Source organism: Echeneis naucrates, chromosome 8 (genome assembly GCF_900963305.1).
Source record: "Echeneis naucrates chromosome 8, fEcheNa1.1, whole genome shotgun sequence".
Classification (NCBI taxonomy): Eukaryota; Metazoa; Chordata; class Actinopteri; order Carangiformes; family Echeneidae; genus Echeneis; species Echeneis naucrates.
Window position 1 is genome coordinate 3,437,359 of NC_042518.1, and position 247,232 is coordinate 3,684,590.

At 43.8% G+C, this 247,232-nt stretch overlaps 15 protein-coding genes and 3 non-coding genes across 41 annotated transcripts; 5 read left to right on the top strand and 13 right to left on the bottom strand.

Annotated features, from left to right (window-relative positions):
• The first annotated feature begins 2,743 nt into the window (after positions 1-2,743).
• Positions 2,744-9,086, top strand: tmem98 (transmembrane protein 98). The gene is made up of 7 exons (XM_029508971.1): positions 2,744-2,809; positions 4,642-4,877; positions 5,983-6,114; positions 6,216-6,249; positions 6,479-6,594; positions 6,679-6,738; positions 7,023-9,086. Exons 2-7 carry the CDS (start codon positions 4,747-4,749, stop codon positions 7,222-7,224), a joined length of 675 nt encoding a protein of 224 aa, XP_029364831.1. The 5' UTR covers positions 2,744-2,809; positions 4,642-4,746; the 3' UTR covers positions 7,225-9,086.
• On the bottom strand, positions 8,834-27,068 carry svilc (supervillin c). Of its 8 annotated transcripts, none has more exons than XM_029508965.1 (34): positions 27,005-27,068; positions 24,519-24,953; positions 23,834-23,989; positions 23,544-23,720; positions 23,049-23,080; positions 21,701-21,762; positions 20,727-20,872; positions 20,174-20,402; positions 19,491-20,044; positions 19,308-19,395; positions 18,356-18,397; positions 18,166-18,228; positions 17,241-17,318; positions 17,069-17,156; positions 16,924-16,974; positions 16,808-16,840; positions 16,516-16,699; positions 15,373-15,539; positions 15,174-15,290; positions 14,954-15,090; positions 14,584-14,731; positions 14,348-14,493; positions 14,089-14,264; positions 13,367-13,511; positions 12,622-12,940; positions 12,393-12,544; positions 11,567-11,669; positions 11,277-11,484; positions 11,073-11,206; positions 10,844-10,999; positions 10,312-10,455; positions 10,128-10,240; positions 9,463-9,618; positions 8,834-9,263 (listed from the first exon to the last, which is right to left on the bottom strand). In XM_029508965.1, exons 2-34 carry the CDS (start codon positions 24,788-24,790, stop codon positions 9,174-9,176), a joined length of 4,866 nt encoding a protein of 1,621 aa, XP_029364825.1. In that variant the 5' UTR covers positions 24,791-24,953; positions 27,005-27,068; the 3' UTR covers positions 8,834-9,173. The 8 variants fall into 8 exon arrangements, with proteins under 8 accessions (XP_029364825.1, XP_029364823.1, XP_029364824.1 ...); XM_029508963.1 differs by having other exon boundaries at positions 23,544-23,723; XM_029508964.1 differs by lacking the exon at positions 27,005-27,068 and adding an exon at positions 26,359-26,380 and having other exon boundaries at positions 23,544-23,723.
• A 1,032-nt stretch (positions 27,069-28,100) lies between these two features.
• On the bottom strand, positions 28,101-31,292 carry cdk21 (cyclin-dependent kinase 21). Its single transcript, XM_029507996.1, has 7 exons — positions 31,066-31,292; positions 30,292-30,424; positions 29,742-29,909; positions 29,435-29,544; positions 29,246-29,296; positions 28,993-29,125; positions 28,101-28,400 (listed from the first exon to the last, which is right to left on the bottom strand). Exons 1-7 carry the CDS (start codon positions 31,290-31,292, stop codon positions 28,323-28,325), a joined length of 900 nt encoding a protein of 299 aa, XP_029363856.1. The 3' UTR covers positions 28,101-28,322.
• Positions 31,293-31,973: 681 nt separating this feature from the next.
• Positions 31,974-36,959, bottom strand: retsat.2 (retinol saturase, tandem duplicate 2). Its single transcript, XM_029508737.1, has 11 exons — positions 36,736-36,959; positions 36,068-36,250; positions 35,599-35,840; positions 34,694-34,895; positions 34,405-34,602; positions 34,189-34,308; positions 33,852-33,990; positions 33,366-33,475; positions 33,105-33,274; positions 32,695-32,854; positions 31,974-32,606 (listed from the first exon to the last, which is right to left on the bottom strand). Exons 1-11 carry the CDS (start codon positions 36,893-36,895, stop codon positions 32,458-32,460), a joined length of 1,833 nt encoding a protein of 610 aa, XP_029364597.1. The 5' UTR covers positions 36,896-36,959; the 3' UTR covers positions 31,974-32,457.
• Positions 36,960-38,969: 2,010 nt separating this feature from the next.
• nmt1a (N-myristoyltransferase 1a) lies at positions 38,970-45,283 on the bottom strand. Its single transcript, XM_029508738.1, has 12 exons — positions 45,175-45,283; positions 42,891-42,996; positions 42,386-42,530; positions 42,169-42,287; positions 41,711-41,802; positions 41,445-41,561; positions 41,047-41,217; positions 40,855-40,963; positions 40,593-40,763; positions 40,301-40,465; positions 40,073-40,210; positions 38,970-39,546 (listed from the first exon to the last, which is right to left on the bottom strand). Exons 1-12 carry the CDS (start codon positions 45,276-45,278, stop codon positions 39,526-39,528), a joined length of 1,458 nt encoding a protein of 485 aa, XP_029364598.1. The 5' UTR covers positions 45,279-45,283; the 3' UTR covers positions 38,970-39,525.
• Positions 45,284-46,095: 812 nt separating this feature from the next.
• On the bottom strand, positions 46,096-67,061 carry plcd3a (phospholipase C, delta 3a). The gene is made up of 15 exons (XM_029508152.1): positions 66,777-67,061; positions 58,791-58,958; positions 54,370-54,598; positions 53,194-53,323; positions 52,418-52,643; positions 50,696-50,897; positions 50,459-50,603; positions 50,025-50,177; positions 49,766-49,918; positions 49,526-49,676; positions 49,234-49,350; positions 48,809-48,987; positions 48,190-48,325; positions 47,716-47,865; positions 46,096-47,625 (listed from the first exon to the last, which is right to left on the bottom strand). The coding sequence occupies exons 1-15, from the start codon at positions 66,865-66,867 to the stop codon at positions 47,483-47,485; spliced, it is 2,373 nt and encodes a 790-aa protein (XP_029364012.1). The 5' UTR covers positions 66,868-67,061; the 3' UTR covers positions 46,096-47,482.
• Positions 67,062-71,152: 4,091 nt separating this feature from the next.
• hexim1 (HEXIM P-TEFb complex subunit 1) lies at positions 71,153-72,607 on the top strand. 2 transcript variants are annotated; one of them, XM_029507906.1, is made up of 2 exons: positions 71,153-71,171; positions 71,336-72,607. In XM_029507906.1, exon 2 carries the CDS (start codon positions 71,408-71,410, stop codon positions 72,512-72,514), a length of 1,107 nt encoding a protein of 368 aa, XP_029363766.1. In that variant the 5' UTR covers positions 71,153-71,171; positions 71,336-71,407; the 3' UTR covers positions 72,515-72,607. The 2 variants fall into 2 exon arrangements, with proteins under 2 accessions (XP_029363766.1, XP_029363765.1); XM_029507905.1 differs by having other exon boundaries at positions 71,155-71,171; positions 71,320-72,607.
• Positions 72,608-74,508: 1,901 nt separating this feature from the next.
• Positions 74,509-135,307, bottom strand: arhgap23a (Rho GTPase activating protein 23a). Of its 8 annotated transcripts, none has more exons than XM_029507903.1 (24): positions 135,193-135,307; positions 99,086-99,289; positions 96,733-96,757; positions 96,283-96,375; positions 95,464-95,542; positions 94,618-94,672; positions 91,482-93,096; positions 86,953-87,108; positions 85,900-86,011; positions 85,590-85,629; positions 84,808-84,945; positions 84,409-84,717; positions 84,240-84,301; positions 84,047-84,165; positions 82,928-83,046; positions 82,694-82,846; positions 82,524-82,602; positions 82,361-82,434; positions 82,181-82,270; positions 81,957-82,082; positions 81,823-81,864; positions 80,580-80,673; positions 77,982-78,013; positions 74,509-77,858 (listed from the first exon to the last, which is right to left on the bottom strand). In XM_029507903.1, exons 1-24 carry the CDS (start codon positions 135,199-135,201, stop codon positions 76,431-76,433), a joined length of 5,253 nt encoding a protein of 1,750 aa, XP_029363763.1. In that variant the 5' UTR covers positions 135,202-135,307; the 3' UTR covers positions 74,509-76,430. The 8 variants fall into 8 exon arrangements, with proteins under 8 accessions (XP_029363763.1, XP_029363761.1, XP_029363762.1 ...); XM_029507901.1 differs by lacking the exon at positions 135,193-135,307 and adding an exon at positions 123,267-123,436; XM_029507902.1 differs by lacking the exon at positions 135,193-135,307 and adding an exon at positions 107,528-107,644.
• A 5,510-nt stretch (positions 135,308-140,817) lies between these two features.
• Positions 140,818-168,365, bottom strand: lasp1 (LIM and SH3 protein 1). Of its 2 annotated transcripts, none has more exons than XM_029507908.1 (7): positions 168,141-168,365; positions 159,040-159,134; positions 153,483-153,567; positions 148,417-148,524; positions 145,864-145,939; positions 144,925-145,019; positions 140,818-144,404 (listed from the first exon to the last, which is right to left on the bottom strand). In XM_029507908.1, the coding sequence occupies exons 1-7, from the start codon at positions 168,207-168,209 to the stop codon at positions 144,231-144,233; spliced, it is 702 nt and encodes a 233-aa protein (XP_029363768.1). In that variant the 5' UTR covers positions 168,210-168,365; the 3' UTR covers positions 140,818-144,230. The 2 variants fall into 2 exon arrangements, with proteins under 2 accessions (XP_029363768.1, XP_029363767.1); XM_029507907.1 differs by having other exon boundaries at positions 144,925-145,022; positions 168,141-168,364.
• Positions 168,366-169,148: 783 nt separating this feature from the next.
• On the bottom strand, positions 169,149-180,577 carry LOC115047742 (plexin domain-containing protein 1-like). Its single transcript, XM_029508873.1, has 14 exons — positions 180,214-180,577; positions 173,535-173,701; positions 173,127-173,270; positions 171,673-171,742; positions 171,434-171,556; positions 171,056-171,174; positions 170,867-170,951; positions 170,685-170,780; positions 170,504-170,585; positions 170,362-170,422; positions 170,162-170,282; positions 169,985-170,020; positions 169,747-169,904; positions 169,149-169,653 (listed from the first exon to the last, which is right to left on the bottom strand). Exons 1-14 carry the CDS (start codon positions 180,290-180,292, stop codon positions 169,540-169,542), a joined length of 1,455 nt encoding a protein of 484 aa, XP_029364733.1. The 5' UTR covers positions 180,293-180,577; the 3' UTR covers positions 169,149-169,539.
• On the bottom strand, positions 171,268-171,339 carry trnac-gca (transfer RNA cysteine (anticodon GCA)). The gene has a single exon. It is a non-coding gene; the product is annotated as a tRNA-Cys (tRNA).
• On the bottom strand, positions 172,785-172,856 carry trnac-gca (transfer RNA cysteine (anticodon GCA)). Its single transcript has one exon. It is a non-coding gene; the product is annotated as a tRNA-Cys (tRNA).
• A 1,212-nt stretch (positions 180,578-181,789) lies between the features above and the next one.
• On the top strand, positions 181,790-181,861 carry trnac-gca (transfer RNA cysteine (anticodon GCA)). The gene has a single exon. It is a non-coding gene; the product is annotated as a tRNA-Cys (tRNA).
• Positions 181,862-182,042: 181 nt separating this feature from the next.
• On the bottom strand, positions 182,043-184,937 carry arl5c (ADP-ribosylation factor-like 5C). The gene is made up of 6 exons (XM_029508747.1): positions 184,783-184,937; positions 184,465-184,525; positions 184,233-184,380; positions 183,910-183,993; positions 183,131-183,282; positions 182,043-182,988 (listed from the first exon to the last, which is right to left on the bottom strand). Exons 1-6 carry the CDS (start codon positions 184,826-184,828, stop codon positions 182,940-182,942), a joined length of 540 nt encoding a protein of 179 aa, XP_029364607.1. The 5' UTR covers positions 184,829-184,937; the 3' UTR covers positions 182,043-182,939.
• A 1,883-nt stretch (positions 184,938-186,820) lies between these two features.
• Positions 186,821-214,204, bottom strand: cacnb1 (calcium channel, voltage-dependent, beta 1 subunit). Of its 7 annotated transcripts, none has more exons than XM_029507736.1 (15): positions 213,997-214,204; positions 208,802-208,888; positions 198,919-199,038; positions 198,593-198,715; positions 198,212-198,348; positions 197,523-197,590; positions 195,513-195,541; positions 193,295-193,375; positions 193,136-193,194; positions 192,938-193,047; positions 192,292-192,300; positions 190,830-190,981; positions 190,517-190,612; positions 190,237-190,422; positions 186,821-188,875 (listed from the first exon to the last, which is right to left on the bottom strand). In XM_029507736.1, exons 1-15 carry the CDS (start codon positions 214,084-214,086, stop codon positions 188,336-188,338), a joined length of 1,887 nt encoding a protein of 628 aa, XP_029363596.1. In that variant the 5' UTR covers positions 214,087-214,204; the 3' UTR covers positions 186,821-188,335. The 7 variants fall into 7 exon arrangements, with proteins under 7 accessions (XP_029363596.1, XP_029363593.1, XP_029363599.1 ...); XM_029507733.1 differs by lacking the exon at positions 195,513-195,541 and adding an exon at positions 196,039-196,199; XM_029507739.1 differs by lacking the exon at positions 192,292-192,300 and having other exon boundaries at positions 195,513-195,532.
• Positions 214,205-218,920: 4,716 nt separating this feature from the next.
• On the top strand, positions 218,921-221,700 carry rpl19 (ribosomal protein L19). Its single transcript, XM_029507866.1, has 6 exons — positions 218,921-218,953; positions 219,347-219,453; positions 220,307-220,429; positions 220,665-220,785; positions 221,019-221,129; positions 221,518-221,700. The coding sequence occupies exons 1-6, from the start codon at positions 218,949-218,951 to the stop codon at positions 221,639-221,641; spliced, it is 591 nt and encodes a 196-aa protein (XP_029363726.1). The 5' UTR covers positions 218,921-218,948; the 3' UTR covers positions 221,642-221,700.
• A 3,640-nt stretch (positions 221,701-225,340) lies between these two features.
• st8sia6 (ST8 alpha-N-acetyl-neuraminide alpha-2,8-sialyltransferase 6) lies at positions 225,341-231,920 on the top strand. The gene is made up of 7 exons (XM_029507864.1): positions 225,341-226,030; positions 227,334-227,396; positions 227,523-227,597; positions 228,220-228,364; positions 230,250-230,362; positions 230,443-230,535; positions 230,622-231,920. The coding sequence occupies exons 1-7, from the start codon at positions 225,939-225,941 to the stop codon at positions 231,097-231,099; spliced, it is 1,059 nt and encodes a 352-aa protein (XP_029363724.1). The 5' UTR covers positions 225,341-225,938; the 3' UTR covers positions 231,100-231,920.
• Positions 231,921-236,790: 4,870 nt separating this feature from the next.
• Positions 236,791-238,248, bottom strand: gjc1 (gap junction protein gamma 1). Of its 2 annotated transcripts, XM_029508272.1 has the most exons (3): positions 237,372-238,248; positions 236,992-237,287; positions 236,791-236,910 (listed from the first exon to the last, which is right to left on the bottom strand). In XM_029508272.1, the coding sequence occupies exons 1-3, from the start codon at positions 238,246-238,248 to the stop codon at positions 236,791-236,793; spliced, it is 1,293 nt and encodes a 430-aa protein (XP_029364132.1). The 2 variants fall into 2 exon arrangements, with proteins under 2 accessions (XP_029364132.1, XP_029364131.1); XM_029508271.1 differs by having other exon boundaries at positions 236,791-238,248.
• Positions 238,249-247,232: the final 8,984 nt, after the last annotated feature.

Below are 247,232 nucleotides of genomic sequence, written 5' to 3' on the forward strand. Positions count from 1 at the left end.
GTGTTTAAGGACAAAACCAGAAAGAACTTAAGTCTCAATCTTTCATCTTCCTTCTTCTGCGTGAGCATGTCCTCACTGTGAGGAGCGTGCTGCAGCTGAGATAATGAGAAATTAGACAGAGAAAAAGTGCGAGGAAACCATGCATCATTTTCTGCCTCCTGTCAACTGCAGGTCTGAGCAGCTGGCACACCATCACGCAGTCAGGAGGAAACAACGGGTGGGGATTAATGTTCGATTTAAGATGGAAGACAAACCTGCCAGCGCTCTAATAGCTGGGTTGTTTCTGTTTGTGTAAACTTGCAGTATACTCATGATGGAATAATGTCAAAAAGGCTAAGGGCAAAGCCTCCTCTTCCTCATTTCCTCATAAACTTCTCTAAGAGTGGCGTAACTTACACATTACTGCCATTCAGTGGTAAGACTCAGTGGTGCACCTGAAACAACTTCATCATCAATCGACCTGTAAAATAAATTTTCCTCACTAATTGTTGCGTCAATAAGATAATGAAAAATCCATTTTTGACAACTTCCTCGAACCTTTTAATCTTCAAGCTGTTTGTTTCATCCAGATATTTGTCCATTATCTTACCAAAGGGTAAATGAGCTAATTGATTTATTTAAGAACAGTTTCAGTTTGATATTTGCTACATTTACTGTGCCGATTGATATTTCTGACGAGATACACAAAAAAAAAAGAAAAAAAAAAAGTATTGCATACAACAGATATTTTTATTTTATTTTACGTCTCTGTGTTGGTGGTGTACCAAAAATACTTGAAGCTGAACTCCCTGCTGCTTTAGCTGCCCATTCAAGCAAATTATCAAGTTCTTACAGTTGCTGCTCTGAATCATTTCTGTTGCCAAAGATGTAACACGTCCAAGGTTTTTTCCATGGAAGAACGAAAAAGCTTTCACGGCCTGAATATTGGCAATAAGCAAGAAAATGAAACTGCAACAAGCTTATGTTATGAAGGAAAATCATGGAGCAAGTCATTTTCCTGCAGCATCAAGGACGGTGAATGTTTGAGTTACAGGTCGGCAGGTTCTTTCTGTGAGGGATTCGACTGTCACCGGCTGATTAGCTCTGCTGCTGTTCGATACATCTATGAGATAACACTTGTGTGCTTGTTAACTGGGATCGCTGCGAAGCTGGTGGAGCGAGCTTCCTTTAAGATACAAATGTTGGAGCACTCCAGTTACATGAGAGGAGAGATAAGAGCCCACCGCGAGGCGAGGTGGATGAAAAGGTGAGCATTCGTGTGAGCTGCAAAGCACCAAAGCCAGGAATTATTTATCACGGTGGTCCAGATTCTTTGTTGGTATCGCAGAGAAATCTGTTCTCCCTCCACCTGATGTCATAGTGCACACACGGAGCAGCATGGCGGTTGGCGCCGTTGCCCAACAACAAGAAGGCCTGGGGCCGTTCTGTGGGCAGTTTGAATGTTCTCCCCCGTCCAAAGACATCATGCTGCGGTTCAAAGGTGACTCTAAATAGTCTGTAGGGCTGAGTGTGAGTGGTTGTTGGTCTCTGTCTGTCTCTGTGTGTTGGCAGTGTGAGCTGGGATTGGCTCCAGCACCCCCCCCCCCCCCCCCTCGACCCAGACAACAGATAAGTGGTGGAAGATGAATGGATGAATGTGTGCACGCCTTTTAACTAAACTGGGGATCCATGAGCCGCGTGCCGGCACCAGAATGCACCACAGACACGCCTAATGATGAGGCGGTGACTGACAGGAGCGCTCAAACATTAACCAGGTTCTGCAGACCGCTGCTTTCATGCTGGATTAAGAATTCAGCTGAAGAGGCGATAATTATCTCTGCTGGTGGTGTGGATCTGCTCCAGCAACGTGAACCGCACGGAGAAAAAGTGGATGCTGGGCAAAAAAAAAAAAAGAAGACAGTTAATTGACCAAATGAGGACGGTGGAGTGTGTTTTCGTATTTATGCCTCTCTAATGTCTGAAAAGAGATTTTTCTCAGCAATGACATTTTAACACGTCAACCGGGGAACAAACCAACAAAAGCAAAACATTTCTTTAAAGGAATACGTCACCTTTTAGAGACTCATCTCTAAAATATCAAACTACCTCATTAACTTCATTACTGGCTGAGCTCCAGTTTACGGAAAGACAGAACAATTGAACAATTAATGAATTCATTTTTGTCAATTATTCTGTTGGAGTGGTTTTGGAGTCTTAACCTCTTCTGCTCATTTTGTGTCGTTGTGTTTAAAAAAAAACGACATCAACGAGACGGAAATTGAGCAATATGAGGTTCAGTTGTTCTGGTTGTTTTCGAATATTTTGTTGATCTTTGTTGTTGTTGTTGTTGTTGCTGTTGTCACTCTCTGGTCGTTTGTGTCCTTTTGTTATCGTATTGTGTCTCTGAAAGTTCATTTGTGTGTGTTTTAGCTGAGTTTTTACTGACAATAAAGTCCACAGACCAAAATAAAACGTGTGTTTCGGGTGTTGTGTTGAACTGGGCTGACACACAACAGGTGTGTTAGTCGATTAGCATTAGCAGCCAAAGCTAACAGGTTTGCTCGTCTTACCTGTGTGTTGTGCAAACGGAGGACCGCATTTCACGCACGTCCTGCCAAAAAAAAAAAAAAAAAAACCCTCCGTGTCCGTCATGCGCGCAGGTGAAGCGGCGGGGGCGCGCGCCGTCACCGTCACAACAGGAGCTGCCTCTGAGCGCGTTCACGTCGCGTCCGCTTCGGGGATGTCGGTGCCGTCTCCGCGCTCCCGACAGATGAGAGGAGAGGTGTTCAGTTTCTGCGCAGGAATTCAGCCAAAAGGACAAAATGTGGAGGTGAGTGGCTGGAAAACAAGGAAGAAATGTTTTTTGGCTGGAAGGCAACTTTGTTTAGTTTTGGTGGGAATTCATATTTTTACCTTTAAAACAACTTTTAAACAGATTTCTCCCTCCAGGTTTTTTTTTTTTTTTTTGTGATGTGCGCTTCAATAGGACTTTCAGACAAGTCCAATATTCTCTCCTTTTTTTTATGTTTATTTACTTTTATTATTCTGATGGTATTGCCTCTGTATTGTATTTCCTCGCATTGAGCTTTTGGATGTTTATAGTTTGATTTACAATATTTTCTGTCTACTTCCTGTCGGCTGCAGCAGTGTGTGTAGTGTTTGATCTGGTTTCAACACACACACACACATACACACAGTTTTGCTTACAGGGACAAATACAGTTGTATTGACTGGATGTAAATGCCAAGTTCAGACTCCATCAAACAAACAGAAGGGGCTTATTGTAGTCAGACTTTTTTTTTCCTCTGAAGTGTGTTGTGCTTTATCCTTTTTGAGAAATAACTGTGCACATTGTGTTATTTACAGTGTTGGTCCATGAAGTGATACCAAAGTGGAGATACTCCGTTATAAGTAAAAGTCCTGCACTCAGTCATGCTTTAGTAAAAGTACGGACTCATTACCAGCACAACTTTACGGGAAATGGGGACCCCTGTTATAGGAGCAACTTGTTTATCTTTCGAAGAAAAATTTCCCCCAAAAATTGAACTGACTTTGAGGAACATTTGGCTTTTACTTGTAATCATCATAGCAGACACACTGAAAGCTGTGGGGAATCTTTTGAGTGATGAAAAGTGAGCAGTCCCTCGAACACTTCACATCACACCTTTCCATGTGTTGGCTTTTTACTGTGGGTTTTGACACTTTAAGAAACCACCAGCCTGGCAAAAGAAAAGGAGTCAGAAATGCTCTCAGGCAGCAGAAAGACAGGAGAAATCCCTGAGTGATACGGCGAGTGTAACACAAATTAATCTGATTAAAGAATTACAGCATTCCGTAGCTGAACCTCCCATAATCATCCAGGCAAAAATGCAGGTTTACGATGTTGTAATGGGGAAAGTTTACCTTCCTTTTGGTCATTTATGCTTGGAATAGTGTATAAAACAGTGCTCCTGCTTTAAAACATGTCAGGTCTAATAAAAAATCTATTAAACTCCAGACAGAGCTGCCTTGGCATCCAACATCGTCCTTAAGGAGAGTTAACACACATCCATGCAAGTCATCAGGTGGGGCAGGACCTGTTAATGAGTGACTAGACTGGGCAGAGCGCAGGTCCACTTTAAACTCAGAGAGAAAGAAAAATGAGGGAATTATCACCAGAGTTAAAATGCGTATGAGCCAAAAATACTGAAGCCGGGACTGGAAACACTGAACTGTAACAGGTCGAAGTTCATGAGAGCTTTACTGCAGAATTTTGTTCTTCGTCGAGTTGAGACAGTTTTCCAACCTGTTGGCTTTGTGACTGCTTGTTAAAGTTTAATGGAACTAATAAGAAAGAATTCTGATGCAGGAATTTAACAAAAAGGTCCTTCATTTTGTTTTCATTATAAAGTGCAAACAAGAGCAAGTACAGTGTTATGTGTACTCAGATAAAGATCAGTTGTGTGTGTGTGTGTGTGTGTGCGCAATGTAGGTGTGCCGACACAACACTGCTGATTGTGTTCTCCTCTCTCCGGGGCTAGAGGTGTATTATGCTTCAACAAAAAAATGAACCTCTGAGACTTTTCTTGCACAATTACGCTCAAGTGCTGTGAAAATGCTGCACTTTTGTGGGTCGATGTCACCCAATCAGACTGAAGCCACCAATTATTCCCTCTTGAACAGATGAGCACCCCTCCATAATCGAGCCGGACAATCAGCCGACCCTGATTGGACTCTCCTCCAGGCGACGAGTTGCTGCCTGCAGCCGGTGCGGGAGCTGGAGTTGCCATGGAGACGGTGGTGATCGTGGCCATCGGGGTGTTGGCCACCATTTTCCTGGCCTCCTTCGTTGCCCTGGTGGTGGTGTGCAGACACCGGTACTGCCACCCTCACCATCTACTGCACCACTTCGACTCCAAGTCAGTAAAATCAATAACAAAGTCCGTACCTGTATTAAGAGACGAGCTGTTTCTGCCTGGAACGTTTGTCTTTGTCTCAAAACTTTTAGGAAGTTTAATGAAGCCTTTTCTTTGCCGTAGCCCTTTCGGCACAGCACTAGCTTCCGATTGAAACAAAGACGTGTCATTAGGGAAAAAAAAGCTGTTAAGAAAAGGCCTTCTATAGAGTGAAGGAGAAAGAGCAGCTGCCTTCACTGCAGCATTGGCAATTGCATCACTCCATGACGGTGGATCGACAGCCCGTAAAATGGTTTTTGCATACTGCGAGAAAGGCAGGGAGAAGTAAAGCAGTAAAGAGGTTAATGATAAGAGACCTCTGGGTGGTGGAAATGAAGTCATGACACACATTAAACCCAAACAGAAAATCGGTGTGATAGCCTGTTGCACTGCAAGCTAATGCAAATAATTTGTCAGGAGGCCTGACAGTTTCAGTTTCATCCGGGAAACCATCAGACACGTTTCTAATGGTGGAAACGGCTACAAAAGAACAAAACAAACCAAAAAAAAATCCAGGTTAGGAGGGGTTTTTTGTTTTGACTCAGTCTGGACCGCTTACAGATGGAAAGCAGAGTCAGACTTTGACAGCAGCAGCAGCTACGTGTATGCTGCTGCTCCTTATGGGAGCATTAGTGATCTTCATCTGTACCTGCTGGAGTCTGTCATTGTTACGCTGCATCCTCCACCTGTGGCTGACGTGTCCTTGGTGGCTTCAGGCATCGAGACATCATATGGGGGGAGGTACAACAGTGCTTCTGTTTCTTGTGATGTTACTAAGACTGTCTTAAGGGAAAAACCTCCTGAGTTACAGTGGAACATCCTCAGCCACACTTTTCCCACATTTGTCCAGCATTATCTTAGGCGGGCATGAAAGAGGATGATTGGCTTCTGATGGGCTGTGCGTTTTTGTCGTTATGTTTCTTGGCTACTAGTCAAAGTAAGAGCGTCACAGACTTCTGATTCAACGTAATATTTGTGTTCGAGAATTCTGAAATGTTACATACATAATTAAACTGCCGACCATCTTAGATATAATCTGTAGTAGCTGACTCCCAGTTATGATGTGAAGACCCACAGTTGATCTGATCGGAGCCATGGAGACTCAGAGTGAACCATCAGAGCTGGAGCTGGACGATGTGGTCATCACCAACCCTCACATCGAGGCTATCCTGGAGAACGAGGACTGGATCGAAGACGCCTCGTATGTCCACGCAGGAGCATTTTGACACGTGGCATAAGACATTTAAGTTGTTTCTTCTGCCACAAATCCCAGCTAATTCTCTGCTAAATTTTCTCCAACAGTGGTCTGGTCTCTCACTGCATCTCCATCCTGAAGGTGACAGCATCAACAAGACTGCCACTAGTCTGCAGATCATTTTCTAAATGAATCAATTCATTGGAAAAGCAGTAAACGCTGAAAAATATCCACCATGATATCGTAGAGTACAATTGACATCAGTGTCTATTCTAAATGCTAAAATATAAGACCAGAAAAAAAAAATTAACCTCTGAACTTTCCTTTCTTTTGATTATTTCGCTGTGAAACACTGAAATCTCACACACAGATCTGTCACACTTTGACTGAGAAGCTGGTTGCCATGACAATGGGCTCAGGGGCAAAGGTCAAAGCGCCGGCCAGCCTGAGCGACATTATCACGGTGGCGAAACGCATCAGCCCGAGGTAACAAGCAATTTGCGACAGCTTTGTATTTACACCACAGTACTGACTCAGCCCTGCTCACGTCCTCGCTGTCTCGCCCAACAGGGTGGATGACGTGGTCAGATCCATGTACCCCCCTCTGGATCCAATCCTGCTGGACGCCAGGTAATCTCAGCCATTATCTACCTCTCTCTCTTTTTGGCCTGACTGTGACAGCGTAATGCAAACAGCTACTGATTGATTAGGCATCCGGGGGAGCAGGAGAGGAGACCAGCAGACTTGATTTATCTGTAATGTGATAATATTTGAGATAAACAGACTGGAATACAAATGCTCAAGTGTCACAGCGAATTGATGCTACCAGGAAAATGTCATAACCCAAAAGTTGGAACGCTCCAGCTGGTTAACTCAAACCTATTTGTCCAATCCTTCCTCTCCTTCCTCCTCAGGGCCACTGCTCTGCTCCTTTCAGTGAGTCACCTGGTGCTGGTCACCCGCAACGCCTGTCACATGTCCGGCAGTATGGACTGGATTGACCAGTCGCTGCATGCGGCCGAAGATCACATGGTGGTTTTGCGTGAGGCGGCTCTGGCCTCTGAACCGGAACGAAGCATCCCTGGAGCTGACGCACAGAGAGAGCAGGCCATTTAAGAGCAACCTTGGATACTGAGACGGGCAAACGGCGGCAGAAGGCCATGAAAATGAGTCATTTGTATCCTTGAGCTGCATCCCTTTTCTAAATGACGTCCACATTTGATAGTTAACAGGCACATACTGTATTCTGCCACAATAAAAGCCCCCCCTTCATCCAGACTGCAGGAATAGGGACTTAAACGGACAACAAACAACGGAGCAACCCATCTCTGCTCCTAATTTTAAAAGAAATTGACTATGGAGAATAATTCTTTTCATCATATTTGCAAAAAGCAGCAACGGAGATTTCCTCATCTTCATTCTGGCTACAAAATAATTGCTGCAAAGTAGATGTTGCACATTCACATAAAGATGTTTTTAACCCGAAAGCAGAAGATTTTGGAGCTTGTCTGTTAAAGATGTAAGCCGCCTGTCAGTGAAAGGCCTTTGGAAAATTCTTCTCAAGTGCGCCAACACCCAGGGGTGGGCCTAAATCCAATCTCTCCAGCACTGCACAGTCACATGGAGGCTTAGTCAGCTAATCCATTCTGAGGGAAATAACACCCAGTTAGGCCGAGAGCTCCAACTCAGAGGACCAGTGGAGGACTAGCCGGACTTATTTACGATCTGTGGGGTCAGCGTGACTTGTGGATGTTCCAAAACCTCCCTCAGATACTCCTAAGTGTTCTTGTACGGCTGAGCAGACAGACAGCAGCAGTTTTTAGACATCAGCACAGTTACAGGTTTTTCCTGTTTCGTCCCCGTTTCTGTATTGTATTAGCATTAATGGAAGCCGTAGACAGCTGAGAAGCTGGTATATCTTCCTCTTGGAGGCTATTAGCCATGCTAGCAGCTTTAAGAGTCCGTCCAGCACTGATCCTGAATAGCTCAACATCTGCAGGATTGATCAGCACAGGTGTTCATGGTTCCCTGCGGATCTACTAGTGCCACCTGCAACTCGGATTGTCGTGAAAAAGCTCTTAAATGCAGATAAAATTAGAGAGATACTAGTGTAAATCTGGCACATGCAATAGTCTGTCCCTAATTCAGGCTCCAAAACTGATAATTTGCAATCAAATGTATCTGCTGTTTTCTTTATCTGGGGAAGATGAGCAGACTCAGAGAAGCTATTTAAATTCTTTTGCTGGCAGAAATGTGGATTTTTCACGCTGTAGTGACAAACAATCAACCCTTGCGTTATGAGGCTGTTTTGAACAGTGAGCTGATTGAGGTGCAGCTGAATTAGCGTGTTTCGTGCCAGGGGGATGTTACAGGAGCACTGGGGATAGTGAATCCCCGAGGAGCCCTAATAAGGCATTACCCAGAGCCATGTTGAGCACACAGACTCCGGCTGCAATGCACAGACAAATGAGCCATCAGCACACGGTATGACACATGACTGTTAAATACACATCGTAGATTAGTCAAAAGCGCCTGCTTTTAAGACTCTGCTGACAATCGTTGCGTATGGAAGAAAAGCAGCAGCGCCGTTAATCGAACACGCAGAGATGTTTCGATCATGGAGGAAACACTTAAAAAGCTGTTAGTCTTTTTCTTTGTTTGTTTTTCTTGTTTACATTGTTTATTAGCATTGATCTTTTTTAAGCACTCCTTTGTTTCCTTGTCCTTTTCCCACAGTTTGTTACTAATGTCCTTTTACTCCCACACACCTTTTTTCTTTTTATCTTTCATTGATTGGTACAGATAAAATAAAGTTTCATAGGAAAATGTTTTGTTTTTGCTCTGGGACCATAGCTACAGAAAAATCCATCTCCGATTAAAAAGTCCACACACCATACTATTCTGACATAAATAAAAGTGAATTTCTTTTTTCTTATTACGTTGTGAGTAGTCCTTTGTGCAACAACGTGGGAGGATTGTCCCGGGTCATCTTCCCTTCTCTGTGGAGGAAGTCCCTGAAGTCCCTGTTACAGGAGCGTCAGTCAGCCTCCATGTGGTCTCGCTGTCTAGCAAAACAAGCCCTTGCTCTTCTTCAGATCAATTTGCTTCCAACTTGGGAGGGAGGCGTATTCATCTCTCTTCATTTCCAAAACAGTCTGGAACATAATTGCAGTTATTTATTAATATTAATGGAGCTAATCCATTGAGAAATGGAATATAAATGCAAAGTTTCGACTAAGCTTCCTCTCAGGATTTATCATTGTGGTGTTATAATCTGTTTTCATTTTCCAAATCTGGTGAACGCTGCAGCCTGCTGGTTGAACGACATCACTGCATGTGGGTGCGTCAGGTTACCTGGAAGTCCTGGTCACTGAGGTAGACCTCCAGCTGCTGGGGGTCCACCCCTTCAGGTAAGGGGCTCCGCAGCAGCTCCTCCAGAGGGTACTGGCTCTTCAAGAGCTGGGCCAGGGCGTCCTGCACCAAGGTCAGCTTTGCCCTCCCTGTGTCGCCCTGACACAGACCAGCAGCCATCAAACACACCCACACCATCAAAGACAGCGCTAATAAGTAGGCAACATAAGTCAGAAGAGACTGTAGTTTTACACAGTGCTTAAACCGTCAGTCAGGGGTCAGATACTTATTTCATTCTGTTGCTTCTCAAAACTTTGAAATTCAACTTTAAAGTCCCAAAATCCCTTCAAACTGATTTCAGTCAGTCAGTCAGTCAGTCAGAATCTGTGCTTTTCAGTAAAAAAAGAAAAAAGGTTTAGATCTCTCACTGCTTCCCCTGAAAACTGTCCATCAATTTATCAGAGAAAAGTTGAAAAGTCCTCCCACACAGACAAGCTGATTCATGTTTAATGAGGCAGACTGAATCTAAACTAATGGAATCCTTTCAGGGCTAATACAGCGTAAAGTCCAAGGAGCTGATTTACCAATGCAGCAACAGGATCTTTACGCCAGAGAAATGCACAATATCTGGCGACAAGGCCAATCATACGCTTGCACGTTTCCTGTACCTGTGTGTGGGGTCCCAGGCTCCAATCCCAGTGGGGGAAGACGTTAGTGAAGGTGAGAGGCTCAGCCCCCTCTAAAACCAGGTAAGCCTGAGGCGGCCGTCTAGGGTTCATCTCTGCAGAGCCAAAAAGAGCATTTTTAGCTCCTGAACGAACACTTCCACCTGTCCGCCGGACCCCCACCTACCTTTGCAGTAATGCAGCGCCGTCTGCATGGCGCACCTCCTCTCGTTGTGCCAGCGGCTCCAGGCCGAAGCTGAACTCTCCGTCTGCTCAGGCTGACCCCTCTGCCACAGGTAGACCTCCAGACGGTTGTCAAGCAGGAACAAGGCTGAGGACGGATGAAATATTCAGCAATGAGTGGAACTACATTAGTTAACCATTTGATTACGTTGAACTTGTGGGATGTTGGCAACAAGGAAAAGGGAAAACTTCGAACATCGATGAGCTTAAAAGGAGTTCATTTTTCACTTCAGTGTGTCGTCGGGGTTGAATCCAGGGTGGACGATGAGACTTTGAGCTCATAACTTTCTAAAAATAATTCTCACATTGTCATCATTAAAAAATTTTGTATTTCTCAAGAAAATGGAGGATTTACAGGTTGAAAGTTGTGGCTAAGTTTTCTGTCTGCAGGGGCGTCTCCTAAATTAATTGGCCCCAATTTTCTTTTCTTTTTTTTTTTTACTGCATCCACACAAAGACATTGCGTGCGCTCTCACCTGGTTGTGGTACAGAATACAGGCTCTCCTGAACGAAAGGCATTGCCATCACCAGCCCTGGCAGCCGGCACGGACTCTGCAGCTCTTCGCCCTCGAAGCTCCCGGAGGCGGCGCTCAGATGGAAGAGACGAGGTGTGAAGTTATACTTTCCTGGATCTGACAGGAAACAGGCGTCAGTGTCATTTAATTTTCTGAGTGCTGGATGAAGAGAAACTGTTGTTTTTTTTACCATGTAGCATGCAGTCATAGGTCTTCCTGTCCATCTGGCCCAGCGCTGTCCAGAAGTCTGCAGGCTCTGAACCTTCTTCCACCACCTGCACCTTCACAGAACTGCTTTTGCTGAGCCCCAGCTCGGGCGGGCACCTAAAGCACAGAAGTTAAGTGTGACCAGATTCCACAAACTTTTAAAATCTGCCCGTTATATGTAACCTACATTTGAGAGAGACTCTCCACTGCCCTCTTGCCGACCTCTCTGGTGCTGTTTTGGGCTTTACAACCAGTCCAGAGATACAGCAGCTCCCTCTGGCTGTTCAGCAGGACAACAGAGCCCCTGGAGCGCAGACCTGCACAGCAGCAGTCCACCTCGAACAGAGATCCCTCCTCTGGGAGTTCCCCCCGCACACAGAACAGACGCCACTCTGCTGCAGAAGGTGGTCACAAGCATGAGAGAGTAAAACAAGAAGTGGGGAAACCTGACTTCTGAACAATATGCATTTACTGTACCTGCATTAGCAGAGCCCTCCTCCCGCCTGCCCTTATGAATGACCAGGCCTCCCTGGAAAAGCTGCAGGAAACAAGGAGGCTCCTTCCCCTGAGGCACAACCACCTTAAGAGACAAAGCAACAAACACAGGCTGTGATGACGACTGCAGCAGCTTCCAAAAGCCAACATCAGAGCATTTATTCAAATAAATCTATTAACCCTAAGCAACATTTTACAGATTTTTACAGGAATTAATAACCAGCTCTATTAAAGCTTGTTACGCTGTTTTACTAACTATAATAATCTGCGATGGATGTGAGGCGGAAGGCGTCGACAGCAACAAACTACATGGAATTAATCAAAGACTATACACGACAAACACCCCCTCACTTACTGCAACACCATCTTTGTTGTGAATCACCTTTGTTGATTGCACCGTCATTGTTTAGCTGCCTCATCGAAGAACTTTCATTTGTTATAAGAAGACGCTACCTTGATATTTTTATGATGTTATTTATCAAGATAATTATAGCAGTGTTATTGTGTTTGCAGTGGCTGCAGGTCTGTGAGAGAGACCAAGCGTTATTTCAGTTTATTCCCAAAATGAAAGTGTCTTGTCTTCACAGCCTTGTCTTCACTGATAATACACTGGATGTGGATGGCTAAAGTGTCCTGTTCTCTTGTATGAACTAATATATATATATTATTGTGTGTGTGTGTGTGCAGAAGTCTACTTTCTACCAACTTCAGTCATCACTTCAATGAAGTGGGAGTAAAAAAAAATCCCAAAAATTGGATTTGCTGTTACAGGTGTTTGTTGATTATTTGTTTTAAAAGATACATTTACCTGTGATTCTTCAAGGTTTTTCATCCCGATGGACAGGAAAGCAGCGGTGTCACGTCCACTGACGTTGGAGTGACGGCCACGCCACAGGAAGAAGGCGGCGTTTTCTTTTTGTCCTGGCTCCCTGCCGCAGCCATCCCAACTGTTAGCCTTATCTGTGGCAGAGAGTAAAGAAAAGTCTCAGAACAAGAAGAGAAATTACAGAATAAACTACAGCATGAGCGTCGCTCACCAACAGCAGTGATGCTGTACGTCCAGCGGATGACGTAGGAGTCTCCCTCGTGAAGCTGTCCGTTGCTCGCCACGGGGATTTCACTGTCATCAAACTCCTGGACGTGCCAGGTGTCGACTGCTATCGTTTTCAGCTCCGCCCGACGTCCCTCCTCCAGCGTGATGACGCCGTGGCCTCTCTGGATATCCACCCCACCCAGCACGCTGTGGACCAAACCGTCTCCTTCCTGTGACTGACCCGACGCCAGAGCTTTGGCATCGCAGGGGTTCAGGAGGTCTGAGGTTGGGGAGACGGGCTGAGGGGTCTGGACTTGGACGGACTGTGGAGAAAACAGAGAAAGAGTCACATTAAGAGTAAATGGAAGACTTCTTTCTCTCATGTCTTGTTGATGCCAATTCAAACGATTTACTACCTTTCCCAGAACGGGATGGATCTCCAATTCAATGACTGGAAAAGGTGTAATTTAGTGCAGACTGTTTAAAAGAAATTGAAGGTTTCGGGGAAACTGCCTTTTTGGCAGCTGATATTAGATTGTAGAAGTGACTTCCTTGTCTGTCGCTGTGTGGAAAAGCAGTCCTGTGCTTTTAAATACTGAATGTGAATAAATTTTCTCCTGCAGATGCTCCTGTCTCTGCAGGCTGGATTTTATCCCTGAATCTGTGATACAGTCCTTCAGACATTATATAATCTTCCATGTTTGAGTAAAGCTAATAGCTTGAAAGCAGATTTAAAGTGTGAGACAAACCTGAGTGTCCTTGTTAAGTAAAGCAGCCTCCTCTTTGTCTCCACTTACGCCTGTCCAGTCCTTAAACTTCTCCCAGAACAGAGCCGTCTCGCTGTTCTCCGAGAGGACGGCGAACAAAGCCCAGCTGGGACGACCCTCTCCCTTCCTGCGAGGGAGACAGACAGAAAGGTGAATGAGCAAAGTTTTCTTCTTTTCCGAGGAAATGGCCCCTGGCCTCGAGCTGCTTTTCATGGTTTGTTTCCTGCAGCCGGCTCCCAAGATCTAATGGAAAGAGTCTTCTGCAGCAAATGAGCTGTCACAGACGGCCGTGAAGTTAGGCTGTGAAGTGAACAGTAGGAACGCAGCAAACTTCAAAACACAAACAGCTGTCTTTCACCAGCTGCAATTCATTGTGTGTAATGGGCTGACAAAGGCATGCTGGGATTTTACAGCATGTCATGTGGACACGCTGCAGCGCGCTGGCGTTTCTCCACAGTCAGCGCAGAATCACAAGCCATTTGTTTTGGAGTTACTGCATGCACGACGGACCCGTAGCGGACTTTTGGGGTTTTCACAGTATGCACGGTGAACACGATGTCATATCCTCCACAATTAATGTGGTGAGTACTTACAGTCATTCTCTACCATTTCTGGTAGCTACTGTTTTTTTTTTTCCCCCCCTCTCGTTGTGAAGTACAGACTAAAAGCTTTTACTCATTTTGTTGCCTGCAGTGTGAACTTACAGCTGAATGCCGGGGTTACACTGCGTGGGATCCAGTGGGTTGACTCGACAGTTGCTGTAGTCATAAGCGCCGACCCACACCTGGTGAGTCAGCTGCAGAGCGATGTTCTTCCTGCTGCAGGAAACATCCCGTCCCTGCCACAGGTACACCTCACTGCCGAAATCAAACACCAGGGCCTGGACACACAGACGCAAATACACGATTTATGAGTTCTGCAGCACAATCCGACGATAGGAAAACAACACAACCCGCCTCACACCTCAGCGGAGCCCAGCAGGGAGACGGTGGGGATGGAGGCCCAGGCTTGTTCGTGAGGCACCAGCCTGTTCTCCACCAGCCTGTACACACAGTTGGACTCCACCACGCCGCGCTCGTAGAACTCATCCTCCTCTGGTGCACCAGCTCCTGCAGGCAGAGATCGCAGAACCGGACTGTACCTGTCTTCTGTTGTCGTCCACTGTTGTTCTGTGTTAACAACACATTTGGACCGCTCACCTCTGTACTGCGCTCGTCCTCCTAGAAGGCTCCAGAAGTCTGAGGCCACTGCGTGGTCGGAGTTCTGCCCCTCCTCCAGGTGGACGACCTGGGAGGCCTGACAGCCGAGGTCTCTCTGGCTCTGGATCAACGAAGCCAGCTCTGAAGCCTGAAAAAAAAATAAATAAATAAATAAATAAAAATCAACAACTCAACTTTTTAACAACACTGCCTAAAGCACCGTACAACCAGCTAGTGGCAGAATAATGAGACTGTGGCATTAAACGTGACTTTTCACAGCAGAGATTAATGCAGAATACATTTTCCCAAACTGTATTAAACGGCACCAATTACACCTTGTCACTCTGTCATGTTATCCAAAGAAACACACCTTGGATTTTTCTTGTTCGTTGGCAAACGCTCCGCTCCAAACGATGCAGTGCTCCGGAGAGACCAGAAGGAAGCAGTCGCCGCTGTTGAGCGACCGCACCGAGGGCTCGACCAGACGCACCTGGACATGCCGCCTACCTGTCACCACAGGCGGTGGTTAATATAAACACCTTAAGACGAGGAGAGCATCACACTGACGCGCCATCCAAGTCGTCTCTGACCTTTGATGTGAATGAGCATCAGGCTGCTGAAGGGGGGGTGGGACTTGGCGCCGGCCGCATCTGAGGAAAGACTGAGGCCGTCTGGTCTGACAGGGTGGGAATCAGAGTTTTTCGACTCTGCAGACAGAAGCAAACTGTAAGTGGAAGAGTTGTGGGGTGAAAAGGAGAAGGGTATGAAAAGAAGCGGACGGAGACTCACTCTTCTCTGCTTGGATCTGATCCTCAGCAGCGGCGTTGACTCCCTCTCCCATGAAGTCCTGCCTGATGTCCTCTCGAGCAGCCAGAGCCCTCAGAGGGTTTCTGGAGCCCTGAGTCCGACGAGATGGCCGCACTGAGCGCCTGTGCTGTGCCACTGCTGAAGTCAGTCTACGCAAACACACAAATACAATAGATAAGAGCTCACATTGACAACATATTGTTACCACCATTTATTTTTGTGAAATAACAAGTAATACTGATTAGGTGCATCCAAAATCCTCCCCGTGTGTTGAACTATGCTCAAATTTGGTCTTTCTCATCCTTTCACAAGTTACTCTGTTTTTTGTCACCAGGAGTCACCAGCAGAGGGCAACACAACGGCAACAGATAAAGACACACAATGTTTCCAAGGAATGAAAGATTCACCATGACAAGTTGGTGAAAAGACTAAAGCAGCCAAACATGAGAATGCTGACCTGTTTCATTTTTGTGTTCGCATAGATCACATCTTGGCTAATGAATGTTTGAACACTAACAATACAGAAAATAAGCTCATTCAATATGTAAACAGGTTTTCAGAAAACTGAAAAATATTAATATTACACCAATCAAAACTAATAATTGATCCGTCTTTAGGATATATGGAGTTTATCTACATATGAATATCACATAAACCCCCATAAGATCTAAAAAGGGGATTCTTTGTGTATTTTTGGACGATATAAAATAAGACAATGCTGTCTATTTCCAGACTAACGTGTCAGCTCCCACAATAACCCTAAAAGGACTGAAGGGACAAGCTCCAGAAGGGACACAACTGCAGTCCTCATTTTATAACCAAATGAGAATCTGACGTACTTTTAAAATATAGAGATACCAAAAAATCTACTAAAAATCTAAAATTTGGAGAGTTTTTTTTAATCATACCTGTTTGTCAGTTCTGTCTTCCCAAAAAAAGACATGAAAACAAAAAGTAACAGTTGTTCACCATCATTTAACCAGTTTTGATCCTGTACACCATAAAATATAAACTATATGACACGTTAAAAAGCAGATTGTCTTGCACACATCAGTGTATTTCAGAAGTTTACAGCAGAGATGCTAAAAGCACTAATCTTACAGTTTGTAGTAAAACCAGGCTCACATGGGTGTGTTGGTCTGGCAGAGGACGTCCAGGTCCTGCTCGCTCTCTGCGGCAGTGACGTCTCCACAGGGTGGGGCGTCGCAGGCGGAGGGAGGCGGCCGGTCACTGCGGAAACCTCCATCAAACGTGCTGGACTCATCTCCAGGCGTTTCCTGCTTCACCTCAGGTGGAGAGCTCTGCGGAGCTGGTGGGGGGGGGGGGGGGGGGGGGACGGAAATGACGACGCTTAAGTTTAAATGAATTACATTAACAAACCTTTACCATGATGGGCTGCAGGCCAGTTATACTTCACCTTCAAACTCCATTGCAGGCTGCCGGGAGGTCTCTGTTAAAGCAAGAGAGTAAGCTGGTTATAGAGACAAACAGGAAACTAGTGCTGAGCCTGAGGTGAGATACTGCTGCTCTAACCTTTGGATGCACATATTGGAGCTGCAGTGATGGTCTCATTGGTGTCGGCCTCTGGAGATCCAGGCGGTAAACAAAAAAAAAGGGCTGGAGTTAGAAAAAAAGTATCTGACAAGGCAGAAATAAGGAGCAGAGGGATCATCCTCACCTCTCCTGGCCACATGTTCACTTTCCGGCTCTTCATCCAATTCCTCGGCTCTGTCCGTCTGAAACGCTCCATCTTCAGCTCCCTTTCCCTACACCGCCGGGGAAACGCATCCGGTAAGATACACGCCAGCTCTGATGTTGATATGAACATCCAAATATTGTAAAATTAAAACCTTCTGTCTCCATTGAGGCTGCGGAGGACTGTTGGTGGTCGGAGAGGAGACTTCTTGTGCCTCAAAGGACAGATTTGTCTGAGGATGAAGTGGAAACAGGTGAGCTCTTTAGGAGAAATGCTAAAGACAAATAAATCGGATCCATCTGGGAACAAAAGACGGACGAACACTTAATCTGCCCTCAAAAAACTCAAGATTTATTCAGGCATCCCCTGAACCCTGCTCTGCCCAGTTAATATACTATCTAATATATACTAACTATATAAATATAGTTGGTGATGTCATTGTATAAATGCATCATTGTGACTTCCTGTTGTTCTGTATGATTCATGTCGAATCAATCAGCTCGAAAACTCAGATTTTGTTGCCATTGTTGTCTTTTCATCGATTTAGCAGCCTTTAGATTTAGAGCCTTCTGGCTGGCGCTGGAACATTTATAGAAATGTTGATAAATGTGTTCGGTCCTAAATGTCAACTGAAAAAAATCTTGCTTTCATGTTCATGCAAATAGAGCAGCAGAGACTTAAGTTTGAGGTGCATTTTTCAATTTGAGCAACAGAAAATAACGAGAAACCAGTGAACACAGATGTATACTTTACATATACATTAAAAAATCAAATCCAGGAGATGGGGTTTCAGCGTGTGTTATAGTTTTTGCTATTTTCAAAAAAAAAAAAAAAAAAGGCATGGCAGAAGATATAAGGTTTTGTAGGAGAACGAAGACAACCAGAGCAAAGAGTTAACAGAGGCAGCTGTGAAACAAGAGCTGCGATGTCTCACTTCAGAGTCGACTCGTTAGCGCGACAGAAACTCTCACAGCTAAGGTGTAAAAAAAAACAAAAAAAAAACATCCTGAATCACTGCATCCAAAACACAGCACACCAAAAGGCAGAGGTGAATGTGCCATGCACCGGCTCACAGTTACCTGATTGAAACACATGATATATTGGGGCGTACTGCTAGAATAGACAGAGGCAAAGACGGGCTCCTGGGAGAGAGGAGGAATTAGGAGAGAGAGCAGCTAAAGCCTTTAAGAAATTAGTCTTAAAATGGATGTCTTCATGATGGAGATATGGACGGATCAGTGCAATGCAGTGCTTTATTTACAGACTCACCCAGCACTGAGGGGCGACACTGAGAGCGACCTCTGGCTCTTCCTGCAGAGGAAAGTATGAAGGACATGGAAGGACATCATGATAAACAGAAGGAAGGTAATTATAAGTTGTTAGAAATGAACAGGATACACATACACACACACACACACTGCCACCATGATGCAGCTGAGATGAAAAGGTCATAAAAGGGTCAACTTTTAACCACCCCAGTCATCAGTGTGTTTACATTCCACATCATATGTAAACAATAGCGATCCTGGATACGGCGATTCCCCGGTAACTCAAGTCTGATCTGCAGATATTAACACATAGCAGCAGATGCAGAGCGTCGCTGCTGGGAGCTGCCGCGGCGTATCTGGTTTCACTGGCATGACAAATACCCAAATCTGACCACAGGACAGAGTGAACCCGCTCACCTCCAACCACAGGAGGAGGGTTGAATCGTGGACTCAAAACATTTTAATGTCAGCTGTGTGTCCAGTGGGATCTAATCAAGTCCAAGTCTGAACGAATCATTTACAAGGATGGGATGGACAACCTGAAAAGATAAAGGAGCTTTTGTATAATTTAATGCCAAGTCACATGTCTTTTCAGAGAAAACCTCCCCCGTACACCCCTTGACCTTTCCTCTGTCACCAGAATGGCCTAAAAAGCCTAAAAATAATGAGCCCAAAGTAAAAAAAGCCTCACCCATTTCATGGATTTTGGACTTTGGATTACACTCATGACCCTGGACTCTAGTGAAAGTCAACTTTAAAACCAAATAAACGGAATGAAGAGCCAAAGTCACAGAATCAGAATCTGTAACGTCCCTTCGCTGTCAAACCTCTCTCTCTTACTGCTGACAGTCTAAAAGCCACCGGCTCCAGACCGGACTCTGAGAGGATTAGAGACTTCCTTTCACTGACTCTGCTGCCGTCATCAGCATCCATACTGAAGACGTGTGTTTTACCTGACTGGTTGTCTCCTGCGCTTCACAGGAGCCGTCCAACGGCGTGACCTGAACGTGTCCAGAGTCTTTGGCCACCTCATCTTGTTGCCTTTAGACAGATCGCACACATAATTGTTCTGTGTTTTCTCCACGTTATCAACGTCAGGGCATTTTCATACATACTTCAAAATGCCTGTTACTTACAGGACTCGTCCGGTGGAGTTTGGGCTTTGCTCCACAGAGGACGCCGTATGCTGCTGTGGCCTGTCCTCCTGAGGAGCTTCTGGCTCTGAAGAGTCTCTGACTGGAGTACAGGCGATGGTTTCCCTCCTGTTTCGAGCTCTCTGCCTCCAGGGAGCGCCGGCCACCGAAGCTCCCTCCACGCCTGTAGCCCCCCGTCTGTGTCTCCGTGGTGGTGCTATAATTTCTTGCCTATCTGTTCCCTCCGCCCTCCCCCGTATCACAGCCTCTCCACAACCTCCCCCGTTCTGTTCATGGCTGTGCGGCGCCTCCGTTTGGCCGCCCTCCGCCCTGCTCTGCTCTGCGACACCGGAGCGGCTTTTCTTCAGGATTCCTCTCAGGCCGGGCTCAGAGTCGCGGCTCTGCGGGCCCTGCTGGCCTGGACTGGGCTCGGTGTCCGATCTCGGCAGAGAAAGACGAACCTCACTGGGCTTCAGGTTGACAGACGAGGCCTGCTGTCTGTCGGACAGATGAGGGGACAAACAGAAGGCGGGAAGCTGGACGGGGCCGCTCTGGAGCTGAGCAGAGAAAAGAAGATATTTAGAGAGTTAAGTTATCTGATTTTCTTGAATTTCTTATCACACCTTCTGCCTCATGTCTCATGTATGAAAACCAGTAAAATAAATGGATTTTAACTTGATACTGACCAAGGTGACCTCCTCCACAGTGATGGGCTGTGTGCGGTACCGAGCCCCCTTCTGCCTGCGCCTCTCGGGGGGCCCGTCAGGTTGTCCGTCCTCCTGTTTTCCTGGCAGGGACAGTTTGTTGAAGAGGGCCAGTTTCTCGCTCATGCTCAGTCTGCAGCTCTCGTCGCCATCTTCCTCCAACTCCGCCTGTCCACTCTGGGACTCCTCTGGGGGGGTCGGTGTGGTTGTGCTGCAAAAAAAACAAAAATGGTGACAAGGTATAAATAAAATCAACATTTCAACAGCAAAATGATGAACGTCTATATTTCAACATAATTTATAAAATGCAGTTCTTTGGAAGGAGAAAATGACTTCATGTATATTCATCTGAAAACTTGCACATATGTGTCCGCTGTGTGTTTGTAGATTAATTTGTTTTCCTTTGAAACTCTAACTTATTGGTGTGTGTCAAAGCACTTTGACTTGGTTTTTCAATATTATCAAAGTTAGAGTCAGAGTATATACAGTATGTGTTCACATATTCCCACCACTGATGCTGGACTATCTGGCCCACCTGATAGCCACCATTTCCTCACAGGTGATTGGCTGAGTGAGGAAGCGATGGTCGTTGCCACGGCGTGCCCTGCGTTCGTGGCAGACGCTGCCTGCCCGAGGCTTCAGGAAGGCCGAGGCCTCGGGGGCTGCAGACTTTTCCAGCTCCTGCAGAGGAATCACAGACGGACATCAGTATCAACATGTGACCACACGTTTTGTGTTCACGTTCAGGACCAACGGCAGCCTCAGCTGATGCACTCCGCCTGCTAAATTAGTAATAAGAGAGACCACAAAAATGGCAGTGAAACCCCCCCCAGTTCTATTTGTATGGACAGAGGGACGGGGTGGGGGAGAGGGCAGGTCAGATAGCTGGTAAATAAAGCAGCCCGCCGTGATGTGGAGTGCCATGGCTACATGGATTGAATGCCAGCCCAGCAGGCCGCAGTGTAACCAGAGCTGCGGCGGCTTCGGTTACCTCCACAGAGCAGCGGCCTAATTATAACACAGCTGCTGTGGTTGTTAATGGCAATACAGCGTCTTGCACATTTTCACCTGGTGCCTCAACACTAAAACTGTGCAGGAGCTGAAACAGAAGAACGGAGATTTTAACTGCGGACAAATGTTCCGCTCAGTGCACAATAACTTCAGTTCTTTTCATAAGACTGTCCGTACTCCCTCAGTGGGAGCAGGTTGTGTTGGCTTCGTATCCAGCACGGGACACCACACGGGGGACACTTATTTGTGGATAAAATTGAGGTTTCAGTGACAGTTTTGGTTCCTGATAACAGCTCGGTTTCCTTCACTGAATCTGCTGGGGCTGTAAATGTCAGCCTCTCCGTCACATCAGATGGAGACGCAGCCAGCAGCCATGACAGAGAATCATTTTTAGCAGCAGGTGTTAAGACAGAAGGCGCTCAACAGAGAATTAAAAAAAAAAAAAAAAGCGGGTCATGAATAGGGATCGTGTTTCAGTGCAGACCAACACAGACTCACTTTAAACAAAGACATCTTGGCTGCCACGCTCATTTTGGCTCTGTCGTCTGTTTTCACATCAGCTGCGAGACAAAAGGACACAAATCATCACGTCAGAGATTTAAAATGAAATTAACATAAATGAACATTTTTTTTTTTTGGGTCTTCATTTACGCGTGGAGAGTTGAAGGATTTGTCAGGACCACAACATTTCTGTTGCTGACGATGCATAACAATGTCGTTTTTGTCTTTTAGAAAAAACAGCAACTCCTGCGTGTAGTCATGCTGCAATTTATCAGTTATCTTTCTGCTCATCGTGCAGCCTCACCTGTAGAGTACTTTGAGATTGTGCACCATTATACAAAGCAACAGTTCGAGAACTTTTCTTTTGAGAAAAGTTAGATATGTATATGTTTTGATTTGGTGTGTTTCTTTAACTTCCTTAATTTTCGATATTACTTTATTGAGATGTTTACTCGGTGGGTGTTTTGGATGGTTCACCCCACCTGTTGTTGTTGCTGTTGACACAAGTGTGATGTCCAGATCAGAGAGCCAACTGGGAAACATTTGTCTGTGTGAATAAATGTTGTGTCTCAGAGTCACGACGTTTTCATGACCCCGGATTGAGAGCTGCTGGATTAAACTGTATGTAAAGCAGCACACAGCATCAGCAGTCTAATACAGATATATACAAACACAGTCAGTCAAAGGAGCAGTTTAACCTTTGACTGGCAGCATTTTTATTTATGTGTTTTATAGTTTTTATTATAAGGGAAATAGCTTTTTCCACCACAGTAATTCTGAAGATTTACTGCTTCTGTCCATTTCTTTTCTCTTTCCTCTCTCTCCCCCTAATTTTGCAGTTAAAACACCATAAAGGCAACTTGTAACGGCCTAATTGTCCTTGAAATTCTCCGTAAGTCAATCTTTGTCAAGACTTTCGATCTTTTTATGGCGGGGGAAAAGTGGCACTGATTCAGCCGTGCCCACGTGCTTGTGGAAGGCGTAAATCTGTCACCAGCATATATTAAACACTGAGAAACTAAAAATACAACCTGATTTATCTCGTGTTATCATATGAGTTTAATGGGGGGTTACTGTTGTTGGATACACACGTAAGTAGTTTTATACCCAACATGTGAAATGATGTTTATTGAATGAGCTTCTCTTTCTGACATCGTCTTCACTGCGTTTACATCATTGTCTTTTCTGTCGTGATGAGATGAGGCAGTTTTGTGTTGTCGCGACCTTGTCCCTCTCAAAGGTCACCAAACCAATGAACCAGCACAGCAGACGGCGCTTCAATTGGTTGGTCTCTAAACACAATAGCAATGTGTATGATCCAAGCCAGGTGGGAAATCTGCTTTACCTTTGCAGTTCTCGTCTTCCTCCACGTCCAGCCTAGAGGAGGGAAAAAAAAAAGAAAATGAGGTGAGAGCATGATGTCACCAGGTGAAATACGAACATGGAGGCGATGTGGATTTTAATCCTCAGCTCCTGCTCTCCCTCGCTCTCTTTCAGATCTGCCGTTGAGCTCACAATAAATGTCTTTGTGCTTCAGCGTTGCAGCTCAAACAATCGAGACACTGTGCCATGTTTGCATGCGCTGTAAAGACACACTGTGGAGGTCATGATGGAAGACAAACACATGCAAAACACACCGCCCGAGGGGTTTTTATGCAAAAGTGCTGCAGACACGTGAATCAAGATAAGAGTTAGACTGGACACTAGTAAGGCAGAAGGGATGGTGCTGTGATGATGCAAGTGGATTAGAGGTTTCAATGCAGTCAAAAAAAGTTCACTGCAAACAGCATTTTCTTCAAACCAGGTGCCTCATCGGGAGCCCACAGCAAACAGCCCCTACCCGCCGCTCTCTTCCATCTCATTGGCTGTGATCGGCTGGGTCCTGAAGCGTTCACTGGTCTTACGACCTCCACCTGACCCGCCAGTGAGGTAGCGGCGAGTGCGTCGCCGGCCCCCCTCGGAGCCCGGCTTCACAGCCAGGTCCAGAGAGGACGTGGCCCGCCCAGGATCTGGGCAGCTGCTATCCACACACAGACAGACCAGGACACGGAAGAGGACGTTGAGTTGAAGACAAATGTCGCCACAGGCTGATGGTGACAGTCTGGCTCACACACATGCAGATGACCCTACACTTTCTCGGGCTGCGCTCCACTCCCCGTCTGCTGCAGGAGGGCACTCCTCAACTGGCCTACCGACACCCGAGTGTGGAGCTGCGGGGAATCAGGTCCACCAGGGACGGGGTGCCCCTCCCCACCCAGCATGCTGGCAGAGTCCTGGTAACCCTGCCTGGAGGGGGCGGGAGCGATGGGAAGGGAAGGGAAGGGAAGGGAAGGCGGTGAGGATGCAGGAGAGGGTACGCTCTCAGCAAAAAAAAAACAAAACAAAATCCTTTCTATCAAATATTAGCACCAAAAAATATATCTACCTCAAAAGATGAAAGGTGCAACACTTTTCTTCTGAGAGTAAACACATGGCTGTCTAAAAGCCAGCTCCCAAAAAGCACCCACACTACAAGTCTTGATGGGAAAAGTGTCCAGCTGGGGGAGAACCAACTCTCAGAACCAAAGGTAAGAATCAGGCTGGGTTTGAAACTCCCTGTGGTGAAGTTTTGTTGTCAAGCTTAAAGCAGTTTGCTCCTTTCGACATCCACGCTCAGGATCAACACACCTTCGCTCTCCTACAGCTGCTCCCAAATGTTACTTGATCGTCAGCAAAATAAACTGATAATCCTTATCATCTACGGTAGAAAGTTAAAAACAGTATTTTCCTGTTCACCCATTCGGGGGCAGCATCACTCATCACCCGCCGGACTCACCTTCCCAGGTAGCTGGACTCTCCGGGAGTGTCCGCTTCTAATCCATTTGTGACCCCTCGCGTCCTGCCGTTCACTCTTTCGCTCAGGCCTTCAGAGTTCATCGCCCCTCTGTGGGCTTGGCTCGCCGGGTCGTGCACCTCTCTCCCGTCCCTCCTCACCCACTTGGAAGGCAGCTCCTCCGTGTTGCCGTAACGTTCGGCCAGTTCCCTCCTCCTCTCGGCCTTGTAACGAGCGATCCGCTCCGATCTGGGCTCCAGGACCGGGTTCTCCATGGCATCAATGTCCCTTAGAAGGATGTAGGAATGGAAAGCAGATGGGCCTTTCTTTCTTTCCAGTAAAATTCAGATTCCATGAGAACTACAGACTGCTTTCTTTGCTGTCCACCGATCAGAGGTTGTGAGCCACTCTGCACATCAGCGGGTGAGACGGGTTTTTCTGAAAGATGAAAAAGAAAAAGGTGACCATTTGTCACTGAACAAACTGATCACCTCTGCCCTTCAGTTGTCGACATGCCTTCCTGGAAACACCCACGACATCACCAATGAGCTTCAATGCCTTTAGAATAGATAAACTAATTTTTCTAAAAGTGCATCTTTCATTTAAGTCTCTCTCTTCTCTCTTGCTGGAGTCCATGTAAGATGACCTGTACCAGCCTGCAGCGCCATGCAGGAATCTCCCCTTGCACTGAAACTCAACACCGGGTCCAGCTCCTTCAATCCACTGAGTCTGCAGGCTCACTGGACTTTTCCACAGCCCCGAAGGAAACTTTAGCTGGACGAGTCACTGTCACTCTCTTTCAGATATTATCGCACGTCAATACAGAGCTTGTTAGCTGACAGAAACAGAGGAGAAATGGTTTGAAATTTGTTTATACCCAAGTTTTATGAACTGTTGGAGTTATGACATGCTCCCAGGCAACACTAACACACACATGGATGAGCCAGAAGAAAGAAAGTCCCTGTCGGCTACATGGTTGCCTGGAAATGAATAAACACCACATATAAATAGCACTGATGTGACAAACTTTGCATTTGAAGGCAGCAGCTAACCATCAGTTGTCAAAAGGCTTGAGGTGAGCTCAGGAAATGTGTACAAACATAAATGTTGCATTCACACATGTGTCTGGGTGCTTTCCAAAACTGCAGATGTCAGCATTCCTGCAGCAGGAAGCACAATGGAGCCAGAACAAAGAGACCTGAGCCGTGGACTTAGTGCGCCAGATAGATCTGCTGCAGGCCTGAATGGTTGTGTAAAAGACGCAACTTCTGTGTTTATTCAGAAAGTGAGAAAATACAATATAGAGCATGACTGTGATATTCATCACTGACTCCACGTCAGATCTGGCTCGTCTGTCACAAACAAAATTATCTGCATGTACAGTCATACTGAACAAACCAAGGGGCACGTTTGCAGACACTGTCAGCAGAAACGTGTGAACCCTTCAGGGCCGGGCCACAGAGAGCTTTAATGAGCTCAACAGTAAGATGTTCTGATCCCTCTATGGGAAAACAAGCTCTCTACCCTGTTTTGCATGTCAGTATTGGCACTTCATGAAAACGTGGACGTGTGTTTGGACACACAAAGCAGGGCAGGACGACTCACCTCCCTGTCTGAGCGCTGCTAAAGCATCACCCAGTTGATGTGTTTGCATTACGGCCACGCTTGTGTGAAGAGCAAAAGTCATGTGATGAGCCGGAGGTGGGGACGCCACCGAGGCCACCGAGGCTCCTAATCCAACAACACTAGCTGACTGTGACTGAGTTAAAACCTGAGGATGAACACACACGCCAGCTGAGCTCATATGAAACTTCAACAATAGCGTAATATTCAAGTTACTGACCTGAGAGTGTGAGTTAGACTCTTCATCACAGGTGCCACCATGTTGATGTTACATAAGAAGAAGACCTCAGAGTCCAGTAGCAACGCAGTAAACCAGATTAAAAGGCTGGCTAAGAATAAGCTTCTGACCAATTACACCTGTCCTGACTGACTGACTGACTGAGAGCCACAATCCAAGGACAACTTCCCAGAGTCCCTTTCTGCAAACTCACAAACATCAGGTGGCACTGATGCATCCTGGTTGGAGATGAGTTTACATGCAGATGTGTTGAGATGATCAACACTGATATGAGAAATTCCAGTCAAAACTAAAGCTGTGGCTGGAGGACAGAAGAGTTTGGTCTGATGGCAGCTTTTACACTCCAATATACTGAGAATCCAAACCAGCAAAAAAAAAAAAAAAAAAAAAAAACAAGAACATTTGATTCGTTTCTCACACATCAACAACAAGCTGCATCTTTCAGGTGAAGTCACTGAATTTAAAGTTTAAAAGACAAAGATATCAACACAACACCGACATGAACTCTTCACTGACAAACGGACAAAAATGTTCACACTTTCTTCAAATTTTTAACTTCATCACAGTTTAAAATTTAAAAACACCAATAAATAAAATAAAAGCGGAGCCAAGTCCCGCGTGTACTTACGTGCAGCGCGCGCCGCCCTCCCTGCGCGCGGCGGTCGCTCCGAATGTGGCACGCTGGCAGCTGCGGACTCTTCTCCGTATTAAGGGTGGGGGGGTATAAATAGACAGACAGAGAGACACCACCCCCCCAGGAACACGCTGCTGGTCTCCCCAACGTTTCAAAAAGGATCATTTTATTATTATTATTATTATTATTTTAGGTTTGATACATCATGTTAGAATGATGGCAGGTAGGTTTTATAATTCTTATCTGAGGGATTAAGAAGAAGTTTTCAGTTGATTTGTAGCCAATCAGGAAAAGTAACTTCAAACTACAAACTAATACTTCTCTCATCAGTGTGTCTAAATAATAAACTTACTTTGCTATTCCACGCTATCGTGTTTATTTTTGGGTTGGAGTGATCATTTAAGTATATATGGGCTACCTGTAATGAAGAAGTCTTAATTAGATCTTCATTAAGAAGTCCATCTCCTGAATCCCCTCCTTATCCGGTGAGTGAAATAGTGAAATGTTTCAACATCACCTCCATCTGTTCATATTGTGAAATTACATGGGAAGGTCCAAACTGGCAGGAAAACCAGAAACGATGCAGTGAAATGCAGAGACAGACCTGTGAGACAATTATTTATAGAAAAGCTTCTTGAATGAACAGTGCAACACTGTGGGGGGAAAAACATCTGTCACTGCAAACATAAATACAGGTGTAAACTATTCCAGCCATTACACCATAAATATCATCACAAACATAAAAAAAATAAAAGCACGTCATTTCCTTCAATGTATGCAGGAGTGGCACAAACAGGATGAGGAAACTCATCAACATAAAGGTGCTCATAATAGTGTTATCAGTGGTTTGTATAAAAAAAACTAAACAAAACAACCCCCAACGAGTAACAATCAACAAGAGCAAAGTCTTTCTGTGTGGAAATAAACAGCATCCACAAACTCACCATTACTTCGAAAGGAAACTTTTGAGCAGCAAATCGAAACATGTCAAATACATATTTGATTAAATCAACATAAATGTGCACATGTATCGAACGGCTGTGAAATAAACTGTTTACTGGAGATATTACTGCCTTTAGAATAATTCCAACCGTGCCAGCCAACTTTTTTTTTTTTTTTTTTTTTATTAATTACCTGTACGGAAGTTTAAAATGTTGTCATGATGCTAGCGAACAGTCAAACCGGTTCAACGTGCGTGGTGGCTACGCTTTGGGACACAGGACTAGTTAGTTTGGCTGACTGTAGAGCGTGGAGGCTTGGAGCAGCAGGAGCTGAGGTCTTCTTCATCCCACTCATCATCCGACTGCAATCTTCAGGGCTTGATGAAGAAAGGATGAGCCAGAGCTTTGGCAGCGGAGATACGGCTGCTTGGTCTGAATGTCAAACATTTCTGCAGATAAGGAAATGTCACACCGTGTCATCAGCTTAGAGAAGAAGTAGCATCTATGGACTCATCATGAGCAGCTCTTATAATTGAATTAACAGTAAATGATCAGTGATGTGAATAATAATAATAATAAAAAAAAGGCCAATACAAGCAACCAAACTGTCGGCCTTTAGCTATAAACACAAGAAAAGCTTCTATTGACAGCGCTACAAAATGCAGAGCAGCAACTGACTCCATAGATCCACAAAGCTGGAGCCAAATGTTTGTTATTTTTAGCCACATTAGCAGCATCGCAGCGGTCACTCTTCACTTCAGTGCAGACTGAAAAGTCTCAGCAACTGTCGGATGGATCGCTATGAATTTTGTTGCAGACATTCATGATCCCCAAAGGACCAAACTGTCCGACTGACACTGCTCTGATTTTACCGCTAGTGCAAATGATATATTTAATACTTACATGTATTAAATGTTAATCGTTTCTAAAATTATACTTCATAATTTAGCTGATAAGCTGACTCTGGCAGTTTAGCAAAGTGCTGATGCACCGAACGACAACAATTAAACAAAGTCAGCCTCTCTGACTGGTTCTGCTCACAGCTAGCAGGTCGTTCTCCTCTGGGCCCAGGTTGTGCAGCAGCTGGGTGCAGGAAACTTTTGGTCCCCAGTTGACTGAGTATGAGACCGGGCTGTCCTTGGGCCAGTCCTCCTCACTGGGCAAACCAAGGACCCTGACAGACAGGAAGACCAAAGAGGAGACAGACTGAGAAACCCAAAATAAAAGACTTTTTCGGGATGATTTATTTGTCGGTAGAGTTGAAGTAATCTGTGCTACGAATACATGCACTCACTCAAAAATTTTCTGCAGCTGTTGCACCTCGGTGTACGCCTGAAACAATGGTCTGAGGGATAAAACAAGGAGCAACAAATGTTTTAAAACAGCTCGATCTTTATTCTGACGCTTGTACTGACTGTTTTACATCCAGCTTTAGAATTACACCCATATCTCCTCCAACCAGACAGACTCAGTTTGGCTTTACCTCAGAAGAAAGAGCTCAGCGAAGATGCAGCCGGCGCTCCACATGTCCACTGAGGACATGTAAACAGAGTTGAGCAGCACCTCGGGAGCTCTGTACCACAGCGTCACCACCTGAACGGAAGGAGATATGAAGAGAAACTAAAGAAATTAAAAACACACAGTCAGGGCTTACAGAGGTGAAAAAAAAAAAAAACAAAACACTTTTCACCTCAGGCCAGGAAAAGAAAGAACAGGCTCCGGAGTGAATCGCTGCAGTAACACAACAGTTTACAAACACACTTTAATGACTGAACCGCTGCTTCACTTACACCCGGAGTGAGAGCAATATTGAAGGTGTAGATGCGTGCCAATCCAAAGTCTGTGATCTTGACCTCTCCGCGGCTGCTGACCAGGATGTTCTCTGGCTTCAGGTCCCGATGCAGCACCATGTTTGTGTGCAAGAAGTCCAATCCCTGCAGCAGCTGCTGCATCACCTCCTGTGCAGACAGAAAGCAGCGTGGCAGGACTTCAATGTCCCATCTAAAGAGCCGTGTCCAAACCAGAGGAGAGCAGGCAGAGAAATGCCAGGAATTGTTTGGTAAAACTAACTCCCGTTTACCCATAAGCTGCCAGTTAAGAGTAAATTCACCACATGATCTTGACTGATGTGACAGTTTAAACCATTTGAGTGTGGTGGGAGCCAAAGTCTGCAAGTAAATACAAATATATCAACATTTATTTGTCTCAGAAATGGCCTACAAGCTCCAAATAACAGGGGGCAGCTTGTTTTTCTCAGGTAATCCAAATTTGCAGGCAAAAGTACAGATTTTCTCAGACATGCGTGCAGCTGTGTTGGGAAAAGTTCAGATGAGTTCACACCTTAATACAATCACGGCTCAGTCCAGAAGCAGGAACCTTGGAGAGGTAGGTGGAAAGATCCTGGTCAATGTACTCCAACACCAGAGTGAGGTCCATGTTCCTGCCCACCGGTACAACAGATGCATCCAACAACCTGGATTTTAGAAAAAGTCAGGCAAGCAGTCTGATTTTTGATGCTCTGACAAACAAACCACCATCCAACAAGCAAAAAGTGGAAATAACACCTACTCTTATTAAGTGGGCGCTGCATTTAATGTACTTCATTCATGCTCAAAAGAAAAAGGGATGGAAGGATGGTGGCACAGAGAAAAACCAGTTAATGATTTGGGAACCATTTATTTCTTCTTCTTTTACTTCTCTCTAAGTGCTGCTCCCCATTTTTACTGTTTAGTTGTTGTTCCAGAAACAAAAATCTGGATTCCCCCCAACATAAAAGGAATCTGTTGTGGTGTTTTGGTGCAAGAAAACATCAAACATAGCAGGCAGGAGAGAAACAAAACAAAACAAAACAAAACAAATCAAGAGAAACATAAAATAAGGAAGTAAAAAGTGAAACAATACATGACAAAACAAATGAAAACATAAGATAATCCTTTATTAGTCCATGACAGAAAGCGATGGCACACAAGGATAAGCAGAATAAATAGAAAACAAGAAATTTAACCAACAGATATGTACAAGATAATTAGCAGATGGATCGCAAGTACCTGATAATAATAATAATAATAATAATAATAATAATAGTTGTTATCATCATCAACAAATAAAACTCACTTGACAATGTTGGGGTGGTTGAAGTACTTCATCTTGTGCAGCAGCGCCACCTCGCGGATCATGGAGGCGGGGATTCCGGAGTCTGACGCGTCATCGCGGATGTTGAATTTCTTCACCGCCAGCAGCCGCCGGTCCCCGCCCACCTGTCGGGCTTTGAACACCTTCCCGTAGGAGCCCTCTCCCACCTCGGCCAGCAGCTCGTAGCTCAGCTCGGTGCAGACCTCCATTGTTTTTGTTTTGTTTTTGTCTGACAACTTCGGGGGAAAAAATTTAACAAAAAGTTTGAAGTTGTCTTTTTTTTATTTTTAATTTTTTTTTTGGTGATTGTGTATGTTTTGCATTAAAGTCAGCCTGAGCTAGCTAACAGGAGATTTTAAAAGTTTTAGCTAGCAGGTAATTTACACCTGTCAGATAAAAAAAAAACAAAAAACTTGTGTTGCATTTGTGTTGAATTTCTGTCTTACCTGTTGTGCTTTGTTCATTTATTTATATTTTTCTTCGCCTCAGGCTGCAGACTGAGGCCTCCCCTCCATCCCGGAGCCTGCAGAAGAGAAATGAGGCCGTCAGATCCAGAAAGTGATGAGAAAAAGAGAGAGAGAGAGAGAAAAATCACACCCACTTTAATGAACAACTAATCAGGAAGCTCAAAATTCAGTTTTTTTATGAACATCACTCCTCTTACACGTGTTCCCTGTGACCGAGGCGTGCTGCGTTCAGGTGCACCCAAATAAAATAAATAAAACAAACAGCGACATAAATTAGTTTACATCTTAGTTATGACCATCAAAGTAATGCTGCCTCACGTATATCAAGATATGTTTTCAAATTAAATATATTTGGTTATCACTCATATTGGTGGTAGAAAAATGTATTATTTAAACGTGATAAATAAACATCTTACAGACGAATGGCATCAGTTTGTCTCCTTTATTGGAAAAGGAAGAGCCGTTTTAGACCTGTTTACACTGCTAACCAAATAAATTGCAATAATTAGGCACAGAGTTCAGCGCAAAGGTGGCATTGGCAGAAAACAACACAAAAAAACATTACATCAGAAAAAAAAACAAATTTCAACATAGTGAATGATTGGCAAGAAGTTCTTTGCATGAAGTTTGGTAAGTGCAGGTTGAGTGAAAGGTGAACACCTTCAGTACTCAGATGTTTCACATCCCAACTGACATTGATTATTTAACAAGAGGACAGGAGACAAAAAATTAATTTGTGCACGTTCCAGTATGGTTCTGGGTTGAGTGTGTTAAAAGCTTAACTTTCTGCTTATTTTAAAATTAGAGGTTTCTTTGTTAGTCAAAGTCTTTTGGCTGAGGCTCTTCAAGCTTCCTTGGTTACTGGTTAATTACAGTATACGCCGCTCAGGTAAAAATGGCCAGGGAGTTACTCTGCTTTCAGCTTTTCTTTCATGAATTTCATTCTCTTTGCCAGTGCGATGGCGTCCAGGTGGAGGTTGCGGTTGAGAATGACTGAGCCGCAGGTGAGAGCTCCAGCGAGAGCACCGGCAAAGCCACACAAAAACACATCCTGACCTGTAATACAAAAATCATGAAATGCAACAGATTTAGATCGCAGTCCTCATAGACGACCTCTGGATGACCTTGTCATGTGTCGACTGACCTGTAAGGTACAGGTTCTTCAGCGGAGTCTGAGGCCTCACTGTGGCGTTGAGTTCAGGGCTGAACCGGGCGATGCCGTGATCCGCTCCGTAGATCTCCCCCTTGGGGGCTCCGATGTAATGTGTGTTTGTGATGGGGGTTCCAGCATCAATGAACTCAATCTAAGTACAGAAAGATTTAAAAAAAAAAACAAAAAAAAAAAAGACAATTGTGCCTTGTGTCTCCAAGAAGATTATGATCATAAATATATATTTTTGGATAAGTTGATTCTTTAAACTTTCACAATATGTTAACATAGAAGATGCATGCTCAGGATATACTTGTACATGTGCATAAAATAGTACAAACAATCAAAATCCTGGTTTTAACTGCAGTTTGTCGTGTTAAACAGCTGACTGCCAGAATCGTTACCTTGTCACTGGTGATCTTAGGGAAGACGTCCAGAACCACCTCTAGAACAGAGTCAATGAAAGCCTGTTTCAGCTCTTTGTAGGCCGCGCCTCGGTTTGACACCTTCTCGTCCTTCCACTCCTCGAACCACTTGTAGTTGGCAAAGCTGACCAGACTCAGTGTGGACTTCCCTTTTGGGGTTTAATCAACAGAGAGGGACAGTACAGGAGACCGTCTTTTCAGCTTCACACACTGATATTGCTGCATTTTTTGTTTCTGCACCTGGTGATCTTTGTTCCCAGGTTGGATCTTTAGCCGATGGAGAGGCAACAAACAGCAGAGGTACCTTTCTAGCTGACTCTTCCCTCTTTGTATTCATATAATTCACCACCCTGAAAAAAAAAACAAAACAAAACAGCAGAACTTTGTTATTAAAAACAAACAAACAACAAAGCAGATCTAATATTTCTAACAAAATACAAAAACTACTTCTATTCACTGTGGCTAAAAATCACTGCAGTCCATTTTGTATCCCTGCTCCTTTTGGAAACCAATTACAACTCTATTAGATCGTAATTTGAATAAAATCCCCATATTCAAGCACATTATGAGTAGAACTGTTACATGGATTGCTTCTATCTTTAGTATAACCTGATAAACCAGATATAAACTTGACCCAAAAAGTTAAACAGCAGCTCATTTTTTGGCCATGACTCATCTGGACTTTGGACTCATCTGGCCACAGACACGAGATTCAATTTAACATACAGTTCGTCAAAGTTGTTCTCAGAAAAGATCCAGTAGTTGTCTGCCTTCAGGCCCAGCTCCTCCTTGGTCCCGTTTAGACCCAGAAAGACACTCAGGCCGCCTTCCCCGTTCTTCATCATGCTCAGCTGCTTCTGGATGGCTGCGAGGCAGAGGTGTCACAACAACTTTACCAACAGTTCACACACAAAAGCAATTTAAACAATTTCACTGAGGGAAATATTATGATGTGACATTTTCCTCTGTTTAAACTGAACATCTCAAAATTTCAGCTCCTTATTCATCATTCAGACATTTTACAGAAGAAGGCCACTAATTGAAATGATATTTCTGTCCCAACCTGGCATGGCCTGGAGCTCTTTGGGCAGCAGCTTCTGGTAGGTGTTGAAGATGCCGGCGTTGGAGATGACCATCGGAGCGAGGACTTTGACTTCCTCCTGACCTTTCATGACGCTCACGCCTGAAACATAAAGGCAAATAAACTGAGTGAACATTCCTCTCTCTGGAAGCTGTCTGGTCGTTGTGTATGAGAGGAGGAACCAGAAATCCCACCCACCAATAGCTTCCTTGGCGTCATTGAACAGGATCCGGTTTACCGGGGCCCGAACCAGAACGGCGCCTCCGGCCTTCTCGATAATGGGGATCATGTGGTAGGCAATCTCAGTAGCGCCGCCTTTGGGGTACCAGGCACCGTTCAGGTAGTGAGTGACCAGCAAACTGTGCATTGAAAAACTGGCGTCCTTGGGCATGTTTCCTAGAAAGGAAAGGAAGGAAAGGAAAATTATGAGCCGCAAAGCCGACAGATAACCGGGTCCCAGCTGCAGAACCGCGGCCTGGCCTCCTACCGTAGGTGCCAAAGATGTAGGTGAAAACAGCCCGGAGGTCTTTGTTCTCTGTCAGTTCGTTGACCACTTCAGTCAGGCTGCGGGGAGCCATTTTGAAGAAGAAGGACAAGCGTTCAGCCAGGCCACTCCAAACCAGGAACTTAGCCAGGGGGACGGGGCAGAGCTTCAGCATAGCGAGGAGCCAAATGCCACGTCCAACTTTCTGGAGACAAAACACACAAAACACGCAGCTGAAAGACCAACACAGAGTGCATTCAGAGGAATTTTAATTCCCATTTCTGCTATGATGCCTGAAGCAGTTTGATGAGGTTTATGGAGTTTAACATTTATAAATTAACACATATTAATGCAATATTTCTACAAATTAAAACATTCTCTGTTTCCAGCACAAACTAAATAGAGCAGAGATGCATCTTTCATAGAGACAAATGACAAAAACATCTGGAACGTCTGTGAAACAAAGTAAAACTGAAAAGTTAACTTTTACCAACCTTCCATCTGCTTTCAGAAATGCACAATTCATTTACAACTAATATGAACTGAACTAAAATGGCATCTATATATATGAGTGAAAGGACAACACGCTATCTGGTTGATATTATGCAACACATCTTGCCAGTCAGTCTGACCTTTGACCTCATGACCCTTGAGCTCTTGAGGAATATCAGTGACAACATCAACAGAAACTTGGATTATGAAGCTCCTCTGTGTTAAAGTACAGTCTGAGAGTGGGAGAGAAGTCATTGGACATTGGAATCAGTAAACCAAAGGCCACACCATCACTGAAAAATGTCTCAGTTGACACATCTTGGGGTTATTAAGTTGATGACTGACTGTTTTTCTCCAAATTAGTACTGAAGCTGCTCAAGTCCGTCATCGCAGTCTGTAAGGTAAAGAGCTCTCACCTTGACCAGCTTCAGGTACTCGTCGATGGCCTTCTCCTCTCCAGGGAAACACTTCTTCAGTTCCTCGGGGAAGCGGGTCCTGCCACTGTAGATGGGGTACCGGCGGCGGTTTTCTGGAGGTCCCAGAACCACGTGGTCAAACGGATTGTCCAGAGGCTCCCACTGCAGCTGTCCGTTGGTCATCTGGTCCAGCATGCAGCGGAAAGGCTTGTGATCGAGCAGGTCACCGATGTAGTGGATTCCTGAGGAAGGAATCACGTTACTGTGTGCTTTTTAGAGACCAAGACCTTGAACTTCACCTGAAATATATTTTCATTACTTTTACTTGGTGGGAATAAAGTTGATTATTCCCAGGATGTAAAAAAAAAATAAATAAAATAAAATCTGTATTTTGGAGGGTTGTCTTCATTTTAGATGTGACAGTTATGAAATGTAAAAGAGAAGAGAAACAGCCCTCTCTCTGTCTCACCAACATCAAACTCAAAGCCCTTCTCCTTGAACGTGTGACAGCATCCTCCAGCCCGGTCATGCTGCTCCAGAACCAGGACTTTCTTTCCAACTTTGGCCAGAAGCACGCCGAGTCCGAGCCCACCAATCCCGCTGCCAATGATAATAGCATCCAGGTTCTCTGGGACTTTACTGGCCAAAAAACCTAAAAGAGAAGGTCGCAGGGAATTCAAACAAAGCCATGGCTGCAACATAAAAAGGCATAAAAACAGTCAAATACAGTTTACAAACACATATTTAAATTAATACATTTAGAACAAAGTCTAAATGTTTTTTTTTATTCTGTAGACAGATTTCAAGCCTTCAGGTGTGAATTCAACAAGTTTTTTAATAAATAAATAATTAGTTTTGCTCATTGTCTTAGAATTCACGAGAGATAATAATTCATGAATTTTTTTGATTATAATACGATTCATTTTGCAGTCCAAGTATTTATTTATGTATTTATTTTTAGAAAAGAAAAATGCAAGTCAGTTTCTTTCAATGCATCATCAGCAGCAGGGACAGGAATATTCCAGTTTATGATTACAGACAGCTTTGTCTGCAGTCCAAACTAGACCTGCTATGAGATCCATGATTTGCAGAGAAACCTCCACAGTCCAGATTCCCACCTGGGGTCATTTAACTCACCTTGTTTCAGCACTTTGTTCTTCTCCTTCCGGTTGTGCACCATCTCTTTCAGCGGCTCCCGGGTGTCCGTGTCGAAGGGGTTCGGCCCGGAGCTGCTGAAGACATATCTGAAGATTAAAAAGAGCAAAGCGGCACAAATCAGGGCGACGCTGAGCCACATAGTGCCGAAGAGCCGAGCAGGTGTGAGTCCGACGGCTCCGTCCGGCTGAACACTTCTCTTCCGCAAATAGCCCTGTTACGTCACCGACAGGTGACAGCGCTGAGCCAATCAGAGGCGTTCATCATTACACAAGGAGACAATTCTGACCAATCAACGCCTCGTCTGTAAAAAAAAAAAAAAAACAAAACGAAAACACACGAGTATTTCATAATTCAAAATTAGAAAATGTGAAGAAAATTACCACAAATGTATTATTATTATTATTATTACGATCGTAAGTACAATCTGAGGCCTTAAGAATGGCCAATATATTCCTAACATTTAATTTCATAAATGTTACAAGGTGATTTTTTTAAATATTTAATTCTAGTCAGTGTTTCTATTTTATAATTTTGCTAAACTTAAATTCTGTTTTATTTTTCTTCCTGGTGGAGGGCTTGTAACAAGGTTTGGAAACGTGCTGCAAAGATAAAGTTGAATATCGGATTATATTTAGGAGGTACACAGATTATATATTGTGCAATACAGCAAAAAATAAATAAATAAATAAAAAATAAGGCTGGGGACAGTTTCTATTCATCAGTTTACCTCAATGAGCAGAAAGTAACCTAAATGAAGTGCAGTTGTTCAGTGTAAGTTGTTTTTCAGGAGAGTTGGGCTTCCTCAGTGTCTCAGTGACAGGATTTTGAGTTTGGGAGCGAGGGGACCAGATAAGATCATGTGTTGTCAGCCTAGTTCTTCTTCTTGCCTCTTCAAATAGGTCCTTATCCCTCTGATTGCATGTTTGGGGACTTGGTTATGCTGCAGGATGAATTTGTGTACAATTACATGCATTACCTTTTTAGCACACTACACACAGAAAACCATTAAATGTTCTGTTTTTCCTAAACATAAAGCACATGACGATGTTCGCCTAATTTAATTTTTCACATCAACCAGAAGCAGGAAGCTTTACTTGCCACATCCTATTAGAAATATAACTGAGAACTGAAGTCTGGAATAGGACAGAGAAAATTAAATAGAACACACAGGACAATCACAGCAACTTCTAGATTTTATTTTTTTTCTTGCTCAAAAAAAAAAAAAAAAAAAAAAAAAAAATTGCCTGCATCTTCACATTCGTTTCCTGCAACACCATGAGACCCATTCATGTACCCATTTGTACATCTATTTGTGATTAGAACCAACAACTTAGATAAGAAAAACTTGAAGCTGGGACTTTCCACTAATCATCATCATCACTGCTCTGTATGGGCCCAGCTCGAACATGCATCCTGAAACCTGACATGAAGTCAGGGACCAGCATGAGGCTCCCTTTGTTATGTGAGGTGATATGGGATGCTCATATTCCATGTCTTTTATTAAAATCATGTATGTTGGCACTTACATATTTTCTAATATAACCATCAAATGTTACAGCTGTTATTTCATTAAAGAGACAACTTTACAGCCTAAGAGCCTGACATAGGACATTCTATGTGCCTTTCAGTTATTTCTGGGTGTATTCCCTGGATTTTTCTAAATTATTTACTGAAGACCTATCTGTCACAGAAAATCTTCATAATGAACTCAACAAAAACAAAAAAAAAAAAAAGTGCCTTGGAGCACTTTCAATTTCCATCCTTGCTCTTGCAGTTGATATGTATCACTTTAGTAACACTGAAACAGGGCCATCCAAAATCTGAAAAATGCATTGAGTAAGCCCAGTCTGAAAAACATTAACCTCTTCGTAGATGTCTTCCAGAAACACTAATTCTTTCCTCCTCTAGCCAAGCTGATCTATTATGAACACACTCTCTTTTCTTCCTTCTTCTGTTAGTGCAGTAAGCCAGCGAGAGGGTTGGTAGAGGTTAATACAGATGAGGAGACCTCCAGACAACTCTACACTGTTGTCTAGCAGTACTGAAACATCTCCAGGATGACTCAAGAACAGAGGGTTTAATGAGTGGGGAGGAGGCAGGGTTTTTAAAAAAAAAAAAAAAAAAAAAAAAAAAAAGACAGGGTCAAGCATGACACGAGAAATCTTAACAGAAGCCCTTATCTGGTGTCCACTTATGGCATTTATTACCTCATCTTTTTGAGCCTTCTCCTCTTTAAAATATTTTTTAGCTTTTTTTTTTTTATCTCTAAAACTTAAGGATGACAGATGTATTTTCATTGCAAAAAGCACTTCCAACATTTAGGAATAAAATAAAACCGTAGGTTCTAGTCTGTATGTGTTAGGGCATAATCTGCTGTTCAGTTTGATATTATTTACAAGTGTTGAACGGTTTTGTAGGTCAGCCAACAGTGAGTGTTTGGTATAAAGTATTTTGTGCAAACTGTTCTTGTGTGTATGTGTGTTTGGTACAATCAAGACAGCTCTCAGATGTAATACAGTTGTTCGCGATGGAAACTACGATGGCTTAAGGTCCATGTGATCGAGGGAAGAGGAAGAGCCGAGGACTCCCCCTGCTTCCCTGCCTGGCAGCGGTAGTGCAGGTCAAAGTTCAAAAGGTCAAAAAGTAAAAATGGGCGGTGGGTTTTTCCTTTCCTGAAGCAGGAAGTCATCAGTCCAGCCGTCAGATGGTCAGTGTGACGGTGTGCTCCCCGGGCCTGTGGGTGACGCTCGTTTATGGTGTGTAGGGATGTCACTGCAGCACCAACCCAACCTGAGAGGCAAGAAGATGGAGCTGTTAACTCTAAGCCCACAAACCCAGCAGAAAGTCTCTACCCTGAAGTTAAGACTTCAATAGCACAAAGCATGCAATTTCATATTTCTTTCATGATCAAATCAGCCAAATGATGGAAAGCCTGGAAAGTGGCCAAGGCCTGTCCATCATCATCATTTTTTTTTTTTTTTAAATATACAGGTAATTAAATAAATGGAGATTGAGCCACAGAAAAAAAATGGCCATTTTAAAATCAATGAAAAATGGGGGAGCAAGTTAAAACTTGTTTTTGTCCATTATGATACAATGGACCTCCATGCTATTGTAGTTAACAGGGCAAACTTTAAACCTACAGAAAAGAAACTGAGCAGCCATCTGCATCAACAAGGCCCATCAGAACAATCAGAGATGAAACCAAAGACTTTAAAACCTTTTTCAGAAAATTAAATTCAATACTTTAAAACCCACTCACGAGCTGTGAATATAAGATTGACTTTATTCTAAGAAGCTGGTCCAGAAATGGTACCTTTTCTGACCCCATGCTGGGACACTTCCAATTGTACAGATAATACTGTAGATTCCCATCACCGATGCCAAACTTAAGTTTCTCCAAGAAAGTCTTGTTTTCCATTAGATCCAGTGCATTGAAGACATCAAACCCTTTCTGGATAAAACAAATCAGAAGAAAACCTCATTAGCTCTTGTTGAGGACAAAGACTGGACATTTAACACATGGAGTGAAGAGGAACTCAACCGATTTGGCCAGAATGAGGGCATCAGACATCAGGTCGAGCAGGGGGGTGGTGGTGTGCACGTTGTAGAAGGAGTACGCTGCTTTTAGACTACGGTGCACGGGGTGGTTCATGATGGTTGAGGGCAATGTGTAGAAACTCAGGAAATCTGTCACTTTGCCGTCATTCTTTCATGAAAACAACATACACACTGTTAGAAAGGCTTCTCGTGTTCAGCATAAGAGGATTCTGTTAGAGACAGACTCATTCAGAAATTCTATGGTATATTTTTATAAAATGTTTTTATTGTGTTACCTCCACCAAGTAAGTGTCAATAATGTTCTCCTGCGGCAGCAGCCAGTGCGCCACCTCTTCCTGGTTCATGACAGGCACCAGGTTGAACTGGCTCAGGTATTCACGAAGGAGGCGATGAACCACAGGCACATCCTTCTTAGTCATCGGCCGCAGACCTGGAGTCTTCGGGGCCTGAAAAAGAAGAATCAGAAGAGGAGAGAATGAAGGAAGGCTGCAGGAAAAGGATATTTCAGAGATTTATTCTAAATGTCTCTTCACCAACCTCGGGCAAACGGTACAACTTCATGGTGCGCTGCATAGTCATGTTTCTGCTCAGGTGAGAGAACTTCACCTCGATTAGTTTGCGTGGGTTCAAAGAACGATGCCAGTACCTGTGCATAGAAATATAATTAGGAAAGAGCTAAACGAAACTTAAAAACAACCAAGCCAAACAGTGCTTCTCTTCCTGACGCACCTGCATGTGCCCACAGGTTTGGGCAGTACCACTCCAGCAGTGTACACTGCTTGGAAGATGCCCTGCAGGTTGACCCGTCTGGTGATTTCTCTGATCAGGACCGGAGCAACTCGTTTGGAGCGAAGCTTCTTGTGGACGCAGAGGAAGTTGATTTCAACCATTTTCTTTTCTCTAAAAAAGACAACATTAAAATTATTTGAGCAAATTTGCTACAAACTCATCAGAGTAAAATTGTAAGATAGTTATAATATCAGTATATTTTATGTAACCACTTGTGCAGATGGTCTAGTCTATTCTTCTCTTAAAACCATTTTTGTGTGGATTCAGGAGAGTGAAATAAGAGGAATTTTATCTACTACTGAGGTTGATATTATTTTCACTCTGCTGCACTCACTTACATATCATAGATGCGGATGGTGGCAGGAATGGCACTGATAAAACCCACCAGCTTCTGGTTGGAGTTCACCCTCACTCCACAATGCCACTGAGGCAACCAGCCGGGGGGGCGCAGGGCCCTGAACAAGATAAAAGTCAGAATTTTAATCTGTCACAGTCCACTTGACTGAGTCCTCATTAAAAATGTCAAATCAAATGAACTACCAAATATTTTTCTGATAAGTGAACATTTTTAAAACAAGATCTTTGTCAGGTGAAAAAAAATTACCAGAGCAGGAATTCGGGGGAGTAGTCAAATCTGAACATGTTGTCGTCATCTTCCACATAGTTCTCATTGAGAAGGGTGTAAAGTTCTTTCAGCTGATTTCACAGGGAGAGACAGAATTTGATAAAGTAGCGAGCTTCAGTCTGTTATCTCACTCAGAAACCGGCCCAGTAAAAATATGAGTTTCTTTAAACTAAATGAAAATAAAACAAAAGGCCTCCCAGAAAGTAAATAACTTAAATCATCTTGATATTGTGTGAATATGAGCAGGTGCAAATTACAAATTTATGAAACATGAAACTCTTGTCAGTTGAACAGTTTCTGCATTACATCTGCGGAACATATAAAATTTTTTTACAGCCAGTCTGCTTCCCTTATAGATAAAGCAAGAAGAGCTCAGGAGATATTTACATACAGATAAATTCCTCATGTGACTCAAGTGTGTTTATGCAGTTTCTTACCACGGCAGGGTTCCCCAGGTCGAGGGTGTCCCAGCTGAAGCCCTGTGGGAGGCTGTAGGGCTCCTCTCGGATGTTGCCTTTGTCAGGTTCGATGGAGCCGTGTGATGTCACTGTCTCCCCTGAAGGGAAAGGAGGAGAAAAAAAAATAAAAAAGTTCAACTTTATAACGATAATGTGGAAACATGCCATCCACTTGGTTGTGGGAGAACTGTCATACCTAGTTTAGGCACAGGCTGCGTGTCCCAGAACTGGTAACTCCTCCGGCTGGCCTCCTCCATGGTTTTGGCAGGACCTTGGCCTACAGAAAACAGCTCAATGGCCTTTTGGATCTCCTGAAGCTTATCAGCTGGCAATGAATTCACCTGTTTGGAAAGTAAATGGGAGTCACATAAACAAAAACGGACACAAAGACAAAAAACGCAAAACACTGTCCCAAGGATGAGTTTTTTCTATAAAAACAGTTTTGTGAGGGTGAAAATGTCAAATGACGTGGATTTGAATGTGTTCTGTCAAAGGCTGAGGGCTGCACTTTGAGTTTGAGAATAAAGTTCACAGCAGTATGTTTACACTAAATGGTTTCTTTACTGTTCCTGAATAATTTCCTCTTGCTACGGAGTCACAAAAGTACTCGCTGAACAAAGCCAATTGGGATATTTTTGTGTTTGGACGAATTGCCCCTTTATCTAAAATGACATTGCTTCTAAAAATCTGTGAATTCATGCCTTGGCAAGGGTGTCCTGAGCAGCTTCTGGGGCGCCAGATTTCTTCTTCTTTTTCTGCTTCTTTTTCTTCTTCTTAGCACCACTGTCATCAGCAAGACCCCTGTCACTGAAACAGGACAAAGATGTTTTATATATATATAAAAAAAAATCTTTACATGGCATAAACACGAAAGCAAATTCACCTTCACATTAGAAAAGTCTACTGATTTTTTTTCTACTAGGGCGGCGCTTGAATAACAGTCAATTATCAACAGAATAGTTGATTAATGTTCTGTATGTTGACATCTACATATCAAAAATATCAGATATCAAAAATCATAAAATCATTAGTAGTAGTGAATAAGGTTGGAAAAGTAAAGAGTATTTAATTTTCATTCTTGACAGAGTAAAAAAACAAAACTACACTTGCTTAAAAAAGTGAGATATAAGGGAGAGCAAAAAAAAAAAAACAAACAAAAAAAAACATATGGGCCGTGTCGCTGTCCATCACCTGTATCAGCTGCTTGAGCTGAAGGTGGAGATACACGATGGCCATAAGAAGTTACCACAGACCATCCTCCAACCCCTCCGCCTCATAAGTGCCACAACCTCGATCAGTTCAAACCTGAGCAGCCACAGCCCCCAACCAACCCATCTCAACTTCCAACCTGAGATAGACTACATACTTACAGAGGATAATCTCATTAGTGTCCAAGAGAGGAGAGAAGCCAAGCACTGGCCTGTAATTTTAACACCAGCACACCAGATGGTGAATCACATGACCTCTGGAAGAAGAGCATGTGGTATCTACATGCGTATACAAACGTATGTAGAAGAGGTCGGGATAGACCATGACAAAGGACAACAAAACAATCAATAGTTTGTTCCACAGGCTTCCATTTCAAGAGAGTGGTCCAGTTAACAACCAGGACTGTTCTTTGTTTCTGTTTGTGCACGAGGCAGGTTCAGGGTAATAACATGTTGCTGGAAAAGAGCAGCAGTGAAGCTCACATTCACTTCACTTCACTTGAATTAAATAAAAACAGTCATCAATTTCCCCTCAGACTGACAGCACTTTGGGCAGAGAAACAGAAATGTTCACTTTCTTTATTAAATACTGAATATCTCAGGCATGTAACGCTTAGTGTTGGGTTGAACATACGAGCACAAAAGGAGCACATCATGGAGCATTTTTGGGGCTGCAGTATTTGCATTTCTTCTGCTGATAAACTCAGATTTCACAGTGTCCACATCCTATCATCTGTTCAAACATGCTAAAATTTAACAGGACAGTAAACGGAAATTAGTCTAATTGGCAAAATATGTTCAGAAGCAGCCTGATATGTGTAACCACCCTTACATGATAGCTATTATCTAGATATCTATTGATTTTAGTGAGCCTGAAGGGATCCTTAAATGATGGACCGTTTTCAGGATTCACCATCCTTACAAGGTTCAGTGTTTCTGCTTTTAGTCCCCCCTAGAAGCGGCGGACGCACTCACAGCAGGCGGGACACGCCTTAATATTTGCAGCCTTGGACTCCCTTCGTGTGTCGCCGCTTGGTAAACATTGGCAGAAGCCAGGGCCAAGAAAAAGGAGGATTTTCCCCAAAGCCTGTTCTCTGCAGCAGCTCTTCGGAGCTCGCCTGCAGGCAGGTCCTTCGCATTTCTATGATTAAATGGGGAATTAACTCGGAACTTCGTAAGACCGGTCAGATTGAAAGTTCCACCAAAAGGCACGTGTTGGTTTTTGACTTTCACTTTGCATTTGGCTCCAGTCTGCAGCGAAATCCACGTTCAGACAAAAGAGGTTTGACAGCTACGTTAGCAGGCGAGCTAACTCCCTTAGCCAAATGTCAGCCATTAACTGCAGCAGTTACATGCAGCCAGCAACGGCGTGTGTGTAATATAACACATTGTCAACTTGATAGGCACACGGACCTTTATTTAGAAGCTGCAAAATAAGAAGAAATGTTTAGTTTCAAGGCGACAGACGCCTTCCGGAGCTGTTTGGTTTTTTACTAGCACTGATTCTACGCCTTGCTAGCAGAGCTAAGGTAAAGCGCCGCTAAAGCCCGCCCACATGCGAGACAGACCGCACTCTCGGCCAATCAAATCGCAGAGCTGCGGAGCGGACGTCGCTCTCGGCCAATGGGGTGAAGCCAAGTGGGCGGGCCGTCGTCCCTCCGCCGATGGCTGTGTATCCCCTGTCGCCTGCCGAGGCTTCACTTTCCTCCCGGTGTGCCGACATGTGCGGCGGCCCGACACGTTTTTAACCGGCAGGTTGTCGAGCTCGTCTTCTTACCCGTCGTCAAAGTGGTGCTCCTCATTTTCACAGTCGCTGCAGTGTCCGTGGTCGTCTACATCTTCTTTCTCCGGCATCGGTGCTGTCTCATTCTCATCCGCCATCTTCATCCCGGAAGTGAGCGGCCACCGCGTGCTGTCGACGCCTTTAAAGCCGCCTCGGTGTTATTGGCTCCTTAGAATAAACACATGCTCACAAAGCAGAGGGACCTCCAATCCCACAATAAAATACCTTCAAATCAAATAAATCTCCCTTCCTGTGAAACATCCACCCAAACATGATGAGAGACGTTTGATCTGTATTCGGCCCAAAAGGTACATTTCTAACAGTTAAGTACTTAAAAGGAGGTGCATTAAAGATGGAGTAGAACTTAAATTGTTTAATTTTTACTTCTGGGGCGGAAATGAACAGACGACAAAGGCAGAGCTGATAAAGGGTCAAGTTCAAAGCAATGGCTTGTTAATGATCGATTTTAGTGTCACGGGTCAACCATTAAGCATAGAAAAGACAATGTCATGAGATTAACTAATAAATTATTTTACACAAGGGGGGAACTTCCTTCCTGAATACAGTAGCACATTACTCAGAGTTCAGAAAATTATAAGGATTTGATGGGATCCTGTTCGATGTCCATAACATGACATGTTATTTTGGACTTAGTTCTCCAGATACTGTCCTCCACAGCAGTAAAAGCTCACCAGTTTTAATTCATCACTTGGACTTGGGGTTGGGAGCAACAGCAGGGCTGTGGAAGTCATAAAATATTCAGAAATTAACTTGAGCTTTGTTGAGTATTGCTAGATTTATCCTTTAACACTTTCTGCCAGAGGCTTTATGATTAAAACCCTTAAGAAATTACTTTCAGACCTTTACACATACAGACATACTGTTTTTAATAAAGAACATTTATTAATCAATTTACCAACCTGGAAACTAAAAGTATTTTTTATGGATAAAATAAAATAATTTGTTGAAACCAACATTTAAATCCTTTTCTTATCATAAATATCCGGTTTCATCATTTTGGCCTTGCTCTACACACATTCACACAAACACTCACACACTTAAAATAACAACAAAAGGTCACAAATTGCATTGTAATTAGTGCTTTTATGAAAACAGTATTTTCTGTTGTATATATGATACCAACCACAAATTCATACTTCACTCACCATTAGTTACAAACACACACATACACAAGTTATTATTGAAATCCATCCTGATCCTGTAAACTGCTGTTACAGTAATCCATGTGCAGCACCTTTAATTACTGAACCATTTTATTATCAGAAAACATGATTGTATTAGTTTATTGAATTGTCTCTAATCGCTGCAATTTATAGTTCAGAGAATAAAAACAAGAATTAGCAGCAAAAACATAATTATGCAGGGTAGTCAGTAAAAAAGTCAAAGAGCAACATGCAAATATCTTCATAAGTCAAACACAATTTGACTAAAAAAACGTTATTTTAACGTGTGGGAAATATTGCTGAGGCAAATGCAAGACTTAAGAGTTTTTAAGAACAAGTACACATAAGAAAATCCGAAAGTTAATATTACTATTTTGTCTTCAAGTTCATCCCAAAAGTCTGGAAATACTGTATGTTGTAATTTGTCTCAGAAAATAAACTGTCTCCTGAGAGAAATTAAAAGTGCCAAAGTCGGAGTCTGTGGAGAACAAAGTAAGACCAAGTATTTGAACGTTTGTTCAGTATACAACCCGTGGCATTAACTGACACAGTGTTACATCTATTACATCACAGTTAGTGCTGAAACATAAATTTGTAAAATAAAATCTATAATTTTTTAATTACAACCAGTCAGGCTTAGATTCCTGCTGTGAACACTTCTGTTAAACTATCTTTCTTTATAAGTTAAAAATGGTGAAATGTTTCTACAACTACATAATGATGATTAAATGCATCTTTTACTCTGTCCAACATATACAGGACAGCGTCCTATATGTGAACGTTGCCAATATTTAAAATCATATCAGCATGTTTCATGAAGCTCAGTCCTCAGCGCCCTGTTTCCAGAGCACTCAGCACTGATAAGACCAGATACTCCCACGATGTATCATGGATTCATTATCCAGCTCGCGGCGATTCATTTGCTGAGAGCCAGCATGCCTCTTCATCTCTGATAAACGACATCTTTCTTCCTGCATTAGGAAATGGCTCAGTGTAATTTGGACCACTTGAGGTCTGGACCAGGAGACCGGTTGGCCGCAGAATCAATCCCTCTCCTCACAGTCTGAGCTCCTCTTCCAAAGCCCTTTGTTATCAGAATATGCAGCTTTGTATCTGGTTCACGCCATTCGTTTGGCGACAGCTAGTCGCTCGGACACAGTTTTGATGGGAACCCCTTTGCGGCACACTTTGATGTGGATAAAGAGCGTAGCGGGGGAGAGACTGGAGCCATCTGCCTTTAACAAATGAACATGTCGATAACCTGAGAAAAGAGAATAAAGCACCAACATTTAACAAAGTGTAAAGCATCGGCTGGGGGTTTTACAGTACGTACAGCGATTCTTATGAGCACCTGTGCGAAGGCTTGTGAACGGTAAAGTGAACTGCCCTACAAAGTCATTTTTGGCAGTATGGTCGTGGTCCTCCACTACAAACCGCACCAGGGCCAGTTCTGGGACTTGCAGCTGGAAACTCAGAGTGCAGTCCCACATTGGGTTAAAACCTGTAGAGGGCGCACAAGAGCTGTAAGTGGATGATCCAGTGCTGAACCATTCACACAAACTGATCATGGCGCTGGACAGGAAAAGCTCCTACAAAAATATGTCAAAGATATGCGATGCAAAGAATCAGGCTCAAAGAAGCTTCTTGATATTATGTGTTGCCTCTTGCCTTCATATGCTAAGAGAAGAAGACTGTTAAGGGTAAAAGTCATAATGGCAATGGCATTATTCTACAGGAATAATTAAATATATACAAGTATGTATGAAGAATTAAGCTGTTGTATCGCTGCAAAAAAACTGATATTTACATGAAATGTAAAAATTACCATTGTTGTCAATGCGGTGCGTTTTGCCTCTTGTCTTATCGATGGCCACCCCGTGAATCTCCACCCACACTTGTGGATCCACAATGGAGCTCGCCTTCTCTGTGTTGATTTTTGGCAGCTGCTGTGCAGATATTATCTGTTGAGCAAAATCAGTAATCAGTCTGTTTGTGCATCAAATTCCGGAGGAAAATGGATCAAAATGAAATCAAGTACGGTTTATATTATTTTTGTAACCCAAATTTGCAAAGGGGCTTCTGTACAATCAGCAGCGTACACAAAGTCCTGATGAGCCTGATGACAACATACGGTAAACATACTGTGTTTATTTATATCATGTTAATATTGCTATTAAGACTTTTCATTTGCGTTTACGCTGGAACAAACGGTGCTGCCCCCGCGTGATTCTTAAGATAGCAGGCTGGCATTACAGAATCAGAGGTGCGATGTGTAACACAACAGCGGCAGCGTGTCCCGCCATGCAGGTTCCTGCTTTGGCAAAGCTGTTGATCTGTCTGCTGCTGCTGATGGCGGACCCCCCCATCCCTGTACTGAATGCGCAACATTCCCACCGTGGACTGTGTGGAGGGGGGAAACTGTAACACAGTAGGTTACCACTCACTCTTATAGTCAGCTGGGTGGGGACGTGACCTGGACCTCCTCCTGTGTTCTCCGGGTTAAAGTTGCTTGCCGTGCTGCACATGAAAGTCGGTTTGAGTACGTATCCGCAGCGGCCGTTGGGGAGAAAGCGGCCCTGGTTCAGGTCCATCTGCTCCCCCGCTGTCTGGAAGTTCAGAGCCACTGTGGAGCACACGGCGGACAACAACATGTTAACAACACACTTTTCAGCATCAGTGAACACTTGATTAAAGTCAGTGACTCAGTGGCCAGTGACACCAATGTGCTTTGACGTGGCAGCAATTTGTAGAAATGAGAGTCAGTGTAACAGTTCTTTGGCTCTTACTGACTGTGTAATGTTTTTCAAATGAATTCACTTTATTTGCTGCCTTTGGAGAAACATCCCAGCTTCTAGACTGAAGTACTAACCCATCTGGCAGCCACCGTTCCACATTTCCTGAGGATCATAGTTGGATGATTGGAGGCGCTGGCCGGAGGGGTAGATCCGGCTCAGCTGCTTGCTGTTGTGTCTTACAAAAAGCTTCCCTGGAAATGAAAAGAGCACAAGAAAAAAAAAAACAAACAAACAAACAAAAAAACCACATACCATGATACACAGGAGGGTGATTATATTTTGTGTAAAATCATCTGCAGCTAAACACTGTCATAAAAAAATCTCTCTCCCTGTAATGTCAAGATGCAGTTACTGCTGCCATTGTACCAGAGTCTTTGATGAGCCTGAGGGCTTCACTTTCAGAGAAGGAAGACATTTCATTTGGTGGTTTCGCAGAAATATTTTCAAGGCCCCGGAAGGGGACGCTCCTGCAGTACACCACCAGTGCCGATAGCTCAGGGCTCAGTTTACAAGAGACCTGTGGGGAAGAAAATATTACTTAACATTAAAAGCAAAGGGCTCATTTATCTACAAAACAATCTGCTTGTTTGGCCTTGTGGAACTGACCTTCGTTGGATCCTTCTTTGGCGTGTTCTTATTACTGCCCGCTAATTCGTCCTCTGAACTTGAGGAGAAACTGGCACAGCTGCTCGTTTTACCCAGCTGGCCAAGGTGAGGGATGTGTTTCTTCCCTTTAACCAGAATACGCCCCTTCAGTTCCTGCAGAGAAGGCCATCGGAACAAATGACTAATTAGAAAACCAGACAGCATGTCTAGAAGAAAGGGTGCTGCTATGCCAGCGAGCGTGTGTGCGTGTATGTTTTACCTCGGGAGAGGGCAGATCTTCCAACAATTTGTCACTGAGGGGCTTTGTAAGCAATTTGTTGCCGAGGATGGTGCGGAGGTGTCTGGCCATCACTGCCTGCTGCTCCACAGAACAGTGGTTCTCCAAAGACAGAATTAGAGGGTATGGGGAGGCCTGTGGAGACAAAACACAGGAAGACTCTTATGCCAAGCCATTAAAATGCAATTAGATTACATAATAGCAAAGCAGGGCCATAACACTGTAATACTATATGGATGCTAAAACTAAAATACCACGGGGTTGCCGAGTTTGCAGCCACAAGAATTGTAAGCGAGATCTGGATTTGGTTTACTGGCTGCCTTCTCACTTACTTCATTATCAGTAAATAGGAACATGCAAACTGCCATAGCTGAGGATTTACACCCAAGAAAGATCACAAATCAGGTTTGTCTTACCTTGAAGCCATACTGGGCGATGGTTTCAATCACCTCCTTAAAGGGCACTTTGGAGGTGAGAGTGTGGCCGTGGTAGATGACAGGTTCACCTTTATCTCCATCCCAGCAGTCCAGCTCGACGCAGCGACAGCCTTGATTCAGAGCCCTGATGGCGACAGACACGGACGTAAGATCACACCGCAGGAGAAAACACAAAGCCCTGTTTGATGTGTGTTCGGTGGGTCGGCGTTAGAGCACCTGATGTATGGCTCTGTGCTGCTGGCGCTGGTGACTTGGTCTTTGGTAAGGTAGGTGTTGTGCGATGAGGAGATGAAGTAGTGGGCCAGGGGGCGGCTCATGTCTTGATACACTCTGTTATGGTCGGGGTTAAACACATTGTTCTCCAGCGACAGCATGTACATGGTGAAACCGTTCTGGGTCATGAAGAGATTCTTCTGAGCTGCAATAAATGGCAATGTGTCTCCATCAGGCCGTTTATCCTTTACCAGCAGAACTGGAAAAAGTTTTACTTGAATTGGGAAATTGGAGTTTCTTTTTCTTTTTACAAAAAGACAATTACCAAAAACAAAAGGTCATATGACATGCGTTAAGGAGACCAGCCAGTTGGGAATTAAACCTAGGACTCCTCCACCTAAGTGACAATTTCCAAACTCCCAGACTGAAATTTCTACCGCAACAACCCCATGAAATTGGATTTTGGAGTCAGAAAGTCGGAAAAAGAAGTTCACCAACCACAACCTCAAAATGCAAGATGCCTGCTAAACAGAAATTAGAGCTGTAGCGACTCTCTGTTCATTAGCACTTGTGTTTTATTTGTGTGTCATTAAATGAGTCGTACTCACAGGAATGCCCAACTTCTATCTGTGGGCATATCGCCATGGTGTGGCTCACTATACTGAAAATAACAAAGTGGGAACAACAACAACAATAACAAGCTTATGGCATGTTGTATTTGCACGCGGTCAGTTCAGGTGTGACATCGGTTGCAGCTCTGACTTCTGCGGTCAGCGAAGAGCAGCATTTAATCAAAGGGTTGAAACAGAAACGGCATGAAACAACAATAGAGTAGACAAGCTAAGACATGACAAGGTTTATACTAAATCACGGCTTGCTTTTCTCACAGGAGTTGAGCTTTGCAGTGTCGGCAAAACCAAAATCAAGTTTATTATTAATTCTGATATAATTCATTCTAAGCTTGTGGTATTTCTGTACTGCACTTCACTTACCAGCCCAGCCGTGATAAAATCACTGCCGCCGCCAGCTCTTTTATTTCATTATCATCCGAACCTACTCAACCAAGCTCCTTCTAAATCTATATCTTCCACTCATTTAGTTTTAACAACCTCATATTTGAAGTAAGTGAGAGCACAAAAAATATATTCTTCCACCTCAGTTACGGCAGAATTCATAATGAGCAAAATGCACCATTGCTCAAAACAATGCGCACACGTTCATTACTACTTGGTCTTGTATGACTAGCTAAGGGCTGTTAATGTTTACTCACCCCAATTAAACTAAATGACTGTTGGATTTGCACCACTGTAACATGAGTATTCCAGCTAAATGCTAAAAACCTGTTTGGCATGAATTATTATCCCATGACTGTCATTTCGCCGTTTCAACTTCTTGCCTTATTTCATTGTGTCAAATCTTTTACAAACAGACCTTAAACATATAACATATGAACATACGGGAGCTTTTGAATTAATTTCTCCCAGTGGCTGTCATTGCGCATGTCTCATCAAATGTTTATCTCCCCTTGTTAAACTGAACGCTCTCATTGCTGGAGATGAGAAGTGCATCACATATTTGTGCAAACAGAGGATTTTCCCCTCAGTCTTCAAAATAGCAAACAGACTAAATAACTATTTTGTCAGCCTGGGGATATCCATATTGTTTATATGAAAATGTTGTGGGTTCTTTCCTCTCAGTGCTTTAATGGCTGTTTTCAGGACCTACCCCAGTCATTGAGCTCATAGGTGTGTATCAGGCTCTGGGCATGATCCAAGGAGGCGTCCTCGCCTTGGTCCCCCAGGAAGTCACGTAGCTCGGCGGTGGAGAGCACACAGCCATTACTCGAATAGTGTCTGAACACGGCATCCAGCTCGGGCCGTCGCAGCAGCTCCCTGCAGAACTCCTCAATCTCTACGTGATCCAGACGCCCATCACCTGACCGGTCACACCTCTGGAACACATGGGAGAGGGAGGGGTTAAATAAAAACAACTGAAGGGGGGAGAGAGAAAGAGAAAAATAGACACACATCAAACACAGAATGCTTTTATTTTTGGGAGTGTCACAAAATCCCTGAAGGGAAAGTATCTCGATTATAATTCAGTCCATCTGTGCACACTTACATTAAAAATATAGTTGTTTGAGGAGGGTCAGTATTTGGAAATTGCATCGGGAGGGAGTATAAAACCAACAATTCAGCTTTAATAGAGAGCTGAGGGACATAGCAGGCAGTAATCCCCCACAATGATGAAATAACTGGGTTATTTCATTATTGTGGATTTGTCGAGCAGAAGATAAGAAGGAGGGGATAAAGATGGAGAGAGGGGAGCTGGTGTTTGGCTTGCCGCTGGGCTAGTAACTGAACACAGATTGTCAGAGAAGCAACAGTGAACCAACTAAGCAGAAGCAGAAATATGACCAGGTCTACATCTCTTCCCACTCTCTGTGGAAGACATATTGCTCTGACGGTTGCACGGGTAGTAAAACCTCACACGACCCTGACCTTGAACAGGCATCGGGCGTACTGCTCACTCAGGTCGATGTTGATCATCTGCAGCAGCCGCTTGACTTCGTCGTAGCTCATCTTCCCGTCTTGGTTCTGATCCGCTCGCCTCAGGTAGCCTCGGATCCAAGTGGAGAGAGTTAAGGAATAAAAACCAAACGAAGAATGAACTCTTACGTTTTTGGCCTGATAAAATGCAGCATTAGACTAAAATCTTGCACACAGCTGGATGATGGATCCTTATGAGAGTGTTGTCTCTGTACTTGTCATTAAGTGCTGCCTTAATTCATATTTAATCACCCTAATGTAGGCAAGCAGGCACCAAGAAAAGGGATCTTTTAAATTAAACTCTGATGATGGAAGGGGGGGGTAATGAAAGGACCAGTTTTTGAGGATGAAGTATTTTTTATTTAGAATTGTTTTGGATTTGGGGCAGCGCTGTTCCAAAAATTTCACCCATTGACATCTTCAGCTCTTTGTACTAAACTCTATAATCAAACCGAAATGCAGATGTTTGGCCTGATATAGTCAAAGGCCTAATCCAGCTGCTGTCAACAGCAACATCGTTCATCCCTGATCTGGTTACACCAAAAGCGACGAGTTAAAACTGTTGCCTCAAAATCTCCTCACGCGAATTGAATCCTAATCTCAGTTTGTCCTGAGAGACGCTTTTATTCTTTTCATGGCCTCTCTCTCTCTCGTTTCTATGCAGTGAAATTATCCTTCTATTTCACATGTAACTGCATGAAAGAGTCGATAACAACAGGAGACAAAATTTACTTCACTGTCACCTGCACATGCAGCTGTGCAACACAGACACACACAGTTTAAACTGTGCGAGGTAAACATCACCTTGACTACCGGCAGTATAAAACATTAAACGAGATGAGAAGACTGCATTAAAAAAGATTATGTTCCTGATGATTTATATCTTCTCACAAATTAAATGCATGAGAACTGAAAAGGAGGAGGGATCATCTTCATATTGTACCCTGCTTTAATTAACTATGATAGTCCTGCTATATTTAGAAAGAGCTTTTTTATCTGGTCATTACTGCTCACCTAAGCTATGCTGTGGACGTGACAGCAGAGTCAGTCAGCATTGCAATGCTGCCTCAGCAAGGCTAATTTTACCCACCATATTTATTCTAACTTATTGGAAATTGGGCAGGATATTGGTCCAGTTTTTCCTTCTGAGTCATGTTGGACACCCGCTCCTTTAAAGTGCGGAGCCCCCGCACCCACCGCTGGGCCTCCTCCTCGCAGTTACAGAGCAGGTCCAGGCTCTTCCTGGCTCCTCTGAAGACCACCGTGAAGCACCGGTTGTCCGGCACCGACCCGGACAGCCGCTTCAGCGCCTCAGACTGGCAGCCTTCGCGCACACACTCCACCTCCGTCACTGCGACTGGGGGAGGAAGAGGAGAAGAAAGGGACGCACAGTTGAGGCTAAACATGCTCTGGGCTGAACAACAGGACATGAGGCGCTGAAGTTCAAATGTGGGGTGTTTTTAGGGAATCAGAAATCCCTCCAAAGAGTGCGACAAGGCAACATGATTTTGAAATACAACACTATACAGTCGAACTAGGGCATAGTGATCAGCGCTGTTGCCCCACAACAGGAAAGTCACAGGTTCGGTTCCCGGCCTGCACGGGGTTCCCATGTTCTTCCCGTGCCTGGGTGGGTTTCCTCCACTGTCCAAAGACATCATGTTTTGGTTCATTGGTGACTCTAAATTGTTCGTAGGTGTGAGTGTGAGTGGTTGTTGGTCTCTGTCTGTCTCTGTGTGCTGGCCCTGCGATGGACTGGTGACGGAAACGGATAAACGGTAGAAGATGAAAGAATGAATGAATGACTGTTGGTTTTCAACGGGGGGAAGTGAAAGCTGCACTTTGGCTTTGCCCTCTTTTATCCATGATCAGGGCTCCCTAATTAAGTTTCATTTTGGCTATTATTTCCAAGTAGTTCCTTCCTCTTCCTCTGTGCTTTTTCACTTCCTCTGTTTCCTGGCGTTCCTGGTATTTCTGTTCCGGTTTTTGGTTCCTTAGTGTTTTTCCTTCGTGCTTGCTACCTGTGTTTGTTCCTGCCTGCCCGCCCTGATTTTCATTCTATCGGCCAATTAATGCCCCTTTTTTTTTTGAATGAAAAGCAACTTCCTTACTTCATCCTGCCTTTGTGTCAGTGCTTGGGTTGTTTCCCGTTTCCAGCTTCATTCACAGTAGCACAACTTTAGGTTTGTCATAGTCTGCTGCAGACTCAGACTTATCTTCACGAAACAGATTGTATATTGTTTGAAAGCTCCAGGTTTCTTGATTTTATGAGTGAAAAGTATTTTCAGATGTTAATTCTCTTGGGACCATGAACATCTGTGCTTTATTGCATGTTAATCCTCACAGCACGGTTTGGCTTTCATTTTCAGCCTTTGTGCATCTGCTGAGGGGAAATCATTCTGGGGAAGAAGACCACTTTGATAACGTTGCTTTGCTTTGATTGCGCTGAAGAGTTGCAGGCTACAAAGGGTGCGATTTACAACTTTGTGATCTGTTTATCTCATATTTGTGTAGCTGTGAATCTGGGCAGCACTTACTGCTCAGAAGCGGCAGCCAAACACACGCACATGCTGGCTCCTAAGTGATCCAAACACAACAACTATGTTGTGCACAGGAGCTCGTCTGTTTCTGCTCTGGGATGCCTGCAGTGTGGCCGTCACTCAGTAGGGCAATCAGCAATGTCTGCTCTGACAATAGCCCCATTATCTTACTGGAGGTCATAAAAGCCTCTGCTGTCCACCTCTTCAAAATCACTTTGCATTCCTCTCTTTGTATTTTTCCCAGAGACACGACAAAACTAACATGTATGTGTGCGGATGAGTTGAGAGGAACAGCTGAAATGTTAAGAGTTGCGTTCGTTGCCAGGAGCTTCTGAGCAGAAGACTCAGAACTGCAAGTGTCGGATCGCACTGGAGCTTGGAAAAGAGGAATCAAGCCAAGACTCACACAGATATACTCGAGTGGTATTATCGGTGTCAGACAGTCTGTCGAAATAACTGCCCTGTGCTCAAAGAGCTTGTTGCCATCATTGTCAGAAGTGTTACACTCAGCAATATGACCACTCTGCTTATTTCTGGCACAACTGCAGCACAATCAAGATGGCCTTCACCACCCGCTGACCCACAAACCTGCCCACTGAGCAGGGGTTAGCGTTAAACAGCATTCCTACGCCAGGACAAATAGAGCAGAGGTCAAGAGCAACAGGGAAGAAAACACGAGGAAGGTTAAAGAGCTCCGTCCCTGCATGTCAGCTGACACCTTTCCACCGTCATCCTCATTTCAAGAGCAGATTTAGCTCCAGAAACTTGAAATGCAATTTAAATTTTGGATTCACAGTTTAATCTGTCTGTTTCTATACTTGCTGTGTCAACAAAAAAACAAACAAACAAACAAAAAACGAGACAACATTTGACAAGCTTATTTGTTCCTCTCAAGCCTCCATCTTCTCTGCTGGTATATTATTGTCATGATAACGCTGGAAGGCTGATATGTGTTCCGACATCTGGGCAAAACATCCAATTACAGCTGGCACATAATTCAGTATAAAACAATGAGTGTAGCTGAAAATGAATAGTGCACAAGTCATGAAATTATAATAAAACGTATATCAAATTTTTACTACACCACAACTTCTTCACCGAGAATAAATGAGCATTTAAAGTTTAAGTATTTGCTCCATGCCTGATATCTTTAATAACCCAGAGGGGGAAATATAAAATTACCAGATACAGGATTTAAAAAGTCTGCCTTTTAATCTAAACTGTTACCTGCTGCTCTGGAGAGAGAGGAATTTGAATGGGCCCAAATATAAAATTATATTTCTTTCCAAAAAGAAAAGAAAAAGAAAGATTGACGTATTTTTAAGGTAATTTTAGACACTCATATGTGTTCAGATCTGGATGTGATGTGCTAAGAATAGTTTTTAGCCTTATTGTTGCTAGGTCAGTGAGTGTTGTTAAGTCTGTTTATAGGTAGTGGGCCCTTAAAGTGTTTCTTAAGTGCTGTTAAACCTGCTGGTGTTGAATACAACGACTGAACACAATTTCATAGTGTCTGTCCTGCAGAAATGAGCTGGGGCAAAAAAACCTACATCTGTCACAGCTGATGAGCTCAAAGGTTGAAAATGGTCAGGAAGTGGGTGGCCTCCAGACATCTGATGAGATAGACTTTGAAAACAGTCACATCCTCACATGAGTTGATAAGAAAATCAAATTCAAGTCTATGTTAATTGGCGTGCGGGGCAATCTATTACCAAACAGTGAAGGATTGCATCATCAGTTAGCATGTTTGGTTCACATTTCATCTTGTCAAGGATAACGCAGCCGCAGCTGATCTAAATATGACAAACTGCATTACAAACCTGTGTTGGTTTTCTGATTTAAAAAAAAAAAAAAAAAAAACTAATTAAAACTGGAGCAAAGAATGATTATCACTGCTAACTCCCAGTCTTTGGGCGAGGTGAAGTATTGACAGCCATGTGACGACTCTAATTCTAATGGGATCATAAGACAGATGAAGTTGAGCTTCACTGGCAGATCTCATACATTTCCCTCAAGAACAATTTCAGCCTAATTATAAATAAATCTACATTTCCCACTTACCCAAACTGCCCAGAGTGGGATCTGTGCATTATTACACAGAGTTTTTCAAATTTCATGTTGTTCTTTAAGACCCAGAAACAAAATCCCATTCAGTTCCACTGAAACCAGGCTGGTGGAGAAACCATCATTTTTAAAAACCAGGGAAATAAACCTGCACTATCTGTATGGCTTCATCCCACCAGTGGTTACACTGCTTCTGAGAATTTTGAGTGAACCGACAATACGAATATATCAGTAAATCACAGTTTAACAAATGTGGGCAAAAAAACAAAACAATTTAAGGATTAAAACTGATGAATAATGTAACTGTAACTACCAGAGATCACTTTCACTGTGGGAGCTGAAGTCATTACTGAGCTAATGCCAACTGCACCTCCTGATTCATACTGAATTTGTTGCCTCGGCACAGCAGAAGTGCTGATGCAGTTTGTCTCTGTCTCTTCACAAGCCTTGGTATTTGTTTGTTTTGAACTATTACAGAAATTAAGACACAATCAGGAGTCAGCCAGGCTGCAGAATCCATGATTAGACTTCTCTCTCACCAAGGAAACAAGAATCATTTAATAAGGTAAAGCAGATGAAAGTGCAGAACGGTTCAACAACTCTGAACACCAAACATTTATAATTGCAATGACTCACATCTGAGTCTGGAGTAGACTGGACTGCGGGGGCTGCCGGCCTGTAGATAAGTTTCCCTCCAGGCAAAGATCTTTCCTCTGTTTCTGATATTGTTCAGGTTTCCTCTCTTTTCATCATGACTCTCACTTTCAGCACTCTATAAACTGCCTCACTTCTTATCACCAGCTCTTTTTTGATTTTGGTCTTTCGATCTGTTTTCTTAAATCCTCCCTCCTGAGTCTACTCGATCCTGGCCCACACACACATACACTGAACTCTGCTTGCACTCACTCCGCCACCTTAAAAAAGTGAAGTATCTGTCCCACTTACACGTCTGCTGAGCTTTGGCTTTGCGGGAGCTCTTGGTGGACTCGCACCACACGGTGAGTCCGTCCTCCAGCAGCCGCAGGTTTCGGCTCTTCTGCCACCTCGGCGAGCGGACCTTCACCATGTTGCAGCCTTGCATCATCACACGTATGTCCTCGTTGTCCAGGAGCCCTGTCGAACATACACACACGCAGACATTGACACAAATTGGGAAGTTTTAGTGTAAAAATAGCGCAGTGTCATCAAACTGACCCATGACAAACATGGGTGTATTGAAGTTCATCAGAAGTTCATCATCTTTCCTCACCATCTAGTGACAATGCTGGAAAGTGACAGCACTGAATGAACATGCACAATGACAAGACTTACTTGCTGCTGTCTGTCAAGTTAACATCAGGTTCATGATTGCTTCTCATTCAACAGCGACATTCATCTGAAAACAAAACCTTGGTGATGCTTCTTTGCGTTTGTCATCTGACCTCGCATATATAACCAACATCTTCCTGCTTACAGCTTCTGCCAAAGTTTTTGTTTTATACACAAACCTTGGAGGAAATCTTTAAGACAGACTGTTTGACGTGAAGCTGAGTGTCTTAATTGTTTCTCTATGCCTCTTTTTTCCAGACTAAGCCTCAGAAAAATGCCCCAAAAACACCATACTCTCAGTTCATGCTCAGATGTAATTCAGTCATGATAATTTGTAGATTTATGCCTCTCTTGGGGCCGGAGCAGGCCAGCAGACAGCAGAAAAGGAGGCTGTTAAACCAGTTGCAGCATGGAAATTGTTTTTTTTTTCTGACTGCCTGGCTCATACTAGGTCTCCATAGCTGTTCCAATCAATGGAAATATCATCAAGAATGACAGTTTCTAAGAAAAGCAAGCACTTGGTGGAGAAGCATGCATAATTATTTGGTTTGAGTGTTGAAAGAAATGAGGCATGTTGGAGAAAATATAATGGGAAAGAAGGAGCCTTAGGGATGTGTAGCTGAATACACAACAAAGGTTGAATTTGAGAATAAGTTAAAGCTCAGTTGTGTGCATTCACTGCGACACACAGATGAAAAATGTGCGTTTGTTTGGTGCGCAAGTTGTATTTGGCAAAAAAAAAAAAAAAAAAACACAAAAAAACAAGAGAGGTTTCACAATCTGTCACAAGGCCACGTTTGCTCAAGAAACACCTTTGAATGTACAAGTACAAAGCAATGAACTGTATGAATTCTCTGGGTTTGAATGAATTCATCTTTTTTATGTCTCTCCACTCCATGAAGGAAAAAAAACACCCAAAAGTCTAACTCATCTCTGGGAACTCAAGAAGGAGATTTTCTTGGGAAATCTTTGATATTTCAGTGGCCTAATGTGGAACCGACAGATTAATGGACAATGAGCAAAATTGTACATCTAAAGCCGCGTCTGACTTTGCACTGTACAGAGTTTACATGGCAGTCTTTTCTGAGTGCAACTACAAAGGTTCAAATGCGACATACAGCTCAAAGTGCAATCCGATACTGGACGGGCATTTCTTCTAGTATAGACGACTGACATCATCAGCGCAGTCATATTTTTGCAGTGGTATGGGCTTTGGAGGGTTGAAACTATGATTTGCATTAATAATAATTATTATTATTATTATTATTATTATTATTATTATTATTATTATTATTATTAATAATAATAATAATAATAATTATTATCTGTAATAATTTATTGATTGTTTGGTATTAAAATGTGCGAGACAGAAAATTCATTTTAGGTTCAGTGTGTTACATTCGCTGACACGTCTGAAACTTTTCTGTCTTTTTTGCATTTAAATGTGACAGCCAGCAGAGAGTTTTCAGCTAGTTAGTGTAGAAAAATAAAGTGGGTGACAATATAACAACAATCCCTGGCCAAAGCTGATCAAACTGATATGCATATATTAAAAATAAGAAGCATGAAGAGGGTTCAAACATTAAGGCTCAAAAGATGAATAAATAAATGCAGCCTGTTCGTTTGAAGGTTTTGAATAATGCAAATTCACATTTTGCACATTTTGGATGATGGTGTAAAATGTGTCACTGAATTTACTGCTAAAATAACGTGGGGATTAAATATTAAACACAAAGAATCTGTATAACCACGAACTGCTTTGAAGTTTATGACAGAATGATGCCACTGAAGCTTTACAGTACAAGTATTAACATTGGAAACGCATCTCGCTCCTGTGACAGGAAGGGCGTCCATGTTAAAGCTGCACTGAACAAACAAACAAGTCCCAGAAAAACTACAGTATTGCAGAAAGAAGTCCTGGCTTTGCTGAGTGCATTTCACAGTTTATGTTAGCTCTGCTCTGCAGCCCTTTTCTGTTTATGGTGTTTCTGCATTGCATGTATGACATCAACAAGTGGTTAATGTGTTGGCCCAACAAAGCACCAATGCTGGCTTTTGGGTTGAGTCCTTTCTGTTCCCTTCAGCTCTATCTCTTGCTGCCCTGCTCCAGCAGCAACTTTGGTACATGCCTCTCATTCATTTATCCATCTACCATAATTACTATTCATGCCATACACTTCTACCCTGGTGCTGTGTCCATTATTATGTCTGGCATTTGAGCCCCCTTGATTTGTTTTTCTTTTCACGTGCCCACACTGACGATAATAAGAGAACACCTGGATGGGGGTTCACTGCATGAATATTTATTGAAATAAATATATAAGCTCAGCCCCCCAACCACAGCAAAGGTGTTGGTTAATCAGCTGATCAAACCGGAGCTACACAGAGGAAACACAAAAACAACTCAGGGATAAATGGGACCTCTCACAGAGGTGTTTTCTCTTTCTCTTTATCTTTCAAAGGAGAAGTACAAAACAAACTCTTCCTTTTGTTAAATTATTTTCCACTCATTCCTCTTCGATTCTGCTCCCATGATTTGTCCAGACAGAGGTAGAATTCTTTTTTTATTATCTTTCCCCTTAAATCACAGTTCGGTCCACATACTGACTGTGCCAAATGGCTCTATTCCTTTGAGTCCTTTCAGTTTCTTCGAGGGCCCTGAAGACTACAGTACTATAGACACTGCTCTCAGCTCGTATCCCTCCCGCCCCCACCCCCACCCTTCAACAAGAAACTGGGTGCAGCCGAGTGCATCTCCCCAAAAGGTTTGCAAACAAAGAAATCCCCCTTCCAGCCCTCCATCTATAACAACCGTGTTTTCCCAAGCTGTTACCACATGCGAGGCATTCCCACACGGAGAGCACAAGGACCTGATTAACTGCAGGTCATTGGCCACACTAAGCTGCCAAAGAGGCCTTAACTGCCTGTGACTCAACGCACAGCTCTGGCCCACTTTATTATTGACTCTCCAGCCTCACACTCATTCTTGCTCTCCGACCTGCGTGGCTTTAAAAAAATCTAACCGGGAATGACAAGAACAACAAGTCTGGAAGTGTGGCCAAATCTAGAGTTTACCACAGTCCATTTGAACAGCAGCACATTCACATTTTGATCCACTGCATGCCTGTGAAAGCCTCTCCTTAAGTGTGTAAACGGAGGGCTGGGCATGATTCTTCAAGCTCCAGAGCTGCACCCTGTTTTCTCTTCATCAGCTCCTGCAGAAAATCTGGTTGACATCCAGTTCATCTCATGGTCAAGGCCCTGCATGCCAACACGCTAGCAACCACGCCGGTGCATTCTAATGCAAAGATTGCAACAGGCACAGCCGTGCTAATGGAGCTGTGAGGCCATACTTAGCACAGATACTTTGGGTTTAAAGTTAGTGCATGCTGATATCCTCTCAGTGACAATATTAACATACTTTTCCTAATATATGTTTAGCTACAAGCTGAGCTAAGTGAGCTGGCATGCTTGTTTAGTAACAGTGAGGGAAAAAAATACAGCTGGATAAATTGAAAATTTGATCTAATTAGAGTGATAAGTGAAAAGTAAACCACTTCACATTGCACAGCAGTGCTTTTGGCTAAATGCTAACAGCTGCATGCTAAAATCCTCACAACGGCAATGCTGATGCTGATGTTAAGCACATGTGATGTTTTTCAGGGTCACCATCTCAGTGTAAGGTCTGCTGATTAACCACAGACCCAAAGTAGCCAACAGCTGAGGCTGATGGGAATGTCTTGAAGCCTTGATTTGGCCATAACCAAAGTGACGAACAGTTTTTTTTTTTAATTAATGATGAAGCTACATGGAAGGAAATTTATCCCCATTGGGACTTGTGTTACTGTCCAGGGTGACCCCGCCGCTGGGACTGGCTGCAGCACACCTCGTGACCCAGAAATGGATAAGCGCTAGAAAAGGAATGAATGAATGAATGAATAGGGCTTGTGTTTGTGTGACACATTTCATCTCATACCTCATGATGGCAGAAAAGTCAAGATATGTAAATCCACCTATCCGGTCAATGTTGAGAAGGTAAATGAAAAGTGAGAATGATTTAACTTCTATGTATGTAGAAACACCTTCTATTGATGGACCAAACCCAAACGACCACCAGACTGAGACTGCCATTGCCAAAAGCATAAGACTAGTGAGGCTGTAAAACTGTAAACTATTGAATAACAAACTGCTCTGTGTGTGAACGACGATAAAACAAAAAGGAAAAGGGCCCCTATGGAGTTAACAGTGAGGAAACAATAAACACTGAAATGAAGCCCATAAGGCTTATTTCTCCGAGTGTATTATCAACACATGTGAGCCGCGTCAAAGGCTCCGAGATGAGAGGAGGATCAAAAAGAAAATAACTGTATCAGCTGGTCAGCAATAGAGTGTGCATGCATGAGTCCTCTTCACTCAGGCCCACATACCAGCTCCCCTCAGGTCATGGGTCACGTTTCTCTCAGCAAAACAACTGTCACAAGAGCCAGCTAGCAAGATTATGCACTTGCCTAAAGAGTGAACTTAGAGTGTCGCTGATGTGAAACAGGAGATGGACCAATTAAAGTTTCTTAATTCTGCCCCACAGCTGTCCCCAGGAGATGGCAAGTAGGGCAGTCCAGTCCAGTGTGCATGCAGGGCCCAGCGTGTTAGAAGATGATTTGGGGAGAAAGTTTAAGAAAAGAAAAGATGCTTTGGAGTTGTGACTCCTGGAGGCATCGACTGATCTAAGAACAGATTCTTCATAAACAGGATTAGAAGCAAACTGAGCATTATTTTGATTCTCAGAATAACAGCCAATTAGTGTTTTCCTTTTCTTTTTCTTTTTTTGACCACACAGAACCAAACATGAAAGCCGTGTAGCCTCTTTGTGTTCACTTAGAAATCAGCAGCTCTCAGCCACTCATTCTCTTTTTCTCTTTGTCTTTTATAATAAATGATGCGTCATTCGTTGGCTCATTAACTAGCAGGAGAGGCCCACACGGAGAGGAGTCCATAAATGCAATGAGGCCATTGATATCACACCTTTAATACGAGGATCGCGGGTTCATTTGCATTTTTAATTTAAATATTAATTACTTTATATTTCAGCTAAAGAAAACTCATAAATACAGAATTAAAAGGTGCATCTGACTAATCTTCTATGGAAGCCATGCATATTTAACTGAGCTGAGATTCATATTACTCCTCTGGCTCCTGAGGTTGGCAGATTTAAAAAATATTCAGCAGGAAACCAGATTGCATGAGCTGTTTAGTTTGGTAGAAGTGGAAACTGAGTCCTGTTTTCTATAGAGCTGTTCCAAGCAGGTTTGTTAAATATTCTGGTGTACAGATGTTCAAAAACTGGAATAGTTTGTTTTTGATGCACTTTGGTTCGCTAAGTAAAAGTCAGGAAAATAGGGTGAGAGGGAATTGAATATTCTCTATGGTGGGTTTGTTCTGTATGAAGTTCAGTTGTAGAAAATGATTAAAGCGGTAAAGTGAATTGGTCTACTTTGTGCATTTGATCAAGGTGACAAATACAAAAATAACCAAGCCCAAAGGATTAAAAAAAAAAAAAAAATCTCCAAAACAGCAGTTAGAGAAAGAAATCCAGTCTGCAGTGATACTTAATTAGACCAAAGGGGCTTTTTGTAAAAATGAACTGGAACAAAACTTCAATGAGATATAATGAACATTTAATTTGTGAGGTGTAGGGCTGCATAGAAAAGACCATTATCAATCACAGACACAGAGCATGACCAATCCAATGATTTAAACAGTGTATAGATTTTACGTGTTTATCAGCTCCTCTTGATGTTTTGGCTTTTTGTATATTGTTTAAATGCATATATAAGATTCTGAATCTGGTTTTATGTGACTGTGTTTTCTCTTCTAAGTATTAACGGGATGTGCACATTTGTATGATATAAATCCAGCAGGCATTCAATCAAAACAAAGCAGCTGATGTTGGCTGTTTCCCAAAGCAAATACACCCAACCCATGGGTTAAATCAGTACAGCAGCAAGCAAAAATGAAGCACACACAGTACACTAAACAGCACTCCCGACAGCCTTGGACTCTCTTTGAAATCAAACCCACCTGCCCCTTCAGGACATCTGTAGCAAGGAATATAATTATCAGTGTGCACTTAGTAATGATTATAATAATAATCATACATTTTATTTATGAATAAAGACAACAACAAACAAAGTCAACATACTTTAATGAAACAATGTTGAGTGTAATAGAAGTTAAAGTGAGTGGGCATTCTTAAACAGGTGGGTTTTGAGTTTGGACTTAAAGATGGGGAGAGAGCCAGAGTTCCAGAGTTCAACTTCTCTGATTACAGCATAGATTTTCTAAAACTGAATTGATTGGCTTCATTTATCCCTCAGAAGAAGGTTTATAGTAAGTGAGTAATCTTTGAACAAACACGTGGGGCTAATCCTGTGACTCCACATGACACAAAATCTCTAAACACCTATTATTCCACTCGGTGTGGCAGAACTACATGACGTTTTCCATCTGCTGTGTGATTTAAAAAAGCTGCTAGGACCTGGTGGGTTGAAGGCCACTGGACTGATTTATTACGACACATGGCAGTTAGATTGGGGGCGGGGGTTGGGGGGTGGGGGTCAGGGGTGGGGCGTTGACCTCACCAGCTTAATTATTCAGTATTAACGTGATGCTCAAATATAGCGTTGACAGTTACGACATTATATTTTCAGGCAGAGAGATACAGTTTCATAACTCAAGCAACAGTAATGTTTAGACAAGTCTCTGCATGGATGGTAGAGTTTCAGCATAGTTTGCTGTGCCAAGATCGGATCCCTTTACAGACACACACAGACTAAACCCTAATAATCTGTTACTTAAAACAAAACTTATTTGTTGGATTTTTGAGAACCTTCATTGCAGCCAAACAGCTACACTCGTCATGTTTGATTCAATTAAAAAGTGCATGCATCATGCTGCGTTTTCTTTTTAATTCTTTTTTTCTGCAAAAATTGTTGGATGGGGGCATGCTTTACTTTTGTTTGGCATAATTGGGTCAATCGGCATGTACAGCATCAACGCTGGTCCAGATTTTCAGACCTCAGGTGTCTTTACAGGGATTCAGACAGGTGCTGCTGCTCAGCAGGCGTCTATTTTGGGTAAAGACTGACTGGTGCTTAAGAGGGTGTGTGTGTGTGTGTGTGTGTGTGTGTGTGAAGGGGTGGGTGGCACTTTCAGACTGAGGGAAAGGGAGTGGGGTGCATGGGAGGGAATGATGGTGAGCCTGAATCACACCAATGAGGGCCAGTGAGCATCAACACATGATCACTTAATCTGCAACACCCATACACACACACACAAACACACACTTCCCATATTTTGCTCAGTGTGTCAGCATGTGGGTTGTCATTTTCTACCGATCGCCAGTAAACTATGTGTCACTTTAAATGACAACTACTGGAAAAGTGAGGTGAAATCAGGCAATTGGGTCACAAGCTGTACAGAGAGGAAAGAGCAAAGAAATAATAATAATAATAATAATAATAATAATAATAAATACGTTCTGATAAGTGAGTGACTAAAGTAAGTAAAGAAAAATTCAAATAGTGGCAGAAAATACCACAATAAAAGTGTGCAGGTTTTCCTTACCGAGCTTCCTGATGGGGTCCACGGTCTTCTCGGCCCCTGCCCTCCTCTGTTCCCGGGGGCCCGTGGCCGGTGACTTCCCGCTGCCCAACATTTCTGCGTCTTGCGGGGGAAACTCCAGCAAAAGTCCTCCCAGTCTGACCTAAAGCTCGCCGTGTTAAATCTGGGCTCGGCGGTTCGGCGTCCGGAGGCTGCAGGTGTGTCCGAGCAAATGCGGATTTTCTGCTGGCCCCGAAAGAGTTCTTCCTTTTCCACATGTAAAGAAAAAGTCCCTCCCCGGCGCTGCGCTCCATGTTCGTGCGTAATCCGACTCCAAACAAGGCGCACACTTTACGCGCCCCCACCTCCTCCTCCAACACGCACTGAATCAACCACATGAACTCAGGACAGTCAAACTTCTTCTCATTCGTTCATCTAAACTCTTACAAAAAAAAAAAAAAAAAAAAAAAAAAGCTGACTGACCAGATTTTAAGTATGACTTTGTTCCCTCCACCATTTTTTTTTCTGTTTTAGACATTATCTTTAAAGATCTTGATGGATTCTTTTTCAGCAGCATGAAAATGAGCAAAGATTTAATTGTGTGATGGAGCAGTCATTAAAACATTTAATGTGGTGTCTCAGCTTTATTCACAGAAAAAGTGCATCATCACGAATCATATTCTCTTCAGTATTATAACGATATTAAACAGTGTTTTGGGGAGTAATATAACCATTTTTAATTGCATTTTCCGAATAAAAGTCTCAGCTTTTTCCCACCATGTGACCCATTGGAGGTGAAACTGACTAACGTGTACTTACAAGTGTGTGGATGGTTGTTTGTGTATTCGTGTCCACTCCTGGAAGGTCATAGGTTGCTATTTTTCTGTCCACCACAGCATCAGGTGGAGGGTTGGACATCTGACAGCTGAAAACATCCAGATGGAAAGCTGGACCTTCGTCTGTCTCAGAAGGAAACCCGGAGGAAAAAAATGGTGAGATTAAATACATCTACACCTTCTCAATAAGGATTGGTCCTGTAATTCAAGAAGACAAATCCACTACGTTTATTGTCAATTATGTCAATGCATTGGGGCGCAGCGCCTCCTGCCGGTTATTTGGAGAAACTGCAAATGAGCCTCAACAACAATCAATTCTGTTATGTCAAATTCATCTTCCACAGCCAGATGTATGAGTGTGCTGTCCTCGTGTATCTCCTGCTGCTGTGTTTAAGAGGAGAAGAGACACTTCAATCTTTTTTTTTTTTTTTTTTTGAGAGTTGGATAAATAGATGCCCACAGTACCAGAGCACCGGCTATAAACTCAATTAAGTCTTTATAATGGAGTTATAACAGAGAGCAGGGGGGGACAGAGTTCAGCTGGGCGGTCCTGTGAGGGAAAGAATAAAATGTGATCATCCCTGATCCACAGCCATCCACACATGGGATTGTAAGGAAACACACACACACACACACACGAATGAACAGGTTTGGTGGGGTGGGTGGAGTGTGCTTAAAGTGATATGAATGTTTCTTTCATTCAGCCAGTGGATCCAGTGTTAGCCTCTCTGGTCACACTCTTGAAAGGAAATAAATAAATAAATAAATAAATAAATAACCAACCCTACCACCAATGTGGACCTGCTGTCTGTGAGAATGTGAAAAGCACAACCCTCCCATGTTTGCATGGAAATCAGCCAACGCTTTAATTTAAACTTAGAGGCCCTTTTTGTGTAGGCCTGTTTACAATTTCTATCTTTCATTTGTTCTCAGTTGCAGCAACAACCATGTTAGACAGGGTGAGAGATTAAATCGTGCCTGCTAATCCTCACAAGCTGTGATCTATGCAGGAGCAGCTTTGGTTCTGTAGCTGCACCGTGCCTTGATTTGAGAAAATGGGAACCTTTACTATGATTTCTCAATCTCCACGGCCATTAGGTTTCATATTAACTGGAACGTATCACCTCTTCCTCAAAGGACTCCCAGCTACGCTTTCTTATTTGCCAAAGCAGAAACTCTGTCTGCTTCTATTAGTAGAAACAGTGGGCCTGTGTTGTTTGTAGCCTCTGGATTCAGTCTTTGCAAGCAACATTGGAAGGAACCAGTAAGAGGTCACAGAGTGAGCAAGGCAAATCTTCGATTAACCGCTGCACAGGGCTGTGGGGCAAAACCGAGAGCAAAGTGTATCTGTGTTTACATGATATGGCCAGGAATACAAAGTTAAAGATGAAGTCGGTGCATTGACTAACTCCTTTATACTTAACAGACGGTGCGTGCAAACATGCTTTTCATAAGTGTATGTAAGTAATGTAGAATACAAAGAGAACAATTAAAAGACAAGACTGGGCTCTTTGTATTTCATTAAAAGATTGGCATAATTCAAACAAATGTTTTTACTTCAGTGTTTTGGATGTTTGTTTTTTATTTAATTTTATTTTTATCACATAAATGGCCAGTAAATGTGAAGAATAATGTATAATAAAGGCGTCGGGAGATTGTTAATTTATCGTGTTAAGGACAAACAGTAAGAAGCAGTAAACTACAGTGAAGCTTCAGTGCAGGATCCGGAACAGTCTACTTCCTGAAGGTGAACTAGTTCATCGAGGATTACACTTCATGACCAACCCCCCCATTTTTTCCCTTAAAAAACCCCCCAACATATTTACCTGCATTTAAGAAGATTGGGACATACAATTTGAAAACACAAAGTGGAGACACAAATGTTTAAATTAATCGCATTTCTGTAATGATAATAATAACAACAACAAAAAAAAGCCCTCTCATGGGGAAACGTCACTCTCCAGCAATTACACCGAACCCGCACATACGCACCGGCCTAGTTAGCAGCTAACGTTAGCAACGTGAGCAGCATGTGGTTCTCTTTCCAGTCATCTTTATTTTAATGTTTACCGTGTTTCTGTCGTCAGATGGCTGAGAGGTGGTTTGTTGGAAACCGACCGACTGCTGGATGTTTTCTTTACGCTATACACTCTGAAGTGAGCTAGTTAGCATCATGTAGCATAGCTTCGCCTTCTCAATGACGCTATCCGTTTCACTGAAACGAGCTGTTCTGGATTAATTCCCTACTAAAACGTTTTATTATTTTTTCTGTTACAGTGCGTATGAATTCACACTTTATTGATGCTTTATGATGAAGTGTTTAGTTTTTTGTTTTTTTTTTTGGAACGACAACACATAGCGTTCATTTTGCTAACCAACGTTACCGTTTGGCTAACGTTAGCTAGCTAACTTATCCTTAGCAGTTAATAACACGATACGACAGTGTATAAAAACAAAACAAAACTATCAGCGCATGTGCTGCGAAGAAAGATGGAAAACTGCTCTAAACACCACTCCGTCCACTGGAAGCTGGATTATTCGGTGTGATATCGCCTGACCCACCCTTTAACAACGAGGGGCTCGGGGGACTGCTCGCAGCGAAGGCTCGACAATAACTACCGTTTGTTTACGCTGAATCTAGAGTTAGCCCCTGCACCCCCCACCCCCTCCTTCTCCATCCCCTCCCCCCACTACAACATATCACTCCGCGTAACGTACCAAATATTCACTCTAAAACATTCAATGGTCCAAACTGGCATCAGAATCGCGCGCTTTATGCAGCCATTGCGGGAAAATTGTTGTGTTTTGAAATTGTGGAGTATTTGTTTCTTTTATTGCGCGAAAATTCAACGCGGACTAGTTTCCGTTGGTGGGTTCGTCCATTCTCCTGAAAGCGCAGGAACAGGTTTCGCGGCATTTTCGATTCGGCCTCACGTCCCGGGATTAACGGGTGAAGACAAACTCTGTGGTTGTATGCGCAAAATGCTTTTAACGACCGCAGTTATAATTTGATGCCACTTTGTCGTATTTTAATTCATTTCTATTTCGGAACATTTACTTGTGCCCCCCTGTGTTTGTAAATAGTAGCTCCCACAAAAAATGCCCCGGACTGCTTTCTTGGCGTGGACTACGTTACCTGTGATTGACAACCGGGCTGTCCAATCAGAAAATACTTTGAGCTTAGCAACAGTAAAGTTGTCCTCTTGCCCAATCAGAAAACAGATAGGAGGGTCTTATCGCGCTCTGGATTCCACAGTTTAATTGGTCCGAACGCCTGTCGGTGACGTCGGATTTGTGGGCTTTGTAGTTTACAACGGAGCTCTCCGACAGCGACCGGCTGGCGACTCGAACACCATCTCCCACAACCCAACGGGAGCGACAACCAGCGGCATGCGCACGGCCAGAGGCGGAGCCGCTATATAAACGGGAGCTCCCTCTTGCCGAGCAGCACACTGGACTCAGTTGTGAAGGCGGAAGTCGGTCTCCCGTTGAACGGCGGCTCCGACAGCATCGAAACAGTTAATGGCAGTCAGCGACAGTCGCTTTGACAAATCCTCCGAGGAGTAACAAGTGTTTACTGTCTGTAAGTCCGGATCAACTTTACCAGAGTTTGTTTTCAGGCGCCGACACTCCACCTTTTATTTATTAGCAGCCCCGCGGCTCATTGGGCTATAATAATCATAATATATATATAAATATATATATATATTTTTTTTTTTTCCAAAATTAAGTTTGCAAACTTCGCAGCTTTAGTTTTCGAGGGGATTGAAGATGCGCTAAAAAAAAGCGGAGCTGTCGTCGCAGTAGCGGATCGCCACAATGACGGAGCCAGCGGAGCAGACCCATCACCTGAAAACTTCAGCCTGCCCATCAGGTGGGAGCGGCGGGGACGCTCCGGAGCATCTCCCGGCCAGCAACCGAGGTGGAGGTGGAGGACCGGTGAACGGCGACAGGGGGCGACAGAGGGAGCAGAAGCGGCGGCGGCAGCAGCAGCAGCAGCGGGCGGAGAACTGTGGGGATATCAACACAGACAAGTTATGGCAAATGAAAGGCGGACAGAGGGAGGTGTGCCCTGCCTTAGCAGCCGGAAACCAGCTCTCCGAGTGCCCGATTGCTACCGGGCCTCACCAGAACAGCCAGATCGGCGCGGCGGACGGCAAACCGGGGCAGGATAGACCGCTGCAGGAGACTCTGAACCGGGTGCAGGACGAGAGTTTGCACGTAGACTCCGACACCGGCTTGGACGCGCGTCTGGGCAAGAAGCGGCACCGGCGCAGGACCTCCAAGAAGAAGCGCAACTGGAAGCCTTATTACAAACTTTCCTGGGAGGAGAAGAAAGCCCTGGAGGAGAAGGAGACGGCCAGGGCTTCCCGGCTGAGAGAGGAGATGTTCGCCAAGGGGCTCCCGGTGGCCCCCTACAACACCACCCAGTTCCTCATGGATGAGCACGACCGGGAGGAGCCCGACCTCAACACCGAGACCGGGGTCAGGCGGCCCTCCGGGGTCGGCCTCCGGATGGAGGACACGGGCAGCGAGGAGGACCTCTTCGACAACGACGAGGAGGAGGACGACGACGGCAGCGGCGGAGGCAGCGACGGGATCGGGAGGGCCGGGAACGCCGGCGGGGAGTTCCTCCAGAGAGACTTTTCCGAGACCTACGAGATGTACCACGTCGAGAGCCTGCAGAATATGACCAAGCAGGAGCTGGTGCAGGAGTACCTGGAGCTGGAGAAGTGCATGTCCCGGCTGGAGGAGGAGAACAACCGGCTGAGGCGCGCCATGGAGCCCGGGGGGCTGACCGTGGAGGGCTCCCTGGTCCGGCTCAGAGAGCTGGAGAGGGAACTGGAGAGACTGAGGGCCCAAAACACGGAGCTCCTCCTGCAGAGCCAGCCCGGCAAGGACCGGGCCCCGGTTGCCACCAACTAGAGGACACTAGTCAAGTAGGGGAAATCCATTTTGAAAGGTAAAAAGAAATTGGACTACTGCATTTAAAAAAAAAAAAAAAAAAAAAAAAAAAAACTGTCATCAGTTTTCTGTAACCAGTTTTGTCATCTGGACTAAGTTGTCCTTGCATTGCATTGCAATGCAATACTTGACGTTTCTTTTCTATTTGGACTGTAAGGGTGTCCTGTTAAATTTTTTATTTTTATTTTTTTTTCTCCAAGAAGAAGTGTAAATATTTCAAAATAAGATTCTTTTTTATAAAGAGAATGTATTAGACAACACAAGAATATCTAGTTTCCCTGCTCAACTTCATATGTGTCCATTGAAATAATACTTGTTTGTTTTTTGTTTTGTTTTTTTTTTTTTTTATTTAAAATAAGACATTGTATGTTACACTCCTGCCCCCCCCTCCAAAAAAAAAAAAAAAAGTGAATAACAAACTACAGCTAATTTGGCCAACTTACAACGGCTGTTGCAGAAATCAATTCCACGGTGAACATTTTAACAATTGTGTGTTAACATAAGTTCAAATAAAAATTTTGAAGTTCTGCTTAAATCTGTCATGTGTTGAAAGCCTGCTCTAAAACACAGGAAGTGGTTTATAGACCTGCAGTGTGAACCTAGTGTAAATGGCTTTTGTGAATATGCAAAATAATCACAACGCTTGTCTTGTGAGGATCCTGAAATGGGCCAGACAGACGACGTCAGTGTGCTGTGAATGGGAGGAATACAGGCTGGAGCCACAGCAGAGGGAGGAGGGGGGGGGGGGGGGGGGTTGATGGAGATGCTCTTTATGAAGGTTAATACTAAAGTTAAAGCTGCTCAGGATATTATGCAAGGAGAAATGCAGAATGGATTCTTTCCTCTCATAAGGAACATTTTTTTGCTCATGAGGAGTGCAGATTATGTCAGAAGCTGAAAAAGGTTTTTACTAAAGCTCTATAGTCAGACCTGCTGATCACTTTAACAGATTTCCAGTGTTGCAGATTTTTTTTTTTTTTTTTTTTTTAAACTACAGAATACACATACTATATCGGTGAGTAGTTCAGATTAAGTTTGGTCCCTGGCAGCCTTTCCACAGTCTGGAAGAAGCTCATTCACCTGCAGGCTCTAGAGGGCATCATTCAGCTCCTATTGTAAGTTTTGGGCGCTGCAAGACATCAACCTCCTAGTAAACAAAAACAAATGTGTTGTGTAATCCCACAATCTAAGAAACAAATGCAAAATGTTTCTTTTTTTTTTTTTTTTTTTAAACATAATTCTGTTTATTTACATCATATAACCTTGCTTTAAAACACACAGCCTTGAGGGAAATGGTTTCAGGCGGACAAGTCTTAAGTCCAGTCATTTTCATATTAGTTATACTCAAAAGCAATTCCAAATGTACACAATACAGTATGTTACATATTAAGATAGTATGTACAAAAAGACTTACAACAATGGGACATCAGGTGAATCATGTTTCAGACAACACACACACAGTTTTTTCCCTCTCAAGTCATGGGCTGTTAGTTCGTCTTTAGGAAAAAGGAAGTTGTCTGGCATGACCTAATGCAGTGCTAGGGTAGGGCTTGTTAGGTGTACCATATTCACACACTGTGGATCACTAGGCAAAGAGAGACGGCCTCAGTTTGTTAAGAAGAAAAGCAGTTGAGAGAATACTATGCCTCTTCCCTCTTAGCAGCATCAGTAATAGCTGTTCATGCCTGTGTTAAAGGCAAAGAGAGTGCATAGACGTGTCCTTGGCTTGAAGTGTGCTTGTTTTTATTACATTTATGATTTTCTTTTTTAACAGCCTCTCAGTTTGACCATCTGTATTAATGTACACATCTTTGGGTCAGTGCCTTAGTTATACCATCAACCACAGGACTGAAAGGGAGGAGACCCAGAAGCAACAAAAGGAAATGGAAGGATAAGAACCGAACATGGCACTGCAGAACAAAAACACATTCCACAAATCAGGCACTTGTAGAAAAACTTGAGGTAAGACAAGACTATAACTTATTATTATCATCATCATTTCACTATGTTGTGGTTTTTTTTTTTTTGGTCAGATGAAAACAAAGTGAGTTTCATGATTTAAGAAGTTGGCAAATTGGCTCTACAGTCAGACTGAGAGATAAAACTAGAAATTGTTAGCGGGTATTCTGTATTCATTTCCTCTAATGTACCGTTTCCTTCAATCAGAGAAGGATTTATTTGAGCCTGACTTTATGGAAAACTCCCGGTCATGTAACCTCAAGGTAATAAATATGCAGACAGATGAACCCTCAGAGGGGATGCGATGAAAACACGTGGTCGCTCAAAGTGAAAATGTAGCCGTTTCTATGCACAGACAGTTTGTTGAACACTGTCAGGCTCATCCTCTTGTCTTTTATCGCAGGAGGGGACATACTTTATCTTGAGCTCGGTAAATTTGAGCAGATCTGTGAAGGTAATGCTCAGTAATCCCCAGACATGAATAAGAAAACAAACGATGAGGTCATCGATCACAGTATGGCACTGAGCTACCTGCAAACTGTCCAATATGATGTTTTAGTTACCAAATTGCATTTTTAAAAAAATCCTGCTACATGTTGCAATATTTCTGGCTGTATAATCAATAGATAAACGTATTGAATAGACTAAATCTCATTAGTTTAAGTTTTTTTTTTCTGCACAGTGCTGAGAATCAGAAAGGCCATCTATGAGGAAATAAGGAACAGGATTATTCATGTTTATCGCGTCTCCTTTGAACAGGTACACCCAAGAGGTGAAATCACAATAAAAGTACTTTTTTTTTACTTTAATACAAAATATATAATATATATATTTATATATATATATATATATATATATATTGGGAGAGAGGATATAAAACAAAAAAGAATATATTAAGGGAAACATTTCAAGTAACATCTTGAAGGAAATGACTGTGCACTTGCACACACTTTTTGTAAACCATAAAAAAAAGAACTACAAAAAGTAAAAACAAATATGATAACATAATATTTATATTTACAAGGTTAACTTAACAAGGCTTTGTACAAATGTTACAAAATTGTTCAACACAGACAACTGCACGCTCGGACATTATCACGAATATTGTTGCGCAAAAAACACATTGACATTATTAACAAGTAGAGAGGGAGAGAGAGACGACTATTGTGTGTCTGTGACTGTGGCGTGTCTGATGTTTGGAGTATAAATGAGTCTTACAGTGTCGGTGGTCTGAGGATTAGGAAGACTGATCAGTTGAGATCGCTCTTGAAATGGTTTCAACTAACCATTACATTTTTGTAATTATAGAAGTCTGTCTCTTCTGGCTCACTGAAGTAGGTCTGGAGAGTTTTCTTTTTTTAAACATTTTTAAATGTTTTAATTCCACTTTGTTAAGAAGCACCATTCTCTAAAGAACCAGAGGAAGGCTGCATTTCAACATCCTGCCTCTGGTCACTTAAAGGGACTTAACCCTTTGACTTATGATGTCTGAGAGCCAGGCTGGAAGTGGAGAGAGGACGAGGAGGATGCTCGGGTTGTCTTTTAAATATGAATTCTTGGCTGTAACATTGAGTCTGATGAGGTCTGTTTGTGTCTCTGTCCTGTCCCTGTATTATTTCTATAAAAGCACACATACAGGAGAAAGAAAGATAAAAACAACAAAAAAAAGAAGCTTTGGCAACACTGGATGCCCCTTGGCATGCAAATGGAGCTTATCAAAAAGAAAAGGGTGGGCTGCAGTAAATAAAAGACCAGTTCATCGCTGCTCTGTGTCGCATCTGACAACTAACCACAACGCTGTCGACTGACCTGCAGGAGGGAGGGGGGTCAGCAGCTCAGCCGGACCTCTCTCGCCCCTCAGGGTCAGCGGCCTCAGCCTCCTCTCCTTGGAGTGCAGGTTGGGGTCAGCTGGCAGGCCTCATAGGTACTGGTGGAATCTAGAGGTGGGTGCTTGACGGGTAGCCGGAGCTTGTTCGAGTCCGTCTGCATCCCGAGGCAGCCCTGGTGGTTTGACCTGGTTGATAGGGGAGAGGGGGAATTCATTGACAGTCAGTGGGGGTCTCTTGTCGGACGTCTCAGTCGGGGAGGCCACCACCGTGTGCCTGCGCCAGGCACGCCTCTTCCTTCTCGTCTCTGGTGACAGTGGTTTCCGCAGCCCCACGCTGCGCAGGTCGTCGGCCGAGCCCAGCAGTCGAGCGCGGACCTGCTCGGCCAGGGACCTGCCTGCCGGGCCGGTCGGGGTGAAGGAGGCCGCCTCGCTGGGTGGCAGAGCGGGTTTGGGTCGTGACAGGCGCAGGCTCTCCTGGCTGCTGCCCGAGGAAGGGTTGGTTCTGGAGGTCTCCCTCCTCGCTCTGGGTGTGCCCTCTGATCCGGAGCCCGCCCCGTCACCCTGGGCGGCTGTCCCAGGCAGCTCCAACAGGTCCAGAGAGCGAGCCTTGTTCTTCTCCGACTTCAGCTTCTTCCTGGCCAGAGTGTCACACTGGATCAGCTTATGGGAGTTGAAGGAAGGCCGTGAGTGCAGTCTGTGGGTGGTGGAGGAGGAGGAGAAGGAGGAAGAGGAGGGCGTGGTGGAGCGCGCACCTCCTTCAGTCCTCTCTGCAGAGTTTGGTGCTTGTGTGAGGGGTATCGGGGGGGTGAGTTGATTTGTGGACGTGAGAACTGGGGGTTTGTAGTGTGTGTAGAGGAAGCTGCGTGGGGCTGCTGGCGGCTGTGTGTTTGTGGGCGTCTTTGGCTGTTTATTGGGTCTCTCCTGGGTGAGGGAGCGCGAGGCAAAGCCACTCTCATTGTCCGTCTCGCTCACCAGCTCGCTGTGCTCGTCGTCGGCATCGTCCGCCCTCCCCTCTGACCCCAGGCTGCGCCCTAACGTGGAGAGGGTGGAGTATCCAGAGACGATCGAGCGTGCATCCTCTGGAGCTCGCCACAGTGGCCCCTTCGCCTCCGCCCGAGCCTCCTCCTCCTGCAGCAACATTGCTGCCGGCCTTCCTCCTGCCTCCTCTTCCTCTTTACAGCACGGCTGGCTGTCAATAACTGCTACCACCTCCTCTTCTACCTCCTCTTTCACACCGCTTTCTACAACTTCCTCGTCTTCCTCTTCTTCTTCTTCATCGTCATCCTCCTCTCCCTCCGCTCGAGGGGCAGTGTCTCCTACGGGCGACTCTGCTTCCTCTTCCTCCTCTGCCCCTAGATGTCCGGCTTTGATTGGCTCATGCTCCGAGTCGTCATCTGTGCTGCTGCCCACGCGGCGGGCGTTGTGGCGCTTCCTGCGTTTGCGGCCCGTTACAGCTGACATGATGGACAGAGTCAAAATGTCCTTGGCTGATAGGTCCTTCTTTGACCCCCACGACCCCTGAAAAGGGAAGAACTGTTCCCATCACGCTGTCATCTTACGTTCTATGACTACATTTACATTTGTGTGTGTGTGTGTGCGCCCCGGTTAAACAACCAGATACGCTTTTTAAGTAGACGTTACCTTTGATTTAGCTGAGTCACTGTTGGTTGAGTCTGGGGAGAAAGAAAAAAAAAACAAACAAAACATAAGTGGGTCAAATAGACTGATGTTAAAAGGCCAGAACAGTCACGGTGGAGGACACAGAGGCAGTTGGGGTGGTCTTCAATTTTTAAAAAAAATACAAATTCACAATAAATTACAGAAAAAAGAAAGAGCTTCTGCTCTTGTTTCACCACAATGGGTGCTTATCATCAGCTGGAAAGGTCAACCTGCTGTGACATCAATGATCAGGCATGAGGCGGCAGCCGTTTTCCTTTACAGAAAAAGAAAAATCTCCAGACAAGTTTCTCTGTGCCCTCTGACACCTGACGGACCCCGGCACAAAAACACAGAGGAGCGTGTGGAGGAGGAACAATGATTGGGGGAAGCGGGGGTTTGGTGTTGGGAGCATTAGGTAAAATCACAGCACACACCGATGATATCACCGCAAACACTGATGACATCAATCAGTGAAGGAGGAAGCATTGGGAGGTGCGGAAAGCGGAGACTGTCAACAACAGTATGATAAGAAAGAGTCCCTTTCAAACACAAACACAAAAAACGCACAAACACACTGATGCAGGACAAACGCTCCAGTCTGTACTCATCTTGGGAGGGATTGGTCGTATCCTGAGGGGCTTTAGATGGAGCTGTTTCTCATGTAACAACGACATCAGGAGCAAATATCAAGCCAAGTTATTTTGTGTTGGTCTCACAGATGCTGGGTTTGATTTGCCCTCTTGGTGTCATAAATACTCCACCATTAAAATCCAGTAAAAGCTCTTTGTTTTCCCAAACTGCAGCTGAGCGTCGCTTATCTACTCGTAGGGTACAAAGCATCAGAACCAAGTAAAGGGAAGCAGCTGCAAGTTTCTATGCTGCTTTAAACTTCCTTTGAATTTCAATGTGCGTCTGTCTTTTCATTTCTTTTAAAATTACCAACTTGAATCAGGCTTGTTTTAAATATAATTTTAATGTATTTCCACATCCCTGCGAAGCTCTTCCTGCCTGAGTCATGCTGTAGAAATACATTTGCTACCTTGTTCCTAAACTGGTAAACTGGCAATATTCTCCCACTCAGGGTCGGCTTTTTCTACATTGGCCTGTAAGAAGTTAACGCTCAGCTGCTGGTCCTGAAACAATAAATTAACTATACAATAAGTTGATTACACTTTTAAAACTACAAACTTGAATGGCCTTTTAAAAAAATGATCTACTTCTCAGCCTAAGAGAAAAAAAAAGTTATTAGATGCAGTTCTGCAAAAATGATTATGTATGGTTAAAATTTTTAGTTTCTGAGTGAGTGAATGTCATGACTGCTCCTCTTGTCTTGGCTTGTAATATATTTTACAGATTTTAGTTTGAAAGGAGAGACATTTGTGTTTGGATTGAAAGGCTACACCAGCGGAGCTCTTGGTGAGAACAGTCAACATGACTAGAGAGCAAGTTTAAGCTGCACTTTGGGAAACTAAAGGCTTCTTTTAAAGTTTAACTGTGATAGAAAGGTTAATTTGGATCCCCACTGCCACTGGGCTACAAACGGTCATTAAAAGACATTTCCATCTGATTCCACCTGAGACTTTAAAGTGACAGGACGGACAGAAACGGCACTACCTAGAGCCCCTTTAGAGCTGGAAGTCAGGACCATGATAATTGGACTACAACGCTTAAAACTCAGATGATCAGTGGAGTACGAGGCAGGTCTGACAGAGACAGACGACACTTTACACTCAGGTGTCAAACAAAGCGGCTTTAACAGGCAGATCTGTTAATTCATTAGTCAGACTTGTTCTTACACAGACGTCCGTCTGACAGTGAGAGGGAGACACCGACTTTCAGGAGGGTGATGGAAACCATGGAAACACAAACCATCACTGGCACAAACACTTCCATACAGACAGAAACCCATTATTTCACTTTCACAATATGACACACACACACACACACACATTGCCAGGGGAGTTCCCATCCTACCGCAGTGGCTGCTCCACAGGCTCAGCTAAGAGAAGGAAATGCAGAAACGTACAGAGAAGGTGAAAGATGAGCAACGTGGAGGGACAAAAAGAAGTCAGCAGAAAGGAGAGGCGTGTAGGCACGCTATCAAACACAGAAACACTCCGAGTGCTAACGGATGTGAGACTTCATTGCTCACGCTGCGTTTCAGATTTGTTGGAAAGTAGGGAGTCCCGGCTTTGAAACTGGGATAGACTTCCAATGAGGAATTTCAATCAAGCAAGGAATGTGGCAGCTTGACTTCATATCAGCTCAGTCAAGGTTTTCTTTCGACAGTTTTTTTGAAAAGAGCCAATGAATCTGATTTGCGGAGTCTAAAAACTTTACTATTGCGAGCAACTTTGAAAAAATAAAAAATAAATCTGTGTGTCTCTTCTATAAGACAACTGAAGATATTTTTTTGAAACTCCCCCTCCTTAATTCACAGGAATTCAATGGTGAGAAGTGTAGCGCAGTGGGGGGGGATTTCCTACTTCCAATAAACAGAAAGCAGCTTTTGTTTTGGGTTGCCAGTTGCAGCTCCCCTCTATACTGGCAGTGGCTGATCAGAAACAACGGTGTCCTCACCTGAGGCCTCCCCGAGCAGAGCAGTCCTGCCGATGTTGGACAGCAGGTGGTCGATGTTGGGGGCGGGCTGTACGTCCTCTGTGTCCACCGGCGTCTAGAAGGGACGGACAAAAATGTTTTAAAATTCAATGAAGTAACATACAGCTCAGAGTTATTTAAAACCTGAGCGGCGGATGCATCTATTTGGTAATTAAAAAATATTTTGGGGCTTTTCTTATGGAGATGAGAAAATGAAAAGAGTCAGACCTGAACCAAGAACATTACAGTTCATGATCAGCATCTTAATCCTAAAGTCAGAGACTGACTGCTTATCTATCTTTAATTCAGCTTTTAATTTATATGCAGCAATGAAGCATAGCAGCAGCTTTATACTGCGTCCATGAGCAGATTTATAGTGTTGAACATTAAACAGACTTGCTTTATGTACATTTACAACTTCATTATAGATATTTAAAACATAAATCCAAATGATAAAAGTACAAGGTCATATCTAAATTATGTATATAAAACATTTCAAATGGTGCCTAAGTAAAAACATAATGGCTTTGTCAAACGGGCACAATCAGTCTGCTGGTTGATGAAAAGGGTGAGAAGAGAGAAATCAGAGCCGCAGCGTCCAATGAGGTCCTTTTCTGGAAATAACTTTTTTTTACTGTGTCAGTGACTTCCTGCAAAGTATCGTCACCAGGTTAAAAATAGACAAAATAAGGCACTTTGGTTAATTAGAAGTCATTAAAAGGTACTTACTGTCAAATTAGGAAAACAAACATGCAGCGCACGGTAGTGCAGAGTCACTTTTCCTATTTTGTAACTTTTGGTTAGGAGACTTCTTTAATAAAATAATATTTCATGATTTGTAAGCAATTTGTTAAAACTCCATCAAACAACCTTTTGGACAAATTCAATGGCCCAGGGTTTCTTCTATTAAAAAAACATTATCAAGTTGTAAATAGCTTTTTCTATAGTCTATATCTGCTGATAATACATTTTTACAGAGAAAATTAAGTTTTCCCACTTGAGTACGTGTTTTAATTCAGAGTCCTAAGTTTATTTTTCTAATTTTGTAAAGTTGTTCAACAAAGTAGTTGACATCATTTATGAAAACCAACTAAAATTGTGCTTTTATTAGACCTTGGCAGCTGTTTTGTTAAATTACTGCCATTGTCATAGAAAAAGGTTGAATATACATTATAATAAAGGTTTATTATCTGCGCGACATCAAAGAACAAAAAAGGAAACACACCTTTTCATCCTTGTCGAGCTCTTCAGTGAAAAACCAGGTGTACTGCAAAAATGGCAGAGGAAGAAATATTCAGCTTAGATGGAAATCATCATTCGTAATTGTGATTCTGTGTGTGTGCGTGTGTCGCATCTCACATGCTGGATAAGCGTCTCTACTATCTTGTATTGGTCAGGCATGTGTGTGACCATGTCTTTCATGTTGTCCTCAGACGTCCGGACCAGAGTCGGCCCAAACACCAGAGCCAGGTTACGAGGCTCCATCTGCACAGTGTGAAAGACGGCGCCGCATTAAACACCCAACATTTGACAGAGCTGCACGTTCACGCTGCCGTTACATGAACAAACCCAGTTTCACACACCTTGTTTTTATCTGAGTGGTCTGCGACAGTCTTCAGGTGACCAACCAGGAACTTCAGGGTGTGGTAATAATGATCTGGGAGGTCTCGGATCTACGAAAGAGAACCAAGAGTGATGACAATGTTGGCTGATAAGTGAGTAGTGTGAGTAGATCCTGCTCATTCAGAAATTCAGAGACGTACCAGTTTCTTCATGGTCTTTAATCTTTCTGATGCATTTTCCATCCGATTGGCGTCAATAAAGTCATTGTACTTGTCTGTAACGACATCAAATATTAAAATACAAGCATGATAAAGACAGTTTGATTTGAATAAGCGTCAGTGTCATTGAACCGTTTGGACGGACCGTTGGTGAAAAGCGGCTCTGGAAGTTTCCTGAAGAAGGATTTGAGCAAGCTGCTGACGACGTTGAGGTCCTGCCACTTCTGTTGGCAGCAGAAGACACAGACAGTGAGAGATCACGATAGGTAGGTTTTGCCTTCTGCGGTCTTTGTGTGTGTCTTTGTGCCCCCTCACCTCCTCTGCAGGGTTGATGTCGACGCCCTTGTTGAGCTGCTCCTGGAGCGTCGACACCATGGCGTTGTTCCCGGGGACCCTGTAGATGCCGGTGTATTCCAGACCCATCTCCTCCACCAGCCCACAGCAGATCTCCACGATCATCGGGATGAACTGAGATGTACGGACACGGGGCGTAATCACCAATTTGATCCTCTGTGAAAGTGGTTTTAAAGCATTTAGATCACGACTCACCTTGTTATTCGCTCCCGGCTGACATTCCTCCAACCTTGCGCCGAACGCTTTGGGACCAGCCTTCTTAGTTTTCTTCATGATGTTGATGCCCCACGGAGATTTGGGCGGGCTGCTCTCATCTGAGGACAGATTCCCAAGTTAAGAGGAAGCCTCAGTATGTGGTTTACCCAACCCTTATTAAATCAGCCTTAAATGTTAATATATATCACAGATACCCATCAAAACGTACCATGCAACACTATTGACCTCTAGTGTCCAAAAAGATTTATTCCTCAATTCATCGATAACACTTTGGAGCTGGGTATGGATTATCTAACTTTTGTTTTTTAAAGGAGAAAGAGATTATTTCTATATTTAAGAATATTAAGTATAACTGACATTAAATGGCAAATTTGGCTTCAGGATTTTTGAAAAAAACAAAAAACAAAAAACAAAACATATAAAAGTATACCACAGTAATTCTCAAAAAAGCGTAACGTTAATATTAAACACTGGTTTTTAACAGCTGGCCTGACTTTGCTGCAGGACGGGGTGGTGGTTTGAATTGGTGAGTAAACGTGCAATGTGCCTCATGTGATTCTCTAAATAAAGAATTGTTGAACAAAACATATTAAACTTTGATGATATTACAGAAGACAGCAGCGTAATAAACTGGTCTCCTAATTAGCTTTCTAAATATAAAACTGAATTAACCTGAACTGCATCACCACAGTGCTCTCATCTAATCCCAAAGAAGAAATAAAGCTAATTTCTTCTCTCCAGGTAGTCGCCGACTTGTTTTGTGCTTTTCTGCTTTTATTCTGCAAGTTGCCGAAAGAGAGAAGCTGGACAGTCAGGACCTTTGATGTTAAACTTAAAGTTGTCAAATCTGGACTTGTACTGAATCAGTGAGTCAGTAATGGTGAGCTGAACCGTCACGGCTACGTCAGCGAGGCTGTAATTTACAGGTTGTGACTAGTTGATGCAATTATTAGTGTTTTATTGAGTCAGTTCTTTCAAAAAAGGAAGTCTAGTTCCATTTGAAGGCAGAAGGAGCAGCAGATTTACCGCTCCCGTAAAATCAGTTTATCATTCTTCTCAGCGCAAATGACTGGCGTGGTTGATTTTTCTGGCGCTGACCTTTGCCCTCTGGTTTCGGGGAGCGCGGCGCTCCGGCGGCGTTCTCCGTCTTGGCGAGGAGGAAGGGAGGCTTCATGCGGGGCATCCTGGGAGACGAGTCGGGCTTGCTGCCTGTCGGACTGCAGAGAGGACACAGATGAGGACAGCGCTAACAGCCGCTTCACTCTTTCTATGTGATCATCAGGTGACTAACCTTTGTTTTCTGTAATCGTTCAGCTTCTTATTGATGAGCGCCTGTCTGGAGAAGCCGAGCTCCTGAGACACAAACAAACAAATCTGCATTATGATGAGCTTCTTTTTTCAAATGATGACAAACTGAGAAAGTACACGACACCCTGACAGATCCAGGTGAGTCCTCTGACCTCGCTGTCCGTCTTGCTGTTCTCCCTGATGACCTTTATCCAGTCCAGCATGTCCTCCCGGTCCTCCGCCTGCAGCAGGTACTCACAGAAGTCCTGGGTGGTCAGTCGCAGGGCGTACTTCCGTTTGGTCTCGCTGTAGGCGATGTCCACCAGGCAGCCCCGGATGCTGATCGGCTGCTCGTCCTCTGCTGCGCCGCCAATCGTGGCCCCGCGAAGCACTGCCTCCCTCTTGTCCTTGTAGAGGAACAACGAGTGGGAGCGAAGAACGGAGAAGACTCGCTTCCACGGACGCATACCGCTGCCCACCTTCTGCGAAGGGAGGAAGGAAAAGTCCTGTGAGCAAGAGCTGGCTTTTTCTTTCCATGCCATTAGTTTTGTTGTTGCGCTCGGCCTGCTCACTTTGCCCTTCTCCGTGAGGATCTGCTTGAAGTGCAGCCATCCTTCACGCCGCACGTCGCTGTACGTGATGTTTCCCAGTTCAGAAGTGGAGTGGCGTTTAGATCGGACCTCCTCCGCCGTCCCGAGGTTGTCCAGAGACTGAAACACAGACGGGAAAACGTTCATGTGTGCCTCTTTGTTGTCCTCACACTGAATCAGATTTTTGTTTTTTTAAGGTTGGAAATGAAAACAGTCTGGGCCATTAATTTCTGTATGAGAAGAAACAGTTTCAAATGTTGTGTCGTCGTTGTGGTAAATTTTGGGACCATCGCCCCCCCCCCAACCTTCTCTTTCTAAAAAAGGGGGTTTCCAGTGTTCGATGCTTGATTTTCTTTAATCTCCTCCACTTCTCCTCTTGCCACATTATATCATTATGCAACAGATGTCAGGAAGTAACAGTGTGGGCTGTCTCGTGCTGCTGCAAAGTGGCCAGATGTTGCTTTAAAAGCGTTTCCTGTCAATCTTTCATCAACACTGACACACTTAAATTTGACATCTCGCAGCTTAAGAGGCACCTTTGCTTCTAAAATTCAGTTTTTAATGTGAAAAAATCCACCAAGTCCTGAAAATACAAACCCGGAACTGTATGTGAAATTAAAAAATATAATTAAATTGTTGTTTTTGTTTTTTTAAGGTAAAGCTTTCAGCCTGAACTAAATTTATAAAAAGGAGGTTTTAGATGTTGGAAAGTTGGAAGAATTTGTCACATTTGTCCAAAAGTAAACCAAAGGTGAAGAACTCACTCCATCAGTGAAGAAGCTCTTTACTCTCTTTGGAAGCCTCCTGTGAAAAACAACAACATAAATGTCAACACGTTGAACTGCACATAGCTCACAATCAAGATAACAATCTGGTTTGTTGCTTTTTTGCTGCAAAGCCATGAAACATTCATTTTATAATAAACATGAATTGTAAAACGTAATAAATAAAAAAGAGAAACATAGTGTATTGTAGTAAATAGATCTCTTTGGTTCTTTATTCAAAGCATAAGCATCCAGTAAATCAGTGAATAGAAAGTGCTAGATCCATTTAAGCCTCTCCTGCAGTACTCACGAGAAGACCCGGCCTTCCTCTCTGAACGTGTTGAGACCTTCGTCGCAGGACTTGGAGCGCTCGGTGGTGATGGCTAGAAGATAGGAGGAACGGCGACTGGGTTTAATACTGCCTGCTCGGTGAGAGGATGAATGAGAGAGGAAGGAGACGGAGAAGGAGACGGAGAAGGAGACAGAGAGAAAGACAGAATGTTGATGAAATGCCAATCACCAGAGTGGCCGGTGTTGGATTAGGAGATGGGGAAAGAGAGGGAAGGAGCAGGAGGTGGAGGTCGGGATGTTTGAGTGAGTGAGGTGGGCGGTGGGGAGATGAGCTGGAGCGGTGCGTTAGACTCAGTCCCCCCCCGACATGCAGATGCAGCCTCTGTAAATACAGACTGACATGCACTCGAGCCATCTGTATCATGCAAATCTGAATTTGTCCAATTAAAATTCAGTCTAAAGCTCACTGACTGTCGGGCTTCATGCACATCTTGAAAACACATACACAACCATTTTCATGCAAATTAAAGCATGCACACATTTCACAGCAGCGAACGTTGTTTCACTTTCCATCTATCACTGAGCTCATAAAGTCTTGTTTTTCATTAAAAAAAAAAAAAATCCACTTGGAAAAATGAGTGCTGTGAAAGAAAACGACATTATTTGGCAAAGAGCCACACAAGGACTTATAAATAATGACACCAGAATTGAGAAATATCTTGTAACCGATTTGATTTGGACTGGAGATGGGTCAAAACGGGCCAATTTTTTTCTTCAGTTTTGACTAAACAAGACTTTTAAATGCTTGATAAGATGAAAACTACAGAGAATATAAATTGCAGAACATCTATTATATCATCTTAAGGCTGATGTAGAAAAAGATCATCTTGGCCTTAAGACGCTGTTGAGAGTCGGCGCCCGGGAGGTTTTTAAAGTTTCATGCACACCTCATCCATCCCTCTGCGGGGGAAAAGGATGGATAATCTGCCGTACAATAGCAGATAAACACTCATCTGCTGCATTTAGTGGGGGGTAAAAGAGGGGAGGGCCGGGAGGAGCGGGGGACACTCACTGCAGTCGTGTGAGAAGAGCCTAGTGAGGGGGAAGTGGAAGGTGGGGGAGACGGGGCTGGAGACAACAGCGGGCGCCGGAGTCATGCCGCTGGACACCACGGAGGACGCCGGCACGTGACGTGCACGCAAGTCAGCGCCGGGGCTGGTCGGCTCATCTGTGGGAGGGAGGGGGCGGGGGGAGCAGAGGAATAGAGGGAGGAGAGGAGAGGAGAGGAGAGAGGAAAGGTTAGGTGTTAGGGAAGGAGATCAGGAGGGAGGAAGAGTGAAAACAGCAGGGGTTAGATCAGGAGAGGGCAAGGAGACGTTTTTAAGGAAGAGGAATGACGAGGAAGCCAAGCGTTACCGTCAGAGGGTATTTCTAAATCTAAATCTCTTTCTTTCTTAGACATTTTTAACACAAACATTTTCTTTTCAGCTTCAAAATGCAACAGCCTCACTCTAACATGAGCCACTTACAGATTTACAGAAACACAAAACATCTACAGTCACTTCTGCAAAAGAGGCTAAAACCTGTGCTGCTGTCTCAGAAAGAAGAAACACAGCTGTGATCTGACAACTGGGACAGAAACTCACGCTCACATGTGGCAAAATGAGCCGTATATCTAAGACACAGAGCAGTACCTGAGTCTCCTGGTGCCATAGGAAGAGCAGTTCGGTAGCTCACAGAGGTGGGGGTGGGGGTTGTTACAGATTAACTGGCAAGTTGCAGGTTTCAGTTCTTGATGAAATCTACAGTAATGGATGATTTGATATGTTGCAAGAGAAACTGTCTCAATGCAACAAGTAGAAAGTAGAGTAGAGATGGAAAGATGAGTGTAGTCGTGCAGCGTGATGGTTACGTCCAGGATGGAGGTTTATGCTTTACTGATCAATAGGACAACAAAGACATAAAGCCGTTTTTCTGATCAGAAGCCTTTAATGGTTTTAGCTAATGTAGAGGGATATGAAAGCACCACATACGCACACACAGAATCACACTTCCTCGCTCATTAGAGACACGTTCTTTGCATAAAGCGAGGCAAAGCTGCTGACATTTTGGGAACCGTGAGGACTGAAAGGCTGCCGGTTTGCTCTGCGTGGAAACAACAGAGGGCAGCAAAGCCTCAGACACCGGAACCCGGTCTGGGATGGGACCCCTCAGACCCAGCACATGTTCTTTTTTTTTTCCCATTATCACTGGGGTTTCTCAGTTTTCCATTTATATCTCAGTCCTACTCTGATTTTTTTTATTCTTCGCTCTCTGCCGCTGAATCTTTTAATATCATCTGACAGTGCTGAACCAACATCCTTCACATTCCCACTCCTCCCTTTCTCTCTCTCTCTCTCCCTCTTTGCTTCCCTCTGGCGCTCCTCCATCTTCCACCCATGCTGTTCTTTCTATTCTTCACTCCTGTGCACACTGGAGCCCGGCATAAGACGGAAAACATTCCCAATCTGGGATGAGGAATCTGTCTGTTTACAGCACAGCACAAAAATAGCTGGGCTGCGGGTTTAACAAAGGCCGTCATTAACAGGCAGCCAGAGAGTGAGCTCAGAGCCACGAGACACAGATGGACCAGCAGAGGGGAGCAACATACTACACCACACTGTTACTCTGCGTGTCCTGCGTATATCCCGTTTCATATATGAAGGTCGGCAGTCAGAGGCTACAGGAGCAGATGAGGGGAGGAAAGAGAAGTCGACAAGGAAAAGAAGAAACAAAGCCGAACTCTTTCTCTCACAGAAGGGGTGGAAATCCTTCAAATCTCCTTGTTTGGTGATTTTTACCCACTTAGAGAATTGCGAGCGTAAAATATATTCACCAGCCACTCGAAAATGTTTCAGATCTCTTTAAAATTCATTGTTACCAAGTGTACCGAAGCTGTGTGTAATTACTTATTGAAAACTGTTATTCCGGAGCTGAAGTTTCTGTACCAGCATCATAAATATCCCAAAATTTAATACTTTAATTTGAGATTTTTGAAAACCCCGCTAAAACACAGAGTACTATAAATTATGTCTTAAATCACTATGAGATGAGTAAACTGTGGGATTTTTTTTTTTATCCTTTAATTTATGATTTGAGTTTTAAACAATATTTAAATTACTTCAGTTCAATTTGTTTTCTGGACTAAAACCAAAGAGTTTCAGTTTATTATCAACAGCTGGAAATCCTCGCAATGAAGCAGCTGGAATCACTTCAATGCTTCATGAAGGAATCCTGTCAGCTGAATAAAGGCAGGAGTTAATTAGACGGCAGCTTTTAAATCCGTGCTATAGTTGAATTTTACACAAAACAAAAAGACTGAGAAGAGAGATAGACTGTGCCTCAAGGTCAGCGATCCAGAGGAGGAGCAGTGTGGGGGGGGCTGCTGCCTGTAAGGCAAGCATCAGGGGACAAGGAGCCCATTAGAGGCAGGACAGAAGGCAGTACAGAAGGTCTTAGTCCTGGTCTGTCATGTTCAGGGTGCTGCTAGTAAAAACAGTCATGGACTGAATCCTGACACAGACACGCAAACCTCTTCATCTTCCAGAACGGCACAATAGCAGCATTGAGGGCGGGAGCTGTATGGGCCCCCACTGTTCCCCACAAGGCCCGCAAAAAAAAAAAAAAAAAACCTCCTGGTGATTTACAGCTCAGATTCATGTCGAAAGACTCTCAGTGGGCACAGAGCAAAATGCTGCATTTGCTGACGCCCCTTCCTGTTTTTTAATACGAGATACCAAAGTACTGAAACATCTCTGTACATGACACAAAGCATGTTTTTCCCCCAGATACACATCTCACAAATAACAGTGACGGCCAGTTAAACTGACTGATCCCGAACAGACTCAGATCATATCTGCATCCCTGTCAGACAAAGACAAAGACAAAGAGATGTAGAGAGACAGAAGAGAAGGGAAACGATGTTCTTGTCTATGGGGAGGAACTAGCCTAGTTTCAGTTTATGGCCATTAAACGTGTCCCGGCCTGCAGCCCTGACTGCGTGGTTTCGTTTAATTCAGGTGAAGGGACGAGGCAAGAATGTGTTCTGACAGACCGACAGAGAGAGAGAGAGAGAGCGGCAGAAAGATGCCTCCTGGTCTGCTGATCCGCTGGAGTTTCTCTCTTTAAATGACTTTCTCGGGCCGAGAGCAGCTTGGCTCAAATACTGCCGGTCATTCCAACGTTAGGTCAAAGCTTCCAAGTCAGCTGATGTGAATTTAAGGGGAGCTCTGTTTTTGTTTTTTCACCCCCCCCCCCCCCCCCCCTCGGGCGGTGACAGGGCGATCGAGGCACAGCTCTTCTGACTGATCAGCTTTGTTGGTCTGCAGTTTGACTTGATACACGCCGGTCTGAAGCCTGCAGAGCCCCTTTTTCTTTTAGTCCTTTGAGAGCTGGGAACAAGCCGGGACATGATCACGGTTCCCTCCCGCTGACACCAACATACTGTATGTAGGCCGTAACTGTACTCGTTCGTACAAACAGCCTCACGTAGACTCTACTACGGCAGGTAGTTATCAGTTTAAAAACAAACAGCACCGTTTTTAGGGGGGGTTCATGACAATGAGTGTGTGTTAATCATATAATGTCTCCCTTAATGTAAAGCTTTTAAACCTCCGTGTCCATTCAACTTTATTTCATAAATCAAACATCTTAAAAGGTCCCATATTTTACTCTTCCTCTTTTACTGCATTTTTTTTTGTTCTGTCTGAAGTGTTGATATCCATAAGAAGAGATAAAGTGGCTTTAAGAATCAAAAAATAATTTACATCTTCTCACTCAAGCTTCTTTCTAGTAGCGACATGTAGGTGAGCCAATCAAAAGAGAGTATCTGAGCCTGATTTCTGATTGGTTCACTGTTATCTGTAGCCAATACAGCAGATTTGTTTACAGTTACACAAGTTAGGGAAGTGCTGACAGCTCAGTTTCTGACTGCAGGCTGCGAGCTTTTCCCTACGGACTGAGTGCTTTCATACTTTCACAGTATTATTAAAGAGCTACACCTGCAACCTCCAAAAGATTAAAGAACGAAAACTCAAACAAGAAATGAAATCTCAGCCAAAATGACAAAAACGGTATACACACACACACACACACACACACACATACAGGAAGTCAGACTCCACCTCATTTCCTCAGAATGGTGAGGTGACCTTAAGAGAGCGGGTTCAGGATGCAGGATGCGTAAACCCCATCAGACGTGATTCAATCAAAACCACTCATACTGTGAAACACTGTGGGAAGTGCCAGTGTTACACAACACAGACAGACTCACAAACACTGGCAGCATCTCAGTGAGAGAATCAAAACAGCATCTGAGAAGAGCCTGAAGGCTGGACAGATAGACAAGAAGGAAATTAAAGAAGCACACAAACACTCTTCCCCACAAACTCGTAATGAGGCCTGAATTATAGCTTAGCGTTTCCTCTCAGTTGAACTTTCACTAACTTTCAATAAGCGCTCGGTTTAGATTGCACTTTAAAAGGGAAGCGATGAAATGTGAAGGTCGGTCAGAGTTAAAGAAGAGACGCGGGACAGGATGGAGCAGAGACGCTCCCTACTCACCAATGTAGGGGATGGAGGCCAGAGAGTCATCCTCGATGGGGAGGGGCGCGAGGCTGCCGTTCGGTTTGCGTGGGGCTATGTCTCCTGTGGAGCCGGGGGCGGGGGCTGAGTCCTGGGGATCAGAAGAGAACAAAGAGGGTTCTAGGCCGTCCACGGGCAGCGCGTAGTGGGGATGACGGAGGCCGTGGGCGTTCCTCCGCCCGGTGGGGGGTTTCTGCCTCAGTACCACTTCCTGGGTCTGCGGCACCACCTCCGCCTGCCCCTCCACCGACCCCCGTTCCCTCTCATGATTAGTTGGCCTGTACGCTCTGTCCTGGGACTCGGGTGTGGCGGAGGTGATGGGGGCCGCCGTGCCCTCTGGGGGGCTGGTTTTAGGGGTCGGGTTCCAATTCAAGTGAGGGCCAGAGTATGAAGGGTCCCTGAAAGAGTGGGCTTGCTGCATGATGCGGCCCGTCTTACGGTAAAACGAGGGGCTGTAGCTGCGGTAGCCCACATGCTGGTCGTCCATGCTCTGCCCAGGGGGAAGCCGCCTGGACTGGGGGGCTGCCTGCTGGACCTGGGGCTGGGAGTGGGCCTGGGTGTGGGGCTGCGGGTGGTGTTTAGAATGGGACTGTGTGTGTCGGGACATCGGCGGAGCTTGTGCTGCGCTAAAATGGCCCCCCTGCCTTGGGTAGGCGTCAGTCCTGGGGGGCGGCTGGGGAGCCTGCTTGAGCCACGAGGGTCTCTCAAAACGAGGCGAGACCAGTCCGGCTGCCGTTCGGTCCAGCATCTCCAGCGAGTGGCCATGACGGTCGTACTGGGCCAGGAGGTTTTCAGAGCGAGTTCGAGTATAGTTAGAGGCAGGGTGGCCCCTACCCGGACCCCCCTCCCAGTCGCCGTACGACCAGCAGGGCTCTCCGTGGGGACCTGGTCCTGACTGCTGCAGCAACAGCAGAGTGTCCTGGGAGGCGCTGTGGGACCAGCCCCCCGCCCGCTGCTGCTGCCTCCTCGACTCACTGAGCCGGTCCTGAGAGTAGCTCCGGTGGCGGGTCTGCATGCAGCGTCCTGAGTGCTCAGGGAGCTGGCTGTAGTACCAGTCGGAGAGGGCCTGCTGGCAGCGTTCACTGCGGCCGTGGCTGAGCTGAGGCAGGGGGGGGCTGGTCCAGGCTGAACTGGACATCCGTGGCTGGGACTGCGAGGAATTGGCAGCATGGTGGTTGGGGTAGTGGACTTGGAGCGGACTGGACAAGGGGCCTCCTGACGAGGAAGAGGAGGAGTAGGAGCGCCCCCTGGTCTGGCCCTGAGCCTGCTGACTGGTCATACCGTACTGGATCTCCTCTGTGCGGTGGGCCGGGCTGCTGTGACCCACCCCCCCTGGCTCCCCGGAGCGCCCCTCCTGCCAGCTGGCGGGGCTGCCCACGGCAGAGCGGTTATCCAGTGGTGACGAAGGGCTGGAAGAGCCTGGCCAGCGACTCCAGTTATCCAGCTGGTTCTGGCCCATGGGGGCAGACGGAGGGGCTCCAGTGGGGGACGTGGTCTTGCTGCGTGGATAACAGATGGGGGGCGGCGGTGGGAGGTTCTCTGCTCCCCCTGCGTAGGGCTCGTTGCCTGTCAGGTAGGCATCCTGGGAATACGCCTTGGAGAAGAAAACACATGGTACATGAAATGACAGGAGTTAAATATCTGTGTGTGTGTGTGTGTGTGTGTGTGTGGTGACTTAGAATGAAACTATGCTCTAACCGTAACTCTGTTAGACAGACTCACGCTTCTGCACGTTACACAACAAGAGTTTAAATCAAAGCGTCTCAGCTCACTGAAGCCTGCCCCGAAGGCCTCGGCTCTCAAGACACACACACACACACACACAGTTAGAAAACTGCATGAACTGCCTCAAGCAAAAGCCACAAACACTCACTGCACAGCCACCAGTTGCAAAAACACAACAATGTGGTGTATAAACATACGCAATATATAGGCTGTGCTGCTTTAAGAGAAACCATTGCAAACAAGCTTCAAATGAAGCGATTACTTACACATTTAAAGCATCTCTTAGAAAAAAAACAAAACAAAACACACACTTAATGACAACCCATTTCGTTCTGCTTTCATAACTGCATCAAGCTAAAACTCACACAGTTACCTAATGGATCTCGGCCGTCCAAAACCAGAATCCAAAACTTTTCCCGAGCCCGTGGGTTCAGATTGAAGCCACCACAAACAGACAACGAGGAAGAAGAGACAGCAGACCTCTCCTCACCAACACTCCTCTTCCGCCTGCAACCTGCCGTCCTACAAAGTTCACCCCTTCCTTCCCTCGGAAACACCCGATCTTCCACCTTTTTCTTTGCCCCTATGTTTATTTTTATTTTTTCATGAGTTTTCTATGTTTTCTCCTCTGTTGGGTCCTTCCAAACTCCCTCTCTCCTCCCTCTCATTCTCCGTGTCACTCCACCCTGTGGGAGTGTGGAGGGAGGTGCAGCTCTGGTGATGTCATGCTAGGAATGCAGCAGATACAGGCGTAGCAGTGGAGGGGAGGAGTGTGAGGACAGAGGAAGGGGCCTATAATGTTCACGGGCTTGAATGAAAAGAGATGGGATGGGGGGGTGTCGAGCTTTGGGTTTGTTTTCGGCATGGATACTGAAGTTCCGGCATGTTTTGGGGAAATGATCTCCCAAAGCTGGAGATCTGGTTCAGTATGTTGGTGAGTGGGACGGGCCGAAGGGATGATGCATGTCTGATCATGTGAGTGAGCGTGAGGCAAACCTGTGGAGCGCCAAAAATGTATTCAACAGTACATGGGCGTGTGGAAGAGCTCGGCGTTGTTGTTGGGTTGTTTTTTTTTCCCAAACATAAGCTTCAACTTTTAATTAACGTGTGCTGTAACTTAAACAAAGGGCAGCGAGTCCGTGAGTCACTCTCCAGAAATCCTGACTAAATCGCCACATTCCTTGACAGCAGTGAGGTGAATTCAGGTTCAGCTCTGCCAACAAACCCCACAAAATACAAGGTTTCCTCAAGTGTCTTTAAATAACTTTAAATGATACGTCTCTGCCTGCACATTGGGGCATGTGAGCAAGTGCGCGTTGTGTGATGTGTGCGGGTTAGTTTGGTGTGTCTGAGGACAGAAGTGCGTGAAAAATCCCATACTCACACTTACCAACTGAAGCACGTCTTCATCTTTTGGCATAATGGAGAGCTCCAGCACACTCTCACTGAGGAGAGGACGGGGAGAGCAAAGATAAGCAAGAGTTAGAGATGAAAAGCACACTGGGGGGGACAGAAAATGGCTAAAACATCATGAGTTCACATCCATTATCCAGACCTGCTGCATGACACAAAGTGTGGGATAAAAAAAAAAAAAAGAATAAACAAAATCTGTATTCATCTCAATAATGAATCATCTAAACAGTCAAACTGAGCTCGAGCTGAAGTGGCTTGTGATGGTGCAGGCCGCCGCTCATGCTGATCTCATTAAGTGGCTCAGGTATCAGCCGTGCACAACTGATCTCCATTAAATACTGATTCATTGTCAGTGCCATTATAAACTCAAGTGATTCTGCTCACATTTACATTAATACCGCAGCAGTTCCTGATCTCGTGTTACCTTTTCTGCCAATGATCCTTGTGAGCTGGAGGACATGTTTTAAATGAAGGCAGTGCTGCTGCCAGATTGAAATTGGTATCAAAATAGAGAGTTGAGAGAGAAGAAGTCTGATTAGGAATGCCCTCCTGAGCAGCTGCCCTTGACCTCTGACCTCCCCGTGGATTTTGGAGTCTAACAAAGGGACGGCTCCCCTGGTGGAGAACTACGGGTCCTGGCTTTGGGACTACGCAGGCCTGCACACTGCTTGAGGCTACGCTTTCTTTAAAGGAGGTGAAACAAAACCCTTTCACTGGGATGTATGTCATCTCCAGCGCACGTTTGTTAAAGGAAAAAGCAAACAAACTCTTCAGTAACTCAATACGCTAAAGGCTGGAAGCGCTGACAGGCAGGAGGTCTTACCTGTTCTGAATGAGGGCGATCACCTGCGAGTACGTCTTCCCCAGAATGCTCTCTCCGTTCACTTTCACCAGGCGATCCCCTGCAGAGCACAGACATATTATCGCACCGGGCGACCGCTGACCTTTTAAGCAGGTGCAAACCTCCTGTGATGGTTTGCAAAGCCGCGACAAAGAGAAATTTGGAAATTTATGTATTTCCGGTTGGATTAAGCTTCTTTTTTTTTTTTAAACTTAATATCTTGGTGGTCAAAGCGTGTCTACAGTCAACAAAATCAAAAACATGCCGCTTATTATTTGCATTAGTAAAGGGTGTGGCGTACTGTAAACAAAGTCATTGTTTTTATCATTTTAATAATACTAATTATCATAAACAAACATTGTTTTCTCTACGCTGAAAAGGGAGGATTGACTTTAAAAAAAGTCTTTTAAAAAGCATTTAAGAAGTCAAATCTTAGTGTGTTGTGAAGCTTAGTCCACAGATAACAGCGTCTGAGTTCATGCAAGCTCAAACACATACAAAGTGTGTCTGTGTATGTTCATGCTGCTACGTGACTTTGTGGATGTGACATTTAAGCAGGATTGGAGTGCTGGTTTGGTGTGTCTGAGCAAGCCGCAAGATGCAACAGGAGAAGCTCAATAGCTCTGTCACATTCAGGTGCAGTTGTGATTTTGAGCTGTCATACGAGTATCTGCGTTGTAGCGCCGAAAGAGACGTCTAAATTAAATCCTGAAACATCACGCTACACGGCCAAGGCGCTCCCAACTGATTTCCAATGCAAATCAGGATGTTATTCCTCCTACGCCGTATGTTCCCCTTTACCTGTGCACAGGCCTGCCTGGTGGGCCGGACCTTTGTCTCGCACATTCTTCACAAATATGGTGTCCATCGGCTCCAAACGACCTTTTTGGTACCCTGAGTGATAAAAAAAGAAAGGCACAGATCTGTAAAAAATAATGCTAAATGGTGAAATCAATAAAAAATATTTTGATTGCTTCTGGTATTTAAAGATAAGACATTTTGTCTTTCCTGCCTGGAGAATTTAATCATGACTTCATATTTCTTATCTACTGTTGTTTTGATGTGAGTGTGGTTGGAGCTGATCAGTTTAGATGCAGTGCTGCATAACATCATGCAGAGGGCGTAGAGAGGCCGCAGAGCTGAGAGGACCAGAGGGGATCCAAGACATGCCAGCCCATTACATCATAGTTATCCCTCTGTGCGAGGTCTAAATGTGTCTCCTGGTGAAATGATGAGAGGGAGGACACTTACCCTTCCCATTACCGTTCTCCTCATCCTGCAGAGGACAGAAACAGAAAGAGTTACTTCTCACATTCAACTCAAGACACTATGTAACAAGACAAAAGACAGAAATTTAATGACTGACAAATTTAAACAGCTTTAATCAAAAATAATAATAATAAAAAAAAAGGATGGGAGGATGTGAATTTTACATAAGCCGGATAGCAGTTTTATTACCATCAAATGCAGAGTAGAAATATTTAATGACTGAAATAATAAATGCTCTTTAAAGCCCGGAGTCACCCAATGTGCCAAAACTTGAGAAACCCATCTCCGTTAATTTCAGATCCCAGCAGGAGTTGTCATGAACTTCTTTGTAATTTGAATGGTTTTATAAGTTTTCCTTAAAGTCGGGGACTTCCCCGACATCAGGAGTCAAACCTTTTGACACAGACAGGCTTGTTTTTATGAGCCTCCAATGTCGGAGAGCGACTCCAGCACAGATTGTCTTTCAGGTTTGACTGTCTGCAGGTTCTCATGACGTCATGTGTGAAGCAAACGGAGTATCAGCAGGAGGGGAGGGGGTTACAGTTGCATATCGTCTGACCATCCACAGACACGCACACGCACACATTGGTGTACTCAGCTGAGTGGACAGTTTGGGGTTATGGGCACGGTGGGCTGACTTCTGCCTGGCTTTATGCGACGCTGAGTGGGCTCATTCCAGGCTCTGTCAGACAATGGCGGGGGGTTTAGAGGCAGAGAAAGGGGAGCTGCCAACCCTCGAATAGAGCTCCACGCTGGGGTCGCTCAACAACCAACCAGCCCGAGCGTCTGAGCACATCCGGCACTGAGGAGGGGACAGCGAGAAGTGGCACTGTATCTGGGTCAACACCTGGACACTTCGAGTCAGCTGCAGGTTCCCCGTTTTCAACCACAGGGCCGTGTGAAGCCCGTGATAAATTTCATCATGGCGTGTACGATTATTTGAAAATGTTCTTCCTGCAAATCTGGAAGAAAGAGGAGGATGACGATACTTGGACACATTTAATCACATGGGGCTTATGTCATTTCTCTAAACATTCCTGCAATAAACTGCACAATTTTGAAGCCCTTAAAAGCCAAATATAGAAAATAATGATATCTTTTTACTGTAAGAGGATTTGAGCTGTGTAATATGGCTCCTCAGGTGGTATTTCCCACTATGGAGTTATAATCAAGCATTATATACAACTGTGAATACAAAAGCCGCTTTTTAATAAAAGTGATTTTAGCTACTGTAAAAAGAGGAGGAGACAGAGGAGTCTGGATTTCAGGGACAAGGAGAAAAAGATTCATCGTTTCATCGACAGATGAGCCTAATTTTGTGCATAAAAGAAGACTAGGTCAGCTACACAAGCCGAACAACACCGTTCTAAAATGGACTTGGAAAAAATTTAACTGGGAGTCATTGGGTATTATTATAATGGGAATTATTTCAACAAGGAAAGCAGCTGTTTTTAGGAAATAAAAGAATGAGTTATTTTCTCCATTTTGACACCATAAATCTATGCGCATTATTTAAGAAGATGCAGATTGTTGTTTTACATAATAAACCTAAAGCCCCTTGCAGACTTTCAGGACCTGCAGACACCGTGTAATCAGTTTCCAACTGGGTCATGCACTCGGCCGACCTCCAATAACTCGGACACCATGAGAGTAATTTGGGAAGCTACCACGAAGGCCCTTCATGTATTATAACGGGCAGCTCTGTGGCTCCGATTGTCTAAATGCACCATGTGACCCCGAGGAAGAGGACACAAGGACAGAACCGGGGCCAAAGGCCAGCAGTGGGTCTATTGTCGGGGGACGGCGTGGTACGGCCCGGGTGCCAGCAAGTGGTACCAGGCTAAGACAACAGATTTCATTCAATCTGATGTTCCTCTCTGCAGCTGCTGGATGGTGGAACAATAATAGAGGCCTTGTTTCAGCTGGCTCACACCACCCAAACCTCCATATCCCTCAATTTCACATCTGGAGCCGTTTGCCCCCACACCTCAAAGAGCTAAATAATCACTCGCTCACGTCGGGGCTGGCTCCGAAACACCAGAGCAATCCTGAATTCACCAAGGACGGAAAAATAAGGCCTGAGTGAAGAGTTACGAGGAACAGTTTTCACTGTCAGGGGAGGTGAAGAGACTTTATTTTGTCTCTAAATCTTCCTTTAATACCACTTTAACAGCTTAGTTTGGAAGCTGAAAAGCACTTAGTGACACTCAACATGACAAACTCAACCTCCCTTTCAGTGCGCATTTAACACAGTTTTGATAGTTTCTAGGCCTTGAAACGCCACGAATCTCCAGTTCCAAAGTCCAAGGACCTGTAAAAAACTGCTGGGTCTCACCTTGAGGTTGGTGTGCAGGGCAGACTCTGGGGGGTAAACGATGAAGTGACGTAGCGTGAAACCAAAACCCTGGGAGTTCTTATGGAGGAGCAGCGTGCGGGGACCCTTCCAGCCCACGCCGACCCCCTCCCGTCCCGGCCGGGTCGCCATCGGCGGCCGAGGGTTGTCACTGGCTGAGGAGAGACCATCCCTCCGCCCCTTAGCCTGCGGGAATAGACAGAGAGATCAGTGAGAGTCAGGTGGGGGAATTAAAGGGGATTTTTTGATGTTGTATCATTAACTCTTCAAACAGCTCGGTATGTATGTTCTTACAGGATATTAGCAAAGCAAACAGCTGAGTACGGGAGAAAACTACTGATTTTTCAGCCAAGTTGCAATGACATGTGTGCACAGATTTACAGATGTTTAAAAAAAAAAAAAAAGACTACGGCAGCTACGAAGAAAGTAGCAGTTCTTTGACTCTTTTGGTTCGACTTTATTTGCCCATAATTGGCATCGACCCTGCATAAACAGTCATGTTCTGATCAGACCTCACAGCTTTCTCATGGCGCCCTCAACCATTCCCACGACGATGGTCTGGAAAGGCATCTGGGGGGGTCAACTATCAGGAAGGGCCCCGTCTAGACATGGCCACAAAGGTATTGGGGAATGTGGGGCTTCACCCACACCGACGCTGGTCTTATCACATTTGGGGGGGAGAAGGTCCAGGGCAAAGTGGGGGCAGGGGTTTGAACCTCTGGGTGGAGAGTAAGCGCAGATTTCCACCCACTCTCTAAATATCTCATTCCTGCTGCTGTGTAAATAAGCCCAGCAAGCTTAGCTGACACACAAACGTGAGAACTATCACCCTCACGCTGCCCCATCAACCCACATCTGTCAGTCAAACACAGTCACCTGACCAAACAGGCCAGGAGGAGTCATCATGTCATGCCTGCTGCGGTTTAGTTATCTTGTCCTACATGTTCCCAATCAAACCTCTCTTCGTGAAACTGAACCCGCCAAACTCAGACTTCCTGAATTAAAGGAGCAGATCATAAATCTGGGAGACGGCTCAGCGCTTTAATCATCCATGTCATCCCAACGCAGTCCATCAGTCAGTCTGCCCTTCAGCACACATTCTATGTTGTCATGTTGGAGTCTATAAAAGCAACAGCACAGCACATAAAGTCTAAAAGAGACCATAACTATATCTGTGTCTGTGTTCATTCACACTGAATAAATGCTGACACTTTGGCATCCATATTAAATTTATATTGTTGCTGTCTGTCCAGCAATGCTGCAAAAATAAAACGATGTTAGTCAAACAAAATGTCACTTTTGATAATCCATGAATTGTTCTTTTTTTCTTTTTAGTGGAAAAAACAAAACTTAAAGTCATTTACTGGTTCCAGCTTCATTAGGGTGAATATTTGCTAAACTAAATATGAACTAAATATAAACTAATATAAAGCTTTGGGTTTTGGGCTGAGGAGGCTGAGGAGAAGAGATTTAAATATCTTAACTTAAGTTCTGGGAAATTGGAGCTTCTCTTCCTGTCATTTCACATAATGAATTCAAAAACACTCATTCACATTCATAAGGACACAAAATGGCCTTTTTGTAAAGCTCGCTGTGAATATCATGGCAGATGAAGCTCAATGTATCTCGTTCTGCTACAGAAATGATGAATAAACTCAGCATGTATTTACGACTACAGACGATTTTCTTTTAACTTCAGGGCTCAAGCTGTCAGCACACACACACAACATGCCAGGTTTCCATGTGATCTCTTCATTTGTCTATTACATTATGTAGTATATCAACAAAACAAGCTCTGCAGCCTGAGAGCAGACATCTCTGTCCCAGCGCGGCTTGACGTGCACGTCACGTTGAATCTTTTCTCTGTATAAATCAGCCGGGATATAGCAGCTGTGGAGGTCACCGTTAAAAACAGCAAATCAGGAGCACTGGATGAGCATGAACGTGCAGTGAAAGAAAAAAAAACAACAACAACAACAACAACAACAACTCAGATTTGTGTAGATTCATCAACAGGCCAAACTGTTTTTCAGATTTTCTTATTTTCTCATGAAAATATGTGTTTGTGTGTTTCGTATTAGTGAACATCTGAACCCAAGCTGCCAAAATGAACACCCCCACATTTCACTTCCTGTCCTCCGTTCTGCACACAAACATGCACTGGTGTATAACAAACATAAGCAGAAACACACACACTTGACCTGGCAGGCCCCAAATGTGGCCACACAACAAGAGGAAGTGGCAGGCTGGAGACAGGAAGTGGGGTAGCATTGCGGGGTGGGATAACCAGGCCCTCCTATAAATATAGTCAATCATTCTACTTCCACTCCTTCGCTCACCTCTCCTCCAAGGACAACAAGCCCAAAATTAAGTAAAAAAAAGAAAGAAAGAAAGAAAAAAAAAAGGTTTGTCTGAAATATATTGCATTTTGGAGAAGGCCCAACGTTCTCTTCTCCGCGTTGCTTAATTTCCGAAGCATCACAAAGCACATTCTTCAGCTCATATATGAAGTCTATATTTTGCAGATTGAGAGCCATAAATCTACGTGACACTGATCTTTAGTCTGGCAGTCTAAACAACGTGAAGTAACCCCTGCTATTTTCTCAAACATGCCAGCACCGAGGCCTACTCTGTGGCACGAGCGCAGCATAAAGAAGTGCGTGAGGAAGGCGGAGGAGTGTCAAATAAAACGATAAGGAAAAAGAAAAAGGGAAAGAGTAAAGGAAAGAGGGGGGTGGAGGAAATGAAAGATGGAGGAAGAGACGGAGTGAATTCCTGAGAGGGAGCGGTTTGGCTTGGACAAGTTGAAACACACACACTGTAACTGGCAGAGGAGGGGAGGGAGCACGGAGAGAGTGAATGAGAGGAGAAGGACGAGGAAGATGACGAGGAAGAAGAAGAAGAAGAGGAGGAGGAGGAGGAGGAGTATCAGGGCCGCAGTGAACGACAGGCTCCAGCACGCCGGTTTCGACCACATGGTCCCTCCCAGCGCTGGGAATACCAAACCCTGTGATTACCCAAAACATTCAGGGTCCGACTGGGTCTCTGAGCCAGCACAGTTTCCCACTCTGGACTGTGTGGGATGTGAATGTGTTTCTGCTCGGACATTTTGCCGAGTACAGTCGACCTCTTTCCCCCCGCTGAAGCCAGAAAAGCACCTCTGTTGCATTTATCATCTCGATACAAATGCTCAGACTGCTGCCACCTTGGAAAAGAAAATAAAATAAAGAAAAACAAACTTGCTGACGTGCTCCGGCCTCTTCAGGCAGTCGGACTTTCGCTGTAACCAGAAAGGCACTTGGAAAATTTTTCCTGCGGTTTTGAGTCTTAACTTGACTTCCTACAAAGGCGCAGACAAGGGGGGAAACCTCGCTCTTGTTTTGCTGAGGGAAGAAGATATCTGGTATTTCCTGCTCTCCAACCGGGACTATCTGGCATTAGAGAGTCTTTCTGCATGAAAACTGGACCAGTTGGCTGTCGATTATCATAACAAGCACTGGAGGCTCTTCAGAAAACACAGAGCCCCGAGGAGTCTCATTACCACCTGAACATCGTGCCATTTAACTCACACTCAGAGAAATAAAAGCCACGCTGGAAATAACTGAATATGCAAAGAGGCTTGTAATGCCACACAACAGTTTGAGGGGGTGTTTAGTAGGTGAAGTGGTGGCTTTTAACAAACACACACACACACACAGAGCAGGCTCTTCCCTGCAGATGCTTTCCCTTCTGATTTCAATTAAGGAGTGTATCATTAAGATGCATGACTGAAAGGACAAAAACAGTGGTTCGAGGGAGCGAGGAGCAGAAATGTTCTTCTTAGAAATGTAAATCTCACACAGCTCCAAGTTGAATCTCAAATAGCAGCATTTAGAGATGACTAAACACGGCTGGTGTTATCTTTCACCAAATCCAGTAAAAACGGATTTTCTTTTCGTAAGCGGCTTTTCTAGGACATGATGATATTGTCATGCTGCCGTCATAATCATCCATAACAGCCTACGTGTTGGTGAGCACACACAATCCCCTCTCCTCGCTCCATCCAGAGGTAAAGCAGTGAGGAGGAATGCAGCGGCTGCCGGGGGAGTTCGGCTCCTGCTAAAACCCCAGCAGGGGCAGAACAATAATGCTCTTTTAAACAGCTGAGAGCTGCAACCTGTTTGAAAAGTGGAGCTTTACGGCCGTTGCAAATGCTGACGAGCCTTGAATCCCGATTCTGTCTGCACCCGCAGCCCCGAGCTGGGCTGCCAAAAGGGAACGGGAGAGGGACATGAAAGGTCCGGCCACCTGGTCCTGATGTTTCCCCGAACTCACCGGCCACATGGACTCCCTCCACCACATCTGCAGGTCTAAATGCATCCTACATCAGCGGAGGAGACATTTATGATGTGTGCGTCTGGATATTTAATCTCTCTTTCCACATTTGAGCCAAAAGGAAAAGAAACATACAACCTGCTTTTAGAAACCACCTTCAGATACAGTACACCCCCCTGTAATTTACATAACTTCCATGTCATTTTATGGGCCGTGCACACAGGCCTGCGTGGCTGTGTGTGTTTGTACACACCTCTCTGCCAGTATCAATATGGTATGTGTGCTCAAAAACGAGTCCAACCATTGTCAGTTAAACCAGGCCGGCCTGTGATGATGCAATGACGGTTAAACAGGGTTTTCTACCTGAACAGCAAAACATCTTGTTTAACTGAAACCTGCCTTGGAGTGTTTTCCAACACAAGTGATGGTCATTTTAAGAGAGGAAGAGGAGGAGGAGGAGGAGCTTCAGCTTCAGAATAACTTTTACAGGGTGACTTTGTAGCTCGGCGGGCAGGGGAACGTGGCATGTAGTTAGAGTAAGACGTGGGTTGGATCTGGCCAGGGATTTTTTTTTATCCTCCTGTCTTTGGTTTGAAGCGTAAGAAAGATGTGTTTTGTTTTGGGTTTTTTTTTGGGGGGGGGAGGGGTAAAAAACATGCCTGGCGATGAAAACTGTGACCAAAATGTTCCCTCTTCTCTCTTTGTGTGGTCATAATCTTCTGTATTACTGGACTCTTATCGGATTCTCGTTACTGACTGTGAAGAAAGAGATTTTTTCTGCTCCTGGGGAAAAAAAATAAAGCTTCACACACCCCATGCACATCGCAATAATACCACAACAAACAAAAAGGACAGACTGATGAAGTCAGAGATGAATAAACCCCATGATGTGGAGCTGCGAGCGTGTGGATGGATGTGGTCGTGGAGCGATTTGGCGTCGGCAGCAGGGGACGGCGACGAAAGAGAAATAAACAGAACTGGCTTTCCCTCTCACTTCCAACGAATCTCTGTCAGACTCAGTGTGTGTTTGTCCCAGCTGTGTCCATACCCCCCCCGCCCCCCTCCCCACACACACACATTCCTGTTTGTGGCATTTCTTAACTGACACAGTCAAACATGGCATGGGGTCGGGGGCGGTAACAACCGGAGGGGGGTGCTGAATGCTGAGGGCATTTGGGATCGGGAGGGGGAAGGATAACAATCACACAACTCCAACAACACCTCGCAAAAAGTGGCACTTAGCAGCTTCCCTCCTTCATCTGTCTTTGGCCACTAATTAGACCCCCCTCCCCAAAGAGGGAAAGAGTCAATTTGTCCACACAAACAGATGAAAACATTTTAAAAGTCGGAGTAAACCTCCGCTGCATCTTCACGCTCACACCTTCTTCAGAGACAGAGTCCGAGTCAGGAAATATTCAGAGCTACAAGGACATTAAACAATCGAGAGCTGATTTGACTTGTCTTTGTACAAATGTCTGTTTGCCTTGTGATAATCACTGACGTTGTTTACACACCTTTGTTTGGCACGCCAGTGAATGAAATTCATCCGTCACGACGAGACAAAACCCCCCCAAACACACCAAAATATCAGAAAACAAAAAGTCCCATGAGCCCGAGCCAGGCAGGATAATCAATGCCATGAGTTTGGAGCAGCCGAGTCATGTTTGTTCGTATTGAGCAGAAAACAGGAATAATCAAATTGTGCACATTGATCCCCGACACAAAGCCTGAAGTCAACACATGCTTCAAACGATGGCCACAGTCACGGGGATATTTTGGTGACAGGGAGGTTTGTGGCCTGTTTCTCTTGGAGAGACGCACAATCACAACAATTATCCAACATTAACATCTTCATGGTCTGCTTACACTGTCTGAGCTGATGAGATGAATAATCGATTATCTGGTCGACAGAAACTTCAAATGATTGTTTCAACAAGTCAAGTTTCTGCTGCTCGATTATGTTTTCTTGTCTTTTAGAAGAGAAGAGAAGCATTTGTCCTTATTTTCCCATTTTTTATTGAATAAAAATGAATTTATTCATCTAAAAAAAGATCAGTGCCTGTTTTTAAAGCATAAACCCTGTTTACACCGTCCTACGCAGCCTCCACGTCAAACACAACATTCGGACTCCATCATATAACTGTGACAGGTGACCGAGGACGCCAACCTCCAACCTCCTTACCCTGGCCTGATGAGACTTCTTGATGTGCCCAGTGGGCATGGCGTGCAGTGGGGATGGCGGCGGCGGCGGCGGCGGCACGGGGCCCGTGGTGCCGCGGAGCACCGCCAGCCAGATGCAGCGGGGTTCAGGAGAGCTGCAGTCCACCCCTACCGGGTTCTGGAAGCTCCAGTCAGACCCGGCCGGCGCAGGGCACGGGAGCATAGCAGCGGGCATCGGGGCACGGAGTTTGCTCAGATCCACATCCCTCAGCGCCCACATGGGCTGCTCGCACACACTCAGGGAAACCACAACACGGTCTTCAGACGCAGAAGACACAGGGGATACGATCAAGCAGAGGGGAGGTGTGGGTGGTTTCAGTGGAACTTGCAAATCTTCCTCTGGGATCTAAAATCAAAGGTCCGCAGCAGCCGGCTCCTGGCTCCTGTCCATCGCCGTCACTGCCGAGCCGCCGGAAAATTTAATCCCACAAGTTCCACATCACAGCCTGTCGCTCCTGACCTTGGAGAATCAGCTCTTCGGGCTTCAAACTCACATTCACACAAACTGTCAGAAGAGGAAGAAGTGGTGGTGGATGGTGGGCGGGCGAGGAAGAAGGCTCCTGGGCAGCAGATGGAGGAGTGTGTGTGGCGCTGGGATGGATCAGAGGTAGGTCTGGTTTCACTACAGACACACACAGAGAACAACTGACAGCGTCCCTCCCGTCGGTGTCCGGTGATGTTCTGCATACAAAGCCACTCTGTCCACCCCCCAAAACATTCACTGCTGTCCCAGAGGGCTGGATCCGCTGTCTCTCCTCCCTCCCACTGCTCTTTCTCTCTCTCTCTCTCTCTCTCTCTCTCTCTCTCTCTCTCTCCCTTTCCTTCCACCCTCCCTCCACAACTCTACAGCCAAACAAATCCCTTCACCTCTCTCTCATCTCCACGAACTCTCTTCACCTCAGCAGGCATCAGATGCTTCATCACTCCCTCTGTCCCTCCGTTTCCCTTCCCTTTCCTCCTCCTCCTCCTTCCTTGTTTTCGTTGCTCAATCCAAATCCAAACAGCTGCTCGCTCGCGCTGCACGAACCGGTTCAACAGTCATGAGCAAACAAACAACAGCACTGTACAGTCAACTGTACTCTAATCCCACCCCCCCCCCGCAAAAAATAAATAAAAAAATAAATAAATGCTGGACATCACTGAGGCTGCATGTTGGGGTTGAAAAAAAAAAAAAAAAAAAGGAAATGGGGCTCCAGGCTCCGGCAGTTAACAGTCCAGATGGAGATATCTCCTGCAGGCTGCTGTGATAGGTTAAGTCCACTGTAGGTCTCTGCTGCGCTGCGTGAAGAGGAAGCCTGTTGACCGCACGTGTGCTGCGTGTGTGTGTGTGTGTGTGTGTGTGTCAGTAGCACAAACACAGTGACAAAGCTGCGATCCCGGCGTTAAACTCCACAAAAGTCGGCCCTGCCTCCGCCACCGCCCCTCCAGTCAAAGGGGAAACAGGCAAACAACAAAAAAAAAAAAGAGAGAGAGAGAGAGAGAGAGAGAGAGAGAGAGAGAGAGAGAGAGAGAGAAAGAGGCCAATTTCCAGCACAAAGAGAAAAGAAAACATTTGCTTTCTGCTGTGTTCAACTCTTTCACTCCCTTTCTTTCTTTTTTTTTTGCTTGAGAAGGGAAAATGTAGAGGAGGAAAGATGATAATGAGAGGAGCGCTTGGAAAGAAACAAAACGGCTGTTACTGGATGTCAACATGACCTTTTCTATCGTTATCAGATCTACCAACCCCCCCCCCCCCTACACACACACACACACACACACACACACAGGTTGTCGTGGGATCCCAACCCAGTGACACCTCAAGATCAGGTCACTAAATCAGTCAGACAGGTGACCTGCCCTGACTCCTCTGTCCCTGCCCCCCCCCCCCCAGGTCCCATCCAGACTTCTCACCAAACAGCCAGGTGTCCAGGATACATGCTGGAGCGGCAGACAGGTGACCATGTTGCTCCCAACAACCGACTTTTACACTCCAACGCTCGTCCCTGCGAGCACGCCGCCGCACATCCGTTAGCAGTGACGTTAGACAGGTTTCACCTGCTGCACAGCGGGACAAGTACAAACTCGACCGGACGGAGTCTGTACCCTCTGGATATCTGTGCTCCGCCGACAAGAACATACACTGCAGGCCTGAATAATGACGAGGGATTAAAGACTTGAGCATCTAGTTGTATGAGTTACATTGTGCTGGTTTATCTCTCCTTCGCTTTTGTTCTCACATTGGAACAGATGGCACATCTTGTCTATAAAAGCAGAGCACAAAGAAATACATACATGACTGCAGGGAACAGAGGAGTTTATGTCAACAGGCTAAGATTAAATTGAGGTTTGATTTTGTGCAGCGATAAATCTGCAGAGTCTCAAGAGGCCAAAAAGATGAAATGGATGTAGCGGAATATGAACTGGATTTTTAATCCTTTTCCTTGACCCATTAATCATTGTTGGATTGTAAAAAAAAAAATACCTCAAATATGATGTAAACCAACTTTTGTTATTTTAAAAGAAAACACCACTGGGCCTCTTTAGGAGCGTGACTACACTTTCCACAATCCGACTCAGTCAGCCCCCTCACATGCCTGATTAACAGTTATATCTGTAGAACTGCAGGCCCATCAGGACCAGGAGTTTTAATGTTAGTCTGAAAAGATTATTTCACATGTCTACCGGTGAGCCGAGTTTAAGTCTTATTGCGATAAAACAAAAGAAAAGAAGACATGTTAAAATAGTTTATCTGCTACTACTCATACCAGACCAAATGAAACGTTTCATTTGTAACAGAAAAAGTTATTTAGTTATTTATTCCTTCAAAAAATACTTTTACTTATTTACTTTAAAAGGTTTTTAACACAGTAAGTTCCCTCCACTTTGTCCATGGTTGAAATAGTTTGAGTCAGCAAACACTTTCACTAATACACACACACACACACACACACACACACACACAGTGTTTGTGTGTGAACACAAAGGCTTTTTCTAGCGTGCACGAACATACACACAAACAGACGCCACATGTCCACTGACTCACAGCAGAGTATAAATACACCAGGATATGTAATTAGGGTTCTTCATAGAGTCAGAGGACTGTGTGTGTGTGTGTGTGTGTGTGTGTGTGTGTGTGTGTGTGTGTGTGTGTGTGTGTGTGTGTGTGTGTGTGTGGTGGGATGGGGGTTCTCTTCTTTCTGTGGTTCAGACCAGAGCTCTGGGTTCAACACACCACCAGTCGGAGCCGCCCTACATGGGGACGAGCGGAGCACCGGCGGGCGGAGGAGGAGGAGGAGGAGGAGGAGGAGGAGGAGGAGAAAAGGCCTCGCCCCTGCAGCCGTGAGGAGGAACTCACAGAGCAGCAACGGGATCACACTGCATCTCTGATGCAAAGCCAGACGAGGGTTTAATATCTGAAAACACACCAGCGCTGAGTGGGGATTTAACGTCGCATGTTTCACAATAACAGTTAGTTTTGGCTGAGGAGGAGCAGCGCCTAATGTGGAAACAAAAGGTTTCTGTCAGTCCCTTTTCATGAGCCGTGGAGGCATTTACGAAAAAAAAAAAAAAAAAAGGAGGATGAGCATGAAGAGGGGCAAGGGAAATGAACAAAAAGGCGTTGAGTTACAGTTTACATGGAGGACAAACAGTCACACATGAAGGGTTGTGACAGTAGCAACACCGCCCCCCCCACCAGGGACCCACAGTTTGGGCTGAGGCAGGCCCGAGCAGGCAGACAGCTACGTCCATCATCTGCATGGGGGCTCAGTGTACCGCTCTTACTCAACCGCAGCGTTGCTTCTCGGTGATGCTGCACACGTCATATTGACGATCTTTTAACACAAGCTGACAACACAAAGCTCCGGCGCATCAGGAAATCAAAGGCTGCTTATCTCAGTGGAGCGATGCCTCGTTGTCTCCTGCCTCCTCCTCACAGCCAAACAGGGGAAAGTGAAAAGGGGAGGGCAGCGACGGAGCAGAGCAGTCGGTGTAACGGACAGATTAGTTTGGTGATATGTTTTAATCCCCTTCATACTCATAACATGACCGCAGGCCAACAGATTAACACACACAGCGCCCACACATACACGCTTTTTTCCACTGCGGCTGCCCGAGACAAAACAAAGTTTTCCTCCGCTGTGCCTACACATTAAAAATACAGAGCTTCGAGATGGAGACTCGACAGGAAATAGACAGGAAGGAGAGGAGCGATGAGTTTCAGACTGCTGAGTGAGCTTTTCACTGGCGTGCCACAAACAAGCCAGCCTTCAGACACAACCACGGGGTGGTTTTCTCTAAACGCAGGCCACAACCATTCAGAGAAAGTACGGGCAGGGTCGGCGGAGGTCACATCGGGGCTGAGGAGCTCAGCAAAAACCCCTGAAAGCAATTCAAGAGAGGCCAAGAAGGATCTCTTCAGCTCAGAATGAATCCTGTCCCCTGCTGGTGAGACAAATGAAGGCTGATGCAAAACTGCACTGCGAAAGTTCGGGAGACATAAACAACACACAACAGGGGGCACCGTCAACCAAGAGGGTTCCCCAGATTGATCTGAGAAGCAAAGAGATGAGAGAGAGGATGGAAAAGAGTCCCACATCTCATCATTGCATTTATACTTCTTCAAACATTGGACTTTATTTTTTTTTTCTCTTTCGTATTCTTTTACGCTGCAGCAGAACGAAAACATGCAAACAGACAAAACACATACAAAATCTGAATTCATCAGTTTGAGAACATATGCAATGCAGATTCTCACAACACAACACAACTTCCTCCCTCCATGACTCTGCACGGATGAGTGATATGGAGAATGAACAAAAAAGACTTTGTGTCCTCAGTTTCCAGCTTTAGATTAATTTCCTGTTTACCCACTTTTAATATTCACATTCTTCAAGTTCTACAGCAACACAATCTGTTCAGGCTTTAAAAAAAAAAAAAAAAAAAGTGTGACGGTTTGATGCCCAGTCCTGGTGAGAAACCAGTGATGGGAGTCCATCTCACCGTCTAGACATCAGCAGTAATCTGTCGAAGTTAACTCTACAAAAGCAGGCACTTGGGCGAAAAAGGAACGCAGCTTTCCAAAGCAGGTTAATTTTAACTTTAATCTCCTGTAAATCCCCAGGAGACAGAACCTATAGGCCTTTGGGCCGGGATCAGACTGCAGCTACCGGCCTGCAGCCGATAGAGGGCAGCCACAACACAGACGGGCGTGGAGCAGGCCATAGGGCGGCGGGACACAGGAGACAGCCACATACAGTGCAGACTGCAGTTTGCAATGTCAGCATCAGCGCAAGGTGTACGTCTGTAAGCAGTATCTGTGCTCCTGGGTCAGTTTCTAATCAGAGGCGGGGCGGGACGCGGCGGCTGGAGATCACAGAGGTCACACCTGTTGGGAGCTTTGAGGCGAAAACAGCCTGAAGAAGTGCAGAGAGCAGAGCAGGTGGAGTCGGGGATGAAATGAAATGTGTGAGGGTTGGAGCTGGGTGGTCTGCTGTTCCCGTCCTCCCTGCCTGAACAAACCCGAAACAACAGCAGCAGCAGTTAAATCCTGCAGACCGGAGGAGTAAAGCAGTTCAGCAGCTCCTCCACGGGAAGGCAACACATTATGCATGCATTCTTTACTAATGTGTGTGTGTGTGTGCGTCACACTCTGACCACGTGAAGTCAGAACACGTGAGCTGTTTCAGTGTGGAAACCCAAAACCACTGAAAACACCTATTCACCTCTAAATTCACCTTCAGGTCACCGCTTCACTCCCCACAAACACGCTCCATCTGTCAGTTCACTCACTGCAGCCGATGATCACTTTATCAGCTCACATGAACAGAGTCGTTGTCACTCAGCCAGATTTTTGTTCTGGGAGTTGTCAAAAAGTGACAGAAAAAAAACCAAAACAAAGACGGCCTGCAAGTTTTGGCTGGATGAGATGTGAAAGAACATATTTAACCGTTATTTTTGGCAGATACTGGGATGCACAATTTCATACTTTCATCATTTTGCATTTTGTTTTCAATTTGCACATTGCACTTGGCCACTTTGTGCAGGCGTAATTCAAATATTCTTCTCATGTGGATGTAAAACGACTTTTTCAACTTACAGTATCTGGAAAAAGTAAATTTACACAGATCACAGACTAACATCTGCTGCCGAGATGATTAGAGGTTTAATGAAATATTGATTATAAGTAAAATCATTTAACTTATCGATCAGGAAAAAAGTTCTCCTTTCTGAAATGTAAAAATTAGCTACTTGAATGAATATCGAGCTCTTTAACTGATGGGCCGACTCCTGCCGAGGAAGCTCACACGACGATCAAAAGCTCTACATTAAACTGTTTGTTCATAAATCCACGAGTTAAAGTGACAATGAAAGTATTCGCTCCATCCTTCATGTTTTAATCACAGAAAAAAACTGCAACCAAAAGACAACATCTGCCACAAGGGAACATGGGATACATGAGACAGCCCGGCCGCCGGCCAGACATCAGATCTACGTAGACAGATATAGAAGGAGGAAGGAGAGCGCGATCCAGGGGTGGGGGTGTGGGTGTGGGGGAGGAAGGGGGGAGTTAACAGATGTTGGAAAGCGAACACCAGGGGGAAAAACTTACTGAGAATGAAAAATGAGGGCAGAGAGAGAGAGAGATTTAAAGCAGAAACAAAGGGCAAGAAGCTGGAAGAGCAGATGGGGCACGGAGAGGAGAGACACAGATGATACAAGCTCATATTTACCCAAAGATTCACTCCAACAACCCCCCCACTCTTTTTTTTTTTCTATCATCTGTGACGGGGACGCTCTGATGCTGGAGGACAACTGAAGGAACGTTAACACAACATTTACGTCGCTCACATTCAGATGAATCTCAGCGTGTTGATTAATTATTAACAAACTCTCGTTAGTGTGTGTACACATTCAGTGTGTGTGTGTGTGTGTGTGTGTGTGTGTGTGTGTGTGTTGGGGGGAGATCTGTTCCATATGAACCATTTGTCCATGTTTCATAAAGTGCTTTTATAACCTCAGTTGGGCAACATTTCATTGTCAGGAGAGACTTACAGGCCGTGTCATATACGATCAGCACTTTAAGTATGCAGTGAAGAAACTGTGTATGTGTGAGTGTGTGTGTGTGTGTGTGTGTTTGTGGAGAGAGAACTGCTGAAAGAGAAAACCACAGTGAAACACACATCTCCCAGCACTAAATGGAGAGATGCTGCTCTAATTTAACCTCATCAACAGGGAGTGTCTCCAGTCGAGAGCTTTCTTCATGCTGAGGTCACCAAAATGAGAACTAAAAAACGAAGAGAAGCGGTAGTTTGTTGGTTCACACGCTCCTTCTGCCCCCTCGTAAGTCTCATAGCTGTGACTATTGTTAGTCTTTGGTTTTATGAGGTATCTGCCTCTGAATGTCCAGCAGCACAGAGGAGGTAAAGAAAATATGGGTCACATTGGAAAAAAAAAAAAAAAAAAAAAAACAGCAACATGTCTTTCCCAAAACAACACAGAGAGAGTATTTTTACCATTCGAAAAAAAAAAACAAAAAAACCTCCCAGTGAAAACTGTGATTACTCGACTGACCGTGCGGAACAAAAGAAAACATCTGGGATGGATATCTCAAAAACCTCAACAGATAAAAGAAGGACGACGACAGTCCGCCGATAGCGGACCTCTGAGGTTGGGGTCACGCTAATTCCAGAACAGTTTGCACAACTTGTTGTCCGACCACGACAGAGGTCAGAAGTATTTATAGCTCCTCCACGCAGCCGCGCTCGAGGGGTAAAAAAGATGGGGGGGGGGTGTTGTTACACTTTGTTGGTCACAAAGGGGACAGAGAGGAGGAGAATGAGAAAAAAAAGTCCCTATCAGATGTGTTTTTTTAAAGAACCAAGACCAAAACTACAAAGTTGCATTCTAACGTTACGTTCTAATTCAAAATTTTTACTTCCAGGAGCTGCTCAACCCCGCTGGTTTTGTGAGCTGCCATTTTTGAAGCCTCAAGTTTGTAATTTGGATGTTTTTTTGGAAAGCTATTATCTGGAGGAGAAGGCTGAGCTAATTCATCCCCTGCTTTATGCTCGTCAGTAAATAAAAATCATGTTGTCCGGATTCAAACACACTTTTCAGATGCAGCATCCAAATCCTCTTTTACATCTGTCGACACAGAGAACGGGCTTTTGACTTTTGTTGTAATATATCTTTGTTTAAGAGTTCGGTAATAGTAAAAGATTTTTTCGGGTTGAAATTCGTCTGTCTTGATGATTTCATGACACTCAAATTGCTCATTTTAATTTAGCTGCACGTCATGTTTCAAGACTTTCTTACTGAACACGTGGAAACATCTGCAATACGCTTAGATTGGCCAAAGATAATAATAATAAAAAAATCAGCTCAGAAAATTGATAGATTTATGAAGTACATTTCTTCAAGCCATCATGTGTTTGATAAGCCAGAGCTCTAATTTGAAGCATGTGCGTGGCTGTAGACCTGACTCACGTGAGGAATGATGCACTTTTAGGTGCCATAATCTTTTACAACTCAGCCTCCCCCTCCTGCCGCTACAAACGCAGCTTTTCTCCAAGCTGTCATTTTTCATCTTTTCGTCTCCCACAGAAGGGGCCTCTGTTGAGTACGTGAGAAAAAAGGCCAGCGGGGGAGACGAGCGCATTTTTTATGCTCATTATGGAATTGAGTTGGTTTTTCTCAGCTGATTCTCAAAAGGTTCTGCAGCGGCCAGAGACCCGAAACAACCCGAGTGAAAAAACGCTTCACCTCTATGATTCTATCTTTTCCGAAAGCGGCGTGAGAGCTCACAGATCCAAGCGGACACGGAGGAGGCTGATCTCCAAAGGGATCTGTTCCAGGTAAAGATGGGATGCCTGAGCTTACACAGACACAGAGAGACTAACGTCCTGAGGTGGCGGCGGCGTTTTCTCCCAGCTGCACTTTCTCTTGAACAGACATGTGAGTGTGCACCATATATATCATCAGGCCCAATGACGACATCTGGCAAAGAACTAACCCCCCCCCTCTTCTGTACTGACCACAACCACTGGGAGCAATCAGAGCGTCACGTCTGAGCTCCGCTGCAATAAGAGCCCCCCCCCCCCCCCATCCCCCTTCTTCCTACTTTTTGTGCCTCCTGCTTTTTCTTCTCTTTCTCCTGGTTGTTTTCAGAAGCAGGCCTGAGCAGCAGAAAACCGCAGGGCTCCAGCAGGCCTCTAAAATCTCTCCATCCCCCCACGACTTCGTTTGCATCTGGTCGAAGGGCGGCCATGCTTCAAGCCCCCACCTCTTTTTCTGGCTGCCTCCCTCCCCCTCCTCTACAAACCCAGTCGTATATATATATTTGGCTCATCTTCGCCTCTGTGTAATTAACATATGAAAATTATAAGTTTGAGACCGGAGGATGACGTCGTCGTTCTCCTTGGCTGGAGCTGGAGGCGAGACTCCCAGCTCAGCCTATAGTCCCAAACCCCCTGGGCGGCAGACCAGCATTTCGGGGCGTGGTGGAAGCGATGCTGAGCCAGGGAGGAGGAAAAAGGGCGGGGAGAGAGCGGGACTGCAGAAGAAAGGAGTCTGAGTGTTTGTAGACGAGATGGCCCGGCTGCCTCCGACAGACCTGGAGTTTGAATTTGAGGTCATCTGGTTTTCACATTCCTGCCATGCACCGCCGCTCCCACCGCGGCTCTGCTCGCACTGGAGCGTACAGTACAGCCATTCTCTGGAAATCAGGGGCACCTCCAGACTGCTGGCACAGAGGGATTATCGTTAACGTTACCAAAATCAGTCTTCAGTTTGGTCCTCACAGGCTCGATCGCCCGATAGCCTGAGAATAGCTGGCTTATATGTAGTCCTGAGCAAAAGTTGGGCTAATAGTCGCCTTTTCAACCCTCACATCGACCTCTTCAACAGACGGCGCACTGACCAGATGTTTACACAACAAAACCGATGACTGCATGACCTCCGAGGTTGACAAATCAAATCTTCTCACCTGGAAAATCTCCAGTTTGAAGCCTAAAGCAAAGTGAAGCCGATCGCACGTGACACAAACGTCCACGAAAATCTTTTTCTCACGCTGAGCGCAGATTAAACCCGATCTGTTCCCGGCCTTCGCCCTCTTTCCTCCTCCTTCCCCTTGCTCCTCTCATCGTTCCCCAGTGGCACAAAGATACCGGCTGGCATGTTTTGAATACGCGCGTTATCGTTTTATCTGCCCGCTGCTTCCTGTTGACTCACCGCCGACCGGGATGGGGATGCTGCCTGTTGAACACACAGACGTTTAATGCAGTGATGAGACCAATATGTCAGGCTGGTGCTGCCGTTTCCTCTGCGTCTTTAGCCTCTGTCGCTCTGTATTAGCAGCTCGGGGTCTCCGATCATAAACTGTCCTCTGCGGCTTCCATGAATTATTTCATAAAAGGTCAGACGTGCGGCCTGAAGGGGAAGACGGGTCTGACTTGTCTCACCCATTTATGACAGTGCAGGATTGTGACTGTTGACATGGGAGTCACACACACACACACACACACACACATATGGTCTCAGTCTGTTTCTGAGATGAAAGACATGCTGGCACTGCTCAGAGCAAAGAGGAATGCTAATAGAAACATACTGTCCTGTTCGTTTTCACTCTGTAAACTGAGTGAGAAGAGGGGGGAGGGGGAGGATATGCAAGAAGTCCTTAACGAAACTAACCTTTTATGGCACAAATTTTCAGAGGAAAACCGACTGCTGTAGGTATAAAAAGCCTCTCGGGCTGCACGTTCGAAACAAAATGCTTTAGGGAAGAAAAGGAGATGACCAAAGAAGGCAGCAGGAAGCGGATCAAAACCAGACAGGGTGAGAAAAAAAAAAAAATCTGAATATAAATAAATTGATTCATCAACGAGGAAGGAGGAGGGAACGAAAGGAGGAAGTGACTGAGAAAGATACGGCCATGAACACGGATCAGTGCGTGTAGAGATACCAGATTTGCATGTTCATAGTTTTCTGGTTAAGGTGATGTTTGGGAACAGGACTGAGTTTTGAATATCGGCCAAATGAAAAATTCAGCTTGGAAAAAAAAAAAAAAAAGAATGAGAAAGTGAGTCAGACCGTGACAGGATTATATGTGTGAGTATTTTGGATAAAACAGGATTATTAAAACGAAGTATCTGTAATATTTTAGAGGAAGCTGCGAGTAAGCTATCCTTGTAAAAGGAAACAGACGGGGATGTGTTTGTAAAACAGCGTTTCTGAGGGATTACTTCCTGACTTTAATTTGTAAGCACAGCGAGGCAAAAGACAAAAGAGAGAGTCGGGGGAATAAAAAAAAGACCTGGATCTTTTTTTTTTTGTTGTTGTTGTTGTTGTTGTTGTTGCCACCACATCGTATCTGGGAGGGAAGCTGGAAAGTCACTGTGTGCAGCCAAGAAATAATTAGAGCACATAAAACTCCATGAAACAGGGTTAGGGTCATCTGTGCTGCTCCACAACAACAGTGGACAAGAATGGAGACAGTGTGGACCACTGATGGTCAAAAAAGGCGTCTGAGCGCTGTTATCCCAGTGAGTGTGTAAACAGAGGCGGTGGTTGTGCGTCAGGAAAACCACAGCACTCTATCTCATCCCAGCATCCACTGCTGCTCATTAGCTTCCTGATAATCTCTGTCCTGTGATTCTGCTGGACTGTCACCCCCCCCCCCCCCACTGCTTACAAACAGAAAGAAAGGCAGGACTGGTGGTTGTGCGCTCGTTGTTGTTGTGCATTGACAGTGCAGCATTGTGGCCCCCGTTTGTTTAGAGGCCAGTGAGTCACTAACTCCGATGAGACAACAGCGATTTAGTGCAACTGACCCGCAATTCACAGTTCATCGACTCGGCGTCAGCTGGCCCGCTGCCACGTACAGTGTAAACAGGCCTGACCTGAGCGCACATCATCATCATCATCATCATCATCATCTGAATGCCAGAACTCCTCCTCCTCCTCTTCTTCTTCTTCTGATTGAGGCACTTCATGCTTCGGTGCTCTCTGTGATTACAACTCTTACAACTTCATCTCATGACTTTTTCATTTTCTACAATTTACAGCTTACAGCAACACAAATATTTCAACATGAATGTCACAGAAATTAGTTTTAAATTTAAATTGTGATCTTGTGCTTATCTGAATGAATAAAAGTCACAAATGCTCTGTTTACTGGTGAAATGTTCAAAGCAGATGAGCTCGTCTCTGCCCGAACTACAGCTGACTGTTCTCCGCCTTTTATTAGATATGATGTTTTACAGTCCGTGTGTTTATACTGTCTTATGATGCTCTTATTTTTATGCTCGTGAGCACACTGAATGAGCTCTGGCTGGCTTAGTGGGTGATGATGTTTATCTGCAATCATATCTGGAGTTATTTAACTCAGATTAGGAGCTAAAAGATGAAGGCACCTCAGCTTTTGCTGCTTCTCTTTTGGCTGTTCTGGGATTTTAATCTGTGGTTGTATCAGACCAGTGAGCAAAATATCACACATCAAATCAGTTTTACCAACAGGAAGAGAATTTATCGTTAATTAATTGTTCTAGTTTAAGTATCACACGTGAGCACGGGCTGCTTTTCTTTGTCAAACAGGACACTAAACTCCTGAAGATGAGACGACTAAACATTTGATCTGAAGAAAGAAAATAATAACTGGTTATATCTGAAGCAAAACTAATTGAATTTTAACTATCAATTACAGGATTTTTGAGTCGGTCTGATGAATGTCTTGATTACATTCCTGGATCAGACACAAACAGCACCACCTTTCCCACCTGCTTATTTTATCGAGAGAAAGTATTTTTCCCACGTCACCCATCGCTGGTTAAACTGAGAACATCCAGCGACGGCGTGTCGGTAAACACTCAGCTGCCTGCTGCTTGAAGTTTTACAAGAGTGGCGTGAAATCTGGCAGCTTCTCTGCAGAAGCCAGAACAAAGCCAGAACTCACTTTCCTTTTTCTTGTCTTCACTCTTCCTTGCCTTATTTTGTTCAGGCTGCCTGCCAGCATCAACCCCCCCCCAACACCACCACCCTCCAACCTCCAAATAAAAAAAAAATCATCGCAATTCGCTCCATTTTTCAATCTCCTGCCTTCTTTTTTCCTCCTCCTCCTTTCTCCGCCTCTGCACGCTTTTTTCCACACAGCAGGGATTGCACTGGAATGTGACACACACACACACACACACACACACAGAGCTGGCTGGAGCAAGACACAGTGCACCATTCAGCTTTCTGCAAACACACACTCACTCTTATCAGAAAGAAATTAAGTAAACAACATGGGAACGCAAAAAAACAAAATGTGCAGATATGAGGACGTGAGAAAGACAAAACAAGGATCATCTGAATGCAGATCGGTCAGAAGGCGGCCCCCGCTTAACCCCCGTGGCCCCTGCTGCACGCAGCGACATCGGTTCCCCTCCTGCCTCCTTAGCCTCCTTACTGGGGGCCAAGTGTGTGACGAGGGTCGGGGCCCCTGACCCCCTGAACCTTGACCCTGATTCAAACCTCTCCTGGCTGCCTGTAGGCCGATCCCCCAGACAGATATGGAGTCAAGTCTGCATTTCAGAGCAAGATCCAGCCTGCGCTCCATTCCTGTGCCAAGCGTCACATCAACACCAAGCTCCTCGTGCATGGTACAGTACAACAGCCTCACACAGACACACACACACACACACACACACACATACACCATCACAGCATCTCTCTGCAAGCTATCACACAAAGAGACACTGACACCAGCCAGGCCTTCAACAGGCTGAATCTAATTAGCCCTCATCTGTTTCTGAGAGAGGCTTTGTTTCACACCAACCACTCAGCGCCTGCGACTCAGACACCACATGAGAAACACCCGGCTGGGACACAAGACAAGGAAAGGACGGCGGGACGCTGTGTCTTCTGCGTAGGGACAGACGGATCAGATAAAAATGGAAGGGCAGAGGGCAAAATGAGGCTCAGGATGAAAATCCTGCAGCAACTCACATCTTAAAGTGAATATCTAAGCTGCTGGATTATGATGTTTGGTTAACGCGCTTCACATCTGAGGATTTACTGATGCCTCATCTCAGAGAGATTCTAGATGCAGGGAAAAGAAAACGGCCGTATCAGACGTGTGTCCATCAGAGAAAATCCTCTGAGCTGGAAATGTCATTCACACAACCAGTGAACCTCCTCACCCCAACTAACCCACTGAACTTTGATGAAATCACATGTGATGGCGGTGATGTGACTTTGCAACAAGTGAATGCAGCAAAGTATGAAGTATCTATAACGTTCATAACTTCATTCATGCGCTCGGGGGGGGGGGGCATGCTCGTAACTTGTCTCTCTCTCATTTTAAATCTACTAAATAATGATTAAACCTGTCATACAGATTCATGATAATAATTAAATTCAGACCAAAGTCAATCATAGTAATTTAACTTCACCACTTAGATGAGGTTTGCTCCTGCAGAGAGCAGCGTGACCGACCGGCTGATCGATAGAGAGCCATTAGCAGCAGAAACAGGCCCGCTCTGCACAGCTGCTCCCCCCTCACCACAGTAAACAAGGTCAACGATGACTGATGTCCTTCGCCCACCTATGCACCAGTTGTGTGATATTTGCACAGCATCAAGGACTTCCTCGTGCAAACACGGCAGGGAGAGAGAGAGAGAGAGGGGCCAAAGTGAAACCGAGCTGCACGGAGCTCGGCTGGTCGTCGCCTCCAAGAGGGAAAAGGCGTCGGTGTGTACGAGAGCACGTTTTGTGCACCTGCGTCCAAATTATAAGTTATGTGTGTGTGTGCAACTCTGACACGTTAAGTGTGATGTAAACATGCCAGAGCGCCTATATTTGTGAACACCTGTGCTTGACTGTGTGTGTGTGAGAGTGATTAAAGTATGTCGACGCACACACTCTCAGGTTAATGATTGTGGACGTGAGGTGCGAGCGGGGGGGGCCGCAGCTGTCGTCTCGAGGAATGCAGCAGAACGGAGGTGTGAAGGCGTGAGAGAAGTTCTGATGGTGTTAACGGACTGATGCTGCGATAGCACACACAGTCTACAGGAGTGATGCTGTGAAAGACCAAACCAGGTTTCAAATGAGTCTCCAGGGCTGCAGAACGCAGGAAGACAGAATTAGTGGCAACAAATTTCAATCTTTCATGAGAAATCTCTCCAGATCTTCAGCATCTCCGACTTCTCTCTGCAGACATCCTGCGTCGCAACACATTCAAATCTCGAGCAAATCGGAAAGGTGAGCAGGCTGAAATTAAGCAGCCTCTCATCACAGACTGTATTTGTCTGCAGATTTAAGATCAACAGCGAGTTCCACGTCTAACTTTTACGGTGAAATTTACACAGGAAGTCACGATTAGTCAGCAACAACTCGCTTCAAGTCAATTTAAAAAAATATTAAATTCAATATTCCCAGTGAATATTTCCCTGTTGTTTTTTTTCTCTTGTCTTGGCTTTTGGATTGATGGTCAGACAAAACGAGACATTTTAACATGTCAGCGTGATTCTTCTGAGCTAAAACTGGAGTGAATAATAAAGAACTATTGATCCGGACTGTGATCTGACCGGCAGGTTGGAAAGAAAGAAGGAGCTGCTGCACAAACACAACTGGAAATGAAAGACGGTGACAGTTTCTATAAAATCAGGTACATTCCCAGCATTTCTCTGCTGACTGTGCTCGGTGCCCACTCCGCAGCGGAGGAGCCATCTGCTAGCGATCACAGAAACGCTTTCCTCTGCAGCATCATGCAGCTGCTCTCACTTAAAGTTGCTCTGGTCAAGAGCTGATCCTGGCGCTGCTGACCGAGGCCTCTGTGGTCTGAGGTGGGAGTCCATCTGGACCGGACTGGACCAGAAGACGGGGTGTAGGTCAGACTGTGAGGCAGAGGAGGCCGCGAGGTAACGCTGCGTCCGCCTGATGGTGCACGAGGAAAAAAGGCTTTAACATCGACCGGCTCGGCTCAAGATTTTCATAAAAGCTCTCTCGTGTTTCCCGTCGTCAATATTCCCCGACATCACGTGGCTCGGTGCAGCATTAGGGCACCAGGAGGGCTGTTGGTGCTGCCTCCGCCACGCCCCGCCTCATTGATCTTACCCCAGAAACGCAGCGCTGCTACATTAGAGCAGGCCGATAACAACATTAAAACGAGTCCCAGCGGACAGCCATCACACAGACTCGCTCATCCTCGACCTCATCGCGCTCAGACGCTGAACCGACTTCACTCCAGGTCTCATTTTGACGAATTTAGCATTCAATCAGATTATAGTGTCATTTTACTTTTGGCTGCTGGTGTTTTATCGCCTCATCTTAAAAGGGAGATTAACGTTCAGTCAGACTCGAGGAGGAGATAGTGACGAAATGTGTGCAGGTTATTTCTGTCTGTGTTTATCTACTGTACGGCACGGCGCCTGCCACAACGCTGCCCCCCCCCCCCCCCCCCCACCGGGAACGTGAGGTGAGCTGGGTGTGGGCTGAGACATGCAGGGGTCAAAGGTCAGGGACTGAGATTAGAGCAGTCGAGGTCAGCGGAGAGGCCTCTTTTTTTAAAATCCACATTTTCCACCGATGACCAGCGAACTGGAGTTTTTCCTTTCTAAACCTTTTTAGACCAACTGAGGAAATAATGTGCAGATTTTTTTTTATAGTTAGTTGATGTTGGAGAGATGATTGACGTTGTTTCTCCCCTTTCATTTTTACAGTTTAAAAACACCAAGTCATAACTTTTTGTTTCCGGTGATCTCTCCTCCTCTGTGGTCACTTTAATTCAGGAGCTGTGAGCGTTTCTTCAGTTCACTCTCATCTTCTCAATTCAACGCTTTTTACATACAAAAGTTCTTGCCAAACATTAAACACTTTTTGTGTTTGTTTACCCTCAAAACTGTCGCTTGAATCCACAGAAACATTCAAAATCCCAATAAACTAAAAATGAGAGAGAGAAACGTTACAACTCAGAGGAGACACAAGTGAACATGAGCTCACTGCTGTTAAAAAAAGAAAAGACCCAGGAGACCACCGCCCAGGCTCATGACTTCACTGTGACGCACCACAACTACACAACTACAGCTCACATTCCACACAATCACCATCTGAAACATGACAACAAGTTTCCTTTGGTGGAAATAATTGCCTTTGTCTTTGGCAGAAGGGAGCAGGTTTTGGTTTAACAGATATCAGCTGACCTCTGAGGTGCATTTGCCGTGTTTGTGTCTCTTTTCACATCCAGGAACGGGAATCACACTTTGCTCATCTGCTCCTTCAGAGCTGTTTTCATCTACAAACTGACTCACTGAGGAGTTTGTTTGTCATGATGATGACGGTGAAACGGCGGGACACGCTCCGAGCCGACCGGACTGTCCGCCTCCCGGTGCAGCAGAGGCGGACAGGATCCGGGCAGGATCCGGACTCTGGATCCGGACTCTGGATCCGGACTCTGGATCGAGCTGCAGGAAGGACACCGACCAAACTCTGAGTGAGTGTGTGTGTGTGTGTGTGTGTGTGTGTGTGTGTTAATCCTCTTAGGAAATCACGCTCTCTGACCGGCTCCCGCACTTCACACCCCGCAACCAAACAGCCCTGATGAAGTGTGCGCGCGCGCGTGTGTGTGTGTGAGTGTGCGTGTGGGGGGGTCAGTCTGTCAGCTCGGTGTACTTACGTGGTTTTCAGAGTGGGGGGGTATTCCAACAAGGCAAAAAGCAACTCCATTCATTGGACACGGAGACGGTTCGGCTGCAGGAGGGGAGCGGCGGATCTGCTGCAGGACGAGCGGAGGAGGCGCAGTGAGAAGCCCCGCTCCGACTCACAAACTTAAATGTTCAACACTTCTGCTGCTTCCTTCCTCCTTAAAAAAAAAAAAATCCCTCTGTGTTCCCCTCCTCCTCCTCCTCCTCCTCCTCCTCCCTTCTTCTTCTTCTTCTTCTTCTTCTTCTTCTTCTTCCGCCAGACCGCATCAGTTGCTCATAACTAAATCCGTCTGTGATCCGCCTGCCTGGAAACGGACTGCGGCAGTCAACACAAACACACAAACACACACACACGCACACTCACACAAGCACGCATGCATGCATGCACAAACAGGAAGTCTGGGAACAATGCCTTCAAATTACTCCCCAAAAAACTAAAATTAAAAAAAAGCAACTAGTGGAGCGTTTGTTCCTCATGATTGACATTTATGAGCTATAAATATAAACATACATAAATGCACATATATTGTTTTAACTTCCATCTTTTCTTTTCAGTACTCCGTCGAGGCTTTTAATGTGAAATTCGCCGGAAGTGGGATGTTTGCATTGCGGTGACCTTGACTCCCAGAGGAGTCAGATTAAAGGAGGGTGCGTTGGGTACACCGACGCGCTCCGCCCTGCAGACCCGCAGCGTGCGGGCTCCCTCTGGCTGCACCGACACATCAGGGTGGGGGGGGGGTCAAAGAAGCAGAAATTAAATCAAAGAACAAGTCGAGTCCAAAGTTACTGTCAGCGGATTAAAGTAAGCCTGTGTAGTGAAACAAGTTCAAATTTATTTAGAAAAAAGGTTTCACTGAAATAGACTTAAAGTATCATTATCTGATAATGAAGCATCAAATATCAGGCTGGCATGGAGCTAAATTAAACTATTTCCTCTTTTATGAAGTTTTGTCATTTGGGTTTTTTATAAGCTTTGGAATTTTTAATTTGCATTAAACAACAAGGTCTGACTTTTCTGTTCTTAAGAGAAAAGGCTACTTAAGTCATCTCTAAAACAGCCACTAACAATTATTCCCACTATCAAACGATCTGTTGATCATTTCCTCAGTTAATTCATTAAATGTTTGGTCCAAAACGTTTTAGAAAGAAGTCCAAAGTGCTCCTTCAAATTTCCCAAAGTGACACATAAGCCAAACTATTTTTTGGCACAGCTTAAAATTGCAATTGGCAAAATTATTTTGGATGGCGATGCAACTATTTTAATGATCAGTCGACTTTGATGCTGATGAAACAGCTTTTAATGTTCTTAAATGTTAATTCAATGTACCGGAGCTCTGATAACGTCTAATTATGAATCACTGCCACCGAGAAAAGCCACACTAAAGTCTGAGTGGGTGAGTCAGGACAAATTCGAAAGCAAAGGGCTAAACAAAGGCCTGAAAGCATAAATCACTGATGTCAGAAATCCTTCCACGCCCAAATCAGACACTTAAATTCAGAGAAGCACTGCCAGGTCTGTATTTTCAGCCCGTTTGGCTGCAGATGAATATCGTCCACATGAATCAAGAGACCGTCAGGGGAAGTTTACTCATCGGCGGGGCAGGAAACTCAGCCTGCTGCTGGGAAGAAGCTCGACCACGTTAGAGAGTTTGAACGTGGTCTCCGGTCCCGCAGACGGAATAAAAGTGAGAAGTAAGAAAACGGAAAGAAGATAAAATTGTGGAGAAATTAGGTTTAGCCACAAAGGGGTGGAGGGAGTGGGGTGGGGGGGGGGCATGTGGCTACTATTACTCTGAGGGGTGCAAGTTTCAGGGAGCCACTTCAAACGCCTGCCTGCCTGCCTATGGGGGGGAAACAGACTGGAGTCATGGTGGGGGGGTGCTTACATGAGTTCTTCCCACGCCAAAACCTGCAGCTGCCAACTCAGCCCCCCCCCCCCAACTGGCTTGTCTGCTCGCTCTCTGCTGCCGGCCTCCGGCCTTCTGCTCCAGGAGCAGAGACGACGCTCTTCCTTCACTCATCTCCCATTTCAGATGGATAATCTGAAATCTCCGCTCCAGGCGACCCACAGACGGAGCCGGAGTCCGAGAGGCTGGAAATCCACCGTGGCAGGGCCTGGACTTCATGACGGACAGGAGGGCAGACGGTCTCTGAGAAAAAAGTCTGTGATGAGGCAACGGTGAGGTTTGTGGAGCTTGTTTTTTTTTTTTGGTGGGGGGGTCAAGGAGCGCGAGTGCAGTCGCAGCTGGATGCTTTCTATCCTGTGACCTCAAATAAGGATCCATCTCTGCAAACTCTTCGTCTCTCTGCACCCCATGTGTTTTCTATTCCAGCGGACGGAGGGGGATAAATCAGCCTGTGCCCTGACACTTTTCTGTGGGAAGAACGATCCCGTGTTAGTGCCCCCCCCCCCCCCCCCCGTGCTGAGGTTTGTCCACATTCCGTCCTCGATTGCATGCAGATACACACGCTCATGCAAAACGTATCTGCATCAATCTGCCTGTCAGACGAGCAAAACGGACCTTTCTATTATTGATGTTCTGCTGAGACTGGAGAGGTGAGGAGAGGCGAGGAGAAAGATTTGTGTCTCTTTGAGGTGTCATGTGCCACATTAGAGCAGATTTGGGGGTGGGAGGGAGGGGGGGGGGGGGGGCATTAAAAAAAAAAAAGAGCTGTAACTGTATCCACATCCAGCCAGGAAAACTTTTCATTTCCCAGACTGCACTCGACGGCTCACAGTGCTCCTCGTCCTGCTGCTGCATCTCTGGATTGGCCTTATTTACTGACACACAGCCTCGGGAAGATTGAGTAAGCTCCAATCTGACGGTGATATGATGTGACCCCCCCCGACTCAGATCCTTTTTCCCTCCAGGGCCGACAGCGTAGTATCAGGGAGGGAAGCCAGAGATGAAGCGAAGGCCGGCCGTCCTTCAGCGATTACATAAGCACACAAAGAGCCAGGTGCCCTGCAGGACAACCATCATCCTATTTGCCCCCCCCTCTCTGTCTGCCGCCCCCCCACCCCTTTACCAGTGATCCTGCCTGGGTGGAAGGAGGCCGAGGAGCGATGGTGGGTGGGCATCTCGTGCCATTCCTCATCCCATTCAAGGCCGACTCACAGAGCCGCCACACTGCTGTGCTGCTATTAATTGTGGCCACTCCATTTCACATCGAGCCCCCCCCACACACCCTCCCACCCCCCCTTACCCGCTTTCTCAAAGCCGTCGGCCTCCTCATTCTTTCATATCTCCTCTGTTTCACTCCACTTCTGAACACCCGTCACCCTCCTCTGCACACACATACTCTCAGTCTGAGGAGTGGACTTGCCAGATCTTTTCAACATCGTTTACTTTTAGCCTGTGCAGAGTCTAACCCCCCCCCCCCCACCACCACCACCACCCCCCGTCCCTTTCTCCATCAGGCAGGCCACACGATCCCCTCCACTTGATACAGTTGCTTTTAATGAAGGTGTCTGGATGGGCTTTTCATGGCGCTGAGAGCCAAGACAATGTGCTGCAGGATCTCCTGCTCTCAGCGGATCTAATATAAAGAGCAACCTTTTCTCCGTCCTAAAGTCAGACGTAATCAGAAGCTGTTCGCCGTCTGGACCTGATAACGTGAGCCGTGTGTGCTGAAAGCTCCAAGCTGTTAGTTGGAGTGGAAAGCTGCAGGAATGTACAAAAAGTCTGCAGGAAGTCTGCTGAGAGCTAAACGCGCAGGAACACCCACACATGCACACGACCTGAAGCCGCAGATTGGACATTAACGTGATGGCGAATGAGACGTGGACGTGTTGCTGTCCATCCTGTCTCTGGTTCCTCCAGCTCTCTGAAAGGGGGTTGCAGGAAGTTGGGAAAGAGGAGGAGGGGATGGCGGCTGACCCTGGTCTGTATGGATTCCAGCCAAAGCCGTAAATTCAACCCCCCCCCCCCCCCCCCCCCCCCCCTTCGTGTGTGTCAGGAGGAGTCCTCTTTGTCTGGCCGGACAACTGGCACGAGGAGGAAACAGCTGACCCGTCAGACAGGCTTTGAATCTGTGCCGGACTGGGCTCCGCTGGAGGGGTTCGGATTTTCCAACATCTCAAAGAATTCTCCTTTTCCAACAGCAGAACCATTTAAAGATGCGTTTTAGTTGTAGTTTTATCAGATTTCAAAGCCTGAGTCTTATTTTCACGGCCGTGGGATTCAATATTGCAAAAAGGTGCCTCTCAAACTTTCCATTAAAATCCCTTGGACTTTTATCGCAACAAATCACGCTGCTGTTTGTGATTCTGGATAAAAGTCTCCTACAATTGTCATCACTTCCCCATTAGATGAAAAGTAACAAGTGAACTCCTGAACTCGCCTGAGTTTATAACTTGGATTAACTGGATTGTAACTTTATCGCTGAGTGTTAATAAGATGAAGCTGCAGCTTTGAATTTAAGAAGTAAAGCACGATATTAGATTTTTGTTCTGCGCTGAGGTCTGGAAGAGCCAACGACAACAACTGGGACCTTCAAACGGCTAAAACACACCCATCGTTTTCTGAATTAGACGGAATTTAAGATGAACAACTTGAAGCAAAAGAGTGGACTGTCACCTGTTTTCTGTTCTTCTGTCTCGTCTCTGAGAAGTTTTAGTCTGAATAAATTTAGAAATTAAATTTGTTTTGTTTAAGTTTGTTTTAATTTGTTTTTCATCAGTCGATAGAGCTCCGCCCTTTTGTCCTTTCCCCCTGAACGGCAGCTTCTGCTCATTAAGCCTCCTCTTGATTGCTGATGAGGAAACATGTCCGCCTCCATCCTGGATCCTTTTCTCGTTGTGTGGTCATAAAGCGGTTTTTCATCATTTTTCTCTTCCTCCACAAGACTTTTTCCATTTCCTACTCTCCTTTTTCTACAGCAGCCCCGCTGATTCGGGCAAAACCCAAAACATTTCATCTCTCTAATAGATTGAAGCACATTAAGTGTCCACTTACTTTTGAACCCTTCCAGCTGAGGCCTTTTGTGTTAAAACAGCTGTAGACACACTGTTCGCTCCGTACTGACATAATCCTCCTCCTGAGGGTGACCACAGTTTTTGGCTGATGTCTTTCCCCTCTCTTATTCTTTTATCGTTAATATCATTATTATTATTATCATTACTGTTGTGGTTTGCTTTGTCCTGCTTTGATTCATACGTCAAAGAACTTTGCAAACTATGTTTTTAAGGGCGCTGTAATGAATTCAAAATGATTTATCATTTTTTTAATGAATGTTTTGTGTCCAACTCCTCACAGTCTGGACTGTACGCTGCTAAACCAGTCCAACCCCTTATGTGTTAACTCGTCCTCTGACCTACTGACCCCTTCATCTCCCCTTCCCTCACCCCACTCACCACATTTGACTGTAAACAACCCCCCCCCCCACCATCTGCAGCTGCCTCACTCATTCTTCTTCTGCTGGACCAGAACAAGGACGGAGAAAAAAACGCACGAGCCCCCGTGGACCCCGAATCTGCCCAGACAGAGACGGGTTAGAGCTCCGACTGAGTGAGAGGACGTATTCACTGAGGCCGCGAACACACACACACACACTTAGTGAAGCTGAGGACGACCACCAGCTCGTGTTTTTGACTGGACATGTCGATTTGCCAGCTGAGCTCGATTTAAGAGCCTTTTCATCTCTCCATTTCCGCCGCTGATAACGAGCGCTTGTGTCAACATCTGCTCACAGTTCGGTCCTTTTGTCGAAACCCTTCTGATGCATTCTTCTCCTCTGTCTTCCTGAGCCAGCTGATACTCTATCTCATCCAAAAACATGGTCTGTCCGGCACAGACGGTGAGAGAGAGTGTTTCAGATAAAGGAACAAAGAGGAGGAAGCGGCCCGAGTCTGAGAAAGGAGGAGTGGTGGATGTTCAGGTGTCACTGATTCAGGTCTCAGTCTCCAGTCTGTCCTTTCACCTGTTCCTCAAAGCTCGCAGACGACAACAAGTGAATCATATCCAGGATATTCCACTGTTTCTATAAATGGTTAGCACAGGTCAAATGAAGGTGTAGTAGCACCCCCTCCCACACACACCTTTTCCCCTAAACCTCATCTGAGAGACACACAAACATCCAAACAGAGGCTGGCATTTCCAGTAGCAGCGCTCCGAGTTTCCTTCCTGCTGCCCGTCATTTCTCAGGCCTCGTTGCCTTTCACGCCTCCACTTCCCGCCTCGAGCATGGCTTCCTGCAGGACAATGGAAACGAGCTCCGAGGAATGGAGGGAACATGCGGGAACCGTGAACCCCCGTTGCTCTGAATTAGCAAAAAAAATATTTACATCGGCCATCTCTGCTGGTCAACGATGAGTCAGGAATGTCCGAAAATAACGCGGACAGAATTAGAAAGAGATTATTAGAAAAGGTGGCAGGTTTCCTCAACAAGTCATCCTGAGCAGACAATGGAAAGTGCACAGTTGAAGAGTTGGGAAAACCTGAGTACTTTGAATGTTTCCAGGTTGTGACTTCCTCTTCACATTGTTCAACAAGATCTGCTGTTTTTGGTGAATCTTACATTTTACACTCATGCTGGAAACTTCTGACTTCTTTACAGTCAAAACATAGTTTCCTGCCAAGCCGAGCTGCAGAAACGAAAGCTGACTATTGATTTAAGTGGACGTGAACTTATGCAAGTCCATCCATTCATTATCTACAGCTCTATTTGTCAAGGTCAGGAAGGGGGGGGGGGGGGGGGGGGGGCTGTAGAGCTCACCAGTCTGTCACAGGGCTGATATACAACAACCGTTCACACTCAGGAAATTTAGATCCACAAATTAATTGCAAGTTTTTGGACTACAAAAACAAGTAAATGCATAAAAAGGTTTGGTACTGATGTTGTGATTAAAAAGATTAGTACTGACATTTATCTCTATTATTAGCGTTTGGGGGTTGTTGGGTTTTTTGTTTGTTTGTCTCAAACACTTCTTCTTCTTTTAACTTGACTTTTCCTTAAATTTAGGTTTCACAGCAACAAAAACAATCAACATCTGAATTTGCACTCTAATAATAAATAAAAATGACCTCATGGCCTGAGCATTTGTGGTACAACAAAGGCTTTAAGCCCAGCCTCTTACAGTGTATACAGTAAAATGAGAAGCCCTGTGTCTTTGGGGAGATCACATCCTAATCCGAGGACCCTCCTCGCCCACGTCCTCCCATTCTGGCTTTAAGTTTGTCTAGACACGGCCTTAAAGCTGGGTGTCCTCCGTTTGGAAGACAGGAGACCACACAGGGGAGGACCAGCTTTCAAACCTGCTTTCATGTGTTCAACCAGCAGCAGGAAAACATTTACTCACGCCTTAATAATTCATAGCTAAAGCCAAATGAGAGATGGAGACAAGACAAGAAAAAAAAAAAGAACTGAGATTCATGTAAAATTGGAAGAAAGTATCTCTGACTGATAAATGTTTGTTTTTAGGAGCATTTATCATCAATAAGTGATGAGAACCCAAAAAAAAAAGAAGAAGGACAGGAGAAGGCAGATTATTCGGGGTAGTCTAAATATGCACGGTCATCAGTGTCGACAGAAACAAACAATCCAAAATGAATTCTGTCAAAAGACGGCCATCTGCTCCGTCGCTTGCTCCCTAAACAGATAATCCTCAGCCCCTCTCAAGGCCCACGCTGAGCCACAGTTACATCAGGAGGCCACAAGAGGGCGTCCAGGCCGGAGGGGGGGGATGGGGGCCGAGGAAGCTGTCCTCAGTTAGAGCTCTGTGGTGGCTTTTCTATTTTATCCCCATTAGTGGGATCAGGCAGGATTTATGGTGATGATACTAAATGAGCATGAGCCCAGAAAATGGCAAATAAAAACATGCATCATGTGAGGGAATATTGTGTCCTGGATGTGAGCCACAAAAAAAAAATAAATAAAAATACAGATGTTCAGAAACCAAGATGGAAAATGGTCACGTCGGCCCCGCCCCCCTCCCCCTCGCCTGGATCCTGACCAAACTGGAGCACGTCCTCGTTGTGATGGCGTGCAGCCTCCCAATGTGGCAAATCTGTGGCGCCTGTTTGAAAATGTAAGTAATGAAACTGCAGCTGCACAGATGCTCAGCCCAGACCCAGATCCTCCGGGCGGCAGCACCTGGACGCTGGAGTCAACGCTCAAGGACGAAAGAGCAGGAGGTTGGAGTCCGAGAGAAAGAGGCAGACCGCCAGGGTCGTGGATTAAAGGCAGGAACATGACGGATGGCCCGGCCTGTTAGGTTAAATAGGACCAACCATTAATTGGATGGCTGCCTCGTGCTACTGATAAACCTCATTCCTCTGTTTTTTTTTTTTTTTTGCTGTTTTCTTATCCCTGCTCAGCCGCTCTCGTCCCGTGTCATCAGCATGCAGATCCCTGACGATGGGCCGGACTGACGCACAGTGCTGCTGACAGGAAGGGCTTTAACCACACAGGCTAACCTTCGACCCCTGAGGGAAAACGACCCCCCTCCTCCCCGCCCCGGCCATCTGTATTCATTCGTTGCTCGCCGCTCAAGTGCATTGAGCTTTAGGTCCTACATAGTTGTCCTGAGCTGAGCAGGAGCTGTTTACTTGCAGAAGGGTGTCCTAGTTTCTCTGGACAGTCTGCCCATTGTCCGCCTGCGGGCATCTGCCAATTGGTTATCGCCCACCTGACAATCCAAGAGAGCCTGAATTTAGAGCACCAACTCTGCGCTCACATCCTTCACACGCAAAGAAATACGTCTCTGACATCTTCATCTTACACTTGGCACCTTCAACGTTCCCGCACTGAGACATAAATCCTAATAAGTTGGCTGTTAAACATCATTGTGTGTCTTAATATAAGAAACTCCTCCAAAATCCAATGAATGTTCTCTCTTCATCTATTATAATCTCTCTTTTCTTTAGTAGAAGAAAAAGGATTATTTTTATAGAAAGAAATATATCAGATTAGCAGATAAAATCTGTATTAAAATTACATTTAAGGCAACAGAGTATTGAATAATATTTAAAATTACTTTGAAATAAAGAAAAAAAGAATGAAAAGTTTCACTCTGTGTTTAAGGGATGTTTCTTGCACAGCAGAGCAGCCTGCATGCTGAAACAGAGCAGGTTGTAACGGTGGCCAGGGTCAATCCCACAGATATCCCCAGAGAGAGCGAGAGACAGAGCGAGAGAGGGTCACGCTCCCCTCGCCACATGCAGCTAAAAAACACTCTGCATCTCAAACATGCTTCACTTTCATTGTAATTCCCGTCTTCCCTGCACTGCTAAACTGTGTAGCAGGTCAGAGAAGCTGCAGGGGGGTGCCGGGGGTGTCGGGGGGGGGGTCCATATATGCTCATATGTGTGCATTTAATTTCAATTTAGATGCAAATACACAGATAAAGTTCAGTCTTTCAGAGTCTCTTGGTGTCTAGTGCTCAGGACAATAGAGCAAGACATTCCTAAGAGTCCTTAGACTGGAGGGTCGTGGGCAGAGGGTCGGGGGGGGGGGGGGGGTGACTTGGGTGGGGCGTCAGATTAGACCACCTGTTCCACCATGAGGCACAAACACATTCAGGCTTTCTTTCTCTCTCTCACACTTGCTGTCTTTCACATTCCCTCTCACTATCTCATTTGTAACTTAATAAGACTCTTTCTTCTCACACACACGCACACACACGCACACACGCACACACACACACACACACACACACACACACACACACACACACACACACACACACACACACACACACTTACTTTCCCTCTCATAAAATATCTCCCTCCATGGCTGCTTCGCCCGCTCAGAGCTGCATTCCATTTCAGTCACATCTATGGGAAACAGACAAAACAATTTGCCAGATAAGTCTGGCTGAGACACACACACACACACACACACACACACACACTCACATTACAGTTAGACATATGTCGCCTTGCCGCCCAAACTGAGCCTCCGGGGAGTCGTGTGCAGACAACAGAACAAACATCCCTGCACGTCGGCCTGCAGGATCAGGGGTTCCCTCGTCTGCTCCGGACAGATGAACTTCTGAGGAGTTTTAATGTTGCAGACATTATCTCTGAGAGCTCTTCCTCCAGATCCGGTGCTAACTTTTCCTCCCAGCAGAGAGAAGCACTCAGCTGCCATCCCAGAGTTCACAGCTCGGCCTTAATGACCATCGATCTGGATGGACTAATGACCAAAAGCGAGTCCGACATTTTTAATCTGCCCCAGGCAAATGTTCCGCCAGTCACTGTGAGTTTGTTTTCCACTAGCACATAAAAATAGACACCTCCGCTGAGGATGAGTTGCATGTTGATGCAGCGGTGTCCCAGACACTTTATACAACCAGCGTGTGTGTGTGTGTCCTCGCACACAACGGCAAACGAAACAGGAAAAGAAAAAGAGGAGCACTCAACTCTGCAGCCGTTCCCCGGCTATAGTAAACACTGCCAGCCTCTGTTTACATTCTAACGTCAGGGTTAGTGTGTGTTTACGCTGCCGAATGACAGTAGATCACACACACACTGTAAATCCAGAGCCATCAACAGGCTGCTGAACACACACAGAGGCCTACAGCAGGAAACGCAAGAGGAGATAAAGCCACGCAGCCTTGTCGCTAAATGACAATAATGCACAGTCACGTGACCAACAGGAAGTCCTCTAATCATATTTGGCCGTTACATCACAATGAGGTCCATCTACGAAGACGACACCGATGCTGAGCCCTCGCTCTGCACCAAGGCCGCGCCGCGTCAGCATTTCACAGCGCTGCACAGTCTTAAAAATAGTTTTAGTTTCCTGTGTAAGCTACACCAGTCTGTTTTTTTTTTTTTGTTTTTTTTTTTGTTTTTTTTGGTGCACAATGTGAGCTGATACTGCACGTGTGTGTTTGTGTGTGTAACAGTGAGGTCATGACACAAACACACACTTGTCTTCTGTGTTGTGGCCTCAGGGGGAGAAGTAAGGTGAAGAGACAGAAAAAACACAAACAAGTGCAAGCCCAAACCCAAACCCCCCCTCATCTATGGATAGCTGCCCAAACACACACACACACACACACTTTGTCTGGCCTGCAGCAGTGATGACATCATCTCTTCTAAACTGGGGGGGCTAACGTCACCCTGACCTCAGAGGGCGGACACAGACAGGAGATGTTCCCCTCATGGACCACATGAATAATTCACCCAAAGGATTAGTTGGTCTTGGGTGTGTCACATCCTACTGCCCCCTGCCCCCCCCCCCCCCCTCTTCCCTCCCTCCCCCACCCCCCCATCACACCCCACCCCAACCAGCATCCCTGCTTTAGGACAAACCTGATGCTCACACCAGCTCAGGAGAGAGGACGCAAAGCAACAGAGGAGACAGAGGTGGATGAGGTAATCAATGAGCAGGACACACAGTAGTGGTGTGTTGGGAGGGGGGGTGGGGTGTGTGTGTGTGGCTGGGGGGGGGCAGTACCAATACAGCAGCTGGTTACCTTCAGTGTGGATGCAATGCTGAACAACATTGGCCTCTGTGACAAACACAGCAATATTTGGAAACACTACACTAAAGTGGGGGGGGGGGGGTCAGACTGTTGCTCTTGACAGGTGGAGCTGTGGGGGGGGGGGGGGGGGGGGGGGGGGCAATGGCAGTGAGGGGCGGTGACACAGAGTACATGATGTTACAAAGCGGCTCACACTGTGAATGAAAACACACACACAAACACACACACACACACACACTGACTGGTTCTGGTCTGACTCTGGACTCAGTTGGACGGATCAGGATGGAGCCACACCCCTCCCTCAGAGACCCCCCCCCCACCACCACCACCACCACCACAACAAAGTGAGATAATAGAAAGCTGGATGATGGAGGTGAATCTGCTGCTGATACTGATGATGAGGAAGAGGAAGCTGTGTGTGTGTGTGTGTGTGTGTGTGTGTGTGTGTGTGTGTGTGTCCTCACCTGGTCCATGATCTCAGCAGGTCCTCCGGTTCCCGGTCATGGCACGAGCTCTCCTCCTCTTCCCTCCTTTCCTTTCTTTCCCTCCTTCTTCTCCTTTTCCTTCTCCACCCCCCCCCCCCCCCAGTCCTGATGTCTTCACACAGCCGGGCAGCAGCCGACCATCATCATCATCATCATCATCATCTTCATCTTCATCTTCACCATCATCACCAGCTCGGCCGCCGCTGCAGCGCCGCTCCACGCCGGCATGATCCGGTCTGTCGGTGTGTGTCAGTCCGGTTCCTGCAGCCCGACGCGCCCCCCCCCCGCCCCCCCTCTCTCCGTGGTCCTTCTGCCCGGTGCTGTGTTCTTCCGGTGGCGGTAAAAAAAAAACCGGCCGTGTGTCGGATCCTGTCCTCTCTCCGGAGGGAAGAAGGAGCTCCCGCTCTCCGTTTTCGCTCTTTCAGTCGCTCCCTGTATGAGCTGCCCCCTCCCCACCCCCCTCCATTTCCCTCCTCTCTTTCCATCCCCCCTCCCTCTGCAGCCATGGCGAGCGAATGGAGAGAGGGGGAAGAGGAGGGCGCAGGGCTGTGATTGGCCGCCGGGGGGGGTCATGTGACCCTCTACCAGCTGTCCAGCTCATGCTTCCCTCAAAACCTCTGTTGCCATTGACAACAGCTGCCGTGCAACACACCAACCACAGCTCCCCAGACACAAAGCCATTGGCTGGCAGGATTCCCCCCCCCCCCCCCCCCCCCACTCCACCCTCCGCCCATCCCCTTTCCGTGTTGGGGGAGCATGTTGGGACGTGTAGTCCAACAGCAGCCCCCCCCCCCGAGATGTGAATGCATCTCTACAACAACAGTCCTGCACAAACTTGTATGAGGAGGAAAGACCTCGAGGCCGAGCCAGGAAAAAGACATCCTCAGTCATTTCCCCCCCCCCCTCCCTGCCCCACACAGGGAAACTCCCACTCCACAACAACAGGAACTCCACAGCTGAAGGCCATGGCGAAGCACAGAGGCCCCCCCCCCCCCCCCCCAGCCCTCCCTCATCTCTTTCATTGCCTCCTTTTTTCCTTTACTTGCTCCCTCTGTGCCCTCGCTCACCACCTATTGTATTATTACACTCAATTCCTCAATCCTTTAACCCCCCCCGCCCCCTCCCTCCCCCCCCCCATCACTTGATTTCACTGGCATCCCACAGAAGGTTGCAGAAGGTTGCAGGTGCCGCAGAGGGAAGATGTTCTGCAGTTTTAATCCAAAGTGGGAAACTGATTATATAACTTCTGGAGGAACGAACCGGCACTGTCACCGTCTTCCACTTCTGTGGATCTGGTGTTCGGCGTTGTTGGTTTGAGGTCTGGAAACATCTGACACCACGTTGTGTACATTTCAGCGTCTCTCCAGAAAACACAGGAAGACGACAAACTACGCTCCGAAATGTGAAGAATGCTGACGTTTGGCTGGAGAGTGCTGCAGGCTGGATTTTTCCTTTTAAAGTATTCACAAACGCTGTTAAACGTTGTGCCCTATTACTGCATGTGCCCATAAATACCTCGACAGGGGAAACCTGAGGGGGGGGGGGGGGGCAGAAAAACAAAGGAGCACCTGTTTGGGCTTATTTTGATTCAATGGGCAGGACATGTAGTGTAGCTGGGACCTGATCTGATATGGCAGCCAGCAGAGTGAAGGGAAGGTTTGTATTTGTGTGTTTGTGTGTGTGTGTGTGTGTGTGGGGGGGGGGGGGTTCAGGAATGCAGGCCTAAGTTACAGCAACAGCACAACAAGGTCACACAACATGAGGTGGAGGGCAGAAAATATCAAAACAAAGCCCGTCCCACTTTTCTGCGGTCCGGCTTCTCTGCATCATCTCCTTTCTTGAACCAACACTCTGAGCTGCTGCAGCGTCATTTGATCTGCCCAGAGATGCAGTTTGAAGTGAGATGGCTGTGTGTGTGTGTGTGTGTGTGTGTTCTCAGACAGAACAGCGAGTGTATTGTAATGGTGAGAGTGGTAGATTATACTATCAGCGAAGGAATTCAGATTATTTCCCAGAGTGCGTCTCTCTCTCTCTGCACATGTGGGAGAAACTTTAGTTAACTGGAACGAGGAGGTGGAGCCGCATGCACAATGACCTTAGAGGAAAATGTTGACATTTTTGGATATAACAATAAAATTAATAAAAATGTTTACTGCTAACAGATGTGTAAAGTTGCCTTTGGCTTCACAGGCTTGTTAAAACACGTCTTATGATTCACAAAAGTTCGAACAACAAGAAAAAATAAAGGTCATAATTCTGGTGTGTCTGACACTTTTGAGTTGATAAATTCATTTAATTTAAATAAAGATTTACAGTTTGTTTCCAGTCTCTGTGCTAAGCTAAGCTAATAAGCCGCTGGATGCTGTGGTATCTCACTCGCAGCAGAAATGTTGAACTTTGGGAAATAACAGTTGGTTCTCAAAATATGCTGAGAAGAAGAATAGAAAGAGAATGATTAAAAGATTAAGATTACTTAAAGGGATTGTATGAAATCCTCAAAATGAGTGAATCCCACCCCCTGAGCAGAAGGAGCCGCTGACCTGTGACCTTGGAGAGGGGTGGACGACCTTCAGCAGGACGGAGGAGGGAGGAGTCATTACTGAGTGAAACAATAAATTAGAAATTAATTTGGTTTTATAGCTGCAATGACCACAACAACAGAAGTGATTCAGAATAGTGTCCCAGTTTCAGAAGCCAACAGCTCATGTTTCTCTTTGAGTCATTCCATTTTCTGGGCTGTGACCGTCACATTGAAATGACACGGCTGTCGTCCAGTCATCTCATGTAACCTTTTCCGTCCTCACATCTGGACTGGGCCCAGTTTACTAACCCCGTGACCCCCACAGACGGAGGACTTACCGCAGGTAAACAGCTCCATCTGCAGGACGGAGTCACACCAGCAGCACCAGACCAAGCACGTCCAAGTCGTCAGTAAACATTCAAAGAGGTTATTTCATCAAATGAATCAGTCTGCTCGGAATAAACGACAGCCCACGAACGAAAGCAAAGAAAAAGAAGAAAATGGCATTTTGACTGAAAGGTGTCGCCAGAAGGAGACAAGAAATGGAGTATTACTGATATTAACACCTTCAGAGGTCAGAGGTCAACCTAAGCTAAACCTGAGCTTTCTGCTCTTATATAAACATGTTTGATGAATTCACTCCCCCTGTGGGAATTTTTCTGTTGTTAAAATTGCAGAGGCAGCTCCAGAACAATGAACGTTGTGGGCACTAGAGGGGCAAAATTACGAGACAAAAATAGTCCTTATTCCATCGCAGACCATGTACGTCCCGCCTCAAGGTCTGTGACTCAGTTATGGAATTTGTGCCGCCTCCCCAATATCCTCCACAAAACACAGAATAATAAAAAACCATAATAGATGCTGGCACGGAGACAATTCTTTGTGATTTAATGTGCTACAGTCGATGTTGCAAGGAACCGTCACTGTACAGTGGAAATTATCTTTAACAGAAAGATCTCAGTCAGTATGATAAACACGGTAGGAAGCACGTTACAACCCTTTCTCTAAAGTTATCGTCTCCATCGAATAAAAATACAAACACAAGACCAAAATTACACGTGCACTTCATAGTTTGGTCAAAAAAATGTTTTCTGTACGAAACTGAATCATTTGTGATCAATTAATAAAAAAATAAACATGAATTTGGTGTTGAAATGCTGAAAAAGACAAACCTCGGCTTACTGAAATCATCTTTATTTGACATCTTCATAAATACTGCCATTAATCTCTGTAAATCATCAGTGCATCTGTAAACTGAACGTTCTTTATATGTATTTCTGGATATATATAAACATCCTTAATATGAGGTTTGGTGGTGGAAATGAGAAGCACAAACAGCGGACTGATTTCTGAAAAGACATCAACATGCTTCATGCGTGCCTTTCGCGACCAAGAACAATTAAGACAAACACTGAAGCAGAACAACACAACTGATATGGTGCCACATCTGGTTTCTGCTGAAGTGCATTATAACTATAATTATTATTATTATTTTAGACCTGAAAAGAAGCAACACCAGAATAAAGTAAAAGCACTGAAAAGAAAAAGAAAAACAAAACAAAACCCCATGAGAACTGAACTGTTGTATAAAACCAACAATCAGCTAATAGTGTTGTAAAAAAAAATGCACACAATCAATCCTGTGTCCGTGTCAGAGCACAACACTGACAGAAAATACACACAGGCTGGATTTACTGCAGGTAAATACATGTGGGGGTAGGAAAAGGGGGGCAGATGGGGCTGATGCTGGCGGGGTGGAAGTGGGAGGACAGAAGGGCTGTGAGAGTTTGGACTCCACTTCTGCTCCTTTTTGTGCTTCCTCCAGATCTGTCCTCATGTCCCACCTGAGGCGGCTCTAATGGGGAAACCATTCCGGCTTGGATCCGGATCTCCTCCCTGGAAAACCACCGAGCAGCTGCTGTCAAACATCTGCAGGCTGTTGTTTAGAAATAAAAGTTAATTTTTTTTTATTTCTATCATAAGCTCTGGATTTTCCCCAACAGGCACAGACGCAGGTTCTGCTCCCTCAGGAGGATTTTCTGATCACATTTCCTCTTATTAATCCAAATAACATACAGAATAAAACACCACGAAGCGGACAACCTACCGTCGTCCGTGATGGAAACCAGAGATGCTGGAGAGGAAAAACACGCATCCTGCTGTCAGCCGTCCGCCAGCCGCCGGAGTCTCTGAGCATCACAGCATGTAGATGATGTAGGAGAGGAAGACGAGGCCCATGATGGCGAAAAACATCAGCATCAAAATGTCCACCATGTTGGAAACACCGCCGGCGCAGATGAGACGAGGACACGCAGCACGAAGAGCGCAGGGAGCTCGGCGGAGGTCGGCTTTTTCCGGAGGAGGTCGGCCTGAAGGGGCCCTCCCCGACAGGAGACGGTTTGTTTTACCCAATTTTTAGACCCAAACCTGCCAACTTCAGTCCCCGCTGACTTTTTGATAATCCAACTATTTATTTAAAGACTAACTGAAGCCAAACTGCAGGAAGAAACAAGAGACTAATGCTAATTTATTTATTCCCTTTATTACAGGAGTTTGTGTCAAACACAAGCTGTGTCTAAAACACACTCCTCACAGCTCAATGTAAACCAAAGCAGCCATCAATTTATCTGAAAGGAAACATATTCCCCTGATGTCCTCCTTCACAAAATGTACAGATTTCAGCTGAACGAGTTGATCCCAGGTTTTGTTTCTGATGTGTGATTAAATGCTAATTTAATCACACATCAGCAATTTGTGTATCTAAACATCACTTTCAACAGAAATGGGTTCTGGCATCACCATTATATTTGGAAGCCATTAGAACACACTTCCGAACATTTGGACTTGTCTTCAAATAAACACCAACAAACAGGAGTTGGAAAATTCAGGGAAGTGTATTTTTCATTCAGCGCAGATCCACAAATTTATGGATCTTTCAGCAATATGGAAACCGGGAGGTGACAGAATAGGAACGGCTGATGGGATAAAAGGTGTTAGAAACACATCGGTGGGCAGATGGTGTTAAGCACCTTAACATCTGTACGACAACTGCTGCACAACAGACGACACAACACAAACAACAGTCTGAGAAAAATGACATTTTATTGAATCTGCAGAATCATAAGTACAATTTGAAGTGCTGTAACAGGGAACCAGGAGATGATATCAGGTCCTTATTCTGAGCGTGTATTCAGTAGGAGTTTTGAGTACACACTTATGTCAATATGCATATGGTATCTTTATTTTTTTTATTTAAAAAATAACAAAATTATATCAAAAACAAAACGATTTAAGATGGAATGCACAAAACTGGTTTTTGAATGCTAAACCTGTGATTGTGGATTACATGATTTCACACTGCAAAGTCTACAGTATATAACCAGTATCATAGAAGCAGGGGGAAAGGGTGGGGAGTGGGGGGGGGGTGATTCATCAGAAGCAAAGTAGCCTATGATGAAGGCTGAAGGTAAGAGGGGATGCAGCAGGCGGCTGGACAAGATACTGGACAGAGAGACCAACTGGAGACGGGGTTTTGATATGACGTTCAGTAGATGAGAGATGGCGGCGCGGAGGAGCTGTACAGAGATTCACTCCTGACTAATATCCAGGTCAGACAAACAACTTGCCCTAACTCACAGCTGGGGGGATTAAGAGCATCAGATCACCCCCCCCCCCCCACCCCCCGACAGCCTTGCACACTTTCCTCACCACATGCTCAAGTTTTGACGGTGCCTTAATAAATCCATCCTGAGCTACACTGGCTGTCTTTGTCCCCTTTCATCCAGGACACCCACCACCAACGCCAACGACCCTGAGATGAAAGAAAGCTTGGATTGGATGCGAGCCGCAGAGTAGCTTTGTTATTAAAGTTTGGAAAAAACATCCTCGCCAGCCGGAAACAAACAATCATTTCACTTCAAGCTGACCCTCCAACTCTTCAGTTCCTGTGAGACACACCACCTCGAGCTCTAAAACGGCAGAGAGGTTAATGTCAAATGCAGCCACACATACTGTACGGTGTGTTCATTCGTTTTGTTTGGCGACCCGCTGACCAGTTTGAGGTGTTCTTTTAATCGTTTTCATCAGCACTGTCACTACTCCTCACATTGGAAAGTTGCAAAAATTTTAAGAATGTTCAACACCAACGCACAACTTGCACCACACTGGATTTCTTCAACATCACTTCCCCTCGACCACAGTCACACACACACACAAAAAAAAAAAAAAGCACCGCTGTTTTTTTTTTTTCTTTTCTACACTGTTACCTGTAAAAACATTTCCCTAACTTACCTTTATGATACATATACAATTGTACAATGTCATCTAGCTACATAGTGAGAGCCTGGTTTCTTTTAATAAAGCTGAAATACGTCCGGCCCCTCCCACCCGCCACACCTGTAAGTGTGATCCTGATCGCTCGTGTCTGTGACTGTCACAGTGCATCATGGGAGAATGAAACGGCAAGAAACGGGGCAGTCGTGTGTGTGTGTGGCACAATGGTGGTGGTGGGGGGTTAAATGGGATTATTTACACCACAAAGATAGTAGGATATCATGTTTAAAGTCTGGCATGGTCCTCACAGAAATACAATATCTAGAGAGGAGGAATGATGCAGCATTTCTGAGCAACAGCCAGCAACTTAAATGCTTGATTTTGTGTTTATGAACCAAACTTCTTTACTTTTCGTGACAACAGACGAACAAAATGCTGGTAGCGTTCTGGCTGATTTTCTGCTCAGATATCAAAAATAGTCTGATTGTAGCGGGGCGTCCGCCTGCAAGAGGGACCAAAGACACCTGCGTTTATGGATGTCTTAGTGAACAGAGCTTTCAATAAATGCTTTCTGAGAAGCCGAGGAATAACAAACAGCATTAGTAGATATGTTGGTCAGAAACAGGCTTGAAGGCCTCGAGCACTCGGCTGATTTCTTCAACCTGCTTCTAGCTCTGCTCTGACCTAAAACTGCAGGTTTATTAATCCCCCAACCAATCTAATACTGCAGCTGCACTAGTCCAGATGAACTTCTCTGCCTTGATTCATAAACTGAATTGTGTTTTTTTTTTTTTTTATTTAATACACTAACATTTATTCATAATTTTTTTTGAAAATATGTTTCTTACAATAACAAGAAAAAGACAAAAGGGATGAACAGCATGAAAAAGACACCAAATTTTACCACAGCCAAGTTCCCTCACATTAAATGAAAAAAAAAGAATAAAGATTAAGACTCACATGAACAATGGAATAAATTGAAAATAAAAAAAAAAATATAGATTTGTGCTTGGCCCTGTCTTTTGCAAATGTGATTTACTTTGATTGTGGATTTGTAGCAAAGAGGGAACGGACTGTACTTGAACTGTTCCATCATCTTTCTCAAACCTTCGTCACCGGACCTAATTTTTCTGAAGGCTTTCAGGCTGAAAATAACAACAACAACAACAACAAAAAAAAAAAAAAAACAACCCAGGGACTGATGTGCATGGACTGAACACCCACTAGAGATGGACTGATAATGTTCGATAATGTAAAGTAACTTGTCCCTGATCCCTCCTGTATCGGACTCGCCAGAGAAAGGCGATGACGAGGAGGTGTTCTACAGTTAGGCTGCGATTTCCAGTTTCACGACGACACCCACAATGCAGTGCTGATACAGGAGGGTGCCTACTTGAGCACACCGTGGTGACGAGAGGCGTGTCCAACTATAAATATATTAAAAACCTCTCTGTTTAAGACTGATAAGCTGGCAACAGGGTTCGAGGTTAAAGGAATGTACGCAAGTCGAAAATATTCAAGCTTAGTTCTTACAGATTGAGATTCTACACTGTGTTTCCAGTCACACACAAAGACAAAGAAAAAAAAAACAAAAACCAAACAAACCCAGAATAAGCCTATGAGAATGTCACAACCACCCACACCTCAAACTTATTCCCTCCTCAGGATAACGTCTGCAGCTGTGGTGACTGACTTTCGGAGTGGGTGGGGGGGGCTTTCATTTTTTTTTTCTTCTTCTTAGTTTTTGCATGATGGTTAAGTGCCACAGCCAGGATGGAGCTGTGTGAAGATGACCTGACTGCGATGAACTGTGAGTTTTATCTTTTTAAAACTTTCAATTTCCACTTGAGACAGTACGAGAGTGGAGCCAGGATTGAAGTGGGGGGGTGGGGGGAGATAAAGAGGATGATGAACATCCAAACAGACAGACATCAGCACAGACGGACGGACAGAGAGGCAAGCAGGTAGACAGAAGAGGGACACACAGATAGATAGAGAGCTTCTGTGGTTGACAAGCTGAGCAGGGAGAGCAGAGTAAGGATGCGGCGGGGGGGGGGTGGGGGTTAAGGTCTCACAGGACAGATTAGGGAACAAGAGCAAAATCAAGAGAAAGCGGCATTAAGATGAGATGGCACTAGGCTTTTCCTTTCCTTTCCTTCCTTCCCTCCCTTTCTCTACCTCCTCTTTCTCTCTCCCTCTTATTTTTCCTCTCCTTCCTCCTCACTCAGATGGCCTCCACGTAGTTGGCGGGCAGCATGCCCTGCTGGCCGGTGCGCTCCACGCGGCCGTACATCCAGCCCTCGTCGATCTGCTGCACATCTACGATCACGTCTCCATCCATGAAGGACACCTCGTCCTCATCGGCGGCTGAGTAGTCATACACTGCCCTGTACCGCTTCTGTGGACAGAAAACAGCTGCAGCCAAAATCTTTTACATAAGAAAATGTTTTCACACTTATCACTAAACTTCAGCGATAAGTTGGCTTTGAAAGGCTCAGTTCCTGTTTCTGACTTCAAATGTTATTAAAAAAGATTTGAACGAATATCTAATCTGTGGATTGTTTTTGGATTCTCTTGTTGGATTGTTCTGGCTATCAATAAAAGTCTATGAACCAAATGCTTATTTTGACTTCGTAAAGCCGAACTTAATGTCTTAAAATATCTTGTTTTGTCTGATTGACAATCCAAAATCTCAAAATATTCTTTCTGTCACAATATTTCCACAAAACCTACAATTATTTGAATTTGAGAAACTAAAGCTTTTAGTATTTTCGCTTACAAAAGAAGCCCTTGATTGCCCAATCATCAAAATATTTGCCAACTGATTAAAAAAAAAAAAAAAAAAAAAAAAATTACAACATCTTCTGAAACTAGTTATACAAGTTGCATTTCCTCTCCACTCGCAGCAAAATACTTACCCCAGCACTGGGAGGGGGGCCACCAGCCGCCTGGCGCACTGGTTCAGGGGCAGGTTCATAGTTGTAGTTCTGAGATCCTGCAGAGGACTGGTAGGCTGCTGAAGAAAAACAGGAAGGCAAATAAATGAGCTGCAAAACATGCTTTGGATAAATTCTCTCAGTGGGGCTCAACAGATCTGGGAAATCTATTCTTTTGTATTTAGCTTCCAATGCAAACAGCAATGCTGAAAGTTGGTGCCAGATGTATTCAGACGTCTGCACTGAACCTTGGAAGGAGGAATTTCACAAACAGGTCAAGCCAAGACGTGCATCCAATGGCTGTTGATTCCCTGTTGCACAACCTACAGAACAATACCTTTCTGTGGTTAAGTGTAAATCAGGCTGTGGAGTAGAATCTGCAGACACACCGCTATTTTTTTTATATATGCTGCAAGTAAAAACGTCACATAATGTCACTAGTACTAATCAAACCTTAAAGTTTTTTGTCTGAGCATGACCAGACACCATTTAGTCTCCAGGAAAATGTCTGTTTAGATTGTGCAACATCAGAGTTACTTTCCTAGTTGTGAAACTGTGAAATTTCTGTAGCAATCTAACTATTTATAACTGAGATAGCTGAATGCAGAGGAGGAGGGGACAAAACAAGTTAGGACTAAGATCTCTGAGTGGCGTGATGAGCTTGTACAGCCTGTGGCAGGGATGGAGCCAAACACAAGAGAAGTTTAGAAAAGAAAATGTAGACAAAGCACTTGGTGTACGTTTCTCATGGAGCCAAACTGTCTGATGTAATTATCTGGCAATTTAGGCTGAAAGTCAACACACATCATCTTTTATCTGCGATGTCAACCCATGTGAATAGTTTGGGTTTCTAAACCCGACCTGCCACCGCTGTTGTTGCTGCATCTGCTGAGTGAATTTGTATTTTTTGACAATAATCACCTGGGCTTGGGCTGCTCGGCTGATGTGGGGCCTCTCCTCCCATCTTCCTCTTCTCAAATTCCTCATGGTACTTAATCTGCAAGATATAAACAGACACAGTGTTAAGTCACACTGAGTGTGTGCATCTTCTGCGATTTGAATTATATTTAAATTTAAATTAATATAATAAAATTTTTGTCACTTTTTAAATGGCAGTATAAAAAAATTGTAATTAGTAAATTCTTAATCATGGATTGGGATATGCAGCAGAAAACAGATGAATTCAACAATGAATAAATCGACTTGATTTAAGGTCCACATATGGATTAAATTTAAGATGGGCTGGAAAAAAGATTTTCCAGCCAACGTTTGCTCAGATCACACAAAACCATTTTCTATCCAACATTACTGTCTACAGCAAACACGAAGAAATATTTAAGACTTTTCAGAATAATATTTAAGATTTATTAAAGTGAAAACGGCGCTTTAAGAGCCTGAGAAGAACTTGAAATCCACAGGTGTGGTGTCCCCCCTCAATAAACTGCCACAGTGCGTAGTTCACTTTTTAACCATCAGGGGTCTCCCATGCGCTCTCCAGCAGCCCTTCATTTGAGGCGGTAGGTGGGGCGCACAAAGTGCAGCAAAGCCTCAGGAAGCCACTTGACGCTGACGGGAAATGACATCCCAGCGGCCGGATGTAGGGTGAGCTCAGAGTTGCATAGCAACCTTTGCTGACACACCAGGAAGACCAGGTGAGGTGAACAGGAAGGGGAGTGAACTGAACGAGGATGAGGAGGTGGGACTCATGACTAAGGACCTCAAAGTGCACCTTAAATCATTTAGATAACAATGGTCTAAAGTGCAAATAAAATGAGTGGTAATGAAAGAAAAGCTGGAGGTACAAAGACTTCATGATATCCCCACTCCCTCTCCAGTGGGTGTGACAAAGGCCGCATTCAGTGGTACAACACAAAACAGGGCCAGACTAGTGAAACTGAAACTGAGTGACTCTTCAACTACTCTAAATAACCCGTCCGCCTCATTTCCAGGCTGATAACAGACTGACTCACAGTGCCTCAATCACGATTTACAGCCCTGTTTCTGTCCCCGGCTCAAAGACCCCACTGTGCCTGCGTCGTTAGCGACCACTGTGTTCCCAGACTGGATGGGATGGTGAGGACAGAGAGGCGCGTTACTAAAAGAACAAACCAATACTCAAGTACAATATGCTGAGTGAGGCTGTGTGAAGGAGGTTATTTTGGTTTGTTTAGAAGGAGCAGAGTGTGTGTGTATACAGGAAGTGCTCTGGTCGCTGCTAAACTAAATCAATTCCCCCGTTCAACCCCCACTGACTGTTGCTACTTCTTTTTTTGAGGAACTTTTTTAAAGGAAAGGATGGAAAATGAAAGAGTGGACTAAGAACATAAACCAAATAAACATGTGTAGAGGTAGATTAAGTATTCTGGAGAAGGGTGCTGCATAAACTGGTTTGTTTCTTAGTGTCCAGGAAAGACAAGGAAAGGAAGGGGGGGGGTAACATTCATTTGGAGAGGTGCCCTTATGATTGGCTGCAAATGATGCCAGATTGCAAGCAGATGTTGCATTCATCTGTCAAAAAAAAAAAAAAAAACCCTTCATGATTCGTATGAATCCATCCTGCCATGATGTGGTTGCCATCTTCATGTGGCTCGTGTGTGTACTAGTAAACATGTCATATGTGTGTGTGTCTTCTTCCTCTATCTTGCAAATTTCCTTGATCTCAGTCATGCAACATCTTTCATCCTATGAAAGCAGTAATTACCCATCACCCTCCACACTAATTACACCATTAGCCAGGCCAGCACGGAGCTGTGGCGGCGTGTTTCGTCTTTGACCGCTTCAATGTTTGGCATGGAAATGAAGGCCTTTACAGCTGAGTTAAGCAGTCTGAGGGACACAAGGTAAACACTGCATGCATTTCTGCATTGCTGTTCTGTGTTTACAGAGAAATGACAAATCGATAACCGGAGCTGAGGGAGAGAGAGGACAGTGGTGGGGGGAAAAAGTCCATGTGGAAAGGGATATGTGAGGAGAAGCGTGAACAGACGGAATCTATCGGACATTTAATGATGTCAGTACTAAGTGGGAGGATTTTTGAATATAGAAAAAACAAAAAACAAACATTGCAACACACAAAAAAAAACCACAGTGCAATATAATTAAAACTTGAGATCTTAATCTCGGGTAGCTGTGAAGCCTGAAATGGACGTGGTGCAGCTGATCACAGGAAGTGAAAGAAAGAGAGTCAGCTCTCCCAAAAAAGAGAAACTGCTTTAGTTTTGGTGGTTTCTGATGATGGATTTTATGTTATTTATGTTTTGCACAAAGTTTTGGGATGCCACACCAGCATGAGCTGTCTACAAGTTAGCTTGCAGCTGTGATATCAGGAAGAAAGTGAATCTCACATATGTTTATTAATCTCCAAAGAACAAATCCTGATTTCACTGTTTTGATAAGAGATTACAGACGTATAACATATCCATGTTATGATGGACAGATGCAGAGAGTGAGGGGTGATCCGCAGCGGACACTTACATTGCTGATTTGATCCTGCGTCTTCTTAATTCTCTGCAGCTCCGGCGTGTCTGCGACCACGCTGAAACCTTTTCCTTTATTCTTCTCGAAGTCCTCCCTGTAGAGAACCTGCAGAGTAAACAAGACCAAGTGAGAAAAAAGGACGAGGTTGAAACATGCTTTAAAAAAAAAAGAAAAAAAAAAAAGTAAGTTTTGATTTGAATGCATAGAATAAAAAAAAACAACCAGTGGAACAGTTTCAATGTGTTAGTGTGAGATGATGAAGAAACCTCAACAAATGCAGCTGAAATTATTATTCATAGATACACTGACCTAGATTCATCCAACGTACAGATATGCATCTGCTTGCTTGATGTGGCTATAGAATAATCAACATTTTTTAGGATTATTAGTCTTTTTTATTCTTTGGTACATGTGGCAATAATGTCCACATACTAGTTGAGCATAGCTTGGCAAACAGATCAATACTGAGCTGTAATGAGTTGTGCTTGGCTCAATAAAACACTTTTATGGCAGCGGAAGGATGGTTTTACTGTTGACTTTATTGCAGCTTGACACAGTTAGAGAACTGACATGAAAATCCTCAAAATATATCCGTGATTAAAAATGAACATTGTACTGATAACTACTTCTCATGGGAGGCTGCCATCAAATTTGAACGGGCATTGTAACGGAATCTACAATGCTACTAGAATTATTTTATGACCATTTATGTCCATTTTATTGTATTAGACCAGTAATAGTCTTCATAAAACTGGAATTTTATAATAATATTACAATTAATTTGATGGTGATATTCATAGCTCATATCAACATTGGTCAGCTGATGGAAATTCTTGAAACATAAGAGTATACCATTAACAAAGATTTTGATATTTTGATTTATTTAATAAATATTTGTGTGAATGATATTTATTGAGCTATATGGTTCAACAGTAATGGTGTGCTTCATATTCTCTAATATAAACACTTCTGTCAAACACTTTCTGAACTACATCGGTCCTTTTCTTAACATTTTGGTACAGTCTGCTGGGTTCATCAGTGTGTTAGGCTGATGTGTCATAACCTTTCTGCAATGCCGGTACTTCCCCACACAGTTTGAAAATAATCAGCGATTTCTTCAGGTTGAACCATGACTTCAGTAGGCATTATGAGTGTATGTGTGTGCTTTGTGCACAAGCAAAGTAAGGTCGGCCACACATATGCTGCCTAGTCTTTTGTGGTGACGTTTACTTCCTGTTTGCTTGGGAGTGGAGGCCTAACATACAGGACGTGGCAGAAACCATATACGGTCAAAATGAGAGGTAGACTATGACAAAATGACAAAGTGTGTGTGTGTGTGTGTGTGCTTGTGCGTTTTCAGCTTCCCACCCAATCTTGACCCTAAGGGCAGAAGAGGAAATGTCCAGCCCATGCCGAGTCAGATGCGTATCAGAAATTACAATGAACAAATCCACCCCCACACACACCCCCCCCCCCCAACTGAGGCCACAACCACGTCCTCCGCCTTTACAAACACTGAAACAGAAGTCAGGTGCATTTTTACGCCAAAGGAACAGCAGCTACACGTTCTGGCTCTTGTCAGGTCTCCGCGCCGCACACTGTGACATTTAAACTATAAACTATAACAAATCACTTAATTTAATGTCTCCACACCAAATCCTCCCTCCTGCCTGCACATTGATGGCACAATCTATCTGCCTGCTTGCACAGCCCATTACCAGGAAACAAAGCTGCCTGCCTCCATCCCCACCCACAACTTCCACACAGTGTCTGACACTGCTGAACAGAGTGCTGACCAATCCTCCTCTCATCTCTCTGCGCCTTGTGCTGGCACGGTGACATGCCAGTGACTCAGAGATGTGACATCCATCGAGAGATTTGGCTGAAAACTATAGATGAACTTCATTTCATGGGAAATTATACACAGGTCCTGCGCACAGTGATAAGTCACGAAGAAGATTAATATGGCCTCGACCCATCGTCGCCTTTCATTCTTGCTCTGATCCCATCGGTCAATGTAGGATCCTCCCCCGTTTTTTCACTTCTCAGTCTGTCTCCTTTGTCTTTTTGGGGTCTGTGTAACAGCTTCTTCTCCTCCAATCATGCCTGTGCTTTCTTTCCCCACCCACTCTCATCGTCTCCCTGCTTCTTTTTCATTCATTCATATTTTACAGCCTTAACAGCAACAGACGCAGTCATCCCATGGAGCTTGAGCTCTACCCCATTATAATCTCTCCGCTTCTATTTGCATTCCTCTTGCTTTCCCTTCCTCTAGGGATTTCACTTTTATCTCTTCCTTTTTCGCCCTGCACTCCTCCATCTATGTTGGTGCCTTCCTGTCTCTTCTTTTCTTTTCTTTTTCCCCTCCCTCGTGGGTGCCTCATTGCTTTCCTTCTCTTCCAAAATTCACTCTTCGCAGTTTCTTTATTTCTCTCTCTCTCCATCTTGTTTCTTTCTGCTTCCCCTTGCAAAGTCTTTTAATGAGGTGTGACAAACCTCTGCCCTGCTACCATAGCAATAGGGTTCCCGTAGCAACGCAGCAGAGACGATGGCGAGAGGTTAGATAGCCGAATTTCTCTACAAACATCCTTACAAAAGTGGTTAGTACAATAACACTGCATAATATCACACAGACACCACAGAGGCTGTTGTGATATTATTTAAGTATATGAACATGAACTGCTCTTCCATAACTGTGCAACATGGTCTGTTTTTATTTTCAATTGGTCCAAAGAACTGAATTGAATTTCAAATACAATTTTCACTGCAGGTCTTGTGCTCAATATTTTGTGGTTAACAGGAAGTTCTTCAAAAATGGCCTTTTCCTTAAGGGAGTCTGGTTCAGTTAGCAGTGTTTTTAACCTTACCCTAACCTTTTCCATACTTAACATAACTAAGAACATTTTGTCTGTTAATTATCTCACTTCATATTTCAAAACAAACGTCTAATGGTTTCAGTTGATGAATTTGGTTATTGAGGTTTCCCCCCCCCCCCCACCCCACCTGGGGTTGAATATAACTAATTTAACATCCCATCTCCTCCAGCAGCGGCACATTATGAAAAGGTCTTTTGTAAAAATTTGTCAAAAAAAAAAAAAAAAAAAAAAAAAAAAAATCATCAGATTAACCTCTTAACATCTTTTCTGTCCTGAGCCCTTTCTTTTGCTACTGTTTATGGTAAACCATTTGTATAATCACTGTCTCTTGATGTATGGTTGAGTGATGGCAGGGGGCTGTTAGGATGCACACTGTAGGAAAACACCATCTGTCACTCAATCCCTCAGTTATCGGCCTCCCTGTATGACCACTGTCCTTCCACCCCCATCGCTCCACAAAAGCCCCCCTCACATACACTCACTCCAGACTGATATGTAGTGTTTGACACTTACGTTTGGATAGGACGACCGATCTAAAGCTCTGTCTGCTCTCTATTTTGCTATTTTGCTTTTTTTTGTCATGTAATTTTTTCATTCAAATGTGCAGAGCACGTTTTCCTGTTTCGAGTTCTAGTTCCTAGACTACTAAGAAAAATTGCTCAGATTTCATGGCATGGTGTGAATTAGAGAGGTGAAACGTCATGACATGCGTTAGGGGTGATGACTGTCTGCTGCGACCAGGCTACCAACTATATATCTATACATATGATCATCCTTTAACTACAGACAGGAGTCTAGATGGTGAGTATAAATTTCTGACTCCCTATCAGAGCTGTCTTTATTAAGGCAATAACTCATGACCCAGTTCAGATGGATATTTTGGTCTGATGAGGGTTTTTTTTTGTCTGAGTATATTTGGGTCTTTGTTAGTTTAGCTTTGGCAGAAGCAGCTCCAGCCATGCTTTCTGGGGTTACAGAATATTATTATTATTTAGGAGGATCAAATGTTAGTGAACTTGGGTGGCCCAGCAACGAAGATGAGTAAATAGGAGTACATCCGTTGTGGGCCACACAGCAATGGCAGCAGTAAAACTGCATTATGAGTCATTGGATGGTATAACAAGAACAAAATTTATGAGGCTATAATCAAGTTTGCAAGGATCATAAAAGGCATACAAATAACAGGCTAACACATTAACACTGGCAGAAGCAGTCAAGGGAAACGTGTTAAACAAGGACTCCTACACTATATTTAGCTCAGTTTTCAGGAGAATCTAGAGACCGGTATCTGTCAACAAACTCCAGCTAAATGATAAGCATCCAATCTCATAAGATATTTTGGCCACACCTGCTCTCTCCATCTTCCACAGAGTCCAAAGTGACAAGGAGCAATTTTTCTTTTTTTTTTTTATTCTGATTTGTTTGCCACAATTAAGCTCAATTACTACAGAAAATGTACCTTCTAATTTGTTCTTATTAGGCAGAGTTTCAATTTTGAACAGAAAGCCAGTACTTCCTCCAGAGTTCACCTCAACTAAAAAATTTTTTTTTTATTATATTCACTGTGAAGGAGATTAACACTGCACTACTCTTGCTTCTTGTATTGTCTTTCAAGTTGAGATAGAAGGAAAGAAAAAGTTGTGAAAGTGCTTTTGGTGAGATCCTACTTGACAGTTTCAAACAGCGTTACTTTCTTATATGATCTAAAGAGAACTATTTTCTTTTTCGTTTCCACTTCCATGGACAACATGGAGATGAAACTGACTCTTTCACACTGCAATTAGACACAGACAAGTTAGCAGACATTTTCATATAAGGTCTGCTCATCTCTGCTTTTTATTCATAGCAACAACTTTTTGGCTCTGCAACATTTTCTCTACCATCATGGACCTTTCAACACTCTTCTTATGTCCCTTACTTGTCAGATATGTCTTAAAGCTTTGAGAGTGCGGTTATCATGAAGGTTCAAACTGGCTCTGAATTAGACTGATTATGTTATCTGAATGTTAGCTTTGTGTATTTACTCCCAGATGAGTTTTTAGGATTAAATCAAGTCACGGATTTCAAATTACACTTATAATTTCATTGGTTCTTGTGGAGTGATGCCAATGTGTGAAAAATATGTGTGTGTGTGTTCCACAGCTAGGTTTATTGAGTAAACCATAAGCTGCTGGCACGAGGAGATACCTGGCTCTGCATCTTGCTCTGCTGTTTGAGGCGGAGATTCTCTGGAGTGTCAGCCACGCAGGTGAAGTTTGTCTTGGGGTAGTGTCTATAAAACAAAACAAAACAAAAAAAAAAAAACAAAAAAACAGCAAAGAACATCAGCACACAGTAAACTAACACAGGCAGATGCCAGCTTCTACTCAGACTCCAACTGTGATGCTCAAGCCTAGACTAAGAGACCAAACAAACACACCCCCTCCACCCCCCCCCTAAAAAAAAAGCATAACTCAAGCAGTGTGCAGTCTGTGGCCCCACAGTGGGGACATTTGTTATTCAAGGTGGTCCTGAAGTTGAGATAGGAGCCCCTGTAGACAAAGGGCATGTCAGTGTAACATACAATGCTCTGTCAGTGGGAGCCAAGGTAGTCTGAAAAAGAGGAAGTGCAAGCAGGGGCTGTGTGAGGGGACGAGATCCTCAAGGTCGCACAATTTTGGAGGGACTCCATAGCAGGTGTGGAAAAATCTTTCCAAGCTGACAAAACTCAGGCGCGCGCACACACACACACACACACAAACTCATGGGCATGGCCCTATGGGACATAACAGGAAGAAGAACAGCATGCAGCAGACACAGCAACAGGGTCAAAGAGACAGTGGGTGGGTGTAAACAATGTATTGGAAAGCCCCCCTTCAGCAGAGCATGAAGGAGAGTGTCCTTTCTCTATGGATTCTGGGAATTTTCTTTTCTTTCTTTACAGCACACCTGTAACCACTCGACCTCCGACTGTTAAAGAGAGAGAGAGAAAAAACAAAAGGCTGTGTCTGAAACATAAATGTAACAAACAATAATATACACAAGTGTAACCACAAATCTTGGCATCATGTACAATGTGCACAACATGCAGCACACTGAGCATCAGTCCAGCACTTATTCATCACACACCTACTTATTGATTGTGCGTGCAAAGCATAAGTTGGAGTTTTTATATGCTGGAGCCTTCTGTGCAAAAGTAGCTTTGAGGTCCACAGATAATGGAGCCTGCCAGTACACTGTGATCTGGAAGGCGGTGAAAACTCCTGGCTCCTATCCAGCAGGGGAAGGAGGAGGAGGAAGAGCCCTCACACAGATTAGCTAACTGCTGATATGGACTGCAGTTCCCAACCTGCCTCAGGGCGTTGGGCGACCTCACAAATGTTCAACCGCTATCTGTGCCTGTGGGTAACCCATTTGGGCAATGTGTTTGCTCTTTCCTTGACAACATGGCAAACAATCTGAATTAGCATTTTCCTCATGTGATAATGGTTGTTTAAAAAAAACTAAAACAAACATACATACATTCCAAGGGTTGAGGTTAATGTTTTTATATAGTTCTGTTAACGTATATTAAAGAAACCCAGATGACAATTTGAAATGAACAAAACCAAAAGTTGACTGAAACTGGTGATTCACAAAAAACACCCAAAACTCAACCTCTGCTAGCATCCATCCAAACACACACAGAGGTCTTGTGCACACTTGTTCTCTGCATTTACAGCTGCTGTTACTCATTTTCCTTAAATGGCAGTTAGCACTGTATTGGTTGTGGTTATCAGTGTCACCAGGTGAGGCCAGGCAGGCAGCGAACAAGATAATACAACAATGCAAATGAAGCTACTCTTTAACGTTTATATATTTAATTACATACTTAAAAGATGAACACAGTCTGTTCTTTTATATTTGTTTGACAACAGCCCCCTTCTACTTCTGCAAGCCAATATCCATATTAATGTGCGTAATAGGAATCTAAAAGTCTGACACTGTAAATTCAAATCTGTATTTGGATTCAGTTTCAGTTTCATTTGATCTTAGGGTCCTCTGAGTTTCAGCCTGACGGACATATTATTGAAAATCCATCACTCCTTTGATGGTAAGGCTAATGTCTTACACATCAGCTGCACAAGTATGATTAGTGTTGTAATCGGTACTTTAAAGAATACATCATAATCGTTGCGTCTGTCTTTAAGCTCATATAAGGCATTAAGGCATCCCCTTTGTGCTTCTTGGGAAATATTTGGAGCATGGCATGTCTGGTCTGTGGTGAAACACACTTCCTTTGGCAGAGCGTTGCTGTACCTGACAACCCCTGTGTGCCTGAGACGGAGGGTGTGTAGCTTGAACACAAACCCTCTGCTTCAGCATCTTTATTTAGAGTGCTCCAGTCATCTTCAGTGTGGCTTCAGACACTGTCCTTGCACTTCAGGATCACTAAATTGCTGCGCAAATATGAGCGAAGTGATTCAGTGGAATTTTGTAACGTGTGTCCATCTGTGTAACCACGCTGGTGCTTCCACGTCTGTTTGATGGTATGAGTGAGTCACAAGAAGACTCAGGAGTGGGTGACACATGCACAAACTCGGTTAGCCCTGTGAATGCTTAAAGAAAAAAAAGGGAGTGATCAAAATGGAGGGGAGGCATTACGGGGTGCAGGAGTGGCGGGGACCACGCACGTGTAATCACACACACAAAAACACACACACAAACCGCCTACTGTGCAGGAGGAGAGGTCTGTTTGCATTGTGGGACCAGGAGATGTTGTGGCGGGCTTGACCCTGTAAGAGCTGGAAAGGTTGTAATGCATCATTCAGGTTGAACATGTCATCGGCATGTAAATATCCAACTCAACAAGGTCAATGATTGAAGGGTCATCAGAACACACATCATGGTGGAGGAGCTATAGTTGGTAGAATCAGCATTAACGAAGGTCAGCTGGCAACCAATGGGCAGAGATATCAGCTCCACATGATGGGCAGAATCTATTGCACAGCGAGGCTTATGTGTCAGAAATCAGTTGATATTTCACTGACAAGGTCTCTTCCAATAACAAAGAGTCAGCACCAGCAGTGCCACACCAGGATGTCACTGTTGGTTTGTGAACTGCCATTTTCAAGTCTCGGTACTGGGATGTAGCCGTCAACACCTCGGCTTTTTGATACCACATGAAAACCATATTTGGAGGAAAACATGTACCTAGGAAGGAGTGACAGGTGGATCTGACATACTCTATCCTGACTGGGTGATACGGTCTGCCAGTTATGTGGTATCTCAGTCAAAATGTATACCGTTCTATATGGCCTCTAAATGGGACTGTAATTTAAAGAATGAGAGTCATGTTGTATTAAAAGGACTGGAAACTAGAGAGTGAGATGATAAACTCAGACATAAATCAAGTGGGAAGTAGGACCATCTTCACATAGACTTCAATGCAATCTGACTTTTTATTACAGCCAGTGGAGTTGCCCACTGATGGTCTTTACATTAAATTGGAAACCTGCTGTCTAACAGTCATTAAGGCAGCATCCCACTAACGGCTCCCACAGACTCCAGGGGAAATGCATTTTGTTTCTGTCTACTTATCTGTCCTACTAAATATCCCACAATCCCCTCAAGTGACTCTTGCATCTAATCAGGGATGGGACTCTCAAGGAAGAAGTGGGTGGGAATACAGTGAAAACAAACAACTCCTATATCCATTACCAAGGACAACTATAGAGGAGTAATGATAAAGCAGTTATCCCACAGAATAATAACAGAGAACGTAGCCTGCATTCCTATCCTGAAGTGGGGAGGCTCTTCCCCTGATGATGTTTACTCAAATGAGGCTTGTTTCAAACAAACGGAAAGAGGCGTAATAAACAGGCTATGGAGGGCCTTGCTTCTGCTGTTGAAGCAAATGGCAAGAACATCAGAAGCAGGAATGGGAGAAAATGACAGCACTTTAATGTGTAAACAAAAGTGATAGCGGGAGAACACCTGCTCTAGGTGGTCACCATAGATAGGAAAGACTGGATGGGGGGGGCAGTGGTGGCGGGTCGCAGTGAAACACCAAACCAAAGAAACAAATTTGAAGACAGTAATGTCCGCTACCATCTGAAATTCATTTTACTCCATCACCTTACATCCAGTTTACAATTAGGTTTTCACTGGCTAATTCAACATGTGAGCAGAGCTATGCTGAAAATGGCTTGTGCCACTAAACCTCATACCTTTAAATTAAATTATGCAATTGTGACAGGTTGACAGAGAGATGTCAATGAAGCAAATCTAACACAGGTGAAAATGCCTGTGAAGGTGAGGCAGGACTCTGTCATGACTGTGCAATAGGTGTGGACCTTTCATTGCTAAAATCTTTGCCCTCTGACAAAGCAAATTCCATTCCGGTGCAGTGACAAATAATCAACACACTAATTACTTGTCTTTCAATTTCACAGTTGGAAAAGTACTGGTGTAAGTAACACGTGTGCATGTTGGTTCAGTGGCTTTATATCAGATGCATGGCATGGCGTGGCTGCAGAAACAGATCCGACACATTTGCTTAACCTGGAAATTATTTACATGAGTGTACGGAGATTTACATATCAGATCTGTAGAGTAAATTTTTTTTTTCTTTGACAAATTTCCCAGACCAATCTTTCATGGGCCCAGGAATGTTCAAACTAGAGAGAGAAAGAATCAGTTAACCCAAATGGTATGACTCAATTTAGTGAAAATATAAAGCCAAGAAAAACATCAACGAGGGAGGGAAGAAAACATAAGAAGTTCCTGGAATCATTCCTAGAATTCTTTGAAAGTTCCTGAAGTCATTTGAAATCAGTTTGCACCCTGATGTTGTGTAGTATTGACTAGCTGCCAACACCTGTAGCGTGCATGTTTATTGCCTGTTTGCGGCTGATAAACTTAGTCATAAATATAATTTGCATGAATACAGCAAGATAAAAATTTGCTTTGTGTGGTTTTGTGTTGAGTCAGGCAATAATGCAATTGGGATGCACATGTATGGGAAAAATGTTCCTTAGTTTTTTCTCATGCTTTAGGAGGAGAAAATAAAAAAACAGGTGACGTTTTATTTTACTTCAGGCCCAAATGATTTTTCCCTGGTGTTAATCATAACAGAAGACAAATGCTGGAGACAACAGCCAACCACAGTTTCCACTGAGGTTGAATACAACAATAGTAGGAGGTCTCTTGATTTACTTCCCTGGCAATAAAATGGCATTTAAGGAAAAATGCAAAGGAGCTTGTCAGAACACGAAACCAACGCCTCCTCTCTGCTCAGAGCATGCATTCGCTCTCACAAATACACAGAGAGGAGGAGAAAATGATCACAAGTAACAGGAGAGAGGGGGATTCCGCGGATTCCTGATGAGCCCTTCGTCCTGTGGTTATGTGCTGAAGCGTGAGTGGACATGCTAGTTTTCAGAGTTTGCCTGTGTCACTCTAGAGGAACTTTAGGAATTTCCTTTGTTGATGCCCCATTACCCCTCTTCTCTCCTCCTCCCCCACTGAGGAGGAGGAGGGATGGAGGCACTTTCCCACACCACATATAGGCCTTTTCTCTGAGGGGGGAGCTGGAAAAGTCACAGATAAATAGCAGAGGAGGGAGAGAGGGGCCGTAGTTGGGGTTGCAACATGCAAACACATATTTAGGGATTCCTGTTTCAGTATGAGGTCAGATTAAAATACTGGTGTCGGGCATTGGGGTTTGGCATAAAACATGATGCGCGATACATAAAATAAGTGTAATGAGTTACGGGTAACTTACGCATTGCAGTATGGTCTCTTCTCAAAGCCTTTGTAATTCTTCATGTTTAGAGTCATTTTGCAGACCTCGCAGCTGAAGCATCCTTTATGCCAGTACTGTCAAAAAGCAAAAAAAAAAAAAAAAAAGAAGACATAAGACAAAATATTAAACAGGGGGAGACTTATTTCCCTAAAATGGAGAACCTAACAAACAGAAACACATAATGAAAACCGTAAACCAACAAGCACAGGAAGGCTGATTGAATGAGCTGGTCCAGGACTAATTTCTATTCCCTTGAGGTCTCACAGGGACAGGAGTTGGACCCAGTTTAAAAAAATAGTGACTGTTGAGAGTGAAGCAATCTGAGAGCACCGTAGTCTGTGTATGCATGCACTGAGCAGTCACAAAGAAAACCAACTTCCCCTTTGGTGAACACACTGAATGGTTACTATTTATAATCAGAAGCTGTTAACAGTAAAAGGAGGTCTATCAAATCTTTGACAGACAAGCATGCATCTAGTTTTTGGCCGACTCAATTGTTGACATCAACTTCCATCCCTCTGAGATTAGAAAATGAGCTTGGATGTCTGGTTTTTGTTTTCTACAGAGGTGTTTTCATTTAGTGCTGCTGAGGCTTTGGCTGGTCTGTAATTCACCATTTGATTCCCTCCCTGTTAGTTTGTTTACCACAACAGGCCTGCATGTTTCTATAGCTCCTATGTCCATCTTCAGAAGAAGCTTTGCCTCTACCTCCCTTACTCCCACCCACCAGTCCTCTCCCTCTCCTTTCCTTTTCTCTCCTGGCACTTGGTTGATCTGCGGCCTGAGGGTTCAAAGAGGGATGGACGGAGGGAGGGAGGACTGGAGGAAACTGAAAAGAGCGACGAAACATGAAAGAAAGGAGCTGGGGAGAGCTAGAGGAAGGGAACAAGCAGGGGTGGGGTAGGCGAGAGAGAGAGAGAGAGAGAGAGAAAACGCTAGAGTGTGAAGCAATGATCTGGCTGCTCCCACTATCATCAGGGGAAGGGAGGGAGGAGCGTAAAGACATGGAGAGGGAACGAAAGAATGGGAGGGAAAGAAAGAGGGAGTCCTTATTAACATGGCCTTGGGGCACTCTGCCATCCCTCTCATTCTTTCACCCACTCTTTATCACTTTCTACACCAATTGCCCACACACAAAATACTAATCTTGCAAACAAACAGCACAGAGCACAGAAAGATGATTCAAAACAGAGAATAAATGAGCAGAAACACATGCAAATACAACACCACTTTCTCAATGTTTTTCTCATAAACACAGAAATGCGAGTTTGATTCCACACAGTCTTCCCAAGATAAAAAGTGGAACAATACTGACAGAAAAACACATCATTTCCCTGTGTGTGCATTGGCACTGTTTGATAATCTACCATGTGTTACAGCAGTGATACAAAGGTGGCCATTAATCACCAGGATGTGGAGGTTTGTAAAAGCTGCAGATGGACACTAGACACAATCATGGCAAAACACACATCCTTCCTTCCATTACTGAATGATATAAAATATGGCTTCTGGATGGCTTTAACAAAAGCCTTCTCTGTTCTGCCTGGATGTAATGGACCACACAGGGCGGTATGCACCTACAACAAGCAAGTGTATCTATGTGTCTTCATTGCATGTTTGTAGCTTTGCACCATCAATGATCTACTGAGGTACACAAAAGAAGAGGCTCACAGTGAAAACAAAGTCTGGGCTCTGTTTAGCAGGCCTGTGATCCAGAGCCAAACAGAGCGGGCCAAGCCTCCCAATGCAAACTCCTTATCCCACTACAGCCTGATCAAGGCCTGAGGGAGATGCGGATGGACATATCGTCTCACTCTTTCCATTCCTCTCCATTGTGTTGGCTATTGCAACAGCAAATCCCTTTGCAAACAACAGCATACTGCAGGCAGATTCCATTTCCTGTAGCTTCAGCTGATTTGCAGCTGTGGTGGCTGATATCTATGTATGCATACTGTCTGGTTTAGTTAGTTATAGTGCAACAACTCAATATGATATCCTCCACAGCTGCGGTCACCCTCATTCCATTTCTCTACATCTGTAAAAATGGTCAATCGAGATGACCCTTCACAATGTGATCGTCATATAGAAGTTAGAATGCAAATGGCTGGGGGAGAAAGGTGAGTCTATCAGCTGAGCCTGAACTTTGATACTTACTGTTGTTGCCTAGAATAAATATTGACCTTGGGTCCACTCCAGAGAACAACCCTGCTGAAGGCAACTGTTTGGAAAACTGTTTCTGAGCCTTGCCCAACCTGTTAACCCACATTCTTCCAGAATAACCCCTATTGACCTCCCACCTTCATATGGAGAACATGACCCTCTCAGGTGAACAGGGACCCTGATCTTATATGAACAAATAACAGGCGTTTCTAAGGATCACTCAGGCCTCATTTGTATGGAGGCAGGGCTGTGCGTGTCCACATTTACACTGTACTGTGAATATTAAAACTTAAATACATCCCTCACAGCTTAGAGGAGTTGTCTGAACAATGTTATTCAGTACACATTAAGTTAAAAGAGGCAGAGCCTGTAAGTGTGACTGAACATCACACTGATATAATCAAATGTGAAAAGGGAAGTGAATCCCAACAAATGGTCACTCTCCACCATCTAATACCAGGCGTGAACTGACCATCTCATCTGAACCTCGACAGTAGACACAATGTGAATATACAGCATTTGGTGGGAAGCCATTTGGACTGGGACTACTATTAACTGTCTGATAACACCCATGCATGCTGAAGGGAGCAGAGAGAACAGACATGTGGGGGAGAGAAACATCCCAAATGTGAGTGCTACAGAGGCCATCCAGCAGTTAGCTTCATCCAGCTCCAGGAAAACCTGGCTCTTTGGTGCTAAGCAGGATCTAGCAGTCAGATGGAAAATGAGGACACTGCAGAGATGAAGCCCTAGAAATAAAACACCCATTAAAAAAAAAAAAAAAAAGGCACTGCCTCCCTACATCAACGCAGCTCAAGGGCACATGGGTAAGCCCGTCTACATCCATGGGCGTGCATGCGTGTATAACTGTATGTAGGTTATATGTCACGTCATCTGTGATACAGGGCAAGCAGGAGCAAATCAAGAGCTAAAATGCTCAGTCAGCCTCACAGTTCCATCTCCATGAGAATCGAACACAAGTTGGTCTGAACAAAACACCCTGGAGTTACATGGGAGGTCAACAGAACCTCAGACACCATGTACACACACCCAGCCACACACAGAGAGGCGGTTAGTGAGAGTCTAACCAGAGACGTGCTCTCACATATCAACTGCAGACTGATAGGAGACAAACACATTCCCTGCTTGAGGCATTAAAATGCTGCAGGCCTGTTGTGTCAACTGCTTCGTCTGTCAACATTAGTGCATAATCTAAACAGAGTAAATTACTCACTTGTTTTGGTTCACCAAACACCGTGGCACATTTACCAAACCATTATTGTTATTTAATTTTTATAAACGAAAAACAACATGTAACCAAGTATTTTCATCATAAATAACACATTTTCTCAATTAATAGAGTGGTCGTTTGAAGAATAAAAGATCAGAAAATGCTGAAATATGTGCTCTGTTTTAGTGTGAAGCCCAAGCTAATGGCTTAAAATGACCAAAAATAACCTAAATAAATTTTGCCTACTATCACAGCAGACCTTTAAAGAAACTGGCAAATATACACATGCGAGGACCTGAAACTTTTAAACGTCTGATCAATTTTCATAATAGTTGCTGATTCATTTCCTGACAATTGACTAACTGACATTGTTTCTGTTTTAGTTTGGGTATTCATGTGTCAATTGACTTTCAGAGAAGATTAATTTACATGGGCACAGCTGGTGTGTCCTTTTCCTACTGATTAATCGAGAATTTGTGAAAATATCGTGCCATTATTATATTTGGAAAATATTATTGTATCTATACAAACTATATGCTGTTTTAGATCAATTTACACACTCCAGTGTTCTTGGTAATCACCACATTATGCATCAGAGGAGTTAAGCGTGCTGCAACACCCAAGGAGATCCCTTGGGACCTCAATGAATTATTTCATTCCTCTTGGTCAACTCAGTAGCAATTAACTTCAGTCTGAAGCACTTTGTTTTTTGCTTTCAGATGCTGATTGGGCCGATGGATGGAAAGAAGCTACACCAATCAATAGTGGTCAAGTTAACCAAAAATCCCACACTCTCACACACACACAAAAGCTGTGTATGTGCAAGCCTGAAAGATTATTCTTGTGAAAAATGGTACATGCCTAAAGACAAAGTGCCCACATCTGGCTGGTGCTAATAGAGGAAACAATAACTCATGAAAGCATGCCGGTTAATTATTAGCCTACATGATGCCATTAGTTGTTACCTACGCCGGGGGCTTTTTTTGGCAAACAGTGATTTGAACAGACATACTATGCTGGAGAAGGGTCTGCTCTTAACACACTTTCCAAGCCACTCCAGACTGTGATGTGCACTTAGTTACTTACACATGCTGCTGTACACTCAGCCACTAGATGTTCAGAAACATGGCAGAGGTGAAGAGTCAAAACACTTTTCTTTGGTCATGAATTGTTTGTATAAATTCACTACACTAAATGCCCAATCCTGTTTCCACTACTGTGAAGAAAAACTTTTTGAATTTTAAAGCACTGCAACAATGAAAGTCCAGCTTTTTTGTGTGCAGGGTTTTAATTAAGCTGTAAAATTTAGGGAAAGCAAAATACACTAGTTCCCTTTTCTGATAAAAACAAATGCACATAAGGAGAAGTACCTGACAGCTCACTGTGGACTCAACACCTCAGATGATTTTCACTGTAATGTTTGTGACTGTGAGTCATCAAAGGGAGGTGACTGTTGTGGCTGGAGATATTCCTCACCTCTTGGTCATATGAATAAGCACTCAGAATAATCTAACTAAAGATAGTGAAGTCGGCAGACAATTTCCTCTGAAGTCGAGGTTAGAGATGTGTTCAAACTGGAAACACAGGCGGTACAAGCAAGAACAACTGGACAAGACCAGAATTACAACATCGGAAATAGACTGAAATAAAAGCAGGAAGGATTTGTTGGGATTACGTGAAGCTTTAGTGACCTTCTGCATATCAGCATGGGGTACATGTTTAAGTTCTTTAATACAGAGAATGAAACTGTACATAGCTGCATGCTGTACTATTTTGACCTTTAACCTCCTTTTCCGGCAATTTCCCGGGTATGAAAAGTAGCTACACAATTGAGGCTGAGATCATATCCAGAAAAACCCCACATCGAAGCCAAGTGACACATTGATCAACTTGCTAGTTAAATGATAAAGTGGACAGGAAAGAAGTGCAACACTATAGTGAGTTTCAGATATATTCCTTGGGTGAGATAAATGTAATTGCCACACACATTTGAGCTGATGTCAAATGTGCCAGGACATTTTAGATCAGGACGAGCTGCCACCGCAGCATACCCAGCTAAATCTCCACAAACACACCCATCTGTCAAAGTTAATAAAAATCTGTCCTAAAGTCCAACCTGTAGTTACTTTTTTGTGCAAAGGCTGTAAATGAAACAAGGGCCTCCCTCAGAAAGAGCCCATGCAAAGACTGTTAATAAACAATCATTTTAATGTTTTGATTTGGCTCATTCAACCAAAAATAAAAGAAAAAAGATTTTTAAAAGCCAGCAGCAATGTTTGTATTTGATACTTAAGGGAGAGCATATAAATCAGATGCTAACGTTATTATATTAATACGTAATCGTTGATATAATGTTTTTTTACAAAGTATTCAGACCAAAATCTTTTGTTTTATTGCTCATCAATCTATATTCAGTAATTCATAACGAAACAAGAACTGAATTTTACGTTGTTTTTTTTTTTTCTTTTTCCCAAAAAAGAAAAAACTGAAAGATCATTAGACCTTAGACACACCTTGGCAGTGATTACAGCCTTAAATCTTCAACAAGCTTTGTACACCTAGATTTGGGGATATGATGTCGTTCTTCTCTGCAGATTCTCCAAAGCTCCGTCATGTTGGATGCAGAGGGGTTGGTTGACACCCATTTTCAGGTCTTTCAAAAGATGTCTGTGGGCCACTCACAAGTCTTTAGTGCTGTTTGTAATCTACTCCTGCCTGTGCTTTGGGTCACTGCCCTGTTGGAAGGTGAACTTAGAGCTGAGTCGGAGGCCTAAAACAGTTAGCTCTGTTTAGCGTTCTCTCAGCTCTGAGCAGTCTCCCTGTCCCTGCCACTTAAAAACCCCCTCACAACACAAAGCTTTCACTGGAGAGAGGCATCAGTCTGGCCACTCTCAGATCGGTGAAGTGCTGCAGATTCCTGGTTGTTTCAAACTTCTACTTATGAGCTGTGGAGATCACTGTCTGTTCTGCTTCAAGGTACCAGAAATGTTTTGGTAGCCTCCACACAACCATTCCCAATAAATGAAATTCACCTCAGGTGGACTCTAAAGAAGGTGTAGAAACATCTCAAATATAGTCAATAGAGATGGGAGTCACATTGGAAAAATTTTATGTCAGTAATTATTTCAGTATGATATATATTGGTTTTTTGTTTAAATTAAGCTGTAAACGTTTATGTTCAGTTTTGCTTTGTCATTATAGGGTATCAAGCGTAGATAGATTAATGATACGAACACTTTTTTAATATAAGGCTGTGAGATAAAATGTGAAGGTAGTAAGGAAGTCTGCTGTTAGATATTTATAAATCGTATGAATCGTAAGAACGCCATCTTTTTACCTGCTGTAAGAAACAGAATCTGTAATGCAGGCATATAAAAAGCAGACAGCACGTAGAGGTAGTAACTAGACAGACCCTCCAGCAGAGAAGTGTTTCAGCAACAGATGAGCTTCAAGCCTAACCCCTCTACACAAATCTCTCAATTTATCTCCAACACACACATCCTGAGTGCTGGAAATTGTTACTTATCTTCAAGTGACACACATACAAATCATTTCATGTACCATGGCCTGCCACATTAGACTAACTGTAGTCTATTTTGCCTGACAGTTTGCATATTAGTCATTAGTAAATAAAAATAGTGCATTAGTCCCTTGTTGCAGTGTTTTTTGGCAAATGTTCAACGACTGTCCTCATCTCAAGTAACAAAAAAGCTCTGTTAAGTATGAGTCTCATTCTTCAGGCAGATTTGCAGATATAATCTCCTTGCTATTAACAAAGCTTCCTATGTATTGAGGGGAAGACAAATAAGGCTAAACCACCACCAACAAAAGCCTGAAACGAAATTCACTTCCTGTCTTTGCATGTGCTCGGCTGCCCGTTCCCTCTCCTGGGCCCAGCCCTGCTATACTGGAATGCAGCTAACAGACAAACAAGCCTCTGTGGCTCAGCCTCTCCACGGACGTGTAATATAGAAGACGGCTGTCAGGTGAAAAGGTGTCCATCAGTGGCTGGGAATACCATGCTATACTCCTGCCTTCACATGAGTTAGCCTAGCACATGGAAAAAGCCAGAGCCAATGTGGCCGCGACCGCTTCAAACAATGAATGGCTGTGTGTGTGTGTGTTTGCCACAGCGATGGGAAAGGGGAGGTTGTTTTGGCGTGTATGAAGGGGTGAGCGCTGATGCGTAATGGCAGCAAAGACAGTCGCCAGGCTACTCTCCTGTGCTTGGTTAAGAGCAGGGAGACAGCACAGCGGGCCTCTGACAGAGCACGTTTTATGGGAGTGTCTGTCTGCTGGAATGCACCCTGCTACAGGCCAGATTCCACAACACATTCAGGCTGTACTTGTGGCAATTTGGTTCTCATCAATACCCTCACAACCCTCTAACATGCTAGCACGACTCTTGAGGGTTGCCTGGGTCGCCTGTGCGCGAAGGGGGGGAGGACGGGGGGGTGGGGGTGGGGGGGCAGCTCTGGGGAGTGAATCCATTCCAGCCTGGAGCAATTTGGGAAAACATTAGTCATGATGCATTCAAGCGATCCAAGCAGCAGAGAAGTAATGCATCTAATCAGGAGCTGATGTTACTTTAGATAATGTGCTTTGCATGCTTCTCTTCTGTCCTCCTTGTCTGTCAACCCCAACTGATAAGGCCATCTCAACAGGGATTGATTTTCAATAGCCAACGTCCATTAGACAAATTATCCACTTGCCCCGAGCCACGCTTTTGTGTCGAATGTAAACATAGCAATTCCTATAGGTGGCAAAGCAGACCGCACCCACCTCGCAAATTAAGTGTGTTGCATGCATGCATGCATGCTTTTTCCTTTTGCACACTGGAGTGATTGCAGCAGGATTTTAATAAATGCAACATGGTCACCTGAGGCTCCCTGTCAGACAAAAATGGTCTCAGACCAAAATGTGCAAGCATATCATTGCTAACTCCAATTGTTTCTCCCATGTAGATGAGCCACCTGGGCTGAATCACTGAAGGTAAAACTGATGGGATTACCACCTCGGGTGAGATTAGTCTTTTGACTGAAAAGTAATCACCCCTGACTTGGATTAGGCAGTGAAAAGGAGACAGACATCAGTGCACGCTGCTTCCAACAGGGGTGGACATTAAATATCTGGATTTTGGGGAAGGGACTGAAACAGCCTTTAGATAAAAAAAAAAAAAGAAGACACAAGTCCTGACAATATTAAATCAGGCAAACTCCTCCTCAACCTTTGAATCCTTTTCTGGTCGGAGAAAAAGCTCCCCTCAGTTTTTCCTCAAAGCCAAGGCCCAGACCAGCTTCGGCTGTCGGAGGGTAAATCCAATTTCACCACCTCTGGGCTATTGTCTTAAATAACCAGAAAAAAAAATGAATATCCAACTCAAATCAGCAGTATGTCGACACTATACTGAGCATTTCCCCTGTTTTAAATACATATTTTTTTTATACATATATAGCGCTGTTTAGCCATCGCCTCCTCAGCCGTTAGCTAGCCGTTAGCCCGACAAGCTAGCGCTCTACCTGTCCGGTTGGTCCTGTTCCGATTCATTAACAGAAAAAAAAAAAAAAAAAAAAAAAGATTTACATGAGTCGTTTTAACTAAACCAGGTCAGGCTGGAAGATGAGGATAGGCTTGGTGGTTCTTACGGGGAAGAACTGGGCAGTAAAGGCAGGTTTATTCGTGCCCTTACCTTGTCCAGACAGTTGACTTTTTCCGTGGGGTAAACGACTAGATTACATCTGCTACACAGCGGGTTCATGGTGGAGGGAGGCTCTTCTTGCTAGCTAGCACGCAAACCGCCGGTGATCTTTGGTTTTGTTAGCTTTTCGTCCGAGCCGAGGATCCGTTTTTCAACCAACTCCCCGACGACGACGACGACAACAACAGCAACAAAAAAAAAAAAAAAAAAAGAAAAGAAAAGAAAAGAAAAAGAAAAAGAAGAAGAAGGAGATCTGAATCAGACGGCTCTAATGTACGGTTGTTGTTGTCGCTGTAGCCGCACAGCTGGCTGTCAGTCCACTAACCAGACACGGAAAGCGCGCCCCCGCTTCCTCCCTCTTTCCTTCCTTTGCGCGTGCCCGCCGATCAGTATGGGAGGTTCACTTTTTTTTTTTGTTTTAACTTGTTTTTTGTTTTAGTTTTACAGTTTTGTTTAGTTTTTTTTTTTTCACATATATTTAATGTGCATATCTATCTTAAACACACGGTGGGTTTTATTTCAGGATAACTTAGTTTTGAGAAGCTGAATCCAGGTCAAACTGTCAAATCTGTCCTCCCATCTGTGCTTGCATAGCAAACCAGTGCAATCATCTTTTCTTTTTTTGTGTGTGTCGCTGTTGCATTTTTTGTTTTTTTTTTTTGTTTGAGGGGGGGTTTTACCGATCCAGTGATCTCAAATCACATTTTTACACATCTGCCACGTTCACTGCATAATCCGACATTGAGTCAGTGGAATATATTTATTTGTTTAGGGTGACACCTGCTGACAAAAGGGCTGTACTGAAGTCTCTTCAAGAATGGGATTTTCTGGGGAGATTTTATCTCATTGGGCTGTAATATTTCATGATTTTACAACATTGAAGAAGGCTGAATTAATTCAATTGATTAAACAGAAAGCATATGCTTTTGCAGGCTGAAGAACAATGAAATCTATTCTGGCGCAACAAAACAAAAGGTGGAACTTGAACCAGTCAAGAGCAGCAGGAACTAAAGAGCACACAGGTCTTTATTTTACCTTTGTTTTGTAAAACATCATGTGTTTGTATCATGCAGTTCACAGTTCTTAGCAGTCAAATCATATACTGTTTTAAAAAGGTGGAATGCAACCATTACTTATTCCAACACTCATATAGATTTCAAATTAATTAATTCAACAACAAATTATGGGTAGCTGCAGCCGACCCATTAAACAATTTTGTCATCTTTTTGCAATTGAGCCACTTCAAAACTGCTTACAAAACAATCACCAACTTAACACAAAAGTTGAACGTGCTTTGGAATGTAAATGTTTGGACATGTGAATGCTGTCTGTTTGAACGTGGTTAGAAATCAGTTTGGTGCAAATATTGTCCAAGTTTCCATTCATGGTTTCAACATGGTGCAGCTTCAACAATGCTGTCTTTCTCATGTCCTTCTCCTTCCACTTCTGTGTAACCGGTTTGTTGCTTCTGAAACTTCCAAGAAGGCCAGTAGTTCTTGCGTCGCTTAAAAGAAGAAGAAAAAAAGTGTTTGATGTGGAAAAGTCTACAACAGCTAGTCTCCACTTTGAGATATTTACATACATGCTTAGTTCTCACCTGGATGAGGTAAAGTGGTGATGTGACAGTTGGATGGTTGTTGATGTAAAGAGCTACAAGTATCAGTGCCAAGAGTAAAATGAGAGCAGCTGCGATCCCAGCTATCACTCCTGTGTTAGCCAGCCCTTCACTCTTGGTTGAAGAATCCGTCTTCACATCTGTATTAAATATTAAAACGCATGATTAAAGGTCCCATCATGTAGCATAACTTAAAAAGTTCATACAAATCTGAACTCACCACTGCCTGTCCTAAATATAAGATGTTTGGTGTCATCTGAAAGAAGACAGAGAGGAGAAATTTTAATTATTTTCAACTTTTTTTTTTTTTTTTGCAATGAATGTAAAATATAGTGAAATACTGCACATATTAGACTGGAGTATACATTGCACTGATTCAAAAATAGCTCTGCCTCACCATCACTTTCACAGCCTTTTTGTGGTGGAGTCAAAAGTGTAACATCCTCAGTCTCTGGTGTGATAGAGGAGTCAGTGAAGTTGTCATCACGGATGTAATCCGCACAGGTTGCATCTCTGCTCTGCACATATCAAAAATAATCATCACAGATGGTAATGGTAAATAAGAAGATATTCTGAAGCCCTGAAGCCACAAAGTACCTCTTCTGAACATGCGTAGTCTAGCCATTCCTGCCTGTGTCTGTCCATGCCATCAGAGCACCTAAAACACATGAAATTCATATCATTAATACACTAAACCTTCATGTCTTGTGGCCCCGGTGCTACTGGACCATCCACTCACCTCTGGAGCACATGACACCAGCTGCAGCCGGAGGTTTGGTTGGATGAGAGGCAAAGCTCACAACTGTCATGTTGCAGGCAGGCTGAGCAGAGAGCATAAGACAAGCATACATAAGATTCACTGAGTTTTGATATGCCAAAATGAATCTGCCATTAATTTAATACGGATAAGGATCGCTTACTGGGCAGGGGCGTGAACTCAACTGCTGAGTAGCTGCTGATCTTCTTGATGTCAATCTCAACCCTGTGGTACTCGTAAATCGTCTGCCGTTTGGCATCTTCGTCAGAGATAACTCAGAGTTACTGGCTGACCAAAACTTGTGAATAGAGGCACTGCATCTAAAAACACGTTGTTATTGCTGACCTGGAGACGTGACCAAGAAGGCATCAGACAGGCCGACCTTCACTGGATGTTCAGCCGAATTCATCACATCTAATGACATTGGGATCTGGTAAATTAAACAAAGAAAGAAAAAAGAGAAAACTCATTTATGAAAAAATGATAATAAAGAAGAGAAGCATGTGAACGTGTTTGTAAAGGTGAGAATCTCACATCTCTGTAGCTGAATGTGATGCTTCCTGTTTTGTGAAGTGCAGCCTGGAAGGTAAAGGGTCCCTCAGACTCTTTTCCAGGGAGTCTGACCTGCTCCCATTGGACCACAAACACCTCACCTGAGGAGACGGAAGACAAGGTGATACAAACTTTAATCGTAAAACAGAGTAATACAACGGTACATGATACACCTTTTGTTTTTAAAAACAGTGAGGGGGCACCCAGATTTGAACTGGGGACCTCTTGATCTGCAGTCAAATGCTCTACCACTGAGCTATACCCCCAACAGCATGGCACAATAACAGTCTGATAAAGACTATCGAATATAATATAAATTGAATAAAGGACAACATGTCTAAACATCAGGTAATATCTCACCATTATCAAGGTACTGCACGGTGGAGTCTTTGGAGTAACTGGGGTCAAAATTTGCCATCAAGGGGGCGATGTACTGCGTTGTGGTCAGCATGCGATGAGTAATGTCCCCTGTGAATATAAATCCTGAAAACGGCCAGATGGGAAAGCAGTGTAAGACCTGAACGCCAGTCGTTGCATTGCAAATCCTCAACATATGCCAGGAAGGTCACATGAACATCTGTTAGAAAATCAAAACCTACCTCCTGTCGCTATGACAATCTGCCTCAGGTAATGTCCGTAAAAAGGAAAGTCAAACGACAGCGCGACTCTCTGCAAAATGAGTAGATGGAGCGAGGCGCTTTAACACAGAATTACATGTCCCTTTTTAAAATAAACAAAATTAACTCATAGATTGTGGCCTTTGGTTTTCAGATAGTGCTCCTTCAGTAGGATAAAGAGGAGAAAAGGAAGCAGCCATTTGACTTTGACTGGTGATTCAGAAAGCAACTTTTTTTTATGTAGCTGCTGGAAGGGTTTTTTAAAATGCTTTTTAAATGATTACTTTTGCTCATTTAGTAAACCCTTCAGGCTTTAAACTTGGAAGCTTCTTTCTTTTATTAAATCAGACCCTAATTTAATAAAACCATTCAATATTGTTATTATGCCTTCATATTGTTATATGTCAACGAGAAAAATCTGACTGAAACTACACAGTTATGATATTTTCTGTATGCTTGTTCAGATAGAATGCCACCTTGACCACCTTTACACAGTATTAACACACCATTTAATCTGTGTCATCTACCTGATGAACATTTTGTCGAACATGATGTAACTATTTTGCAAAAGTCTGGTTTAAATATAGACATAACTTGGCCATGTAGGAGCAATTCGCTGAGAATATGGGTGTGAACAAAAAATATGATGAGATTTATCCCAAAAATCCATGTTATCGGAAAATCTGTGAGAGAAATCGGAGAACTGGCCCTGCAGGAATGACTGATAAAGATGATTACAGTTGACTGCAGGTTTAGCTGTGTCAAAACATGCTGAACTGCTTTTCTTTTCTTTACTTTTCTTCCTGACTTTGTCCATTTCTAATCTGATAAAAGAACTGTCTCTCTAACTGCTCTGTCTATGACTATGTAACCTGGAAAAAGTGTTGCTCCGCAGACAGTTCTCATTAAAAAAATTTAGTACAGAAAAAGAGAAAAGATTTGCGTTTTTAATTCTGTAATTCTTAATTCTGTAATTAATTCTGTAATAGAGAGTGCAAACACCTAAAAACCAACTCAGCAGGGAATCATATATTTTTTTTATATCAAGGGGGAAATCCCTTGGATGTTAAATGCATATGTGGCCCTGTGGTGACAGGGGGCACCCAGATTTGAACTGGGGACCTCTTGATCTGCAGTCAAATGCTCTACCACTGAGCTATACTCCCTGTGTTAACAGCTGAACAAACAAACACATTTCACGGCATAAATGTTTAAAGTTTAAGTTGAATCAGACCACACAGAACAGAGAAAGCCCCATCATCACTGATCTCAGGGGGGGTATAGCTCAGTGGTAGCACATTTGAGTGCAGATCAAGCAGTCCCCAGTTCAAATCTGGATGCTTCCTGTGAAAACCTGACAACTCCATAAGTCAACATGGAGAATGTGTTCTATTGTTCCCAGAAGAGAGTGGGTGTGTTTTCTGCACGAGACTCACCACAGCCTGTTTATATGAATTTGACAAGATGCCATGGACTCTCACTTGGCCATGCCGGACGTCATTCATGTCTACCCATAGTTCCTGTGTGTGCAGGTCTTCAGGGCCAAAGTTACGCCATGTGTAATATTTACCAGAATCCTCCTTCCAGACAGAAAACCACAGAGAATCAGAGGTTGTGACGGTGTTCACAGAGTAAGGCATAAAGGTGAGAATTCACTCTGAACATGGTCTTGATCATATATTGTTGGATGCTTCTCCATGTGAGGGGAAAATAGAAAAAATTGTTTTCCAAAAGAGGGCAGTGTTTAACTCCAACTCAAACAAATAGAACAAGTCAAAAGCCAAAAACATAATAAACGGCACGAACCATTACAGTCAGAAGAAACACTGTGGTGGAACACTCACCACTACGCGTGTCATGTTTTCTGACAGGGTGTCGATGGTTAGTTCTCCACCAGAGACTGCCCTGCTCATTGGAACGTGGCCTGATGGTGACCTCTGGGCTCTGTGAGGATGGCTGTCACCTTCTATCCACGCCTCACGCTGCTGTGAGATCACACTGTCAAAATCATCTGTCAACATGAATCGAATTTCAGGTTAGCATGTTGAACCGGACATTTCTCAGATTCAAATCCTATATGCACATTTTTCCACACTCCTGTGACAGGGGAAACAAAAAACCCTCCATTTGTGCCCTGGCAGCATTACCACACATTGCTGGCAAACATTTCAGAAGCCAAATTTCTTCAGACGCTTAAGAATGATGTTTACAGCTGCGGGCCAGAGAAATTGCAAGTTGCTTTTGAAATTGTCAGTGTCAGCCTTGTCAGTTAACTCAGCTGTTGAAGGAAAACAATACAAAAAACACTTGCTCAGAAAGAACTGTCAAATCCAAACAATGTAAACCATATTTGGTGAGCAAACTGTGGCTGGTTGGCTTCCTCTCGAGCCACATATTCAAACCATAGAATAGAATCTGAGATTTAAAGCCACACTGATGTTAGACGTTGCTCTCTAGTTGATGTCTGGAGTTTATTTTTGCATCACACTTGACACATTCAGACCAAGGCTGAGGGGCCTTAGGCTCAGGCCACCTAGGTGGGGCCCAGCTGCCAGAGGGGTCCCAAAGAGGAGGAACAGATATCCTCCGTGGCCCTAACACTGCTCACACAGCACTCAGACCAGATCTTGAGGAGTGACGACAGACAGACTGTAGGACATGCTGTTGAAGTTTTCATTACAACAGCAGCAGTGAATGAAACTACTTTATGTCTATTTCAACGATATTAAGCAGGTAGGCACACCTGTGCATCGCTGCTGTTTTGTTATGGCTGAGATCACTGAGGCTCCATCAAAATAATGTCCAGGCCTACGTGTATTATCACTGAAGGAAATTAAATCAGATATTTTATTATGAAATGTGGTCAAGATAGCTGTAAGTGAAAGCCTCAGCATTTGCTCAGATGAGTAACCTAATAATGTTCGAAACTAGAAAGTAGGAATGTGAATGTGTGTTTTTCTATGTTAAGCTCTTCTTTTTTTAAACAAACTCACAGTGGTGTCCTATCTAAAATAATCAAAGAAAATATAACTAATAAGTTATTCTTATTTGCAAAATAAGCAAAAATAAAAAAAATTACATTTAGCTTCCACAAAACATGCTGTTCCACTCTCTAACACAAATACATGAACATGTTTTCTTTCAGAGCATGTTTTTAAAAACAGCTTCCAGAGTTTATAGTTATGTCGAAACATTTCAAATAAAACTTCCTTTATTTTCACAAACCAGTTGATAAAAACTTTGTGTTGTTCATAAAAACATGGGAAACGAGCATAAAATATAATATGAATGTGGCAAGAAGCACTTATTGTTTTCAAGTTTAATAAAAAGTGCATGAAAAGACTGAGATGACCTTTTTCTGGAAGTAATACAACCAATACTGAACAACATTCAGACCGCAATTAAATATGGTTCCCAAATTTATGGCAGACTGTTTCAGGTTGCTAAGATAACATCATATCAGACATTTTACAGGGTTAAATCTGCCAGATAAAACAACCCCAGGGCTACTTTCAGTCAGCTATTGCATACTATATGTGCATGATTATATTAGACTATGATAGGAATCAGATAATATTAGATTTTTCTTTTGTTTAGACAAATATATATTGTTTTGCATGCAGATTTGAGTTAGGAAGTGAAAAAAAAAAACATTCAACTAGTCCATCAAAGCTAGCAGCAAACTACTGTTACAAACTAAAAAGTAAGTATGCCACCGTGAGATAACCATCCAAATATACTTGTTTGTGTTTCATCATTAAATGGAAATACTAAATCTCCTTAACATTGCACACTGCCCAAACTGTTTCAGTCTTGTATGAATAGTGAGTGGTTTATCTTGCGCTCTACGGTAATTGCGGCTTGTTTGTGTCCATTACGGGAGCTGTCGGTGACGTCACTCCCAGGCTATATAAGCCCCCGCGGCGCGCGGCTCGTTGGCGGGTGTTTCTGCTAACCCTAATTCCGGGTCACTTCCTGTACCGACCGTCCGCTGTTTTCTTCTCCGTTCGTGGCTTTCAGCGAACTACAGGAGGTGTTTTTGTTTTTACTTATAGCTCCGGTAGCTTAAAAAAAAAAAAGCCTGAGAGAGTCACCCCGTCCGGTTCAGTTTCCCGGCGGAGACACCGGGGATCCCGGCGGTCAGCTCGGCTGCCGCCAAGAGTTGGTCTCTGCCGCCCCGGTGGTCTTCCTGCCGGGAGTCCGCACAGCTGAGCAGATCAAACCGAGCAGGGCGGCTCCTCCGGGCCTGCTGTGACCCGGAGGAGGAAGCCCGGGCTCGGACACACCAACCGTAAAGCCGTCCCTGTTGTGTGTTTGTTGTGCGTTGTCTCTTTTAGCTTGTTGTCCGCTTCGTGCTAGCTTTAGCTGTCCGAGCTGCCTGTTGGAAAATAAAATAAAATAAACAAAACAAAACACCGAGCAGACTGAGAGCCGGATACCGAACCTGCTGCTCACTTTACGGGTACACTTTAAGACACTTCCTGCACACACCTGACCCAAATAACCTGCAATCACATCCAGTTTTCCTCAAATAGAAATCAGAATGAGAAACGATGTTTGTTTGTTTGTTTTTTTTTTTTTTAAACTGGCCCTATAACTTTAATTTGTTCAGAAGTCACTGACGCCGGCTTCATCAGTGTGAGATTTTTCCGTGTTTCAGTGAGTAAAGAAACACTGAGGCCTTTTAAAAGCTGCTTCTTGAAATGGCTCCTCAGTCCAACATGGAGGACCCCCCAGAGCTGGTTTCAGACAGGTTTCTGAGTGCTTTAAAGTCGGTTTGTTCAGTTAGTTGACTGAAATCACATGGTGTAAACTGGGGTCTCCATTTGGGCCCCATGCTGTTTCCAGACTTGCCTCACATCTCCCCTGCAGTGCATTAATCCTGATGGTGTCGGGTTGTTTTTGTTTAGAAAACAATCTCTTCATGGGAACTTCTTGTTCAGTGGTAGTTTAGTTTCTGACTCATCTTGGTGGAGGGATTGTGTGTGTGTGTGTGTGTGTGTGTGTGTGTGTGTGTGTTTGTGATGCAAAGAAACAAAACATCTCAGATGTTGTGAAAATGGATGAGGTTGGAAACATTTGCGATAAAGCCAGACTTTGAGGTTTCCAGACCCCGTGAATGTGAATTAATTGACTATGAAATGAAGCCATAGCTCACAATTCATGACATCAAAAGCCAAACCCATGCTGTGTATATTTTAATCCCCCTTAAATCCACATGAAAAGTCATCATGCTTATTTTCTTTCTGTCTGCCCAAGCTATGTTTTTCAAATACTTTACCATGAGCCTAATCAAGGACAGCAGAACTTTGCATGCAGACGGACGCCCCTCCCTTTGTCCTACAGGAATTTTACTGGCACATGTTAATGAGACAGACTGGAAGTTAAATCTCATTACTAAAGCGGGGAACGTCTTTTCAGGACATTTATCTCAGTAAAAAAAACAGAGATAATGAACAATAGAGCTAGTATTGAATTTGGCTAAACTTCCATGAACCTCTAAACGGGTTCCCGTAGTCAGTGACACACATGTCAGCTCCTCTTACGCCAGTGAAAATGAAATATGAGTTGCGTCCTGAGCGTGGGTGGGAAATGAAGTCCCTCGACTCCATCTTGTGCCAAACCCCCAGAGTGCATGTGGGACGTTGGCCTCACAGGTCTGTGTTAGACATCACATTGCGTTACAACACTAATGTCTTCCACAGCCATTATGGCTGCAATGCAACAAGTTTGTAAAGCGACAGGCCAAATGTCTTGACCTCATCGGGAGCACATATTTATTCACGAGGGTTTCTTTCCACCCTTTGATTCAATTAAGTAGTACGTCAGTACGTGTGTGGCAGCTCATGTATTGAACCTCGATGAGCAGTTATTGAGGAAAAGGGATCTGCCCTGTTGTGGCATATATGAGGTAAGAGGAAAGACAATATGAGCAGCGTTGTTGAGGTCTGCAGTGGAGCAGATCAACAGATTTTGGTTTTAAAAGCTGGGAGGGGTGCAGAAGTTGTGTTAAGCTGTTGCTCATAATATCTGCTTGGGTCATCAGTCGTATTGAAACTGCTGGCAGATTTTCACAACAGGGATTCTTTCTCAGCTGTCCTGCATCAACTGACAAGAACTCGCAGCGCTCATCCCTCCCTGTATGAGTGATTCACTGGATTCACACAGAGCGAGCTCTGCTCCTGCAGCTGAACGTCCTACAACAATCATATTCAGGCTAATGAAAAAAAAAAAAAGCAGTGCTCTTTTAACTCTATATAACTGAGCTCTTAATAGATTGATATTTCTAGATACTAGAAATAAACACAAACACTCTTATCCAACATGTTGAAGTGAAGTGTTGATAATTAAAACCCACTTTCAATTTCTTCTGTACAGGAAATGTGTGATGAGAATAAACTAGCCTTGAGTGCATTAGTGGAGGAAGTATTCAGATCTGTAACCACAGTAAAAGCACGAATACATAAAAAACACTGTCATTGGCATATTAGAATAAAAAAATCATCCTGCAGGCTGATGCAGTGCACACTGATTTAATAATGGGTTCTTCATAAATTCTCATGTATTTGATTAAATACAAATCTGAAGAGAGAGGATTGCAACAGAATACCGAAGTGATGAATCAATATCGAGATCTTGATTTATTTTGTTAATCTGTTCTGCTTTTATAGAAAGAAAAATAAAAAAAGAACACGGGGTAGTGCCTCAGCTGGGAGTTCATGGCTGATGGACCCACAGCCAGACTTCAGCTGGCCAGCAGTGCCAACATACAACAGTGCTGGGAGGAAAATGTCATCAGTTAAGGACACGCTTAAGGTTTTGTGTGCTCAAGGTGTCAATTAGAAAAAAAGCCCCGAGGCAAAAGGATGACGAGAAGGAGCAAAAGTACCAGTGTGGTCAACGAGGAGCCATTTGGTTCTTTTTCCAAATAGAGGCAATAAAGGGGCAGATGTTTCGGTCAGAGGGCTGACCTCTCACCAAACAAACCACGACACTTGGCCGTCTTTTTCTGTGAGCGGTCAGCCCAGAACGGCCTGAGAGGACACACCCTTCCTGAGCTCAGGCTGGAGGAGTTGGCATGGCCTCCTTAAAATCACCCACAATAATCATCTATAGTTCATCTGAAAGGGTGTGAATGGATTGCAAATGCGCAACTTCACTGAATCAGGCTCAGCCACTTATGTCTGGGAGGGGAATGCGCAAATTTAATCAACCTGAACTGTTAAGTACGGAGGAAGCTAATGAAGTGGCCAAAACAGCTGCTGACACACTATATGCAACACTTTTTTATCACGCCTCCTCCTTAAACTTGACAAATCCAATTGGGAACAGCCCAAAAAAACAAGTGAAAGAAGTCAGACTTCACAATAAAACTAAAAGGACACCGCTACAATTTTGGTCAAGTGTTGTTCAGAAAACATAAGTGCAGTCACTTTCATGTGTTTTTGCGGCGCTGCTTCTCTGTGTGGAGGATGTTATTTCTGTTTTTCATTGACTGATAAGAGAAATGAATAAATGCCAAAACCCAAATTGTAGAATAATTCAAAGAATAAGCTGCTCAGCTGTTGGCAGGTAACCCTTTTTCTCTTCTTGCCACTTTAGTGTTCCTTAAACACGGGTGTGTTTTGTCAAACTGCACATGACATTTATAAAAAGGAGTCAATCTGGGATCTGCAGACCATAACACACGATCTGTGATTGGATCAAACAAAACAATCCCTTTTCTCCTTCTCAGTCCCGCAGCTCCAAAATGTCTGGATTTGGCCTCAGGCTATTTGTTAAGCGCTGAAGTCATTGTCGGGTACACGTTTCATTTTCAGCTCTGTGTTTTTACAGTCTGGTTCAGATGGCGCAGATGGCTCTCTCAGGACCAAAGCCATTCTTCAAAACAGGGCAGTACATAATGTGGAGTGACAAGGGAGATAAGAGCAAATTAGGCCGTGCTGAGCACACAACAACTGACCGCCCTTAGCAGTTCCTCACTGCTGATACGGCTTCTTCTGCAACACATTTCCCTTCGCAGACATGTCACATTCATCACGACTGGACATAGATTAAAACAAATCCCTCCACTTTTCAATGTTTACATTTGCATCAAGAAATGGTGAGAAGAGTCACAAAGACTCCATCTCATTTTAAACCTGAGGCAGCCTGTTCCAGGCACATGCTTGTGGAAATATGGGTATTTTTATTGTACACTTTATTGTAAACTAGGCCACTAACTTTTTGTGTGTGTGTGTGTAAAATGAAAAAGGGCATGGCACAGAGCTGGTCTGCTGCTCCACGCAGATTCCTACCAGAGTCCTGTGGCTTACAGCGAGTTAAAATAGCAGCAGCAGCACACACAGTACGAACACGGCAACAGGAACTGCACAGCTAATGGGCAGAGGGCCGTTTTAATTAATGCACAGACTTCAAGGTGAAAGAACAGAAAGAAGGAAAAGTGGGTGAAGCTGGAGGACGGAGCTGCTCCACCTGTGAGGCCACGCTGCAGAGATGAGAGCAGTGATGGTGGAGGCTCACCTGTTTGCCGTTGACCCCAAACTTTATCCGTTTGCATTCGAGGGAGACAGACGAGCAGCATCACCAAACTGAACCACATGTTGTGCAGCAAAAGATCAGCTCCTCTCTTCTTCTCCTTCTTCTGCTCTTTGCAGAAATACTCTCTTCCTCCCCTCTGAATCTCGCTCTCTGCCGCACACACCACTCTGTTTCTAACTACACCCTTTTTCTCTCCTCCTCAGCGCCGTTCGTCCGTTGTCATGGTGACCACGAGGCTCCGAGGATCAGCCGAGGAGGCTTTGGAGGAGAAAGTCCGTCATCTGGTCACTGTTGAGGTTCAGGCAGTGACTTGTTGTCTTTCAACACAGGGGATTTCTCTCGTAGTTATTAGTGTGAGAAAAGTAATGTAATTCGGAGAGAGCACATGTTGAGCTGGAGTCCTCGGCAGCAGCAGGATGGCGCCTCCCTCTGTCAAAACAGGGCAGAAACGATGGGATATCTGATGCCAGGCCTGAAATCAGAGCTAGTCATCATGTCCATGTCTGACCTGTTTATTGCTCCTGTAAACACTGTGTCTGTCTTCCAACAGCAACATCCCGTTTGTGGGCCAAAGTCTCTTTGCCTGCTATTTGTGCAGACAGAAAATCTGTGTTTATTATGGCTTTTAAAAATTGACAACTTTACAAGTGTTGCCGCCGCTTTCATTTTCTGTATCTGCTTTGAGGGATCCTTGGCAGAGGGTTTATTCCGAATTTTTATTCTGCTGATCTTAGCTGAGCTTTACACAATGGAGATAATTACAGACATCAAACATGAGAAAGGAAGCATTTCAATAACTTCACAGTCATTAATTCTACAGACAAAACAAATAAAGCCAGATTTCTTGGACTTCTTCGCTTTAAATAAACAGGAAGACTTTCTTCTCCAAACTCAGCTGTTACCAATATCAATCGCAAGATGTCACTGCAGTGGCTCATAATGATACATTGGTCCATTTTGACTTGTGAAACTTGATTTTTTCATGATGCTACAGTTTAATTTAGAGTCCCAGTGAGACCAGATCACCAAAACAGGAAGTCCAGCTGTGATGAACCGAATCAGGCATTTATTACACAGATCATCTAAAACCCGCCCACTTTTTGTGTTTTCCCAGGAAAACACCTGTTGATGGTTAACTTTACATTTCTTTTCTTTATTGTTCCGGAGTTTATTTGCTGCAGTTTTGCCAACATTAACTTTGCTGTGTAGTTCTTGCTTGTGTATGATAATGTTTGTGTTGTTGTTGTTGTTTTTTGTATTTCCTTCGACCACAGAGTTCAATCAACAGCTTTTGGACATTTCAATTACAACTCAAACCTGATGTGAACCCTTCAAGAAGGAGGGACAGCTTGATTTAACCAGCTGTTCCCAATAAAGTGATCACACTCAGCAGATTCTGCCTCTTGTGGTCAAAGGGATGAACTGAAAATCTAATAAACTGTCTAAAATATAAAATATTCATAATACATATACCAACAACAGAAAACAGAAAGGTGAGCTACTGTTATATATAATAAATATAATAAATAGGTCTGTTGTTGCAGTACAAAGGCATGAAGGGGGTATAGCTCAGTGGTAGAGCATTTGACTGCAGATCAAGAGGTCTCCGGTTCAAATCCGGATGCCCCCTAATAATCTTACCTTTTGCTATCATGACATCTACCACTCTGAGAAGGAGACAGACAAAGATTCAATTCATTCATAGTAATTTCATTAATAGACGTGCAAATTTAATTTAGAAACGACAATTAATGCATGTTTTCAGGCTCCTTCGTTAAAATAACAAGCACAACACAGCCATCACATATTTTATAATAACGTTTATTCTAGAAAAAGTCAAGCAGTACAATATACAATATACAATATCTATCTATCTATCTATCTACACACATAAACATGAAATATGAGTAATAGTCATTAGCAGCTTACTCACAATCCTTTTTTTAAAATAAGTTAGTACAAACATTTCTGTTGTTTTCTGGCAGTAAAGGTAATTTCATTCATCAGGCGTGGATTTGTATCGCAGTTATTCAGGAGGAAAGGTCACAGAAGCCACGTTTTCTTAAAGGTTCATCGTCTGTTAATAACTCACTTTTGGTAACTATATGGAAGTAATATGGAAGCGACAGGAACGAATCCAAATGAGATTTTATTCCCATCGAAGGCCTCAGTGGGTTTTAACAGCACCAGATTAGCCTTGTAAAGTATAACTATATTTTCAAGTTTAGGTTGTTTGTTCAGTGATGTATTACAGTTCCCTGATTTAAAGTGCTGTCATCAGCCGACTCCCCTGAACGTGAAATGAAAGACAAAATTGTCAAAACAAAGAGGACTGTAATTGCACTGGCAGGAAGAAGTTGGGCACCTCCACGCAAATACTTTTTCTCTGAGCAGGTTTTCCTGAGAAATCCTTAAAAATATTATGACTGAAAAACGGTCTGAATAGAGCAAAAGATAAACCAAAAGCTGACTTCTGGCCCTTTCAGCAGGTTTCTGTTGTACAGTGCAGGTCCAGCCCTGATGCTGTGTGTACCTGCTGTCCTCTCTGTGTTTTAGGACAGTATGTACATACTTTACTGTAGGCGTGGTGATACTGCCACAATCACAGATGCCATCTTCGTGGCCTTAAACACTATGAATATCACTACAGCCTGTTTGGCGTCTCCGAAGACTGGCTCAGTTTCAGGTAGTTTGTTCTGGAGGGCGTCTCAGTTTGCCACGACCCGGGACTTCATCCAGTCCAGACTGGCAGGTAGACTTCAGGGAGGGAGGAAATAGAGAGAAAAACCTTTAGAGCCAATAAATCAGCAGTTTCTTTTTTGTATTTTGCTGTCAGCCATTGCGGGGCCTGACTCATGATTCAACAGAAAGTGAAAGTCTGAGGTGTGTACGGACTCACCCTTCTCCCGTCAGGGCGCAGCAGGCCTGGACATGCCAGGGGTGTGTGGTGATGGAGTTGAGCGTCAGCGTCTGGGAGATCTCTGCCGCCGTCATCGAGCCTTTCATGTCTTGTTTGTTGGCCAGAATAAGAATGGCGGCGCTCTGGAGGTCCTGCACATGGAAACGAGACAAGATGAGACGAGACCGTGTTGATCTCTGTCGACCTGCTGAGCTGAAAGATTTCCTCTGGAAACTCTGAAACCGTTCACCCCATGTCATGATTTTGAACTTCCGCCTCAGCGGAAACTCTCGCACACATGTCAACATGCTGACTCACACAGTCTACGGTGACACTTCCTCATCACAATATGTCATGGGTTAGTAAGCTGCGGCGCAAGAGTTTACAAAAAAAAAAAAAAAAGACACGTGCGTCAAACTTGAAATCAACAATGTGACACTGAGCGTTTCCAAAGAGGAAGTAAAATGTCTTTACGTCATGGAAACAAAAAGTGGTTCATTTCTGTCTAATGAGGAAAACCATAAAAGAAAAACCTGACATATATGACATTTAATTGTAACGTATGTAACATAGTTTTTAGGAGAAATGTCTGTTTATTAATGTATCTGTTGGCAACAAGCTGCTAAAGGACTCGGTTTGTTGTGGACTGGACAGTAAGCAGCAGTAGTTAAACTCAGAGAAAGCTCCTTCAGCGTCTCCTCTAATTTAACACAAACACTGATGTGTTTTATTCTACAGTTGTGTTTACTTTTGGGGGGAATTAAACTGTGTGTTTGTACCTCATGTGCGAGCATCTGGTGCAGTTCCTCTTTGGTCAGAGTCAGACGTTCCCGGTCAGTGCTGTCCACGACCACAATGACAATCTGAGAAAACACAACACACAACAGACACACATCAGTGACGGCAGACAGATAGGTCCCATTATCAGAGCTCATGCAATCAGCTGTAGTGACATAACGGAGGATGATGCAGTCGAAAAGCTTACATAATGTGCAGCAGCTCAGTCAGCATAAACCTGACAGACAACTTTTTCAACATTCAGCGGTGCACACACCTGGATGGACGGGGGAAGGGGTGGGGGGGTTCAGGGACTGATCCTCACCTCTGTGTTGCAGTAGTATGAGTTCCAGGAAGCCCGGAGACTCTCCTGTCCTCCAATGTCCCACACCAGGAAGTGTGTTTTCTGCACGGTGATCTGCTCCACGTTGCTGCCGATGGTGGGTGATGTGTGGACGGCCTCCTGCGTCAGGCTGCGTGTGGGAGAGGGGGGGGGTCCGACGTGAGGTGACATGAAGCAGATACAGTCATAACAGAGCCGAGGCCAAATCACTTACAACTGGTAGAGGATGGTCGTCTTCCCTGCGTTGTCCAAACCCACAATGATGACTTTGTGCTCTGCAGGGAAAGATTTGAGAAGTTAAACTGATGACGTGCTGAGTCCAGAGGACCAAAGATAAGACAGGGACAGATTAACTGATCGAACTATAAAACCAGTAAAAACAGCGCTGTCCTGCACTTCACTGGACTTAGTGTTCACCTAAGTCAGCTACAACAACAGGAAATGTCTTTTAACAACAGGACGTGAAAAACAAGGTAACAGGAAAACAGCTGTTTACAGTTTACTCTAATTCAAACAACATATTGTGTCTCACCTCTGTCTCCAAACACAGCCATCATCTTGGTCAGAAGGAAGCCCATGTCCAACAAGTGTGTGTGCGTGTGTGTAGATGAATAAAGTATTAATCCAGTGGGCGCTGACTTCAGTGTGTGTTACCAGCTGACTGTCAGGCAGCTCTACTCTCACCTCCTTTATGAGCTTTGGAGTCACCTCGGCAGGCGTGTCTTCATGAGGCTGGTACTTTTGAGTCACTGTGAAGGACAAAGGGAATGGTAATGCTGCATTCATGTGCGGTGGGAATTTCTGCTATTTAGGCAGGTGTGGGTCCATCATGGTAAACAGACACATTATGTGGTTTTGCTGCTGTGACAGTAAAACCAGATAGAATGCGAAAACACAGAAACAAACCTTCAAGTAACAATCTATCAGTGTGTTACTGCTGTACAAGCTAAATACTCCACTTTTATTTGTGAGGACAAGTTCGAATAAAAACGTCTTTCACCCAAATTGTTTATGCAGATTGTTTCTAATTAAAAGTAATAAAAAGTAAAATTTGATTCATGAATGTTTTGGATGCTTTTCTGCACAGGTTTTACTGTCAGTTAACATTTTGACATCACACAAACTTGGCAGATGTGATATAAACAAAGCCTCAGGGAGCCAAATAAAGTTTTTACAGTCTGAATGCAGCTCAGAGAAGTTACTGCAAACAGGCGCTCCTGAGTTGGAGTCTCTGCGTGACCTCTGAACTTCACAGGTGTGTGGAGGTCAACTTTCCTTAAACACTACCTGCTGCTTTATCACAGCTTCAGCTCGTAAATGCTCAGTGTCTCGCCCCTCCCACCAGTAATACTCCCAAACTATGGATTTGAAAACAAGCAAACAAAATGTCGCTTTAAAGATTCACAGAGTCCAACGAAAGCAGCATTTGACTGGCACACATGCAGCTCCATAAACGGAGAGGGAAGTGACGCAGCTCTTCATCTTCTGTGTCACAGAACCATTATGATTGAGCAACAGAAAGCAAAAGTAGGAATTAAAAGGACTTTCCCCCACCGGACTTTCCAAGCAATCATCCCAACCCAAGTCCAGGTATTTTCCAAGAACGTGACCCGCTCAATAAATATACTAATAATACAATGATAATTATATTACATCATTCCTGATATAAAGGAGTTTTAGCTCAAACCAGATAAAGTCTATAGATGAACATAATCAATCTTTTCTCCATATTAGCACAGATTATTAATATTCTGTATGCTGCATAGACACAGTTTTCTGCAAACTGGATTCAGCCTCCCGGAGAAGAAGAAGAAAAAAAAAAAAAGTGCCGGAGAAAGGAGGCCACAGAGCTAAGTTTTCTGTAACTACACGTTAGTTTTTAGGTTTTTTAATCTACAAATATATCTTGTATGGAACAGCAGCAGCACTTCTGAGATTTTATGAAGTGGACTAAACTGTATGAATTAGTTTAAATTGGCTCCTCGTATAAAAATAAAATGCTGCTTACATATTAATACATCTTTAAAAACAAAAACCCAATAACATCCCCATGAAAATAACCGGTCTTTGCTACTTTCCCACCTTTCTTGATACTAATTTTGTATTTAATGCAGGCCGTCAGTGGCGTATTCAGTCATTGAAGGCAAAGATGGTCTGCGTGCAGCTTCTCTGGCCTCAGACTGGCTTTTTTTGCAGGAACATGTTGAACATTTCTGAGTGTCGGAGGGAAACCAACTTCCTTCTCTGCAGAACGACAGCTGCTCACATCGTGTCAACACGACACCCACAGCGAGAGATTAAAAACCATTTCCTGGAATCGACTTCAGTCTCTTACTCGCTGCAGATGAGCATAACTGTGCTTCATTTTGTGGAGGAGATGAGCGCTGTTGATGAGAACAAGGAAACAAAGTGACAAAGTTTCACTGAAACCAGAATGGTCTGTCATCGTGTATTAAAATCATTACCATGGTTACCTGTTTGTATTTTGGATGACAACGACACGCACACAGATGCAACATCTTTGAAAACGTATAAATTTGAGCGACACTGTGACATTTTCTGGTTAAATTTTTAATTAAAATACGAATTTATCCACAGATTAAAAATGAAAGGCAGAAAAAGCAAAATGTAGCTACAATCAGGCACCAATGATACATGTTTTCTCATATTTTTAACAATTGCGATAACGCAACAATAACATTATTTACTGATCATTATTTAATATTTATTTATTCAACTGAAGACAAGCGGGCTGAGGCAGCCCACCGAAGACATTCATGGATTCTCCGTTATAGATAACTGAGTTAAAGACCAGAGCTGATCCACTGCCCCCACCCCCTGACCTCCACCAACCCCCCGAAGATTTCCTCTCACTACCTCACATGAATTAAAGATAAAAAAACAAAAAAAAACAAAAACAAAAACGTTTGCACAGGAAAACACTAATTCAGTCGGAAATGAAGACTTAGAAGAGAGTGGTATTTAATATTAGACAAGCGGAGCTGTTTGGGTGGAAGTTGGGAGTGAGTAACAACACACAAGTATTGTTTCTTTTTTATATAACAATTAACCCTGAAAAACAGACGACGAAGCTGGAGCAAAGAAAAAGGAGATGAGTGAGACAGCGTGGCCACAGTGAGACACGAAGAGACGTGGTATGAAAACGAGTTAAGACATCCCACCCTGGCAGTGGTGGACATGGCTTGGTGAGACTTTCCGGCACTTGTGATTGGAGTTTTCTTGAATTGTTTAGGGGGACTGGGAGGGTGAGAAGGTGAGGGTGGGCTGGGGGGGTAGACTAAGGCAGGACACTTCATTCACACAACCACAGCTGCAGTGCTGCTTTAAATCTGCACCACATTAGGAAACCAGAGAACAAAGTGAATACTGCAGTTCCCACAAAGACAAGAGACAGGAGTCAGGGAAGGGGTGGAAGTAAACGTCTTTGGAGTGTGTTCAAGCTGACATGAATGTAGCAACGTCGCTAAACTCTCATGTTAAAATATGGCAACTAGTCCACCAGCTTCTTAAGGTCTGGGTGATCAGAGAGCAGAGGGAGAAACCCGTGACCTCTGGATCTCATGTGGGAGGAAAACCCCTCGAAACCCAAAAGCTCAGAGCGGGATTAAGGTAAAGAAGAACCCTGACACTGTACACAGACGGGGGACGGTGATTTTAGACCCTGTTTAAGACTGCAGAGGACAGACATGACAGACTGCAGCTCCACTGGCCTTCACACTCTACAACTGAAGGAGAGATCGAGTCTTACAGATTCACAATCGTAACAATTACTGTCCTCGTGCTGTCAGTATAGAAATCCATGATATTCATGCAGTATTAAGATAAGAAACAAAACAAAACAAAAAAAAAAAAAAACCAGACCAATATTATTTCTCTAAATATAAATAAATTGAATTGCAAGAGGAACTTGATGAAAATGGCATCTGGCAGTTGACGTGTTTTTTTACATTGTACTGGGATGTAAACAGATTCATTTGTTAGCCTGACTGGCGTCGCCCCCCACCCACCCCTCCGTCAGTCCTCAGTCTGTTCAGGAGTTTGCTTGCCTCTGCACCATGATGTGTTCAGCGGATGTAGACGTCCCTCCCCCAGTCGTCCTGGTTCTTGTTGCGGCTGATGTTGGCCCCCGTGTCCACGGGGTCCTGGCAGTAACGCTCCCTCAGCTTGGCACGTCCATGCGGCTGCATCTGGCTCGGCATCGGGGGGTGGTTCAGGTTTTCTTGGTCCGGCTCGGCGCCCTCGTCCTCCCAGGACGCCTGTCTGCCGTGATGCTGCGCCAGGTGCAGGCGGCTGCCCCCCCGGTAGGGCTCGGGCTCGGGCTCTTCGTAGGGGTCTGTCTCAATGTCCATGCAGGAGTCGCCAGCCTCGGTGTAGGCGGAGTCCCGGCTGCCCTGGGTCTCAGAGTCGAAGGTGTCTTGGCGTGACAGACCTCGGCCGCTCCCGCCTCGTAGCTGACCCCGAGAGGAGCGCAGGTATGTCTGATGCTGCTGCTGCTGCTGAGGCTTCCCCCCCAGGTCTGTCTGATAGTCATGAAGAGCACCACTCCCTCCGCACTCGGTCAGGGACCCCTCCCGCTTCTGCTCGCCGTGCACCAGGTACGGCCCCTGCAGGCAGCCACAGCCATGCCACGAGAAAACCATGCAGACACACAAACGGCAGAGCAGAAACCAGGCTGTCAGTCGTTAGTCGGCAGGATTAACAGGGAGGGATTCAGATTTAAAGGATGTGGAAAACATTAGTGTTCATGAGCAACATCAGCCTAATCTAACACACAGGCATTCAAAGTTTGGCTTATCCTAACCAGCACTAACACATACAGTGACACAAAATCACGACACAAACCTGCAAACAAAAAACACTCCCAAGCAAGTTATTCAACCTGCAGCAGCGCCCACTGCTGGTTGAGTGACCTCATCACCATCACCGGCTGAGTCATGAATTAAATTCTGCACTGTGAAGTTTACACTGACAGACAGACCTCATATAGTTAATCCTTTTTATGTAAATGAGGAATTACAATTTCATTTGTTGGATTGTGTTTGCTGCCACTCTGATGACAGCGTAATAACCGGTGGGGGGATGTTTTGAGTCGTTTGGTAGAAAACTTGTCACTTTGTGTTTCCATAATGTTAAAGATGTAAATATATGAAACTCATCAGGTTTTAAAACAGCCAGCAAGAGCTGTGGAATTGAGGCAAGCGTGATTAGTATTTTCCTGTTAAAAATGATAGATTAAATTCAACTGGACAAAGAGTTAGCAACAGCCTCCACCAAACTAGAAGTTTCTGTTTGAAGAGGCGGCCATGACTTGCTGTTTTCAGGGGCGGTACCATGGTAACACAGAGGAGGACTGCAAACTGGATTCAGCCTCCCGGAGAAGAAGAAGGAAGAAAAAAAAAAAAAAAAGTGCCAGAGAAAGGAGGCCACAGAGCTAAAGAGGGCACGTGGGGGCAGCAGATATCATTTTACACTTGATTACAGTGAAATGGACGGGGTCCCGCAGGCCGAGGTGCCTTGTTGTTTATGCTTTAAATCCAGTGTTGATTGACTTGAGCTGCTCTCACAGCTTCAACAGCGCAGGGAGAGAAATCTCTGCCTGTTAAGATAAACACTGCAGCGTTTTACTCGTAGGTGTTGTTAAACTAGTTGCTCATCTGCGGCAAACTGACTCCTTCTTCAGCTTGCAAAGTTGTGTTGTGTGTGAATGTGCATCTGAGTTGTGTTTCTATTTACAGCATAAACAGGGTGTGAATGAACCCCCCCACCCCCAGCTGCCTCCTTCAGGGTAAAGAGAGCAGGCTGCTGGGTTTGGACTGAGTTTGAGTTGCCGGAGTCCCCCCCCCCCTCTCTCTGCTGGACTTCAGAGAGCGTGTTCCTCCTCTTTCCCCTCTCCTGCTCCAGCTACAGCACCGTCCATGTCAGGCCACAGATCCATATTCCTGCGCAGGGAGGTGAGCACCTGTACCTGCAGGTTGGAGACGGGCTCAGGGGAGGCGGCCAGAGCTGCCGTGGCCATGGTACGGTTGAGCAGGGGGTTGGGAGGGTTGCTGCTCGGGGGATGTGTCGCCTTCCAGTAGGCCTCCAGGTAGTCAGCCAGGTGCTCGCAGGCGTCCTCCAGCTGGTTCTCGTCCAGGATGATGTCAAATAGTTCCTATATGGAAATAAAGTCCCTATTTGTCAGGTTGACGTTAATAAAATGAGTTATTACTCTTCATTTTACGGCTGGCCTTAACAGTGAAACTCACAGGCGGGCACTGAGCCAACTTGTCTGCTGCCACCATCTGCACGTTTAGGTGTTTAGCCTGGGACTTCCCCCTGGATTTAATGAGTCTCTGGAGGACCTGCAGGGACAAAACAGCTCTGTGTCCAGTGAAAACAGCATTGTTAACGTGTTAATGTATGCACCTACTTTCATAATTTAAAGTCCATATTAGGGTTTAGTATCTTAACATGAGAATGAAGAAGGCTACTTACATGGACACTATGCAGGTAAAACAGTGTGACTTAAAGTGAACAAGAAAAAACACAGGGCACCGCTGAGAGCACCTGTTGTCGCACCTTAGGTGAGGCTATTTTGATATAAACAATGATGGGAGCGAGGGAGGTCTTAGCCAGCTGAGAGGGATGGTTGATGGTGTCAGCGTCCAGAGCGACCAGCTGGAGGGTACGGGCCAGCTCAAAGATACGCTCGATCTCACTCTGTACCTCGGCTGAGGGCCCCGGGAAACAGATAAGACACATAAATACAACAGGACAGTGGAAAGATCACTTTAAAGTTACTTGGCACATCGCTGCATGTCAGCCGTACTCCCTTTACATTGTGCACAAGTACAAAAACTGGCATGTTAGTAGTTAATCATGCATGTCAAAGTTTTGAAAAAAAAAAACAAAAAACAAAACACTACTAAGCGAATGAATTAGATTGGATCACACTTAAAAAGTTCCATTTATGCACAGCTAAATGGAGCAATGCAGCATCCTCATTCTGTTGCCCCCCACCTCACATTAGAGAAGATGTGCTTCTGTGATGCTTTGTGTTTCAATGCTGCAGAGGACGGAGGCATTTAAGAATGAGATGCATTTGGCACTTGGAGTAATAACTAATAATAAAGGACACAATTTTTCACCATGTAAATAAAACAGAAACCAAAATAAATAAACATTTTCGTCAAACAAATGAAGTGAAATATTAGTTTTCATTAGCACTGAAGGACAGAGCAGGAATTGTTCGATCAAGTGAACCACTGCTGGGGACTTTTGTTTTCATTGTTCCTCACCAACAGCCTATAGGAGCTTTTTGTTTGGCATTTCAAGCACAGCCCCCCCCCCCCCCTTCTTTTATCAGTCTGTTGACGTGTAAGGGGAGAGATTCAAAAACTGAAAACAAGAATGTGCCTCATCTGACCGGTCAAACCACGCCGCCTCCGAGGCGTTCACGCTGCCAACCTAGCAGCAGAGAGAGATAACAGGGGCAAGACAATCTGAAGAGAGAGAGGGCCTTCACACATTTCAGCAGCCTCCAGAGGACTGACGAATGGAGAATTACAGAGGACCGCCACAGAGTAATAACAAATATGAACTTTAACTTGTATAAAGAAATCGCAGGCAGCGTTTCCATTAACCTCAACAAACACTTGCTGTCTCACAGATCTTTGACTTTACAAGAAGAGGTCCAGCTTCTATTGAGGCCATCCTTGTGTTTGATTGCACACAGGCAATACAGGGTCACAACACAGAGCAGTACGGAAGATACTGGCTTCCTCTCTGCTCAATCCTGCTCGCAGATGCAGAGCATGCTGCCCTCCCACGGATCTGTTCCTGCTTTTGGTTTTGTGACTCTTTTCTTTTTGTCGGAGACTACAGGCTGTCACACGGAATCATGAGGAACAGAGAAACTGACAGGCAAGCAGACAGGCAGACAAACAATGTATGAGCAGATGATAAGTATAGTGAGGAGAAAAGGGGGCAGGGAAGAAGGGGAGAGGCTTCATTGTTTTTGTTGGAGGGAGAGCATACGTACCCAGTACGTCTGAATCAAAAGAGAGTGGAGGAACAGGATGGGTGGTGGGAGAGAGGGAGGGAGGATGGGCAAAGGAGAGAAAAGACAGGATGAAGAGAAAGAGGAGGCCAGATCAGACTCAGGCAGTGAGAGCGGGTATAAAAAGGGAAAAACTTTCAGGTCATAGGATGAAGTACAATGATGCCTGAAAAGAAACAGCTAACTTTCTTACTATCTATGTCAACTTTCAGAAAACACACAACTGACATTTTGAAAAAATTATCATATCAAGTAATTTCACACCCCCCTGAAAATTTTGTAAACTTCAGTCACTGTTCATTCACGCTCTGAATTAGCTCAGTGTTTCACCCCCTGAAGCATTTTATTTTTGAGCCGTTGTATGTGAAGTTTGTCTAACGGCTAATGAATGTAAACTAAAGCTTCAAACAAAGCTGCCAAGAAAAGCAAAATCACAAATTGCATCTATCCAAAGAGGAACACACTTAAAAGTTGTACAGATGTGAAACAGATCAATGAAAGACCGATGAATGTTCAGCAACGTGACATGAAAGACAGAAATATGCTGTAAATATTCTCTTTATCCGTCCAACAATAAAGGAACTAATTCTTGTTACTTGTCGAAGGGGGACTGAGTGTGTGGTCTTACCCAGGCTGGAGCGAGTGCTGGAGCGCTCGATGATGGTGTGTTTGGAGGGGTTGTTGAGGACTGAGCGTTTGGCCAGGGAGATGTCCGCTGTCACCCGTGTGATGGATATCCTGAAACGGCGACGAAATGCATCAGTTGCTACTGGTGACGGCGAACAGGAAGCACTTTAAAGCCATCGCTGATGAAGCTGTTTCTTACCTGCCCTCAAACTTGTGTTTGAGAAAGTCGAAGAGCGCTTTCTGCATCATGTCTGTCACCTGGAGACGAGACACCAGACGTAAGTCAGCACACACACAAACACAAAGTTCGAGAAACTGGATGCCAAGCAGGCAGAAGGTTTCTCATTGTCGGCCCCACCTCGTAGCCTTTGAGTGACGGCCCGACCAGGATGATGGGTCTCATGGAGGGAACCACATCATACGGGGGGACATGCTCCATCTGGCGGACAACAGCACAAACAGATCATTTAGTTAAGTTGTCACGTTGCATTTGAACCTAACAAAAGGCTCACAAAGATCTACAGCCGGTTACTCTCACACATAAAAGGACCTCCTTCCCCTCCCCCCCCTCCCCCACATTGCCCAGCACCCCTGTCACCTCCCTGACCAGTCAGATTGATGGATGGCAGGTTTCAGACGCCAGACTCCATGCGCTTTATTGACTGCCCATGAATGTTTGGAGGCATGGATCAATTACTCACTGAGAGCCCTCACCTCAATTTCTTTTTCTGCACTCTCACATAATTAAAGTGTCCATAATTAAAGCAGACGCCATGGTGTCAGGAGAGAGAGAGCTCTCGTGACTGTGCTGCTGCTCCACAAACGTCATACTTCACACTTTTCTGTCTTTGTTATGCATCAGCATTCTGGTGAGGAAAGTTGTTAACTTATTGCTGCCAGGAACTGCTGCAAAGTGATCTGCGAAAAAGTAAAAAAAACAATTTCGTACCTCAACTTTTTATTATTCTAAGAAAATCCTCAATCCTAAATGTATAAATTTTTCCTTGAAATATAAATAAAATGTGTCACAGTTTAAGTAATTTATACCTGAACAGTCTCAAGACAACATATTTACATTTTCACCAGGATTTTTTTTTCCGCATTACGCATTTTGGGGATCAGAATACACTCAAGAATTTAAAATTAAAACTGAATATAAGAAAATGGCCCTGTAGTCTGTGGTTTTCCTATAAATCTGACACAGAGACTTATGCAGAACACCCACACACAAGCGCGATCCATATTGCAGCACATGAACCTTAGGCTCATCTGTACATTATGAATCATGAAAGGGATGATTCAACTGTCATGACTCCATGAGCATCTGCCATCTTTAGAAACGGGCTGTTTTTTACTGAGACTGAGGTAAAACGGTCACACATCCTATCTACTCTGACAACAGTGAAATTGGTGTGTGTGTGTGTATATATATATATATATATATATATATATAAATATATTCTCTTCTCCTTCTTAGATCTATATTCCAAGCACGCCCCCTCCTCTGTGCGTAATGCAGCTCTTCAGGCAGGATATAGTGCTAGAGTGCCCTGCTCCACTACACTACATTACATTACATAAAGCAGGAAACTCATTTCTCCTCATTTGTATTCACAAAGGCTAAAAATACACATTTTAAAAGTTCCAAATGGCTCTTGTCTCTAAAGGGGCAGAGCTGGAGCACTGAACATAACAACGGTGTTCAATGGTCTTAAATAACATGAGCACTGTGTACAACTCAGTGCAGTGAGTAACAGGAGGGACTGTGTACATAATATAGTGCTGCTGATGTCGACTAGCACCGTGTATTCTTTGTCCTTACAATCATATTGTTACAAAATACTGATGTCAGCATGTTGTGGCTCACAGTTCAGAGTAAAGGAAAGAGAAGCTGCATTTTGCTTCAGGTAAATATCACAAACATTTCACTGAAAAGCATTAACAGAGGTTGAAATTTTAAGTTAGATTTTAAATTGAATTATATTTCAATTACATAATTTTACTTCAAAATACATTTTTTTTAATATTGTGCTTCACGGGTGCCCTTTAAAGGGATAGTTATGGTTATGTGACGCGATGGGCAGCACCAGCACAACACCCATTTAAACGTACACTTCATTTACACTTCATTGCTGCAGGTAAGTATTTCTAAAAGAAACTGTACCATCAACGGGAATTATGAATGCTTTCAGAAAAATCTTTATTACTATCTACATAATGCCAGCGATAAATAATGTATGAATAAAAATTTTCTGCAAAATGGAAAAAAACAGCTGATTGCAGGCTGCTGTCACAAATGGAAATGAAAGCATGTTGGGATGTGTTACGGTTACAGTCTGATTAACACGGCCTGCACCTGCGCACTGACAGCTGTGATACAAGCTTTGGGCAAATGACAAGTGGTGTCGACATGACTCACAAATATGAATATTTTTGTTTTAATGTGTCCATGGAAGCATGAAAAATGCACTGCACCCTAAGATACCACAGGGAGGAAAATGTACACAAACAGAAGATGAGGACACAGAGTGAAGAGCTGACGTGTTAGAGGTTAGTTTTGAGAACAAACCACTCACCGACTTCTGTTTCTGTTTAGCTGGACCACCTACAGTATCATTCCACACAAAAGCGAGAAGAGAAAAAAAAAAAAAAAGAAAAAAAAAAGCACAAAACACAAGAGCATATTTAGTTATTGACATGTTAGGACTTGAGGGGGGGTGGGTTGGGAGAGGAGCTGTTAATTGATTAAAAAAAATAGAGCTGATACTGCTATGCATTCATTTCATAACAGGCTGACGTGCAGCGGCAGCCATTTCAGAGTTTGTCAGATAGATCAACGCCTCTCCCAGCTGAGCACAGAAACAAACATCAAAGCACATCTCAGTGTAAACATCATGGCTGGAGCTGGAAGGGCCAAACTGCGTTAAATCCGGGAGAGAAGAGTAGCGGCGGGAACGGTTTGGGTTTGAGTTAGTGAGAGAGGGTGAGGGGAAGGAGAGAGTTAAGACCTGACCGCATCTTGAAGGAGTAGGAGGACAAATGCAGAGGGGAAGAGGAGGAAAGCTGGCAAGGTGAGCGAGGTCTCCTGGGCCCTAATGTTACCTTCTTAAAGAAGGGCAGTCGGTGGGTGTTGGCCTGAGGGGATGTTACGCTGCCTGACATGCCCTTGGGGGAGCGAGGGTCACCCTGGGACTCAGGGGGCTCCTCGGCATCCAGGTCGAGGGGATCAACGTCAAAGGCCATAGTGGACATGTCCACGTGAGCTGATGAGGAATAAGGGCCAGCAGTGCAGAGAGAGGGAAAGAGGAAACCAGAACAAGGAGAAAAGGAAGAGAGAGGAAGACGAGGTGAAATAACAGAGAAGAAGATAACAGAGAGGGGTGAAAAATCAAAAAGGGAATAAATAGAAGGAGGAATGTGAGGTGCATCCAGAAAGAGGCATGGAGGAAATTGCAAGAAATGGCACACACTAAGATTGAAAAAGGTGACAGTATGATTTAAACTGGAAGTAACACTGATCAAGAGATTCAAAAAGAAAGCATTAGATTATAATGAAGCAAAGCACACATAATAATAAGAGGACAAGCAAGCAAAAACAAAACTAGTGTAGATGTGAAAGAACTGGATGAAGGAGTGGCTGCAGAGGAAGTTGGAAGAAAGTAGGAGGTAGGAAAAAGGGAATCAAGCCGAGTGTAGGCAGCCTTGGCCGGGAACAGAAGGTTTGTTTTGGGATTGTAGTTGATGAGGAAGGTGTGGTTGGTATGGTGGTCAGGGCTGACAGGCATCTTCTTCCGGACATTTCACAGATTACAATGCATTTGCTTGATTCATGCCACTTCCATCACTATAACAGGGTAGCTTAGCTTAGCCAAGCAAACTTCCTTCTAACCCGCTAAACCTCACAATTATATTTTAATTGGTACAGAAAAGTATAGCACATATAACAATTTGTATACAGATTTAATGGATACATAGATTTTTTAATTACTGAACTTCAGAGGTGCAGGTAGGCACATTTACTGAGAGCCAGCCTAGCAGTATCCCTCAAAATGTCGGCCTTTTTGCTTTAAATCTGATCAACCCCATCAGAATGTACGAGCTGTGTTAGATAGATGTGGTTTTTATTGTAGAAGCATTAAGATTGGTACAGTGGCTTTATTTGATTGACAAAAAACCTGTTACGTCAATCAGAGTTGGGTTTTGGTTTTTTTGGGTTTTTTTTGCACTTCCCTCTCTCTTGCCGTCTCTGCCCATCTGTGTCGCCCCAGTGATGCACACACAAGCCAGACATACTTATCAAGTGTAATGAGAGCGGGCCACTCTCTGCTCTATTTCAGCCCTGTCCTGTGTGCTAATGACGGACCTCCTAAGACCTTTCTCACTTCACATGGCAAGCCACTGAGACGCAGCGTGATTCATCATCATGCCTGACTAACTAACCAATTTAAATCTTCATCTAAATATGAGACGCCTGTCTCATCTCACTCTCACTGTCTTGCTCACCCTGTCGGGATTGCTCAAGCGCCAACAGAAACAAGCACACACACATCCCTGTTTTGCCACTTGATGAGAGCCTGTAAGCTCACCTGTGCCAGGTGGGGTGGGCCTGCGGGTTCCTGAGGCAACGTCCAGACTGGAGCTACCTCCAGATTTACTGTAAGGAGGAAAACACGATTTATGACTTGGTGAAAGAAGGGTTTAGAACAGTACCTCATTTTAAAAAAAAAAAGAAAAAAAAAAGAGAAAAGCTCTTGTTCTTTTAAATGATTTTACTCATAATTTATACCATTAAACAAGCGATTTGTGAACAGAGGTCAGAGAGGATAGCGATCATACTAATTTGTAGTACACAAGTTTCTCATGACATAAAGTGAAGAGGAAACATTGGTGAAAGGTGTTAATGAGCTGCAGATTACATGCAGAAGTTCATCTATGTAAGCATCTCAAAAAATAAGTGAAAAATCAATATCAGAAGCACTTGAACTCCTGGTTGAATAATAAAATCTGGCCACCAATGATTACTGTAGTATTGATTTTTTAATACAATCACAAATAATTTAAATGGCCAGACGGATTCCTAAAATAAAAGCTGAAACTACGGAGAAATATATCTAGATACTTCAGTATTGTAGTGGAGGACAGTGACTCATTGCAGAGCTTTTGTCTATTTTAGGCAGTTTTTCATTGCCTGGTCGGTGAAGCGTGATTCAGGTTTGAACTATTTTGAAAAGTGGGGTAATTTATACTGTAGATTTGGGGGGGTTGTCATGGTCACCTGGAGCTGAGTCGGTTCTGTCTCATCCTCTGCTCCTGCAGCAGACGGGTGTTCTCCAGTTTGACGGGGCTGGGGATAAAACCCACCTCGCAGCCTTCCTTCACAAGACGCCCGATCCACCAGTCGTTGTTGTACTTCTGCATTGAGAAAACACCGTTAGACATCAGGAACCAGGAATTTGCCAGCATCTTTTCGCTCTTACACATCTGTACCACTGCCTCTCGAGTTGTACTGGAGGAAATCTTAAAAATAATAAGCAATGTTTCCACAATGACCTTCAGTGGTTTGACCAAACCTACAGGCCCCTTTAAACCCTTCATATACATATATATTATTATTATTTATTGTTTTACTTTGTGTATATTTCTGAGAAGTTCAAACCTCTTTAATGTGCAAGAAGTCTTTGGCTTCAAAGGATATGGCCATGCCCTGTACAGGAACATCATCACTGGGGCCGGGGTTGTAACCGACATTTGTCCGCACAGCAAACGCCACCGGTTTGGTCTGGAGCAGTGACGAGGACAGGACAGATATTAGTAAGCTGATGGCAACTCGCCAAAAACATCAGACTACACTGATGACCTCATGTTGAGTTCAGTGTCCACTTGGAACTGATGAAGACATTCACCAGAGAGACAACAGACACTGATGTGAAGATAATAAAACAGTGATGACCATTAAACCAACGCCAACAGTTGTTTTCTGACCTTTGCTTTCTCGAGCGTGGCGAGCGCCTGTCTATCGGCCTCCTTCCTCAGAGCCTCGGGATCCTCCTCCAGGGACACGTCAGAGTCCGATGGCCGGCTGGTGTAGGAGTCTGCAGAGCCCTGAAACGCAGGTTGACATTATGTAAAGGTGAGGAGAAGAACAGTGCCACCAATCAACCCTTGGACAGAGCTAAAGCAGGAATTAACCTCTTGAAATTGCAGGATGATTTAGATATACTTTGAATATCTGAGGATTGAGCTGAACCTTTCTGTTCATTTTCAGCTATTCCAAGAGTTCTCCTTTCTCCTTTTCAAATTTGCTTGTCTTCACCTCAAAGAACATTTGAATGTAGTCAAAATTGTCTCAAGACGCGCAACCTAAATAAACTTAAAAAGGAGCCTGAACCTTCGAAGTGCATGAAAGCTGACTGTGAAATTTGAGATGGAGAGGATGCATAAGAATGGCTCGACATTTCCACAGCTCCAGTGAATCTGAGGTGTTTCACCTTTTTGCACAGGTACAACAGAGTCAACGTGTGGGTGTGTCAAGTAGAGACAAAAAGAAATGGAGAAAAAAAAATGGCCTGAGGACCGTTTATAATATTAGGGAGGATATAAATTTCTCATGAAGTGGCTACAGTTTCCAACACATCCACCACTCATGGACGGTAACTTGACTCTCTCCTGCTGACCCTCATCCAGACAGCCATACCACAATAAAAACCCGAGCCTCCTGTGAGCCTGCGGCGTCGGCCCACTGTACTGTTCACTGTAGAGCTACAGTGAGGGAGGCAGCCTGAACTTCTGAGTGTTTGAGTGTTCAATTTATATAACAAACCCACTTGTTCTCTTCTCACTGTATTTTTTTTTTTTTTTTTTTGAGCTGACAGGCTGCCTGGCTCTTTGTAGGAGGTGCTGACAAGAATGCGGACAGCTGAATGTGCCAGGCAGAAGAAGTGAGTCACTAGGTGTAGGCTTTTAAAATAGAGGTGAGAATGCGCAAAGATGACATAGACCGTGTGCAATGATGAGGAAAAATTCCCTCAACATGTGTAATCAGACAATAAAGAGAGTCGAACAAATATCTCTGGGTGGGGGTCTGGTATTGATTTCTGCATTGGTGCAAATATGACATCACAGAAATACATGTTTTCTTCCGTTTCTTCAGTTGTAAATTTAAAATTTGTCTTGCTGAAATAAAATGTGAGGTTTTCTAATTTAGATGTGAATCTTATGAGGCCTTTAAAAGGGGAAATCCACCAATTTTACAGGCCAATGTCTGTTTACAGGTACGGGTGACCTGACCTCTTTGGCTCGGTATTCCCTTGAAGCCAGCAGCTTTATTCTTTCAAATCTGCTCCTCACATAACACACCTCAATCATTGACTAAACCTTCGGTAGGCAAGGAAGCTTTTGGGGCAGAAGAAAATGTGCGTGGGACACTATGTCTGGCTGAACTACATACACTTTTATCCTTTTTGGAAAAACTGCCTATTGTGAGAGATGGCAGTGCAATGCTAAATAGGTATTACTTTTCTAGAAATGACATGCGATACTCAGCCGTCAGATGAAAATAAATCTAAGTATTCCTGGTGTCCTTGGAGTGAAGAAGCATATCAGATCATTCCCCTCTCTCTGCTCACTGGTTCCCGTCGGTACTGAACAAAGGCAAAATGCCACAACATGGTTGTTTTTGAGCCCAATGGTGGCACACAAGCCTTCATCAATAACGTGTGGAGAGACTAAACACCAGGTTTGACCCCAAATTCTAAATATACCCAAAGGCAAGAACTGGTCATGGGTGAGAGAGTGAAGCATCTGTGCGGTTGTTGTGTGTTTGCTGGTGCATTTATGTGTGATTAATGCTCCTCTACGCCTTTTGATTACCATCCATGTGTCTTTGTATGATTTGAGATGAAACGACAGAACACAAATGTTGATTCTAGCTCTGCCACCTGTCGCACTGAGGCGCTCTGTGACTTGGCAACAGAAAAACCAAACCTAGACACTCCCTGTTGCCAAGGCGATGGCTTGCTATTCCCCCGCATCCTCGGGCATTCACAAACCATTGCCACTTCCTGTTTCATTTACTCCAACTAAAAACACTCACAGGGGTGCGCTTGCATCCCACTCAAGCAGGGGGAATGATCCTGCGACTGACATGCAGCATCTAATGAGGACAATGACAGCCGCCTCCTCTTACCGGCTCTGAGTCATCTTCTGAACTGTACAGGTCCATCCCAACATCGAGCACTGGCTAAGTGAAGGTTAACAAACCCCGATGGGGAAATCCCATGACTGTTTATGTGGGAAAATGAAAAGGAAGGGGGAAAAAAAAAAAAGGCTTAAAATGGAGTCTGAACCAACTTAGGATCAAAACACTCCCTGCAACAGGTTGGTGATGCAGCAAAATACAGGGTGAGGTGAGAGAGTGTGGGAGGGATGGTAATGACTCTGTGTGTCCGTGCCTGTGTATATCTGTGCTAACAAACGCTTGTTAGTCACTGAGTCACTCTTACACATTGATTCACGTCATACACAACCAGGAAAAAAGAATGAAGCGAGGAAAGTGGAGACAGAGAGATAGACAGATACATGTGCACAGACACAAAAGTCAATGCTACATGAAAAAAAAAAAAAGGGGTTAACAAGGATGAGGGGGCACACAAAAGAGCGACTGATCAATAACCTCTCTGCACCTTCTCTTCCCTGAAACCCAACAGAACGTGTTGATAGACTGAAAAAAACTCCACCTTTTCATTTCCAACACTCTCCTACCATGTCAATGGGTTGTGTCTCTAATTTAGCTGCTTGCTTCACTTCACATACAGCTCCTGTTCAAAATAGCTACAGGCCACCTGATGACAGAGCTGCTTTCCTATTGGTGGCCCGAGACAAGAGACCCCAGCAGTATCATAGTAACCATCTCTGCGGCTTATTACAGGCCGCTGAATCAGGAAGGAGATTCAAATATCTAGTGATAAATAGAAATTGCATTAAAGCTTTGAAACAGGTGATCAATTACATATTTTCTCATGCTGTGAAAAGGCTGGAGGTAACATGACATGTTGTGGCCCGTAATTTATTTTTTTTCCCCCAGGTAATATTCACATTTTTACCAACAACAGTAAAAGTGAGACTTTTCTACATTTAGCTAAAAAAAACAGAGGGAAGGAAAGGATAAAACACAAGAACAGTGCAAAAGGTGAGGCTCAGTAATTATGGTGGAAGTGAACCAACTGAATTTCACCTCCATTTGCAGCAGAGTGGCTGCCAAAGTGATGAATTTACACCTCCTTAGCACTGATATTGAATAAATGGAAGTGTCGGGGAAAAAAGAAAGCAACACAGCAGAGGGGTAATGGAATAAGGAGACAGGGTGGGACAGCAAAAGACAAGTGCTTTAAATAATGAGCCTTGAAAAGAGTCACCCTGCAGCAAGGTTAACTTTTCTTCTGATACTACAGTGCCTTTGTATACGTTTTCAAGAAAAAAGGGAAGCTGGAAAAACAAAATAAATTGGACGTAGTGAGGCAAATCTACTTTCAAAATCTGCAAAAAGTGTATCAAAACTGTGTGCAGATTTATGTGCACATAATGATTTGGCATGAATGTCCTTTTTAACATCTTCAGAAAGCATGATGAATGATCTCCACCTTCTTCCTTTGCCACATGCCGCAGCAGAAATCAAACACTGCAGCTGGTTTTGTCAGACTTCACCACGGATCACTAAGAAGTGATAACATCACTTCTTAGAGCTGACACAGAGCTGACACATGCTGCACACCCCTGCCCTGATAATTAAACTGATAAAAATATTGTCAAACTTATCAGCACAGAAGATGAAAAAAAAAAAAATTAAAAAAAGAAGAAAAATGAGGCCATTAAATATCCTTTTCCTGTTTGCATTGTCTATAAGCCTCCTCACGCTCTTGGCATCAAATATTTCACAGGAGAACAAGAACAAAACATCTCATCTCAGCCAGCTGGTAGCCAATCAGAATGCATTAGCAGCTGAGCTGTGCATTCAGCTCACATTCAGAGCGGGATTAGCTCAGTGGAGGCAGGTACAGGAAAAAGAAACCTTTTGGCAGAGGGGTGTCTCCCAAGCAGATGCACAAACTGAGGCAGCTTTCCTGTCTGAAGCTCATGGCCGGTGGCTGTAAATGGCCATATTCCTTTTCTCTGTCACAGCAGCGTCATGGCAACTAGATGGATGGTGTGTGTGTGTGTGTGTGTGTAGAGACCAGAAAGATGAGTCATGGACCGGAATCAACAGAAATCCCCAATTTCACAAAGAAGCAAAGAGGAAAAAGTTGAACATCGTGAAATTAATGGTTTTAACTAAGTTGGTTAAAAATACTCAACAAAAATAAGATGCCAGTTGATTGCACAACACCTTATCTGAAATATATGCTTTTCATTTGGGAAAACATGCCTTTATCTTCTCATTGCACCAGTTTATTCAAGTAACAGAAGCTGAAATCACAGTGAAAAGAATTTTAAATTAAATTTAGTTGTGATCTGAACTGATATCTGATAAAAGTAAGTTAACAAAAGTAGTCAACTCCTCATACTACATATAGACTAAATTCTATAGGCATGTCAGTCAATACTCAAAAAGACAAAAAGACAAAAAAAAAACAAAACAAACAAAAACTTAAAATAAAATAAAAAAATTAAAATTAAATATGCAAAATCAAATATAAGTCACAGGTGAAATGATTATTCAACCAAAAAAGAAGGAGAATTTGACAATTTATCTATCTTTGAATTCATTTTTATGAAGACATTAGTGGTTCTTGCTTCTTAAAAGGTATTTGAAAATGTTGAATGGATTTCCATGGTCGTAAACAGCATCTGTTGCAGTTTTGTCCAGCAGCACGGGCAACATCAAGGTGCCACCTTTTAAGAAATGTTAATGCCTAAATGTATAATCAGTAATGAATTTGATTAATAGCTGCAGCTCAACTACACATCAGTTAAACTGATAACCAATGCGAAAAGGAAATAAAAGCCAACTTCCAAGTCGATAAAATTTTCTAAAAAATTAAAAAAAAGCTCCGCTGTTGTTAGCTTTAGGCTAAAACACCATGATCCAATTCAAATGAAAGTCAAAAGATGATGAGGAATTATTGCCAGGCCCTGCGAACAAAGATTAATGAGTGTTTCTCTGTGCTCAAAAGCCCAAGATCCAGCCTGAGGCCTGTGTGGGGCAGGAGGGCAGCCGTGAAAGAAGCCCCCTGAAGTGGCCACAGTGCTGGGCAGTGCACATAGCAGCAGAGGCGACCGGTGGGACTGGAGGTCTAATTAAAAACACAGTGCCTTTCCAGCAGCTGTGGCCCGGCCCAAAATGGAATCGCACGGTGCGATCAGAAGAGGGGGAGCAGAGAAAGACAGAGACCAGAAGGTACAGCTCTATCAGCACACGAGTGATCTGTTATATTTCTCCCATCATATCTCAGAGGAACAAGTGTCTGCTGAACTGTCAGAACTCAGCCCATACACGCACACAAGGAGAGAAGCTCATACACACAACAGCTCTAGTCCAGGCAGGAGCAGCACAAAGTGCACAACATGCAGGCTTATCCAGCTCCTTCTTACCACGACGGGCCGTTGGATCCTCTCAGTCCTCTCCATTCCTTGTTTGCCACGCTCACCACACCACGGCAAGCCAAGGGGGCAACGCCGGAGTCCACAGACAGAGTTGCGTGCGTGTGTGTGTGTGTGTGTGGGAGGGGGTGTGGGTGTGTGTATATGTGCAGCTAGTGTGTGTATCTGCCTGCTAGTTTGACAAGTGCACAAGTGTACATTGGTGTGTGTGTGTGTGTGTGTGTGTTAGTGTATGTGTGGTGTGTATGATATGAGAAAGCCAGAAAAGAGTGCCGTATGTGTGAAACCAGGAGAGCGCTCTCTTAACCTCCAACCCCTTCACTCACACGCACGCAAACACACACACACACACACACACACACACGCCCGCCCCCTCGCTTCTCCGCACTCCTTCCACCTCCACAACCCAGAGGAACGTGAACCTTGTGTAGAGGAAGGGAGCTGAAGCAGGGTGGGGGGTCGGGTTGCAGAACTTGTGCTACATTTGCAAACTGGGGAAATATATTTAGCCACTGGCTGGGCAGAGACAGGGACGTGAACACAGTGAGACCCAGAAGGAAGCTTGGTATGCAGCCGTCAGCCATTCAGTGCCCCGGCTGACGTGAGAGAGCGATGGGGCAGTGCCCAGGGAAACCCCCCTCCGCTTCTCTCTCTGGTTCATTCCTCTCGGCCTCTGTCCTGATCTCATTCTTCCCAACCCCTCTCTCTCTTTCTCTCTCTGTCTCTTTGTTTCCGGATATCAGAGTATCAGGGTATCAGACAAGGGATTAATATGGATATGAGGGGAAGAAGGAAAAAAGCCTCAGTGACGCTTTCAGTGCAACAGCAGAGAATTGAGGGAATCAAGCGCAATGATTGGGGCTGTAACACTTTGAAGCAGCTGACACCCCATGAGTTAAACCTTTGAAGTAGCTGCTGAATAGGTACACCTCAAAATCCATTTATACACTGATGACGTGTTGAATATCTTACATTATGATCAGCCGCTAATATATAATTTTAACATTACAATGACTTCTTTCATATTAGCAACAAAAAATGAATATTATGGAGCTTAGTAAATGGCATAGATCTGGGATAGAATCAAAAAGACTAAAGGAGGGGGGTCCACGGGCAGATAGGTGTGGTTCGAGGGACCCCATTTGTCCACTAGAGGGCGAACTCTGACACAACGACAAGGATCTCTTTCTCTTATGCTCGTAGCTGGTGAGAAGACAGTCATCTGGGAAAGGTGGAAAACAGGAGCTGCTAACAGACTCACGGGTTGGCTCCTCCTCCAGCCAGACACAGCAGCAACTGGGACTCCGCTGGTACTCATATGTCAGGACTGACAGGAAGACTGCTGGTCTCCCTTCAGGGTAGGACCCCCTCCCAACCGTTCACTTATGGCAGCCAAGCAAAGGTGTTAATGAACACTTGGGAAAAAATGGATAGGCCTTACTTTGGTATTCTGGGGATAGAAACAAGTCAACGAGTTATTCAGTTTCTAAAATGTTCCTTTCCCGATGCGGCTTTTTAAATAATTTCAAAGTTGAAATTAAATATATGTCCTGCATATATTTTACTATTTGGTTGTTAACGGCATTTTAAACCACGGTAAATTTTATTTTACTGTAACATTTTATATCATTTTAGATCACGGTAAAGGCCTGATAAAAAATTAAGGTATTTGATAAATTTGATAAATTGATAAATAGATTTAGTCTGTATTTGATGAATCTCTATTCATTGATCTTCAACTCCTCAACAAAGAAAAGTAAAAAATACAAATCTTTAAGTTGGGATATACCCTGTTTCTTTGTCGTATTTTCCAGGAAACTGATTATCATTCACCAGTAAATGCATTTAAAAAGGCTGGAACAGAGTTTAATTAATGGCAATGAAGCTTAAACTCTAGTGTTTTTTTCTTGATAGTAGCAGGAACATTGTTTATTACAGGATGTGACAGAGAAATGGAAGTTACATTAATGCCATACGTTTGATATTAAGCTTTCTACTCCATTCTCAGCACATTCATTTTGTGCTGAAGAATAATGTAACATGTTGCAACATAAATTTAGGAATCAATTGTGACTTTTGCAAGCTGGAGGAACTTAATGATGATTAATGTGGAACTAAGGAAGGTTAGAATGGACCATTAGCTTTGGTCTCTATGAGTCTGGACTCATTGTAGAGGAAGAGCATGTTCAGTGTGGTATAAAGGCCGTCCCCTCTGTCATCAAACCTTCCAATCTGATATAATATTCTCATGCTCTAATGTTGTGTATGAATGTGCACATTTCCTGGCTGCAAATGACATAATGATTCCAATGGGGTCAATTTGAATTTTGTGAGGTAATGATCATTTTTTCCCCTGACATCACCAGATACGGCTGGAACAACAGGAGAAATGTTCCCTGCTTTACAAAGCAGCAGCAGCAAACAGACTCTGCCGGTCTTCACACACCTGAAGACAGATTCCTATTTTTTTATTTTTATATATATATATATTTTTTTTTTTTTTGGGGGGGGGGGCCTTGACACACAAGTCGACACTGAACAAACATGTAGGCTGCACCCACACATGAAACCAATCCCATCTAAACGTCCTCTTCTTCTTCTCTCTCCATCCCACTGTGCCTGCACACAGAGGGAGATTCAGTAGCCCCGGTTGCCATGGAAACCGCGCCGAGTGTACCAGCCAGCTCTACCGTTGCCTCTCGTGTGTTTGTGCTATGCGTGTGTGGTGAGGGAGTGTGCACTTGCGTAGGTGTGTGTGAGACTATAAACCCTATACAGGGCTTTTCTTTGAGTTGTTCAAGGAGAGGCCAAAATAGGCTATACGTAGAAAAACCTTTCTGAAATTAATGCCATTTTAAATTTTTTTTATTTTTATTTATTTACAGCAATTGCTTTCGTCTGTAGAGACACAAATATCGTTTTCAGGCATTAAATGGCTGAGTTGCTCAATTCATTTTTGGATTATGGCTTAAAAAAAAAATCCTTGCCCCTTCAATCACTGGTATTGAGTGAAATGCTGTGCGATCAAATAAGACTGGGGAGGATATTTATCTTAGGAAATCTACAAATCCTGCCTTGCCTGGCGCACGTGGTCTTCCACCACCCTGAGTCACAGAGTTAATGAAGGACAAGGCAGAGGGAGAGGTGCTGTGAGTGAGCGAGAATGGAGCTAACCTTTAGAAACCACAGGAGAGTTCAGCTCCCTGTGTTCGTCAACAGTGATAGGCTTCTTTTTTTTTTTCCTTCTAAGGCAACACTAACACTGAACAGGTAAATGCCATTCAGCACGGGGCAAATCATTTCCTCTCACAAATGAAGAGGTCAGACGGAAAAGGGGCACTCATTTATCTGTGACACAGTGTGGCTTTGAGAAATATCATGTCAGGACAAGGACTGCTTGGTGGGTCGCTGAGTGTGAGGCCTATAACCTGGTCCCCTAAACTCCTTGAGTGGTGGAGATGTTCTTGTATGAGGTAGAAAGCCATCTTGACAAGAACAAGAAAATGAATCTCTGCTGGTGGATGACTGGCTGGTTTTTCTAGCTCTTTCAGACAGAGCCGATCAATGCATGTGTATCTGCAGAGCAGGGTGGGGTTGGGGTCATTGGGGAGAGGTGTAGGGGTGAGTGTAACACCTGGGGACTGATAATCACTATCTGAGCCCTGGAGGAATCCTACTGTTGTCTCTCAGCTCCAGCTCTGTGACAATAAAGCTGAGTGTAGCTGAAAAAACAAGGGTATTACTGTTGTTACAGGTGATGTTACCAAAGCCATTTCAGTGTGTGAGATACAGTGAAGCCTTTGGGCTGCAGAGACTCATAAAACCAAAGACAACAAGACACACTGAGTATAAATCAAATAGAATGTAAGGTTTCTTTTTAGCCATCACAGCTGAAACATTCAGGACATTTGGGATCGATGGAGATAGTTTCCATGGATCAGAAATGAAGCAACCTGAGTTTAAATTGGAAAAATACACTTTTCAGGACACTTTTTGGTAAGCTTGTTACATAAAAAATATACAAAGGCCATCATATATTACACACTCACATCTTACATTATGGACAATTATGGAGTCAAATAAAAGTCAGAAGGTAGAAGCTGTTGGCCTGAAATTGCTGGTTTTGATCACCACACTCTTACTGAAACTGAAATTAAACTTTCAGATTACTGACACTAACATTAAACTTTCAGATGATTTAATAAATTAAAAGGCTGAGTCTCGCACCTAGATTACAAGTCTGAGGGCAGGATTAAGTGTGAAATGTTACCTGTCGGACAAAGCTGTTTGAGGTGGTGTCAGAGGAGGTGCTTCCATCTGAGCGCTTAAATCGGCTCTTCCTCTTGGCATACTTTCCCTGAGAGCCCAGAGGTAGCCGGGTGGAGGAAGTTTTGGAAGGAGAGAAGAGGACAGAGAAGACAAAAAGTTTAATTGTGCTGCGCAGTAATAACTTATCCTGACATATTTCTAAGAAAACCTTGTTTCTGGAGAGCTTGATAGCCCTTAACATTTGACAGACCAATTCTTAAAAGCCACTGAATGTGATCAGGCAGTCAGATTGAGCCAGAGATACAGCAGCATGAGTCCCAGACCTCAGAGGAAGTGGACCAGAGAAAATGTGTCTAGTGTGTCCATGAACAGTCTTCATTACTTGTCATTTCTCATCTTCTGATGCAAACTGGGACCTTGTAATCTGATTGGCAGACCCCTGGCAAATGGCCCATCCGGATTGGGCAGAGGCCACACATTACATTATGAGCCCACTCTGCCCACATTGCCATGGTTACACAATGCCGACTAATCACATTTGTTGGCAATCAGGAGACTGGCAGGGTTGTATTTCCAGTCTGGAAAAAAAAAAAAAAAAAAAGAGAGAGAGAACTGCTGGTCGGGTTGGAATCAGTGTTTAAAAAAAATAAATACAATAGAATAAAATGAAGCCCTTCATTACATACAGAGTGCATGTCACCAAATTTACAGGGAACAATACATACCTTCTATACATGTGTATTCATACTTGCTGCTACCATAAGAGGTATAGCTCAGTGGTAGAGCATTTGACTGCAGATTAAGAGGTCTTGATTTAAAGATCTGAATGTCCCCTAGTTTTCTGTCACATTCCATCTTCCCATGAAGGAAATAGCTAAGATAACAGGACTCTACAGATGGGTGGTTTTGCAATTAAATTGTATGTTTTTTTATGTAACGACTGAATAACAGGCCATAATTTAGCCAAACACAGAATTACTAAATCTGCATATGATTTTCATATAGTGGCAAAAACTCCAAACCCCTTTATATTTACATATTGCTAACTATACTGCTTATCATTTCTAGATGGGAGAAGTTCAATTATTTTGTCCAGTTTTTGTGAAGCTGACTGTTCTGAGGGCATCATATTTTCGTGACTGAAAAGAACCATTTCTAAAGGGAGAACACAGTACTAAAAAAACTATTACTTGCAACCATTGCCACCAGTAATTTTCAAGTGATATCCAGCCCAAATATTGAAATGGAGAGAAATTAAAGGTAAGAAATATTATCCCAGCTTTTATTGCAGTCTCTTTATAGGGATGCTTTGGTAAACATCATCTCTCTGAACTGGTTTTGCATGCACACTGAGAGGGATGATTAAACCACAACTGTTCTCACGTACTAGCTTATAGCAAACCTGCAAGCTCATTGGTCTGTCAACCTCCACACACACCTACAGTATGTAAACACAATATCTGCCTGCTGCTCCAAACCTACTCGTATGAATATCTACAGGCTGTTCCTGGGTCAGTGGGAGACATCCAGAAACAGGTTAGCCCCCTGCCAACAGTGGTTCCTCCTGCACTCGATATTTTCTTATCACTGTCAGATCTTGCACTCTCTGGGCCTCTGACCGAGGCCCTGAGCTGAATGACAAACAAACATGACCTGTAACCCAGCGCTGAACGCACCGAACATTAAAACACACTGCATGAGCAGGAAAGAGGAAAACTGATCTGACAGAAACTCCACTCCAAAAATGCAGCTTATAGTCATTTTAATTTATTTAAACCTCTTGTGGTGCTAAAATAAATTATCTACCTCACCTTTTGTGATACACTTGATTTGCTGATGCTGGATGAATACATTGTAGGACTTTCCACAGAAAAGTAGCTGATGGACATCCAGCAAATTAGCTGCTACGCACAAATTACTGTGTTACATGTTCTTAAATTACACTTAATGGCTGTAAATGTTAAAGATTAATCTGAGGTGTTGACACATGAGAAAAAAAAATGCAGATTAGCAACTGTTTGGAGTTTAATTGCAACTTATGCACTTGAAAAAGAGGATGAGATCATGATTGACATATCTGTCCAGCTACACTGACTGACAGAGAATTGTGTCATTTTAGAAAATGCTATGTGATTAAAATATAGCTGTATGGAGACATACTGTCATACGTTTATGGTAAGATTGGAGTCCACATATGAAATAACAAACCAGCCAGATAACGACATCAGATTAGCAGCTTCTGTTTTCATACCTAGTTCTAAGAACTGCTTGCATTAAGATCAGATTTCAGTGGATTTCATGTCTTTTGTAATGGTTTTCTTGGCGCACCTAGAAAACTAGCAGATGGGTAAACTTGTTAACCTGTTTCCCCCCGTGAAAGATTATTTTTAAATGCTTTCTCATCACAGCTGTCATGTTGGCTCAGTGTGATCATTTATCGTGAACTCACAGGACTGAAGTCAATATGAGGCTTCCGCAGCATGAGCTATACAAATTAAGTCAATATCATGCCGAGATTTTAGAAAAAAGTTTCCTCGTTTTAATAATATTCGTTCAACAGATTAACACAAAAGAGGAAGGTTTGGAAGACATGCATCTAATTAGACTCAGACCAGACTCATAGATTAAGGACTAAATACATTTTTACATTGAGAACATATTTGGATCTCTTAGTGGACGGAGTAAACAAAGTGAATGATTGCATGAACAGTTTCAAACAATGTGGGCACCAACCTATTGCATGAAAACACAATTCAAAAGCTATGTAAAACAAAAATTATGTAGTAGAAAATGCCAATCAGATCACAATCTGGTGTCATGCATTAACACTTGCACAAAAAGGCTTTGTGACATCAAGATACGGATAAAACTTTAATAAATCAGGTTACTGTAAATGGTGACTCACTCACCGTCTTAAGTTCTAATGGGTTAACAATTAAAAAGCCTGTAAATAAATCTACAGTTCCTTCAATTCTATATATTCTGTGTCTGACAACAAAGATGAACACAGACCAGAGGAAAAGGAGGTGAGGCAAAAGTTGCACCTGAAGACCATCTGCAAAACCTGGAAGATGACAAATTGCTATTTTCAGCAGCAACTTCACTTTTTATTTGCACATAACATAGATAACATGATCACGATGGTGTGTTTACAGCCGTTAGATAATCTGTCTGGTCACGATGTCTGCTCTGCTGGATATTCTGCACTAGATATCACAACAATTAAGATGGTAAATAACAGTTAGAGATGGTGACTAAAGGATGACCCAAAAATGAAACCAAAATTGCCAAAAAATTTTTGTTTTGTTTGTTTGTTTGTTGTTTTTTTTTTCGCCCTCCAGGATTTAGCTGGTGATGGACGCAGAGAGAGAATTAAACCCAGCTGTCACAAGGTCACAACTAAATTTAGGATAATGTGTGTGGGTGCTGGTAGGTGTGTCAGCATGTTTGGGCAAGGGGGGGTCTCTACAATCAGAGTTGATGTGGAGAGTCACAGTCAGCAAAGGGCAAGGAAATGCCAGAGGAAGTAGGGTGGGGAGGCTTCCTGTTGGTAAACATCCTCCCATATTAAGATCAGAATTAAAGAGTTACACGTGAGCAGGGAGCTTCAACCATTTATTAGACGATGTATGGTAACTTCCATGGAAGGTACCACATTAGTCACTTGCCCGATAAAGGGTTAAACTGGAGCCTGAGGGGAGGTGGGGAGGCATGATATCAGGACTGTCAAAACATCTACCACAGTACCATGTTCCAAACATCAGAGAGATCCACACTCGTCTGCAATATGCTGCCAATCAACAGAAACCATCTTTAATCTAAGCAACCTCCCCAGGAGCTCAATTTGGATCAGCTCTCGGGCCACAGTTCATTTCTTCGTCTTTGGTGCGGAGCTGGGCAGGCTGGGTAGAAAACTCCAACTGCCTCCTTCAGGATATTAGAAATGTGGTTTCCTGCTCGCCTCTCCACAGCAGAGTTAGAAATGCAAATACCAGCATGATCTGCTCTAGGTCTGCATGAACTTTATATCTAAGTGATCAGAGGTGCCACATAAACACACAGACACACCGACTCCTGCTGCCCTGCACAAGGAGAGGGGTCCATCTGTTTTTCAGCAAAGCCTCACAGCAGGTAAAAATCTGATTTCTTAAAGAATGAGGTGAGATGTGAGATCAGGATGAAGATGGTGGGGCATTGTGAGTGGATGGAGAAACAACCAAGAGAGCCGGGGGAGGTGGGGGGTGGGGAGGAGTGGGAGTAAAAAGGAGAGAGCAGGACTTGGCATGGTTTGAAGCAGTGGCTGTCTATGGTGAAGTGTTTTTGTTTTTTTCCTTCTCCAGAGAGACAATGACCAAGCTCAGCGTGGGTGTGTTTGATCTAGATATTCTAATGTTTGTGTGGTTTTTGTTTTTTTAATCCATTTAAAATGTTATGACTAAACTTGCCCACAAAATAATGTCACATCCTACAAGTCACTGTCTATTTGTGGTTATGACAAGAGTGACAACATTGGAAGTAAACCTATAAATAAAGGAAATGTCAATTAACCATGCTGCATTTTTGAGGAATTTTATCTTTTATTCTTTTAGACTGAAAACAGATTTGATGTCTGATGCAGTTAAACATAAACCAGTAGTCACCAAAATCCTAATGAACAACTTAAAAATGACTGCTCTGTTCGGGTTTAAAAACTTAAAACTTTAAATTCAACTCAAATTCAACTCTTATCCAGCTGATCTTGGTTAAAAATAGTTTGATTAGCGTGGTTTTCATCAGGACCCAGTGAGCAGAAATCATAAAAACGAGCGTTACATCATATCCCCACATATGGTTACACGCTCAGTCGACTTACTAAAAGCAACACAATTACATGGTAGACACAGGCACAGTGGTGAAATAATAATAAATCTGAATCCCAAACAGGGCGAAATCACAACCTGTTATCGACTTTCCCTCCTTTTACAATCCTTAATTATGTGCAGATAATCTGGGCTTAAATCGGTGCAGCACACAAAAGCGCTTTTGACTCATGATGGCAAATTAGGCGACTTAATTGCGGAACAACCTGTTCATCTTCAGAAGTGAAACGGCTTTCTGTTATCAAAAAGCCTCCTTAGTATAAATGCACGACAGTCAGCGGCCCGTACTTTCTGTTTTCTGACACAATATTTCTGCTTTTCTGCGTCTTGCTCTCACCTGTGTGTGTGGATGGTGGTCGAACATGTCCATTTGGATCTCCTGGGTTGAGGTCGAAGGCGTCCTGGACATACTACTTTTCTGTACCATTGATTTAACTTTTTTTTTTTTTTTGTTAATCTATTTTCAGTTTCGTGTTTTTATGATGGTGTCGACAGACTCATCTTTTTCTTTCTGTTCAGGGAGGGTGAAGCCGCTGATGTATCTGAGCTGGCTGGTAAAATAATGGCAACAGCTGCCTCCCTCCAGCCTATAGCGTTACACTCACTAGCTCACCAGGTTTGAGGTCAAGTCAGCTGATTGACGCAACTACTGCTTTCAAAATAAAAGGCTTGAGCCGTAAGCAATGTATTCACGCTCATAAAATGCTGGAGTAGAAGTCTCTTGGGAGGTGGTAATAAGTTAATCTATAAATGACTGGGTGACTGCAAGCCTATATAAATAAAGGAGTAACTTAGTCCTTTGCCATCATGTATCTAATCTAATGTAAAAGAATGTAAGCATTAGCACAAGTGCGTGAAAATGATTAGAAATTGACATAAAGACAAAGGACAGATCTACCTCACTTCATTCCAATGGTGGGTCAAATCTTTGCAATAGCTGTAAGGGAATATATTTTATTCTATTCTGTTTGGGCCGCTTTCTTCCAGGTTTTTTCAGCAGAGGGTTAACGTAGTTTTACAGAAAATTTTGAGCCCTTAGGCTATAAAAAAAATAACAGAGGTACTGCAATCAATACTAAATACTCAGCATGACACTCACTTCACTTCCATTTGATTTCAGCCCTCATATCACCAGCGACCAATTGATGATCTATATATCATCATATGATATAAAAGTACCTACAGGTGCATTACAGCCGAGGTGGGCGACAGACTTGCCTTTATTTTGAAGGCAGTATCCCGTCAGTACCGGTATGGTGGAGCCTTTTTGTCTCGGACTTGACGCCGTTTCTCTCTCTGTACGCTCAACAGACTCCAGCTGGAAGCCGACAAGCTGAAAAGGACCCCACCTTCACCGATCGACCGATGAGGGAAACGACGGAGCAGCCGTGGGGGCCAAGAGGGAGACCAGAGAGCCCTGGAGGGGCAGAGAGAAGAACGGGTGTGTCTCAGTTTTCTGCTGCAGTTCCATCAGAGTCAGCAGCTGAAGTCTTCTCTAAATAAAACAAATAAAAAATAAAAAGTGGAGGCCCATTCTGATGTGTCCTTAAGCAAAAAAAAAAAACAAAACAAAACAAAACACAAAGACTTAAGAATTAATCTTAAATCAAACACATTAAAATGGTTGTTTCAAAACACCCCACAGATTTAAGGCTCCTTTAAACAGGCCAGAACATGTAGATATATAAATACAATCTAGTCGGTTTTGTAGCTTTTGAAAATGTTTTAAAAATCCACTCATATTAAATTCACTCTGTTTACTTAATTAAAAGCAACTGTCAACAAGTACAGCACAACGTATGTGATAGTTGTGACGGTTTGTAGGGTCAAAAAAAAAAGGAGTTAATTAAATGAAAAATAAATAAATACAACATAATTGTCGTCCTATCTCATTAAATTTCTGATATATATATATATATATATATATATATATATATATATAAAGGGGAATAAATTGGTGTTGTGAGGTGGGGACAAGTGGTAAACTCAACGTTAGCGTGTTAGCTAGCACCTGAGGCTAGGTTAGCCAACAATGTTCGACCAACACATCCAGCAAACATGGCTCAACTCCAGAAGTCTTTTGTAATGAACAATTTTAGCTCCCTTGTGAAAGTAAATATATATAATTCACTCATCTTTTACCTCCGTTTTTGTTTTTTGTTGTTTTTTGCCTCAATCGACGCTGTCTTCGTAGCTGCTAGCTGTTTTGCGCTCTTGAGCTAACGGCTAACTAGCTTCAGGATAACCTCAGAACCGTCAGCGGTTGGTCGTCCGTTCCTGTTTAAGCTTCCTTCGTGTTGCCGTTCAGCTGAGATCCTGAACACTAAATTCACCCATAACTGTATTTAAATTCCAATATCTACTTTCTTTGTTCTTCCTGTAAGTCCACGACGCAGATTGAATTCGCACTGAAATGAATGAGAGCAGTGAGGATGAAGCTAACGGTGAAGTTGCTATTAACCAAAACTATGACCTCAATATAATAAAAGAACTAATAAAAAAATAAACTAATTTTTATATATACGAGTAATGCTCAGATTAAATTAAGCATAAAAAAACAAACATTCAAACTGAAAATGACTAAACACATATGGCCTTTGTTTATTGCTGTACGGGCAGTGGCAACTTCTCATTTTTATTCTCAGTGGCAATGAATAACCTAATATAAATGTTTACTGCTTACTCCAGACTAAAGGAGTGTATTATCCCCAAGACAGCTGTGAACAGTGTGTGACCCCTAAATGAAGACAAGTAATAAACCAGGGAACAACAAATACCAAGGTCACACAGCACAGATGATTTCATATCCATTGATTAAATGAACCTGAACAGACAATAATGGTGATTCATCCACCCGCACCTGTCATAGAAATCACCCCAGAGAGAAAGCTGATCTCCACGCCTGCTGCAGGTTTGTGACGCACTCCCATCTGGATGGAAATCTGTGTGACGTGAAACGTTCAGGGCCGAAAGCATTGAATTGAACACCCACAAGATCATCCCTCAGTGGTTGCAGCTCATACTTCCGGAGAGCAAGGTAGGGGGAAGTCTTGATGTTTATACAATTCAAAAAAAAAAATAAATAAAAAATCTGAAGAAAAGGAGAAACATAGTGTACTTTCAAAGTGATGATAGCTGTGGAGGTAGAGTTCCTGTCATTCTCCTGCAGCAGTATCTTCTTCCGGAGGAAACATAATGTACTGCTGAAGAACAGAGTTTCAGGTTGTTCTTAAAAGGAACTTGGTCGTTTTTCAGCTGTTGCCCAAGGTAATTGAGTGGAAGGACACTGTGCTGATGCAATCTTAAATTGACATTAACATCTTTAGGTATTTAGCTGACACTCTTTGCAAGATGCAGTGAATGCAATAATAGAGTAACAATGAGTACAAAGGTCAATGTTATGAAATCAGTATTCTTACATATGTGGCTTGGTTTGACATGTAATTGCTGTGTATTTGTTTCCTTCTAGGTGGGCGTGATTTGATAATTGCTTTCTGAACTATGAACTGTGTGAGGAACAAATCATTTCTGAAGGACAGGGTTACAGACGCATCAACATGAACAGCCCTAATGAATTCAGCATTAAAGGACCCTGCAAAAGAGATTACTGTATCCCTTCAACCTGCACAACATGCCATCCTCCTTCTCATTTGAAGTTCAGCTTCATTGCTGGCTCAAAGAAACTGGTGGAAAGAAGAGACCTCAGGGTTAGTGCTGCTTTCGTTTTACTCCAGTAAAACATTGGTCCATTAATTTCACCATTTGTGCATTGGCATATGTCCAACTCGTAAAGGTTACATGTATAAAGGTACAAGTCGTATAGGAAGTGAACAGCTGGGATGGCAAGACAAACCTGCTCACATGTTATGAAACCTGGGTGTGTACAGGGATATCATGTTCCGTTAAAACACAATATCCCACATACCTTCACCGAATGTTTACAGCAGATACGGTGACAGCAGCCCAGACATTAGGGAGCATCCTCCAGAATAGGCAGCAGCCCAACAAACATTTCAACTCCTTTCGATTGTAGTTCTCTTACTCCTCAGCTCGTTATTTGGCAGAGTGGGAAGTTGTGTTTTGAAGTTGCAGCAGTTTCTGATTTGGTACTCTGGGTCATTCTTTGCCTGGAGATAAAGATTTCTTTTGGGTAAGCGGGTTACATGAGGTGAAGAAGTCTCAAGAATGTTTGAACCTGTGCACCCGCACTGTGAACATGCAGGGTTGGCATGGGGACAGGATGCTGGTAATGCAGACAAATGCAATGCAATAGAAACTTTAATAAGCGGGGGGTCATATGCGTATGCACCAGTTGGATGTTCTTTATTTTTTTACATAAATGTAGTCACAAGCTAAACCAGCTTTGCTAGCTCATTGCTGTCAGTTATTTTTCTCATTGAAACTACTCAAAACCATCTCTTTAATATAGTATTATATAATAGTATTGTTAGATACTTGGTGCATGTTTTAGATGTCAACCTTTGGCTAGTCTTCTTGCTGTTAGTTTTCTGCTGTTGATTGTTTAAGGTGTCTTTCACATCTATGACAGTTCAGACTCTAAGAAGATACTCTGGGTTGGTGCATTATTTTAGGAATACAACAACCCTGATTTTGTAATTGTGTACTGGGGTATTGGTATTGTTTCTTTTCCATGCAATGAAAACACGCTCAAATCCTAAAGAAATGCACTGTCGATGCAGAATATAGATCCACGTATTTTACCTGACTGTTACAATGACAAGTCAAATATTTATTACACATAATAAATTAAATAAATAAATTTCCATTTTTAGAGCTTTTGTAACTTGAACCTGATCCCGACTGTAGGGACATTGTAACGGATTTTCAAGGTTTACCTAGGTTTAAATACAAACAAACAAAAATCAACAAATCATGGTGTTAAAATAAACATTTATAAAATAAAGCTTCGTGGTCTTGGTGGCGTGTCTGGTCTCAATACCGCCTTCGTGTGGCAAAACGACAGAAAGCACCCGAGTACTACGTCACCCACAATGCACCGTAGACGCACTGGGCAATACCATCAATTTTACAACGGGGGTGCAGAGATTCATAGTTTAAAAAAAAAACTCCAGGTTACCTTGTAGTCTGGTAAATTCCATTCAGGTTAAGATTCATGTAATCACCAATATTATAACTGGAAAATATTGAAGTTTCGAATCTCATGTGGACTAAGAGTGAGCTGTGTAGTGTTGAAAGGTGGACTCTCCTCTGAAGTGGTAGCTCCCAGCTCGTCCCTCTCCCCTTCCTTTTCCTATTGAAGTAGCAGCCATGAGGTAGGACCGCCGTATGTGGCGCTCTAAAAGTTATTATTTATCCGTTAAAATACACGTCTGTCAACAACACTTCACTTTACAGAGAAAGCCGAGCTCAATCTTTAAAGATACAAAAAGTTTCTTCTTCTATACAAAGTCACAAATCGCACATTTTCACGTGTCTCGGTGTAACACGATGTAGCAGACCAATGAGGCCATGTTGTACACCCGGCTGGTGGTTAGCTAAGTGCTAGCTAACAGGCTAACAGCTTCTCAGTGACCGCCCGTGTGTGAAAGCACTTTTTATCCACCATAAAACGCTCTAGTCGTGCGACATGGAGTCTGAGAGTCCTTTTTTCAAGCAGGTGTTGAGTGTTGAGGTTGTGTGTCTGAACTTGTGTGTGCGTCCTGCAGCATGCTCAGGCTCCAGAAGAGGCTGGCCTCCAGCGTCCTGCGCTGCGGCAAGAAGAAGGTCTGGTTGGATCCTAACGAGACCAATGAGATCGCCAACGCCAATTCCCGTAAGTGAAGCAACCACCTGTCCCTAAAATGGACAAAAAATAAATCAGTAAATCAGTCTTAGATCTTCAGCAGACAAGACTCTGGGAGAGTTTAGGATTATTCTGTCAGTGTGAAGGCTCACTGTCTCCACCACAGTCAGTCAGATAAACTGAGGATCAGAAATAAATCTGTTATGTAGTCTAAAACTAAAGGTATTAGAAATGTGATTTCATGGGTTGATGGTTTCCATAGTTTTTATTGGAAGTGAGGCACAGGTTGGGTCCTACTCTGCCCACAGTGATGGATGGTCTGTCGTTAGACCTTTAATGCCACCAAGTCAGGGTCTCCTTTAAACAAGGCCAGCCTATTTGTATAAATGTGTAATCTCAAGTCAGGTGTTTGATTATTTGGTCTACAAATAATTTAGATTTTCTATTCAAACACAAGGCCTCAGTAAAAAAGGTGGCTTTCATTTTCTTTAGCAAAAGACTGAAATCAATTCTTTTACCTCAGCTAGAAATGAATGACTCAGTTTAATCTTGTAATTTGTATTTCCTGTTGCAATATGTTGTCACATACAGCCTGGAAGCATTGAAATGAATGCAATTCAGCTATAAAAACACCACTGAACTGAAAATATATTTTTTAAATTACACCTAAATGAAGGTATGATCTCATGGGTTTCATGACATTGTCCTACTCTTAGTGGCATAACTGTAGGGGCTGAGAGCATTTTGAACATACCTAACAAGTATATGTGGATCAGTAGCTAATCATTTTGACAGCACTGGTGTTTGTCTTGAATATTCTTTTAGATCCTGGTCAAATAATTCACTGCATCCTTGTAGCTCACTACTTTGTTTCTCCATTCAGGCCAGCAGATCCGTAAACTGGTAAAGGATGGTCTTATCATTCGCAAACCTGTTACGGTCCACTCCAGGGCCCGTTGCCGCAAGAACACATTGGCACGCCGCAAGGGAAGACACATGGGTGTGGGTAAGTTGGAAAAGAAGTGGTGACCACAACAACACTGATTTGTCCTGATGTGTGTATGCTTTGCTGTATTTTGCCTTTGAAAGAGTAACAAAGTTAATTGTAAGTCACATGAAACTGATTGATGTGGGTTAGGGTTTTGAGAAACAGGATTTAGAAACCGGCGGTTTAATTACTGCCGATGTTGACACCTGTGTGAAAAGCTGAGGTGATGAATGCTCCTAATTCCTATTTTCAGGTAAGAGAAAGGGTACAGCCAATGCCCGTATGCCAGAGAAGTTGATCTGGATGCGCCGCATGAGAATCCTGCGTCGTCTGCTGCGCCGCTACAGGGAGTCCAAGAAAATTGACAGGCACATGTAAGTTTATGATTTCTTTTTGTTGCTCATTTTTATTTATTCTGTCAATCTGGCCACTAAACAATTTTTATTCAGATAAGGAGTTTTCTGAAAGTATAATTAATCCTAAAATAGCTGCTTGTCTGCTGAGGATTTTAGGCTTCACAAACCTTCATTCCTCTCGGAAAAGATTTTTCTTAACTTTGGTGTTTCTGAAAATCTGATAACCTCCTTCCTGTTCTGCTATCTCTCAGGTACCACAGCCTCTACCTGAGGGCCAAGGGTAACGTGTTCAAGAATAAGCGCATTCTTATGGAGCACATTCACAAGCTGAAGGCCGACAAGGCCCGCAAGAAGCTCCTGGCGTAAGTCAACATCCAGACTTAATTTCCTATTCAGACACATTCAGACACTGAAATACAGCAAAATTCATCGTGACTATCAAAGTTAAACACCTTCATCTTCCCAGTCATATTATTTCTTTGGTCATTGTCATTCTGCTCTGTACTAAAATGGTGAAGTGATAAATTATTGCACAGGGCTTTGCGACAGATAAGTTTTTTATTTGGGTTTAGAGTTTTTATCTGGATCCAGTAAAAACTAAATTAACAAAATAATTCTAAGGATTCTTTTCATTAGTTGGCTGTATTAAATGATTTCAGCTCATAGAAAGCCAAAGTGCATGATTGCAAGTTGGATGTGTGGATGTGAATTTCTAATTTTCATCAAATTTTCTTTCCACCACTTATACAGTGACCAGGCCGAGGCTCGTCGCTCTAAGACAAAGGAGGCCCGTAAGCGCAGAGAGGAGCGTCTCCAGGCCAAGAAGGAGGAGATCATCAAGAACCTGTCCAAGGAGGAGGAGACCAAGAAGTGATCTAGCTCTGTCTGCCATCAGTCAAGTGCTGAGAATAAAAGTGTACATAAAGACACTCATAAGTCTCCTGTTGTTCTTTACTAATGAATACAGCCAATTGGCAAGAAATAAAAGCTTGTAAGACATCCAATGGCCAAATATAGGTACAGATAGTAGTTTTTTCCCTGTTTGTCAAAGGTTTTACCTCATGAATATTATTTGAGATGTTGTAATTGCTAGATTAATGGAAAATACAGAACAGCACTATAAGTCCACATGCTCTCAAAAGAAAAGTGTTTATGACTTTTTAGGCTTTCCAAATCCCAACTCCATAATGACTACCAGTTTAAAATATGGAAAGCTGTGGTAGATCAACAAACTTCACACTTACAGATGAGAAATATGTTTTTTTGCAAATTAATAAACATGTTATATTACGGTGCAAGTTGGATTCTTGATATGTAAAGTTTGAACTTTACAAACAATACTTAGTTTTATTGTTGGAGCAATTCAAATCTTGAACTGTATCATACTGTTTTCCCCAAAGAATTGGGCCTTGAATTTCATCTATAAGAAGGTGTGGGATCTTTTCAGTGTCCACTAAACTTTTTTTCACAGACTCGACAAGAGAAAGTAATATTGTTGTGGGGATATATCAGACATTTAAAAATGAATGTAAATACAGTAAGTTGTATTTTCACAATAAGATGATTTGTTTCCATCTAGTGGTTACAGCTGGTATGGTCAGCCAATGAAACCCTGACTGATAATTATATTAGTCTTTAAATGGGAACTTCAGCTGTTTCACTGAGTCTCTCGCAGAAGCAGAATGTGTTCATTCAAAATGTTTTAGGGTCAAATCTTATATTAATATTTTAGTTTTCCTGGTTGCTGATTTACAAGTAATAACACTGATTGACTGATGTACAGTAAAAAAAACAAACTCACTTGATGGAAAGAGAAATTAAAACGTGTTTATTATTTTAATATTTCACACAAGCAACTGTGATCTACTCAGTCCCAACTATCAGGGAATGATTTGTAGTACTCTGGAGTGGAGGGTCTCTCATGTCCATTACAGCCATAGCAGGAAGAATAAATTATGCATGTGCCCCTCTAAGTGGTTGTCTGAGTGGTATATGCCCAGTTCTATATCTCAGTGTGGTCTACAGCTGGGGGTGATTGTGTTTATGAAGTTGTTTTGGTTGTGTTGAGTGTTTCTGAAACATGCAGGGTGGTAATAGCTCAAACACGAGGGCACCAGACCTCATGCAAGGCAGCCGTGGAATGTAGAGGGATCAGCTGCTCCTTAAGCACATGACCCCATTACTGCAGCCCCCACCCCTCAGATCCACATCTCTGATCACGTTTCCCAGTGGAACCATCGTCCAGTCATAAGCATTGAAAGTGAGGTGGAAAGTGGCGACAATTTAAGTGCAGCCAGCTGCAGAAAACCCACAAAGTCACCCCATCAGGTGGCCGAGGAGTCCCTGTGCTGATAATGAGATCCTTTCAGGGAAGCTAATGAGAAGAAAAGTTAAAATATTCTAAACCTTCATGTATGATGTCTGAAAGATGTCTGAAAGTACCTCACAGCCCAATATTGCTGCAGCTGGACCTTTATTATGTTAAATAACCTAGATAAAGAAATAAGTGTACATAAGCTATATATATAAAACTGTCACTCAAAATTACCTGTTATTCTAACTACAACTATTTAAAAAGGAAGTTATAATTAATTTGGTCGACAAACAAAAGAGGGATTTTTTTGTCTGAATAATAATATTAATTTTTTTTCAGAGATAATGAAATCCAAAAAACAACCATTTCAACTGAAATTACAATTAATGTTTACCAACATAAGCACAATATGTTTTTATTTGTTGTAGGTTTTTTTTTTTCCGTGTGGTGTGCAGCCAGTTGAGGATTAACCACTAAATGAGGACTCACCTCACTTTTCACTGTTTCCAGCAGCATACGAGTCAATTTCTGTGCTGATATTTTCTTCATGTGTGAAAAAAACAAACACAATAGCTTGAAAAAACTTTGCGGAAGCAGACTCTGCCAGCAGGCGAGTACCCACCCATTGAGCAGTTGTTGGTCAGAAATATGTCTCACAGAAATCAGCCACACAATTAGTCATGCAGCCAGCATTGGAGAGGAGATTGTTACCTCATCGCTGGGGGAGGGCAGATGTGTGGGACCTTTGCCCTCCCGTGTTATTTGTGATTATGTCACATGGACTTTTTAAGGGAAGTACTTTGTTCCCCCAAAATCCGTCACCACACGGAGACAGCCCAACATGCAACGCATGCAAAACAGACATTAAACAGCATGATGTTGAAGAAAATAGGCCCTTTCAATGTTTAATAACAAATGAATCACAAGAGCTAGCCTCTAATTACACAATCTTCTGTTTTTGAGAAACAAATTTCAGCATGAGTCATCTTTGCTGAGTGAAATAGTCTGGGTTCATCCTGCAGGCCCACACGAGCTGCACAATGCTATGAAGTCTCTCGGACTACAACATTATGAATGTCACCATGAAAAATTACTTCTGTGGCTTTAATGTGGCTAAATAGCTTATGGAGTCTTTAGATGGAAATGGCATTGCCTGTAATAAGCTAATGACCGATTGCTGTGCACGGGAGGCAGCGGGATGGCCTGCTATGAAGGGGAAACCATATTAAAGACTTAGAGATTTGATTTACCAGGCCGCTTTGGTGTGTGTTGCTGTCTTGCTCTGATTTTAATATCCTGCAGCTCTGTTGGTATCACCAATTTCCAGTTTCCCCAGGTGTTTTTACAAAGTCCTGTTTTTGTCTCATGATACATGGAAAGTCTTGTAAACACGATTTCTTATCCCAGAGGCCTATATATATATATATATATATATATATATATATATATGTGCTGTGTTCACTCATATATATATGTGCTGCTATATATATACTTATTTATTTTTTATCAGCAGAGGAATAGAAGAGTGATATATCTTTTTTTCTCCTTCAATCCAGAGATTCTTTGAGGTCTGGTGAAGAAGCATCCACACAACTAAAATATGGATAGTCCACTGGGGAGGAGTGTTTCTACTAAAAACCAAATGAGGAGGGATAACCACAGGGAGGGCTGGGTGTGGTCCTCACTGTTTGTGGTTGTTTTATTGCCAAAATGCTCAGCATATTTCCCATAATCTTCCTAACCTTACCCCCAAAGCTTTATTCTTTGCTAACACAGAGCCCTGAAAGCTAATACCTTGCTTTTGCTTCTTTCTCTCTGGCTTTGCTTGGGCTTCCTCTCATTCAGTCTTTAGTTATTTAGTTGGTTACCCTGTTGCTTCAGCCAGCACCCCAGCCATCCCATCGCTTTAACCGAGAAACACACATTTTTATTGTTAGGGGATACGAGTTGATACAGCTGGAAAAATTTCACAGTGAAATAAAGGACGCTCATGTGCGTAGTGTAGAGCCATGGGGGTACTAACAGTCACTCTGATTGGATGGGAAACCTCTGCCCCTCATCTGTCCCCCTCCTCACCGGTTGTTAACATGTTTCCTGGCATACACACTAGTCAAGAGTCAAACTGGGCACTCATGTTACTGCCTTTTTTTTTTTTTCTCCTGCAATGGGGAGCGGGGCTTAAAGGCTGTGGGCGGAGGATTGCTGGGGGAGGGAAGGGAAAGCAGAGAAGCAAGGCTGAGGCGCTGATGTGGGGGTGGAAACAGAAGGAGCACTGCCACTGGTGTTTTCGGTTAGAAAGTAGGCCTGTGAGTTTTGGCTGGATGAGCATTGGGCCAAAAAACAAATAGATGCGTGAACATGAGACATGACAAGGATTCAAAGCAGTATGTGGTGCAACACAAGGTTGGTTTTTGGATCAGCTGATCTGGACAACAAAAAGAGGAGAGCTAAAGCCAAGAACAGGAGCACAGAAGACAGAGGACCTACCTTGAAAAGAGCTACAAAAAAAAAAAACAAACGGTGAAAAAACCCTAGGAGTTGATAGGTGAGGAGGCTACTGTTAGTCAGACAGGGAGGGGCAAAGCACTGAGTCAAATCAGACAGAGTGACAGAAACGGTGAGGAAGGAAGAGATATATAACAAGTGAACACAGCACAGTGGCAAAAGACTCACACTCCTGGAAGAGAGAGCAAGAAAGAGTGTCAGCTACAACAAGGAGAGCGAGACAAGGGAGGGAACAGAGGGAATAAAACCTGAGGGAAGGTGACAGAAAAGCAGCAGGGTGACGAGGGAGAGATAACAAGAGACCGAAGGGTGTGGGGGCCTGGTGGGTGAAGTTAGCAGGAGGGGGGGAGGTATGAGGGGACCGCACGTGAAGACACTCTTCTTCTTTATGATTGTCCTCCTCTTTTTGGGGAGCCTGCTGACCACGCTTACTTTGAATGACAAGTAAGTGTTTCCAACTACACACACATTATAAGGTAATCTCTCTTGTCTAGTTGGGGGCTTTTTTTGTATTTTAAGTGCTGAAGTTAGTTGTGGCAAAAGATAAAGAGGCATGGGGGGATTTGACAGATGCAAGAGAAGTTGGAGCTGATATTTCGGTCGGTGCTGCAGGGGAGAGGCAGAAGCTTTTTTCAAAAAGTTATTTGTGAACATGTTTTTAAGAGGCAGACTGAAAAAGGCAGGAAACACCAAGACAGAGAGAGAGAAAGAATCGATGATGTGCAACAAAAGGACTCAAGTCCAGACTGTTTTGATTAGAGCCAAGGCAATTACACAGCAACTTGTGGAATCTCCTTTGCTTAAAATGGACTGATTTATTTATCATTTCCATGGGAGCATCTCATCGCCAACCAAGTGCTACACTATCATGATTTGCTTCACACTGAGAACAGAAAAACTAGCAGAGAAGTCTCAAAAATCTCACCTCTTCAAGAGTAAATAATTAAAACGTTAATGTTAAAAGCTTGATGCCATGAAGAAAATCGGAAGATAGCAAGAAGCTGAAGAAGAAGGTAAAATTTATTTGAAATCAAGCACCAAAAGGACATATAGGTGGATCCAATCTGTTTGAGTTTTCAGTCCTACAGGTGCACACATTATGGGTCAGTGTGCAGACAGGGATCAGACAGGATCGTTCACTACAAGGAGCCAACAGGAGTCAGTCTACAACTTTCTTCAGATGTTGTTGTGCATCAGAAAGTGAAAAATAGGAAGTGGCAAAAACATAACTGAGCGAGTAGCAACAGATAGATACGGAGACAGAAATCTTCTGCAGAAATTACGCCGCCGAAGAGCAAAGGTCTCTTCCTGAGTTTGTATACTGGTTGTTCATTCATGGCATATGAAGCTGAATCACTGTATGATTGACCTTAAAAGGTGAACATTGATATTCTTTGGACATTCAAGCTGGGTGTCGCATTGGGGTAATACCTATGAATCCAGCAGGCTCAGCTTTGACAGTGGAGCTAACCTTCTGGGAACCCACACTGACTGGGTGACATTTTTCACATTTCGTTCAAATTAGATTATAACAATGTCAGCTGTCAGAGGGCTCAGAGGATTTAATCCTTAACCATCCTTTCATCAACAACAGACCTCTGGAAACCTGCTTGGTGTAAAGGACCAGAGAACATGCAGGCATAAGATTAACACAGGTTCTTCTCCATTCAAGATCGGAATCATGTGCATTTTGTTTATTTCTCCTCGTACATTTGACTCTTCTGTCTGGATATTTGTATTTACACAGCCATGTGGAACCTCAGCGACCGATTCCTCAAGTGAAATTTGCTCTGCCACCTGGCCCTTACAAGTGAGTGAAAACAAACCCTAATGCTACCTCGTTCCTGCCTTTATTGAGTAATCTCATGCAAACATGACTGATTGATTGTGCATCTGACAGTGTTTTGTTACATGGGTGTATTTCTTTTTGTCGCAGGGGGTTGATAGAAAAAGTGAAACAACGCTACGCTCAGACCTGGAAGAAGCAGGATGACAACTGGGAAAAATTCATGTAAAAACCCTCCCCAGAGATGGAACCTGTCAGATCAAACCAGAGCAATTTAAAAGATTGTTGAACATTCAGGCCACAGCTTAGAAATACATATGAAATCAGCACACACTTCTGCAGTCATTTGTTTTCTGATATAATTAAGAAGGCAAAGAATCACAGACAGATGCAGAACTGTGCCCCTGAAAATTAAGTGAGGAAATGAAACAGTTGCGTAAACTCTTAACTTCTGAATCAAGTAGATTTACATTCTTTAGAGTACAAGAGTACAAAAAAGTAATCCTTTTGGCTAAATAACAGAAGCATCAAAGCATTAAATGGTGTTAGCAGTGATGGCACATGCACAAAGCATGACATTTACAACATTTAGAGGTTTAGACAAACAGATGCTGAAATTATTTTTGAAGCGAAGGGTTAGGGTTAGGGTTAAATGTTAAAAATGTTAAATGTAACACATTATCTTTTGGTAACACCAAGGCACTCTACCGAAAGTTCTCCTCATTTCTATTCATCTTGTATTTGGGTCACGGCCTCACATTTCATCACCTAAACTGACCTCTCAGTGAACGCCAGTCGTCCGACAGGTCCATTATATTATGTAACAAGAGTCCTTTTTCCTCTCCAGAGCTCAGCTGAGCAGCCAGTGCCATGGTTCGGACAAAGCTATCATCACCCAGGCCAACACCCCAGTGGGATCCAAGCTGGTGTACGATGGGGATAAGAAGAAGAGCATCCAGGTGAACGCTGAGCTCTTCAGGACATTTATAAAGGTGAGGTGTTTTTCATTTGCCTCTTGCATGACTTGGTGATGATCTTATTTCGTTTTCACTTTCACAAATTGTGTGTTTGCTCACTTGTTTGCCGAAGATGGACGTCACAGTCAGATGCTCCGCCATTGAGCTATACCCCCTCCTCTCTGTTTGCAAAATATACACTGTTATATAACTCGTTTAGACACTGTGCGCTTTTAGGAACGGACTTTAATCAGAAATCATAGCGTGACTTTGCTTTACTCTCCTCTTTCTGTGAAACTGGTTCTGTTGTTATAAACGTATCTAAATTCAAATCTTGGGATTGTCTAACTGCCATGGCTTTTTTGTAAAACAAAAGATTAAAGATAAGAACACGTTCATGACTGTGCAGTGGAAGTTAATGCCTGTAAAAAATGAAAAACAGAATGTCCTGAAACAGGATGGGACGGATTTTCTGTCGCACCTGAATTGTTCTTTTTTTTTTTCACTTCACATTTAGTAACAGGAAATGATTGCCACATCCTCTAAACAGACCACACACACAACTGACTCAAGTTTAAGGATGTGTCTGTTATTGTAATTACATATGGTTGAAACATCCAGATTTGACCTGAATCTGTACATTTCTGAGCTTTTCTTCCATGTTGCTGCCCACCCGCCAAATAAATACCTGTAGTTTTACATCTTCTTTCCCCGAATGCTCATCCATTCTGCAGCGAGGCTGGTTTAACATCTTAGCTAAAGAAAACCAAATCTCCAACATGTTATAATGGTCTCATTATAACTTTTAAAATAAGGCTCATTTAAATCCATTGTCTTTCTGTAATCTCACCATACACAAAGGCACACGGTTCACAGATCAATTGTCCTGCTTTGCAAACTTTTGCTGATCTTTTCATATAATTTGTCTCCCAAAAGACAAAAAAAACCCCGAGGTTGTGAAGAATCTATTTCCTGCTGCACAGCATTTAACAGGGTGTGGTGTGAAGATGATACCCATCAACTCATTTTTGACAGTGGATTTAACCAATACTGACTGGATGACATTTTTCACATTTGGTTTGGATTATTGAGTAATGTCAGCTCTCAGAGGCTTAATTTAATTATCAACCGTCCATTTCACCAACCTGTTTGGTGTAAGTTTGATGCAGTTATAAAATAAAAACAGGTCCTTCTCCATACCAGATCTGAATCATGTATATTATGTTTTTTTTCATCGTACATTTGAATCTTCTGTCAGGATAGTTTTTAATATTCCGCAGCAGCAGCAGAATATCAGCGGTCCAGGTGTTGCCGCAACTCAATTTACTTCGTTTGCTTATCCTGCTGCACAGTATCGTGATTCTTTCACAGATTTGCATGAAAAGCAAATAACACTGGATCTTCTTTTCCTTTCCCCCAAATGATTAGGTTTCCGCTCCATTTAAAAAAATGACATCTGCACAGGGTGAGTGTGTCCGGCCAGTTTAGAGCGCTGATGGGATGAAATGTTTTTGAGAAAATGGCCCGCCGCCACAAGTCACCTTCCCAGACAGTATAGTTAGTTGGACTATACTGATTGGACGTGTTTTTCTTTTTCTATTTCAAAGAACCATTAAGTTCTTCCTTCCATTTCCATTTCTGCTGTCTATTCTTCAGTGAGTGGAACATAAAAAAAAATGAATGAGGGAGAATGGGGACGTGATCTCTTTGGTCTTCATATTTTCAATTCCCAAGATGGTTCAGACTTCATTCAATGAGTGACTGTGTTTCAGAAATCAGCGGAATCTTGAACAAAGAGAGAAAATTGTTCTTAAGTAAAGAGAAATGAATAAACTCACTCATATGAAAACATGTGGGGACACTGTAAGATTTTTTTGTTATTAAATTATTATTATTATTTATTTATTTATTTATTTTGCAGGAGCATCCCTTCCCAAATAAAACATGGGACACATGTTCTGTTGTTGGTAATGGAGGGATCCTGACCAACAGCAGCTGCGGAGAATCTATCGATTCGGCTGAGTTCGTTATCAGGTGAGGAAGGAGGATGGTGGAAGGAGAGATGATTAAACTGAAAAGGTTTCAGCTGATATAATATTGTTTGTCCCGTTTAGGTGCAACCTACCGCCTCTGAAGAATGGTTATGAGAAACATGTGGGTGTGAAGACTGACATTGTGACAGCAAACCCAAGCATCTTCGTAGAGAAGTGAGCAAGATGATGAATCTCACCACGCTGTCCCCTGATAATGGTCCTGTTGTTTTCGGTTTCTAAGACCTGATGCTTGTTTGCAGGTATGGAAGTCTCATGGGGCGCCGCCGTCCATTTGCAGACAGCGTGCAGGACTATGGCAATTCCGTGCTGCTCCTTCCTGCCTTCTCTTACGCATACAACACTCCTATCTCCTTGCGGGTCTTCTACACCCTTGAGGACTTTAGAAGTTCCGCCCGGCCCGTCTTTTTCAACCCAGAATACCTCAAGAATCTGGACGCCTTCTGGCGCTCCAAGGGCCTGAAGGCAACTCGTCTCACTACCGGCATCATGATGACCAGCCTGGCGTTGGAAATGTGTGCCAACGTCCATCTCTACGGCTTCTGGCCCTTCAGCAATCATCTGCACGACTTCCGCGAGCTGACGAACCACTACTACGATGACAAAAAACCCAAAACGAGGTTCCATGCCATGCCGTCCGAGTTTGAACTCCTGCTGCAGCTGCACAGTCAGGGCGTGCTCAGGATTCACCTTGGACATTGTAAACCGTATAAAATGTAGTTCCCAGATCCCAGAGGAGTAAAGTGCCTTTTTGCGAACTCAGGACGAAGTCGGGCACTCACAAGGTATTTTGTACACTTTTAATTGAATGGATCGGTTTTGGCGAATGCCACAGATGGCTTCAAATCAAATGGAGTTTGACACTTTGACTGTTAGCAGCCAAGACGTTTGTATAGATATCAAAATGCATAAAGATGTTTTAAATAACTGTATTTATTAAGACATCCAGTAATCCAGCTGGGGTCTGGAGGGGTTTATTTTATTGGAGAGCCATTCTGAAGTGTTTGTGGCGGTCTGTACTGTAGTGCCTTTTGAAAATGAATTACTAATAACTGTTATGTAATTCATCGCAGGAGCTTTTTGGGTAAGACTGAATGTATTTTGAAGAAAATACCTCCTAAACATGAAGATAGAAAACCACCAGCATGCTGAATGCCAAGGCATCTTTCTTAGAAAACACTCACTTTTTAACAAGGGGAAACACGGAATATTTGTAAAATGCTGATCCTGGTTGAGGAAAATGATTTTCTGTATTTATTAATCACTGATACTGCTCGATGCGATTTAAGTTAGTGTGTGTTACAGAGTCAGTGCTCACCACAAACCACAAAGGCCTGAAGCTCAGAGCGAAATAGAGACACCACAAACAGAAACAGGAATCATTGCACAATGTTGCTATGGTGCACAATGTATCTGCACACTAACACACAAATATTGGCTGAATGCTAATAAAGAAACTTTTTAGGTTGGTTGGTTGGTTTTTAGGTTGGCTGATTTTTACACTTTGACTATATATATATATATATATATATATATATAGCCTAAACACAGTTTCTGAAAAAAATTATATATATATATATATATATTTTTTTTTTTAATATATTTTATATATATATATATATTTATTTTTTTTTAATTTTATTTTTTTTTTTTTTTCCATAATCTGTGTTTAATAACAAGACTCAGACAAGGTTTTTCACAGGAAATATTGGTCTTGGTTGGTTGGTTACTAAACGTCTCAGCGACGAAAAATAAGCTACAAGCTGTTTATGAACACACTTGTTGAGCTGATTGCAGAATCATGTGATTTATTTTATTTTATTTTATTTTATTTTATTGTTGATTGAGAGGGAAAATGAGGTTAAAGTGAATAAAAAAATGATCACAAAAAGCACAAAAATCTGTGTGTAGTCAGTGGCTGGAGTGAAATCCATCAGTCGAAACAGAGAAACAAATGCTTTTTCTCCGACTTCAGGACTATGGTCCTGCCAGTTCTAGACCCGATTTGGCTACTTTTTCTACACTGCAGTTTTCTTGCATTTGGATTTTGTTTGCTTTGCTACACAGCAGGTATGTCAAGGATTCAAACCTTTGCCATGGGCCATCTCGGTTTTCAGGTTCTCCAGCTTCCTCTTACAGTCTGAAGACTGTGATGACACAGAGTAAATAATGGGTCGATAGTTTTTCATATTACACAGAACTGGAAAAGCAGCGGCCCTTTGCCGCTATCCAGCAGTCTTCTGTCTGGATAGTTTTTAATATTTAATATTTAATATTTTATTAATATTTAATGAGTGACTGTGTCTGATATCAGCAGCTAATTGGAACAAACACTGAGCTCCTAATGCGTTAATGTGATTTAAATCCTCACAGACTGTCATCAGGATGAGCTGCCAAACTGACATACAAAATGACATGAGCTGTTGTGACAGCTCTTCTGTCTCCGGTGTGGTTCCTGCCGGTGTCACAGCATCAGCTTGTATGTCTCTAATTCCCCTGATCGGACCACAGAGAGCCCCCCTCCCAATCAAAATCAAACTCACATCACATACAGACAACAAGAATAGGACTATAGCTCAAATGTTGAGTAGGAAAGCTTTCATTTATTTCCCCATGTTCATTTGTTTTTTGTTTCTGCTGTGGAGCCAAAATAAATAAATGAACATGCAGAGACTTTATTCAATATGTATTTATTTTTTTTTTTTTTGTAGGAAAATACTTCTTTTCACATGCAAATCAAATGTATTCATCAAAGAATATGAAAAAAATCTCTGCCGGGGGGTTTACCAGAATGGCACTGAAAGAAATGTGCATTTTACAAAAGGCATAGAAAAACACACAAACACACAAATGCACGTATGAATCAGAGTTTGTAATCGGTAATATCACGTCCCATTTGGGCATAAGTACATAAGAAACATGTAGGGGAACAACTGGGCTTCGGTGGAGTCTTTCCTCTGAACACAGACAGACAGACGCTGACGTTGGGGCACCCCTGATGAACAGAGCCACCAAAGATTTCATCACCAGAGATAAATCACAAAGGAAGATTTGTTTATCCGACAATTGTTCCAACATTATTCGGCACTGACTGGGTCAATCCTGCTGTACAGCTGCACTGTTTGCTCCCCCGGTCGGCAGTCAAATGCATATTCTCTGCCAAGTAAAACAACATAGGTAGATATTGTCAGGGTATGTCTCTTTTCAGTTAGTTTTTTTTTAACAAACTCCAACTGCTCCCGTAAACAGAGGGAGGCCGAGTTTGACTGAACATTCAGGACAGAAATGAAAGCAGAAAAAACATTGAGCGAGTTTTCAGGTTTTAACCTGGGAGAGGTCACTTCCACTTCCATTCTCCAGTTTTTGGCACATCACAATAGCAGGCCTCAATACAAAGGCAAAGATTTTATTGATATAATTACATTTTTTCAGCATTATGCTTCTTTTTCAAATCATTTGTTGGCCCATCCTGCAGCACGGCCTTCCAGTGGATCCCGGCCCACAGTTTGGAAACCACTGAACTCAGTCTTTCTTTATAAATAAAAGGAATTTGCCTCGGGGGTTAAATTAGTCTGTTAATCCTCAAGTATTATGTTAGTCCTTATTTAACAGGCTAAAAAGGTCTTATTATCGTGGAAGCATTGTATGAATGAATGTAAGACTATAGGAAAACCAGACATTTTTATTTCTTTGGTCGGTCCCGTGTTTATTTTAAAAGCCCTCATGACATGTTGATGACACACTTTGTCACAGGACAGTGACAATACTGCAGCAGAGACCAGACTAATAAAAGCCCAGCACGTCTCCGTCTCTAACTTTCAATCGCTCAGCAGAGAAACGAGAACAGGGTGAGACAAATGCGTAATTGTGCCACTGGGTAATTCCTCTGACCTGGATAGCTGCCGAAATCCTTACTTTACCCCTCGAAGAAAGAGAGGAAAAAAGAAGAAGAAAGGAAAATGCCTGAGCCCCGTAACAGGAATAGCTATGGAGATGGGAGGCCAGGCTGCCAGTCGTGTAGACTTTTAGCAGATGGGGCCTTCGATTACCCCCATGGCACCTTCTCAAAACACCCTTTTCTGCTCTGACAGGAAGTCACCCTCTAGTGGCTCCGGCTGGCACCAACCACCAAACATCTGCAGCTGCTTGTTATCCTTTTTTTTTATTTTTTTATTTCCAACATCTTGCTGTCCTTTCCTCGAAACCAATGAGGCTAAATGCACTTTAGTTGAGAAACTTTGCTTGCTGAGGGAGAATTTAATGAGGGCTGACTGGCATCCAGGAAATGAGGCTGAACAGGACTGGAAGACTGTGAGTAAATCACCAGTAGGTTTATTGGGAGCCGGCGTCAATCAGTGCTCTGGGCTGATTTATGTCTGTCTCCTGCTGCCTCGACATGTGATGCCTGTTGGTGCACTAAGTCAGTCAGAGAAAGCCTCTCTGACTGCGTACACCACGCTGTCCCGTGCAGCCTCACATGATATGTTGCAGCTGTACTTTACCATTCAGGCCCAACTTGATCTTTCCAGATGTGCCCTGTTTCACCCCACTGTGGGGCAAAAGCTACAGCCTGGCTTTGAACGACTTGTCCCATCTTGTTGTCGCTGGGTCTCCACTCACACTCTCACATACACACAAACAGCTGTACAGCAGATCTCAGAACAATATTGGAAAAGGAATAACACAGTTAATACACACATTAAATACTGATACTGTAACATACAAGGAAAAGTCTGGCTCTTTTTTTTTTTCTTGACGTCATTAAGTCACTACAGCCGAGCTATTATAAAAATATACTGTCATATTTCACTTTTTTTTTTTTACAATTCAGAAGGCATTTTCAAACACAATAACCATAAATATTCATACAATTAATTAATTTCCTTTTTTTAAGAACCTGCTGTCATGTCTTCATTTTACAAAAGAATTTGCTTGAAAAAAAAAAAGTTTTTTGTTTGTTTTGTTTTCATATAAAACACAGACGCAAACATATAAACAAACAAACAAACAAAGGACTCCATGTTGGAGTTTGCTCTTTTAAATATCATTCCAAAAAAGTTAATACACATTACTGCAATAAAAAAAAAAGAAAGAAACAACAACAACAACAACAGCAACAAAGTGACTTTTATAAAATGGTTGGTCTCACATAGGCATATTTCCACGATTGGAGTAGCATGGCCACAGTATTCCAAAGCTACAAACAACCAGGCTCGGCAGCAGCCTGGCTTTAAAATCTTGGCACTGACACTTGCATCACACAAACAGTGTTTGGTCTCACTATACTATAGTAATGGCTTTTATACCTTTTCCATTACAATGTGGTGACTTCATTTGACACAAGGCCCGTCGATAGAAAAGGAGCACTACAGCTGGATAAAGTGTTGCTGAATCTGTAGCAATGGCAATTGGAATTTAGTATCTAGTACCCCCCCCCCCCAAAAAAAAATAAATAAAAACTTATTGGAGGTAACTCTGCCACCAGGGGGCAGTCAACTACAAGGCAGATGGAGTGACGGGCTTGTTTGAGAGCCATGAGGAGCCAAGAGAGGAAGTGAAAAGTTGAAGGTACAAAAATTGGATTTCTAAAAAAAAAAAAACCAACACAAAAGCAAATTTTGTTTCAGAGAAATAGTTTTTTGTTTTTTTTTTAAAAAGCCACTCGCTGTTTTCTGTTATAAAAAAAACACACACACACACACACACACAGGAAGCACATAGAAACAAGCTGTTGAGTGCAGAGCTGCACTGTGATTGACCCCAAACAGAGAGAGCAGACACTGAGCATGATTGACAGCACACAGCCGTCAGGAAGGTGATGCTGTCGCCGCGTCATGAAGTCACTGCTTTGGGTGCTGCCACTGAATTATGCCTCATTTTTTACTGCATTTACGCTGCGATGACGTCCCTCTACAACAGCACCTCTTTAGCCAGGACATAGTGACAGCGCGGCATCCCTTCGCCTTTTGCATTTGTGATGATGTCTTGATGTCACTGTATTTACATGTCCCAAGAATTAGGAAGCCGATGCATCAATGGAGTTGGCACCTTTGCACAAGGAGCGGCCAGAAAATGGGCTAGGCCAAATCTGGGGTCAATCTGACTTTCAAGAAGCCTCAGTATTATTCAGTTATTTCTCCATAGCTCAAACCTGAACGGGACGACAAAAGAGGTCAGTGATCTGCTTTAGGACTTGTGGAGAATGAGGCATGTAAACGACAGACTGCAGCCTAATACAGTTTGTGTTGGTGTAATTTTTCAAGTTAGACAGTGATAGCCCAGACAAGAAAAGCTGTCAGCTGCAAATCACGTTTTTTACACACCTTAGTAGACAAACACACATCTTCTCCAGCTTGCGGGATTCTTTAAGGCACAGCGGTGTTTAAAAAATCCAAGAAAGCAACAGCTGGGCTAAATCCATACGGAGGGCTTACCCTCTCCTGACTTGCTGCTGCTGCTGTTGCTGCTGCTGCCTCCTCCGCTGCTGCCTCCCTTCCCGTGCTTGAACTTATGCTTGCGCTCTTTCTGAGGCTGTGACTGCGGCTGAGGTTGGGCCTGGATGATGTTACTTTGGGGCTTGTCGTCCTGGTTGTCCCCAAGTTGCTCCTCCGCCCGGTGCTGCTGACTGTAGGCCTGGATGGCCGCCTCCAGTTGCTCGTGGGCTTGCTGGATCATGTCTTTGTTGAGAGCCACGCGGGCCTCCCCTCCGGTGGGGAAGTTGTCCTCGTTGCTGCCAAATTGCTGCTGCTCCTCTTGGGCAATGTTTGCACGATTCTGCTTGCACGCCATTTTAGCATTGCTGAGGTCCGTGTAGGGCATCTGCTCAGGTTTCACCACGATGTTGTAGCCAGGTGGAGCCGATGGCGTGTTCCATGAGAAGGGGTAACCCACATAATCGGCAGTCCCCTCTCCACCCACGCCTCCCTCAGAACTTGCTTCTGGCCCTGGACCCCCGACTGAACCCTCCACACCCCCATTGGTGCCCAGTAAACCTAATTGGTATTCATCCTCTTGAGGTGGGAAGCGGCGACGGCGGAGGATGTCACAGATGGAACCGATCCCCAAGTGGAGCATCTCCCAGACGTTAAGCACGAGGCAGAGGACGGTGACACCGTACATGATACGCAGGAAGATGGTCTTCTCTGTAGGCCGCGACACAAAGCAGTCGACGCTGTGGGGGCAAGGTTTCCCCGAGCACACAAACACGGGGGTCACACGGAACCCGTACAAAAGGTACTGGCCCGTGAGGAAGCCCGCTTCCAGCACTGTACGAGACACCAGCTGCAAAACGTAGACCCGCATCAACCCCTCATCTTGAATGCGCTTGCGTCCATCATGCCGGACTTTGGGTCTGGGTGTGGGCTGCAGAGGATCCCGAGGCCTTTTAGGGGGCTCGATCTCTGGCACCTCATAGATCATGGGATCATCCTCCTGGTCCTCCTCGGTCTCCTCGATGCCGCGGTGCTGCCGTGCACCGAAGCAGATTTTCCTGGGTTTCCTGTGCGTGTAACCCCCTCCTCCTGTTCTGACCGCAGCAGATCCACCTCCTCCTTTGGACTCTTCTAACCGTGCAATCTTGTTGACGGCGTAGCCCATGTACATGAGAGACGGCATGGCCACCAAGATGATCTGGAAGACCCAGAAGCGTACGTGAGACAGGGGGGCGAAGGCATCGTAGCAGACGTTCTCGCAGCCTGGTTGGCCCGAGTTGCAGACAAACTTGCTCTGTTCATCGTAGTAGATGGATTCTCCTCCGACTGCGGTGAGGACAATGCGGAAGACGATGAGCACGGTGAGCCACAGCTTCCCCACGAAGGTGGAGTGGTTGTGGATCTCCTCCAGCAGCCGCGTGAGGAAGCTCCAGCTCATGGTGTCGCTGGACAGTGGGGCAGACAGTGTCCCTCTCTCACCTGCTCACAGACTCTGGAGGAAGTACAGAGGAAAGAGAGCAGAAGAGAAAGTATGAGCTCACAATAAATCCTTAGAACATAAAATCAAAGCACGCTGTAAGCTTTGTCTAAAGTGAGACTTTCATCCCTGTGGAAACAGTATTAGCTCTGCAGGTTCGGCGGTGAAATGTTAAAGGGGGTGACATAACAATTGCCTAAATTAAAATTTCAGGCATCATTATATCCTTAATTTGATCTGTTGCTCCTTGCAGCACAAATACACACATGCAGGATTTGCAGTTAAGTGCCACAGCGAGGCTGCTGTCAAGTTCAAGCTTTTGGGGGGAATTAGAAGACCAAACAGGGTGAAAAGAGGATATTGGTATTAAAAAAAATACCATCAAGCAGCACTGAGAAGGAGGCGAAATAATCCAAATAGGGAATTTGCTATCGCCAAATACACACATACTTTATTTAACAGCCTGTCTCTTTTTGAAGAAATAAATCCTCTTAGGGAGCCCTCTTCTATGAGAGGTGCAGTTTTCAGGATTGTATTAACTTGACTGGTTTGCTCTGGTTGGGAGGTAAATGGCATTGTGCTGCGGTGTGTCATGCTCATCGTGCATTTCGCACGAGCACATTTTGGGAAGAGAGACATGTTGCCTATGTAGGTTATGTCTGGGCTCCAGGCAGTCCATCCAAACCAGCAGAATCAGCAGGTGGCCCGGCCACAAACCGTTGGAGCGGGGACTCGCTCAGCAGACCCGCATTAGCTCAGGCAGCCAAGCTGAACCCAAACACTGCTGTCCCTCAGGACAGCTTTGGAGGATGAGTGCGACACCTCCACAGAACTTTTCCTCCCTCATGAAGCTGCAGTAACGCACGGCTTATTGTCAGCTCGACTGAGGGGAAAATCCGACCATGAATACGAGCTTAGGTTGGGGTTTAAAGGGCTCCAAGGGACGATCTCCTTACAGAGCAGGTTGGGAGCTTAAACTGTGTGTGAGGGGGATAAATTTTGCAGGAGGAGGCGAAGAGCAGCTCACGGCCCTCTGCTTTGTGTCTCCGGGAGGAGCAGAGAGGGTGGGATGTTTTGAAGAAGCCTCGCAATGAAACATGTGTATTGATCACTCTGACCATATAAGGACACGCTCAGGACGCAGCAGGCAGATGTCGGGAATCCTCTGCGTGCCTGTTATTGCTGCACAAAGTGCACAGGGAAGGCCAGGAAGTGGAGACGCCTGTGAGAGGGTTAACCGTGAGCGCCTGTAGCCGACGGGGTGTGTGAGTAAGCGGCACATGGTCGGAGGAGAGCGAGCAGCCGCCACAAGCACACAGAGTCACAGCGGCGTCCTTCCATGGCGGAGATCTGTCTGACTTTTCCCACATTACATCACTGCATTTCTTTACGTAACTTACTGTGCTGTGCAGACCAACAGTTGAACAGCTCGATGTAGTCTAACACTGAGCCGTCTGCTGTTTAAAGCGGCAGGAAAACAAATGTATTTGTCTTTTAACAGTGTGATAAAAGCTTTAAAAGATTTTTTTTTTTTTTTTAGCCAATTTGATTTGGTTCCTATTATTAAATCACCGTTCTGTTTTGCTCTTTTAAATGTGGGAGCAGATTATGAAGATGCTTCTGCAGATCGCACATCTAACAAGATTTGGTCTCTACAGCCTGTTCAAGTGGTTTGAATTTACTTAACGTATGGCTAAACTTTTATTATCTGAAACCTCTTAATATAAACGTGTGTTTAGGAGACTCACTACAAACTGAAGAACTTCATTATGTGCTTCACTGAGCTCCACACAGCTGCCTGAACTTATCGCTCCCTCCTCCCACCTCAGCCACATATAACCTGGTATTTTGCTTTCTCATCTAATTTGCGTCTGCGGCAGCTAGTGGGGCAGTTCGGGGTAAGACGCTGACTCTGTGCATCAAGTTATCGGGGTGAGTCAGCGTCCCGAATAGCAGCGCACAGACAGAGCAGGCAGGTTTTCTCGATGTAAAGAACGATCGGCTAATTGGTGCAAATCATGTCATGCTTTATAACGTGGAAGAACAAAGACTTTGGATCCAAAGTCAGAAAACAATGACAAAGAAAACCCCCCCCCAGTGTAATCACACAGGGATTTTAAATATACAGGAGACTGCTAATGAGCTTTGAAAGGGAATGACATTCAGGATCAATGGCTCCGTAGCCTTCAGCCCAAAAGGTCATGACTGTGTCGTGATGGGTCATCAAAGCATCAGTTTCTTCTGAGCTTGTGACAGAAGAGTACAAGGTCAAAGGTCGGCAAGATCAGTTTCTACGTGGTGAACTCTGCGCATCACGACCTCCCGCTCTGAGCGAAACAGACAGATACAAGTACACTCAGCGTCACTGGAGGGATCCCTCAGCACAGCGCAGACTCACATCCAGATGTAACGCACAAAAACACGCATGTGGTGTAAAAGCCACAACGTCCCTCTACGCAAAAGTGTCACGACAACAAGAGGCACTGACGTGAGATCAGCTGAGGCTCCTTATTCACGGCCGTGACTCATCGTGTGAACACGCCACTGCAGCTGCAGGGCCAAGGGCTCGGGGAGGGACACCGGGGGGACGAGCTCACCACGGCACAAGTGGACACCCGCAGGTGGATGGCGGTTGCGGTTGCGGTTGCGTAACAGGGAGCATCCAGGAGAGTTCTGCACAGCAGCAGGTGAAGTTCTGGCTTCACAGATACTAACCTGGGCGTATTTCAACATGAAGAACGGTGAGATGGAGTGGCTCTTTTCCTTTCCCTTATTTTATCGACATTTAAAATTGAATTTTTGAGTATGTGTCTCCTGGAAGACTTTTAAAAGCAGTTTGGCTAAACTGCATCATTTCTCAACATATTTGGGATGCAGAGAGTTCAGAGGTCAGAGGTCACCGGCCTGAAGGCCTGAGAGGAAAAGCTTTTTATTTTCTTACTGTTAAACAGTTAATGAACCGCACTGCGAATGAAGGGGAGCTTTAACATTTTTATCTGTTCTTGCTTGTGGCCTCTGTAGTGTTTGTGTACATACTAATGGCCTGACACAGTATCTGCAGATCCTTGTATAAACACACATGCCCACACAGGCACAAAGCCGCATCCATATTAATAAACACAGGCCAGCGGCAGTCTGAATAATGAACGTACTGTAAATGTTAGCGAAATAAAGTGGTAATGAGTTTACGTAAGGCTAACAAATTTATTATCTGGATGAACTTTAATCAAGTGAAGCATTCAAAAACACATTTACAGACAAACGAGACAGATTAAACTGCTGCGTGAAACCATTATTGTACACAATTTCGTTGGCGATATGTTGTATTTACAGATCACGCTGAGATGCTGAGCTCTCTGAACTCAGGTCTGAGTCAGTCTTAGGTTTTTTTTTTTTTTTTTTTTTTTAAGTGATTGAAAGAGCCAATAAAAGAAACGGTCAGCAGTCTGTAAGAATATTGGCTCCCGGTGCTGCTGCTCTGCCGTTGGACTTTTGCCTTTAATACCCTTTTTGGCTGGTAGACTTTGTTAGACATGATTTTCAGGTTTTTCAGCAGTTTGTCTGAAACTTTTTAATGGCCATCTTTCTCTCTCTTTCTCAGTGGTCATAATTACACAAAGCTTCCCCTTCACATGAATGTTACAGTAAGCCCTTCAGCTTTCAGTAACAAAAATCCAGCTATTATCGCTTTGCAGTAAACTGGTTCTCATGTCATTATACATATTCTTATTAAATTTGCAGTGAATTCATGAATGTTGGAAATAAAATCGTATTAACTTGGTGTAGCTAATAAAACCAAGGTTAATTTTTAGCTGTAATTCTTTCAAGTGCACTTTTTTTTTTTAATTATTGAGCAATTAAAATAAACTGTGATAAAAATTTGTATGAAATGAAAACGCTGTGATTTATCTTCACATTCTAGTTACCTGTCTTACATGCAGCTAATGACTAATCTAATACAATATTAAGTTCTCGTTTTCAAACACTTGACACAAAGATATTGACTGCCGAGCAGCACGAATGATGGTTGACATTATCACTGAGCACAATGTTATTGATTATTGAATATTGCCTTGATAAATACGGACTATTAAAAAGTAGGATTTCACTGAATTGACTGAAATAAATAAGTTTATGAATCCGGAAAGAGCTGAGAAGGTTGTTTAGGAGCAGTCACAGAATAAATTTCACACTTGTTCATTCAAACCTTCTGCATTCATGGAGAAAAGGAGTGAGGTAACGTCAGGTAAAACTCAAACAGCCTTCACTTCACCGTGGCAGAATTTGAAGCGAGGCAAAGCCAGAAAGAGAGAGAACTAATGTAGTCGACAGAGAGAAAGGTTAATGGTGCTGCTGCTGTTGCTTTGAAAGTCAGAACGAATCTGTGTGAAGGAGTCACATTTTCACATTTTACATGAACACGAATCGGAGGAGATCCAGACCAAAGCCAGTGCTGCAGCTGATGAGATGCATGGGTCAGTTTGGTGTCTATGTTAATATTTAATGAGCGTTAATCTGAAAAAAGAGAGGTGGAATGGTTTCTTTAAAGACGAAAAGTCATGATGGGCAGGTTCGCTCCTCTGGTCCTTCTGATCTTCCACCGTGTCTCACACAGACTGCATAGGATCAAACTAATCTGCTCACACAGGAGCTGGCCAGACATCCACCCCCCCCATCCCATCTGAATGTGGGTTAAATCATGGCTGCTTTCATGCTAAGAGACCCTGAGTATCAAAACCAGCAAATGCATGTGTTAAAAAAAGAAAAACGAAAGGTCACCGCATTTTCTTGTGAAACCACAACATGAGTAGAGATAACGGTTATTAAAGCGAACACCAGCGAAACACTCAGATTAAAAAGCACACACTTGTGTTGTGGTGTCCCTTTTCCTACAATGAAGAGCAGGATAAGCTCTTTTGTTAGACACTGAGAGATATTCAAATCACCAAAAAAAAAAAACCCAACATAGCTAAAAATGGATTTCTTATCAACACTTTTTTTGGTTGTCTGCTGTTTTCTCCTGTTCAGCAAATTTGTCTCTGACATGATAAAAAAAAAAAAAAAACCCACACAATCCCAGAGTGACATTACATTAATCTGAGTTCACCCAGAGAAGGTTATCAAAGTTGTTCATCATATCCGTTTCATGTGCTAATCTCTGCGCTTACATTTACACACACGCACAAACACAAAAGACAAAAAACTTACTTGCAGGTTGTAAATGCACGCGGCCATGAAACACAAATAAACTACAAATTCCAAAAGCTCAAGCAGATAGTAGACAGACCCCAGTTTGGGCCTCTGGCTGATGATATGAGTGGTACGTAAGATGGTGAGGGATAAAAGCAGAAACTGAACATTTTGAATGAAATGTGAAAGACTCTTGAGACGAGGAAGTCTTTGCTGAGAAGGATGAGTGAATGAGCTGTCCGTCTTCATGTTTGCAGGTGGGAGGCGAGCTGCGGAGGAGCGTTCCCTGCTCCTCTGGGTTCGTGGAGGAATAAAAATTCCCTCATTAACAGTGTCCGAAGGGAAGAAACGTAACAGTGAGCCGGTTCCATATGTCTTTGGCAGCAGCAGCCTCTCTGAGTGCGTCTGCGCCTTTTGTTCAGCCTCACGTAGAAGAAAATCACTCTTAAGTCTTACAAATCTAACTTTTTTTTTTTCTCTTTTGTCAGCAATTAGAGGCACTTTTCAGATGAATAAATGCAAATAACAAGCACAAACAGATGACAAACAAGATGCAAAGTGAAGTGATGAAGCGGCTTACTCACTCTACTCCTTCTCCGCGGGACGCCAGGTGCCGTGTCCTTTGTCTCTCAACCTGAGGCCCGTCATGTCTCTGTCTCCTCGTCTCACTTACCCTCCTTTACATAGCCCTTAACTTCGAGTGACATCAAGCGGCCCTGACCTAAAATCAACGACGGCATCCAGACAACAACAACCAAACCAAAACAAAACAAAACAAAATTAAAAAAAAAAAAAAAAAAAAAAAGGAAGGAATGAAAACAAAAACGCGCAGCTCTGCGGCAGGTCTCTTGTGAAGCGCCTCAGTGTGTGCTTAACCAAGTGTGAGCTCTTCCTGAAAGGGAGACGAGTGAGGGAGGCAGAGCATCTTGCCTCTCTCCCTGTGGTACACTCTCACAATGGTCCTGACTTACCCCCTCATCCCCTCCAAACTGGGTCAGGGCTGGGGGGTGGGGGTGGCTGAGTGTGTATTTTTTTTATATATGGTGATGATGATGAAGAGGAGGAGGAAGAGGAGGAGGGGTGGTGGGATTTTAATTCCCCTTGGAAGAGTAAAGGGAGGGTGAAGACTGGGAGTGATGGGGGGGTTCATTTTGGAGGTAAATGATCCTCATTGAGTCTCCGGGATCAACGGCAAGGAGCAGGACAGGACGTGCTTTATAACCTCTGCCATATGGTGTCCCTGATGGAAGGATTTAAAAGTGCTGCATGTGGTCTGTTGAGAACGGGACATTTCATTAAATAATATTCCTAATAATGGATCTGTGGACTTTGTGGATCGGTTGGAAAAGAACGCCGATGATACGTTTAAGAAAATGTGTGTCGATGGCAGCGTTCACAGTCCCCAGAGGATGTTTTTCTTTGTCAAACCTCAGATATGTTGAAATATGCAGTCCAGACATGACGTCTCTCAGAAGACCTTTTTTATTATAAACACAACAGTGACTGAAGCTTTTGGCCGGACTGCTACGTAAACATCTATTAATACTAACTGTAGGCATGTAGCCGTTGAAAAACGTAAAAATAGATTCTTTAATAAATCATGAATGAGACTTTATCTGGATAAGTTATGTGTTTATGTAGAAATTATCTTTAGCATCGTCGTCTCACAGAAAGAAGGCCGGAGGCCTCGTGTCTTTGTGGGTTTGCAAAATCCTCCAAAGAAACACACATCAGGTTAACAGGCGGCTCTATGGATTCATAATTGCTGGATATTCTCTATGAATATCTGTCAAAAAGTATTTGTACTTTACTTTAATTTGGTAATGAGTGCCATGCAAAGTCAAATGTGTCAAAGGATAACAAATTATTAAAGCCCAACATGGTGCCTGGTATGAATGCCAGTGGATTCGAGGCCCTGAGAGAAGCCCGTGAGCTGCCAACACAGAAAAAACAAACAAACAAGCAACACTAGTTGGAAAAAGTCATGAGAGGACACTGAAGTGGGGAAATATCCACATAATCAGCTAACACTGGCCGTGTTGCATGTCAACCACATACTGTCATCTCCACTTACAGAAATATGGAGGGATGGTTTATTATCCTCAGTACTTTCAGCATGCCCTCTTCGCTCACCGCCTCCACTGTGGAGCCGTAATCATGCAACCCTACAAACAATAAAAGATGTTGGGTTGATATCGTCCCAATCTACTCACCAGAGCTGGTTGCTCAAATTAGGACTGCTTGCTATCTCAGTCACTTTTCTTATCTCTCCCTTCGGAGCAGACCAGTGGCTATCACCACATTTCACAGATCATGTGCTGAGAATAAATCCTCTTTAAATTCATATCATGTTGCTCAGAGTCACAGTGTCTGTCAAATGTTGGTGTTGTTTTAATGACCTTAAACAATTTCATGCATCCTTTTGATTTTTAGAGATGTGAAGCTGATGTCAAAACCATCACACAGACTCATGGCCAGTCAGACTTGAGGCTTCACTTGAATGTTTGACAGCAGATTAAAACGTCCACAAAGTTATCAAACTTCTTTTCATGAGGAAATCTTGCCATAGATGATCTCCGGTCCCCAGTTCAACTCTGGGTGCTCCCTCCACAAAGTCTAAATCACAAATCCTTAATACAGCTGATTTCCAAACATGTCATAAGAGCAGCATTGTTCAAACAAGTAAGCCATCTTTCATCTGATGGAGAAGTCGCTGATTGAAACTATTTAGGAAAAAGGTACTGACCATGTAAATGTCTGTAGCACGATTGGCTGTTCAGGCGGAGAGGACATGTTGACTCTCAGAGGTCACAGTTTGACTCCTGTGCTTCATACTTTACAGCATGTTTCCAGTCAGACCAGCTGATCTGTGTGTGTTTATGTGGGGGTGTAGCTCAGAGGTGCTCCCTGTGAGAACTTTATATCTCCACATGTGAAATCTGATATCTATTCACCCGGGTCATATAGAATCACTGTTTCACTGTTCCAAATCTTCTGTCTGAGATAATCATATTCTGAGTTCATATTTGCAGCCTTCAAACACCCAGCACATATAAATGTCTCCTAAATCAGACGGCTCACAGATGGATTGAGGAGACAGGGGTTGCTTAACGCACATAATCCTTCAGCCTGTCTGCATAAGCCAAGCTAATTTGGCTCATTTGGACAGTGTATCATCCGTGTAAACATCAAAGCACTTTAAGAGGAGGCCTGAGTGACAGATTGGTCACTTGGATTCTTGTCATTTCCTTCACAATATGGCTCCACTGAGGCCATTAGACAAATCGCTGCATTTCTGAGCCGCAGACTGACGAGCCGCTATTGATGTGCACTAAGCCGGAGATGGCAGAGTCATCATAAAAACAGGGACTTACACAACAACAACAACTCAGCTCGTGAAGTTTCACAACCAGAGAGTCAGACCTTTAAAATGAAAGTTTCTCAGGACTTAACTCCAACCTTAACCTGCGCTGTGTTACGTCCCTCCTCTACATGCTGTTTCAGCATCGAGAGAATGAAAACACAACTTACTGAGGCCTTTAAGTCACTTCTCCTGCCAGCAACTAGTATTTTAAACAGAGTCGCAGAGAAGCGGAGGAGAAATTACCGTAAACTGCATGAATCGGAAGGCGCAGCCAATTTAAATAATTAGGCTGGTAATTAATTTCAAAGAATTACATCCAGGTAGGACGGCGGAGTTGTTTACAAGGCCTCGGGAATCCGCACTGGAACGTGGGAGCCGAAATGTTCGCCTC

Coding starts and splice junctions, on each gene's coding strand:
- svilc (XM_029508963.1), bottom strand. CDS start 24,790: ATGGAGAACCCGGTCCTGGAGCCCAGATCGGAGCGGATCGCTCGTTAC. Junction 23,081..23,543: donor GAGATGGAAGAGAGCGGCGG/GTAGGGGCTGTT, acceptor TCCCTCCTCTAG/GCTGGACGTGGAGGAAGACG. Junction 17,157..17,240: donor AGCCTCAATGGAGACAGAAG/GTTTTAATTTTA, acceptor CCGGCGGTGTAG/GGAAAGGGAGCTGAAGATGG.
- hexim1 (XM_029507906.1), top strand. CDS start 71,408: ATGACGGAGCCAGCGGAGCAGACCCATCACCTGAAAACTTCAGCCTGC.
- gjc1 (XM_029508271.1), bottom strand. CDS start 238,248: ATGAGCTGGAGCTTCCTCACGCGGCTGCTGGAGGAGATCCACAACCAC.
- arhgap23a (XM_029507897.1), bottom strand. CDS start 105,857: ATGTGGGCGCTGAGGGATGTGGATCTGAGCAAACTCCGTGCCCCGATG. Junction 82,847..82,927: donor AGCCGGGAGCGAATAACAAG/GTGAGTCGTGAT, acceptor CGTACATCTCAG/TTCATCCCGATGATCGTGGA. Junction 82,435..82,523: donor AGAGCCGCTTTTCACCAACG/GTCCGTCCAAAC, acceptor ATGTCGTTACAG/ACAAGTACAATGACTTTATT.
- nmt1a (XM_029508738.1), bottom strand. CDS start 45,278: ATGGCGGATGAGAATGAGACAGCACCGATGCCGGAGAAAGAAGATGTA. Junction 42,531..42,890: donor CTCAGGACACCCTTGCCAAG/GCATGAATTCAC, acceptor CTTTCCAAACAG/GTGAATTCATTGCCAGCTGA. Junction 39,547..40,072: donor CCAGCATGGGGTCAGAAAAG/GTACCATTTCTG, acceptor CTTGCCTCTCAG/GTTGGGTTGGTGCTGCAGTG.
- retsat.2 (XM_029508737.1), bottom strand. CDS start 36,895: ATGTGGCTCAGCGTCGCCCTGATTTGTGCCGCTTTGCTCTTTTTAATC. Junction 33,476..33,851: donor GAGAACAACTTTGACGAACT/GTATGTTAAATT, acceptor TTTTTTTTTCAG/GGTGGTGAATTATATGAATA. Junction 32,855..33,104: donor CTAAGATCACCAGTGACAAG/GTAACGATTCTG, acceptor TTCTGTACTTAG/ATTGAGTTCATTGATGCTGG.
- plcd3a (XM_029508152.1), bottom strand. CDS start 66,867: ATGTTGGGCAGCGGGAAGTCACCGGCCACGGGCCCCCGGGAACAGAGG. Junction 52,644..53,193: donor ACGCCCGATGCCTGTTCAAG/GTCAGGGTCGTG, acceptor CATGTGTTCCAG/AGGTGTGACCGGTCAGGTGA. Junction 49,677..49,765: donor CAAAGAAGGATCCAACGAAG/GTCAGTTCCACA, acceptor TCTTCCCCACAG/GTCTCTTGTAAACTGAGCCC.
- LOC115047742 (XM_029508873.1), bottom strand. CDS start 180,292: ATGTGGTTCAGTTTGGTGATGCTGCTCGTCTGTCTCCCTCGAATGCAA. Junction 170,781..170,866: donor CTTCTTGGTCACGTCTCCAG/GTCAGCAATAAC, acceptor TCTCTGACGAAG/ATGCCAAACGGCAGACGATT. Junction 170,423..170,503: donor TGGTGTCATGTGCTCCAGAG/GTGAGTGGATGG, acceptor CATGTGTTTTAG/GTGCTCTGATGGCATGGACA.
- rpl19 (XM_029507866.1), top strand. Junction 219,454..220,306: donor GATCGCCAACGCCAATTCCC/GTAAGTGAAGCA, acceptor TTCTCCATTCAG/GCCAGCAGATCCGTAAACTG. Junction 220,430..220,664: donor GGGAAGACACATGGGTGTGG/GTAAGTTGGAAA, acceptor TCCTATTTTCAG/GTAAGAGAAAGGGTACAGCC.
- st8sia6 (XM_029507864.1), top strand. CDS start 225,939: ATGAGGGGACCGCACGTGAAGACACTCTTCTTCTTTATGATTGTCCTC. Junction 226,031..227,333: donor ACGCTTACTTTGAATGACAA/GTAAGTGTTTCC, acceptor GTATTTACACAG/CCATGTGGAACCTCAGCGAC. Junction 228,365..230,249: donor TCTTCAGGACATTTATAAAG/GTGAGGTGTTTT, acceptor TTTATTTTGCAG/GAGCATCCCTTCCCAAATAA.
- lasp1 (XM_029507907.1), bottom strand. CDS start 168,209: ATGAACCCGCTGTGTAGCAGATGTAATCTAGTCGTTTACCCCACGGAA. Junction 159,135..168,140: donor AAGTCAACTGTCTGGACAAG/GTAAGGGCACGA, acceptor GCTTTTTGACAG/TACTGGCATAAAGGATGCTT. Junction 148,525..153,482: donor AGAGCAAGATGCAGAGCCAG/GTATCTCCTCGT, acceptor TTTACTCTGCAG/GTTCTCTACAGGGAGGACTT.
- arl5c (XM_029508747.1), bottom strand. CDS start 184,828: ATGGGCTTCCTTCTGACCAAGATGATGGCTGTGTTTGGAGACAGAG. Junction 184,381..184,464: donor ACGACCATCCTCTACCAGTT/GTAAGTGATTTG, acceptor TCCCACACGCAG/CCTGACGCAGGAGGCCGTCC. Junction 183,283..183,909: donor ACCAGATGCTCGCACATGAG/GTACAAACACAC, acceptor TTCCATGTGCAG/GACCTCCAGAGCGCCGCCAT.
- cdk21 (XM_029507996.1), bottom strand. CDS start 31,292: ATGGAGGTCTGCACCGAGCTGAGCTACGAGCTGCTGGCCGAGGTGGGA. Junction 29,910..30,291: donor TGAGCCGTGATTGTATTAAG/GTGTGAACTCAT, acceptor CTGTCTGCACAG/GAGGTGATGCAGCAGCTGCT. Junction 29,545..29,741: donor ATATTGCTCTCACTCCGGGT/GTAAGTGAAGCA, acceptor CCTTCCGTTCAG/GTGGTGACGCTGTGGTACAG.
- cacnb1 (XM_029507733.1), bottom strand. CDS start 214,086: ATGGTACAGAAAAGTAGTATGTCCAGGACGCCTTCGACCTCAACCCAG. Junction 208,889..213,996: donor ACCACCATCCACACACACAG/GTGAGAGCAAGA, acceptor CTGGGCTCTCAG/GGAAAGTATGCCAAGAGGAA. Junction 197,591..198,211: donor CAGAACCGACTCAGCTCCAG/GTGACCATGACA, acceptor TCCTCCTTACAG/TAAATCTGGAGGTAGCTCCA.
- tmem98 (XM_029508971.1), top strand. CDS start 4,747: ATGGAGACGGTGGTGATCGTGGCCATCGGGGTGTTGGCCACCATTTTC. Junction 4,878..5,982: donor CTGCACCACTTCGACTCCAA/GTCAGTAAAATC, acceptor TATGATGTGAAG/ACCCACAGTTGATCTGATCG. Junction 6,115..6,215: donor GACTGGATCGAAGACGCCTC/GTATGTCCACGC, acceptor TTTCTCCAACAG/TGGTCTGGTCTCTCACTGCA.